At 52.5% G+C, this 278,278-nt stretch overlaps 1 protein-coding gene across 2 annotated transcripts; it reads left to right on the top strand.

Moving 5' to 3' along the window:
- Positions 1–99,296: 99,296 nt before the first annotated feature.
- Positions 99,297–272,459, top strand: SRRM3 (serine/arginine repetitive matrix 3). 2 transcript variants are annotated; one of them, XM_073315243.2, is made up of 16 exons: positions 99,297–99,385; positions 160,064–160,192; positions 182,272–182,525; positions 213,570–213,671; positions 230,697–230,822; positions 232,614–232,694; positions 236,622–236,651; positions 238,908–238,976; positions 241,385–241,420; positions 243,738–243,788; positions 243,896–244,000; positions 245,333–245,510; positions 263,797–264,140; positions 265,730–265,942; positions 267,045–267,182; positions 271,809–272,459. In XM_073315243.2, the coding sequence occupies exons 3-16, from the start codon at positions 182,302–182,304 to the stop codon at positions 272,017–272,019; spliced, it is 1,908 nt and encodes a 635-aa protein (XP_073171344.1). In that variant the 5' UTR covers positions 99,297–99,385; positions 160,064–160,192; positions 182,272–182,301; the 3' UTR covers positions 272,020–272,459. The 2 variants fall into 2 exon arrangements, with proteins under 2 accessions (XP_073171344.1, XP_073171346.1); XM_073315245.2 differs by lacking the exon at positions 160,064–160,192 and having other exon boundaries at positions 99,304–99,385.
- Positions 272,460–278,278: the final 5,819 nt, after the last annotated feature.

Genomic DNA, 278,278 nt, shown 5'->3' with positions numbered 1-278,278 from the left:
ATGGCGCTGTTCTCCCAAGGCTTGCATACTAGTGGTGGTCTGTTCAGTATAGCGTTGCTATATGCCACGCTGGACAGCACGCTCTCGTGAAGACAACAGTTATGTTGGAAGGTTTTATGAAAGGAGGAACTTCTCTGGTCAGGCTGCCAAGTCAATAGCCAGAAACTGACTTCTGCTGCTAGTCATCCTGGGCCTAAACTTATGGAGAGGCAAAGAATACAGCTGAGAGGAAAGACTAGAAGTTAATGCCTGGCATTTCAGCTCTCTTGCAGGAGGATCCAAGTAATTTATCAGCACTACTCTCATTTTACACAGTTTAACTAAACCAAGGTCTTGGCCAAGACTCGGTGGGAAAACTGACTGTGGAATCCTGATTTTTGTCCCCACTCCTGCTGTTACTGACTTGTATTACCATTGTGCCTCTGGCTCAAGTCATAGGCCAGGATTCCATCCTGCTAGCTGCTATACAAACCAGCTATAAATTAGTAAACTGCTGCTGTCTATAACCAAAATTAATAAGGTACTGTCATGGCAGTTGAATCAAATCACATACAGAGGTCTTGTCTACATGGGGCATTGACCAGCATTGCTATGGTTATACTTTGGTGGCAACAAGCTAAGCCATAAAAGGACACTTACTCCAAATAAGTGTACGTGCTGATACATATACTGGTATAGTAATGCCAATAAATCTCTGGATAGGCAAACCCTGAGTCACAGCAAATAACATATGGCACTGGATTGGATGTGCCTTCCCTTCTGTTTGCCTGGTCCTGCATCAGACATTTCTTAGCCCCAGGGTGGGACTTGCTATGGCCCAAGAGGCCTTTGGAATGCCCCTATGGTTATATGGGTATCTTGTTGGAAGGCATACTTAGCCTAAATGGGATAAATAGAAACTGGCTCTATTTAAAGCATGAGGTAAGGATCTCAATTCTTGTTTCCAGGGTTCATGAGCTTTCCTCTATTGCCTGCTTCTTCAGCATTCCTTGGTAAGGTGTAAAGCAAGTGTCACCTTTCCAGATGATTTCATACCCAAGAGAAAATGCTGAAAGACACCTATTTCAGCACAGGTAGAGCGTGCATTTAGCTTTTTGCTATGACTTAGCTCCTAGTTTTGAGTATCTTAGAATCATAGAATATCAGGATTGGAAGGGACCTCAGGAGGTCATCTAGTCCAACCCCCTGCTCAAAGCAGGACCAATCTTCATTGTGTGGGACCTAAGGTCACAATTATCTGATCAGCTCTTTTGATGTTTAGGCTGAGGAGGGGATCATTAGTTAGAGAGCAGCTGAGAGTCCTTAAAAACCAGAACCAAAAAGGAAGTAATTAGTGATTACTACAAATGTGCTGTACGGGATATTATCCTGTACAGACTCCATGGGGCTTGCAGAGATGAACTGTGTTCTATTTTTGCACTGAAAAATTGGTGGTTAAAATACAAAGCAGTGAATTGAAACAGTCTTGAGTTCTGTGACGGAGGGCTTACCAAGCGAACTTTATGCAGAAACCTGTTCAGGACTTCCATAATAGATGTCACATTTAGGTTAATAATACCTAGCTCTCATAAAACGCTTTCTATCAGGTCTCAAAGTGCTTCAGGTTTTTTTTTTTTTTAAATGTGTGTAGGGTCCCATTGTTGCTCTTGTCTTGTTTAGCAGCCCCCAACTGATAGATGAGCTGACTTATCTTTAAATTGCACCCATGACAACCTCTGTTCCTACTTTGTTCTATATTTGGTGATGAGCAAGAAGGGAGAGTGAACTCAACCCTGATAAACCTGCAGCCAACGCACATGGGCAAATAGGGGAACAATGGGCTGTAGATTTCCCCAGAAGGGAGGGAGGCTTCAATCGTCCTGATTCTGTTGTAACTCCAAAAAGTCAGATTAAATCCCCAGGTAGCAGTGACTGTTTGTGATGTGGTAGTACCTAGGAGTTCCAGTCATGGACCAGCACATCGTGCTAGGTGCTGTATAAACACTCAACTAACAGACGGTACCTGCCCCAAAGAAGTCTATATCTAACTACAATTACTTCGTCCAAGGCTCTAGTTTTAAGAATTCCTAACTCTTCAGCCAGAACTGTCTTGCCTGGTTTCTAGAGCTGAGCTCTAGGAGTTCTTAGTTCCATCTTCCTCTGATGTCAGCCAGCCCTATCTCCTTTTCCATGTTTGTTTTGTACATACCTCGTTTCCCCCCGTCATTGTATGTGGCTTGGGCTTTTGTTTTAGTGAATGTCGACTATCTCTTTTTCAGCCTTCTCTGCTCAGCTGGGGGTGCCAGCATTCTGCCACTCATGGGAGAGTGGCAGAGAGAGGGGAGAAAAGTGAATATTTTGCCCTTTTTCTCATTCAGCTCCAGGGGAAGCAGCAGTGCTATTGGATGGACATGATGGGCAGTTGTACGGGGTTATATTTTAGTAATGCTGCCAGGTCTGCTGCCGTGATTCCACGATGGCATCAGCTGGTAACTGTTGCTATATGTGTTCTTGTATCATGCCTATCATTGTGGTATCTGAGCACCTGGCTTCTTGTGAGATCCTGCATCCACAGGAGACCTAGAATGCTAATGATAAGAATGTACAGCTCTCTCTTATAACATCAGAGGCAGGTAAAAGATGAAAACAAGCTCTGCAGTTGGTTTCTCCTCTATATTTCCCTTGGGGCAAGTTTTAATATATCTAGGATATCCTTCAGCGTTAACCCTTTAGTGAATCTTCCCTCTTAGGCTGTGGCAGGCTGGCAGGTGGATTTCTTGACCCTACTACTAGATAAGTACATTGAACGTTAAAAGAGATCCCACTAATCTGAGAAATAGAACAGAGCAAGCTGATCTTTATTATAAAGAAATGTGGAAGCTAGCACATGGGAATTAATAATGGACTCTGCCAATCAAAGAGAGGAGACTTACCAAGGAACCAAATCCCCAGGAGAGATTTATGGGTAGTTGAATAACAAGTGGTGCCTGACCCTGATGCTGTTGCAAAGAGCAACTAGTGCAGCTCTGGGCTATGTTTGCACTGGCCCCTCTGCTAGATGATGTTCCATGAAGGAATATTGAGCGGATCTAGCGTGGCATTTTCCATGTTCCAATCCCTCTGCATTGATAAGGCTGCACCTGGAGTGCAATGCTGGGTTCTCTTTAAAAGGGATACTGAGAGACCAGAGACTAGCAACTGCAGGCCCTGAGAGTCTGACATACCAGGAAAGGATAAATGAATTAAAACATTTCACCTGCAAAAATTCACTATGGGGTGATGCTAATGATTTAGAAGGTAAAAGAAGCAGCCATTGGGCACTATTAATAAAGCACGGGGAAGTGCATTAAAGGTTGAGAGTGATAAATTGAACTTGTATAGTAAGAAAAATGGATTGACAAAAGGACAATTGGAGAGTGGAGTGGTTGGCGGAGTGCAATAATTACAGCTCAGACAAGCTGGTTAGATAATTATATGGAAAGCCTGGCACTGAGTGTGTCTTGCGGAGGCAGGTGGCTGAACTTAACTCAGGAGGTCCCTGCCGTAATAGGTTGTTGTTTGAATAGGGGCTTCGTTTCCACCTGGAGCTGGTGAGCGGTTTGCTGAAAAGGAGGCTGCCTCTCAGACCTGCTCCTGTCTGATCTGATAGCAAGCATGAGGGGGAATGCTGATAGGTGCACCCTTCCCGTGGGCTCCTCTATTCAAGGCTATGTTGCTCCTTGGCTATGTGGTGGCTACTTCTCTTCCTTTTCTTTCCAAGAGCTAAATCTGTTTTCTAGTACTAAGGACAAGTAAATGGGCTGTGGGTTGGGAAGGGATGGAATCTTCCCTCTTCCCACCACACCACAGCTGCTGTGCTTTGCAGTTGAGAGATGAGTTGTCTGGTGGTGGATCCACTCGGGCTTTCTCCTAGCCCTGCAAATCCTCATGCATGCTTGGCCCTAGGGAGCATATTGCTCACCCTGGACTGGCTTTGCGCATCCCACCAACGTGTGCACACGCAGTGGGACTGCACTGGCCCCACTGAATTCTGGAGTCAGACTTTCCTTGGCCAGGGAGCGGTGAGGGGAGGCAGGATTTACCTCTTGGAGCTGTGGTCAGTAAGGGGCAAGCGCAGCAGGAGGAAGCTGCACAAAGGAGAAAACCTAACAGGCATAGAAATTGCCAGACTAGATCAAACCTCAGGTCCATTAGCCCGCTATCCTGTCTCTGACTGGCCAGCACCCAGTGTATCACAGGAAAGTGAAAGAAATCCTGTCTTGTCCAGTTAGATTGTAAAGGTGTCAGGGCAGCGTAGTTGCTATTGTCATATACATAATAAAAAAGACTTCAGCGAACTTCTCTGAGCATAACCACCCTGGAAAAGCCTCCTGCCGTGGAAGAAAGTCAGGGAGAGTTGGGTGCTGAACTCCCGGAAATGATTCAGAAAATCCCTCCCTTCATCTCTTCATAGGAGAACTTCAGTGGTTATTAGCCAGGATGGGCAGGGATGTCATAGAATATCAGGGTTGGAAGGGACCTCAGGAGGTCATCTAGTCCAAGCCCCTGCTCAAAGCAGGACCAATCCCCAATTTTTGCCCCTGATCCCTAAATGGCCCCCTCAAGGATTGAACTCACAACCCTGGGTTTAGCAGGCCAGTGCTCAAACCACTGAGCTATCCCTTCCCCGGATGTGTCCCTAGCCTGTTTGCCAGAAGCTGGGAATGGGCAGCACAGGATGGATCACTTGATGATGACCTGTTCTGTTCATTCCCTCTGGGGCACCTGGCACTGGCCACTGTCGGAAGACAGGACACTGGGCTAGATGGACCTTTGGTCTGATCCAGTGTGGCAGCTCTTACATTCTTACGTTTTTCTCCACTGCAGCAAACCCTTCTTTATTACACCCAAATGGGAGCAAGCACTGGAGTGACCAGGAGATGGCAGCAGTGGCTGGCTTCTTTAATATTGTTCTTCTGCAAACAGCAGGAGCATTTGAGCCCAGGAACAATCAATAGCATTTCAATGATATTTGATGGAAGGATTGGGGGTGGGGAGAACAGGCTGGCATTTGACTGTAGGATGAGCATTGGCAGAGCTGGCTGGACTCCCAGCTCCCAAAGAAGGAATAATACTTCTGGGCCTTTGATGGCAAGAAGGACTTTACAAGGGTTGTAAAATGTCACTGCAGGATGAGTGGATTTGACACCCACCCCCTTCAGACGGCAAAGCTGATGTTCCTGCAATGGTATTTCCACTCAGTCATGTGCCCTTTGGTTTAGTGGGGCTTGCAGGTCAGACTGGGCTTTATTATTGATCATGTTTCAGTGGGTCATGCTTTATTCACCAACTTCAACGGGTTCCTTGTAAGATACTAGAGCCAAATCCATCTCGTAGCTCTTAGATAGCTCTTTTCCTCAGGAGATCTCAAAGTGCTTACAAAGGAGGTCAGTCTTATCACCCCCATTGTACAGATGGGGAAACCGAGGCATGGAACAGTGATGTGACTTGCCCAAGGTCACCCCGCAGGTGTATGGCAGAGTCACTTGACAGCAGATAGGCTGCTGGTGTGCTAAAAGCACAGCCTGTCATGCTGACCAATATTTCTTTGTGCTCCTCAGTCTGGCTGTAGCCCTTGGGTGTTTCTTTTCTTTGATTGTAAGCTCCTTGGGCAGCAGCTTCTGTTTCTGTGTGTGTACAGCATCGTAGAACCTGGTCCATGACTGTAGGTCCTAGATGCTACGATAAAACAAACAAATCATCATAACAACAGAGCCAGGACTAAAACCCAGATCTCCCTGCAGTGCCCTACCCACTAGATTACACTGCCTTCTCAGTCACATCTATCCAAACACATCCATGCCCAGTGTAACCAAGAAGAGAATTTGGCCCATAAGGATCCAGTTCCAATGGGCCGAATTCTACCCACTTATGTGAATTGGGTTGCACAGGGTATAAGTCAAAGAGAGAATTTGTCCTAATATTATTTGTATTACTGTAAGGTCAAGAGGCTACCACTGAGTCAGGGCCCCGTGGTGCTGGATGCTCTACAAACGCACAGCAAGAGACAGTCCCTGCCCTGAACACCTTACAGTGCAAATAGACAAGCCAAAGGTAGGAGAAAGGAAGGATCATTACCCCATGTTACAGGTGGGGAACTGCACCACAGAGAGACGAAGTGACTCGCCCAGGGTCACACAGGGAGCCAGGGGTAGGACCGAGTGTTAAGCCTAGATCTCCTGAGGCCCAGTCCAGGCCTTAACTACGAGACTCTCCTTCCTCTCTGAGACCTAGTTTATCTTAAGGCTTCATGCACGTTGCGGTGTGGAGCAGAGGTAGTGGGATATCGCCACTCCGAGCTGGGTCAGGAACATGTCGGCGGGGGGAGGGTTGACTTGTAATTGCTAATGCAGCAATAATAGCTCTTGTGGCCTATGTAGCTGGTGTCTGTTATGACTCTTCTATGGCCCCTTTATTGGGGGAAAGCCCAGCTTCCAAGCTCCAGACACAGCTGCCATGTTTGTGTTCAGATGCCACCAGCTACAGACGAGTCACATATGCTGTGCTCTCTTCCATGAGGACCTTACTTGTGTTCTTTCTTGGGCTGTTGTTTTCTTAGCTTAAAATAAAGGACAGTGGTGCTGACGGCTCGTGCTTGCTTAGCGTTATATAAGCACCGCACAGACACTGGGCAGTCCGAGGTAGTATGGAACAAAAGGGGCTGGAGTGGCAAATTCATGCTACGAGTGCCGGGTTGCACAGCTGTACCTGTGCTGAACTCTGGCGTGTTAAGTGATTACAAAGGAAGGATTACGTGAGCTCTGAGTGGTACTGAAATCTCCAGGAGCAGGCGAATTCTCATTTCAAGTGGCTGATGTCCTTACTGTCCAGGTCACCTTTCAGGGATGCGGGGGAAAGGAAGATGGTGGAGGAGAGAGGCCGCAATATCAGGGAGAGAGTTTCACGTGTATAGTGGGGAAGAGAAGCCACCTAATCTGCAGTTGCTGTAGTGCAGGGGCATTGTTTGTCAGTTTCTCTTAAGCAGCTCCACCTGGCACTACACAGCTTCCACTCACTACCTTCCATTCACTCTCCATGATTTACTACATCCCCGGGGAGCTCCTGCTTCCCGCCCGGCCTCTTTCAAGGCAGATTTGGAGCGCAGCGATGAGACAGGAGAGTCTGTTTGCATTTCCAGTGAAATCTGCCAATAAAGGACACCCGAGGGACAGCTCTTTACCTGGGTGCTATAACAGATGGCTGCATAATGCCGTGCAATTAATACACAGCCATGCCTGCAGGGGCTGAGATTTCACTGCTTGTTAGGAGAGGTTACTGCAGTTAGCAGGTGACTGTTAGCACAAGCTTCCCTGTGCTTGTTCCTCTCTAGCACCCACCATCCCAGGATCTCGTGGCCCTTGACACGGCCCTAGGAGGCAGGGAAGTATTAGCTGCATCTCCCAGATGAGGCCCTGATTGTTGATCAAAGACACACAAGGAGTTTGGGAGTAGACACAGCGGGGAATGTAGGGAGATACGCTGAGAGGGAGGTGATATCAAAAAAAGGTGAGTTTGCTCAGCGGGAGTCACTGCCTTTCTAGCCAGGTTAGGGAGACTCCCTGCCGTTCTCCCGCACGTTCCAAAAGGGGCAAGTCGGACTGGTCCCGGAGGTGGTGCTCGCAGAGAACCTCCCAGAGCACAGGGACCCTGCCGTTAGCTGGGAGCTGCTGGTGGACATTGTCCAGGCGGAGGGGAATTAAGGCAAGAATTGGGTGCAGTTTTCCAGCTGACTCTGCTCAAGCGTCTCACATTTTAAGTACGTTTTTGGCCGGTATGAATGGGGGCTCGGCTCAGCTGCATGGAGAGACTTTGCAGAGTCCCAACAGTGGAGCTGATCGAGAATTTCCCAGTGCAAAGATGGGTGCATTGAAAAATGCAGATTTGTCAGAACCCCAACATTTTGCAGGAGAGGGCTGGATTTGACAAAACTTTGGTCTGGAAGGTTTCTTGGGGGTGTCTAGAAGAGCGTGCACCAGAAGAGCTACATGGCTAGAGTGCCCATGTGACAGGTGCAAGTCCTTCAGTCTCTTCTGTTGGAGATGTTCCTCTGGGTATAAATAATTGACTCTTCACTGGGCCAGTAAGAGACTCCACAGCCCACTAATTAGGTCACCTCAGACGCAGGAGGCCCAGATTCTGGTGCTTCTTCTGAATCAGGTAAAGCAGGGCCTTGAGCTAACTTGCCCTAACTGCTGGGCTATTAGCGCTTTGCGTATAGGCTGCTCTCTGTTTTTTTTGTGAAAAACTTTGAAAGGTCTCGGTTTCATCTTGATGCAGACTGGGAAAATGTGTGAAATCTCACGGGAAACCCATTCCCCACCCAGCTGACACAACAGGAAAGTAGGAACAGGAACAGAACCCAGGAGTTCTGATTCCCCAGTGGGAACGTGCCCGGGTCACATTTCACTGTTAGACAAAACAATCCCATTTGGGCGGCTAAATCACTGCAGTGCCTGAAACCTCATCTGCAAGTGGGGGAGAGAGGGTGCTGGAACTGATCAGTGATTTCACAGCCTTTGTTAATGAAGCTACTTAATGGTCCACTAACCATCACAGGGGCGCAGTCAATTTTTGTCCCAATAGGTGCTTCTGTGTCTCTTTCTTTCACAGCTCTGAATATATGTTTTCAGGGCCACCCCACTTCCTAATTACTGCTGTCTCACAAGGACCTTTTCAATTAGCCCATTTAGAGATTCCCCCCAAAAAGCCTTTTATCTCTGAATTCTCTGTAAATTATTCACTGTGCTTATTTAGGTTAAACTCTGCTGCCGAGGGGGAGTGGACTGTGCAAAAGTTCCCTGTCTCCTTGCCAAGTAACCCAGGGCATCCCCAGATCTTTCTAAAAACTTTGGCATTATCCCACTTTTCCAGCCCTCCCATGGGTTCAATCCCAGTGCAAACTCCACACCCCCAGACTGACAGGCCCCAGGGAACAGAGCCCTCTTCTCTTCATCCACGGACTAGGCACAGTTAGGCAGCTACAGCACAGGCTTCCCCTTGAAACACATGCCAACTTTGCCCACTCCTTGGGGTTAGAATGAAAAGCAGCCAGGCTGGCTCCTTGGGCCCTTTGCCAAGTTTCCCATCGATGGAGGGGGGTTGAACAGTTATCTATGGGATCAGGTGGGCATACAGCCATCAGGTGAAAGCAACTAAGATGGGTTGGATTTGAACCAGCATCCTCAGTGTAGCTCGGTCAAGCTATGAATTAGAGGCCATTAGTAACTACCTGAGCCAGACAGCCCTCTGGTGGACTTGCTCAAGAACATAAGAATGGCCACAATGGGTCAGACCAACAGTCCATTTAGCCCTGTATCCTGGCTCTGACAGTGGCTGGTGCCAGATCTTCAGGAGGAATGAACAGAACAGCGATCATCGAGTGATCCATCCCGTCACCCAGTCTGGCAGTTGGGGGGGGTTAAAAACACCCAGAGCATATGGTTGCGTCCCTGACCATCTTGGCTAATAGCCATTGATGGACTCATCCTCCATGAACTTGCCTAATTCTCTTTAGTTCCATTTATACTTTTGGACCTCACAACATCTCCCAGCAATGAGTTCCGTGGGTTGACTGTGCGTTGTCTGATGAAGTACTCCCTTGTGTTTGTTTTAAAGCTGCTGCCTGTTAACTTCATTGGGTGACCCTCGGCTGTTGTGTAATGGGAAGAGGTAAATAATACTTCCATATTCACTTTGTCCTCACCATTCCTGATCTTATAGACCTCTCTCATATCCCCCCTTAGTCATCTCTTTTCTAAGCTGAACAGTCCCAGGCTTACGAATCTCTCCTCATGTGGAAGCTGTTCCATCCCCCTAATCATTATGTTGCCCTTAAGCATGTGAGGTCTTGGCGGTTCAAGCCACCTCTTACCTTGCAAGTGCACAAATTCCAGAGCAGCCGCAGCACCAACAGGGAGAATCTTGCATTCACACATGACCTGAGAACAACACAGAGGAACCCAACTCCTACCGCACATTTTGCATGTAGGCGAGTCACCGGAGTGAATTCTCCTGGGCAAATGAAGGGACAGTTGAGCAGCATTGAGGACAAGGGAGCTGTGCTCTCTCCTGAAGCTGACTCTTTGCCATGCTTCCCCTGGGCTCATGCTGTTTGCACATGTATTTACATCCCTGCAGAGATCCTTCCCTACAATAAGTGCTGTTGTCATCCCGATTAGTGGCTGGGAAAGGGCACAGGTGTGTGTACACATTAGCTAGGTTGCTCCTGCTGCTGGCGGAGTCTTGGAGCAGCGTGGAGGAGACAAAACTCTCTCTCCAGAAGGGCTGTAAGCTGAAGGGACCAGACCAAAGCATGCCGAGGAAGCACTGATTTCAGCTGCAGTTGTGCATACCCGGCACTTTCTAAATAAGGCCCCACTGGCCAGCTGTTCCAAAGAGCTCCACACCCACCATTGAGCGATTTCCCCAAGGTCATGCCAGAAATGGGGATTAAACTCAGGCCAGTCCAGTGCCTGAATCACGAACCATCCCTAAGAACTTTGCCCCCGAGATCTAGTTCTATAGGAGCAGAAAGCATTGGTTGGAACAACAAAGGCAATAGCCCGTGACCTGAATGCAGGGCAGCAGGCTTGGCCTGTTTTCCTGTTCACTCGGGCCCACAAATACAGTTCGATTCAAGGTTCTGTCCCATTTCCAGCAGCCTCCCAAAACCTTGTGGTCCTTTCTCCATGCCGCAGGGCCGCTGAAGTGACAGACCAGGGGTAAGTCTGTGTCAAATGGTGAACTCCATTTTATTGGACAGACACTACTGATTGTCACCTTCACTCTGTATTGGAGACTCCATGTTGAAGAAGACGTCTGATGGGTGGGGTTGAGAGCCTGGCTAACCCGGACAAGGCCAGTATATTTTCGACACTGTCCTGCTAGGGATTAGGGAGCCAATTAGCAGTGCGACAGCTCTCAAGGCCCATTGATTCTGGCTGTCTCTCAGCTGCCAGCCCATCCACAAGAAGGAGCCTGGCTCGGGGAAGGAGCTGCAGTTCCCCAGCCGGGGCACGTGGCCAAAGGGGTAGAGACTACATGAAGGGGGAGCGCTCTCTGTGAAGAAGGCTGACCACTGCCACGTGCGAGCAGGCCAAGCCAAGAAGATAAGACGGGTTGCTTGGTCTAAAGACACTGGCCAGGCCTCAGACTGGCAAGAGGGCTGAGATCAGAAAACCTGGATTTGTGCTGGAAATGGCCCACCTGTTGATCACTTTAGATAAGCTATTACCAGCAGGACAGTGGGGTGGGAGGAGGTATTGTTTCATGATTTCTGTGTGTATATAAAGTCTGCTGCAGTTTCCACGGTAAACATCTGATGAAGTGAGCTGTAGCTCACGAAAGCTCATGCTCAAATAAATTGGTTAGTCTCTAAGGTGCCACAAGTCCTCCTTTTCTTTTTGCGAATACAGACTAACACGGCTGTTCCTCTGAAACCTGTCACTAAAGAAGCTGTTTGTTATAGCCCACAGCCTGGGACTCTCTGGGGCTTTCAAGAGTAAAGTGAATGTCGTTCAGAAATCCCTTGGCTAAGCCTGTGTTCCTTGCTTGCCTTCTGCCCCGTCCTTGAAGGGGTGGAGAAGCGCAGAGGGCCCCCAGCAAGGGGGAACACTGGGGGGAGCATGCATAAGCAAGGGGGCAGGGAAGGCACAGGTTCTGGGGGCTGAGGCGGCTGGATTTTGGGGACCCACTGCTCCCCAAGAAGGGTGTCAGACATAGGGGCTGCCCCTGGGAGTGTGCCTGCATGACCCAGAGCTAGGCGCAGTGCTCAGTCACTGCCCAGACCCGGCCAGGGGGGAGGATAGCAGCACATGGGTTCCTGCAATTGGATCCACTCACAGCCTCCTGGTGTCTGTGCAAAGAGGGGGAGCGAGTCAGCTGCCTGCCGGCCCCCGGCTCTTGGCTGGAACACAACGCTTTATCTATCAGATCAATACCTGCCTCTGTAATTACACGGAGCCTTCCGAGGCAGACAGCCAGACCCTTCACTGCCATAGTGCTTTGTAATTAATCCCTTGGGACGCCTCACCTGCACACGAACGGCTGAATGTTACATTATTATTTGTTTGTATTATCAGCCGGCCGAGGAGTCTCAGCCCTGGACCAGGACCACATAGTGCTAGGTGCTGTAGAAACAAAGGACAAAAAGACAGTCCGTGCCCCAAGGAGCATCATCCTTGAGTCTCCTGCCACCCCAGATTCCTCACCCCACCTTACCTTACATAAGTCCCCCAATTCTAGGGGTTATTTATTACAGTAGCACCGAGACACCCCCCAGCTGTACTGGGTGCTGCATAAATACATAGGGAGAGACCTGTCCCATCAAACTTACAGTCTAATTGGACAAGGCAGATGCAGGACGGGAGGTCAAACAGGCCCAGAGAGTCACTTGGCCAAGGTCCCCCCCCGCAGGCCAGTGGGAGCCCAAGTGTCCTTGTTCCTCATCTAGTGCCCCAGCCACCAGGACATGCTGCCAGCCATGGCGCCCCCCTGCCCCCCACACCTGTTCACCTCACTGCTGCTGGGGAGCAAGACAGCCTGGTTCTCCTACTGCTCCCATGGCTGTAAATCAAGAGTAACTCCTCTGCGGGCAACGAAGTTAAACTGCGGTGAGAGGAGAATCAGGCTCAAACCCCACCCCAGCTGGGGGCTGGAGGGGGGTTGGCAGTCAATGGGGTTTGTGTTTCTGAGTTAGCCCTAGCCAGGGATACTCAGGCCTGAATTTTCAGAAGGGCTCAGTTCCCACAGTCGGGGCCGGGCCTTCAACTGCTTAGCATGTTGGATGCTGTAAGAATCTAGCCTCCAGTGTCCCAGTGGGAGTGGCTGGGAGCAGAGCCCACTTGGAAATTCAACCTCTATTTAGGCGCCCCACTGGGAGCTGAGCACTTGGAAATCTGGCTTGAAGGCTCTGACCCAAAGTGCCGGGACGCCAATGGGAGCCTTTACAGCGGCTGCAGTGGGCTTTGAATCAGGCCATGACTAACTTACCTGAGGTTACACACATGGGGTGTAAGGGAGAAATCAAAGCCAGGTGACCAATCTCAGTCCCAGACCGAGTTTGCCAGACCTGCCTTAGTCACAGAGCCACCTCGCTCCTGCTTTGCCTGTCTTCCAAGCACCCGTCAAACTTTCCCACTGGTTCCTTTGTCCCAGAGGGGACATCTACTGCAGCTGGAGGGGTGATTCCCAGCTCATGCAGATGTGCAGGGACTAGCTCTGATCCAGCTAGCGCCAGCATGGGCAGCGGCTCGGGCTAGCTGCCTGAGTGCAGTCCCGCCCGGCCCCCTGGGTATGTGCTTGGATGGCTAATCTGAGTCGCCATCAATGCTGTTATTTTGGGATGCTAGTGTGAGCAGGCCTAGCACATGTAGGTCTACCCAAGCTGGGAATCACATCTCCAAGCTGCTGTGTAGATGTACCCATAGTTATACTCCCCAAGCCTTGGTGCGTGCACCGGGGTGGATCTGCCTGTCTGGCTGCTCCAGTATGGAACATTGCTTGGCTTCTCTTCCGTTTGCGGACATTCCTGCTCTCTCATTACCATATGCTCCTGCTAATACTAGGTCACTGAGCAGCCAGGAAGTCAGGGCTGGGCTTTAATCAACAGGATGACTCCTTTGCCCCTCTAACACTGCACACCTCGAGTTTCAATAGCTACTATTTCAAGCCACCCTTTCTTGTGTCTCCTGAACCTCATGGAGCTTTTGAATCACAGTATGAATCTTCTCAATTAGACCCTATTCTGATGCCTTCCCCACTTGGGTTTCCTTTAATTATTTATTGCATTTTTCTTCCCCTCTGTATCCTCGGTTTCTTTCAAGTGATTATTTTCTTCCGTTTCCCTTCAGCTGCGGCTCTCCCTGCTTCGCTGCAATTAATGTTCTTTCTCCTGAGTTGTTTTTATCTCACTCTGCCTTTTGCTCTCTGCAAGATCTCTCTGTTCATGCAGCTAGCGCAGCTGGACTTTTTGCACAGCTTCTCTGGCCTGCCTCAGTTCTTCCTTGGGATTTTTTCCCCCCACCCCAAACACTTGTTTTTCTTGGTCTCTTAGGGTTTCTTCATGGCTTTTTTCCTCATCTACACTACATTGATGGAACATCTCTTCTCTTCTCTTCTCTTCTCTTCTCTTCTCTTCTCTTCTCTTCTCTTCTCTTCAGGTTCTTATACTTCTTACAGATCAATGTCTGCTCTTCACCTAGCCTTTCTTTTCTGAATTCTTCCACTCCCAGGGAACTAACTTAAAGTCAAGTAGCCTTTCTCCTGTACCTACCTGGGATTGTTAATGTCATTACTCCTGAGGGCACGCTGCGCCAAAAAATTTAAAAATTCTGCGCACAATATTTTAAAATTCTGCAAGTGTTATTTATTTGTTAAATAAATGTGGCATCTCCAGCATGGCATTGGGGAGCACAGGCCACTGGCTGCACAGAGGTGGGAGATCGCTGTGCAGCTCCCCGCGGGTCATGGACTCAGCAGTGAGGCTACACCCAACCCTGACACAGCGCAAGGACTGGGTCTGCCCCAGAAACACCCCAGGGCCCCTGCCCCTCTGTGCCAGGTGCCCCAGCTGTGGGCAGGCAAGCTCAGCAAGGCAGGATTCAAGTGTGGGGGATCCAGGTATGGGTTGAGAGGGTTCTGTGTGGGGCAGTCTGGGTGTGGGTGGCTCAGTGGGGGATCCAGGTGTGGGGGGGATCTGGATGCACAGGGTCTTGTTGGGGGCTTCTGGGTGCAACAGTATTGGGACTCTGCACGAGGGTCCAGGTGAAGTTGGTTGCGGCTCAGTGTGTGTGGGGGGGTCTGGGTGTGGGGGGGATAGAGCTCAGCAGGTGGGCATGGGGGGCTCAGTGGAGGGTCCAGATGCAGCTGGTTGGGGCTTGGTGGGGTGGGTGGCTCATCGGGGTGGTCCAGGTGCAGGGGAATGGGGCTCATTGGGGAGGAGGGTTCTGAGTGTGTGGGGAGGTGAGGCTTGGTGGGAGAGTCTGAATATGAGGGGGTCTGGATGCACAGGGGTTGGGCGGATGGTGGAGCAGCTCCCTGTACAGGGATCCCTCCCCCTGCAGCTGAGGAACGATGGGTGCAGGAAGGGGGGGAGTTTGCAGAGCGTCCTTCAGCCAGGGGAGAAATCTGGGGGTGGGTCTGACCCAGCCCCAGATGCCCTGCAAGGGAAGAGAAAGTCCCGTCCTCCCCAGCCGAGCCGGGAATCTATCGGGAAAAGGCAGAACAAGAACCAATGGCTGGAAGTTGAAGTCGGACAAAGTCCATTTAGAAATTAGAGACAAAAGTGCGGGGGATTAACAATTGGAGCAAACTCCCAAGGGAAGTGGTGGATTCTCCAGCAAATCAAGATTGGAGGCCTGCTGACCGGGCTGCTAGAAGTCCAGTTGGTGACGCAGTGGGGCAGGGCTACGGCAGGCTCCCTGCCTGGCCGGGGTCCGCGCTGCTCCCGGAAGCAGCCGGCTCCGAAGCTCCCATTGGCTGGGAACTGTGGCCAATGGGAGCTGCAGGGCCGGTGCCTGTGGGCACGGGCAGTGTGCAGAGCCCCTGGCCCCCTCCGCCTAGGAGCCGGACATGCTGGCTGCTTCCGGGAGCCACCTGAGGTAAGCGTCGCCTGGCCGGAGCCTGAATCCCGCACCCCCTCCCATACCCCAACCCTCTGCCCCAGACCTGACCCCCCTCCTGCACCCCAGCCCCTTGCCCCAGTGCTGAGCTCCCTCCCACACATTGAACCCCTCAGCTCCAGCCCGGAGCCCCCTCCTACACTCCAAACCCCTCATCCCCAGCCCCACCCCAGAGCCCACACCCCCAGCCAGAGGCCTCATCCCTTCTGCACCCCAACCCTCTGCCTCAACCCGCAGCCCCCTCCCGCACCCTGAACCCCTCATTTCTGGCCCCACCCCAGAGCCTGCACCTGCAGCTGGAGCCCTCACCCTCCCGGCACCCGAACCCTCTGCCCCAGCTGGGTGAAAGTGAGTGAGGGTGGGGGAAAGCGAGTGACGGAGGGAAGGGGGATGGAGTGAGCGGGGAGGGGGGGCCTCGGAGAAGGGTTGTGGCCTCAGGGAAGGGGCGGGGCAAGGGTGTTCGGTTTTTGTGCGATTAGAAAGTTGGCAACCCTAGCGCTAGCCAAACCCAAGTTATTGGGCTCCACACTGGCGACTAGCTGAAATGTAATGCCCTGTGCTATGCAGGAGGTGCAGATGGAATGGTCCCTTCTGGCCATGAAGTCTACAGCTCTATGAAGGTCTGTGTATCATACTGGCAAAGCATTGCTACTGTGCCCACAGCTTTACGGGCAGTACGCACCTTTGCTGGGATAACTTAGTCTGGCATCCTGTCGAGCGAAACAAGCTATACTGGTAAAAACACAATTTTGCCAGTATGGGGCATCTCCACTTTTGTACAGCGCCTAGCACAATGGGGCTCTGGTCCATGACCTAGGCTGTACCACAACACAAACAATAAATGTACTAGGGGCTTTTATCGGCCCAGCTGTGTCAGTCAGGGCTCATGCCTTCTCACACCCCAGCTGACATAGGTATGCCGGCAGAAGTCTGTGGTAAAGATCTGGCCTAAGATACGCCTCATTCTAGATACTTACTATGATCATGGGGGACAGATAGCCGAGTGCCTCACAATCCCTCATGTATGTAGCCTCACAACGCCCCTGGGAGGCAGGGAAGTGCTGTTATCTCTTTTGTGCAGAAGGAGAAACTGAGGCACAGAAGGGGTACATGACTTCCCTACGGCTGCACAATGACCCAAAGTAAATCTGGGCTAGAACCCAGTCTCTCTGAGTCAAGCCTTGTCCACACACCCAGGTGATTCTGCCTTAATTAGGCTGGTATAGTGAACGAGGTACAATCCCCTCGTGTGAATGGTCTCAGATCAGTACAAAGGTGTTTATCCCCATATGAGAGAGACAAGGTGGCGAGGGAATATCTTTTATTGGACCAACATTTGTTGGTGGAAGGGACAAGCTTTCAAGCTTTTTTTTTATTCTAGTATGGCTGTTCACTCATGGGAAGGGGAATGAGCTCTGTGGATTGGTGTAACTACATCCATACTCGCGGTTGTCCTGGTAGATCAGTAAAAAATCACACCCCTAACTGACCTAGTTATGCAGGTACAAAAGCTGTGCACAGCCCAGGCCTTAAACCCTCCACTAACCACTAGGCCATGCTGCCTTCCCTTCCTTTATGTAAACACAATAGATGTCCCCTTGAGTCTAACTGAAGTGCGTGTTTGAGAACACACTGCCCTCCGCGGGCTGGTCCAGCACTGCAGCCCAACAACGCTTTGTGCTGAAGTTGGGTATTTCCCCAGAGATGCTGTGCGGGGAGCTGCCACACTGAAAATGCTGCAAGAAGCCCAGGTGCTGTAATATTCCAGGTGCACCTGGGTGGAAAAGCTGCCGAGCCAGTTCCTCTCTCCTCCTATTTGCCTTGGAAGGGCGCCTGATCAATTATTCAGTGCTGCAGCCCTGCCAGGTGGTTATAAAAAGATCGCTGCCGAGCGCAGGGCGAAGTGCCCACCCCGGGGACGCCGGCTCGCTGTCTCTCTGGGCTCACTTTCACTGTTCTGCTACCGGAATTCACACGGCAAAGGAACAATCCACGAGGCAGGTTCTTCCCACGATAGGGCATCTGCTCTCGCTCAATAGAAGACATAGACGTTAGTGACAACAGCAGGGGGAAAAGAGAGCAGCAGATGTTTGCAGAGAGGCGGGGTACGGCATAAAGGAGAGTGAGAGGCAGCAAAACACAGTCGGGCTCCCCCGGGCCTCTAGTCATCCTTATTTTGCTGAACGAAAGCCAGCAAGGTTGTGTGTTTTCTCCCCCCTCCTCTGTCCCCTGTGACTCCAACAGCAACTCAGAGAAAGTGCTCTTAATGCTTTACCTCCAAACAACGCCACCTCCATCCTGCTGGGCTGATTCCTGGATGCTGCAAATAAAAGAAACAGTCCGCTCCCCTCCCGCCAGATTTCTCTCTCATGGAGACATCTAGTCAGAGGGCAGCTGGTGCTCACTGTGTCTGTGTGTCACAGAGAAGCCTGGCTGGGTTAGACTGGGAATATGAAGGTTGATTTTTGTCCCAGAGGCCATGTCTACACTAGGGGTGCTTCAGTGGTATCATAATACTGGTACACTGTACTAGCAAAGCTCTTCTAGTGTGGACGCAGCTATACCGGCAAAGTATAGGGACTTCTGCACTAGGGATTTCTACCGGCACAGCTGTGTTGGTCAGGGGATCTCACTTCTTCACCCCTGACTGACCCAGCTAGGCCAGCAGAAGTGTGTAGTGTAGATGTGGTCAGAGAATCTCCCCATCCCTCCCCTTCCTGTCCATGGAGAATGCTTTCCTCCAGGTTACAAAGTCGAGACCTGAACCAAACCTGCTGGATCCAAACACTTCACCATTGGGGGACCAAACAGCAAGTGTGAGAAATCGGGATGGGGGGTAGGGGTTAATAGGCCTTCTATAAGACAAAACCCCGAATATCAGGACTATCCCTATAAAATCAGAACATCTGGTCACCCTAGGGGTGTCTGAAATCCTAACCCAGATCCACATTCTAAGCCTGGCCTCCCTTCTGTATGGGGCAAATGCTTCTACAGGCTGGGTTAGAAACTCCAGCACGGCTGCCTCCCATAGCCCGCTGCAACAGCCCACACACGCATGTGCTTAACCTCCCCACCAGTTGCCTTGCTCTCCTCATCGTCCCTGTCCCTGTACTCATGTTGCCAAGTTCTGCCAGACCCTGGGAGATGCTGAGCCCCTACAGTGTCCACTGCTGGGGCAGGCAGCTCTCAGGATCCGGCCCTTAGACTGTCAAATCTTTGGCCCAGGGACTTTGTCTTTTTCTTTGCAAAAGGCCTGGCTCTTTGGCCCTTCCCTCCGTTACTTTCAGACTCACCCCTTCTCTACCTGCCCCCTGCCGCTTTCTTGTGCTGAAAGAGGGAGCGGGTACACGGGAGGGCCTGGGTACTAGATCCCACTCGTTGCGGAGGGCTGCTCCCTGTGCTTACCCATGTGCATCTTCCATTTGCAGGCCATAGCCTTGCAGGATCTATCTGTGCATATTCAGAACAGGCATCTGCTAGAAGCTAAGGGCCAAGATCCTGCCACCTGGGCTCACACTGAGCAACACCCTCACTCCAGGAGTCAGATTGTACTCTGGGCTGGCCAGGGATGTCAGGAACCCTTCACCCCTCAATGGCCCAACACATCCTTTCCAGTCTGTGGGTCTGGGTGTACAGCGGTAAGCAGGTGCTACACAGACAGATGGGCAGGGAGATGGTGAACGGCTGGCCTGGCTGCACCCTCCCGCAATATGCCAGCACGGTGGGAGGAGAGCAGTAACTTGCTACCTGCCTGGGGCCAATCCCAGGCTACTGCCCCCTGGAGCAAGGAGAGGACAGGGCGTGGTCGTGCTCAGCACCAGCGAGGCTGATGGCATGGGGCCCTAAAGGGGGTGAGCCAGCAGGAGCACCCTGGCAAGGACACGGATCTAGTGGCCTGAAGCCAGACAGCTGTCGCCCTGCCTGTCTCTTCACCCTGTCTGGCTGTAAGATACACAGCCTGCGCAAGCTGGATTCTCCCCGGTCCCTAAAAGAGCAATTAGAGAGAAGAAGGGGGAAGGCTGGCTGTGGTGCTGAGGCTAGTGCTTGTTACTGATGCGCAGTTAAGCTCCCGGGGCCAATTTTCTCCTGGGTGTGACCCCACAAAGTCGATGGGGTGAGTTTGGCCCATTGTTTATTTTGTGTGGGTGCTGTGAGGCTGGTGCCTCGCTTCTGCAAATCCCAAGACCTCGGAGCCAGCCTTGTGGGTTCCCCAGGCTTGCTGGCACCCATGGGTGCTTTGTGCACACTTTGCCTGAGGAGGCGGGGAATGAACCCAAGAGTCTAATCATGCTTTCTCCAGGGGGAGGGGGATGCTTTGTGGTGGGGTATGTACCCCCCCACTGGCAGAGAAAGGGTTAATGGGAGCCAGAGAGCAATTAGTGCACTCAGGCGCACCTGCAGGGCAGGCCTGACTCAGCTGAGGAATCCCTGGCTGGCTGAATTGAGGCTGAGATGAGCAGGGGGACTGGGAAAAGGAAGGACTTGAGGACAGTAGAAGAGAGGCAGGGGGAGAGTAGGTATTGGGGCTCTCCCCTGAGAGGGGAGCTCTAGGAGAGATCCCAGGAAAGGACAGGAGTCCAGGCACCATGAAGCTGCTGGGGTTGGGGAACAGAGGGGTACAGCCCCAGAGAGCCTGGGGAGAGGAAGACAAGGAGCCAGCCCTCCAGCAAGAAAGCCAAGTAATGCCTCCCTAGGCACTGGAGCAGGAAAGAAGTCCCCAGAACCTGGGGTGGGGTGAAGAGTCTTGGGGCTCAGCCCAGGCTTCCTGTGGCAGGCAGCTGTGGTATGCTGGCCTCTGGGGATGGTGGGGCGAAAGCCCCCTGATGCAAGGGAGATGGGCTGAGAGCCTGCTGTGAGGTGGTGGTTGTTTTGCAGGACTCTGTTACCCCAGAAGGGGTGGGACTGAAGGTGACATGGGCCAAGTCCTGAGAAGAAACAGCCCAGGCTGGATTGCTGGAGGAGAGCCTGCTACGCCGTGCCGGCCATGAGGGGATACAGCAGCTGGTGAGTCACTCTCCTACACGCTTACTGACCGTGGGCTAGAGCAGTGATTCTCAACCAGGGGGATGCGTACCCCTGGGGGTATGCAGAGGTCTTACTGGGGGTACATCAACTCCTCTTGATCTTTGCCTTGTTTTACAACAGGCTACCTAAAAAGCACTAGTTAGTCGGTACAAACTAAACTTTAAACAATGACTTGTTTATATTGCTCGATGGACTAGATGCTGAAATGTAAAGACAATCTTTATTATTCCAATTGATTTACCTTATAATTATATGGTAAAAAATGAGAGTCAGCAATCTTTCAGTAATAGCCCACTGTGACACTTTTACTTTTATGTCTGATTTTGTAAGCAAGTCGTTTTTAAGGGAGGTGAAACTTGGGGATACACAAGACCAATCAGACTCTTGAAAGGGGTACAATGGTCTGGAAAGGTTGAGAGCTACTGGGCTAGATCCTCCACTGGGGCAAATCAGCTTTGCTCTATTGGTTTCAAAGGGCTGATGGCACCGATGTCAGCATAGCTGGGCTGATTGATGCCAGCTGGGGATCTGGCCCAGTGCATTGTGGTTTATAGTCATTGCTGGGCCAGCTAGCTGGATATATCCTTCATATGTGACAGGCCTGATCCTGAGGGGTGCTGTGCCCTTAACCTCAATAGGAGTTAGAGGTATTCAGCCCTGCTCAGGATCAGGCACTAAGCTGTTTTGGTGAAGGCTGTAGGCTTGACTGTTCATCACTCACATCTGTGTTCACACCAGCGTAACTCCTCTAATCTCCATGGACTCCCTCCTGGCACTCACCGTGGTGAGCATGTGGAAAGGCAGACCCTATTGCTGCAATGTGACTGGGGTGAACTCCCCCAGATCCCATGCCCTATGCTAACTGTGTAGCAAAACCTCGCTGCAGGGAGAGAGCCCAGATAGAGTGGGTGGAGCAGGCAATGGGATTCTCTGGGGATGCTCAGCGCTGTTTAGGAAACCCAGGCCCCAGAGTTGGGGTCACTGACCACTTCGGTCCATGTTTGGCTGGCGCACCGCTCACTTCTGCGGCTCTGAATGCATGATGGATTTCTTGCTTTAGAAACCATGGCGTGAGAAGGAAATGCAAGTGTATTTTTGCTACACAGCTAGGAAAATGCCTGACTAGCATGAATCAGTGGGTATCCCAGTGGGCTAAGGGGTTCTGAAACTGGGGTTCATGACCTCTCAGGAGGTGGTGGGGGTCGTGAGCTGTCAGCCTCCACCCCCAATCATGCTTTCCCCTCGGGGGGAGAGAATGGCTCCCATTAACTTTTTCTCTGCCAGTGGGGGATACACACACCACCACAAAGCAGAAAGCAATTGGTATACATGCAGGGTAGGCCTGACTCAGCTGAGGAATCCCTGGCTGGCTGAACTAACTCTGCTTCACCTCCAGCATTTGTAAGGGGTGTTGCACTCAGAGGTTTGCTGTGTGAAAGGGGTCACCAATACAAAAGTTTGAGAACCACTGGGCTAAAGGAACCTGAGATGGAGCTCTTGAATCCAAGTCGGAAAGGGGTTTACTTACAATGCAGAAAGGGCAGGTATCATCCAAGCACATCTCTGTATGTTAGGCCTGGAAGTGATGATGACCGTAGGCCCGTATAGTGGCTACCATGGCCGTGTTCTATTGACTGTGTGTTTTCAGTGATGTAGGTTCTTGATAAAAATCACTGTATTGAGTGATTCTGCTCCAAGCCTCATGAATACATGCTTAAAAAACTTAAAGGAAGTTCCTAGCCCTCATGACTGGAGAATAGCTTAAGAATAGGAGGCAGGAGGGTCCTGTGGATTGGGTGTGAGCTTGGGACATATATGATCTTCCTGTGTGACCTAAAACAAGTTACTTGGACCCAGATCCGCAAAAGTATTCAGGGCTCCTAACGTCCATCGCCGTCACCTTAGTCTCGCGGTTTCTCAGTGCCGCCTCTGCCCAACGGGGATAATGCACTGCCCCTTCCTTGGGAAGAGAAATGCATTCAAGATTGTGAGGCTCTCAGGTATGATAGTAATGGAGACCCTACAAGTGCTGTGGATAGAACATGGCTTAAAGACACCCTGAAGGCTCAAAAGCCAGATGCCGAAGACAAAACCCTCATTCTGGGGGCCTGAGTCCTATGGTTTGCAATATTGCCAACCCTCAATTGTTCAATAGTGGAGAATCACAATCAGTTAGTGTCTGGTAACTCCAGGGTGTGTGGAGGGGGAGACATGGGCCAGCTCCTGGTCCCTCTCCAAAATGGCTCCATCTAGGAAGTGGGGACAACCCGCATTGGATCCTTCCCATAAAAAGCTCCTTCCCCTGCAACACAAGTGGCTTCAGCTCCCTCTGGAGAAGCTGAGAAGGGGGTGGGGAAACTCACTGAGAACTCTGGTTTGGTGCCAGGCTCTCTGGGTATGTCTGTACTGCAATGTGAGCCTGGGCTCAAGCCTAATCCGCATTTGCATTTACCCTGCATTTGTGCTGTCCCAGGACCCTACAAGGCTGGAGGGTCCAAGCTCGAGTTAAGCCAAGACCCAGGGTCCAAGCCCTATTGCTTTGCAGTGTAGGCGCAGCCCGTCAGCTTGACTTGGGTCCCAGGAGTCAGCCAGAAGTATCCCACAATTCCATGGGATGACTTCCTTAGTCCTCTTTCTCTCCCCCAAAATCTGCAATCCACTCTACTGAAAATGGAAGTCCCCTACCCCCGCTTTTGCGAACAGCAGCAGCAGTAACCCATTCTCTTCTGACCGCTGATCTGTGAGCCTCCTGGGTTTGCAATGGAGAGTGAACCCATCAAGCTTTCTGCGAAACGAGCTGCTTCAGACTTCCTGTAACATGCAGGGCAGGCAGTAAAGTTTTCCCACAGTCCTAGGGCTACAGCAGCCATGTGTTGTGGGGTTGGCGCCAGGGACTCGGGGATACAGTTTCTTTGACGTGGGTCTGTGCACTACAGAGTGGATGCCAGAGCCCTTGGTTCAAGCCCAGGTTGGAAAAGCCTTAATGTAGGGTTAAAATGCAATGTAGACGCTCCAGCCTTAACATGGGTCAGCTGGCTTCAGTCCCGCGAACCATGAGCTTGCGTCGCAGTGTGGACAGACCCACCATTGACTGTTAGGCAATGTCTACACTTAAACCACTACAGCAGCCCAGCTCGGTGCTTCGGTGGAGACGCTGACCGTGATGGGAGAGGTTCTCCCAGTGGCGCAGCTAATCCACTGTCCCCGAGAGGAGGTAGCTAGATCAATGGAAGAACTCTTCCGTCAACCTAGCCCTGTCTAGACCGGGACTTGGGTCAGCTTAACTACATCGTTCAGAGGAGTGAAGTTTTGGAAGGGAAGCAGTGGGGGCAAAAGATCTATCTGGCTTTAAGATTAAACTCAATAAATTTATGGAGGAGATGGTATGATGGGATAACATGATTTTGGTAATTGATCTTTAAATATTCATGGTAAATAGGCCCAATGGCCTGTGATGGGATGTTAGATGGGGTGGGTTCTGAGTTACTACAGAGAATTCTTTCCTGGGTATCTGGTTGGTGAATCTTGCCCGCATGCTCAGGGTTTAGCTGATTGCCATATTTGAGGTCAGGAAGGAATTTTCCTCCAGGGCAGATTGGAAGAGGCCCTGGAGGTTTTTCGCCTTCCACTGTAGCATGGGGTACGGGTCACTTGCTGGAGGATTCTCTGCTCTTTGAAGTCTTTAAACCACAATTTGAGGATTTCAATAGCTCAGACATAGGTGAGAGGTTTTTTGCAGGAGTGGGTGGGTGAGATTCTGTGGCCTGCATTGTGCAGGAGGTCGGACTAGATGATCATAATGGTCCCTTCTGACCTTAATATCTATGAATCTATGTGGATTTTTCACACCTCTGAGTGACCTAGCTGGGTTGATCTAATTTTCTAGTGTAGACCAGCCCTTCGTCTCGATGTCCAGAAGACTCCTTACTGCAGCACTGGGTGCATGGAAGGAGGTATGCCTGGTAGCTAACATCACAATCCTGCCACAGTGCTGGGCTGCTTCCTAATCCTCTTCATCTCTTAGCCCTTCTTGTTTGCTCTAAGCGCTAACTCCTTGATCCTCCCTGCAGCTCGCTCGGAGAGGCAGGGATGTCCCCTCACATCCACCAGGGTCTCGTCTTTGGGGCCTTGGCATGCTGACCGGACACTGTCTTGCCAAGATTCCAGACCATCGAGCAGGAAGTTGCAAAAGGATGTCCCGTAACTAAGCAGCAATCAGTGGCCTCACTCCTCGCTCATCGGGCTGATCAGTGAGCGAACGGAGGCTCCTTTTCCCTGCGCGCCAACACTTCTAAACCAAACCTTAGATACTGTTTCCTTTGGTTATCGCGAGATCTCCTCAAAGCATCCTGATGGGGTAATTGTTCCTTTAGTACAGCGCGAAGGAAGGGATCACAAAAGGATCTGGGTACTGACATCCGCTGGCCAAAAAGCAGACGGTATCTAACGCAATCCCTGCTCACCCCTCTTCTGCCAGAGGTCGCCTTGATGCCGACACAGGCTGAATGGGGATTTAGTGACTAGAGGCCCAAATGCTCACTTCCAGGGGAAAGCTTACAACCACTGAAATCCTTTAAAACATGAAGCCATTTCACATTTGACTCTCCGATGATATCCGCTCCATTCTGACTTCAACCAGCCCCCAGGCTATATTATTTAGGTCTGAATTAAACTGGAGCCAGAATTCCTTGGCAGGGACATCTGATGGTAATTGTGATGTAGCACACGGGTACTATACAGATTACATGCAAAGAGGCAACTGGGGTTAGAACACGTGCATCTTCATCTCTAAAATCCCAGGCTTCCACCATCTGAGCTAAAGGAGAACTCCTTTAACAGGTGCTAGTAGTAGGTCCATTATCCCTTCTGGATGTGGGAGGCAGCATCGGGATCATTTACTTGACCGACAAAGGCAATAGTTTACATGGGTTTGTATGTTTCTATGGCAACATGCATTCCGTCCACACTCGTAAACGGTAATATTGGGAGACTTCTTCATCGGCTGGTTTACAAGGCACCGAGAACCTGAAAGAGACTTGCAGTGAGAGCAAATCCCTTAGTGATAAATGAACCGGACTTCTTTTCTGAGTCTCTCTGTACTCGAGCATTTTCTGGACTCACCAAATAGCTCAGGCATGGATAGTGGGTATAATAGGCCAGGGGAGGCTAAGCCTCCCCTAACCCAAGCCATGGCCCTACCCATGCTCCACCCCGAGGCCCAGTCCTCTCTCCCCTGAAGCCGGAGGGGGCTCAGCTTGGGCTGGTGGTCTGGAGCTGGAATCCGGCTAGCCGGTGGGCCTGGGCTGGCATGCTGCGGGGTGGGATAGCTGCGGCAGGGCTCCTCTGACCACAGTGTATGTGGGGCTTTGGGGCGAGGGTGGTGGTAGGAGTGGGGCCAGGGGGCTAGCCTCCCAAAAGTGTGTGTGGGGGGTCACATGCCACCCATGAGTTCAGGACTCAAACATGAATAAGTTCTCTGCCTCTGACAAATCACTGGGTTTTGGAACCTGCAGAGATGCAGGAGGTGATCAAGAAATGAAGGACACTGAAGGCTACAATGGCTTTGCCTGGGCGTGTGGTAAGACCTTGAGGAAAAAGTTGTCCCCCACTATAACCAGGAAATTCTATCCTGGATTCCCCTCTGGAAAAGCTCACCCTGCTGGGTGGTGAATTTCTCCCTCTAGGAAAGAGGACACTGCTGGACCTTGCTGCCTGACAGTCCCTAAATATGGTCTCCAGTGAAGGAGGACAGTCTTGTAGCTGAAACAGATGCCTGTATATGGCCAGATTCTGCTTTCCTAGATGGCAGTGCAATCCGCTTGAAGTCTAGGGGGTTGTACCAGTATAAGGGGAACCGAATATTTTGGGCAAGGCATTGGGTGGAGGAGCTCTGGGCTTGATCCTTGGCTCTTCTGTGTGGTCCTAAGCAAGTCTCACTCTCTTTGGGCCTCAGGTCCCCATGTGTAAAAGCTTCCCCAGCGAGCTTAGAATCTAAACAGGAAAGACAAAGGGTGGGCAAAAGGAAGAGTTGTCTCACGCTGTGTATTTGCACAGCGCCTGGCACATCAGGGCCCTGATCTCAGTTGGGGCCCCTATGTGATGCTGTAATACTAATATAGACCGGGCGTTCTTTTCCTTTCTCTGCCACTGTCTCTGGTGTGTGACCCTAGGCAAGTCACTTAGACTTTCCTCATGCATTACTTTCCCCGCCTGTAAAACAGAGCTACTGATTACCTGCTTGCTGTGTGTGTGCATGTGAGGGTTAATTCATTAACAGTTGAAATCCTTGCACAGAAGTGCTTATAGTCTCCCGAGGTTTGCAGATGGTGGAAATATCCAAAAATAGCAGGCAGTAGTGTGCACCTAGCAATCACATTCCTTGTTTTCATGTGTTCCCACTGGGTACCTTTTCAGAATTATCTCAGAAAATGAAGGGTATTTAATCTATCCAGTAGCATGGAGCCCAGGAATGGGACTTCAAAGACTCTAGTTCTATTCCCAGCTCTGTGGCTGGCTGACCTTGGACAAGTCATTCCACTTTGTGCCTTGGTTTACCCATCTGTATAATGAGGATACTGGCCTCCTTGGGATCTATTGACAAGAACTAGGGTTTACTAAAACCTTTTGTAGTGATAAACACCCATTTTTTCATGATTTGTGTGTATAAAAACAAACATCTTCTGTATTTTCCACAGTATGCATCCAGTGAAGTGAGCTGTAGCTCGCAAAAGCTTATGCTCAAATAAATTGGTTAGTCTCTAAGGTGCCACAAGTCCTCCCTTTCTTTTTGCAGATACAGACTAACACAAGCTGCTACTCTGAAACCTGTCATTTTGGAATGGGAGGGACCCTTGCTACTTAATGTAGGGGTATATGCCCCACGTATTGGGGGGGGGGTGGCTTGTCTATGGCTAACCCATTTTATTCCATTAGGGCTGAATAAAAATGAAGGAGTTAAAAGCAAAGAATCCCATGGTTTGGGTTTGGTTTTTATTTGTGTATAAATCCAGATGTTTTCTTTCTTGTTTGATTCCCAAGGGCCTTGGCTTAATAATGTGTGATTTCCTGCGTCCCCCCTGTATTCATAACCCCCTGCTTCAGCAGCTATTACAGCTGGACTGCCACAGCTGTGTGGCCAGCCCCAAGTTTTCAAATATCACGTGTCAGCCCCCCCGCCACCCCCCATTCCAAAGATTAGCTTAAAAAAAATCACGAAATCCTTTTAAAAAACTAACAGACTAGTGGTTCTCAAAGCTACGGGGTTCTTTCTTCACTGCTGCCTCTATGCACTGGAGTCAATTACTCTGATCTCTCTCTGCATGTAGCCATGGTGTTATGACCCTCGTGCCCTCCTGTGACCATCAGCCAGCACTGTATCCTGTTAAGCAATGTGATGGGGGGAGTGGGTACTGACATGGCTAGCCTAGTTTTGATCACACACTGCCTTTGAAAGAGCAGACTTCCACATCAATGAAATCAAGTCGATGCCATGTTTAGAACTTGGGTGTGCTGGCCGTTTTTACCCAACATGCAGTTCTGCCACCCCACCTGCCCTGTGTTCTCAATCCATCTCTGCATTTGGGCAAGACAATGGCTGGGGGTGTCTTTGTCTCCGTCTATTGGCCGGACCATGCAAAGGGCTCTGAGCCAGCTACTGCCTGCAAGCTCTGGGAACCTGTCCTAGCTCAGGCAGGGAAGATGCTGCTTTTAGATCCAAAGTTTTCCGGGTACAATCCCCACACATGAGACACCCAGCGGCATCTCTGCAGCTGCAAATGACCAATAACTGCAGCCTGTTCTCCCAATTTTCCATCTGTCCTTCAGCTCCCCTTTCTTAGGGCCTTTGCTGACGCTGTCTGATCAAACACAAAGGGATGGGAGATAGTGGGACAAGGACATGGCCATTCAAACTTCAGTCTGATTGTGAGAGTCTTCAGAGCAGGATGGCTGCCCCAGATGTCCCCTGCTGGGTCTTAAGCACTCCAGAGGCATGAATGCTTGCTCCTCATCAATCCCCTTGCAGGGGGAGAGTGATCCCTTGGTTCTGGATGGAAATCTGTAACCTGTGAAGCTGGCAGGGAACAGTGGGCTCGGGAGAGGGCCGTCTGCTCACTAAAGTCACCTGGGGATGAGCAAGATGAATGTCCAAGTTTAAAAGTCTTTGAATCTATATGGATTCTAGGCAGCCAAGCGATGGCCTTTGGGCTCTGCACACAGACTCCAATCACAGGGTGAATTCTGCCCCATCAATTTGAGAGGATTTCACCCACAGGGTATTTGGGCCCAATAGTATTTCCCACAGTATTCTTGCCAGCAAGTTAAAGAAGTATGGGCTGGATGAATGCACTATAAGGTGGGTAGAAAGCTGGCTAGATTGTCAGGCTCAACGGGTAGTGATCAATGGCTCCATGTCTAGTTGGCAGCAGGTATCAAGTGGAGTACCCCAAGGGTCGGTCCTGTTTTTGTTCAATATCTTCATAAATGATCTGGAGGATGGTGTGGATTGCACTCTCAGCAAGTTTGCAGATGACCCTAAACTGGGAGGAGTGGTAGATACGCTGGAGGATTGGGATAGGATACGAAGGACCTAGACAAATTGGAGGATGGGGCCAAAAGAAATCTGATGAGGTTCAATAAGGATAAGTGCAGGGTCCTGCACTTAGGACGGAAGAACCCAATGCACAGCTACAGACCAGGGACCGAATGGCTAGGCAGCAGTTCTGCAGAAAAGGACCTAGGGGTGACAGTGGACGAGAAGCTGGATATGAGTCAGCAGTGTGCCCTTGTTGCCAAGAAGGCCAATGGCATTTTGGGATGTATAAGTAGGGGCATAGCGAGCAGATCGAGGGACGTGATCGTTCCCCTCTATTCGACATTGGTGAGGCCTCATCTGGAGTACTGTGTCCAGTTTTGGGCCCCACAGTACAAGAAGGATGTGGATAAATTGGAGAGAGTCCAGCGAAGGGCAACAAAAATGATTAGGGGACTGGAACCCATGACTTATGAGGAGAGGCTGAGGGAGCTGGGATTGTTTAGCCTGCAGAAGAGAAGAATGAGGGGGGATTTGATAGCTGCTTTCAACTACCTGAAAGGGGGTTCCAAAGAGGATGGCTCTAGACTGTTCTCAATGGTAGCAGATGACAGAACGAGGAGTAATGGTCTGAAGTTGCAGTGGGGGAGGTTTAGATTGGATATTAGGAAAAACTTTTTCACTAAGAGGGTGGTGAAACACTGGAATGCGTTACCTAGGGAGGTGGTAGAATCTCCTTCCTTAGAGGTTTTTAAGGTCAGGCTTGACAAAGCCCTGGCTGGGATGATTTAACTGGGAATTGGTCCTGCTTCGAGCAGGGGGTTGGACTAGATGACCTTCTGGGGTCCCTTCCAACCCTGATATTCTATGACGGAAGAATCCCATGCACCGCTATAGACTAGGGACAGAGTGGCTAGGCAGCAGTTCTGCAGAAAAGGACCTAGCGGTGACAGTGGACGAGAAGCTGGATATGAGTCAACAGTGTGCCCTTGTTGCCAAGAAGGCTAACGGCATTTTGGGCAGTATAAGTAGGGGCATTGCCAGCAGATGGAGGGACGTGATTGTTCCCCTCTATTCGACATTGGTGAGGCCTCATCTGGAGTATTGTGTCCAGTTTTCGGCCCCACACTACAAGAAGGATGTGGAAAAATTGGAAAGAGTCCAGCAGAGGGCAACCAAAAATGATTAGGGGACTGGAACACATGACTTATGAGGAGAGGCTGAGGGAACTGGGATTCTTTAGTTTGCGGAAGAGAAGAATGAGGGGGGATTTGATAGCTGCTTTCAACTACCTGAAAGGGGCTGCCAAAGAGGATGGATGTAGACTGTTCTCAGTGGTAGCAGATGATAGAACAAGGAGTAATGGTCTCAATTTGCAGTGGGGCAGGTTAAGGTTGGATATTAGGAAAAAAAATTTCACTAGGAGGGTGGTGAAACACTGGAATGCATTAACCTAGGAAGGTGGTGGAGGTCCCTTCCAACCCTGATAGTCTATAAAAGGACCTGCCAATAGGAATAGGGCTGGGAACATGTCATTAGGCATTGGTGGGGTGCAATGACTAAGGAGCACGTGCGTGATCAACACTATGCAGCATTGGGGCATGAGCTTCTCTGCAAGACCTGGGCATAGCTTGGCAAGTCTGCCCACCTAGGCTGCGGCCATGCTTTCTCCTGGCTTTGGGCCAAGGGGACTTGCTCCCTGCAAACTTAGCTGAGCCCATCCGACACCAGCAAATAAGACCCAGGTGAACAGTGTGCTGGTTTTCAGGTGCATCGTTGGCTGTGTCTATAGGACGCAGCTTCCCTCCATGCTCCTTCAGTGCAAGAATGATCCATGCTCCTGCAAGATAACAAGGGCCGCACACATTGCAACATGGGGCTCTTCTCCCTGACTGAGTCCGTGTGGCCTGGAAGGAAGGATATTCTTGGAGCACATAGGAGTGGCCCACAGAGGCTTCTCCTCTCCCTGCCAGCCACCTCTAGTGTGACTGGTGTTTTCCCAGGACCCTTGTCTTTCCCAGCATTGGGCAATGCTAAATCAGAACCATAAAGATCCATCTTAAAGGGACAGCAGTCTGCACACTGATCTTTAGCTTTTAACCAGCTGCAAAAAGTGAGATCATAGCACAGACTGGCAAGCTTTGCTGGAGTGTCAGTTGAAACTACAAACGGATGCAGTCTCCCTTAGTTTATGATGACTTTCCATTACCTAAAGGGGAAATCCTGTCACTTTACTGTGAATCCCTTTAATTTTAGATTAAGGGAGTCAATGAAAGTGTGTGTGTGAGAGAGTATGGGGTGCATGTCTCCTCTCTAACATGCTGCCTTAACCTCACCTCACAAAATGGCAGTTGCCTTCTGCAACTAGCAGGCTTGTAGACATTTAGAGATGTTGTTTAGAGTAAAGCAATTGTTATATACACCATGCAAACATTGCAGAGAAACTATTCCCATAAAAGTAAACTGTTTCCCTTGAAATTAAAAGCCAATTTGGCCAGATCCTCAGACTGTAAATGGCCATTGCTCTGAGTGCAATAGACCCATGTCCATTTCCACCAGCTGGGGATCTGATCCATCGACGTTAGGCTCCACTTTCTGTGGGGCCTGGCCATGCCCCTTAAATCCCTCTCTTGGGCAGAGTTATTGTAGCCCTGTTCCTCTGAGGCCCTTGTGACAACATGAAGCAGAAGAGCAGCGGCTCCTCCGATGTTCCTGATGCTCTGTGGATTTGTTAAGATCCTTCGGGCTGTGCAAATGGATTTCTAAACCATTTTCGCTGGCCAACGTGTTGTCTGCACATCGGGGTCATGTAGGAGTCTAATTAGGTCCTTTGTTGCTAAGCAGGATACTACAGCGATGGGGTGTGCCAGAGATGAGCTACATTGTGAGTAGGCTTCCCCTCATCCATTGTACACCATTGATTTACTAGAAGCTGGAGTAACCCAGAGGGGGAATTAGGCTCTTTGACCCCTCAAGTATTTAGCCCTTTATTCTCCCCTCATAAATCGATGGCTTCCTGGCTACCCTTCCTAGGGCCCCCTTTGCTATGCTCCCCTTCTCAATCCAGTCAAACCCCAGAGCCCTTCGCTTTGGCTTCTGTCTCCCAAGCACCCCTTCCAGTGGGGCTTTGCATTCAATTTTTCAGCATGCTACCACAGAAACATCCCCTGTTGGGCTCATGGGATAGGTGGGTAAGTGGCCTTGTGACAGTGACCCGTATACCTAGCGAACAGACTGCCTGCTCCCTGGGCACATCTAACCTGGCATCGTCTGTCCCCCTTCTGGAGGCAGCAGGGCCCTTTCGATCAGCCTGTGGTGCCCTCACCAGGGCCTTGTGGCTAGGCAGGCCCCTGCCGGGATTGCGGGCTGCTCTGGCTTCTTACATGCAGCAGGTGCAGTTCGGCTATAAGTATCCATTCAGATCATTGTCATTATGGCAGATCTCACAGGGGCGTAGCCTCCTTGAGGGCTGGGCACCACCTGGCTCAGTCTCTAGCATCTGTTCAGAGTGAGCAGGCAATCTGATTAGCCCCCCAGCCTTCTGGTCAGGTAGGGTCGGGTCTCCCCGTTATCTGCCTGTGCTCCCTCAGCGTGGGAGGCTCTGTTATTCCCAGCTGGCATCCACCTGTCTCTAGCACCACGGCAAATCCCACCTTTGTCACGACTGCTAACGGCTGGCTGCCCCGAGTGCCCTGGGCTACCTGTCAGGGGCTCAACTAGGCAGCAACCTCCATGAGCGCTTCAGTTTCTCTTTCTCCCTTGTTCCAGCCCAAAGCCTGCATCCGGCAGGTAGGAGCACGTCCCTCCCCTGGCTCAGCTGGCTTCCATTACCAGGCCTGTTTCCATTAGCACCTAAACCCCTCGCCCACGCACAGGCTCGGCAGACTGGCCCTAGAGTGAGTGCTGGGCACTCCCAGACTAGGTGAGCCAGCGCTTGGAGGTGGTACGGAGAATTCGGTCTGGCTGGTTCTTGCTCACCTGCTCAAGGTCTAACCGATCGCCATGTGTGGGGGCAGGAAGGAATTTCCCCCCCAGAGGACAGTGGAGGTTTCTCACCTTTCTCTGCAGGGTGTGTGTGCGATCACTTGCTGAGATTGTCTGGTTCTCTCTCACTTAATCAATTCCCTGCCTCGGGCACTGGTGAAAGGCGGTCCCTCCTGTCCTCTGCCTGTGGCCCACAGCAGCTCCGGCTCCTGAGGGCTGGAATACGATGGGCTGGATGTGCGGCTGGTGGGTTAGTGGCCTGTGATAGACCGGAGGTCAGTCACGAGCTGATCCGTTGGTCTGGAGGCAGGCTGGGCTGAGAAAGGTCTTTTGCTGTCCCTCAGCTTGCGCCTCTTCCGTACAACACTACCTGACCTCTGCAGTGATTCCCTTTCCACGAGGTCCCCTTCCTGACCTCGCGAGGCCCACTCTTCCAATGTCACGGAGCCCTTTCTGCACTGGACACTGATAAATAAAGACTCCCAGAGTGCGCTGGGCATGGATTATTAATTCCCACCTTGTAGCTTCCTGGCAGGTTTTAGGCCTCTCTCCATTCATCTTGGCTTATCTTTCTCGGGGAGTAACCTTTCCCTCTCAACTCCCGCCGCAGCCCCGAGGACTGATTAGCATAGGCTCATCTTTCAGTTGCACTCATTTTTATGGGCGTTGAGCTCTTTATGTTCATGCTCATGGGTTGAAGAGCCCCCAGCGTGGGGGCAGGGGCAAACAGGAAGTCCAGCTTGATGTCTTCCCACTTGATTTATATGGAAACTGGTCCCCAGCATTTCTCTTGCTGTGCATAAGAGTGGCCATGTGGCCACGGCTGGGACTGACTCCTCCTCTTGCCTCTGTGAATTACTGCTGGGCAAAGGCTGGGGAATGCCAGTCCTGGAGCATGAGGCCTGGCTAGGCACGGAACAAGGGGTACCATCAGGGTGAGCATCCCGTGGATGGACCACCACAAGGGATGAGAGCGTAGCTCTGTCTCTCTGGCCTGTCTGTGGAGAATGGCCCTGATGGGGCTTAAGGAACTGGACATGAAATCTGGGTTCTATTGCCCGCCCTGCTGCTGGCTCAGAAAGCAACTTGCACAAGCTCACACGCTTTCTCCATGCCTCAGTTTCCCCATTTGTAAAATGGAGTGTGTGATACTGGCCTACAGGAGTTTTGGGAAGGTCTAATTCATTAACAGTTGTGAGGTGATGCGGGCCGTAGAAAGGTCTGTAAATAAAAGGTGCGTGTACCGCTCTCATCTGGACTGGGAACTCAAGCTCCTTTCCACAGCCAAACAGCTGGTCGGACTGTAATGACGGTGAGCCCTGAGACACCTCCGTGGAGGGTAATCCTTGGCGTTACAACCATCCGTGACACTACAGGGTAGTTTTGGAGATGCCAGGCCTTCTCCACTAGGAACTGAAGTGCCTGCCCACCTCCCCCTTCTTTGCACAGAAGGACACCCTGAAAGTAGTAACCACTTCTAGTCACAGGCTGTGTTTGAACCCATGACCTAGTGGTGATGACGGGCTGGTACAGGGTGTAATTCCTTTCATGTCACCCATGTCACATTAACAACTGCTCCCTTTTCCCCTCCCGCCTCCTTGTGTCCCCCATGGTGGTGTTGCTCTGACCAACGTGACTCAGAGGCAAGGGAGACACAAGGTAACAAGTGTCACAGGTGTGTGGCTACCATACATCATCACGTACGTGGGACTCCACTGAAGAGAGCCAGGGGGCTGTTGCCATGCTCTGGGTGAGTGGTAAAACCTTCTAGGTCACCCGGGGCCCCCCTCCCCACTATGGTGCATTACAGAAGCTGAATCAGGCTTGGAACAATAAGCAAATATCCCCAAAGCGTGTCCATGAAGGGGGCTGGATGGGGCAGACACTGGGAATAGCCAAGCACCAGAGCCTAAGCCCAGCCCATGTGAGCAGTGACTGCTTGTCTCCATGGAGAGCAGCACCTGTTTAACTGAAGGTGTGACATGAAAGCAGTGCAGAGCCATGTGTGGACACTTTCATTCCAGTTTAAGGGTGGCTTCCCCCTTCTTCCCCCGAATTAAGCTTGAGTGCAATGAGCTGCTCTTAAACTGGACTAAGAGCATCCACCTAGGGATCTGCATCCCTTTAACGAGATCCATTTAGAACTGGAGGGGTGCACTGTCCCCTGTAGATAAGACCTGAGCGTTGTTACTTTTGGCAACATGCATTGGTGGGTCTCAGTCCAGTCATTGGACAGTCTCCCATGGGCTCGAATGGGCTTTACACTGGGCCCAAGTGGACCTAGCCTTGGTAGCACTGTTCCTGGTGATGGGTAGGCTCTGTATCCCTTAGAGAAATACCCAGGTAACCTCTGGAGCTGTCGCCTGGAGTGATCAGGGTGGAAGTCCATCACTGGGGAAGGGTGGGGGGCTGGCTGGCCCTGCTGCTCTCCTGTTCTACAGGCACAGAGATGACGCTAGGGACCAGAGGCATCAATCCATCACCTCTCTCCAGCGTGCCATTCAGTCAAAAAAACAAACACAAAACCCCTCCCAAGTTCCATTTACTGCAGCGAAATGTCTTCAAAAGATCAGACAAAAGTATTACCAGTGCCATGCACAGAATATCAACTACAAACCCATTGGGGAAGGCCCCGAGCAATTCCAAGTGGCTGAAGCCTTAGTGCAGAGGGGCAAGAGCGATGACCGAGAGCTCGGATGAGGTGTCTGGGTTTTATTGCTGGAGCCTACATCTTGCATAAAAGAACCGGTGCTGGGGAGCACCCCGCCAGCCCAGATATGCAGCGGGACTGCATGATATGTGAGAGGGATTCAGTGGGGACCAGGCCATCATCTGTGCTGGCCTGGGGGAGGGGGCTGATCCTGGATGTATTTTTAGTGAAGGGTGAGGGGTGGGAAATCGGGTTCCATTCATCCAGCGGTGTAGCCATTGGGTAGGCTGTGGGAGTGCGGTGCCCCCTTGTGCCTGGCTCAACTTGCTCACAGCCAATGAGGTAGTTCCCGTGGCTCAAGGGGGTTGGTGCTTGTGGGGCTACGGGTCCAGGGTACAATCTCTGGGGGGGGGGGGGTATTGTAGATATGGATGTAAATATAGCATTTAAAGCAGCCAATCCTTCTGCTAGAGAAAACCCATCAGCCATCTTGGAAAGTGTGGGGTGCAGACATTTAGCTCTGGAGCATTTCCCATTCTGTAGGGGGTATCTGAAGCTTATGGGATGGACTTCTAGATAAGGCACCAGACTGGGTCTTGGAAAATCTAGGTTCAGTTCTTGCCTCTCCCACAGACTCCCTGAGGGACCTTGGATGAGTCACTTAATCTCTCTGGGCCTCCATTACCTGTCTATAAAATGGGGATAATACTCCATCCTCTGACTGTTTGGAGTGAGGGGGACTGTCTCTCACTAGCACAATGCGCCGTGCACCCCCCCCCTTCCCCCCCCGTCATCTAGCTGGAGCCTCCAGGAGCTACCTGCCTAATACCAGAAGGGTTTTTTCAGATTCTATAGGCCCCCTTCCATAATGGTGACCTGAATGAGTGGAACAAGAAGGGATCAAACACAATACATATGTGGGAGGTGGCATGAGTCGATTGGATGGGGCACTGGACTGAGCTCTCCCACTGACCCATTAAGTGGCCTTGGGCAAGTCACTTCCCCTCTCTGTGCCTCTGTTTCCCCTCCCAAGGTGGGCTTGTTTTGCCCATTTACATTGCAGGCTCAATCTCTTTCAAGGTGACTATACTTTGTTACGAGTCTCTGGCTGCTACTGTAACACAAATCCTACAATGGCCGAACACTTCTGAACTGTTGTAGTCCAGGTCCAAGAAAGCAGCATCTCCCCTGACCTGGACCAAAGAGGGCCATGTTTCAGGAGGACCTAGTTCGCTGTGTCACCGGAGGCTCAGGGACGCAAGCGGGGGCCAGGCACCTCCCACAAACTCTGCAGCCTCAGCCTGCCCAATAAAGATCTCTCTCCTACAACTCTGCCTGCCACCACCCACACCCATTAGTGTTGCTGAAACAAACCCGAGGGGTCGTCGTTCCCCCTCCTTCAGCCCCTGCTCCAAATGCCGAGTGGAAAACTTGACCCTCAAGTGGAGGGGGTGTCTCGGGCTTGAAGGATCCCTGGTAACCGAGCCATCCTGGCATCATTCTTCCTCTGCGACTCTCATATCGAATTAGCTGCCTTCACAAGCTGTAGTGAGATGTTTTTCTCTGGGCTGAGCGTCTGCAGTGCAGGTTCAAGCCACCGACTGCGGGGGGTGGGAGGAACAATTCCAAGCTGCGCTACTTCAACTCAGCACCACCGCTGCCACCAATAAAGCCGTGGTATCTGAGAGCAGCTGGCAGGTTGGCTGATGTATGAGGCAGAATAAGGACACCTGTGGTGCCGAGGGGAACACAGCCTTGTGTTTTGTTTTGGTCTGGGAACTAAGTAGCTCTGACCGAGGAGATACATGCAGGGAGCTGAAATGTGGCAGCGAGAGGGAGGCCAGGCTCAGAGCCCTGCATCTGAGCCTTGCCACACATCAAAACAAGAGCAGGATCCTTCTGTCTGTTGCTTTCCGTGCCCCTGCAGTGTTTGCAGCTGTTCCACAGACAGAAGCTGTCGCAGATCTAGGAATGCTGTACGTGCAGAGCTGGAATGAATCTCTAATCCGCTCGGCACTGCAGTATCTGCCTCTGCCTAGGCAGGCTGATGTAGTGCATGGGGTTGCTGGGGTGCTGGAGGGGGGGGCGGCAGGGGTTTGAGGCTGGGGCAGAGGTCGGGGGGGGTGGCTAGCCTGGTGCTGGAGCAGATGGCAGCAGCTGTATAGCAAGCCCCAGGCTGGAGCCAATGCCTAAATACCACACCACACAGCTGGATTCCAGAGCGAACGGTTCGCTGCAGAATCCCCATCTGGAGAGCAAGGCTGGGTTGGCTGCAGTATAAAGGTCCAATTTAACACCCATTAAATCCATCCAACCAGCTCTCTGTGGCTTTAAGGGACATTGGCACAGCCTGGATCTGAGAGGGGAATTTATCTCTCTGTATCCCATACAGCAAGACCAGAGTGCCAAGGACCTGGGGTCGGAGCCACGCCCGCTGAAGTGAATAGGAGTTCTCCCTGAGCGAAGGCTGCCGGATTTGCTCCACACAGGGCACATTCTTCTCTTGCATGCAGCCAGAGAAACCGCTCTCCCACTTGATTGCTAAGATAGCACTCGACTCTTTCCAGGTTTCTTCCACCTTCCAACCTTGGCATATCCTGCTGCTAGGTTCAGTTTCCTGGCATCTCCCCACCACGTAACAATTCAGCTCCATTTAGCAATCAGGCTGGATTTTATCAGGAATGATTCCTTTGTTCTGGGGGTGCCGCCTCCCTCCCCCCACTATAATGGGAAGACCAGCCAAGATCAGGACTCGCCAAACTGCAGAGGGAAAGGTCAGAGGCCAAATAACGGTTTAGATTCACAGTTAATAGCTGTATCATCTTCCAGCAAGGCAGCCCATTAAGCCAAGGCTGTGGTGCACGGGATAAATCTCCATAGTTGTCCTTGCAGTTCCAGCATCTGGTGGTGGTATTATGCCCGTTAAGTTTGAGTGCTGTGGCTTTGTTTGGTCCCACACCTCACAAGGATCTCGGAAGAGTTCTGCAAATTCAAATCCATCCTTTAACAGAGCTATTGAGCTTTCGGTCGAGTTCCCCAACTGACCACGGGAGGAGAGGGTAGGAAGCTATTGTGTCTGGGTACAGTGCACGGGGCTTTTGCAAAGGGTTATAAGGAGGTGAACAGGACAGAATTGCCTTCCCGTGGAAGGCTCAGTCCTGCTCCTACTGCACTCGATGGCAAAGCTCCCGTACAATGCAGTGACGTAGGGACTGGTTCTGTGTCTGGTCTCTACATGCACTTGCCTAAGGCAGGAGGTCTCACCATGGGGATTGTGACCTTAAGAAAGGGTCATGCAAGTCACAACTGCTAGGAGGCCACCACTAGATCTTGGCCAAATGGGAGGAGGCCCCAGACAGGAGCAGGTTGAGATGCACTGTGCTAAGCCTTTGTCTGCATTGGAGAAATGGGCCGTTGGACACACCCCGTATACAGCCATAATGCACCTCTTGGCCCTATGCAAGCACTCCCAGCAGGTACCAGACCACGTCTGAGTTAGGCTTGCTTCTGGCTGGGCCATCAGCACCAGTGTGGATGGAGATTGCTGGTCTGACAGTAGCAGGGGTGCGGACAGTTCTCCAGCTACCATCCTAGTCACTGCTGAGGAGGCCTGCCTGGCCAGTGCTCTATACTCCTTTGTCCAGGGGCCGGCTTGCCCATGTACATAGCGCTATACGTGTCCTGCAGCCCAGTTGTTCGCTACTTCTACGGCAAGTGACTTCTGCTGCTGGGTGCTATCAAACAGCCTCAAAGGAGACACTAGGAACAGGCTGCCAGCTGGCCAGAGGCTGACATGTTGGCCAGGAAAACCTGAAATTTCCCTTAGCCTGGAAAACCCTTCTTTCTTTAAAATCCGTTTGGACAGAATTTTCACCTGGCCCTTGCGCTGAGCTCTGGGGAAATTCCACCCCAGTGTCACAATGGGAGCTGTTTAAAATCTGGGCCAGCTGTGGGGGCCATGCCCTTGAAGTTTGGGCCCTGAGAGGTTATCTCCCTCTTGACCTTTCATTACCAGTTCCAGAAAAGTGCATGGCAGCTGGCTTGTGATCACTCGAATCATGGCGCAGCTGTAATTCTGGGATGATCCACCCGAAGGCTTCCATGGGCAGAAGCGTTTTGGAGCAGGAGGGCCTTCCTTTTTCATCTCTGCTGACAAAGAAGTTCCTTAAATAGAAAGAGGAACCCAGGAGTTGGAGAAATGAATGGGTAGAGAGCTAAAGACATACCATTGCCTGGGGAGGCCGTTCAGTCACTGTCAATTTTTCATTGCGCCTAATCTAGGGTCAGGATTTAATTTCACAAGATCTTTAAGACTATTCACTGGATTTGTCCCCAAGATATTTGTAATTTATAAACTGCTAGCCTGCAAAGGAGAGATCTAAAACACTCTGCAGAAAGGAATGTTGGTTCTTAGTGCCAACATATCCCAGTTGTTACAATGGGAGACAGCGTAGTGGAGTGGTTAGGGTCCAGGATTAGCAGTCTGCAGACTTGGATTCTCTTCCCAGCTGTGTGACTTGGGTAAATCACTTCCCTGTCTAGATCAGCTTTGGAAAAGGGCTGCTAAGTAAGGGCCATATTTTCAAGTGTGCCCAGGAGCCAGGCAGAAAGCAGGCACAGCGTATTGGGTGCTGAGCTCTTTTGAAAATCTGACCACACTTGTGGGTGCTGAGGGTTCTGGCCTCTATGCCTCAGTTTCCCTGTTGTAATTGGGGATATCTGATGCTTAGTTGCCCCTGCAAAATGTACAGAAGGCTGCAGATTAGACACTCTGCTATACCTACTGAGATTATTATTTGATATTTTGCATTCTTTAAGTGTTCACAGACTGACAGGCAGGCTGGAGTCTGTGCAAGAAGGAGTGTGTGACCTTAGGCTTTCCCCCTGAAGTCCCAGGGCCAGGAAGAGGTGACAGACTGCAGCCCCAGGAACAATTCTGAGGCCTAGCCTGGGTAGCGTCCGGATCAGTTCCTAGCACAGAGATGCCTGGACTGCTCAGCCCTGGGGGGCTTCAGCAAAGAACCCGCCAAGGAGCCAGCTGGTGCCCTTTGTGAGCGTGGCAATGGGAAATGGGCGGAACCCCACCAGGGTGTTTCTCACTGGCCTGGCAATTCCTGCCTCAAACCCATACCTCGTGGTTGAGCTAGGTCATGTTTTTAGAGAGACCAAGTGCTGGTGACTCCACCCCATCCCTGGGTGATCTGTTCCAACAGTTGATTACCCTGAATGTTACCAATATGCCCCTTATTTCCAGCTGGAAAGTGGCTGATTTCACTGTCTAGCCCTTGGATCTTTGGGCTGGTTATCACACGGTGATAAGTGTTGGCTGGATCTGATTGGAGTATTTGGGTCCCTGGAGGGCTGGGTTGAGGCACAGCTGGCATGGAGACATTCCTGGATACTGGCTCTGATGTCCCTGGCTGGTGGATACAGGAGCAGAGCTGTCAGGCTGGCTTCTTAGCAGCACTTTAAAAAAAAACCCCCAAATTCACGTGTGGCCAGCCGAAGCCCCGTTCTATGGGCGGGAAGGGGCATGAGTGTTCGTTCGCTGTTTGCTGTCACTTGCGCTCTCCTTTTTACTAGGCGCTGGATTCTAGTTTTCTCTGGTTCTTTCCATTCATAGAAGTGACTCATCTGTCTGTCTGTTTGTCCTTGTCAAATTCAGCTCTGCTATATCCAAGCATCAAAGACACACACTGTGATTCATGCTGCTTTTTAGCCCTATGCCAGCTTTTCATTGTTACCCAGGGTTTCTACCCTCCCCCCCCCCCGTTTTTAAATATGAAGTAAAAACAAAAACATCCCAGACCAATCAAAAAACCCTCCCTTTGTTTGGTAGAGATCTAGGAACAGAGCTGCTGATGCTCCGGGGGTCTTGCTCTTGGTAGGATGGCGTATGGCTTACAGCTATTAATATAGACCTAGGAAGGGCTTTGGAGCAGGGAGTGTCTTTTTGTTCTGTTTGTACAGTGTCTAGCACAATAGGGCATTACGGCCATACGGATAAATCATAAGCAGGACGGTACAAGAACCGGAATGGAACAGAATAGAGAGAGAGGTTGATTTTGAAGGGTATTCGATTACAGATTGAATTATAATGTCCCGTCCCCATGCGCACCTCAATGTAGAGACCCTGATGTCCCCACCGGCTCTGGGCACCTGCTCTGCCCAGATGGTGTGCGTTCACTTCAGAGATCACACCCTTCCCCCCACACCTGCATTCTTTTCATGGGAGAGGTCAGCGAACTGGGCCCGAGCATGCTTTGTTTCGGGAGTGACGAAGCATTGTATGACCCAGCTGTGCAGAATTTGCAGGCTCTGTGTGTGTGGATGCATATGTGTAAGAGACCAGCACACTACAGAGAAATACAAACTCATCAAACTCAACTGCCCACTTGAGAGCATTGCTGCAGCCGGCATTTTGAATTAAGTGGCTTTCTCCCGGAAATCTCCTTTGGTTCCCAAGGGGTCCACCCTCTTGTAGCCATTAAAGATCCCGCTGAGCTGTTGGAAAGGGATTGTTAGCCTAGAGTCCTGGCTCTGCTCCTGTTGGTTAATAACATTCTCTTGGCCTAGATTCCACCTGCAGTTTCCACTGGATGTGATCTTGTGCCTCGCTTTGTCCTGCGCACACTGATGCTGTGCAGTGTTAAAGAGCTGACCCGCCTCTCCCCAGAAGTGATTGCACTTCAGTGGCAAGTGATTTGCCTATGGTTGGTAAATCACTTTAGGATCCTTTGGAATGAAAGGCACTATAGAAACTTATTTAGAATTCTAACATGGGGGAAAGGGGGGAAGAGAGCTCTTCTCCAGGGCTCCCTGACTTAATTTTAAAGAGACAGTAACATAAAACTGGCACATTCCCTCATGCCCCCAAGCATGTATGCCCCCACCCATTATACACACAAACACCTCCCTCTCTCCAAAAGCCTTGGCAAAGAAATAGACCGTGTTTCCTGCCCTGAAAATCAAGATATTGTGATATCAGTTGACATCCAGGTGTGATTTCAAACCGATTTTAATTAAGTTGGTGGAAAAGGCAGCGTAGACGCTCTTAGGGGTGTCGACACAGAGGTTTTTGTGGTTATGATTTAACTCCATTAGTATAAGAAACTGACCTAGTTAAATCAGGGAAACCCGCCACTCTGGACACAGCTATCATGATAGACACCTGTACATCAGCGGAGATTGTTCCCATAAAGTTACAGATGCAAACTCAAATTTTTTGATTTCATGTATTCATTTATCTAGATTTAAATAACCATGAAATACGCCCTGATGAAAAGTTGTCCCAGCTAGTTAGACTCCTCCAGCAGCAGAAATTTTAGAGGCAGGCCCAGCACGCAAGCTGGGGCTGGACAGCCTCACCCAGCCGCCCCTTCGGCCGTGAGGCCACCTGAACGCTTTCAATGTGTTGCCTGACCCCTGTTACCCGCTGTCTCCCGCTAGCCACCTGTTGAAGTGCTGACACTCCTAAGTTCTTCACACGGGTCTCTAAGGAAAGAGGGTGGTTTTCAGCGCTGGTTGGAAAGGGTTTTAGGAGGAAAATGCTGTCAGTGGCATTTTGCCACGATGCTCCCAACAGGAGCATTTTAGTAACGGCAAAATGTCCCATTTTGATTTTTTTTTTTCATTTCGACGAGAATTTTTTTTTTTTTTTTTTGCAATGGCCGTCATTGTTTTATGGATTAAAGGTCAAAGTCCGAACATTTCATTGAAATGATTGACCCAAAACAGGCTTTTTTGAAAACCTGAGTTTCATGAAAAATGTTGACTTTTTGTTTTTTAAAACTTTTTTTATTTTTTCCACACACACCTTTCGCATCCCCATGAAACAGGAAATCTGCTTCCTGCCCTGCTTTTGCTACAGCCCCTAGTTTTCAGTGTTCGCTTTGGACCCTTTACAGGCCCTGGATATTCCTTAAAACCAGCTGTTCCAAACCTTTTCCATACCAGGTCATAGAATATCAGGACTGGAAGGGACCTCGGGAGGTCATCTAGTCTAACCCCCTGCTCAAAGCAGGACCAATCCCCAATTTTTACCCCAGATCCCTAAATGGCCCCCTCAGGGATTGAACTCACAACCCTGGGTTTAGCAGGCCAATGCTCAAACCACTGAGCTATCCCTTCCCCCCTCTCTAGTACCGCCTGCTGATCTAGGCAGGATCTGCCCAGCACCCTCCTCCCATTTACTGACATGCATGCCGGCAGGCAGGGTCGTTTCTGGCCCCCAGTTTGCGCATGCTATAGCTGGGAGCGGGTTGCCTGGGAAGGACATGGGGGAGATCTATCTGGAGAGCCCTATTTGCAAATGCAGTATTAATACCCGGGTGGCAATCGACAGCAGACCTGTGTGGGGAGAGCTTTAACAGCGCCTGCCTTGGAGGGGACCAGTTTAATCCCAGACTCTGACCGTGAGGCCAGCAGATAGCTTGGGAGCCCCCAGCCAAGCAGACAGAATGGATTTTTTTTTTTCTATTGGCACCTGAGAGTCGCGGCCTTTCGGAGAACAGCTGGAGCCCCGCGTAACGAGGGCTGCTTGTCCTTTAGCAGCGCTCATGCACCAGAGGGCTTGTCGGGACAGAGGGGATCTGCAATTCAAGAGGGTAAATGTCAAATTCTAGTGCTGAATGGCTTCTGCCTTGGCTGAAAGTGGACCTGTGTCATCCGTGGTTAACCAGTGATGCAATATTGCAGCAAAAGACTTTAGGGAGCCAGTGTGGTCTGCTGGTTAGGGTGCTGCATTGAGACCCAGTAGACCTGGGGTCGAGCCTCAGCTCTGCTGATGACCTTGGGGAAGTCGCTTTGCCTGTCCCTAGTTTGCCAACACTGCTTACGAGCACTCTGGGGCAGGGGCTGCCTCTTGCTAGATGTCTGTACAATGCCTAGCAAAATGTGGGGCTCGGCTCTCTAGACAAGCCCTTGTGTGGGATGGACAGTTAATCTGTGGCAAGCGGGGTGTGTGTGTGTGTGTGTGTGTGTGTGAATCTTCTGTGCGCTAACTGTCCATGTGGCCCCATGCTACAAGTTCCCTAGCATGCTTGGATCTGCTCTGCGTTGAACTGGGCGCAGGTTAATACGCACAAGGACGATTCTAGTGCGCGGTAGCAGGGCCATGTGGACAGTCGGTGCCCGGCAGGCTAGTGTGCTGTAGATTTGCAGCCCAGTTTGCCACACACTAAGTGCCCCCTGTAATGCTCCTACGAAGGAGGAGGAGGGCCTGCAGGGGGAGGAGAGGGATGTGCACAAGGACCATCCCCTTTGGGCTTGTGCATTCGGCCCCTTTGCTCAGGCTAAGTAAAATGTAGGCTCCAAATAGGGAAATCTGCAAGATGCATCAGAAGGCAGCTCTGCCCCTGCAGACGTGGTGCTTGAGAGAGAGGAGCAGGCACGAGTGGGCTGATGTCACCAGCCATTAGCTAACAGGTGAATTCTGAGATGGACGCAAAGTTCAGTCCGTCCCGGGGGTGGGAAGAGAGCGGTCAGCCGTTTGCCTGACCCCAGTGCCTCTCACTGCAGCATCTCTTTCCCCCACTGGTGTACGCGCCTTGCCTCACTTAGAAAAGGTTCTTGCGCTCCCTGAAGACCGCCGGCAGTGCTCTGCTCATCCCCAGGGGGTGGGGTGGGGTGGGCTCATTGCTTATCGGCCAAGTCCATCCTTGCCTAACGTGTGGGCCATTGCCGCTGAAATGCACGTCATGGCTTTAGCTGCGGCCAACGCTCAGTCCCTGTTTTAGGTGTGAAATGGTCAGTCCAGGAGCATGTAATGAGCTTTCAGTTGTCATTGGGGTTTGAACTTAGGACTTTTAGCATCGTCGCCTCGCTCCTCCCACTTGAGCTAAAGGAATAACTTCCTTTACTGCTAGCAGCAGTAGACTGTTATCCCTATGTATGGGAGGGCGGGCCATGGTCACACAGTAGGTCAGTGGTAGAACACAGGTCTCCTGATTCCCAACCTCATGCCCAGTCTGGCAGACGCTGGTCCCTCCCCAGTTAGGGGCTATGGCAGGATGCGTAGAAGATTCTCCTACCCAGCTGTAACTGGAGGGGGGTCCAGAGAAGCAGGATGGAATGGCCCATGCTGACATTTGCAAGGGGCTCTTTAATGGCCAGGAGTGCTCGGGAGTTCAGCTTCCCGTCTCCTCCAGAAGGCAGTTCCAAGAGCTGTAAATCAAAGCGAGACGTTTCTCTGCCTCTGTAACTCTCCTCCCTGGAGCAGGGCTCCGCGGGGTCTCACTAGGCGGTAATTGATCTGACTCCAGTCTCCTGAACTGCCAGGAGGAGACGGCAGCAGATGTTTCAATTGCTCAGCAGAGTGGGGAGCTGGGATGAGCTTTCCAGGCAGCGCCATCACACGGCATTTTAATCTTGGCTGGCTGTACCTGCCTGCCTGCCCACCATCAGCCCTGCCACCCCTGTCTAATCTTGGGTGAGCAGAGAGCACGTGGCGATCACTGGCTGGACCCTGCCTCTGACCCAGTCGGCCTGGCAATCTGAATCCACAGGGAGAGGGCAGCATGTGCCTCCTGGTGCCGGCACAACGTGATGGCAGTGTGATGAGTTGGATCACAGAAACCCCCTGGGGGCTACCAACTGATGTGCCAAGACTACTTCTGCCCCTGCTTTCCTGCCCTGATGGCTTGGGACTTCAGTGCCCTGCCTGGTTTGAGCCAGACCCGCTAGCCTGCTGCAAACCCAGACCCGGGTCTGAACCACGTCCCCCAACAGCTGTAGGCTTAATTGAAAGCAGCTTAAGAAGTGTTCCTGTCTTTAACACTCAGATGCTCAACTCCCAATGAAGTCCGAACCCCAAATAAATCCGTTTTACCCTGTATAAAGCTTATACAGGGTAAACTCATAAATTGTTTGCCCTCTATAACACTGATAGAGAGATATGCACAGCTGTCCCCCCCTTCCCCCCCCCGGTATTAATACATACTCTGGGTTAAATTAACAAATGATTTTATTAAATACAGAAAGTAGGATTTAAGTGGTTCCAAGTAGTAACAGACAGAACAAAGTGAATTACCAAACAAAATAAAACAGACCACACAAGTCTGTCTCATAAAGTAAGGAAACGGAATACAGATAAAACCTCACCCTCAGAGGTGTTCCAGTAAGCTTCCTTTTACAGACTAGTCTCCTTCTAGTCTGGGTCCAGCAATCACTCACACCCCCTGTGGCACAATTGGCAACGGGCTTTGTTGCAAGGATAAGTTCCTGGGTTAGTGGTTCTGTTGTGTGGTATGTGGTTGTTGGTGAGTATTTGCTTCAGGTTGCGGGGCTGTCTGTAGGCAAGCCTACAAATACTCACCAACAACCACATACCACACAACAGAACCACTAACCCAGGAACTTATCCTTGCAACAAAGCCCGTTGCCAATTGTGCCCACATATCTATTCAGGGGACACCATCACAGGGCCTAATAACATCAGCCACACTATCAGAGGCTCGTATACCTGCACATCCACCAATGTGATATATGCCATCATGTGCCAGCAATGCCCCTCTGCCATGTACATTGGTCAAACTGGACAGTCTCTACGTAAAAGAATAAATGGACACAAATCAGATGTCAAGAATTATAACATTCATAAACCAGTCGGAGAACACTTCAATCTCTCTGGTCACGCAATCACAGACATGAAGGTCGCTATCTTAAAACAAAAAAACTTCAAATCCAGACTCCAGTGAGAAACTGCTGAATTGGAATTCATTTGCAAATTGGATACTATTAATTTAGGCTTAAATAGAGACTGGGAGTGGCTAAGTCATTATGCAAGGTAGCCTATTTCCTCTTGTTTTTTCCTACCCCCCCCCCCGATGTTCTGGTTTAACTTGGATTTAAACTTGGAGAGTGGTCAGTTTGGATGAGCTATTACCAGCAGGAGAGTGAGTTTGTGTGTGTATGGGGGTGGGGGGGATGTGAGAGAACCTGGATTTGTGCTGGAAATGGCCCACCTTCATTATGCACATTGTAGGGAGAATGGTCACTTTGGATGAGCTATTACCAGCAGGATAGTGAGTTTTTGTGTGTGTGGTTTTTGGGAGGGGGGTGAGGGGGTGAGAGAACCTGGATTTGTGCAGGAAATGGCCCAACTTTATTATCATGCACATTATGTGAAGAGTTGTCACTTTGGATGGGCTATCACCAGCAGGAGAGTGAATTTGTGTGAGGGGGTGGAGGGTGAGAAAACCTGGATTTGTGCTGGAAATGGCCCACCTGATGATCACTTTAGATAAGCTATTACCAGCAGAACAGTGGGGTGGGAGGAGGTATTTTTTCATATTCTCTGTGTATAAATAAAGTCTGCTGCAGTTTCCACGGCATGCATCCGATGAAGTGAGCTGTAGCTCACGAAAGCTTATGCTCAAATAAATTGGTTAGTCTCTAAGGTGCCACAAGTCCTCCCTTTCTTTTTGCGAATACAGACTAACAGGGCTGTTACTCTGAAACCTGTCATTGTTCATTAAGTGTTTCTTGATTGGGTACTTAACTTGCACATTCCTTTCTAAAGAAACTGACCAAATGCTTTACTAAGGCTACTTAAAAATCAAGCAAGTACACAGCCGATATTCATAACTTCAAACACAGACATGATGCATGCATAGAAATAGGAGGAATCGATTCAGTAGATCACCTTTTACAGAGAGATGTTACATGGCATATGTAGCATAAAACCTATTCCAGTGATGTCATATATACATTCATAAGCATGTTCCCATAAAGCCTTATGGGGGGCACTGTCACAGGCAGGTGCCAAGGCTCGGGGTTTGGCTTGTCTCTGTGCATATACGTGTGTGTTGTGTGCATGCAAGTCTGTGCGTGTAGCTTTCCAGTTACGTGTTGCCTCTGGTGCCCACCCATCAGCCCTTTACATGCTCCCGCTCTTGCAGTCCTCTCCCTGCTTTGCCTATTCCCCATCCCCCGGTGGGGTGCAGCCCACTCCCAGCGCTGTGCGGAGAACCAGTCCCTGGTGGGAGCGCTCAGCTCACCAACAGCCTGGCTGACAGGCACCTTCCTTCCCCCGCTGCTTCTGGCTGGGCCGGCGCCCTGCGAAAGCCCAAAGCCCCACACAACGCTGGCACGGGGAAGCCTCTGGAGTGGTGGTGGGAGGAGGGAAGTGATTTCCAGCTGTTCCTGCCCCGAACCTGCAGGCTTCACGGTAGCCCCCCCAACCCCCCCAGTGGGGGCTTAGCACCCTCCTCACCCCCCAACTCTGCGTCCTGCCCCCAGGGAGCATGGGGCTTCTCCGTCCCCTAGGCACCTTCCCCTGCTGAGCCACCTCTTTGGCCGGGTTCGCTGAAGCCCCTGCAGTCCAGTTCCCTGGCCCCAGTGCACAATTCATCCGTAGGGCTTAACCCCTTCCTGCCCACGCTGTAGCTGAGGCAACTGGGTTATGTCGGTGGGGAGCAGCAGCCTGGAGGTGTTAGCTGCCTCTCCACATGAGGGGGGGAGAGATGAGCTCTGCAAAGATGGGAGCCAGGTCATCACCGTTTTCCGCCCCCCCCCGCCCCCCTCGGTGGCTGGAAGCTGCTCCTGTCCCTTCCCTCCTGCACAGTGCTGAAAGGCTGCTGCTGGCCATATTCTGGTGTGAGCCCTGGCAGAAACCTGGGGGGGAGGATATGTGATCCAGCGTGCTTACTTCCTCCCGTGCTCCCCCTCCCCCCATGTGTTGCCTCGGGAAGATGCAGCGCCAGGTACCAGGAGAGGCAGGTCCAGCCCTGGGGCGAGTCATGGAGGGCAGGGAGAGTGGGGTTGGTTGGTCACACCTTTCTTCTCTTCTCCCCCCCCCCCCCCCATGAGAGAGGTGTAGAGGAGTGTGTGTGTGTGTGTGTGTCACCTCTCCCCGTGTGATCCCTAAAGCCTTAACGATAAGAAGGGGAAATAAAAAGAAACCAATTATGTAATATTTCTTTTGGTTGCTTTTGAACTTGCTTGAATATGAGTAATTTTACCAGGTGTCCCCTACTCAGTATAGGATAGGCCGTCAGCACTAATGTTTGCTAACTATATACCGGGCCTACTGCACACATCCCTTTTGAAGGGATATTACTAGGGCCCTACCACATTCACGATCCATTTTGGTCAGTTTCACAGACCTAGGATTTTTAAAATCCTAAATCTCATGATTTCAGCTTTTTAAATCTGACATTTTCAGGGTGTTTGTAACTGTAGGGGTCCTGACCCATGAAGGGGGTGTGTGTGTGTGTGTGTGTGGGAGGGGGGTCGTAAGGTTATTGTAGGGGGGGTTGCAGTCCTGCTACCCTTATTTCTATGCTGCTGCTGGTGGCACCGTTTCCGAGCTGGGCGGCTGGAGAGCGGCGGCTGCTGGCCCGGAGCCCAGCTCTGAAGGCAGTTCCCCACCAGCAGCAGCGCAGAAGTCAGGGTGACCTGGGATGGTATCGCCACCCTCACTTCTGTGCTGCTCCTGCAGAGCTGGGCCCTCAGTCAGCAGCCGCCGCTCTCCGGCCACCCAGCTCTGCAGGCAGCAGGGCGGACGTAAGGGAGGCCTGGTCTGGCATTGCCACCCTGACGTCTGCCCTGCTGCTGGCGGGGAACTGCCTTCAGAGCTGGGCACCCGGCCAGCAGCCGCCGCTTTCCGGCTCTGAAGGCAGCGCAGAAGTAAGGGTGGCACTAAAATAACCTTGTGGACCCCCTCCCCACAATTCCCTTTTGGGTCAGGACCCCCAATTTGAGACATGCTGGTCTCCCCGTGAACTCTGTACAGGATAGGGTAAATGCATGCCAAAGACCAGATTTCCTGGGGGGGGGGGTCGAGGAATCGGATTTCACGGTCCACGACACATTTTCATGGCTGTGAGTTTGGTAGGGCCCTAGATATTACCCAAGTCCTATGGGCCACAGTGACCTTAAAATGAAACAAGTTCTCAGTGGGGGAACTGACATCAGTACAGTAGCTTGGCCTAATACAGTGAAAGCCAGAGGCTGTGCGGACAGCCTATCCGACATACATGCCGTTAGAGAGGGCGATACAAGACAAACTTCCCAGCAATAGGACTAGAGCCCAGAAAGGATGCCCCAGAAGGACAGTAGTTGATACCATCCAGCTGCACTCTGCTGTGTCAGTCGTATTGTGCCGTTTGCCGCTAACGCTGAATTTCCTGGCCGGCGTGCGGTCTGAACAAAATGTAGCGGGGACCCTAGCAAGTGCTGAGCATTGCAGTTTCGGGGTCTAATTGAGATTAACGCTCCATTATTTTGGCCTGTTACAGTGTCTCGCCGCGCTTTTTATTTATAGTGATGTAAAGTTTAAGGCTTGGGAGGATCGATAAAGGTTTCCAGATGGTGGCTGTTTTTGGTTTTCCCCATTATTAACAATAAGTCATGCAGACAGCTCTCTCTGTTGCGTTTGCTTTGGAGATATGGTTTCTTTCTAGGCAACTGTCAAACTTTTCCCCCACTCTTGCCATTGTTGTTTCTATTGCAGTCAGAGCCAGGCAAATAACCGATATTTGTTTGGGTTCGCTAGCACTCCCGAAAAATTGGGCAAAGCATTCGTTTCAGGGGGATCCGGAAACAATTTTTGGGGGGGTAAATTTTCATCAAATTGAAAACTTGACCAAACGTTGCTTTGGGCCAAATGCCCCATTTTAACGTTGAGCATTTTTAACTTTTTAAAAAGCCATTTTAATGTGAATCCGAAGGGAATTTGGAAATGTGAACGTGGTTTGGTTTGGAACCGAAATCTCTGCCCCACCCCCAATAGGAACAATTTGGTGAAACTGACCCAGGTTTGCGAAATGTCTTGGTACTGCTAGTCCTGGAAACTTTTTGCCTTGCTCTAATTACAGGAGTAGCTAGAGACTGTGAGAAAGATCTGAGCCCTTTGCTCTAAAGGATAGAACATAGGATCATTGTATTAGCTGAGCAACTTCCACTCCTTCCTAAGCAATATGACTCAGGCTTCTAGTCACAACTTGTTGTTATATTTGTATTATCAGAGCGGCTCTTAGCCCCTGTCACGGACCGCATTGTACCAGGCACTGTACAAACACAGAACAAAGACCATCGCTGCCCCAAAGAGTCATAATCTAAGACAGTGAGACTCGGATCTCAGTGGTTCAGGAGCCAAATTAGCCATCAAGATTACCCAAAAGAGCCATAGTCATGTGAATTCATTGCTTCATTGACCTATAAATGTCTATTAATTTCACAGCAAAAGGACTGGCCACGTGTTCTACAATTGGTTAATAAGATAGTAAAAGCATCCTGATTGATTGATTAAATCACATGGTGTGTTAATGTCACATGCTGCACAGAGACGCGTTAAAGAGCCACGCGCAGCTCCAGAGTCTCAGTCTGAGTATCACAGATCTAAGACAAGAGCCAGCAGGTGCAGACAGAGGGGACAGTACAAGGAAACAGTGAGGCAGCAGGATGGGCCGTGAGCCCAACATTGTCAAGTGTGTGTGTGTGTTGGCATTGCAGCAAAGGAGTTTTAAGGAGGGATGTGGAGGGCAGAATTCTCCCCAAGTTCCCTACGTTCCCCACACACAGATGTGGAGCTTCCCCCTTGGATTGCTGGGAAGGATTAACAGCAGAAAGAGCAAATCATGGAGCTGGGCTTCTAGGAAGGGTCGTTTACACGAAATGATGGAGACACACACGCTTTGTTTCCTGGCAAGGATTTTTTTTCTCTCTCTCATTTTGGGTCTTTGGCCCGCATTGTGCCCCACGCCTGGGCTGTAGCAGGTTGAGAGGTACATAAAGGCTGGGCTACATTCTCAACAGGAAAAAATGGGGAGACATTATTTCAGTTTTACAAATGGGGAAACCGAGGCACAGAAAACAAAGGGGCTTGCCCAAGATCCAGGCAGGAGTCTGTAGGAACCCAGGTCTTCTGAGTTTGACTCCTGCTTTAACCACAAGACCTTCCTTTCCCCTGTTATGCACAGATATTGATATACATGGACAGTTCAGGCCATATTGTATCCTATTCCATCCATGTAAAGCTAGGATAACTGACTGGTACAAGTCGACTTATTCCAGATTTCCATGGTGTAGGAGAGAGCAGAATTCACTCTAAAGTGAACACGAGACTGTGGCTTTGGGGTGGCTTCCTGAGATGGAAGGCAGCTGCCTCTGGGTATTCTCCAGACCAGGTTTTTGCTTGGTTAACTTGTAAAAGGAAGGTTTCCCTGCTGTCAGCACGGCGGAGCCGATAGAGCTGTGTGCCACGCTGAGCCGTCCCGACTGCCTCATGCATCATCCCAAAGGTTGCCGGCGGAGTTTGCTGTCAGTGATGTACAAAGTAGGAGAGAGCAGAGAAACTCCCACAGAGGCCGACAGCGAAATCTGATTTGGGCTTCTCAAGCAAGCAAATGTAACCGTGGAAGTTGCTGATGAATAATAAACACATACCACTGGGATGCTGGTTTTACAGAGCCGTCTTTCAAAAACAAACCAACCGGGTATTTGAGGCTCATGAAAAGAGCGGGCTCGACATCCCGGCAGATTGAGATCCTTTATTGAGCTGCAGAATGGCACAGCACAGGCAACAGCAGGGCACGTCTGCCTGCCGCTTCCATGGCATTCAGCCCTGCACCGGCAGGACCTCCTTAAAGGGGTGGGGAACCCAAGTGGGAGGAAGGCTGGCCCAGTGGTTAGGGCACTCGCCTTAGACTCAGGACACCTGGGTTCATGACTCTTCTGCCGCAGACGCCTGGTGTTACACCGGAAAAGTCTGTGTGCCTCAGTTGGCCATGTGTACAATGGGGATAATAGCATTGCCCTACCTCATGGGAGGGGGGTGGCTTTCCATCTTCAAAGGGCTCTACAGCATTAACTCGTTAATGGTGTCAGGACATGAGTCTCCCCTTATCTGTTCAGATCTACAGGTTTCTGGTGGGTTCAGACCCATCTCTACTAATCTAGCCTCTCCACAGCCTTGCGATGTGGGTATTACTGAACTCGTGTTATGGTGGGGAAAGTGAGTCGCAGAGGGGTGAGATGGCTTGCACAATTCCACAGATGGGAGGCAGGGCTGGGAGCGGCACTTGGGAGTTCCTAGCCCCATGCTCAGCACACTAGACCATACAGCCTCTCTCTAGCAGGGCACATTCCTCTCCCCTGGGGCTTGGCTCATCACTTCATCGGACGAACGCACAGCCCCTGGCTCACTGCTGGCTGCAGCACATGGCCCTGCTGGAGCACCCAGCCAGCGTTGCTCTCTTGGCACTCCTCCCAGTGCCAGGGATTCGCTGCCAAAGCAGCACGTGGACCCTAAGATCCTGCCCTTTCTCCGCACTAACATAACTCAAGCTGCCAGCCCATTGCTCATGGGTCGTAGATCTCCTCTCCCCCTCCGCGCCGCCCACTCTGGTTACATCTCCTTATTCCCTGGGCACGCCAATCCTGGGGAATGACTGCGTGCGCTTGCAGGGGGAGCAGATCTCTTCCAGCATTAACGACGTCATTAAATCCCGTCGTAATAATTTAATACCACGGCAAGCACCGAAATGGTAATTGCAGCCATAGCTAAAAGTCCTTCCAATACATGTGTTGCAAAGAACTGACTGGAGGGAAGAGCAAAGGTTGTTCAGAGCCCCTTCCCAGTCCAAGTGCGAGAGCATCCGACTCGCTACAAAGGTAGCGAAAAGCCTCAGGCCGGAGACTCGGCCTGTGTCCCTTGGTGTGGCTGCGTTGGCTTCTGTGGAGTTAGGATACTTTGCAGCAGCTGGGAACCTGCCGCATTGACTTCAGTAACGCTATGGCTGATTTACACCACCTGGGGATCTGGCCCCTCCAAGAGAGATGGCAATGGATGGAGGAGAGTCCCGAAGGAGGAACAAAATGCTAATTCGCAGGCCAGCATCACCTAAGGCAGGGTTCGCAATCTTTTTCTTTCTGAACCCCCCGCCCCGCCCCGACATGCTATTAAAAACTCCATGGCCCCCCTGTGCCACAATTGTTCCTCTGCATGTAAAAGCCAGGGCCAGTGTTAGGGGGTAGCAGGCAGGGCAGTTGCCTGGGGCCCCATGCCACAGGGCCCCACCACCAAGGATACATTGCTCAGGCTTCGGTTTCGGCCGAAGTGGGCAGAGCTCAGGGTCTCAGGCTTCAGCCCCATGCAGTGGGGTTTTGGGTTTCTGCCCTGGGCCCCAGCGAGTCTAATGCTGGCCCTGCTTGGCAGACCCCTGGTTGAGAACCACTGACCTAAGGAACCCTGCAGCTCAGGCTGAACTGTCGGGGTGGGGATTTGTAACCACGTAGCTTGCCCCAGGGGCTGCAGAGACTGGGACTGGATTCTCCTGCGGGCCACCGGGAAAGAGGCCTACTAGCCCAGACACTTTGGACTTTTATCGGGGACAACTGTGATCCTGGAAGGGATGGACTTAAGATGGTAGAGGGCCGAGTCCCTGGAAGAGAAGCCACAGCCGTGCTCGAGGGTTTGTCGGCAGGGAGGCGCCAGAGAAGTAAGGGAACCACGATGGGGAGGCTAGTGGCTACTGATGTAGATGGGTAACAAGGACATGTTCGATAGAGCCTGACCATGGCGAAATAGCCAGCCCTGATTTGGAAAGGGTCAGAGCATAACGTCGCTATCTAGCTCATCCCGTTGTTAGTTGGGTCAGTAACGGGGAAGCTCTGCTGTATGGAAACTCGCTTGCTAAAACCCGGCAGTTATGGAAGCTGAATAAAACCACGAGTATGAAAAATGAGACCCGATCTGAACAACTCCCCATGGGCCCTTAGGAACGGGCTGGGTTGGCGGTGAGTTATAGAGGCTTTCAACGCAGGTCACCGGCTTGAATCTGGGCTGGGCTGGCACCTTGTGCTGCAGAATCCTAAAAACCATTCAGCCTGTAGCCCTCTTGATTGCAAAGATAACCTGCATCATGACGCTCGGGTGCCCCCTTTGGCAAAGGGATGGGGCCAGCGTCTCTCACTTGGGGCCCAGTGCTGGATGGTGGCACACCAGCCATGCTCCAGTGTATCCGATCAAATGGTCTGGGCTGGGCTTGGCTTTGGAGAGAGACTGGCCGGCCCTGTGAGCGAGCAGAAATTCTCCTTTAGCTCAAGCGTTGGAGGCTGGCATTCCAGGGGGATAAGGCTCTCTGCAGCGAAGACAACCATCAGAGGTGTGACCGCAGCAGGTGTAGACAGACCCAAGCTAGCTTGAATAATGATAGCAGTGAAACTGTGGCAGCGTGGGCTAATTGCTCACGTACGTAATGAGGACACCGGCTGGCTTTCAACAGCCCCTGCTGCTGCGGCTTCACTACTAATGTTCTTTGGCGCTAGTCAGATCAAAACTAGCTCTGGTCCCTCTGCGCCTACTGCAGTCACAACTCTCGGATAGCATACCCGCACCCCCTCCCCGTAGCGATGACCACTCCAAAATCGATCCGAGCACAGACACCTCTCGGCAGCCATGGAATTATGTTCTGCAAATTGGGCACAACAGAGGGAGAGACCTGGAAAGTGGGGACAGACGAACCCCTAAAGGTGCAGACGTTTGGCTTGGGTTTGCTTCCCTGAACTTTTTGGCTTGAAAACAGAGGCTGGAGCCCCTCCGGTGAGACCTCCATTTCTGAGTGCAAAGGAGAGGTGCAGGGGCCCTGAGGAAAAGCAGGGCTCCCAAAGGTCTTGCTGGGAGGTTTGGGGCGAAGTCTCATGTTAGTTTGACCTCTCTTGTTGTTTTGACAGTGGAGCCAAGAGGCCCCAATGCGCTGGACATGCAGACAATCCATCCCTCATTTACCTTGCAGCCCAGATGTACTAGACAAACGAAGGGCAGGAGAAAGGAAAGATCAGTATCCCCATGGTACAGACAGGAAACTGAGGCAGAGACCACCAGGCCCGGGTCCTCAGTGGTTCAACAGCTTAAATGCCTGTGAAGATCTGGCCCCAAGTGACTTGCACACGGTCACATGGGAAGTCCGTCAGAACAGGGAACTGAATGCAGGATTCCCTGCATCCCAGTCCAGTCCCTTAACCGTTAGCTGATGCTTTGCATTAGAGAGGAGCAAACAGCATCAGGAACAATTACAAAATGCAGGATTATTTTTTCCCAAATGGCTTAAGTTACTTGTCCTTTCCTGGAGGTCTCTATGACTAGACATGCCAGTTTCTCTCGGAACTGTTTGGTTCAGGTGCGCTGGGAGTGTGTGGTGTGTGGTTTTTTGCCAACAGGAGAAATCAAAGTGGGCCAGCTCTTGGTACTAGAATCCGGTTGCCATCTGAGCATCTGTTCCTCTTTCCTCCTGGAGTGCTTGCTTGTGTCTGGGTTTGGTGATATGAGCATCTCTCGCCCCTCAGTGCCCAGAAGTCACAGGGAGACCTGCTGCTCAAAAATCCCTTCCAGGCTGAAATGCTCAGGCTCCGATGTGGAGAGGAGATTGCTGTGCACTGCACAATAGCAACCCCTCTGGCTGGTTCCAGACGCACCGTGGTGGCCTCTGAAGGGTGCCCCAGCCCAGTCCTCCTGGGCTGGAATAAGGGTCGTGATTTTGATGTGGGGAATAAAGGGATGCTTCTCGGGGCTCTGAGCTGCAGCTTGTGTAATGCTCTGTCGGTGCTAGCTGAGGCGGGCTGGGTTGGGGCTCAGAAGCTCAGGGTTCTAGTCCCACCTCTGCCACTGGCCTGCGGGATGACCGTGGGCAATTTCACTTCCAAGGGCCTTGGTTTCCCCATCTGTAAAATGGGTTTAATGACGCTGTCCTCCTTTGCAAGATGCTGAGAGAGCTACTGAGTGAAAAGAGCTTGTTGGCGCTGTTATAACCACCATGCTTTCGCTGTGGCACTGGACACTGCTATCACGATGACTCATTGTGTGGTTGGCTTTAGTGCCGGGATCAGGGCCCGTGGTGCAAAGAGTTCTACACACAAGGAATTCTGACTGTCCCTGCTGAAAAGATCTTGCAATGTACCGTACGTCAAGAGGTAACCAGTGGCTGAAAGCAACAAACAGAGGGAAGAGAAGGTAAAAGTTGAACCATCCCTCAAAAGTACTCCGAGCCCAGCCACTCCCACAGTGAACAAGTGGTATAAAGGACTCTTCCCCAGATCTACAAAGTTATTGAGTCTCCTAACGCTCATTCAGATTCTTTTCCCTTTCCTCCTCTTCTCTTGTCTCCTTCTCCAAGTGATCCGCCCATGGCTATAGGAGGTGTCAGATCCAATGTGGGATGGAGGAATTCTTGACTCTCCGTCTTTTATGTAGGTCCTAATTTGTGGGTGGGCTCTGAATGACACAATGGGGGCCAGATTTTCAAAGCAGCTCTGAACATTAGATGCTGAGCTTGTTTGTTTGAAAACCTGGTCCTTATTTTGGTGCCTGCCTGGGTGCGGAACCCTTGAATATCTGGCCCTAACTATGGGCGTTGAACACTTGGAAATCTGGCCCATAGTACTGTTCTGGGGAAAGGTGCTAATGGCTACCGGCATGTGAGTCTTTGATTCAAAGACAACCACAGACTAGTTAAAGTCAATGGGTATGGTCAAACACGCTTTCATGTTCCACTGGAGGAGTAATTAAACACCATTATGTAGCAGAGAGAGCTACAAACACTGGAGAGACTGCCCAAGGCACATGGTAGCTTAGAGCTGAGTTGTGTGGAGTGAACTTGAGGACTGCGAACACAGGATATGGGTTCTGCGGCTTGTGCAGGTTAGAGGCAGAAAGCCTGGAGAAGGAGCTGTGGGCGTGACCCTGAAAGGAGGCAGAAAGACATGGCTTCTTGGGCACAGAGCTCTCTGGAGTAGCAGACTTGGGGATTTCTGAGCAAGGAAGTTGCTGCTGCTGGTTGTCTCTCCTGTATTCAAGGAAACAGGATTTTGTGAAAGTCCCTTTGTCTATACCAAGGAAGACCCTGGCTTGTCTCACTGATTTCTCCCAGCAGAAACACTCCTGAAAGGTTCAGAATATTGGCCAACAGCTTGGGCCCAAGGGGCCACAGTATTTATGCCCATGCTTTACATACCAATGCCACACTTACACCGTTGGACCTCACCACTTTCTTTCCCCCTGCCCCCCCCCCAAGGTGTCTCGTCTCTACCTCGGACAAACCTCCACTCGTTTTTCCTTTCTGCTAGCAAACTGCAGAAGTGAGAGGGCGAGCAAGCAAAATTGCCTCCTAATAATTTAAATGGAATTTAAGCAGTTTGCAAAAGGAAACTGGGTCTCTTTGAGCAGCTGCTTTTGAACTCCAGCCCCTTTGATGTGTCGCAGGGATTGGCATGTTGGAGCGAACGGTGCGTGAGCAAATTACCCGGGGGCAAAGCTCCAAAGGGAGGCTGAGATGAAGGGAACTTTGTGAATCGTCTGTCCTGAGGCAGATCAAAGGAGCTGCACAGCAGAAGACCGAGAACGCGCACGAGAGAGAGAGAGACCTGCTCAGTCCCAAACTGGAATTGAGCAACAAGAGCCAGAAGGGCTTAAATTGGGCCACTCAAGGTTGAGGGCAGAAGAGGGGTGAAGTGGGGGATAGATTCAGGGGTCCGTTGCTTATAGCTGCCATCCAAGTAGCAGAGAGATTCGCTACAGTCCCAGAATCTCCATGCTCTTTGCGAAGAGAAGGAATTAAGCCACCCGCCTGGGAGGTGGGCATCATGGCCTCCAGTTTACGGTTGGAGAAACTGAGGCACCAAGAGGGCAAAGGGACTTTCCCAAGGACTTGCCCAGAAAGTTTGGGGCATAACTGGGACTAGATCCCCAGTCCCCAACACCCAGTTCTGTGCATTAGCCCATCAATGTCCTAGCTCTTTCTTGGCTTCAGCCGCATGATCTTGAGATACAGGATCATGTATTCAATTAGCATTTTCAAGGTGAAACAGCTGCTGCCTTTTGCCCCAGAGGTGGATGCCACTTGGTGGTGGGGGAGCAAAGTGATCACTATGGATAATGCAGGACTAACACATGCTTTCAGATCCCTCTGGTTGGAAGGCACAAGACTTTCAGACAAATTCTTGTTGTTTGTTAAATACCAACTCACGAGTCTCACGAGATTTAGTGTCATTTCTTCCTTAAAGCCCCAGCACCTGGAGTCAGGGGATTTCGTGCCAATCTTGGCTTTCGTTTTCAGTAAAAATAAACAAAAAAAAAAGTTCCAGCCTCCCTGGTTGTGGGGGAAAGCTGGAACATGTGACTCCTAAAGGCTGGAGAGCAAGAAGGCAAATAATACAAAAAGATCACTTGTAATGCCTCATGATTCATGAGTTCTGACCACTTGGAACTGATGTGTGCTGAATTTTCCATGCATTTGACACCGCTTCACCCTTTGCCGTGGCAATCAACAGGCAGCCCTCTCTGGCTCAGGGTGTTTTACCGCATAGACTGTCTGGCACACTGGGGTGAGATGGGGTAACCGATCTGCTCCTTAATCTCCCAGCATAAATAACATCAGTGCCACGAGGAGACGATGGCCCCAAATCAAACCATTCGAATGCTCTGGGCTCAGCTCCTCATGTGGCAGGTAACTGATCGAATGCACCCTTTCCGCATGCACAGCGGGCCCGGCACCTTCAATTGCAGCCTGTCTGGTGACTGGGGAATGTTCAAAGCCGGGATAATGATGGGGGCTAATGTTGCTGTTGCCATGGCTTCTGTTTTCCTGCACTCTGATTGGCTCACCTCTCCATGCGAGGTTTTAGGAGCTAGCCAGTCTAGACTCCTAGCACAAGCGTGACCTGCACGAACACCGGTGGCTCTGTGTCTCCCTCTAGGGGCTGGACTCTGCATACAGAGCTTTGCATCTCCAGCTGGTTCTGTAGCTCACCAGTAGAGGTTCGTGCATGCAGGCCTCTGATTCAGTCCCTGCAACAAACCCACCCTGTGGCTTCGTGCAAGGATGAGGCGTATCCTGGTCCAGCTGACCTCTCGGGTTCTCTCCTTGGCCAGACACAGTGATGTGAATGTAAAATGCAACTAGAATGGCTCTGGCTAGAGCTATTCCCAGCGGATGGCTCAGAGCTCTCTGCCCCAACCGTGGCCCCATGCTTCTTCCGAAGGCAGAAAGTTTCCCCCACTGGTCTGATACCAGAGCGAGGGGGGCATTATAAAGACGCATATAAAAAGGCAAAACTGCTATGTGGGAGGTGAAATTCAGGAAAACCAAGTCCTATTTAAGCAGTTTGGCTAAGATGTTTCAAATCAGATGCCTTAATTTTTGCGTACCCAACCTGTGACCCTTTAGCAGGGCCGGATCTCTGGAGGGTGAGTGCTCAGTGCGTGCTGAAAACCAGCCCCCAGAAGGGACATCGGGCCCAAATCCCCAGCCACTTCTGACAATCCGTGCCCTTTGCAACAGTGGCTTGAGATGCCGAGGAGAGCTGCGGGGACTCAGGGCATCTGGGAACCAGGTGCCTTAGTCTCACTCCAGACTAACTTTAAGCGCCCAGAATTGAAAATGTCGACCAGACTTTTACTGATATTGATTATGGTTATGAGAGTGTCCGTGGACCAGGGCATGAGGGGTCAGGCCTAGTGGTCAGAGCAGGGACAGTCATGCCCAGCAGTTGGAGCTGGAGTCCAGAATTAAGAGTCGGAAACTGAGCAGGGCGGGAGCAAGGCAGGCCCAGGAGCTATGCCAGCTTCGGGTGTGAACATTGAACAGCCACTGGCCAAGTGCTGCTGCAGGGCCTTAAGAGCAGTGTGAGCCATGCGGCTTGGGCAATCTGGCCTATTAGGGGCTTCAGCCGTGGTTTGCCAGCTGACCTTAGGCCCAGTTGCAGGTCCTCCTTCTGAACAAAGGGAAGGACAAAATTATGGCACAGGCAAATGAAAGGCAAGGAACTAGGGGAAGGTGAGTTAAAAGGGAACGTTGCTTGGGCTAGCACTACTTATGTAATTAAGGTAATTATACAGCCTGAATTACCATAGCATCTGAGCACCCTCAACATCCTTGTGGGGAAGAGCAAGGCAATACTGCATTATACAGATGGGAAACTGAGGCACAGAGATCAAGTGGCTTATCTGAGTTCATGCTGAGTCTGTGGTGGGGCAGGGAATTGAACCAGCGTCTCTTGAGGCCAGGCTCTTGCCCTAACCACTAGGCCATCCTTCCCCTTAGGGCAGTGAGTTAAGCTTTCCTCTGCTGCACGTTGCTCTCTGGCACATCTCCCAGCTCTCCCCAAAACTCCCATTTAAAACTAACCTAGTTATAACACTATCAGCTCGTCCTTTTCATCTGGAGTGCTCCAAGCTTTATGAAGTTGGGTAGGAATTCTAATCCCCATTTTACAGCTGGTCAAACTGAGGTTCAAGAGGGGTAACCGACTTGCCCCTTCCATCTCAGGCCTACGCTGGTTTGTTGTGGTAGGGTTACGCAGCACCAGTGGACTGTAAACACTGGTTTGTTGTAGGTTTACTGGGCAGCATGTGCTGGTTGGTTTGTTGTTGGGTTACCACGTACACTGACCTACTGGAATATTTTAAAGATGAGCAGCCTCGGAGCACTTGTTCTGCAAACAACACCCATGTAACCAAGTTCCATGCACTTGGCTAACACAGGAAATATAACAAAACACTGTGTATTAAATGTGGGCCCTGTCTCTTACTGAGCTGCTTTGCAATGGTCCTGTCCAGTCTAACCCCCCTAGAATTATCTTGAGGGTCCTGTGTAAACAGAGACACCCGGCGCCTGTCCTCTCCAGGCTGATGGACACCCCTGGATCTGGGAGCAATTTCTACATCCCGTGACAGGCCAAGTGAAGCTGTTGTCAGAGAGAGAAACGAGCGCGTTGCTTGTGAAGGACGAACTCTCGACTGGGTTCAAGAGAGAGGCTGAATTGTGAGTGAGAGACAGAAAGGCAGGGAAATAGGTAGGGAACGGGGCCTGCAGCACAATCAGCCCTCAGCCAAGCTGCCCCGAACCCCACCCATCCAGCGATGGCGTGGCTATGTGCTATAAACACGAGGTGCACTGGCTCCTTAAATGTTTTAGGCTAATTCTAGGGATGGGGTTCCCAGTCCACCCCCACGATGTGCCAATCCTGAGCTGTAGCATACCTGATATCCCAGGCCTGGGCATTGCTGGAGTCCAGGTTGCTAGCCATGCTGTTCTGGGTGTGGGGATGCAGATGAAGTGGTCAGTCGGGACGTCTCTAATATGACCCCTAATTCCTGTTCTCGGCAGTCCTGATGATCAGGATTTGAGCCTGGACTTCGGGAAACGACACCGTTGAGGGAGCTCAACATTCCTCTTGTTCTCATCAGCCAGGCCAATTCGAACCGGAGTCTATTCCAAGCAGCTCCTAGATCCATAGATTCCCAGGCCAGAAGGGGACCACTATGATCACCTAGTCTTACCGCCAGTACAACACAGACCAGACAACTGCCCCAGGATAATTCTTGGAGCACAGCTTGTCGAAAAACAGCCCTGGTGCTGTGACCCACCCCCCATCTTGATTTTTAAAAATTCAGACTGGAGAATCTACCACGACCCTTGGTAAGTTGCTGCTCTAGTTAATTACTCTCACCATTAAAAATGTAACCTTATTTCCACTCTGAATTTGTCTTGCTTTAGCTTCTAGCCACTGGCTTGTGTTCAACCTTTCTCTGCTAGATTGAGGAGCCCATTATTAAATATTTGTTCCCCATGTAGCTACTGTGATCGAATCACCCCTTAAACTTCTCTTTGAACTCCTTGAGTCTAGCTGTTTAGTTTAACAATTATAAGGGAGGCTTTCTAATCTTTTCATCATTCTTGTGTCTCTCCTCTGACCCTCTTGGATATACCAGTGTCCTTTTGGAACGGTGGGTACCAGAACTGGCCACAGTATTCCCAGCAGTGGTCCCAACGGTGCCAGAGGTCACCTAGCTTGTCTACTCCTCCTAGAGAGAGAGAGATCTCATTAGCTCTTTTGGCCACAGCGTCACACTGGGCGCTCCTGTTCAGTGGATGATCCCCCCCCACAGTCCCCAAATCTTTTTCAGTCCTTGCTTCCCAGGATCAATCTCTCCATCCTGTAAGTATGGCTGGTGTTTTTGTTCCAGTTTACATTTAGCAATATTAAAAATACATCTTTGCTTGTGCCCAGCTTACCAAGTGAGCTGGATCACTCTTAATCAGGGACTAGTCCACTTCATTCTTTACCGGTCCCCCAATCTTTGTGTCTGCTGCAAACTTTACCGGGGGTGATTGTGTTTTTCTTCCCGGTCATTGATCAAAACGTTCAATAGCACAGGGCCAAGAACCGACCCCTGCAGGGCCCCACTAGAAACATACCCGTTCGATCAGGAGTCCCTTTTACAAATACATCTGGAGACCTGTCAGTCAGCCAGCTTTTAATCCATTTAGCGTGGGCCCATGTTCATTTTAGATTTGCTCTAGGTCAGCGGTTCTCAAACGATGGGTCAGGACCCCAAAATGGGTCGCGACCCTGTTTTAAGGGGTCAACAGGGCTGGCATTCGACTTGTTGGAGCCCAGGGCCAAAGCCCAAGCTCCACCGTCTGGGGCCAAAGGCTTAGCCCCAGGGGGTGGAGCTCAGGTCTGGGGCTGAAGCCCTTGGGGTTCAGCTTTTGGCCCCCTCCCCCAAGGCATTCGGGCTTGGGCGGGCTCCAGCTTTGGTCAGGTTTGAGGGGGGGGTGCTGGGGGAGGGCTTGGTGGGGGTCTGAAATGGGGCTGGGGGTGGATCAAGGAAGTTGGGGTTAGGAGGGGAGCTAAAAGGACCTGGGGAGTGAGGGCGGGACTGAAGAAGGGTGGAGGAAGAGCTGTGGGGTCTGGATCAGAACTGGAAGGGGAGCCAGGGGGCCTGGATTGGGGCTATGGGGCTGCAGAGGAGCTGGGGGCAGAAATGCTGGATTGAGGCTGAGGGGCAGATTTGGGGTTTAGGAGGAGGTCTCCTAACTTATTCTTTCACCCAGGCCCTCCACTGCCTTTGTACTATAATGGGGTAGATGCAGATCTCAAGGCACTTAGCAAAAGAGGCTTGTATTGTTGTCTCCGTTTTAGAGCAGTGGCAACTGAGGCACGGGGAGGGGAAGTGACCTGCCTGTGGGCAGCCAGCCAGTCAGTGGCGGAGCTGGGACTCAAATCCAGTCTCCGGACTGTCAGTCGAGACTTCTTGCCACCACACCACACTGGCATCTGCGTGAACTATTGTAATTTAACGGATTTCCAAATGACCCCAAACCCTTCATGACTCCAACGGTTCACGAGCTTTTGGCTGGCATCTGGCACGTCTGGATCAGCTCAGCAGGAAGCCAGCTGGATGCTGTACAATATGCAGATTGGTCCCCGAGGCTCATCTCCAGTTCTCACAGGTCCTGAAAAACCTGTCCTCACAAATCTCCTCGCACCCGTCAGAATGAACTAGTCGAAAATCCCAACCACCGTTTCAGCGGGACCAATCTGGAATCCTATCCGACGTTGCGGTTCCCTCGGTCGGTCGAGGGTACTTTTGGTGACCCCTTCTGGACAGCCGCGAGACAACCGGCTATCAGGTCAACCCATTAGTTTGAACCAGCCAGCCAGATGTGATCTTTATTCTAAAGAGTGGTACAGGGGTTTTGGGTATTTTTTGGTCCTTTTTTTTTTTTAAGCCAGCTTTTTATTTATTAAAATGCTCTGGCTCTGGAGGCTCTCTCTCTTTGCTCAATATTTAGTGTCCTTGCACCTGCCTTTAAATTGGAACTGCTGCGAGCACTTTGATGAACGGTTCAAAAGGCTTGTCTGGATTCTTGTCTGCAAGGGCTGGTGTATCCTCTGCTGAGATGCTGCTTCTAACTTCTTGTGGCTGAGCCGGCATCAGACATAACGCTGAACTGTCACTGGGTAACTGCAGGGGTGCTTGGCCCGGACACCAGGGGCAAGCCAGGGCTGTTTTAATTGGTGTATTCCTGGGGCAATGGGAGGGCAGTAGTTTCGGAGTATTACAATGAGTAGCATCCCTGCATAGTTCTGCTAAAACAAGATGCTACAGCCAGATGGCTATGCTCTAAACCGCAAGCATAACCCACTGGGACATGGGCCACAGCTGATCTGAGTCTGTTACAGCCCAAAGTTCGAGAGCTTTTCTTCAAGCAGTAGCTTTGCTTCTAGAGGTCCCCGGTGCATCTCCAAGACCGTGGTTGTCGCACAAGCAAGGGCTATTGAATCACCATGGATATCCCTGCATCTTCTAGATGATGCCATGACAGCAGGGCTGCTGGTCCTCTTCTCCCAGCACTGGAGTGACATCAGTGTCATGAGGCATCAGAGCACCATCCCCATCTTCAGAGACACGAGTGGGACCTGCACAGAGGGCCTGACATTTTCGGAGGCACTGAGCACCTGCGGGTCCCATGAGATCCAATCAAAGTGGTGGCTGTTCCATGGTTCTGAGCAACAGATCCTTGGGGTGGAATTAGGACGTTCTTACTCATTCTTTATTCAGACAGATACCCTGTGGGCCAGATTCTGATCTCAGACTGCTGTAAATCTGGAGTAACTCCACTGGTTGGCAGGAAATCAGCACCCAAGGTGGTGCGCTGCTATTGTTCCAGTACCCACATCAGAGATGCTTAGTGGCTGGTACTTATTAGTCTAATGGGCCAGGTCCTCAGTTGGTTTGAAGTCAGTGGGCCAGATCCTCAGCTGACTGAAACTGGCATAGCTTGGCTGAAGTCAGTGGAGTTATGGCAATTGACACCAACCGAGGATCTGCTCCAATAGGAGCTTGTGGTCTAGGTGCTGAAGCATTAAAGCATGGGCCAAATTCATCCTTGCTTTGAACTCCATTGACATCAAAGGAGTTACACAGGAGAGCAAATGACCCTTCCACATCCATAGGGGTGGTGGACTGGAACCCAAACTCAGGATCTGAACTTGGAAAGTTTCCAAACCCTGGGACTCAGACACAGTAAGGTAGGCAGGGCACTTTCCCATGCATCGAGAACTCAAATGTTCCTTGCCATCCTCAACTTTGTCCACAAACATATTGTGCCAGCATCCATTGTAGACACTCAAGGACCCGACAAACTCCAGTCTTGTGCATGTAGTGAAGATGGCATTGCAGAAGCTGCTCTGTAAGACTCAGACCCAGCCAGGATGTTCGGCTGCGTGTATCTACAGGCAACCACTGGGAGAACTGGTCAGATGATGTGGACTCAAGTGCCAGCTGTAGGCAGATGTCACCCAGCTCTACCTATCCTCCCACACATCTGGCCACACCACGAGCATCAAGATGGCCCTGTGCTTGGAGGAAGAACAGTTGGCTGAACGCATTTTGAGGAATTTGCAGACCTGGTGCAGCCTCCTCTTGTTGGAAATATACCTCCACAATTGGCTAGTTCAGTCCAGAGTCTAAGGTATTCTTGGGTTCCTTGCTGAGGCTGAGCTCACACCACCATGGCTGCATGTGACCCTTTCTACCACCTCCAGCTGGCTAGGAGGCTCCATCCCATCCTGGTGGACAAAGACCTGGCCTCTGTTATTCATGCCTGCATCACCTCTCTGCTGGACTACAGCAATGCAATATATCTTAACCTGCAGCTTTTAGGACCTTCCGATGAGCACAGAACACTGCAGCACGTCTCCACGGTGACACCGGCTACTGTGAGCACATCATGCTTGTCCTTAGTTCAGTGTCTCAGTCCTCTTCCTCAAAGCACTCAACTGGGGCCAGGATACCTCAAAGATCATCAAAAACTCTGGGGTGAAGACCATGGGCAACAGCTTTGCTTTTGTGGCACAATGGAACTCTCAACAATAAGCATGTCCGTACAGGAGACACAACTGTGACATGAACTCTGCCAGGAACTAAGGCTTTCTTCAGACAACTAACAGAAGTTTCCAGATCACAGGCCCCAGTTCTCATGGGGGACTTCAGTCACCCTGACATCTGCTGTATTGCTCTCCCAGCGGTGCACAGACAATCCAGGAAGTTTTTGGAGAGCGTGGGGGGCAACTTCCTGGTGCTAGTGCTGAAGGAACTAACCAAGGGCCGTGCTTCTCTGACCTGCTGCTCACAAACTAGGAAGAATTAGTAGGGGAAGTAGAAGTGGGTGGCAACCTGGGCAGTAGTGACCATGAGATGGTCGAGTTCAGGATCCTGACAAAAGGAAGAAAGGAGAGCTGCAGAATACGGACCCTGGACTTCAGAAAAGCAGACTTTGAGGAACTGATGGGCAGGATCCCCTGAGAGGCTAATATGAAGGGGAAAGGAGTCCAGGAGAGCTGGCTGTATTTTAAAGAAGCCTTATTGAGGGCGCAGGAACAAACCAGCCCAATGTGCAGAAAGAATAGCAAATATGGCAGGCGACCAGCTTGGCTTAACAGAGAAATCTTTGGGGAGCTTAAACACAAAAAGGAAGCTTACAAGAAGTGGAAACTTGGACAGATGACTAGGGAGGAGTATAAAAATATTGCTTGAGTATGCAGGAGTGAAATCAGGAAGGCCAAAGCACAATTGGAGTTGCAGCTAGCAACGGATATGAAGGGTAACAAGAAGGGTTTCTACAGGTATGTTAGGAACAAGGTGGTCAGGGAAAGTGTGGGCCCCTTACTGAATGCGGGAGGCAACCTAGTGACAAATGATGTGGAAAAAGCTGAAGTACTCAATGCTTTTTTGCCTCGGTCTTCACAGACAAGGTCAGCTCCCAGACTGCTGCACAGGGCAGCATAGAGTGGGGAGGAGGTGAGCAGCCCTCTGTGGAGAAAACAGGTTAAGGACTATTTAGAAAAGCTGGACATGCACAAGTTCATGGGGTCAGATCCAATGCATCCGAGGGTGCTGAGGGAGTTGGCTGACGTAATTGCAGACCCATTGGCCATTATCTTTGAAACCTCATGGTGACTGGAAAAAGGCAAATATAGTGCCCATCTTTTAAAAAGGGAAGAAGGAGAATCTGGGGACCTTCAGACCAGTCAACCTCACCTTGGTCCCTGGAAAAATCACAGAGCAAGTCCTCAAGGAATCCATTTTGAAGCACTTGGAGAGGAAGGTGATCAGGAACATTCAACATGGATTCACCAAGGGCAAGTCATGCCTGACCAACCTGATTGCCTTCTATGATGAGACAACTGGCTCTGTGGAGATGGGGAAAGCGGTGGCTGTGCTATATCTTGACTTTAGCAAAGCTTTTGATACAGTCTCCCACAGTATTCATAGAATCATAGAATATCAGGGTTGGAAGGGACCTCAGGAGGTCATCTAGTCCAACCCCCTGCTCGAAGCAGGACCAATTCCCAGTTAAATCATCCCAGCCAGGGCTTTGTCAAGCCTGACCTTAAAAACCTCTAAGGAAGGAGATTCTACCACCTCCCTAGGTAACGCATTCCAGTGTTTCACCACCCTCCTAGTGAAAAAGTTTTTCCTAATATCCAATCTAAACCTCCCCCACTGCAACTTGAGACCATTACTCCTTGTCCTGTCATCTGCTACCATTGGGAACAGTCTAGAGCCATCCTCTTTGGAACCCCCTTTCAGGTAGTTGAAAGCAGCTATCAAATCCCCCCTCATTCTTCTCTTCTGCAGGCTAAACAATCCCAGCTCCCTCAGCCTCTCCTCATAACTCATGTGTTCCAGTCCCCTAATCATTTTTGTTGCCCTTCGCTGGACTCTCTCCAATTTATCCACATCCTTCTTGTAGTGTGGGGCCCAAAACTGGACACAGTACTCCAGATGAGGCCTCACCAATGTCGAATAGAGGGGAACGATCACGTCCCTCGATCTGCTGGCTATGCCCCTACTTATACATCCCAAAGTGCCATTGGCCTTCTTGGCAACAAGGGCACACTGCTGACTCATATCCAGCTTCTCGTCCACTGTCACCCCTAGGTCCTTTTCTGCAGAACTGCGGCCTAGCCATTCGGTCCCTAGTCTGTAGCTGTGCATTGGGTTTTTCCGTCCTAAGTGCAGGACCCTGCACTTATCCTTATTGACCCTCATCAGATTTCTTTGGCCCAATCATCCAATTTGTCTAGGTCCTTCTGTATCCTATCCCTCCCCTCCAGCGTATCTACCACTCCTCCCAGTTTAGTATCATCCGCAAATTTGCTGAGAGTGCAATCCACACCATCCTCCAGATCATTTATGAAGATATTGAACAAAACCGGCCCCAGGACCGACCCTTGGGGTACTCCACTTGATACCGGCTGCCAACTAGACATGGAGCCATTGATCACTACCCGTTGAGCCCGACAATCTAGCCAGCTTTCTACCCACCTTATAGTGCATTCATCCAGCCCATACTTCCTTAACTTGCTGACAAGAATACTGTGGGAGACCGTGTCAAAAGCTTTGCTAAAGTCAAGAAACAATACATCCACTGCTTTCCCTTCATCCACAGAACCAGTAATCTCATCATAGAAGGCGATTAGATTAGTCAGGCATGACCTTCCCTTGGTGAATCCATGCTGGCTGTTCCTGATCACTTTCCTCTCATGCAAGTGCTTCAGGATTGATTCTTTGAGGACCTGCTCCATGATTTTTCCAGGGACTGAGGTGAGGCTGACTGGCCTGTAGTTCCCAGGATCCTCCTTCTTCCCTTTTTTAAAGATTGACACTACATTAGCCTTTTTCCAGTCATCCGGGACTTCCCCGGTTCGCCACGAGTTTTCAAAGATAATGGCCAATGGCTCTGCAATCACAGCCGCCAATTCCTTCAGCACTCTCGGATGCAACTCGTCCGGCCCCATGGACTTGTGCACGTCCAGCTTTTCTAAATAGTCCCTAACCACCTCTATCTCCACAGAGGGCTGGCCATCTCTTCCCCATTTTGTGATGCCCAGCGCAGCAGTCTGGGAGCTGACCTTGTTAGTGAAAACAGAGGCAAAAAAGCATTGAGTACATTAGCTTTTTCCACATCCTCTGTCACTAGGTTGCCTCCCTCATTCAGTAAGGGGCCCACACTTTCCTTGGCTTTCTTCTTGTTGCCAACATACCTGAAGAAACCCTTCTTGTTACTCTTGACATCTCTTGCTAGCTGCAGCTCCAGGTGCGATTTGGCCCTCCTGATATCATTCCTACATGCCCGAGCAATATTTTTATACTCTTCCCTGGTCATATGTCCAACCTTCCACTTCTTGTAAGCTTCTTTTTTATGTTTAAGATCCGCTAGGATTTCACCATTAAGCCAAGCTGGTCGCCTGCCATATTTACTATTCTTTCGACTCATTGGGATGGTTTGTCCCTGTAACCTCAACAGGGATTCCTTGAAATACAGCCAGCTCTCCTGGACTCCTTTCCCCTTCAAGTTAGTCCCCCAGGGGATCCTGGCCATCCGTTCCCTGAGGGAGTCGAAGTCTGCTTTCCTGAAGTCCAGGGTCCGTATCCTGCTGCTTACCTTTCTTCCCTGCGTCAGGATCCTGAACTCAACCAACTCATGGTCACTGCCTCCCAGATTCCCATCCACTTTTGCTTCCCCCACTAATTCTACCCGGTTTGTGAGCAGCAGGTCAAGAAAAGCGCCCCCCCTAGTTGGCTCCTCTAGCACTTGCGCCAGGAAATTGTCCCCTATGCTTTCCAAAAACTTCCTGGATTGTCTATGCACCGCTGTATTGCTCTCCCAGCAGATATCAGGAAAATTAAAGTCACCCATGAGAATCAGGGCATGCGATCTAGTAGCTTCCGTGAGCTGCCCGAAGAAAGCCTCATCTACCTCTTGCCAGCAAATTTAAAATATGGATTGGATGAATGGATTAAAGGTGGATAGAAAGCTGGCTAGATTGTAGGGCTCAACAGGTAGTGATCAACGGCTCGATACCTTGTTGGCAGCCGGTATCAAGTGGAGTGCCCCAGGGGTGGGTCCTGGAGCCGGTTTTGTTCAATATCTTCGTTAATGATCTGGATGATGGGATGGATTGCACCCTCAGCAAGTTCACGGATGACACTAAGCTGGGAGGAGTGGTAGATATGCTGGAGGGTAGGGATAGGGTCCGGAGTGACCTAGACAAATTGGAGGATTGGGCCAAAAGAAATCTGATGAGGTTCAACAAGGACAAGTGCAGAGTCCTGCACTTAGGGTGGAAGAATCCCATGCACCGCTACAGACTAAGGACCGAATGGCTCGGCAGCAGTTCTGCAGAAAAGACCTAGGGGTTACGGTGGATGAGAAGCTGGATATGAGTCAACAGTGTGCCCTTGTTACCAAGAAGGCTAACGGCATTTTGGGCTGTAGAAGTAGGGGCATTGCCAGCAGATTGAGGGACATGATCATTCAGCATTGTTGAAGCTGCATCTGGAGTATTGTGTCCAGTTTTGGTCCCCCCACTACAGAAGGGATGTGGACAAATTGGAGAGAGTCCAGTGGAGGGCAATGAAAATGTTTGAGGGCTGGGGCACATGACTTATGAGAAGAGGCTGAGGGAACTGGGGTTATTTAGTCCGTAGAAGAGAAGAGTGAGGGGGGGATTTGATAGCAGCCTTCAACTACCTGGGGGGGGGGGGGGGCGTTCTAAAGAGGATAGAGCTCAGCTGTTCTCCGTGGTGGCAACTGACAGAACAAAGCGCAATGGCCTCAAGTTGAAGTGGGGGAGGTCTAGGTTGGATATTAGGAACATTGTTTCATTAGGAGGATGGTGAAGCACTGGAATGAGTTACCTAGGGAGGCGGTGGAATCTCCATCCTTAGATTTTTAAGGCCTGGATTGTCAAAGCCCTGGCTGGGATGATTTAGTTGGGATTGGTCCTGCTTTGAGCAGGGGGTTGGGCTAGATGACCTCCTGAGGTCTCTTCCAACCCTAATTTTCTATGATTCTATGGACCATCACAAACCTCAGCAATTTCTGCTCCAAGCACAAGGGGTGTTTCTCTGACCTTGCCTTCTCTAACACAGATACAGAACAGTGCATGTATTTATGTAACAACCCCAAGAAAACCCTAACAAAACAAGTGACTCCACTCTGTGTGCTTCTCCCACTAGGGAGAGGATGAGAGAACAAACATGTCAGATGTATAGACATGTTGCTGAATGCACGACTGGAAGGCGCTCAGATACTAGGGCGAGGAACGCAGCATAAAAACCTACCTAGAACAGAAGGGGCTGTGCGTGTTTTGTGTGAGATCGTTTCAATGGATCTATGAGCAATGGCTCTTTCATCCTCATGGTGACTTCTCTTTCCCCCACCTCCATGCTTTTCGTTTGCATAAGCAGCATCCAATTGTTGGGGGTGGATGTGTGTTGCTATCAGCCTTGCTCTAAAGACCAGTTCCATTTAAATCATTTTATTGTTCGCCTGCGATCGCTGAGATTAAAACGCATCCAAAGGAGGGTGTTCTCAGGCGGCACTGACCTTCTGTTCCCACTCCCGGTTCCTCGAGAGCGGAGTCTGTTAATTGTACAGTGTCTTGGAGATAGATGCTGCCGGAAAAATAGCTGATGATTGAATCTTCTTCCCAGAGATTTAATTTTGTAACTCTACATGGCCGGAATCCCAAAGCCTTTTCTTAGAGACAAAGCTTCAGAGCAGAGTCTGGGCTGCTTGGGATTTTAACCCTCGGAGGCAGTGGCTGTTGTCTGTGGGACGGATTGTGATCAAATTGTGTCTCTGCTCATTCGCAAACCCCTCTGGCCAATGACTGAGGGGCTGCTGATGGGTTCAGAGGAAGGGGACCAGGAGCAGAACCTGCTTAGCTGACGACATGGATGCTGTGGTTCACCACCTCTGTGGTGGGGAATAAACAGTGAGGCAGGGGATGTCTTTGTGTAGGTGGACAGGGTCTAGCATGCTCCCTGATTGGCATCCTTAGAGGTTACCACAGAAGTAAAGTCGTGACATTAATGTGACTGGAAACAAAGGGCATCCTCACGGAGCAGGGCTAGCCTGGACTGTCAGCATGACTGTAGCTCTATAAACACACTTCTTTCTCTTTAACGCTTTGTAGCTATTCAGAGCTGGACACTGGAAGCCATTTCCAGTTCATAAAAGTCAACTTTATTGCACTTTGTGATGGGGTATACGGGCCCGGCACTGGCCAGGGGATGGGGTGGGGTTCATGAGGGCCTGTGGATCCTCTAGGGGCTGGAGCGAGACCACGAATCCTCTCTATGGGCCACTTAACCACCATCAGCTTTGACCATTTGAATGGGACGCTCTCCCACGCTTGGTTTGTCAAGACACTACCCACTTCTCATTCACATCCTTTCTAAAGGCCCTCTTCAAGGGGGGAGTCAACCGCGCAGTCAGCTGTCTCCTTTGTCTGGCTCAGATGGTAAGAGCTTCAGGGCAATGGGTCTCCATCTCCTGGTTTTGTTGGGTGCTCAGCAAATACGGAGATAGCTTGCCTTCGCTACCATCCAGGCTGGGGGCGTGAAAGGCTCTGTGTCCCCTTACCAGACTCCTAAGCCATGTGTAATATCCTACGATGACCCAGACCAGTGGGTCTCAGAAAACAAATCCCGGACCCCATCACCACATCTAGCTACAACGAAAGGGGGGTTGGCCCCCAGCTCCTGTTTGTGGCCCCCTGGCTGAGTGATAACCCAGGCCATGGGACCCTGTATGGGACCCTGTCTCCCTCTAGTGGCTGGTCCCAGTAACTACCCCTCACCGCTTTGCTCGCCGAGTTCTCTTTCGGCTGTAGGGCCAGAGGCCTGCGTGTTTACGGCTGAAGACCGTGGGTTTGATTCCTGCTGACAGACGCTGTGTCTGCGTCGGCCGTTTGTTACACGGGCACAGATCTACACCTCTGCCAAACTGTGCAGTAGAGGTATAGGCCTGGGTGGCTGACCTTTTGGAAAGGTTCGGTGACTGAACAAAGGTGCTAAGCCAGGGGCGGGCAAGCTTTTTGGCCTGAGGACCACATCGGGTTTCCGAAATTTGTATGGAGGGCTGGTTAGGGGAGGCTGTGCCTCCCCCAAACAGCCAGGCATGGCCTGGCCCCATCCACTGCTCCCCGCCCCTCCCCCCATCCAACCCCCCGCTCCTTCCTGACTGCATCGCCCCCTATCCACACATGCCCCTCCACTGGACCCCTGCCCCAGACCCCCCGCCACCCCATCCAACCCCCCTTCTCCTTCCTTCTCCCCGCCCTCTGACTGCCCCGCCCCCTATCCACACCCCTGCCCCCTGACCACCACCCCAAACTCCCCTGCCCTCTGTCTAACCTCCCCTGTTCCCTGCCCCCTTACCGCGCTGCCCGGAGCACCAGGACAGGCCGCCACGCTGCCCGGCTGGAGCCAGCCACACCACCGCGCAGCACGGAGCACCGGGTCAGGCCGCGGCTCTGCAGCTGCGCTGCCCGGCAGGAGATCGCAGCCCCACCGCCCAGAGCATGGCACCGACGGCACAGTGAGCTGAGGCTGCAGGGAAGGGGCTGGGGGCCAGCCTCCCGGGCCGGGAGCTCAGGGGCCGGGCAGGAGGGTCCCGCGGGCCGTAGTTTGCCCACCTCTGCGTTAAGCAAATAGCCGCTGATGGATTAGCACAAGGCAAGGAGGGATGCGTACGATGCTGGGATCTTGGCTCAGGAGGTGTTTTCAGCAGCAGAGCTCCGAGATGGCAAGATGCAATTCAGTTCGAAGACCTGGCGGTGCAGTGGCTGCATGAGATGCCACCTGGCTTCCGCCTTCTCATTGCCGTGACCTGCCATCTCTGGCCCAGAGAGATCACGCCGCCTGGAGGGGTCTCTGCTCAGGCAGTCCCTGGGTGCTGTCCTGCTACTTTTCTCCCAGCTGGCCTTGTTCTCTGCTCACCCCTGGATTTGGAGGTTTGCAGTCACGGTCTGTAGGTTTGGGGGTTTTCTTTTTTCTTTTGACTCAAGACCTTGAATTTTTCTTCCTTGTTCCTCCTCTGTCTCCTAGAATCACCCACGCTGCATAAAGTGACCAAATCCAATCACCAGGCATAAGAGATCAGCCTGAGCATTTGGCTGCTGATGGAGGGATTGCCTCTCCAGAGTGCTGTGTCCCTGCCCCAGACACAGCAGCTGTACAAGCATTGCCCCCTTCCCCACACCAGCGTACCTTTCCTCTGAGCTGCAGACCACCCGGCTTGGATTCCAGTAGCACCTGGAGGGTCCAGCAGAGTTTAGGGCCCTGTTGTGCTGTGCGTAGAGAGACACTGGCCCTGCCTGGAGAGAGCTTGCGCTCTAAACAGGCAAGCTGGATGAAGGAAGTGTTCTCACCCCTGTCTTACAGAGGGGCAGAGAAATTAAGTGACTTGCCAAGGGTCACCCAGGGAATCTGTGGCAGAGCTGGGAACTGAGATCAGATTTCCTGAGCCCTAATTAGATGCTGCTTTACTGCAGCTTGATCCATGCGGTCTCTTCTGAGCTGCTGACAGAGAGGGCAAATTGTGCCAAGGGGACCTATCCACACCACTCTACTCCAGGGGTTCTCAAACTTCATTGCACTGAGACCCCCTTTTGCGCATAAAAATTACTACAAGACTCCAGAAGCAGGGACTGAAGCCTGAGCTCACCCACACCCTGCTGCCCCAGGTGGGGGATCCAAAGCCCAAGGGCTTCAGCCCCAGCCAGGGGGCTGGTAACCTAAGCCCTGCTGCCCAGGCCTGAGGCCCCCAGGCTTCCCTCCTGGGCCCCAGCAAGTCTAAGCCAGCCCTGGGGACCCCATTAAAATGGGGTTCCGACCCACAGTTTGAGAACCACTGCCCTACTCAACCTCGTCCACCTTCCTTCACTCAGATCAATGGCCGCGTAGGAAGGCACTATAGAACTGGATAGAAAGGGAGAGCTTAGGGCTTTTGACCCAGCCCTTGTAGAATTGAACAGAGAATTCTATCTGTGCAACAGGATCCTATAAGAGGGTTCCAAAACCCTGGAGACGTGCTCTCGTTCCTTATTTAGTTCTATAGGCTTTTAAAATCTCTTCTGGAGGTCCCTAGTAAACCTGTATAGAAGCCCATTGATTTCCTCCCTATCCAATTCTATAGGACTTTTTTCCATAGGGGCAAAGAGCTATCAGATGGTAACAGCTTTCACTCCCTGCTGATCTAGGCGGGAGTCAAATCCATGGCCTCAGCGCAAAGGGCCATATCCTATTGCCTGAGCCAGCCAGTCCCCATCTCCTCCTGTTTTTTCCCCATTAACATTTTATTGGCTCTCTGCAGACAGTTACAGATGACTCTGAAGAATCTACAGGCAATTACTACATCCCCAACCAATTCAGCAGACAAAAAAATGCAAACTAGCAGGCGGTAATCAGGAAATAGCTTGGCCTCTTCTTTCTTTTATTCTCTCCCTGCTGAATGAACGGCTACATTTTCAGCACTTAATTATCTTTTATCATCCTCAAATTCTCCTTCATTTAATGGAAATAGCTGAGCAGGTTGGAGAAGCAAAACAACATGATCTATAATATTAAGTCTTATCTGAAGGACATTTAGCATGCTTGGAGAATGTAGATCTTGGTATGAGCTACAGAGCACATCAGATGCTAGATCTGCTGTCCCGCTCCAGTGGCCCAAAAGGGCTGGAAAGCCAGAGTAACTGACCGGCTGGGGACTGCCCCCAGCATGGAGGAATCCCTGAGTTACGCTGTACTGGGGTAGCTGATGGCTATATCAAAGCTACCCTGCTGCTTGCCTCAGGACCGGGGATATGTTGTGGGTGTGATGCCCCCTGGCAATCCTTGGGCTTTCAGCATCATGGTCAGAGGGTGTCATTTAAAGCAGCCTCGAGGCTGCTCCAAATGATTCTGGGAATGGGGGTGCTGTAGAACAAGCACCAGGATCAGCGAACTGCAAATGGCTCCATTGTGGCCCAGCCCTGACTAGCTGCAGTGAGGATAGCGCCTCTTATAGAAACTCGCTGGGGCTAATTCTGCTGTCACACTGGTACCCAGTCAAGGGGCCTGACTCTGATCTCAGGCTGGCTGTTTGCTGCTGTAACTCTTTTGAAGACAAAGTGACTCCCAGGGCTTACTACTGTAAGAGATCAGACTCAGGCTCATTTGAAAACTGGATCAAGCCCTCCCCGCTTCACGGATGGGTGGGCTTTGCCGGTTTAAAGGAGTCAGTTCGGTTCTATAGAATCATAGAATATCGGGGCTGGAAGGGACCTCAGGAGGCAGGTTTAGTCCAACGCCCTGCTCAAAGCAGGACCAATCCCCAACTAAATCATCTCAGCCAGGGCTTTGTCAAACCTGACCTTAAAAATATCTAAGGAAGGAGATTCCACCACCTCCCTAGGTAACGCATTCCAGTGTTTCACCACCCTCCTAGTGAAAAAGTTTTTCCTAATATCCAACCTAAACCTCCCTCACTGCAACTTCAGACCATTACGCCTCATTCTGTCATCAGCTACCACTGAGAACGGTCTAGATCCATCCTCTTTGGAGCCTCCTTTCAGGTAGTTGAAAGCAGCTATCAAATCCCCCCTCACTCTTCTCTTCCGCAGACTAAACAATCCCAGTTCCCTCAGCCTTTTCTCATAAATCATGTGTTCCAGTCCCCTAATAATTTTTACTGCCCTTCGCTGGACTCTTTCCAATTTTTCCACATCCTTCTTGTAGTGTGGGGCCCAAAACTGGACACAGTACTCCAGATGAGGCCTCACCAATGTTGAATAGAGGGGAACATTCACGTCCCTTGATCAGCTGGCAATGCTCCTACTTGTACATCCCAAAATGCCATTGGCCTTCTTGGCAACAAGGGCACACTGTTGACTCCTATCTAGCTTCTCGTCCACTGTCACCCCTAGGTCCTTTTCTGCAGAACTGCTGCTTAGCCACTCGGTCCCTAGTCTGTAGCGGTGCATGGGATTCTTCCACCCTAAGTGCAGGACTCTGCACTTGTCCTTGTTGAACCTCATCAGATTTCTTTTGGCCCAATCCTCTAATTTGTCTAGGGCCCTCTGTATCCTATCCCTACCCTCCAGTGTATCTTCCTCTCCTCCCAGTTTAGTGTCATCTGCAAACTTGCTGAGGGTGCAATCCACGTCATCCTCCAGATCATTAACAACCTCCATATCTGTGGGTCACTGTATAGTCACTGTCTTTTTTGTTTCGTTTCGTGTGTTTAAAAAAAAATAAAATTCTGGCTCAGATTTAGCCCAGATACTATTGTCAGGGATGCTGGTGTAAATCCACTAACCTCAGCCACGCTTACACCAGTTATACCGAGATCAGAATCTGGTCCTTTGGCCAGTAGCTTTCCAGTGAAAATGAGGGCTGGCCAAGTTCTTTTGCTGGCATTTTTTCATAGACTCACTACACTAAATGATGGTCCAGATCCTAAGCTGGTGTAGACGCTGTAGACTCCATTGATGGAGCCCCGCTGACTTATGCCAGCTGCAGATCTGGCCCAATCGGAATAGTTTCCTTTTGGTTACAAGCTGCTGCTGGGTCAGGCCCCAGATTCGTTTCCCTCACTCAGAGGTGACTGTGAAAGCCTTATCGCTGAATAGATGGGTCAGATTTAGGACCGTACAGTGGTGGAAGACCAGGGACTGGGCATCGGGGGGGGGGGGGGGGGATCATGGCTCTGCCATTGACTCGCTGTGTGATTTTCTTTGGTATGTCACTTCCTGTCACCAGGCCGCACTGTCACCAGGCCGCACTTTCCCCAGTCGTGTAATAGGGGCTGGTGATGTTTCCCTAACTTGCAAGCTATTTATAAGCTGTGTGACATAGTTGCTAGAGCACTGGCATGGGGCTGAGGCGATCTGGGTGTGTTCAGGCTTTGCCACGGGCTTCTTGGCCAAGTCACTGCCCCTCTCTGTGCCTCAGTTTCCCCATCTGTACAATGGGGCTAATTCTGACCTCCTTTGCAAAGCACTTCCAGCTCTCTGGATGAAAAGCTCTATACCAGAACTGGATATTATCACTGTTATTTATTTGTGATGTGCTTTGAGATCCTGGGATGGGACATGCTGTAAAAGGGCCAAAGATTGTGACTCGGTGGATTCCTTTGCTCCTGTCTAATATTACTGAACATGGGCCCCAGGAGTCTGAGATAGCCTTATCCCAGTGAAGGCCTGGTGCATGGGGCTGTACATCCGGGCTGAAGTTTTTCAAGGTGCTGAAACTCTGCCTGCCCACATCCTGTTGGAAACTGATGGGAAGTTAGCACCTGAAATCCCAAGGGTGGCTTTTGACAATGTCACCCTAGGAGCTTCCCAAAGCATTCTTCTAGCTGCTCTCCCGTCACTTGGTTTGTGCTCGATATTGATAATGGCGTCTGGTGCCTTTTCCCCCGGGCCTCATCTGCTAGGCTCCCAGGGCTTGTTTCGAGGTCTAGCTGACAGCATTCGGCCAAAGGAGCTGGATAATTCTGCTACGCCTCCTGCCCAATGTTCCCTGCGTCTGCTAATCTCCAGCTGCTGGTGGCTGGGGGCTCCTGGCGCGTGGCAGCCTGGCTGAGAGTGTGGGGGAGGGGACATAGGAAAGAGCAAGCGTGGCCTGTGGGAGAGTAGCGATTAGACCCATTTCTGCACCCCCTCCCTCCCCCCGCACTTCAGACACAGAAGGGGGCAGGGAAAGCTGGGATGCGCTCTGCTGTGAGGGTGCTCTGAGCAGTGACGGCGCTTGTGGGGGCGGGGGGCTGTTCGTATCCGGATTTACAGAGGAGTCTGCTGTATAGGGAGACAGGGTGTGTGGGGAGGAAAGAAAGGACAGAGATGGGATGGAGAGAGGAACAGAGGGCCTGATTCTTCTCTCCCTTACACCAGTGTCCCCAATGGAGTCAGACCCTGCTTCATCCTGGGGTGTGATCAGAATGAGCCCCAGAGTGTGGTGGCTGGAGAAGGGTGCAGGAGACCCCAGGCACGGGGAGGGAGTGGAAGAGGAAGGGGGGAAAGCCCCTCTCTGAGCCCCCCGAACCACTCCGAGGTGGCACCTCTCTCCGCAGAGCTGTGGTGGTGGGTGGGAGGCAGGTGCCGCTGAGCCACGGCTCCTCTCCCCAGCCAGGTGCCCACGGAGCAGCCGCGTCGCTGGGCCGCAGGACGTTGGCGACGGGGAGATGTGTGGTGTTTGGGTGCCAGCACTCTGAGCAGGGAGCCCCGTCACTGCCGGGTCGCGTGTGATTTTTTAAAATGGAGACCTGCGGTTTATTGTGCATGTCCTGTTCTGGGGGCATTGGGTTGTCTTTTGTTTTCCTCTGTGTAACCGAGTGAGGCCTGAAATTCAGAGCTAGGAGCAACCACCCTGCTTCTATCGTGGATTAATACTGAGGCAGGGGGATGCAAGGGCCAGAATATTCCCAATCTCATGGAGACGATGGTCCAAGCCCCGCGCCGTGATCCACGCAGGCAGCTGATGGGGCTCTGCATGGGTATTAATCCCTTCGACTTGACTTGACTTGTTCAAAAACCCACTCCCTAAGGGCATATTATTGAGGAAGTTGGTTGTGTGGCTAAGACCCTGGAGAGCTGGGTTCAGAGCCTGGTTCTGCCACCGACTTCCCTTCTGACCTTCAGCAAGTCACTTAAGCTCTTGGCCTTAGTTCTGTAAAATGGGGAGAATAAACCATCTTTTGTCTGTTTTGACTGCACGCTTGTGGAGGGAGGGGCTGTCCCATGCTGTGTCCGTGCAATATCTGTCACCATGGGCTCTGAGCATCACAACCCCCATGCGTGGGGTAAGTATGCAGTCCAATCCCAAGAGCATGCCCAGCTCCTTGGCGAGGGAACGGCCTTGTGTTCCTCGTTTTGGGGCCATGACTTGCATCAGACCCCACATTTGCCAGCAGACAGGATGATGAGTGCGATTTGGCTGGAGCAAGAACTCCCTCCTGCTGCGGTGGGGAACCTGTTCGCTGCTCCTGCTAGGCCAGTGCCCGTCTCATGTTATCGTCCACCGTCTGCTCACCCCTTGCTAGCAAGGCAGAGTTCGGCTCACGCGTGTGTTGTCAAGGAGCAAGAGGAACAATCTGTGTTCGGCCACTAGTGAGCTTCCTTAAACCAGGGGTAGGGAACCTACAGCCTGCGGGCCGGATCCAGCCCCTTGCTCATTTTTCATCCAGCTCGCATGCCGCACACATTCAACTCTCCCTCTGGGGAGTGCTGGTTTGCCCCGCCGTGGGTGGGAAGCCCCAAGTCTCGCCGCCCCCCTGGGAAGGTGAGTTGACCGTGTGTGGCCTGCCATTGATTTTTTCGGTTGGTCAGTGGTCCAATATAAAAAGGTGCCCCACCCCTCATGTGTCATCCCGACAGAGATCAATGGGAGAGCGGCTCCCATGTGGGTCCCTAGCAAAACCAACCCACCCACCCACACACACACCCCCGCATGGATTTACAGAGAGATGATTCCTGTGGTTAGTGAATTAATTCTGATCCTATTTGTTCTCCCGTAACAAACAGCTCTAGCTGTAATGGGCCAAATCCAGCCATGGTGTAAGTAACTGCAAGGGGATTGTCCCCCTCTGAGGGAACTGACCTGGGCCAGCCTCAGCCGCCCCGTGGGTCTTTTGTTGACGTACCCTTGACATTCCAGGCATTCCTGAGCCAGGCCTTGCCCAGATGTGGAATCATCTGCCTCCCGCATTAGGTTTCACCCTGGTCTCTAATTGCTTTAAGTCCTGAAGCAGGAGGTTTAATAATATCCCTTCCGAAACGCTTCTCGTTAATTATGGTAACTCGGGATATTCTTGTGATCCAGCTACACAGCTAATCCCTCCATTCTGGGCCTCGGTGCCTTCCTGTGGCAGTGAGTTCCGCCACCACATAGTGTGGGGGAAAGCTTTTCCTTTCATCGTTGTTTTGAAATGCCCGTCTTTTGTGTTCATTGGCCATTCCCTTGCTCCTGTGTTATGAGCCAGGGAACTTCTGTTCGCCCTAGCTACCTTCTCTAGCAAGTCATTATTTTATATACATCTGTCTTGTTCCTCCTTATTGTCTTCTCCATCTTTTCAATCTTTCATTTGAGAACTTCCCTTGATCATTTGCCTCCCCCTCCTCTGAATCCCCCTCAAGTTCTGCAATATCTCCTCTGAATCGGGGCAGCCAGTTCTGCACATAGTATTCCAGATGAGCCAGCACCATTGATTTATATAAAGCCAACAGAATATTCTCCACCCCGTTCCTACGCATCCTAACATTGCATTTGACCACAGCCGCGTGTTCAGGAGGTCTTCCCACGTAGCAGCCTCTTCAGCTGTCTTCTCCTCTCCCCACAACTGCTCCCTCTTCCTTCAGCCCCTGCCAGGCGTGGGGGCAGGATCTAGCCCTGCCGCTGCCTGTGTGTCCACATCTTTCAGTGGCATTAGATTCACCCCAGCCATTCAAAGCGGCTCTTCTGTAGAGTCTAAGGCCTCCAGGGACCATTAGACCATTTAGGCTGATCTCCTGTGGGCACATGCTGTTCACTTCCACTCAGTTACCCCTATGTTATGCCCAATAACTGGAGCGTGAGTGAAAGCATTTCAGTCCTAGGAGACTGTTGCTACAGGCAGAGAACAGGAGATGCCGCTGATGGCCAAGGTCCCTGCAATGGGTATGGCTGGGATATGCCCCTTGATTCCACCGGTGAACTGTGCCCTATGCTGCAGGGGAAGATGAAACCCCCTAAAGTCCCTGCTAATCTGAGCTCCGGGAAAATTCTTTCCTGACCCCAAATCTGGTGATTAATTTAACCCTTCAGGTGAGCAAGACCCACTACCTGGGCACCTAGAAAGAGGATTTTCTGCATCACCTCAGAGCACGGGGCCACCCTGTCTGCTGTCGTATTTCCACCTGTGCCCAATGGCTGATGCTCCTGAGGAAGGCATGGCTGGGGGGAAATACATCTAGGAAATTGTGCATCCCTCCTGACCCCTGCAGGCAACTTGATGAAGCCCTGAAGCATGAGATTCTTAATGCAGAGCTGCAAGTGTCCTGAGCCTGCAGTGGGCAATGCAGAGCTTCCTGTTTTCCCCGTGAAGGAAGGGGATGCACAAGGGGTCTCAGATGCACAAATTCCAAGACCAGAAGGGACTACCAGGACCATCCAGCTGACCTCCCCCCGCCGGTCATAGAATTTCTGTTAGAAACTGGATTAAAGCAGATATGTAGACACCCACAGAGTCACCGAGTCTGCCTCTCTGGAATGGCTAGGGAGGGATGTGGGCCAATAGACATTCTGGTGACCCAAGATCTGGGGGGGTAAATAAAGAGAGAGAATGGCATGCTCATCTCTGTCCCAGGGTAGGACAGCCCCTTAAGGGAGGCCCTAACTGTGACTATTTAACTACCTCCTAGGTGATGGGTCTGAAGCCAGGGATTGGTCATGGCCTGCTCGGGGGTGATCAGCCAGAGTCTTGCCTACTAGAGGGGGGGAGGGTTGTTTGTATGTTCTTGGCATTTATCAGCTGTCACTGTTACCACACATGGCCCTGGGGAGCAGAGGCAACCATCTTCAAAGCTTCCATGGAGAGGCAAAGAGCCTTTGTAGTGGAAAAACAAAGCTTAGATAGGCATGATTCGGTGAGTGTTTTCCAGCTCCACAGATTAGGCCTCCTTGTCCTGGCCTCTTGCCTTCTGCAAAGTGGATTTCAAGCATTCCTGTGTCTGGGATGGTAGTGGAGGTGGGAGTAAGGTTCAGGCTAAAGCCCCCTTTATACTACATGATATTGGAGGCCACGTAGGGATCTGCCTGGTGCAGGAGTGAGTTTGAGCAGCCTTGGGGCTGCTCTAACTTACACTCTGCAGCTCATCACTCCCGATAGGCATTGGGAAGTATTACTATTATTCCAGCCACAATCTCCTCCTTACATCTGGCCTCTGTGCCAGGGCTTGAGAGCAAGACTGGCGTAGAGCCCTTCTGCCAATTCTGCCCCGCAGAGCAAAGGGGCCTTGGTGTAACTGAGAAGCAGGCCCGAGCACTTTGAGCCGGTAGCACAGGCGCGGCTGCTGACACAAGGCAGGGCAGAAATTGGTTCAGTGTATCTCAGTCTCCATCCTGTGCCTTGCCCTGCTGTTACCTGCCTACAAGCTGGCAGGGCCAGGGTCTCCGGAGAGGTCTCTGCCTCGGGGGAATCCCTTTGATCTGAACAGTTTTCATCCTGGAGAAAGGGGTAACTTGGCAAAACCCAGTGACGATGCTGCGGGGAACTGGGGCCCAGTAAGGCTTGATGGGGCGGCCGTCTTACAAGCCCACGGCTAGTGCCTCCCCCCCCCCCGCCGTGTCTCCAGGGAAGGTGCTGACGGGAGTAGCCACGAACTCTGGTCCTGCTTTATGGCTCTGCTTGAACAGCTGCTGGCAGGATCAGCACGAAGCACCATTTCCGTGACTCCAGGCCATGGCTTTTGGGCCCCACCGGGTCTGTCTACGCTGCAGTGGGGCCAGAGCCGCCCAGCCCGGCTCGCGCTTGTGGGGCTTGAGCTAGCGTGCTAGGAGCAGCAGCTGGGGGCTCTCGAGCCCCCCCCCCGGGTGTGAGTTCGGGTCGCACCGCCAGAGCTGCCCTATCCGTGCTCCGGCCCTGCTCCCACCAGTCTGCCTCGCAGGGCTGGGAGCCTGGCACCCAGCTGCCATGTCGCCACCCCCCTAGGGCGCTGGAGGGGTAACGGGGGCCGGTCAGAGGCTCCTGTAGTGCAGGGAGCTCTTGCCGACTGCTGGCGGTGGGGGTCAGGCGAGGATAGGCCTACCCCTGCTCCTCAGACACTCTGTGTCGGGGTACAGCTGGGATCAGGAAGGGCTTCCCCCCGCTGCACCCCTGGCTGAAAAGTTCTTGTCCCCCTTTGGGGGAATCAGAGGCTGCAGATTATGAGCCTTGAAGGAGCAACGATTCAACCCTCCTGAGCAGAGCCAGCTCGATCCCTCCAGAGCGGGGAGCGTCCCTCCTGGAAGCAGACAGTTTGTCATTAATTAATCATCCCCATTAACCTCCATCATTTCACGTGGCCGCCTCGGGTTACGCGCTCTGCCCGGAGCCGCGGGCGCTCGGGGCCGGCCGGCATTCCAGGGGCAGCCTGTTAGTAGATGAGAGGATGATGGGCACGGCCGGGCCACCCATGGGAGCAGCAGACCGTGTGCTAGCCCACAGCTGGGAGAACGTCTGTACAGAGGGCTGTAGGGTACTCAGCAGTGTGCTGGGGCTTCTGCTGCCATACCCCCAAGGCTGGCCTTGTGGGGGGCATCCGGGCAGCTGCCCAGGGTGTCATGGTCAGGGGCAGCACAGATGTAGTGTCAGAAATGACTCCTGGCTGGTAAGGGAACACCACGTGGGGGGCACTCGGGGCACTGTTTCCCTGCATACTCTCTGGGGACCCAGCCCTTTCCCAGTTACATGGGTGCAAGTGGAGTCACTCTGGATTGACACAGGAATCAGTGAGCTGAGGTAGGCCCTAGATTTGCCCTGGTGAGGAAGCCGCGCACATCGGCTGGGGGCTACCTCCTGCCGCAGCCCCAGCCTTCGTCACCCAGTACTGTTCTGCTACTGTTATGAGACCCGCTTTCCTTGAGGTGCCCCATCATTCCCTGAGCCTCGAACCCACGATGGCGAGGATCCCACAGGAGGAGTCGTCATTTGATAAGGAAAAGGGCCGAGCCCCGTTAATGCTGGTGCCGTTCCTATCGTATCACAACAGTGGCTGCTAGCCCTGTGTGAGATCAGGACCCCAGTGCACCAGGGGCTGGACGTTCAGACAGTCCCTGCCCCACAGAGGCTGCGTAGACCAGACAGACAAAATGGAAGAGGGGAGGTGACTCGCCCACGGTCCCGCGGCAGTCAGGTTTCTGGATGGCCATGTCCGGACCCATTGCTGCCCTACTTTCCATTTGTAGATTGGGATGCCATGGGTTAAAGACCGAGAACTTGTTGAGCATTAACTAGCTTAGCCTCCCTGTGAGCTGGTTGCTCCCCCATTCCCGGGGGTGGGGGTGGGGGTCAGAGAGCTGCCCAGGGAGTCCCTGGCTGAGCCAAGCCGAGCAGAGAAGTAAGGAGTCCCTAGTGCAGCCTGAAGGCTGGGCCAGGGGATGGGGAAAGGAGGCTGCCATGCTTGTCCTCACATCTCAGACACCCCATAGGGGCTCTTGCCACGAGACACCAGATAAATAAAGACTCGATACTCTTGTGAAGGAAATTAAGGCCTTGAATGTAAACTCTGCTTCTGCCCTGTCCCCAGAGAATGTCAGAACTCTCTTGTCAAGCTAAGATGTGAAATCGACAAACTTTGGTCCCGAAAGGCAGAGTTTGCTTTATGCTGTTTGAAGCAAAACCACTGGGAATCTGGAGAGAGAGTTGGCAAGCTGTTGCCAGATAGACTTAAGCAAAAGGCTAACAGAAATAAGATTGCTGCTCTTCGTGGAAGTATTTATATAATATATAAATTAATCATCTACAATGCAGTCAGCTGTCAATACACAATTTCAGTAGTTTTAGTCAAAGCTATTTTTAGCTAAAGTGGGAATCGGTGAAGATGGCCTAAATAACTCTTTTTGTGATTGTCTCTGAAGGGGCTTATAGATGCCTCTCTAGCAGGGGGGCTGGAACAATTTGTGTGTGGGGGGTGCTGAGAGCTGTTGAATCAAACTGTAAACTCTGTATATAATGGAAACCGCTTCAAGCCAAGGCATGTGACTATAGACTTGAGTCTATGGCTTATTCACCAAAAGACATTTTTTTTAATATACTGGTCCCTGCATAGGCTAATGGTAATGGGCCTCATAAATGCGGACCAATGTTGGAAATGCAATTCCCTTGGTGCTGTGTTGGCTTATATGTTTTGGGAGTGCCCCTCTAGCAGGGATTTCTGGGATGAGGTGGGTCAAAGGACCAGTTTGATATTGGCGGTCACGTCAGGGCCCTCCCCCTTAAACGTGGAGATCACCTGGTAACATCCAGCTTTGATCGCTAAAAAATGAATCCTGCAGAAATGGAAATGTTGATCCCCAGCCGGTATGGCCGACCTTGCTGCTAGTGAACGACTGGCAGTCTGCCTGAAAAGTTCAACCCTATTGGGGCTGACTTCTTAGAGATCTCTGATTAACGTAGGCCCTAGACACATTGCTTCCTCCACCTTCCCTTTAGCGTGGCCCTCTTTACTGGCTTTGCATCGGCCCACGAAGCTGGTCCTTTGGTATTGTTGTTGAATTTTGACAATTCAGTGAAATTATAAATAAGCCTCCAAAACAATTGGTGTGAGGTGAAGGCACTAGTCGATGTTCACCTTGACACAGGGTTTGATTAATGGTTTTCTTGTCACTTCTCTCCTGTTGTCCTGCTCTTATTATGGCCCGCAGTGTCTCCAGATTGTCCCACTAACTGGACAACCTTGTCTCTTCTTCCTCCAGGCAGTCTGAAGGACTGAGGAGGGGTAGGTTTTGCCAGGGCTGGGTGGGCGGATGTTGGCTGCTTTGCTTTCCCACAAGGGTCCTGAAGTTTTTCGCTGACACCCGCTCGTTAAAGAACCCCAGCTCTCTGCTCTTGGAATTGAAGAGGTGGTCTTGGGCCGTCGGCGAGGTTTTACAAGGCTTTGTTCCATAGCTAGTGTAGGTCTGAGCGGAGCCCAATGCGACAGTCTGCACCTCCACTGTGCAATCCCAGATGGAGGGGGATGGCACTCTGCATTCATCATCCCCAGAGCCAGCATGGCTGGTGCCCCAGGGGCCACCCAGAATGTACCAGCGACATGGAGCAGACCAAAGTGAGTGGGTGGAAGGCAGCACATCAGCTCTGAAACGAAGTATCAGCAAAGCAACTGCACCTGCCAGGGGCAGGAGTTGCTACCGGAGGCTCCAAAGGCGTGATGAGGTGCCAACACATCTACTGACCAGCTGGATCAGCCCTGCATACAGGATTGGCTGGGCAAGCGCATCCAAAGGACTGGAGCCCTGCCAAAGGCTGACTTATTCGGTTGAGGGCGCACCAAGCGTTCAGACAGAAGGGCTCCTCTCCCAGATGGCACCAAAGCACCGACACAGCTCCTCCGGCCTGCCCCAGAGAGAGGAAAGCTCCTGGCAGAGCCCAGCTGGCATTCTTTGCGCAGATTATAGACAAATTGAAGAACTTATATCTGTGGAAGGTTGTTGGGTCAAATCCTGTGGCTGGCTTAATCAAAGGCCAATCTCTGAGAGCTGCTGGCCACATGTTTCCATGGGAGTTGCTGGCGCTCAGCATCACTCAGAATTTGACCATGTATATTTTTATTAATGCTAGGACAATTCAGTCTCATGCTTCAGGGTTTAATACTGGTCATTTTCAGGGGTCAGGAAGGAATTTCTCCCTGTGTCTACAGCACATCGGCACTGTGATGACATGGTTTGCTTTCTTCAGAAGCATCTGTCATTAGCCACTGCCAGAGGCAGATACTGGCTGGCGGAAAAGTCCTTCACAATTATCATAACACTGCAAACTGCTGTTGCGTGATGCCTGTTAAACTGCTTCCAGGCCATAGTAGTCAGCAGGTTCAGTGGTGGAATGGGGGTGGTACAAGGGCAGCCGGTGGCTGATGCTACATGGGATACTTGGGCTCCGCATGGACCTCAGACACATCCTCAACACCTGGTCCTGAAGATCAGGCACAGCCATAGATTCTATCCGATTCAAGGTGACGTCTAATGGGACCCTGTACTATGGACACTTCAGGACCTGGGGGGACAGGGAAGCTGCCCATGTGAGCTAATAGATAGAACACGTGGCTGTGGATTGCAAGGTTGTGACTACGAGACCTGTTGTGGCGGAGGTTCTCCAAGCCCTTGGATGTGATGGAGATGGGTGTGGTATATAAACCTAGGGGTGGGGGATGTGCTTTCCTGCTCTTTGAACCTCTGCCCTTGGCTTATTCAACAGCAGCTCTAAAAATGCTCCTCCGAGAGTATGGAGTAAAGTTGCCACAAACAAAGGCCACTGCCATTCGATGCAGAGTTTGTTTCCAGCCTGGGGATTGCAACTCCCTGCCTATTCATGGCCACGTCGGGGGTGTGTGTGTGGGGTCCTGGTATGGAAAGGCTGGTGCCCACTGGAATAGGGAGACTGTTCCTGGCCTATGGACAGACCCCTCATGCTGAGTACAGAGAGGACCTGATCTGGGACAATCTTAAACCCTCTACTGTGGCCCCATTTCCCTGGAGCAGGGTGTCGCTGCCTGGCAAATTGTAGAGTGGTGCACTGGAGCTATAAATGGATCAGCAATTGGGGGGCATAGGCAACGCAGTCAGCTCGTTATAGGCAGTGTAGCCTAGTGGATACAGTCCTGGTGTGAGAATCAGGAGGGCTGGGTTCCATTCCTAGCTTTACTGTATGGTGACCGTGGGCAAATCAGTTAGCTCCCCGTGCCTCGGTTTCCCCACCTGCAAGATGGGAATAATGATACTGACCTCCTTTGTAAAGTACTTTGAGATCTACTGATGACAAGAGCTAGGGATTATTATTATATATGAAGAAGGGAAGAGAGAATTCTACTCATTGATCATTAACTCCTCTACTCCTGGATACCCCATTGATCTCTCTCTCTCTCTCTCTGTCTCAGGTTTTATAATGTAGCCATTGCCCCGCTATCTCATTGCCATCTTAATATGTCAACAAGCACTTGAATCAAGCACCTCTAGCTTACCCCATGTATGTGTGGGTCTATGGTAGCGCTCATTCTGGCTACACCGCCCCCTGCAGTGGATTCAAAACGACACTGGGTAATTTTTGCTGCAGAGCGGGTTCAGATTGGAAGCTTGCACTGTGCATATGAGATCTGGGCTCTTGGCTCAGCCTGCTGGAGCTGCGTTGTTTGGATCTGGTTCTAAACTTCGTCAAAAGCTTAGCATGTGCGGATGAGGAGGGGAAAGGAGGGAGTTTGTTGTCCCAGGGTTCTGCTCCAGCCTGCTAGAACTATGCAGCGTGGGTCTGGTTTTGAACTCCCCCACCAGAGGTCAGTGTGTGGCGATGGAAGGAGGACGTTGGTCCGAAGTTTCTCGTTTGGCCCACTAGAACGGTACAATTTGGGTCTAGGTCTGAACCTGGCTCTGAACACCCACAAAGTCCAGGAGTTTTCAGATACAGAGAGATGTTACAAGCCCATATGTAATGCCCACATGCTGACTGGCTGCAGTAACTTGGCTGCTAGCGCTAAGACCAAGCCTTTGGCTCACCTCCCAGTTCGCACAGTCTGGCTCACCCGGTTAAGCCCTGCTTTCAAGAGATTTGACTTGCAGATTAATCCAATGTGATTTCCTTAACCAACCGCTCTAATGCTGAGGTTCTGTTCCCCCCAACCCCAACAGCAATCCTTTCCTTCCAGATTTATTCAGGTATTTGCAGATTTTATGTTTCGTATTTATTGGTTTATTTAGGAATTTTAATTTCTGTGGCTGTGATTTACCATGCTGCCTGTCAATGCATGCTGGCTTTCCCTGCGTGATTGTAAAGTTTATTAATACACGCCAAGCAATATCCAGGCTTCCAGCACTCCTATTTGATTACACGTATTTCCTTTTTATAGTTGCAAAGCTATATTTGCAGGACAAATCTATTACTTCTGGGGCATAACATCTCTGATAGAAGCCTACAGGTATGATAATACTGAACAAACATCTGACACTAAACATTCCTGAGCTCATTAGAACATTAACCCTTTGCCAGCCACTGGCAGGTATGCCTCAATACATAGAGAGGCTGCTTTTTGGTTAAGATGCTGGGCTGGGGTTGTGAGTTCAGTTCCCTGGTTTGCCGGTTCTTGTGTGACCTCTGCCCCATTTCCCATCTGTAAAAACCGGTAATAATTTCTCTTTCCCACCCTTTATCTTCCTCGTTGAGTTAGATTAAAAATTCTGTGCGGCAAGGACTGTCTCTCACTAGGTGTATGTACAGCGCCAAGCACAATGGGTGTGCAATCTCACTTGGGTTCTACCGTAATGATAATAGGTTGTTCTAAGCAGTTATTTGCTCGGTGGTTCAGGAAGCATCAGTACTCTGGAATTCCTGGTCCTTCTGTCTTTTCATAGATTGTAAGGCCAGAAGGGACCACTGTGATCATCTAGTCTGACCTCCTGCATAACCCAGGCTGGAAGTTCTCACCCAGTGATTTCTGCATCAAGCCCGAAACGTCTGAACATAAGAACCGCCCCACTGGGCCAGACTAAAGGTCCATCTAGCCCAGCATCCTGTCTTCCGACAGTGGCCAATGCTAGGTGCCCCAGAGGGAATGAACAGAACAGGTTGTCATCAAGTGATCCATTCACTGTCGCTCATTCCCGGCTTCTGGCAAACAGAAGCTAGGGACACCATCCCTGCTAATAGCCATTGATGGACCGATCCTCCAGGAACTTATCTAGTTCTTTTTTGAACTTCTTTGAAGTCTGTTTGAGCTATCGCATATTTTTCAAAAAGGCAGCCATTCTTGACTTAAACACGGCAAGCAATGGAGATGTCCCGCAGGAAGCTGTTCCAAGGGTGAATTACCCTCACTGTTAAAAATTTGCACCTTATTTCTAGTCTGAATTTAGCTAGCTTCAGCTTTTGTCATTGGTAGACTAGACTCCCCCATCTCTCTTTGGGAGACGGCAGTATCTAGAGGTTAGCGCATGGGGCTGGCAGGCCAGGGCTTGGGGGTCTTATTCCTGGCCTTGCTGTGTGAACTTGGGGGAGTCACTTCAGCCCTCCTGTGCTTCAGTCTCCCCGCCTGCAAAATGGAGTTAAAATGCCTAACGTAGCTCACAGGGGTGCTTGGGACTTAATGAGTAGAATTCACCCCTGTGCAAAGAGCCAGCACAAGTGTTGTGCACCACTTAAGTCCTAGCTGGACGATTTAAACTGGGCACAAGTCTTGTGCTGGCTGCTTGGCACCCGAGTGTCTGGGAAATGCTTTGAGATCCCCAGCTGGCAGGGACCGTAGAACTGCAAGGTAAGTGTTATTGTAATGAAGCTCCTTTGTGCTGGGCCCTGGAGCCAGGCCGCTTTTGTAGCTGGGCATGTTCTCACTCACCCCGGATCTTGGGTTCCGCACGCCATTGTGAGACTGGGACCCCAGGGCAGCCTCCAGCGCATTATAGAGCACACTCACTCCAACCCGAGGCCCTGATAGCAGGGGGTACGGTCAAGATCAAGCTCTGGCCCGCCATTCTGAGGAGAAGACAAGACAGTCCGTCCCTGGAGCAGGAATCAAAGCGCCCTCTGACCCAGGACCCCACATAGGGGCATCTTGGCCTGTTCGGTTCTGGGCTTTCCAGCCCCCTGGGGCTCCAGCTCCAAGAACCCTGCTTTGAGTGACGAAGCAACCCCCCAGCGTCTCCTCGTTTGGTGAGCTCTATCTTGCTGTGCCAGAGGACATGCAGCGCCCTGCATGGAGGCCCTTCCTATCAGTACAAGTGTGCAAATGGCTGGGTGCAGTGTGCTCACCACAGGGGCCGTACCCAGGCCAGAGCCAATGAGGGGTTAATCTCAGCTGAGCTACCCCCGTGGGTCCTGATCCAAAGCCCAAGGGGGTTAATGGGAATCTTTCCATTGATTTATGGGGCCTGAGCCAAAGCCCATGTAAATCTATCTGCTCCAGACACCTCTGGGCAAGGGGAGCTCCATTGCCAGGGCCTTGGACTCGTGGGCAGCAGGTATTGTAGGCAGGGGGAGGCTGTGGCTCTGCCCCCAGGCCCCTCCTGCCAGTTCCCCTTTCCCTGTGCTGTGGCCCTGGGGCTGGGGGCGCTAGCCAGCAGCCACGGTGGGGGGGCTCTGGTGGGGGGTGGGGGGGCCGAAGGGGTGGGCCCTCGGGCAGAAGAGGCAGGGCTGGGGGCTAGCCTGCCCCAGCCAGCAGTTCACGCACTGCCCATGCTTGGACTGGAGTGAGCTGCAGGGTGGGAAGTCTTCTCCTTACTTTCTGGTTATAAACCAGTGGTTTCCCCCGCCCTTTCCTGGCTGGAGCCCCATTGGGGTGCACTGAGATGGGAAGCTCACCACACACCCTCGCCCCAGACCATGGGCTTTGTTCTGTCGGTTTTCCCTCTCCTCTCTTCTGTGTGGTCCCTCCCCATCCCCCTGCTCCCCGAAGGTGGCTGGGTGCGCAGGTGTCCGGGCTGGACGAGGGCCCCGGAAGCAGAGGCGAGAGGTTCAGGTCGTATGAGCAGCCTCCACCTGCTTCCCCCGGTGCTAAGGGGCAGGTGTGTGTAGAGGGGGCGGATCTGGGGTTCTGCAGCTCTCCCTGCCTGTCCTGATCTGCCCCAATACTCACTGCCTTCCTGAGCTAGTCTCAGCCATTGCCAAGCTCCCGGTAGCCTGACCCAGGCGTGAGAAACAGGAAGGCGACTCAGGCTTGCATCAGCTGCAGCTGTGCACGCTCTTCCATCTCACGTAGCCTCTCTTTGTCCCTCGCCTGCGCGGCCTGCCAGCGTCCTGCGGCCGACCTCTCCCTGCCGTGGCTGGCATTTTGCTAGCAGATCCTGCCGAGGGTCTCGGCACAGACGTACTGGATCAATGCGAAAGATCGGCCAGGCTGCCGATTTTGTTGACGATGGCGCTTGCGGCTGCTGGGAGAGACGGGCACTGCCTGGGAAGAAAGCTGACCCGCCGGTGGGTTAGCTCCGCTTATGTTTGCCCTGGAAGGGGCAGGGGATTGTAGCTTGTCCATTTCTTGCCTGGGCTGGAGGCTTGTATCCCCAGATGCAGGCCCCCGCCGGCTGTGTCTTGCCTCAGCCCATCCTTCCCCTGGGCCTCACTCTAACTGCTATAGCATTTGGACACGTGTGTGTGTGTGTCTTCCCGTCTCCATGTGTATGTCCCAGGGCACTGCATGTGTACAAGAAGAACATCAATAACACTTAGTGCTGATCCAGCCTCGGCTGCATCCCAGAAAGTCATTCCTGTTGCTACAGGCCAAATTGAACCAAATGGCCTGGAGTTTTGATTGGAAAAAGGGGTATGGGGGGAGAGAGAGAGCTTTGCTTGGTGAATACCAACTGGGGAGATGCTTTCCTCTCCAGCCCCCCTCGCCTGGGTTGCTTTGAGTCTAATTAAGCCTGGTGTAACTCTGTGAAATTACAGCAGGGCTGAATTTGGCCCTTTGTCTTTAGAATTGGTTGATTTTTATTGTGTGAAATCTCTATAGTTAATCTAATCTCTTTGGGGAGACTGGGGGGAAAATCTTGCCCAATCCCAGGGCAATATTAAGGCACAAGCACTATAAACTCAGACCCAAAGCTCCAGCTCCTGGAGACACGTGATTAAATCAGACTCTCCGCTCTCTTTTTTTTTTTTTAAATCACTATTTCTAGCCTTCGTGGATGCAAATAAAAGTTTGAAAACAGGACACGTGTAGCAGGTGCCTGCCTGATCTGTAGAGAGCCTGACACAATAGCTCAGAGAGGTGTGAACTTTCCCTTCATCTGAATACTGAGACCTGTTGCAAACATACAATAAAGGATTAGGTCTTTGGGCTGGATCCTGGCATCCAGCTCCAGCCCCTTACACTGACTCAGCAGTGCAAAGATGCCCCATCGTGATGGCTAGGCATTGCTCTGTGGCTGGGAGAATCCCTGGGTTGCATAAAGCTGGGGAAAGAGTGGGAGGGAGATGGCAAGTTGATGAAGCTGACATATACAGAAAATGGGGCTGAGAAGGCCGGGCCTGCAGGGGAGAAAGCTCTTGCACTGACTGTGGTGAAGCAGAGACAGGTACTAAGGGCCAGCTCCGTGGTATTGCCATGACCCCTTTGCAATGCTGTAAAGCTGATGGATCTCACTCGCTGGGGATCCCCTATTGTGAGGAACTCTCCAGCTGGTGCAGGGCCAATGTGTCTAGCTCTCTGCCACTCCCTCATCACCCCTTCCCATGGGGGATGTGTTGGGGGCATGATCAGGAGAAGGGGGTGTAGCCAGAACACCACTTCAACAATCCTTGGCTGGAGAATGGCTCTTTAGAGGCTGGTTTCAGAGTAGCAGCCGTGTTAGTCTGTGTTCGCAAAAAGAAAAGGAGTGCTTGTGGCACCTTAGAGACTAACAAATTTATTTGAGCATAAGCTTTCGTGAGCTACAGCTCACAGGCTGCGGTTTGATGTAATTTAGAGTAAACCTGAGGTTGCTCTAAGTTACATCAGGTGTCAAACCAGCGTGTGGCAGCCCTAGGCATCAGGGGGAGCACAGGATTGAGCCCTAATACTTTGCCCTCCTCTGGCACCATCCGGCTGGGGATCTCAAGGGAAATTATAATGAATTAGGCCTCACTACTGCCCTTTGTTTAGTATCAGTATCTTCATTATACATGTGGGGAAACTGAGGAACAGAAAGGGGTTTCCTGGCATCACAGTAGAGCCAGTGACAGAGCTAGGGTCTCCTGACAGCCAGTCATGCACTTGAACTGCAAGCCTGTGCCTCCCTTAATAGCCAGGACCAGGAAGTAATGTCCGTAATTTCTCGTCCTGAACAGTCGCATTACCTCCCTGGATTAAGTTTTTAAAAACATGATCCATTACTGTCATCCATGCCTTTAAATGGGAATCCCGTGGCACCTGATTAGCCAGCGTAATCAGTTATTTTCACAGCCCTGGCAGGGGCGAGATTCAGGCATAAGCTGGCTCTTAGTGGCGGACAGGCAGGAGGGTATCGGGGCAGCCCCAGCCCCAGTGTCCCTGAGGTTAAAGAAAGAGCTTTGGCCCATCCATTGATCAGCTTCTTGTGGTAGCTTCTTTCAGGCTTGACTTGTTCTAGGACTAAGGGCACCAGGCTTCAGGCCTGTATCGTGAATTTCCATAAAGCATTCTAGGCTGCATGGATGTTTTTAACGCTCCTGTTCCTTTAGTGCCTAGGTGCTAGGTCCCTACTGTGCTAAATGCTGTACAAACACCTAGTAAGTGCCAATCCCTGCTCCAAGTTGGTATCTATTGAAGGTAGTTACGTGGTCCCTGCTACCACAGAATCTGAACACTTCGTAATCTTCAGCGTATTCAGCCCAGCCACACCCGGTCAGATAAGGGAGTGAGGCAATAGCCCAGATCTTCAAAGGTTAAGTTCAACAGGAGTTACGGAACTTTGGAGATCTGAGCCTAAGTGACTTGACCAAGGTCACAGAGGCAGACTGTGGCAGAGCAGGGAAGTGTAACCAGGTCTTCCACATTCCAGGCTAGTCCAGCGTTCCTTTCTGCATTATATAAAGGGGTGTATTTGGTGCTGCTGGAATTGTTTGTGTGGTTTAGTGGTTCAAATCCAAACAAATGGAACAGAAGAATCTCCTGTGCGTATCCGAGTCATTAAATGAATTTTTTCCACCACTGCCACTGACTTCCGGTGTGACTTTTGGCAAGGCCCAAGAGGCCAAAGTTTTCCAAGATGATTAGTGATTTTTGGGTGCTCTGATTTTTGGGGCACCCAACCTGAGAGGCAGTCAAGTGGCCAGACTGCCAGAGGGCAGGTGTTTAGCACTTTCTGAAAGCCAGGCCCCATCAGATGGCTCATGTGGAGCACCCAAAATCACCAGTCACTTTGGAAATTCTTGGCCTGCGTCTCTCTCTGTCTCCGTTCTCTACCTATAAAATGGCTCTTGCCTTGTTAGATTGTAAGCTCTTCAGGGCAGGCGCTGCCTGGTACTGTGTGTATGTTCAGTGTCTAGCACGGTATAGTCCTAAATCTTGGTTGAGCCTCTAGGCACTACCATCAAACCAGACTTTTACTAGTACTCCTAATTCTAGCCAAGGGGCCAGATTGTCAGGAGGTTTAAATTGAAGTCCATGCTTTACACCAGCTGAGGATTGGCCCAGTGAATTTACTGGGAGGGATGTTTTGGAAATAACCAATCTGAAGGGACTAGAGGATGCTTGCGGAAAAGTGAATTATGAGCTTGCAGTTGTGAGCGTTCGCACCAGGGAACTGAAACGTGCCACCAGAACAGCATGTGCCAGCCAAACAGCTGGGAGTTCGCATGCTTGCAGCTCGCTGCTCACAAACAAGCTACCAACTGGGAGTTGTTCACAGGAATGATTGAGCAAATCATTTCAAATAACCAGTGGATGCTGGGAAATGTTGATCAGTTTGTGACCAGAAGGAAGCAAAAAACCCATCCTCATGCCTTGCTCTTCTCTGGATGCCTGGGTTCCACCCCCAGTTCTGCCACTGACTAGCCAAGTGACATTTTTTAAAATTATTATTTCTATTGCGGTAGCACCGTCATAGACCAGAGCCCATTGTACTGGGTGCGATACAGAAACAGGACAAAAAGACGATTTTTTTTTGTCCTGAGCAGCTTATAATCGAAGTCCAAAAAAACCCCCAAAAAAGACCTTGTGATAATCAATGTGCCTCAACTTCCTCCTCTACGAATGAGGGCAACAGAGCTGTCCTTACCACACTGGTGGCTTTATGCGGTGAAGTGCCTTGAGATCCTCAGATCAACAGCGCTATGGCAGGGAAGTGCAAAGTAATATTATATTTATTATTTGTATAACTCGCCCCTGGGGGGGGCCCAGTTACGGCGCAGGACCCCCACTGTGGTAGGTGCTGTACAAACACCGAACAAAGAGATGGTCCCTGCCCCCAGAGTTGTTAACCTCCTAAATACAAGGATCTGCATCTCTTCTGCAACCACTAAATCGGGATTTGAACCTGCAACCACTTGCAGACGAAATACAGCACTGTCTGCTGCTCCCCCCAAGCCCCTGCACCATTGTTACAGCATGTCTTTATCTTGCAAAACATTTAGCACCCTCCCTTTCTCTCTTGGATCTGGTGGGCATTTAGTGGGATCTCTTGATTTTGATTGCCCGCCGGGGGCCGATTTATGGCGCTGTCGCATACAAGCCTCCGCCTCTGGAAACCGCACGCTCTCTCTCTCATTTCTGTTCCTCGGGTCTTCTTTTCCTTCAGTCTCACTTTTCAGCCCGAAAACTCTCCCTGCACTGCAGTCTTCCTCGCAGTCATCCCTGCAACGTCAGGTGCAGCCAGTGACCTGCTTTGTAAAAACTGGTTTCAGAGCAGCAGCCGTGTTAGTCTGTGTTCGCAAAAAGAACAGGAGGACTCGTGGCACCTTAGAGACTAACCAATGCATTGGAGCATAAGCTTTCGTGAGCTACAATGAGGTGTAGCTCACGAAAGCTTATGCTCAAATATATTGGTTAGTGTCTAAGATGCCACAAGTCCTCCTGTTCTTTTTGCAAAAACTGATCTCTCTGTATAAGCTTTTGTGAGCTACAGCTCACTTCATCGGATGCATTCAGTGGAAAATACAGTGGGGAGATTTATATACACAGAGGACATGAAACAATGGGTGTTGCCATACACACTGTAAGGAGAGTGATCACTTAAGATGAGCTAATACCAGCAGGAGAGCGCGATCTCCTTACAGTGTGTATGGTAACACCCATTGTTTCATGTCCTCTGTGTATATAAATCTCCCCACTGTATTTTCCACTGAATGCATCCGATGAAGTGAGCTGTAGCTCACGAAAGCTTATGCTCAAATGCACTGGTTAGTCTCTAAGGTGCCACGAGTCCTCCTTTTTCTTTTTGCACATACAGACTAACAGGGCTGCTGCTCTGAAACCTGATCTCTGTGTGTGTGTGTGGGGGGGGGGAATCCTGTTTTGCTGCATCAGCCCCTCCTGGGCTCCAGGTGGCCCTGTGGCAGAGGATGTGGTGAGCAGGCGACTGTCTTGCGTGAGGACGGGAGGCCTGCTCGGTGGTGCTGAGCTGTCCAGCATTTCAGCATTGCATTGAGCACTGGCTGCAAAAGGGATTCAGGGGCAGGGTGCTGGAAAGAGGAGGGGGGAGGCAGGGGAGAGCCCTGCAGGGGGGTAGGTGGGACGGAGGGAGAGGAGTGCGGAGGGCTCCAGGAGGGAGGCCAGCAGGAGACGAGAGACGGGCACCAGCCCAGCCACGCAGGATTCCCCGGCGAGGTAAGGCAGGCAGGGCCCGCTGGCTGGAGCAGAGGGGCGCGTGGGGATGGATGCTGCAAAAGCCTTGCTTGGAGCAGAGCCACGGCCGTGGTGGTGGCTGGGGGGAGGAGGGGGGATGTATTTTGGCAGCGATCCAATCTGCTGTGTCTTTGTAAGGGCATGTGTTTTTTCTTTCCCCTTTCCGGCGGAGCAGTCGGTGTAGGTGGGGCAGGGGGAGGAGGCCGTTGGTCTGCCTCCGAGGAGTCCAGGGGAAAGGGGGCCAGGCATTCGGATGAACAATATTTCCCCCTGCGCGTGGGTTTGCGGGTCTTCCGTTGCATCAGTGGGCTGGTTTGAGGCTGCCGAGGTTTGCCGGGGGCAGAGATCACCTTCGCTGCTGGATAAAGGCTGAGATGCCAGCCAGGGGAGGCACACGCTCCGGAGAGAGACTCTCCCATTTCTAACTACAGCAGTTTTACAGTTCCCCCTTCGCAGCGTGGCCGGGAGAGAAGGACATCCAGCTCTTCTCCTTGAATGGATAAACCAAAGAAAACAAGGTTGCCCATGGGCAGGGATGGAATGGCTCTAGGGACCAGGGGACCAGGTCATTCCCCTGCCAAGAAAGAGAAGGGTTGCTAAGCCAAGGCTGTACCCCTGGGTTCAGTCCTAATAGTCCCCACTCACCCTAGGTGTTGTTTAAACCCCAGCAGCTTCGGAGGAGCATGTTACCCTCGAATGTGATTCTCTCACCCGGTGAAAGAGTTTAGAGCAATGCCAGTAGCTCTTCTAAAAACCAAGAGGGATGGGCAAGACGTAGTGGTGGGCAGGGAGTTGCAGGTAAGAGGGGCCCACTGTCGTCTTAGTGGTGTCTTGCACTTCTGTCTCCTTGGAGCTAGGGAATTGGACTCTTCTAATTGCCTTTGTGTTCTGCACTCCAATTTAGCTGGTGGGAGGGCTGGAGCAGTGCGGGTGGCTAAGAGGAAGTTTAGCAAATTTCAGGTTGGCGTGTGATCTTTCATTAATTAATTCATCCTGGAGCAGGGAGGGGCCTGAAATTTTCTTAGGAAATTTTGGGTAGCAGTTTGACTTTGTTTTTTGTGTGTTTTTTTTTTAAAATTTGCACAGCGAACGGTTTCTCTTTAAAATAACGTGGTCTGAGTGGTTTGGGTTTACAGAATTGGGCTTTGAGACAGCTACCGCAGAACGGTTTACTTCAGTGAGGAATAGTTAGAGATTATCCTGCAAATATATCGAGACACATAGACCATGGCAACATATAGTCATGCAGTAACGATACAGTAGAAATTCCATACAGATATTTGTATGCCACTGTTTGGGGAATGAGTGTTAGATGATAGAACTGTGTGTGTTCATTCACATTATATACCTATGTGTGTGTACACACACACACGTTCTGAGATCTAGGTTTTTTGCTCCTTGGCAGGTTACCACATCTGACATAGTAAGATCCAGACCTGTCCTGTGCTTGGCCTTTGCACTCACTGCTGAGGCTAGTAACAGCATCCTAGGGCTCTGAACTGCACAGAACACCGTAGCCAGTCACCCTGAAGCCCCACGCTGTGCTCTTTGGTTTATGCGTAACTAGTGACAGTTAGCTGGCCAGAGGGCTCCTCTGCGTGCCATCCAGCCTTCCCTTTATGGATGTGTTGTTCCAACTGAAACTGGGGGCATCTGAAAATGGGTGCATGTCCTCCAGCTCCTTCTGAGCCCTGACTGTTGTGTATGCCAAGGGCCCTAACCCCCTTCGTGACCCCCAAGTATCAGGGATTGTAATCTGCCTGTTTCCCCTTGTTCTGGGCTGCACGTTTCCACCCTTCCTCTTCCTAATCACACGATGTGTCCCATACGTGCAGACAACTTACATATGTGCACACCTTGACATGTACGCACACCCTCACTCTCCCACAATCTCACTGCCAGCACCTGCTTTGAACGACCCTTCTACTCCGCCTTGCAGCTGGGAGCCCAAGGAAGTTCCCCCAGAGTGGCAGGGGAGCTGCTGAGCTAGCTGCGAAGGAGGCAGAGGAAAAATGCAAGATGTTTCTTTCCATAGGCTCAGAGCATCCCCAGCCAGAGCCAGGAGTGTCATGCCCATCATTCTCCAAAGGGAAAATGCTTCTCCTTCCCAGATGAGCCACGGGATCAACTGCCCCCCAGCCGGCTCTTCCATTGAGGAGGGCGCAAATGAGAACTCTATTCTCGAGAAAGCCGGGTGCCCTTGTAAGTCCAGGACTTCCGTGCAGCCTCTCCTATCTCTGGCAGAGAGTGGCTGGGCATGCTCGGAATCTATGGAAAGAAGCAGCGTCTCGCAGATTTCTTCCGTGTCCCTGCACGACTAGCTGGAACGACCTCCGTGGCTTCCGAGAGGGGCTTATTTACGGTGGTTGTGACTCTGAGGGAGAGACTGTGGGGCTTTTTAAACCAAAGTTTACACCAATCTGCCTATCCTTAAAAGGACATTTCCTCTTTGTACGTTTCCTGCTCTGTGCCACGGGAGAAGTGGCGGAGTTCCAGACAGTCTGCTTTTCAGAAAGAGACACCGCACGTTACCAGGCTCAGTGGCTGACAAGCTCTGGCTGGGGCTGCCCGGATGACACTCCATGACCAGAGTAATCCCTTCCGGTGTTAAAATCTATGATCAGTGACCCTCTGAGCTGCCGCTGGACCATAACACACTGTCTAGTTCTATAACATGCCTCCTGCTGCACCAGACCAGACGAATGATCCATCTTGTTTGTTGTCCGGCCTTTTGCCAGCCCATAACCATGTTGATCTAGTCCCATGTCCTGCCTCTTGCCAGACTGGAGCAGGCCCATGACCCCCCTAGTCAGAGCCGTCCTTCTGGCCTGCTTGATGCAGGAGGTGGGATGAGATGATCACAATGGTCCCTTGAACCCTGTGAACTTATTCTGCTTCCTTCCAGGCGGGAAGACAGCAGTGGTCTGTGTAGTCTGCTCCCCTGGCTCATGGAGCATAGCTCAGTCACCTCCTGCGCCCTGCTTCTGAGAGCACCCAGTGCTCTGTTTGCCTCTGCAACACCCTGGGAGTTGCACAGGTTAATCAGAGGGTGAAGGAGCATTTTCCTTCTTACTGCTTTTGAATTTGCTGCCTTTACGTGGAAGGCACTGCTTCCTCTTTCGTGGTTTCTGGGAAGTGGGAGAGTAGCTCCCCTTTTAAGCTGGACAGTAACACGTTTCCCTTGTCCTCCTGTTCCATGGAGCAAATATTGATTCCTGAGCACCACCACCCCTCGGGCATGTGCTTTCAGGGGGGGAATAACAGGCCTGTTTTTGCTATGACATGGGACCTTTCAGGCCCAAACACCCCCTGTATTTGCTCTCATCTGGGAAGTTAGTTTTGATTGTGTGTGCGCTCTGCAGAAGTAGGGACCGTGGTTGATGGTTTGATATTTTGGCAGCAGTGGCTTTTAGGACAAGTTAGCTGGCTGGTCGCGGTCGGTTATTGCTGTTGCTGATTTGTATTTGCAGTAGCATCTAGAACGCCCAACCCAGGGCCCCTTGGTGGTAGGTGCTGTTCAGACAAATGACAGCAGGCAGTCCCATGACCCCAGTTGCTCACACCCTTCGTGTCAGCCAAGGCATGGCAAGTGGACGAAACAGACGAAGGGGCTGTGTGAGATGAGAGACCCATAAATCCAACCGAGCTTAGCAGGATAGCAGAAGTCCCAGCTCACCACTTGTATACCCCGGGCCAAATGGGAGTGAGGCATAGGCACATGGCAGAGGTGGGTTTTAAGGGGCCTTCTGAGTATAGACAAGAGCCTTTGCTATGCATGGGGAGGGTGGCATGGGACAGCATGGAGGGACTTGGAGGAGAAGTGCCTAGGTAGGCAACTGAGGCCACCGGCAGATAGGGGTTGATGGCTTGATAGGTTACTGACATAGGACTTGCCGCATGTCCCACAATGGGTCAGGAATAGAACCCAGCACCTGCTCTAACCAAAAGCCCATACTAACCCCCTCCCCCCAACCCACGAACTCTGCAAGAGGGTGTTGTTACAAGGCACAAGTGTGTCTTGGATTTAAGATGAAAATGAGAATGTATAGCACTTATACATTGATTTATTCTCAGACCTCAACTAGTCCTCTCAGCGAGGTAGGTGTGCAAATGTTACAGGCCAGAGTGTACTGATGGGGAAACTGAGGCAGGGTGGGCATTAATGCAATATTTTCAAAGGTGACCGTAATGGGAGGGAGCCTCCATTTTTGGGCGCCCAACTTGCGACACCGAGAGACTGATTTTTTTCAGAATCTCTGCGTCCGAGCCTTTTAAGTCCTAGCCCTCTGGTCTAACCCTGCCCCAATGCTCACTATTCCAGCGGTATAGAGCTACTGTCCGGGGGGGGGGGGGTCTCTGAAGTTCCTTGCTTGGCCCCCAGTTCAGGGCAGCCCTTAAGCATGTGCCAGGCTGCCCTGATGGGGGATGCTTTCCTGAATTGGTCTATGTGCTGTCCAAACCTCCAAATAAAAACCTGACTCTGAACCATGTGTGTCAAAAGCTGCAGGGTTATAGGAGCTCTCCTATTTAATAGGAAGGATAATCTGTCTAAGGTGTATATCTGGCCTCCATCGCCCCAGCATCTGAGCAGCTCACAGCATTTAATGTATCGATGCTGCCAACACCCTGGGGGTAGGGTAGTGATGTTATCCCTATTTTACAGAGGGTGAACTGAGGTGCCCTAGCCATGAGCCCATCCTTCTTTGGGGCTCAGGTGTTCCTGCGCTTGGCAGAACTGTGCTGGGGTCAGGGCTTGGCAGGGCCATGGAGAGCCTGACAGGACGTCCGATGGTACGAACCAGGGTGCCCCCGCTCACATATCCCATCCCTCCCCTCTCTTGACAGGTGACACACAAAGTTGTAGAATGTCATCAGCCCAGGAATAGCCGCCTCTGTTCTGTAACCCTGATGGATGGGAATCGCCGGCAGAGGGTGGGAGCCACCTGTGGGGTGGGGGGGAGGAGAGCGTTTCGCTGGGGTTGGGGGCGGTTCAGCCCCAAGCCTGTTCTGACGCAGACCCAAGCTGCTCATGGCGAGGAGTTTGTCACTTGTCAGAGGAGAACCAGAAAGTTGAGGGAGGGAGAGCAATCATCAGCCTCGACAGAAATGCTCGGCTTCAAGGGAGCCGGTGAGGTTATTCCGCCTGGGTCCTAGCTCTTTTTGCCAGCAGGTGGAATTTGTTGTAGCAATTTCTCTTCTGCCCCAGCAGTACGGGGGGGTCCCTGTTCCCTGGCAGTGCCTGCTGCCGCTGAGGGGCTGATCCCCAGCTGCCGAGCTTGGAAATCCCCCAGGTGGGAGGGGTTCGGCTCCCTGGGGCAGATCTCTTCCTTTAACACAACATGGGAATGAAGCGTGGCAGAAGGGAGCTCGCTGGCCGGCCCCGGAGACTGCAGACCTCTTGGTGGCCATGGAACAGGCCCAGCATGGGTAGGAATGGCAATGATGCTATGCAGGGGGAGGAAGAAAGGTCCAGTGGTTAAAGGGCTAGCCTGGCCCTCCGGTAGACCTGGGTTTGCTTCCTGCTGTGACCCAAACTCCCTGCCTGATCCTGAGTAAGTCACTGAGTGCCTCAGTTCCCCCATCTGAAATGGGGTTAATAGTCGTGCCTGCAGACATGAGGATAAACATGCAAACGGCTGGATGGTGCTGCGGTGGTGAGGGACGCTCTAAGTAGACAGGCAGCAGTTTCCCCAACCATGCCTCGCGAGAAGGAAGCTTGTTCTTGGGGGTCTAGTCACCCCTTGAAGGGGGACCAATAGCAGAGACGGATTCTGCCACCAGAGACCCCCCCCCCGCCCCGCCTCATTCACAGAGGCTGCTGAATGACTGCCAGCAGCCCATGAGGCCTTGTGGTCATTGATCTGCCCTGGATTTGAGTTATTGACCTAGAGGTGAAAGGGTCTCTGTTCCCTCCCACAACCTCTGCAGCCTTCAGAGCCCTGACACGGCTCCCCTGGGGCCCAGCACCCCGGTTCAGTGGAATTAGCATCCCCAGTAAGCAGCTGCCTTTGCCGGTTGTCAGCATTGCTCTGAAGTGAGGCCCGGGTACAGTGGGTTTCCCCACGTCACACTGTGCTGCCCCTGCAATGTCTGGCCAGCCAGGCGTTTCCCAGGGCTTGTTTGTACTGGGGCCTGAGTGCAAACCATGGAACAAGTCGAGGGCCAGAGGCGCTGCATGCTCCCAGCTGGAGTTGCTGGCCCTCTCTGCCACTGGCCCAATAATATATAGCACTTCGACCCCACAATGCGTCTCCCTGGTGCTTTGCTAATGTTCACACCGCTCTTCTGGGGGAGGCACGAGAGGGACACCTGTGTATGTCACATCCGTACCACAGCCATGTATGTACACCACGTGCATCTATTGGTCCATGTCTGTGCGTACACCGCATGCATGCATGTCCAAGAGTGTGTGTTCATCACATGCATATGTGTGTTCTTGTGTGCATCCAAGAACAGGTGTGAGGCGTTAGTCCAGTACTTGAGGAGCCGATGTATTCGTCAAAGGAATTGCCCCATGGCTATTCTGCAGCGCTCAGGGCTGGTTTCTACTAGGAACTTATTTTGGCATAGCTGTGTCCCTCAGGGGTGTGAAAAATCCACAGTCTGACCGACGTAGCTGTTCTGACCTAACCCCTGCTGTGGACAATGCTAGGTCGACAGAAGAATTCTGCTGCTTTTCGGGGAGGTGGATTTAGTCTGCAGAAGAGAAGCGTGAGGGGGGATTTGATAGCAGCCTTCAACTACCCGAAGGGGGGTTCCAAAGGGGATGGAGCTTGGCTGTTCTCGGTGGTGGCAGATAGCAGAACAAGGAGTAATGGTCTCAAGTTGCAGTGGGGGAGGTCTAGGTTGGATATCAGGAAACACTATTTCACTAGAAAGGTAGTGAAGCACTGGAATGGGTTCCCTAGGGAGGTGGTGGAATCTCCTTCCTTAGAGGTTTTTAAGGCCCGGCTTGACAAGGCCCTGGCTGGGATGATTTAGTCGGGGATTGGTCCTGCTTTGAGCAGTGGATTGGACTAGATGGCCTCTGGAGGTCCCTTCCAACCCTGATATTCTATGATTAAGTACAGCAGCGGGAGAGGCCCTCCCATCGCTGTAGTTGCGGGGTGTCTGCGCTGGGGCGTTTTAAAGGTAGACATTGTCCCTGTGGTTTTATTACCGGGAAGAAGGTTCTTGGTGGATTGGAACCTGAAGCCTGGGTTTAAACTGAGCTGGTGAGAAGGCTCAGCTGGGCCTTTGGGGTGGGAGGCCCCTCTGGCCTGGTGCACATTTGCCCGGTTGGAATAGTGGTGCGCTCCCATGGCTGATGGTATGTGGGTGGGTACACAGGGCTGGTTTCAAATGCTCACTATGGGAGGGGTAGAAGAAGCCGTTCGTACTGACAGCTCTGAATGCAAGGGCCAGTCATTTTGCCATGGACAGTAACAACCGGCGTGCTTAGAGTCTTTGACGTCCCAGGTTCTCTGGAGAGAGTTGTCACCTCGGGACATGAGGGTGGGCCGGGAGACCATGGAAAGATCCTGCAGTAAGGACAGTGCCCACTTGTGGTGTTTAGCACTCAGGAGAGATCTGACCAATGCACACGCTCGCTGTGAAGTCCTTGATTCCAGTGCTGGGGAGATTGCCGGCGCCGGCTGCGTCTGGCAGGCAGGAAGCCTGCCTCTCAGTTAGGGACCACGTTAGGAGAGCAAGGATGAGCTCCTCAGCTGGTGTAAATCTGCATGTGCCCCTCAAGGCAAAGGAGCTTTGCGGAATCTGTCCCTGGGGCTACAACAGCCACCTCCCATTTTTCTTGCCTGGAGGAACTGAAACTTCCCAGGAAGGGGCTAAGGGGGTTTTGTTTGCACAGGATCATTTACCATTTCCTGTCCCTTCTTTGGCACTTGGTGTATCCTCCAGCTGGCTGGGAGAGAGGCAAATCACAGTGGGAGAGGAGGGGACTCGATGCACACATGGCCCATGGCCCCAGGCGGGCAGCAAAAGGAGAGAGAGAGAGGGGTGGGCGAATGAATCTGGGGGAAACATTCTGTGTTATGCCAGGCCCCTCCATCCCAGCTGTGTCGACACAGTTCATACCTGGCCCCTTGCACTGCCCCATTCTCCCCAGCTCTGCCATAATGCCCCTGTTCGGACTGTCAGCACCCCCTGCTGTTGCAGTCCTGCCCCTCCCCCCAAACACAGCTATGCACATGCCTGTCTATCCTATAGCCCCCCTGTGATTCCATAGCATTTAAAGCCAAAAGGGATCACTGGATCATCCAGGTCATCTGCCGTACACCACCCAGCACCCGCCCACTAAACCCAACAAAATCCATCCCTGGCCTTTCCCTAGCTCTGCCTGTGCCCCTCTATCCTGTCCCTCCCCCCATTCCTGGCGTCTGTGGAGTAGAGATTCCTAGTTACGCTGAGCCAGGCTTTGAAGCACAGTGATTTGGCAAGATGCATAAACAGGGATTGGATTGAGAGCCGCCAGCCTGCGATCCCCATGTAGCTGCTGGAACCCAGGTCTCTGCGGGTGAATGGCTAGTGCAAGGACTGGGCAGTACTCTGGCAAAAGGCACCTTGTTGCACTGTGGGAGGGAGCTGGGACATGCGCCCCGGCATGATTCAAAGACTGGAACTTAGAAGAAGGTTTCTAACCACCAGAGGGGCGAGGTTCTGGAAGAGCTGCTCTGTAGGCGTTGTGGGGGAGATAACTGGATTTGTTTTAAGAGCGAGCTGGGCAGGTTTATGAGTGTGATTGTGTAACGGGTTTGCCTGTGAAGGTAGGAGGCAGCAGCTCTGGGGCTCGCTTCCTGTTTATCTTATGTTCCTAAACTTCATGCTTTGTGGTTTCAACCAGCTCCTGGCAGGGATCCCCCTGCCCCAGTGTATTCTGGTTTTGGGGTTTTTTAAACTTTCTCTGAAGCATCAGGGCTGGCCGTGGCTGGAGAGGGGGCATTGGGTGGGAGGGCTGGGCTGGCTGGTTCTTGCTCACATGCTCAGGGTCTAACTGGTCGTCATGTGGGTTCCCCAAGTCAGATTGGTAGTGGAGTGGGGGGGATGTTCGCCTTCCTCTGTAGCAGGGCTGGGGGGGGATTGCTGGGATTATCTGGTTCTGTCTCACTTAATTCCCTGCCATTGCGGGAGCCGCAGGCACTGCTGCCCTCGGCCTGTCCTGTTCTCTGCCTGGGGCTCGTAATAGTCTAGTCTCCTGGGGGCTGCGATATGTGGTCTCCCTTTGGCTGTTGGGGCTCATGTGGGGGTGCTGGTGCAGTGGACTGTGCTGTACAGGGGGGGTCAAACCAGCTCTGGCCTTAAACTCTGTGCCCCTCTGACTCTCGCACCTGAAGTGAAGCCGGGCAGGCCTGGCGTGAGGGGGCGAGGAGCAGCTCATGCTGCCATGCATGCTGGTGTGATGCCAAAGGGAGAGGGCAGGAGGGCAGGGACCACCTGCTCCCCGCACTCCTGTCATCTACCGACGTCGCATCCTTTGTGCGCGCTCAGAGCCCCCCGGGCCGTCTGGACGAGCTCCCGCCGAGGCTCGTAATGTTGGCGATTCAGCGTATCGGAGGATAGGTTTGCGACGGGCCTCGCTCCCCTCCCGGACTGGCATGGACAGGTGCGAGGGCCGTCGGCTTGCTGGTGGTGCAGGCACTGCGCTGCTGGGCCTCGCCGGGGGCACCTGGGCCCGTGGGAGCCGTGTGTGCCGGGGCTGGAGCGAGCCTGGGGAACAGCTCGGGGCTGAGAGGAGGCCCTGTTACCATGGCACCAGCAGCCTGTTCCCCGGGGCTTTCGTGCGCGGCACACGTGTGATTGCTCGCGGCCCTCGGAAAGGGGAGAGGGACAAGGGTGGGAGGGAAGCTCACCTAGCTGCAGACCTGGTCCCTCGTCCCGAGGGAGCCCCCTCCCCACCCAACCCCGTTAGCCCTGTCCCATGGGAGCCCTCCACTACCCACATCCTGGGGGAGCCCCCCATCTGACCCCATTAGCCCTGTCCCGTGGGAGGCCCCCACTACCCACATCCTGGGGGAGCCCCCCACCTGATGCCGTTAGCCATGTTCTGAGGGAGCCCCCCATTACCCGTATCCTGGGGGAGCCCCCCACCTGACCCCGTTAGCCATGCTCTGAGGGAGCCCCCCATTACCCAATCCTGCAGGAGCGCCCCACCTGACCCGTTAGCCCTGTCCCATGGGAGGCCCCCCACTACCCACATCCTGGGGGAGCCCCCCACCTGACCAGTTAGTTCTGTCCTGAGGGGTCCCCCCCATTACCCCTATCCTGAAGGGTCACGTTAGCCCTGTCTGAAGGGAACCTCTCCCCCTCTGCCCTAGTTTAGGCTTCACGAGTGAACACTTGTGCCGTGTCGCCCGTCGTTCTCTGTCCTCTGAGCAGGCTCCGAGTCACCCTCCTGTGAGACGATGGGCCAGAGGGTTCCCAGTTAGGTCGGAGCTCCCTTCTGCCCCGGAGGAAGCTCTAGAGAGACCTCCGGCCCCCTTCACCCACGCCTCCCCTATCGAGCGTTACCCTTCCTCTTCCAGTCCCACCTCGAGGGCCTGGCCGAGACTGGGGCCCCGTTGTAAGTGGGCAGCGGGGAGTCTGGCGCCCCAGGTACAAAAGGCTCACGCCCCAGGTGCTCAGAAGCACAGAGGCATCCCTGATTGCCAGCCAAACAATGGCTTAGCGGGGGGGGCGGGGGGGCTTTTGGTATTATTGCAGTAGCCCCTACCAGGCTCCATTGTGCTAGGCGCTGCATGTACACCGAGCGAGGGACCCCATTCCACAGAGCTCGCCGTTTACACAGACAAAGGTTGGCGCATCATCCCCACTTCACAGATGGGGTGGGGAGCGGAGTCCAGAGCGAGTGACATGCCCAGGGTCGCACAGGGAATCTGGGGCAGGGCCAGGAGTTGACCCCAGCTCTTCCTAGTGACAAGGCTGCACAGGGAGGCTCCCCCTGGGTGTGCACGCTGTCCATCGCACTGCGGAGGGCTGTGCTCATGGCATCCCATCGAAACCCACCGAAGAACAGGTCCCGCGGTTCCCACTGACGATGGGGCCAGGAGTTGGTATTTGGGGCGGCAGATGTCGCCTGGGGGCTGGCGCGCTGCCCCCTGTGGGAGCTGAAGTTCTTGTGGGCAGCGCTGGTGTTTTGGGGCCTGTCGTCCATCCGTCAGCCTGGAGAGCTGCCCCTGCCAGGGGACGTGTCCGCTGAGGGGGTAGGACTGGCATGCCAGCTGCTGTGTAGAAGGAAACCCAAGAGCCCGTTAATTACAATACCTCAGTGCACCTGCTGGGCTGGGAAGAGGCTACACAAACAATGCCTACAAAGCTGATCCGTTTCCCTGCAGCTGGGACAAACAGAGACGCAGCAAAATGAAGTGACTTGCTTCAGGTTACATGGGGTCAGCGACAGAGCTGGGTGTAGACGCCTAGATCCCCAGTCCTGCGCCTGTAACCACTAAGCCACACGCCCTCACCAGGTCCCCTGCAAGGGCTTCTCATTGTGTTTTGCAGTGGCTCTGGGGCTCCCTAGCCCTGCCTGGATAATTGGGCTGCCCAGTCGTCCTCCCCAGCTCTTCCCTGGCTTCATGGCGAGTGCTGCTCTGTCTGCACGTCTGCCCAGCACTCTAGCCCCGGCTGAGGCCCCAGGGGGGAGCTGCCCAGATTTTCCCAGCGTACCCTGGCGAGACAGCACCGTGGGTGCGAAGGCAGAAGCACGGTTGTCAAGTGGATGTGTTTCGGGGGTGGGGGAGAAATGCCAGGTGGACACGGCTTGCCCATGTGTGCTGTAACCGGGGTCAGACGCAAGCCTCGCTGTCGTTTGGAACATCATTTACAATGTCACAGCAGGGAGGGAGGCTCGGGGTGCTAACTGGGGACTGGAGGACGGGGCTGTGCACTGTTGGGGAATTTAATGGGGGAAGGGGAGCTTTCTGCCAAAAGTGGGGGCTGTGCCCTAGCGATTCCTGTCGTAGGCTGGCCTGTTGCACGGCTATTTCATTGCTTTCTCTGCTGGTGGGGAGAGGGTGACCTGTCTCCTCAACCCCCTTCTTCGTCCAATTGCAGGAGCACGTGGGCTAACTTGATGGCTAGCCCAGAGCACGGGCCGGGGACCACTGAAGAGCAAGCTGCATGGCCGGTTTGGGAGCTAAGGGGCTCGCCTTCCCTGCAGGACTGGGGCAGTGTCCCCCAAGACTTAGCCAGAGCTGGGGCTGGTCAGAGCAGCGTTACCACCAGACTAGCTGGGAGAGACAGGAAAGTGAGCCCCCACATTAATGCTACCGACTCCGTTAACCCCTCGCTAACCATGCAGCATGCTCAGTAGCTCAACAAGATGGACCTGCTAAGCAGTGACTGATGGAAAGACAATAGGTCCCTACGAGAGCGCCCTGCCATCTTAGTGCTTGAGGGAGGACACTGCCTAGTGCTGCATGGCTGTGCAATGGGACGGGAGGTGCAAGTGACCTTGGTCTGCTCTGCAGAGGGCACGCTCCTGGTGCGCAAAGACCAGGGGAACCCCAGCGCTGGCCTAGAGCCCTGTGTGTCTAAACAGCCGTTTCCAAGCTCTCTTTGTGACATTCCACCCTGACCCCTGTGACTTGGAGAGTCAGGCCATTCATCACTGATGTCGTTAGATCAATGACATCAAGGACCCAAATGGGAGCACTGGGGAGGAGGGGCAGGCAGCTCGGCTTAGCCCGCAGAAAGCACGCCCACGCTGGGGAGAAGATGGGGCACAGCTGTAACATCTGGCTTCTCGGCAGAGCTTTGGGGCCAAGGGGCAGCCCAGGCCACAGCCCTGTGCACTGGCTGGTCTGAGCTGCTTTTTCCACCTGCATGCACGGGGCCCGATCCTGAGCATTGGCAGGTCCCATAGGAACCAATAGGCGTAGCAGCTGCTCAGCCCCTCCGTTCAGGATCAGGCCCAGTTTGCAGCCTGCGTGCCCCAAGCTTTAGCCCTCTTACGTAATCCCCCTATAACTGCTTATATTTCTGGCATAAATCCCCCCCTATGCTATTTCCAGCCCTGTAATACATCCCTTCTTAGCATTTCTGCTGCTGACATAAGCCCCCCTCTTTATCCTGTCTCAGTTATAAAACCCCTCCCTAACGTCCGGCCCGCAATGTGCTGACCCCTCTCCCATTGCCCCAGTGGGCTTTCTATACCCTAGCTAAGACACTGGCCTTAAACCCCCCAGAATAGCGGACTTTGCATTGCTCAAATGGCCAGCAGCAAGCACTTTGTGCCTGCAGTCGCCTTCGCTGAAGCCCTCAATAGCACTTATCATCTGAGGATCTCAAAGCACAACATTTACAGATGGGGAAATTGAGGCACGGAGTTACTGTGACCCCACTGAGATTTTGCTGTCAGTAGCAGAGCAGGGACTAGAATCCTGCTGTGACTCCAATGCCCCGCTCTCACCCTGGTTGCTATAATTATTAATAATAATGATATTGGGCTGTAAACGAACGTAGCGCTGCATGACTCAGAGCCGGCCATCCCACGCTGCTGCGGAAGTCAGCTCAGCGGAAGTGTTGAGAAGCGGGGCTCTGATAGTAGACTAGAGTGTGGGGCTGCTAATTGGGATTATATAGCTATATATGGATATGCCGGAGAGCATTCCCCCACCAAAAGCGTGGGAGCCCCATCGTGGGCCTGTGTGTTTGCTGCCACATGCTGTCTGCGTGGATGGCAGATGCTTGCACAAAGCCTGCTGCTGGATTGAAAGCAGCATGATCCCTGGGAAGTAGCAGGCTGCTCTGTCCGTATCTGAGCCTGTGTGCTGTGTGTGGAGGAAGGCTAAGGGCATTCAGGTATCTGATTCCACCAGCTGGTTGTGTGATTAAGCAACACAACATCCCTGATTTGACAAACCCAGAATTTACCACACTCCTTTTAAACTGCAGTGCCTGTAATCCCGAGAGTGGGATTTTGTCCATCCCCCTTGATTTTATGAAAGTTTCCAGTGTCTGGAATGGTTTGAAAAAGGACCATGCGTGTATATGGAAATGAGAGCATCGACAATTACATTAGACAAAGAGGAAATGAGATTTAGAAGAGAGAGATTTTTTTATTTGGGCTGCACGTGGAAGGTGCTCAGATACTATGGTGATGGGTGGCAGTATTAATCCCAAAGATAAACCCTCATGCTTCAGGGCATAAACCAGCCACTAACTGACAGTGGTCAGGAAGAAATGCTTCCAGTGGGCAGGTTATTCTGTAGCTGTGGGATTTCTTGTCCCTTCCTCTCTAGCATCTGCTGCTGGCCACTGTTGGAGACAGGATACTGGACTAGGTGGACCTGGGATCTGATCAATGACTGGCAATTCCTATGGTGCTAGGGCATCCTCAAACCAGAATTCTAGCCAGCTTCTTTGCGTAACTGGTGATAATTGCCCCTCTCTCTCCTGCTGTTTCACTGCCTGGTCCATGGGCAATGGGTGGTCTGCCTGGTCCATGGGCAATGGGTGGTCTCATTGCATAAAGCTATCCAGTCCTTTTGTTTTGTGTATGGGTTAGAACATGGAGGTGTGGACTTCTGGGTTTTATTTCTGGCTCTTCCAGTGACTTTACAGTGTGACCTTGGACAAGTCACTTTAATAATTCTGTGTCTCAGTTTCTCTGTCTCAGAAATGGGAACAATACTGAGATATCAGGGTTGATCTCGTTCTCACACATGTTTATTTCTCTATTTAATAATAATAATGTCATAAAATATCACATTTCTAACTCTGTGCACTGCCATGGTACCTTTCATCTCAGGCTCTCCAAGCTCTTGAGAAAGGTTCCCTAAGAACCATCCCCATTTTACAGATGGGGAAAGTGAAGCACAGAAAGATGTCGCTTGCCCAAGTCCCACAGAGGGTCAGGAATAGAACCCAATCCCTCTCTAAAGGTCTAACCACTAGACCCCGGTTCTCAACCTTTCCCATACCATGCCTCTATGTTATGATGGGAAAAAAGTTTCAGGACCCCTCTGCTCCCATCTAGCCCTAAAGAAAGGGAGGGTGGGTTTGCCTCGTCTGGACCCGTGTCTGACCCCCAGAACCCATGCACTAGGCCATACTGTGTTTGTTTGTACACACGCCTGGGAGAGCGATAGCTATGTAGAGTGGCTTCTCATTGCTATACTTCCGGGCCAAACCATCTGCTGGTGTGCATACTTCACCGCCTCCAGTTGAGCTACCCCAGCAGGGAATTTGGCCCTTCTGGGGCTGCCTGTGTAATCCCAGTGAGATGCACAGGATTCGGCTCTTTAGCCCCGGGTCGGCAGGGTGGGTGGGCGAGGAACACATTGTAGCAAGCAGCCCTGCAGGCAGCCGTCCGCAATAGCCTGTCAGCTGAGCTGAGCCTGTTCCCTGAGGGGAAGCTGGAAGTGGCTGGCCATTCCCTGGGGTCCCCACATCAACTCGGAGAGCTGCCTCCCCATTAAGCTAGGAACAGTTTCCCACTCCGCTTAGAAATGTGACTGTTGCATAAGGAATCCAGCGGCCGGGCTTGAAAGGTACAGGATTTTCCCCTCCCTGCAGGCCGGCTGTCCTGTAGGGTGAGCTTGGAGCTGGAGATGTGTCCATTTCCATATCACTTCCTCCTCACATTACATCGCAGCTCACCCCCCAAACCCCGATCTCCTGGTTCCCGCATAAAGGCCTCGCTCATTCATTGCAGCTGGAATTTCCAAAGGACTCTAACCCCCTTAGGCTCCAGGTTAAATGACCCTCCCCCAGCCATCACGTGTCTTTCACACTGATTTGTGTGAGCACCATCCATGCACGAGAGACTAGCGGGCTTTAGGGGTGGCTTTGGAATAGCTTCTTGCCCTACCTGTGTTTTAAGGAGATCTGCTCCCTGAACTCTATCAGGTGACTGGCCTATACGCTCTGCGTGTCACGGCCCCGAGGGAGGTGGTAGGGGGTCTGGGTTTTCAGCCCCCTTGGGAGTGATGTCACATTGAAGCCCGAAACCTGGTAACCGTGATCTCACCCACGCAGGTGTTATTAGTGCCTCTTTCTCTCTTATTGTGTCTAGAGCAGCGTTTGAAGAACACGCTATGCAATTGCTTTACCCTGACGTACCTCGCCTGGGCCGTGCCTGGCTGCGCCGAAGAGGGTTGCCAGTTTGAATGTGCGTGTGTCTTCAGTCTGCCCTGCCATCTCTGGGAGCAGATGCGTTAGCCGGGGGGCTAGCCAGATGGATCATCTGTTAGGTTAGCCAGGAGAGTTGTCTCAAAGTGGCTGTGTATGGTCAGGGTTTTGCTGCCCGTTCTGGATCTGAAAAGCATAGCTGTGCTCCAGGGCATAACTGTCTCACCTGTGGGGGTTAGCAGGGGCTTTATTCCCACCTTGCAATTTGTCACTTTCATTCTGTTCTCTTTTGCCTTCTTCTCAAGCATGAGGCATAGGGCGGGCCAATAATGTGTTATTCAGGAGGTCAGGGCAGATGATCAGAATGGTCCTGGCTGGCCTTAAAATCTAGGGCTGAAATCCTGGCCCTGTTGAGTTTTGCCGTGATTTGCAATGGGGTCAGGATTTCACTTTACGATGAGGTGTGCCAACCCCGCCAGGAGGGGGTTACTGAGGGCCTGTGGGCCCAATCAACCCTGTCCCTCTACACCTACAGGAGGTGTGGCAGGGGGCTCTGGCCAGTTGGGGCCTGCTCAGGAAGGAGAGGGCGAGGGCAGCCTGGCTACAGCTGGGTGCTCGGAGTCAGCCTACTAGGGCGGATTCCCCGGGGACAGGGAGACTGACAGGTTATTTGAAGACAGGCAGAGACTGGCAGGATGTCCCCCTCTTGAGTTCCCTGTCTCACTGGAAGGGCTGCAACAGGACAGTGTCTTAGTCAGAGGGCAACAACTCCATCACCCCAGATGCCATGAGAAGTGATGCCACCAAGCTGAGACCCTGCAGCAGGGTGAGTAAGGCTGTGCTAGGCCATGGGGAGTGCACCCTGCCACAGACTGGTAGACAAATCCTGTGCTCCTAAATATACGTTTATCCACGTGGCTAACTACTAATTATCCCCATGCACCGATTAAACGCCACCATGAAATCCACAGCCCATGGACGCTGTGGATCTTGTCAGACCACAAATGATTTAGCTACCACATTAATGAAGGGTGCTACATACTGTCTAGACACCTCCCTTACACTCCCGACATTCCCTGACGTGCTGTGCCTCAGTTTCACCATCTGTGAATTCGGGATCGTGATCCTTGGGTCGCACTTCACGTTAAGGTTCCATTTATAAATGCCTTTGCAAAGGTCAAATATTAACAGGTGCTTTAACATCTGTTAAGAGTGATTGTCATGGAGCCCCATGGGCTGGACTTTCTAGTAATGGGCTTATAACCATCCATTACATTCACAGACGCCAAGGCTAGAAGGGACCACGTGGATCATCTAGCCTCACCTGGTGTAGAGTGCAGGCCAGAGAACTACCCCACAATAATTCCAGAGCAGATCTTACATGCTGCTCACATCTGTCACACACTTATGGCACCTGTTAATCATTGATTAACCCGTTGTAAACAAACCCTTACTGTTCTTCCTTTCTCTCACTGTGCGTGTGTCTTGTCTATTTAAACTGGAAACTCATTAGGGCAAGGATTGTCTGTCTATGTACAACGCCTAGCACTGTGGTGCCTTGGTTTTGGAGGGGGAAATTTAGGGACTCCTGTAATAGACGCTGTTCCGGATCTAGGTATGAAGTGCAGGTTTATGGCTAGCAATGGAGCTGCATTATGAGTCAGCAGTGTGCCCTCGTTGCCAAGAAGGCTAACGGCATATTGGGCTGTATTAGTAGGAGCATTGCCAGCAGATCGAGGGAAGTGATTATTCCCCTCTATTCGGCACTGGTGAGGCCACACCTAGAGTATTGCGTCCAGTTTTGGGCCCCCCAGTACAGAAGCGATGTGGACAAATTGGAGAGAATCCAGCGGAGGGCAACGAAAACGATTAGGGGACTGGGGCACATGACTTACGAGGAGAGGCTGAGGGAACTGGGGTTATTTAGTCTGCAGAAGAGAAGAGTGACGGGGGATTTGATAGCAGCCTTCAACTACCTGGGGGACGGGGGCGGGGGGGGGGGGGCGGTTCCAAAGAGGATGGAGCTCAGCTGTTCTCTGTGGTGGCAGATGACAGGACAAGGAGTAATGGTCTCAAGTTGCAGTGGGGGAGGTCTAGGTTGGATATTAGGAAACACTATTTCACTAGGAGGGTGGTGAAGCACTGGAATGGGTTCCCTAGGGAGGTGGTGGAATCTCCATCCTTAGAGGTTTTTAAGGCCCGTCTTGACAAGGCCCTGGCTGGGATGATTTAGTTGGTGTTGGTCCTGCTTTGAGCAGGGGGTTGGACTAGATGACCTTCTAGGTCTCTTCCAACCCTGATATTCTATGATTAGGGACCACACAAGCTGAATCCATGTGCTGTGTGGACTACGTCTTCCATCTTATTGTATCCATCTGCAGACATGCTGGCTCCTCCTGCCTGAGCTTGAAAAGAGTCGGTCCAAAACCCAAGATCCAGCCACCTGCAAACTTTGAGGGGTTGGGGGTCAGCCCTAGCAACCAAGGACTCATCTCTCTTTTAAAAGACCCATCTCCTTTTGGCCTGGGTGGTGGTAGCACCCACTTTCCTCTTGCCTTCAGCCGTAGATGTAGAACAGTTCGTTCTTCTCCCGTCTGATTCATCTGGAGGTGGCCGCACGGGGTGATGGGCGGGAGTGAGACATTCCCTGCTGACCTGGATCTGAGCCCCATGTGAGCAACACTCAGAGTTGCAGAGCGAGGCTAAATATTGATTCGTTTTTGAAAAGCCAGATTAACCCTTTCTCCAAAGTTTTCTCCCTTCTGAGCTGGATTGTTCCCCCAGCTATTTGCAATCCACGAAGTCAGGAGCCCTGTTGCTTGGCAACCCTCTAGCTTCTGTACCAGATGACTGATCTATTTTAAAAATGTGTAAATATATTCTTCCTCCCTGCCCCGCTGGTGCCTAAGCCCTAGGGGCAAGTGCTGGCCAAACGAGCTGAGTCTCTTAGCAATTCGGGATAGATGCCAATCAGTGGCTACAATTCCCTCTGTACCCCTCCTCCCACCGACCGTAAACAAAATCCGTTAGCCAAAGCTTTTAAAAAATATGTAGCTCAAGGGTCTGATCCTCCTTGTTACTTACACCAGTGTAAATCTGGAGCGATTTCTTTAAAGTTAGTAGAGTAACTGGTGTAAAGGAGATCAGAATCAGGCCCCCTTGTCTCCTGGCTCTCAACCACCCTGACTGGTGCTTTGTGGCTCCCCACGGCAGCACATGGCAGGCACAGAGGGAAGCGCAGACGAGAGGCTATTGGGTGGGAGAATTTTCTGCAACGAAATTATCATAGGAAACTAGCTGGCCAGCAGCATGGAGCCTTTCTCCTATGGCCCAAGGTTCAACTGGACATCTCATCTCTGCTAATTTCACACGCTGCCTGAAGCAGCTGAGGGCTTTGTTCGGGGGCGGGGTGTGTGTGTCTGATGCAGCAAAGTGTCCCCAACGCAAACAGTTCGAAAGCTCCTTGCATGATAAAACCAGGATCCATCACATGGCTCTGCTCGTATAGCTCCCTCCTCCCCTGCAGCCCCCTCTGGTGTCTCAGTCGAGAGGACCCAATGCACCTTACTGCACGCCTACACCCCTCTTCGGCCGGTTCTGAACCCCCCAGCAGCCCCATCCGTGCGCAGCACTCCTGATCCCATTTGGTTCCACCCCTTGACGCACAGTGTCCCTCAATCCCCATCCTATATCAACCCCTGATAGTCCAGTCCAGGACCAAAAGGTACTGTACCTGCCTCTCAATTTGCATCCTCAGCATCTCCTGCTGGGTTAGTGCTGAGTTCTGTGGGGGGGGGGGCACCCCACTCCTCCTCCTAGGTGAGTGGACCCCAGGCTGCTGTAAGAGATAGGTTAAGGCCCTGTTGTGCTGTGCCCGTGAGCTCTCTCCGCGGCTGGCAGGAGAGATCCGTCACCTCAACCAGCTTGTGAAAACTGATCCAGGCAAACAATCGATGCTACAACCCCCGGGGCGGTGGAGGAAGCAATGGTGGCCTAGAGTAAATGGCCACGTTCCTGTGGATTGCCCCTTGTGTCCTCCCCCTGCCAAAGCTGGCAGAAGCATCTAACAGGGCTCTGATCTCTGCACTCCACTGGGAACACGTGGGCCAGCAATCAGGCTCTCTTTCTCTGTCTCCTCCCATTGCACTGGCCACACAGCAATGTTCCCTGATGGACCAGGCTGGGAGGGGCAGGGAGAGAGGATGATTTAGTTGGGGTTGGTCCTGCTTTGAGCAGGGGGTGGGACCAGGTGACCTCCTGAGGTCCCTTCCAACCCCGATATTGTATGACTGTAAATACATATGGGGTGGTGCCTGATTTGTACAGGTGCTGAGCTCCCATTGGCTTTAATTGGAGTTGTAGGTCCTCACCACCTTCGCACATCAGGCTCCTACTGTATATAAAGGCATGTAGGTGCAATGAATTGGCTGGTGTGTGTGTGTGTGTGTTTTGTACTGGTTGGACGCTGCCCAATGTGCTGCTGGTTATGATATCGCTTGGTAGTTGGAGGCCCCACTTAGAGGATAAAAGCCCTAGTACTGGTGCCACCTGATGGAGAATCTCCATTTGCTCCAGTGGCAGAGGCCTGTGTTTTGGAGAGGAAGGTCCTGAATTCTCTCTCCTCTCCTGCATATGGCCGTGGGACCCGCAGTGCAGGTCTGTGGCCAGCCCTTCCCTATTGGAGGAACAGTGGGACTGGAGCAGGGGAGAAGATGAGAGCTAACTCAGGTACTTGTGCAGTGAATCATGGCCACGCACGTACCATGCTTCACGAGCGGGGTCCGAGCTGGGGCTGTAAATACCACAGCACGAGGCCCTCCCCGCTGCACTACGGGTCCGGCTGGTAGCTGCAAGCGGCAACGTGTTATGTAGCTATGGCTGGCCAATAGAGTGCCCCATGACCATGGCTGTAGGCTTGGACTAAAGGTATAGCTTGGCTCAGCTGATTGCGGCCTCTGGGCACAGTGGTGGATCCATCTTGTATTAGCCTATAGCAGCCCCTGTATCTCCATGAGGCGCTATCCCTCCCCGAGCTCCTGGCACCAACTGTCCCACTGTTTGGTGGGAGGGTGGCGTGCGTGCCCCTCTGCAGCTGGCTCCATTGGTTGATTTGAGGAGGGCCAGCGTGGCCAGCCCTCTTCCCTGCCCCGCTGACTTGCACTAAGGTGACAGCAGGGATGCAAGGTGACTTTCTTCCCCGCCCCCCTGACTTGCACTCAGGAAGCTCAGGAATGCAAGGTGGGGTTGGAGGAGACTCTGACTCGTACAAGGGGGCAGCAGTGCACCCCCTTTGGCTCAGGGCACCCCCTTTTTGTGCCCATTGGGAGGCTGCAGAGTGGCATGGATATTGCTCCTAGCTTGAGAGGCCCATGTCCTGCAGGGCCTGTTTCTGCAGCAGCCGCCGACTCCCTGCCGAATGCAATATGGCTCTTGTCAGAGGGCTGAAGGCCTGGGGAATGTGTAAAGGTTACAGCACTGCCAGGGGAAGCCAGTCAGCCCAGAGAGAAAAAGCTCAGGACCGGAGTCTCGGTGACACCAAGGTCTCTTTGTGCTGCTCTGGCAGGGTAAAGGGGTGGAAACAGCCTCCTGAGAATACTCCCTGTCTACGGGGCCTCCCCATCATGGGTAGAGCTGGTGGGTGGCCTCTGTTCCTAGCACCGGCTGTGCTGGGGGCATGGCTGGAGGGCGTTTCCCAGAGCCCATGGGGAGCTGAGTGTAAGATAGAGCAGCCCCAAGGCTGCTCTAATTTAAACCAGGGGCTGGGCGAGCCGTGCAATACAGCCCCTGCTCCAAGCACAGGAACGGAGAGACTGAGAATACCCGCCTGAGTGTAGTAGTGAGAGGGCAGTTACTGTAAAGCGCCCCCTGCAGCCAAGCTATGGATGAGATGAAGAGATGCCGTCAGCTAAGGCACCGCAGCTCCTCTCCCACGAGTGGAGCTTTCTCCAGGTTGTCCCCTTCCCTGCTGCCCATTGTGCCATGTTCCTTCCAGACCCCTGGGCCTGGTAAATTGGGAGTGGGGTGGGTGCATTCAAGAGAGCCCTGAATTATGGGGAACTGACAAAGTGTTGCGCAAAGCCCAGGTGGAGAGAGCTGAGTTAGTTCAAACAGAACGATCTTGGTGGCTTCCTTTTCTGCTGCGACTACCGAGCCTCTCCAATAATCCCCTGGGAGGAGCCGGACCCTTGTTCTTTGCATTCGCGCTAAGGAAAGCCCTGAGCTGAACGAGTCTGCTGCTCCCCTTTGCAGAGCATTTGGGTCCCGGGTCCCTGCTGGCCTGCTCTTTGTGCAGCCATTGACACCCCTGGAACAGCCGCCATGCTGATTAGGGAGCACTTCACCCCCGTGGTGTAAAGGATGACACATAAGGCGGGTGCCGGGCCACGGGATCCTGCATCTTTAACTTGGGTTGTTGGGAGAGCTTTGGGCATCTGGTCGGAGGAGCAGTGGAAGAGCCGATCTCAGCCTGCTGGTGTCTTGCTCGTGACACGACGACACCATTGGATTGCAAATAACCGCGTTCATTAACCGTGTACAAATATGCAAGGCCTTGACACTTCTGTGCACTGCTGCCCTGGCAGGATTTTGATGGCTTTTGCAATAGCAGATAAGGGGGCCAACTAGAAGGCTCCCATGCTGTACAAAGGGCCCAGTCCGATACACCACACCTCCCGGCCCATTTCCCTGCAAAGTCCCAAATCAGTTTATCCAGGAGGGGACTTCTCGATCGGTTCTCTGGCAACTGACGGCTCTCCAGCCCCATGCAGGCATGTGCTGGACACACTGGGCTCACCCTCCAGCCTAGACAATTGGTGCTGGGGTTCAACAGGCATCGAAAGGGGGGATTATTCCAGAGCGCTCTGCCTGGGCCGACTACTGCTGCCAGTGGGTTCAAGGGGAGTCGGACAAAAAACCAGGGAAGACCAGATTTACATACCTGATGTTTTAAGGCAATCCTTTGCAGGTCACCTTCAAAATAAAAGAACTGGCCAATCTTGGTCCAGAAGTTAGAGTCGGGATCTCTGAATTGGGAGACCCTCACCCAGGTACCATTTTCAACCCTGCCATTGGCTGTATAGTCCCGTGATTCCTGTTTGCCTCGGTTTCCCCATATGTGGAATGTGTATATTTAAAAAAAAATTACCTCCCCGAGGCGCATGGTTGGGATAATGTGACAGGTAGAAAGGGCTTTGAATGCTTCAGATCGGAGGCACAAGGAAGGGGGTAAGAACCTGCATGTGACGGCATGATACTGTTGGAGTGAATAATGAAACACTGGAATGCATTGCCCAGGGAGGTGGTGGAATCTCCTTCCTTAGAAGTTTTTAAGGTCAGGCTTGACAAAGCCCTGGCTGGGATGATTTAATTGGGGATCGGTCCTGCTTTTGAGCAGGGGGTTGGACTAGATGACCTTCTGGGGTCCCTTCCAACCCTGATATTCTATGAATGCACTGCAAGAGGCAAATTCCTGCAAAAGTAAGGGAAGCTTCCAAATCCCCTGCAAGCGAGTGTGTCACCATGCGAGGGGATCCAAAGGCATTTTCCAGATTTAGACGTGCTTAGGTCAATGCGTAATCTGAAGTGAAATAAAGGAAGCAGAAAGACCTTTAAAATCCAAGCGGAAAGGTCAGCATGCCAGCTCTGCATGGCAGGGATCTGCCCTTGGGGCTGACACATCAGCCCTGCAGTCCCCAACTGCAAGCCCTTCAGACGAGCAGAGGTGCCTGGAATCTGGCGCAGGACAGGTGACACGTAGCAACTGCTCCTGTGTCAAGCAATGCCCAATGCACCGTGGCTTTGCCATGTGTGAGCACGCAGGGCAGTGAGGGCTGGGCGCTGTTCTGGTATAGGCACGCCCTATCACTCCAGTTAGCATTTTCTCTGTGTCCCTCTGCGACTCCCTCGAGGGTGTGTCTACACTTCACGCTAAGCCCGGGTTCTGAATCAGGTTTGGGCCCAAGCCCCGCTTCCATCCACGCTCAAATCAGTCTGGCTCCGATCAGCAAGTGCTCGGGACCCAGGTCCTAGGACCCTGCTGTGGGAGTGGCTCAGAGCCTGAGTCCTGCTGTGACTCGGGTCCAAGCCCGGTCACTTTGCAATGCGGAAACAGCTCAAGCTGCAGACCCAAGTCAGAAGGTCAGCACGGTGCACTATGGACACATTAGCACGGCTGGGAGAGCTGGGTCCAGCTAACGTAAACCCAGGTTTACAACACCGTGTGGATGCTCAAGTTTGGGCTTGGAAACACCAAGTCCACAAACCCAGCTCCCACAGGCCCAGGCATCCTGTGCAGTCTGGACGTACCCTTAAAGGGCAGCAAAAGGCCCCCCTCAACCTCCTTAGAAGTTGCTGCTGGTTTAAACCAAGCCCCTTGGTGGGATGTCAGCATGGTCCACCACAACCTAGGAGACCTGGTTTCTAGTTCTAGCTCATTCCCTTCAGGGAGCGGGTTTAAGCTTTGCTGGCAAAACACTCAGCTACAGTAATCAGGGTCCAATAACCTTAGATAGGGACTGGGGGCTCAGGCCTAGCCACTAGGCCACACTGCTCCTCCAACAACAAGGAGGCAACGTTCCAGGAAGTAAGATGCTAAGTGGCTCGTGCCTGGCTTACAACAGGGCTGGTTCAGGCCGCATAGCACATAGGAAATGCACAATCCGGGGAGTGACAGGCAGGGCGGAGTCACTCGTATCCGTTTAGCACAGGGAAGAAAGGCCAGACTGTATTAATCCAGGGCTGCTGTGACTGAGAGATGCTCCCTGATGGGGAATGAGCTGACGGAGTGTCCTAGGACGGCTATAGCCTATTATTCACGCTGAACACAGGTGTGAGCAGGAATCCAGGGCAGAGCCTGCTTCTCCTCCAGCCCTGGCTCACGTGACTAGACTACTGACGGGCCAGATCCTCAGCTGGTGTGAACTCTCATAGCGCCGTTGACAGCAATGCTGATTTACACCAGCTGAGGATCAGGCTGTCTGACTTAGCGGGGTTCAAGCTTGTCTTTCCAGTAGCTGCATTGCAAGCACCTTGCATGCACAAAGGGTCATACAGCTCTGAGTCGCTGCCATGCCAAGCAGAGCGAAATGCATCAGGTACCACAGACTGGGGACTCTGCTTCTCTACAGGGAGCAGGAAGAGTCATCTCAAGGTCACGTCCAGGACCTTCTCCAGTGGGGACAGGCTTTTGGCTTGGAAACATCACAGGTCCGGAGGCGTCCCTTGGTGAAACCTGCTCCCCTAAGCAGAGCAAAGACTTCCTTGGTCTCCTTGTCTACTTGGAGGAAGGGTAGGGGAGAACCTGAGATGGATTTCTGTGGCTATCTGGACTGGATTCCAGATATAGCTGCTGGGGGTGGGTGGAAAATGCTGCAGGAGGGGTGGGGGAAAGAGGTGGACTGCATCTATGGGCCACATGGCCTTTGGGAGTAAATTGTAGAATCACAGAATGATAGAAATGCAGGGCTGGAAGGGACCTGGAGAGTCAAGTCCAGCCCCTGCACTGAGGCAGGACCAAGTAAACCAAACCATCCTTAACCTGTTCTTAGAATCCTCCAGCAATGGGGATTCCACAACTCCCATTGGGGGAGGGATAGCTCAGTGGTTTGAGCATTGGCCTGCTAAATCCAGGGTTGTGAGTTCAATCCTTGAGGGGGCCATTTAGGGATCTGGGGCAAAAATAGGGGATTGGTCCTGCTTTGAGCAGGGGGTTGGACTAGATGACCTACTGAGGTCCCTTCCAACCCTGATATTCTTTGATTCTATGATACCCTTATAGTTAGAAGGTTTTTCCTAATATCTAACCTCAGTCTCCCTTGTGCCATAGATTTCTTTTTGGTAATTGGAGAACCCATGTTGAGCCTGAAAAACAGGGGTTCTAGCTTATGAACGGGACTTGTCCTTTCAGAGGTTGTGCTTCCCTTTGACTCTTGCAGACCTCAGGGTGTAGGCGGCTTCATGCTGACTTGCTCCCTGGATCAGGCAGGGAACTGGGCAAGAATCCCTTTAAAGGAGGCACATTTTCCTGTTTGCCTAGCACAGGCTGCCAGCTAGAGACTTGTTTTTGTTTTCTCTTAATCACATTTCCCCTGATTACACAAGTGTTTCAAATTAAAGGGGAAAAGCTCCCAACTCTGAAAATCTTCCTTTGAATGTCAAAAACAGAGTTCTAGGGGTCCCCTCCATCTGCTGCGTGGGCTGCAAGTCACTTGCTAGGATCAGCCCGGTACCACTCACCAAATCTGTGTCTTGCCATTGCAGGAGCCTTGGGCACTGGTCGCCCCGCCCTCTGCCTGGGGCACCCAGTGGTTTAGTCTCCAGAGGGCTCTAACACTTTTTGGCCTAATTCTGGCTGTTGGGCTTGGTATTCAGGTGGTGGTACTGGGGGCAGGGGAGCGAAGGGGAGGCTGTGGCCTGTGATTTGCAGGAGCTCAGACTACAGATGATCTGTTACTCGGTTTGGCATAAATTCTCCACTGGGCCCAGCTGTCCCGAGACTGAAATCCCAGCCCTATTGAAGTCAATAGCAAATCTCCCCCTGACTTCAATAGGGAAGTCCAGCACTTCACCCCTGGTCTCTGTTACTGAGTGGAATGCTGCAGATTTTGTTCAGACAAGTGCCAGAAAGATCAGAGGTAAAAGAGCCCTATTGATTTTTCGATCAGGGCTGCCTTTCATGTTGCAAAGACCTTGGAAGTCTCCTGGGAACAGGTTTGCTCATGTTACTAATGTTATAATGGGAGCAGGTAAAAACTTTCACTGGTTTGAAAAATGCAGCTCTTCTCAAACCAGGAACAGCGTTCCCATGATAACTCTTGCACCTTTCGGACCTGGCACGCATGGTATGGCGCCCCTTTTAGCTGCAGATCTCAAAGGGCAGCCTCAGTAAGAAGTGTCACTCCTGTTCCAGAGCTGGGGAAACCGAGGCACAGAAGGGCCCAAGACAAAATCCATTAAGTCTTTGGCTCCAACCCAGCGAGGGGGAAATGCACTGCCCGAGTTGCACGCACACAGGAGCAAAGACAAGGTTGGAAACAGAACCCCGGGGTTCTGGTTCGTGGTCGGCTGCTCCACCAACTAGACCATGTTGTGACACCTGTTGGTCCCAGCCTAGTGCACCCCAGAGTCCTCAGGTGGTCTGTGGAAGGGACCCAATGAACAGGCCAGAGCTCTTCTGACCCTCCTCTTCCACCCACGTTCTGCAGGAAGGATTTGGGCTGCCACTGCAGTTTGCTGCTGTGCCCACCTCAGCGAGTCTGTCCCAGGTGTCTGCACGGGCCCATTCAGGTCAGCGGAAAGGCAGCCATGAGCAGGTGGCAGAGGGGACCTGTCTGAAATGGATGACGCTCTTGGCTACACCGTTCTTCCAGTCACGGGGCTGTCAGCGCTGCAGAAAGTGCGAGGAAGGATGGGCTAGTGGTCCGGTGCTAAGCTGGGCCTCGGAAGACCTGTGTTCAGTTCCCTGCATTGCCACAGATTTCCTGCATGATCCGAGGCAAGTCACTTAGTCTCTGCGCCGCGGGTGGTGGGGGAGGTGAGGATAAATAAACGGATGGGTGTGAGATACTACAATACTATGGGCCACTGCAGTACCTTAGTTAGATGCAGATTGAGCTTTGTGTGGCAGGCTGCCCTCCCTCTGCCGGCTCCAGCAAGCTGCCGCCGGCTGCATGGTGGCAGCCTGCCCGGTGTGCCTCCCACGCTTGCCGCCGACGTGACCTCTTTCCAGGCATTTGGAGCCGGACATTTTTGTGTCTGGTGCATCTGGATGTGGGGAGAATTAATTAAAGGGCTCTGCTGAGCGCCACGTGGGACCAGCTTTAATCAGCAGCAGGCGGGCAGCTGAGGATACCTGGGCTCGTTGCTGTTTGGTGGCATTCACCGTATATTTCCCTGCAGACCTGGCATAAGACCCACCCCCTGAGTCTCCCCAACCTGATATATGCTATGATGGAGCAGGGACAGGTGCCCCTTAGGGAGAGATTTATGACAGGCTGCCCTGCTTTGCCATTGAGCCGTCCTTCCAGCCAACGGGGCCTAGATGCTGCTGCTTGATTGGCCGGGGAGGATTACTTGAAAGCGCATCTGCCTCCCCCACTTTGCCCCGAGTCCCAGACACCAGGGTGATGGGCTTGTGCTAAGAACATGGATAGAACAGCCAGAGCCCTAAGGAGTAAAGCCGGGGATGATAGCCTGGATTCCCTGCCTGCCAAGCTGTGTAGCGACCACTACAGTCGCATACCTTGAAGGCTGTCGGTGTTCATAGGGGAACATAGAAATGTAGGGCTGGAAGGGACTTCAAGAGTCCAGCCCCTGCCCCTTTGCTGAGGCAGGACCAAGTCAACCCAGACCTACCCTAAAGACCTCCGATGATGGAGATTCCACAGCCTCCCTTGGAACCTGTTCTAGAGTTTCTCCTGCTATAGAACCTGTCCCTTAGGCCACATGCTCTGGTAGATCCAGGGCACCGGCCTGGAATCTGTTTCTAGCTCTGCCACTGACTTGCTGGGTGACCTTGGGCAAGTCACTTCCCTTCTCTGGGCCTCAGTTTCCCCTCCTACCCTCTCTTGTCTGTTTAGACTGTAAGCTCTTTGGGGCAGGGATTATCTCTTGCCCTGCACAGCACCTAGCGGATGGGGCTCTGATCTTGGCTGCAGCCCTAAGTACTGCCACGAATAGTCTAAGTTGGGGTTCTCAAACCGTGGGTTTGAGAACCGTAAAATTTGGGTTGTGACCCCATTTTAATGGGGTCACTAGGGCTGGCGTTAGATTTGCTGGGGCCCGGAGTCAAAGCTGAAGCCCGAGTCCCACCTCCCGGGGCCAAAGCCTGAGGGCTTCAGCCCTGGGTGGCGGAGCTCAGATTACAGGCCCTCCACTTGGGGCTGAAGCCCTTGAGCTTTGGCTTTGGCCCCCGCTCCCGAGGCATCCGGGCTTGGGCGGGCTCAGGCTTCGGTCCCCCCACCTGGGGTCGTGTAATAATTTTGTTGTCAGAAGCGGGTCGGGGGAGGGGGGGCAAGGAAGTTTGAGAGCCGCTGGTCTAAGGATCTCCAAGCCCTTAACAAAGGCTAATTATAATTGACTCCCATCCGCCCTATTGTGGAGGCAGTATAAGGGCTATGTCTCCAAAGCGCTGAGTCCTCGTCCCTTACATTTGCACGTACAGTCAGATAATAAAGGGGGCAAGGACCTGGGTTTTCATCCTCCATTCAGTTGTGCAGAGCCTCAGTGAGAGCCCCGGAGCCCAACCTCGTGCCAGCTCTGGGCACCTGAGTACACAGGAAAGTGAATCTGCCATGGGTGAGACCGCGTCTGCGGGTGGATAGCTCCCTGACACCACCGGCTTTTCAGCCACTCATGGACTTTCCACTGGGCTAGCTTCACCTTCCAGGTGCATTCCAGTCCCTTTGACTCAATCCCCTGCGATATCCAGCCCCTGACACTGGCGACTCCTAGAAATTCCAGGCCCTTTGCCCCCCAAAGGAGCTGTGGACCCCAGTTTCACCTTAAGCCACCACTCCTGGGTGCCACACAACACTTGTGAGTGCACACAAGACAAAATAAGTCTTATTTAAGGAAGGACAAAGATTTAACTGGAAGTGAAAGAAATTAGTCAACCTGTGGAACTTGTTGCCAGGGCATGCTGAGAAGACCAACAGTATAGCTGGGATCAAAAAAGAATTAGATAATTCATGGAGGATAGGTCCATCAGAGTCTATTAGCCAAGATGGTCAGGGATGCCACCCCATGCTCTGGGTGTCCCTAAATCTCTGACTGCCAGAGGCTGGGACTGGGTGACAGATCATTCAAAATTTTCCTGTTTTGTTCATTCCCTCTGAAGCATCTGGCACTGGCCACTGTTGGAAGACAGGAAACAGGGCTAGATGGACCATTGGTCTGAGCCAATGTGGCTGTTCTTACTTGCTTAAAGTGATAGAAACAACACACAACAAAATCATTAACGGGGGTCTACCCTTATCAACAGTTACCTTCCCTTCCTACAAAAGTAGGCTTCTCTCCTCCCTCCCCCCATCCCGCATTTAGTCTGTTGCAAAGCTGGCTGGTTTTACAAGAACCAGGGATCAAACTTCCATGAAAGCCACCCTGCTCCATGAGGGGTTTCCTCAGTGAATGGATACAGAGTGCTTCTCCCTCCTTTGTGTTATACCCCGAACAGCTTTTTGTTTCTGTTCACAGACAGGGTGAACCACGATCTTGTTGCCAAGTTTCTTTTTTACCTTTAAATGGTTTTGATTGTTTGTTGAAAGTTGTAGTATTGTGCAAGGTGAAACAACTCAGCCTGGCGTTGCATCACCAGCCAAACAAAGCGGGATGAGAAATCTCCCTGGCCTGAGTGGGCCATCAGAGAGACACGTTATCTCCTGGTTACTAATTTCTACTCCAAGTCCATAAAGCAAATTTTGAATATAAAGACATTATTCTGTCAATATTACCTGTATATACCTCTTGCAAGGATTATGAACCACAACAAGTTTTGAGCTTTCTGTGCCTGTTTACTCTTTATGGATAAATCTCCTGTGAGACGGGTTTGGATGCAGTGAGTTTGTCAGGTCTGAGGTGAGAGTTGTTTGGAAAGAACAGGAGACCTTTTGTTGAGGGGACTCGGTGTCACACATCCCCCTTTGACAGCTGGGGAAACTGAGGCATGGGGCAGCGAAGTGTGACTAACCCTAGGCACAGAACCCAGCCATCCTGATTCCCAGCACGCTGGACTGGACTGCGTGGCCACATATAGGTAGCATTTCTTTTAGGACTCCACGGAAGCAGAAGGCTTCGGCAGAGTGACCTCCACTCTTGCCCATATTAATCAAGAGTCCCCTGCCCTGATGGGCTATAGCTGCTCCGCGGGCCTAATGATGTCCTGCAGGGATGCTTATCAATGGCAGCATCAGTATGCTGCTGCTTCCCTTGAGACGGGAGGCAGAACGTCTGAACGCCATAAAAATGACGAGCTCGAGCTGAGCACTTCTTAAATGGCTGCTTGTTAATTTAGGGGAGGAGGCGGGATGTTGACTGGTGTCAGGCAGGGACTTCCTGTCTGGAGCCCAGCAACCCAAAGTGTCTGACGGCTGCCGCGGGCCAATGGTTGGAACCAGAGGAGGTGTTGGAAGCAGGGGGCGTTTTCACATGAGCTGGGATTTTTCAAAGGGAGTTGGGCCCATTGAATTTCATTCAGGTGCCTAACTCCCTTAGTTTGTTTGAAAATCCCAGTGGGGGGGGGGTGGCGGTGGGCCCGATTCTGCAGTCTCTGGGGGCATTGAGTTCCCTCTGTAGTCCTCAGAAATAGTTAGGCTCTGAACTCCCACTGATTTCAGGGGAAGTTAGGAATCTCGATCCCTTTTAAGGATCAGGGCCTGAGCTGGGGTTTGCAGGACTGGACCCTAGAAAATACAAACTGCGGGTATTTTTCAGGGCCTGATCCTGCAAGCCCTCCCTCAGGCCTGTCATAGCACTTTCCATCTTCTCAAAGGCATTTGGTGGCATTGTCCCCGTTCTACAGATGGGTGAACTGAGTCAGAGAGAGGAGCGGAGACTTGCCCAAGGTCACTCAGCAGGCTAATGCAGAGCCAGGATTAGAACCCAGGTCTCCTCAGGCCAAGTCCACGAGGCCACATTGCCTCCTGGGTGTGTAAGTGCGCTTGATAAAGTGATGGGTGGGGGAACTAAGTGCCCTCTGTCTATGGGGGTGGGGGCAGGAGAGGTTCTGGTGCCACACCAGATTCTGGTCTCTGCCGAGGACCTGCCGCAGGGCTCGGTTACCTTTCAGATTTCTTTGCTTGCCCCCAGCTGTGCTTCCTGTCTGCAAAGCAACCCTCGGGATCCCGAACCAGCTCTTTATTTGCTGTGCCCCTGCCCCTTTTCTATATTTCTCTCCTTCTCCAGCCCCAGTGACGTGCTTTCCTGGTGTGGTTCTCACCAGATTTTCAGACCCGACCTCGGTTCTGGACACAAACAATTGTGGCTGCAAGTAGCTGGACCTGCAAAAATGGAGGCTAAAATGAAGCTGGGCTGAAGTTTTGTGTTTATTGGCCTGGGGTTCTGGATTGGGCCCATCTCTGGCCAAAGTACCAGCTTGGGATCCAGTAGGGCGGAGGTCCCTGTAGGAAATAACATTTAAGGCCATGGGCAGCCACGGGCAGCTCCACACGATTCAGGGAACATGCCACGCCCCCCGCTCCGGAGCCCAGGGCGTAGGAGCTTGGGTGTGGAATGATATTGCTCACACCCATCTCTTTCTCCCCCCATTAAAGGCCTGGACTCCTGGAGGCGTGCCCTGGTTTGCATAACAGCTGCTGAGAAGCTGTCATCTGCTTCAGTGAGGCTGACGTATTGATGGGGCACCCCCATCCCCCTGGGAGTTAGCACGATTGATGTCCCGAGCAACGGGTAGGATCTGTGTGCCCTTGACTGGATTAGCTGCATTAATTGGGACCCGTGGTGTCCGACCATGGATTGCCGGTCATTTTAGGAGGTTGCCGTCGAATTGGGTGGCATCTTAAACCTGCCCCGGGTCGGTATTGTGTTCAGAAGATACTCAGCATCCGTGCTGCATGAACTAGCAGAGCAAGACTCTTCTGCAGCCTGCTCAGTAGCGCATCAGCACTGGCCTGCCTCTGGCTGCCCGACAGGTCGGATTCAAAGTCCTGATGTTAACTGTTGAAGCCCTCAGGTCCTTCCACTCTTCACCCCCTGAGGCACCAGGGGTACTGAAGCTGTAGGGGCCTGGGGCAAAACATGGGGGAGCTGGTAGCAGAATACTGTGGCCTGGAGACTGAAAGAGGCTGGACCTAGCCCCAGCTGCTCTGACTTTAGTAGCGTTCAGAGCTCACTGCAGAGCCCCACCTGTCTGCAGCAGCATCTCCCAACAAAGCAAGTGAACTGGGACAAAATACCCTACGTAGTCGGAGCAGCTGAACTTAGGAGCCACAAAGGGCAGAGTCCCCTCTCGACTGGCACACCGCAATGCAAGTCTCAGACTCGACACCGAGCGAGCCTGCTTGTTGCGAGATCTCCGGCCCGGTGGCTTGCAGCTGAGGGGTTCAGATACTCCGGGTTCGAATCCGTTGGAGCTTGGAGCCAGGCCTGGGGGCTCTCTCTTGCCGGGACTCTCTGCTGTCACCGCTCGGCGGGTGATACCGAGCCATCTGGTCTGCCGGCGGCCGCTTCGCGCTCACTCTGCTCAAGCGCTGCAGTGACTTTGAAGTCAGCCTCTTACTCCAGCTCCGCACAGGAAAATCATTCTGTTGGGAGCGACCTGCCTCTGCTGGAGCTGGAGCTGCCTTCGCGCTCCCTGCCAGTTAACGGGAGCTGGGGAGGAAGTCGCCAGGCAGGGGCCTTCACTGAACGCCTTTCAAGGAAGGCAGCCTGCTCCGTTCGGGTCTCTCTTGTCTTCCCTGGCTTGCCAGGTGGGCTCCCTGCCTCCAGCTCCGTCCAGCCCGCGTTGGCACAAAGGCCCAGTTGTTGGTGTGCCCCGTCAGCAGAAATACAGCAAGCGCCGCACGGAGCGACCGGATTAGCGGCATGGGGCAGCTGCGTTCCCCACTCCATCTCTAGCGCAAGCGCTCACGCTTCCACCCGCCCTCACTGGCCCGGCTGGCGGGAGTTGAAAGTACCACCTGCCGTAACTCAAAGCAGAGATTTGTGGGTGGGCCGGGGTTGGATGCAGGGAAACCCTGGAGTTATACCTCAGGCTAACCCAGCAGTGACGCCAAGCCGGGCAGCCGTCGTTATGTGATGGCCGCCATCTTGGCTGATACCTCGGGGATTGATCCGGAGACGTCCCAAGCCAGAAGCACGAGCAGTGTGAGCTAAAGGGCCAGCGGTCACCAGCTGCAGCTGTAACAAGCTCCAGTCATAGAGTCGCAGGACTGGATGGGACCTTGATGGGTCACCTCGTCCAGTCCCCTGCAGTGAGGCCGGACTAAGACCATCCCTGACAGGTGTTCGTCTAACCTGCTCTTAACAATCTCCAGTGGTGGAGATTCCACAGCCTCCCTAGGCAAGTTATTCCAGGGCTTCCCCACCCTGACAGTTTGGAAGTTTTTCCTAATGTCCAACCTAAACCTCCCTAGCTGCAATGTAAGCCCATCTGTGATTAAGGAGAACAATTTTTCTCCCTCCTCCTTGTAATAACCTTTTACGTACTTGAAGACTGTTATCATGTCCCCTCAGTCTTCTCTTGTCCAGACTTCTCTTCTCCAACAAACCCGTTTTCCCCCAATCTTTCCCCACAGGTCATGTTTTCTATCGTTTTTGTTGCTCTCCACTGGACTTTCTCCAGTTTGTCCACATCTATCCCGAAGTGTGGTGCCAAGAACTGGACACAACACTCCAGCTGAGGACTTATCAGGGCTGAGTAGAGCAGAAGAATTACTTCTCGTGTCTTGCTTACAACACTTCTGCTAATATATCCCAGAAGGATGTTCACTTTTTTTTTCTTTTTGCAAAAGTGTTACACTGACTCATACTTAGTTTGTGATCTGCTATAATCCCCAGATCCTTTTCTGCAGTACTCCTTCCTACGCAGTCATTTTGCATTTGTGCAGCTGATTGTTCCTTCCAGAGTGGAGTACTTTGCATGGGTCCCTACTGAATTTCATCCTGTTTATTTCAGACCATTTTTCCAGTTTGTCAACATTATTTTTATTTCTAATCCTGTCCTCCACGACGCTTGCAGCCCCTCCCAGCTGTGAATTAGGCACAGACAGAGATTTGTAACATACCACCAGTGGGTTTCAATCGCTTGCACTAGGTCAGCAGGAGAGCAGCTCAAACTGTTTTGTACGGAAATTTTTGAAATCAGAAATGGCCATTTTAAAAAAAACAAATTTTTGTCAAAATTTTGACATTTTTGACATTTCCCATTTTATGCAAAGTGTTCCCAGAATGTTTATCCATATTGTTTTATAGAAGAATCATAGAAGATTAGGGTTGGAAGAGACCTCAAAGCAGGACCAACACCAAATAAATGGACCCTCGGATGCATTAGATCTGGACCCATGGACTTGTGCATGTCCAGCTTTTCTAAATAGTCCTTAACTGGCTCTTTCACCACTGAGAGCTGCTCACCTCCTCCCCATGCTGTGTGCCCCAGTGCAGCAGTCTGGGAGCTGACCTTATCTGTGAAGACCGAGACAAAAAAAGCATCGAGTACTTCAGCTTTTTCCACATCATCTGTCACAAGGTTGCCTCCCCCATTCATTAAGGGTCCCACACTTTCCCTGACCTTTTTCTTGTTGCAAACATACCTGTAGAAACCCTTCTTGTTACCCTTCACATCCCTTGCTAGCTGCAATCCCTTGGGTCCATATTTCTTCCTTATCCACAACTTGCATATGCAATTAGCTCTGGTTTCCCAACAGCCCATGTGTTGAGCCCGCCATGCTGCGTTTGGAATTTAGACTCCTCTCTTGATGCACGCAGCAGAATAGAATCCGCCTCAGGATCCACAGCTGCATCGGGCCGGGAAGGGCTAATAGGAGCCCATCTCTCTCAGTCACTCTGAGTCTGCAGCTGGAGCAGCCTGGTTGGCTCTGCTAGGGTAAGGAGGAGCCAGTTTGGCGTGGTGTTCTGAGCACAGTTGTGCCCTGCTGGGATAAATTTTCAATGTGGCTCACACATGCTGCGTGTATGTGGCACTTGCTAAGATCCCCGCCCCTCTGCCTCGGCCAGCACCGTCTACTTGGTAACAAATCCGGGTCCTCGGCCTTATGGCACTGTGGGTCATTGTAGCAAGAGCAGGATGCTTGGGAAGGAGTGTCACGCACCCACAGCTCTGCCTAAATGCCGGGAGCCAGTGCTGGACTGTGCATCTGGGCTGCTGAGGTCTCCAGCTTCGCAGCAAGGGGCCCGAGGAGCAGCCCATGCGTCTGCTGTGCCGACGTGCCAAGCCTCAGGAGCACGCCACACGAATGAGCTCTGCGGTGCTGATGGGGTCAGTGCCAAGGCTGGGCCACGGGGAATGTATTCACAGGAAGGGGAGATCCCCTCAGGCTGTGGGTACGTGCGGGGGAGTTGGACAGGGCAGGTGGTTCCTACAGGTGGGGAAAGCACTCCCACACGCATGCCCATTCCCCCATGGGCACGCTTGGACGTACCTGCACCCTGACATGCACACCCACAGATACTGTCCCCTGGACACAGCTCCCCCAGCAAGTCCCCCTAGCACAGCCATGCCTCTACAAACCCTGCTATGCCTCCCAGTGGCTATGTGCCCCCTCCCCACCTGCAATAACCCCTGTCGCTGGCTGCCCCTTGCCCACGGGCTGGCTGAGCGGGTGACAGCAGCCCCTCTCCCCTGGGAGTGCTGCGGAAGGGATTACCTGCCTTGATGAAAATGAATAATTTAGCTAGATGCTTTTACTGCTGCCTCCCCTTTGTTAACTGGCGGCAGCTATTCCCAGGGGAGCTCCCTCCCCCCCCCCACAACCAGGGAGGGGAAGTCAGGTCACCATCTGCTGAATGAGGTCAGCCTTAACCCCCGCCGTGCTGGGATCGCCTCTCTGCGTGGACCGGCAAGGCTACAGGGCTCCGTGGCCCGTTCCGGCGGAGTGGGAGCCCTACATGAGCAAGACACAACAGCTGCCAAATTATCAGGGCCGTTGCTGCCTCTCTGTGCTTTGTGTGAACGCCTCGGCCCCCGTGGGATCTGCTCGGTGGTCGGAAGGGATCGTTTCCATAGCATCAAAGGATCTCCAGGCCCCATAGAGGCGATTGGGGGCCAGTTCTGCTCCTGCTGAAGTCAGCATTTGCCTGCTGGCTTCAACGCCGACATGGCTGAGCTGTGATTGCCGAGCCGACAATAGGGGCGAGCACACGGGACCGCCGCGGCGTCCCCTGGAGCAGATGCCGCCATTGTTGCTGTGGCTGTTAAAACGGGGTGCAAGAGTTTAGGACAGGAAGTGAAGGAGAATCCCGGGTCCTGTTGAACCTGAGGTGGGGATTCAGGAGACAGAGTACAAGCCACCGAAGGAACTTAAAGGATTTTTCTTCCCAGACAACAATTTCAGTGAAAACAAAGAGTTTTCATCGTGGTTGAAATAATTGTCTTTGTTTTCAGCCACCAGAACCAGCCCTTTTTTGGGGAGTTTAAAATCAGTTGCTGAAAAACTGACTTTCTTCTTCTTCTTCTTCTTCTTCGGTTTTTTGGACCGAGCCCCAGCCAAAAAACAAAAAATCCATTGAGTCAAAAGCCACTTCCTGTCGGGAAACCGCCCCAGAGGAAACTTTTCAGCCAGCTCTAGCTAGTGCTTCTGTCCTTGCCCCAGTGATGTTAAGCGTTCAGAGCCTTGGTTTTCCGTCTCGTCCAAAAGACGGCACCTCTCCTACGCATTGATCCCGTGTGGACTCGGAGGAGAGATCACCCGGGCTGAGTTGTGCATCCTGCCTCCACAGATCATTGCTTCCTAGCACTGTGTACTTGACACCAGCTCAGAAGGAAGAGCTGGCCCCACCCCGCGTGGCCCGTGCCGCTCCCTGCAACACTTGTCTCTTTCTTCAGTGATTCCCATCCAACTGTTGGCTGTCCTCAGCTTGCAAGACTCTCAAGAGCAAAGGCAGAGGCAGGGGACCCAGGAGTGAGGGGGAGAACTGAGTGAGGGTGGTTTTCTGTTCATGTGCGGCTCTTAATATGGATCCATGCAAAAACCTAGCAGCAGGGGCTTCTGGCACAGCCCGGAGCATCTGGGAGTGGTGAAGGGTTTCCCATGCTTCCCTGGAGTACCATGATTAGATTCACCCGTGGGAGGTCAGAGTTGATCTTTGCTTCCTGGTGGGACTGGCATTCAGTGGCCTCACCCCGCCCCGCAGGAAAATCAGCTGGAGCAAAATGTGCCTGTAACTTCCAACGGCTCCTTGGTGACCTGCCCCAAGGCTGCGGCTGGGAGTGGTTTCTCCGTTGTGGGAGTCCTAGGTGCTGTACAAACACAGGTGATGTTTGCTGAAGATTGCTGGCCTTTGACCTTTATAAAGGCCCGATCTGGGTCTGAAGGTGTTCGGGAAATGGCTGGCTGGAAGGGAAAGCAGCTACGCCAGCTGAACTGCCCTGCATCAATCGGGTCTTTGTCAGTTCAGCGTGAACTAGGGTGAGGTCCAAAACCCACTGCAGTGACAGGGCTTTGGATCAGACCCAAACTGGTGGAGCCAGGATCCAAATCTCAGATGCGTCTTGATGCAGGGAAAATGTCCTTGCAAGATTCTCTGTTGGAAGCCTGGCTCCTCCTGGGAGATTGGGCCTGGATCAGGTTGCTGCTGTGTGCTCGTCCCTTTGCAAGCGAGGACGGTACAGTGGGCAGGTGAATCCCTGACTCGAAAGGGCACTACCAGGGGCACAGCAGGAGGAGATGACCCTTTGAGGCTGACACTGAGATTGAAGCTCGTCCAGATTTTCTTTCTCCGCCTCCCCCCCACTGGAAATGCTGAATGGCAATGAGACTTTTGTTTGTGTTGAAATTTGCGACCCAGGTTTGAGTTTTCAGACAAAATTAGTTTTATCGGAAAAACACAAAATTTTCCACACGCACCTGGCGCTGTGCAAAATAACTGGTCCCGGGGTTTCTCCCCCCCAAAACCAGTCTTTTGACAAAGTTTGTGACCAACTGCTGTTGAGATAAAAGCCTGATTTCTGGAGATTTCTTTGGATTTCAGGTCCCATTCCCAGAATCCTGCCCTACGATAGCCCAAACCTTGAAGGGGAAATTCACACCAGGGCAGTAGCTCCAGCCCCTCCATGCTAGTGAAGCACTTGTTAAGGCAGTACAGGGTGTGTGAGGGGAGGGGGAGTGCTCTACAGTAGGTTTAATCATCAGAGGGGAGAGGTCCTGGATCAGCCTCCCAATAGATGTGGGGGCAAACAACTTAATTAGCGTAAGAAGAGAGCTGGGCGTATTTATGAGTGCAATTTTATAACATTGCTGCTTGTGATGATAGGGGGCAGGGCTCAGCAGCCCTGGGGCTCCCTTCCGGTTTGTCATCTTTTCCTAAGTCTCATGCTTCATGGTTTCACCTGGCAGGGGTCAGGAAGGGATTTTTTCGTACCCTGCCCCCAATATATTCTGGAAGGTTTTGGGGGTTTTTTTTTATCTCCTTCCTCTGAAGCATCAGGGATGGCCAGGGCTGGAGATGGGCCACTGGGCAGGGTGGGCCAGGGCTCTGAGGTGGCATCAAGCGTTCTCTCTCTTGCTCCGGTGCTGGGGTGGCTGGTCCTTGCTCACATGGCTAACTGATCACCATATACGGGGTTGGGAAGGAATGTCCACCAGGTCAGATTGGCAGTGACCTGGGGAGGTTACCACTGTCCTCTGCAGTGCATGGGTGAGGGTCACTTGCCAGGATAATCTGGGTGTATCTCATGTAATCATCTCCCGGCTGCTGGGTTTCGTGTGCGGGTGTTGGTGGGTGGGGCTATACGGGAGGTCAGACTAGATACTCTGCTGGCCCCCTTCTGGCCTTAAACTCTGTGCCCCTCTGACTGTACCTCCTGTGTGGTTAGTGCTGGCCCAGAAGAGGCTGACGCGGAGAGGCTGCTAGATGCGCAGCAACACAAATTCAGTGGCCGCTCCTTGGGAAGGTTTGTGGATGTAGAATAGCAAGCGTGAAGGGGCTGTGCAACAGGCCAGTGGCCGGCCCCCTGGTTGGGGCGGGATGTGCTTACCTTCCCCAGACTCAGCCCCATGCAGGACAGCCGCCGGCAGTCATGCCGTTTAAATCATTGGGCATCCCTTGGATTTCCACTGGTGTCAGAATCTGGGCCTTCGTGCCACGGACTCTGCCCCATGGACTGTCGGACACAAGTAGGAGATCTCCAGCTAGCGGGAGAGGGACATTTAAGCTTTACGCGGGTGTGTGTGTGAGTCATTTGGCAAGGCAAAGTTAATGAAGCATGTTCCAGAGGAGATGCACACACCATGCTCTCTCCTGGAAACTTGACTTGTTCCTCTTTGGTGTATTTTTCCCCCTTAATGTCAGCAGTGAGACCTTCGGGCTAGAAGCGTAGCTTTGCTTTTTGTGTGCGAGGGGAGGAAATATACCTTCCCATCTGCTCCCTTTCTCTCTCCTCACTGTAAACCTGGTGAGTTGCACAAGGCAATTTGGACGTTTTGCTGCTGGTGGTAGATGATTTGTGTGTAATTACCGCATGCAATGAAATATTTAGCCACTCTGTTTACTCGGATCTGTAACGCTGATCTAGGGAGAAAGCTGCTGGTATGGTAACTTCCTCCTCCAACTCATGGAGGGCTGTCTCGGGGGTGTTTTTCAGAATAATGATGGTTCCAGCTCCATGATGCCATCACAGCTCTGCTGCCGTGTTTGCAACTTCACACTGCCGGGCTATAAAGATAGAAAATGTGCCACCCCACCACACCAGTGTGAGGGGGAGAGGTCACAGCGGAAAGTCCCTTCTCCCCCAGGGTGTGCTGGCTCTGCAGGGCCATTTTATCAGGTTGCCAGGACTCAGCCCGTGGGGGCTTTACAGTGTATTTGTCACGCAGCCTGAAGGTGTGCTTGGAGAGGTGGGGAAGAGTGGTTAGGGCGGAGGATGGGGGGCCGGGTTCTAGACCCATCTTTTCTTCTCTCATTCATTGCCTTGTGTTCCAGTAGGGCCCTGCTCAGGGTCCCTCTGCGCTAGGTGCTGCACGGGCAGACACAATACAAGCCAGTCCTGGCCCTGAAAAGCTTACAGTCCAAATGGACAGTGGTGGGAAGGGGAAGAGGCTCATCGACTTCCCTGAATTTGCACAGCAGGTTCGCAGCAGAGCTAGGATTACACTTTGCCTGACTCCCAGCCCCCTGCACCATCCATGGGACCCCGCTGTATCCGGCTGCTTCTCTGGCATAAATACAGAGTCCGGCTGCTTAAATCATTGGGCTCCCCTTGGATTTTTGCTGGTGTCCCTGAGATCAGAATCTGGGCCTTCAAGCCACAGCCTCTCCCTGTGCCCCATAGACTGTTGGACACAAAAGCAGGCGTCTCCGGCTAGCGGGAGGGGGAGATTTAAGGGGTGGGGGATGGGTTACTATAACCCTTTGCAGTGTTAAAAGAAAGCAGTGCAATTAACAGGCGTGAGGCTGGCAGTAATTTGCCTGTGTGGATACAGGGCCAGACCCTCACCTGGTGTAAAACATCATCACTGAACTGATTCCAATGGCGCTACGCTGCTTTACCCCAGCTGCGGGTCTGGCCCTCGGTCTCCTGCGCTGGCGTCTGCAGCAGAGCCAAAGGGAGGCGAGCAAGCGCAGGTGGGATCGCGTCCCCTTGGCCGTGCCTGCAGCCGGGACAGTCCATCGGACCGGCTGATCCACGCGCTCTGCTCGTCGGAAGGCATTTGTCCCCGCGTGGTTTTACCTGAGGGATCGTGGCATAATGACAATCCGAAATAGGACGCGATTCCACTCTCCTGTCTCTGTCTCTTTCATCACTGAGGACCGTGTTGCTGGAGTAGCTGCCGGGAGGACACCGAGGTGCTCGGGCAGATGGCTAGCTAACTCCGGTGCCAGAGGAGTCCCGGCCATCCCTGCCTGCTAGCTGTCGGGCCAGGCTGTGTCCGTGTGAGCAGCGGAGTGCTGTCTGACTGGCCAGCCGGGGCAGATGATGCAGTGGAGTGGAGGGTGGCATTGTCTAAGGCAGATGGAGACAGGGTGCTGAGCTGCCCCATGGTGGAACGGAGTGGACTGGATCAAGGCGAGCGGCTGGACGGAAAACCCTTTGACTAGCCCTCCAGCTTGCCCGGCTGGCTGGCTGGACCCTAGCTCAAAGAGAAGTTATGGGCTTGAGGCAGAAATGACGGGGGAGGCTCTTTGGTCTGTGTTTTGCAGGAGATCTTCTGGCTCCAGCATCTCCAACTCTCGGAGCTCCAGGGGCCAGTGTGGACAGGGAAATGCCTGGAGCGGTTTGGGGGCGTGATTCCCAAATGCAGACACTCAGGAAAAAGAAGAGGGGCTTGATTCTGATCTCCGCTACCAAAGTTTGCCATTGGCTTGACTCCAGTGGAGCTGTGCTGTCTTACACCGGCTGGGGGAACTGTCCCGTTGACGCCCACAGATCCATGGTGATTTTGGCAGCGGACGATCTGGTCTGGAGTGTTGACACTGACCTCAGCTCTCCAGCCACTGAGCGTGCTTTGGGCTGGCTGCAGGATCACAGCCAAGCGAAGCCATGGCTACAAAGCCAGTAGGAATGGGCCGAGCTGCTTCTGTAAGTCAAAGCTGAAGGCGGATGGTGGCTCTTTCTGGGATCTGCCACAGCCTTGTAGGAAAGGTCCCAGACCCAGGGCGAATCAATGTGGGCTGTGACCTTGGAAAGCTGTGGGAACTGCAGCCCAATCCTATCGGCACCAATCCACGTGCAGCTCCGCAACGCAATCAGCAAATCGGATTAACTCAGCTCTCCGGACACAGTCCCTCGCCCCACTGAGCCTGTTGGCTGGATGCTGACCCCGATGGGGAGGGGAAAGTTTTGATGGAATTTGATTTCTCCAGCAGCTCGATTTCAGCTCACTGGGTGTGTCGCTGGTTTGCATGCGCCCGTCTCGTTCCGTCTCCAGGAGTGGCCATCCCCAGATGCCTCGAAAGAACTCCTTCAAGTTTCTGGTTCATCTGAACCCACTAGCGCAAAGGTCAAACTCAAAGGGAAGCCAGCAAGGGTCTGGCATGCTGGGGTTTGTCCAGCATCCCCAAAGGCCATGAGGGCTCAGCTTCCCAGGACGACCCGCCCTGGCCCACTGCATTTAATGCATCCTGAGACTCAGCATTTAGCAATTCTAGCTCATCCACTCGCCTCTCTGGCCGGCTCGCCAGCACCACTGGGCCTTCTCACCTCCCCTGGCCAAGAGCAAGCACCTGACTCTGGTCGGTGACAGCAAGTTTCCAGCTCTCCTCCTCCAGCCTCATTCCTTGGGAATTCTGCTGCCAACATCATGCTGGGAGCTGAAATCCCATGGTTGGGATGGGTGGGAGTTTACTCTTAGCTCAGGTTGGTGTCCTCCTACCCAGGTGGGAAGGGACCATTCATCCTCATAACACCAGCCATGGTCATTGGTACTGCGTAGGCCAGTAAATTCCTCTCCCGGAATTTAGGCCGCAGATTCTTCATGCCCCTGAGTCCTCAGAGGCCCCACGCCGTGCCCTATAAAGGGAGTGGCGTCGGACTTCTCCAGTGGAAGCCGTGATCCCGGGGGAGTGCTTGCTGTCCAGGATCCCTCTGGAGCCAGTGATGCTGAGGGCAGCCACACCTTTAGTCTGTAAAAGAAAGGGAGATCTTAGGGGGAATTTCTATCCAGAAGCTTGAAGTCTTCTTGGGGAGTCCCTACAAGCAGCGCTCAGAGCCGTGAGATGCTATGTGTCTCTGAGCTGTGTGTGTATATGGCCCCAATCGCTGTACTCTCTGCGCCCTGCATTCTGGTTTATTTGTGTCGCCCCCCTGGGGCAATGGGGCACCTCTGAACCCCACTTCTTTTATTCTGTTCATATCCTGGCCAACAAATGTCTCCCTTCTGGAGGGGATTTATTTCTCCTCTCAAGGCTTCCAGGGATCCTTTGTTGATTTGTACTAGGGATGGGTGCTGGGGCCTAGCCACACTCCCTGCTGTTTCAATTGGATATTTTTTCCTCCTTTCTGTCTCAAGCTGTTTGCCTAGCATTGCTGTGTGCCCTTGGTGAGGTGTCATGCTCCACCCCAGAGTTGGTTGCGGGCGTTCCTCTATGGATATAGTTCATAAATAGTATTTATTGTCCTGTCTCCCCCACCCCAGCCTCGCCTGCTTGTTGTGGTCTCTGCCACTGGTTCTGTCTTATCTTCTAACCAATACGCCCCTGGGGCAAGAGAGGGTCATTTATTATATATTTGTACAGTGCCCGGCACAATGGGGCCCAAACTGGTTGCCACCTTTATACAGTACTACAATATCGTTGTGTATTAATAACTGTGGATAAATAAAGCGCTTTGGGGTCCTTTTTGCTGCGCATAAACTATTAAATGGAGCCCAGCAATGCTACACAGTCCCATGGGCATAGCATAAAGGTGATTTACGAACCATAGGCACAGAGGGAGCCCTGCATCTACCCCTGGGGTGGAGCATGGCAGGTGATTAATAGTGCACCGCAATGCTACACAATCAGCTGCCATGCTCCGCCCCAGAGGTAGCTGCAGAGATCCCTTGGAGTATAGTTTGTGAAGGGTCCTTTGTGCTATGTGCATGTAAGGTACGGCTGAGCAAGGCTGTGGAGTCACTTCCTGGCCATGGGAGTGTGAACGGAACTCAGCAGAATAATTGGGGGCCCTTGTCGGCTGTCTGCTGCCTCGGTGTAGAGTAGGCCTCGAGAGCTAATCACCTACTTCCCGGCAGCATGAGTGGGCTGGCTCTAATTCTCTTGATTGTATAAAAGGGGGCTGTTAAGGTTCAAGTGGGAATGAAAGAATTAGAGGATAAGCAGGAGGCCAGCGCTCCCGCTGCGAGGTAATGGGATTTGCTTGGCCTGCCCCTTCCAGCCTGGCCTGTTGTCGCCTGTTCCAGCTGGGCTCGGGAACGGGAGGGAGCTTGAAGATCGGGCCGTGCTGAGGTTAATTACACACGCGCGGCGCAGGGGGATAGGTCAGGGCCGCCTGCCGCAGTGGAAAAGGGAGTCCCCAGGCTCAAATGGTGCAGTTAAGAGAAGCCAAAGAGCAGCTGGGCATCTCGGTTGGACACCAAGGTTCCAGCCGGGGCACGATCACCTAATGGCTTGAGGTGGCCAGAGAAGAGCCCAGTGTGAGATGAGTTGGCTGCAGATGGCATGTGCCCGACTCCTCGTCATGTAACAGTGCAAGGGGCTAGGAGCCATTCTGCTCAGCTATACCTGCTTGCGCAGGAGGAAAACCCGCCTGATTATGCATTCGCCCAAGCCACGACTCTTCTGGTCTCTTGGGCAGACGCACGTCCTTCCAAATGTCAGCGCTCAGCTGATCACCTTGGGGAGTTTCAAGTGGGGCTTTCATAGCTGAGTGGCGCTGGGAAGAGAGCACATTTCACTACCGATCTGTGTCCCTTTTGCTGCAGTCAGGGCCCCTCCTCCACAAGCCGGGGAGAAGGCGGAGTCCCCCTGCGCTTAACCATAATGACAGTGATTAGTGATGGCAGGCCACAGCCCTGCTGTAAGCCAGTGCAGCTCCTTCGATGTCGGCGAAGTGGGGCCTGCTCACACCGGGCCTGGATTTGGCCCTGGGACTTCCCTGCAAGCAGCAGATTATGCATGAATTGGGGGTGCAGCCTAGGGGGTGGGGCGCTGGTCTGGGGGCTGGAAGACCCGTGTTGTAATCGCGGCTCTGGCACTGACCTTGGGCAGGTCGCCTCACCTCACCTCTGACCCCTGATCCACTGCGGATGTCAGTCTGTTACAGCTCCAGGCTGTAACCTCAGGCTGCGAGCTCTGGAGCCTGTTGGGGCTCTAATCTCAGCTGTTTTAATAACTGAGGAGGATCCCCTCCTTTTAAGCACCAGGCTCTCTGGTGACCAGCAGCCCCGGCAAGGGAAAGTATGAAGTACAAGGGAAGAGGGTTTGCAGTGAGACTTCATCAAGCGCCAGCTGCTTTCATGCCAGGATCTCAAAGGGCTTTAAAACAGCTCATGAGTTTAGCCTCCCAACCGCCCCAGCTGGGAAGCAGCCTGGTGAATCTCTGTGCTTCGCAGTGGAGACAGTACATGGCACACGCCTGCAGAGACAGTCCTGGCCCCATGTGCCTTTCCCTCTAAAGTGCAGGCCTCTGCCACTTGAGCCCAAAGACAACACCCCTAGTCGCTCTCTGACCCGCTCAGTGAGTCTGCCACTAAGGAGCAGCAACATACAGAGCCACGGCATTAGCATCAGCAAGTATTAAAGAGGAGAACCTGAGGCACACGTCTGCAAAACTGGGAACTGATCCCAAATCTCCCAACCCCCATTCCTGTGCCTTAATCACAGAGCGCTCTGCCTAGTTCCCCACTCTGCAAGTGCATCAGAAAGGCCTATTGTGGCACAGGTGAAGTGGTCCCACCCTTACCTCTTCACTCCACCACTCGGGCTTGATCAGCACACGAACACTGACTGTGTCCAGGAGAGCCGATTCGACGCACAAAGCAGGGAGAATGATGAACGGCGGTTGCCTCTGTCACTTACTTAGAAGTGGGTTGGAATTGAAATCTCTTGATAAGACCTGTGAGTAATCCAGCAGCGCAGATATAATGGAAATATAGACCCCATCGGCCGGGGGAGTTAAACCGGTGAAAGCAGCAAGCAATCCCTGGAATTCTGTCACATCCAGCCTGGCTGCAGAGAAGGATGGAGGCAGGTTGTTACTTTGCCTTGTCGCGTCCATTGGAATTCTCTTCCTTATCAGTGGCAAAAAATTGTTTTACTAGAGAGATTTTAACCGTGCCAAGGGAATTGGGGTGCTCGGCTCCCACTCATTTTAAAGGAGAATTAGGGCCCAAATCCCTTGAAAATCTCAGTCTAAAGGTCTAATCTGCTATGTTAAGGGGAAAAAGTGCATCCATTCGCTCTACAGCTTTGCAACCACGTGTGTTAGTGGCAAAGGAGGATGCCTGTGGCAGGAGGGGAGTATAGTCTAGTGGTTAGAGACTGGGTCTAGCCATCAGGATTCCCACACTCTATTCCTAGCTCTGCCACACACTTGGTGTGTGCCCGAGGGCTAACCATGTCCCTGCTCTGTGCCTCAGTTTCCTCTCTCTGTAAAATGGGGATGGTCGTACTTGGGGTGCGGTGGAACTTGCTCAGCGAATGCCCTTTAAAGAGGTTTGAACTTGTGAGATGAAAGACCAACAGAAGTGCAAAATGTTAGCATGATTATCAGCCAGCACCTGTCAGAGCATGGGATCAAAGCCACTAAACTTCAGCAAAGCGAGCCCCAGCAGGCAGAGGAGGGGCCATGGGAGAGCAGTGGTGTGGTTTTTCCCAGCAGCCTTTCATTGCTGGGCATCTTCTGAGTGCGGGAGAAAGAGTCCAACAGACTCTGGATCACAGGAGACAGAGATGCGGCGTCCCATTAGATAACCCAGTCCGTCTGCCTGCCGGCAAAGGGTTAACCCTGCATCTCTGCTTGTCCTGCCCAGCAGAAGGGATATTTCCCACCCTTATAAGTGCTCAAGAAACTACACTGGGCCAGGCCCTCAGCTGGTGTGAATTAACTCCGTGTAGACAGAGCAACTGCACTGATTCGCACCTGCTCCGGCCAAGGCCCTATTGATGTGAAGGGTCCCGGAGCAGGCACCAGGCGCACCGATGGTCTGTAGGACCGTAGATGTCTGACGGCGCAAGTGGGCTGTCCATGTCTGAACCCCGGTTTGGTTGGGAATGTGGCCGCATGGCCATAGACCCGCCATGATCTAGGCCCACCGGGATTCCCTGATGCATTTGTGTTTAACAGCTTTGTCCAGCTTTGTCCTGTCCAGGCTGTAAAAAAACACCCTGCTGGAACACGGATGCCCCTCACTGTCCCAGGCCTCCATGGGTTAGTGTAGTCAGTCCCTAAATGTGGTCATGTTGTTAGGGCTCAATCTGGAGCCCACTGAAATCAAGAGGCACTTGCATTGACTCCCATGGGCTGAGCCTGTGAAGACAATTTCAGTGAGAGCTGAGGGCGCAGGGTCGGGCCCTTCAAGAGCTTTGGGACTAGAGAGAATAAGCCACGGCCAACTGACATGTGGCGTGATGCAAAGCAGCCTGCTAGCCACCCCCTGCCTCGCGGGCACCCACCAGCCGTGCATGCCTGTGGCATTTGAGAGGGGCTGTTGAAGCGCTACCGTGGTCAGTGACTGCTCGAGTGCCCTGCGGCCAGTCCAGGGAACTCACCGGCCAGGTTTCCATCTCGGAGACAGGGAAGACCAGCAAGGCAAGGAGGCTTGATACTGGTGGGGAGAGGGCTGGATGGGAAGGATTTGTTGCCAATCTGCTTGAGGCAGCCTTTCACCTTGACCTTTTGAAAGGGGGAATTAACACAGCTCCGGGGAATTTCGTCTGCCACCGGCATGAATTGAAACAGGCCAGTGAAGGGATTAAGTAGAGGACGATCATCACCCAAACTGCTACATTTGAGATGTTCTTCCCTTCCCAACCAAGACAAATCCAGGAGGATGTATCCATTTATAAGCAAAGTACAAGCCTGGTGTTCTCAGCACTGCACAGACTGGAAGGCGCCCCATTGTAACAAGGACCTTGGGCCAGAGGCAGCTTGCAGCGGGGTGGCAGGCGTTTTTGATCAGGTCCCCCTGTCGGTAGCATGCCCTTATTTGGGCACTGGGATGCTATCCAATCCATGGCAGTGAAGGAGAAGCTTGCTGCTTACCAGAGAAGATCTTATCTGGACAGCAGAGGAGCTGATGGGCTCGATTAAAGGACACACTTGCCTTTCCTTCGGAATCCTGCACATTATGAGATGATCGTGCAACGTAACCAGGGACTGGATAGCAATCCTAGAATCATAGAACTGGAAGGGACCTCAAGAGGTCATCTAGTCCAGTCCCCTGCACTCAAGGCAGGACTAAGTATTCTGACAATATTCTGACAGCTTCATAAAACACAACACTGTGTATATTAATGTGGCATCCTTCATACTGAGTGTCCCCAGATGCTTCCGAGAGAATTTGTCCTACGGTCATCCGAGGAGAGGGAGGACAGGAAAGTGTCTAGGGTGATATTTAAAAGGGCAAGTGATTTTAACTATAGACACACTGGGTCTATAGATGAAGACCTTAAACAAGTACATTAATTAATTAACAGATGAGCCCGCACACCCCAAGGCTGATTGGCCAAGATTTTTGGGCCCGGATGCTCAGAGATATTTAGGCACCTAACACTCATGGGACTCAGTGACTAGTGATTTCAAAGCCTTGATTTCAGGATGCTCCATCTGGGATGTCCTAAAGGGGCCTGAGTTTCAGAGTATGAATGCTCAGCGCCTTCTGAAATTAAGACCCTTTTAAAGCATCTCAAGTTGGGTGCCCAAAATCGCTAGTCGTTTTTGGAAACCTTGGCCAGCGGGGTGGAGAGTCATAGAATCATAGAATATCAGGGTTGGAAGGGACCCCAGAAGGTCATCTAGTCCAACCCCCTGCTCGAAGCAGGACCAATTCCCAGTTAAATCATCCCAGCCAGGGCTTTGTCAAGCCTGACCTTAAAAACCTCTAAGGAAGGAGATTCTACCACCTCCCTAGGTAACGCATTCCAGTGTTTCACCACCCTCTTAGTGAAAAAGTTTTTCCTAATATCCAATCTAAACCTCCCTCACTGCAACTTGAGACCATTACTCCTCGTTCTGTCATCTGCTACCATTGAGAACAGTCTAGAGCCATCCTCTTTGGAACCCCCTTTCAGGTAGTTGAAAGCAGCTATCAAATCCCCCCTCATTCTTCTCTTCTGCAGGCTAAACAATCCCAGCTCCCTCAGCCTCTCCTCATAACTCATGTGTTCTAGACCCCTAATCATTTTTGTTGCCCTTCGCTGGACTCTCTCCAATTTATCCACATCCTTCTTGAAGTGTGGGGCCCAAAACTGGACACAGTACTCCAGATGAGGCCTCACCAATGTCGAATAGAGGGGAACGATCACGTCCCTCGATCTACTCGCTATGCCCCTACTTATACTTACACTTAGTCGATGTAGCTGGGAACCACAGAATGTGTGAGCAGGCAGGGAAAAAGTGGGTGTGGTGTCTGCAGGGCTGGATGGAGCTACACCATGGAGATATGTGAACACCATTTATAACCGGCTTCAGAGAAACAGAGGAAACCAGGAAATCCGATAGCAGATGGAGATAGATTTGTCCTACTCCTTTGGAGCTACAATGTGGAGTTCTCTGGCTGCAGGATACTGGCTCCTCTGGGGGAGGGGACTTGGGAAACATCAGAGAAGATCCAGTTGCAGGAGATGAATTGAGCCCGAAAAAGGGATTTCAGCAGAGGCAGCGTCTAAGGAAGGGTGGATGCTGGCACTGCTGGGCTGCAGCAGGATCTGAGGAGAATGAAGGTGACAGGGATGCTGTTCCTTTGTCTGATCACCAAACAAAATGCATCACGTTCCTCTTGGTGATCCATGGATGGGGAGGGGAGAGGGTGAGTCTGGAACCCCCACTGCCAAGCATGTGTATCCCCTGTGGTAATTCGCAGGGAAACGGGCTGGTCCTTGTGGAGGAAAGGTCCAATAGATGGAGGAAGCCCAGCCCACCAAGTGAGAGACCTCCAATGCATGTAGTCCACCTGCGATCTGCATAACAGGGTGAATGGACAGAAAGTGCAAGATCTGAGCATATCCTGTTGGCCCAGTGCTGGGGAAGGGACGGAACTGAGGGTACCCACAGATAGGCCAGCTCGTGATGAGATGATAGGCAGCCCCTCCCTCTGTGTGCCTGCACTGTACAGAATCGCTCTTCTCCCTCTCTGTACTAGATAACCTGTCTAGACTATAGCGAGGCTGTAGCCGCTCTATGCAGCTGAGTGTTTGCCTCAAATCTATCCAATCGATTGAGGTGTTTATACCATGCTCCTCCTGTATCTTAGTGCCCCTATCGATAAACAGTCCTGGAGAGAGAATGATAATTAGTAATTATTTATTCCTTTGTATTGCAGTAGCACCTAGCAGCCCCAGGTGCAAACCAGGGCCCCATTGCACTAGGCACTGTCCAGACCCATCGTAAAAGACAGTCCCTGCCCCCAAAGAGCTTAGCAGCCACGGCCCTGATTCAGTAAATTATTTAAACACCTCCTTTACTGAACTGGGGCCGAAACATACAAAAGAGACAAGGTGGGAGAAAGGCAGTATTTTCCCTATAGTACAGATGGGGAAACTGAGGCATAGAGCAATTAAGTGATTTGGCCAAGGTCACACAAGGAGTCTGTGGCAGAGCCTGGCATCTAGCTTGCAAGGGATTTCCATTGCATAACATTAAGCTCCTGTTTCTTAAAGAGAAGGGCACTTCCTCCTCGTAGGACAGGTGGGGTAGAAAGCCTCCGGGAGCGTACAAAGTGTTTCCCAAGAGCGGAGTGATAGTCTGTTATACACTCTATGCTGCATTAAACTAAAATGACTCTGCAAAATGTCAATCCATTAAATGTGGAATTCACTGGGTATTTAAGCCTAATGGACTAGACAGGATGTGTGTCGGTGGAGACGTGGCAGTATTACCTTGCGGCATTCGTTTCCTTTATACCCGCTTCTGGATCTGGGCCCCTCCCGCACGCGGCTCTCTAATGATCACTCTCTCCCGGTGCTGCCCGTGGCTGCACAGAGCATTTGCACGTCTGAAGTTTCAGCTCCGTAACAATTCCCTTGTAGTGGGGGCAGGTCCAATGTATGGCTGCTCTTCCTGGAGGCTAAGCTGGCCGACATCTCGGGGCCTGGAAAACATCCTTCTGCCAACCCAGCTAGTGCTGATGCCCGAGGTTGGGGCTCGATGCACTCAAAGCATCTGGTCATTTTATTGTGTTCCAGTGATGAGTAATAACTGCTGAAGGCCTTGATCATGTTGCAGGCTCCGTAATGGGGCAAGGGCATCTTTGCAATAAATGGTACCGTGTCGTGCTGTGATGGTCTTCCTAGCCAGCTCTTCTGATTTATTTTCCACTAGCAGTTGTATTAGGTGCTGTACATGCATGTCATAAGAGACATCATCTAAACACACAGGACAGACAAGGGAAGGTTTATTACCTCCATTTAACAGCGGGGGACCTACAGCCTGGAGAGAGTGAGGGGTTTGCTCACGGTCATTAAAATGGCCCACTGCAGAGCTGTGAAGGATGGTGTGGTGGTCAAGGTACTCTTTGGAGAGCTGCATTCCAATTCTTGCCTCTGCCACAGACTGCCCTGGAAAGACTTGCCTTGGGGAAGTCACTTAGCTGCTGCCTGCCTTGGTTTCCTCCATCTGTACAATGGAGATGACAGCCCTGCTCTGCCTCCCAGCAGGCTGTGAAGATAAATACATTAAAGATTATGAGGGGTTCAGATCCTCTGATGTCTTAGATCTCCTGAGCCCTGGCCATGTGCTTTCTCCACAAGACCCTGGTTCTAAGAGCTGGCATTGCTTGCATGACTGAAGGGGTGGGGATCAGCTGAGTAATACTTCTCTGCTCTCCTCTGGGATGGAAAAAGCCTGAATGATCCTGAAGAGACAATACCCAGGCCCAAGGTGGGAGAGGTATCCCCCAGCTCTCTAGGAAACAAGAATAGTGCTTTGTGGAAAATGGGGCGGTTTTGGCATTTGGTTTTGTTCCACATCAGAGCAAAAACCAAGACCCTGCAATATTTTTCGCCAAAAAACCAACAGAGAGAGAGAGAGTGTGTGTGTGCCCAGAACTCCCCTGGCAGGCCTGATTCAGAGCTGGTTCTCCAATGTCCCTGGTGAGTGCCCCAACTACCAGGCTACAGAGCCAGGCTCTTGCTATGGCTCAGTTAATATTTAATTATTGATACCAGGTGGAACAGCTCCAGCAGGAGGCAGTCCAACCCAGCAGTCTCCAATTGCTGCTTGGTTGGGGCTCTCCCACAGGGGGCTCGCCCTCTGGTTTTGATCATAAATTCCTGGTCCTGACAGACCCTCCTGGCAACAGTTGTCCTAGATTAGTAGATTGCAAGGCCAAAAGGGGCCATTGTGATCATCTGGTTTGACCCCCTATATAGCACAGGCCACAGAACTGCCCCCAAAATAATTCCTAGAGCAAATTGATACATGGCTGTGCAAAGCTTCAGTTCTGATGAACTGAATAAAAAATGTTTGATCCAAAAATTCCCCCTTCCCCAGCCTTAGAGACCAGCCATAGCCCTGTATTTTGGGGGAGCTGAACCCATGGCCAAATGTATTGCGTGTTGCCTGGTGGTTCAATGCCCGCTCTGTAAGTCATTCCCTTAGGGATAGGGGGCTCATTCTGGGCCAGCGCCTTTTATGGCTGCATTCTGCTGTGATTGTCGCTGGGGGTATTGCGACCATTCAGTTTTCTGTGTAGCTGCTCCCTGGCTATTTATAGCAACATTGCATTCACGGTGGTTTTATGTTCCATTGTTTTCATGCCTGGACCTATACCTTCAGTGCAATGGTTGCTGTTGTTACCTGTTGTTATTATTATTACTCATGTCTGGGTTTGTTTCCCCCCTATTGTCCTAAACTGCCTATAAAAATCCAACAGAGCCTTTCAAACAAGAGAAGAAAGAAACACAGAAATACCGGCACAGAATGAGCGTCGGTGACGCTGCCCCTCCTACAGCCCTAATGCAGGGCTCTGGCGGCAGAAGAAACCATTGGTAAATGATATGGCAGTAGTGCATAGAAGACCCAAGTGAAATTAGAGCCCCCATCGTGTGAGGAGCTGTAGAAACAGACAGTAAGAGACCGCCCCTGTCCCGAAGAGCATACAGTCTATGCAAACGAACGGTGGGAGAGAAAACCGAGTGGCAGTGACTAGAAATGGTAGAAACTGGAATTTCTGTCCCACGGGAAATGGTGAGATTTCAACATTTGTTGTCACCCTGAATTGGGAAGAAAAGTCAAAATCTTGGAATATTTTGTGGAATGAAACAGTCCACAAATATTTTCTTATGATTTTATCATTTCCACTTTTGTCATCAAGTCAACCCACAACATTTAGATAATTTCCCACAAAAATGTTGACAACATTGCTAGGTTCCCATGAAATATTTCAGGGTAATCATACTGGCATGCCCTGACACAAAGCTGCTTCACTGGAAAATTTTCAGGCAGCTCTAGACGTGACTCACCTCAAGCTGTCTACGCTGATACTTGACATCAAGAGGCAAGTCCATCCCTGAGGTGATCCCTGGATGTCACCAGAGTTACACTGGGGGGATTTGGCCACCACCCACAAGCATGGTTATTGGATGGCCTGGGGGGGCGGAGATGAGCTGGTTATTTCAGTCCTGTTTCCGCTGGGCAGTTTGTAGATTGATAGATATGAAGGCCAGGAGGGACCATTATGATTACTTAGGCTGTCTTCTTGCATAACACAGGTTATGGACCTCTGCCCAGCGACCCCTGCAGTGGGAGGGGAGCGGGTGAGGTGGCTGCACATCAGGGCTGAGATGCAGTGGCCTGGTTTGCTGCTGGGGGAGAAACATGAGCTGTGTCTGCCCAGGTCCAACCAGTATAATACACCCAGTTTCATTGCCGGTAGGGAAAACCTCCCATAGGTTAAGAATACCCGCTCTCCTGCCCGTCACCTCTAGGGCCTGGACAGCAAGGGAGAGGACAAAGGGCCAGAGCCTCAGACGCTGTGAATCAACAAAGCTCCATTGAAATAAACATCTCCATTGAAGTCACAGGAGCTATGCGGACTTACACCACTGAGGATCTGGCCTGTCTGAGGGTTATAGCCCTTAGGATATGTCCACACTGCGGTGTAAGCCCAGGGTTTGAACTCAGGCTCAAGCCAAACCTTCCTTACATCTACACACACATTGCACTAACTGAGGACTCAGACCCAGGGTCCCAGGACCCCACGGGGGGTGGAGGGTCTGAGCCTGAGTCAAGCTGGGACCCAGGGTTCAAGCTCTATTACTCTGCAGTGTAGACATAGCTGCACTGGACTCGGGCTGTTGGAGTCCTCCAAAAGTATCCCACAGGCCGACTTTCTTTGTCCTCTGGACAGTCAAGTTTGGTGGACAGTCAAGTTTTCCCAAACTGCTCCATGAACAAAGGGTTAGAGCAGCCACCTTTTGGGAGAGCACAAAGAAGTCTGGGAGATGGGTGGCGGGACTCGGGCCCACATAATGCAATGTAGATGCTGGAGCCCCAGGCTGGGACCCAGGGTTCAACAATTCCTAACTGAGTGTAGACGCTCAAGCCTTATGTTAACAAACCCAGGGTCTGCTAACTTGCCTTCTACCAACCCTGGGCTTACACTGCAGTTACACCTGAGGCTGGCCCAGGTCAGCTGACTCAGGCTATGGGGCTGTTTAATTGCAGTGTAGACATTCAGGGTCAGGCTGGAGTCCGGGCTCTGGCACCTCCCATGGGATCCCAGAGCTCAGGCTCCAACCTGAGCCCGAATGTCTACACAGCAATATTAGAGACCCAAGTCAGCTGATATGGGCCAACCGCGGGTGTTTGATTGCAGTTTAGACGTTCCCTCAGCGACCTAGGCAAACCCTGGCAAGCATCAAATCAAACCCTGTATAAAAGCCGACTCAGGTGTAAGAGTGTGTGTGTCTCTGTGTGTAATACCCCTGCTTCCGGGTTGTTCAGACTCCTGGCAATGTAACGTCATCTCCCAAACTCTCCCTTGCCTTCCAGCCGAGTGACAGTTGCATTCTGCAAGCGCCGTGCAATCCAGATGTTGATGAACATCTGAACTGGCCTTAGGACTGGCTGCCCTAAATGTTAATCAGCGTGATTTGGTTCACTTGGCTGCTCTCCTAAGCTGTGGCGGGCTTTCTGTTGAAAGGAGGGTGGGTCTGTGTTTGGAATTAGCTGCCGCACTTATTTGCTAACGGGATCCGGGCGTGTGACTTCCTGGCACTGGTTTTCCATGCTCCCTCTGTCGTGGGTTTTTAAGGAGACTGGGTAATGAGGTGAGATTTCCCAGTGATTTAGTGCATGACTGGCCTCTTACGTACAGAGACGTGGTGTCCTTATTTGAAAAACTGGGCAGTTTTAGGAAGGATCTGGGGGTTAAAACTATATATGCTAATGAGACAGAGGAGGTAATAAATTAGTGCAGGCTAGAAATTGGTACACTGCAGTGTCCGCTCATCAACCCGTTCCTGACCGCCGGCTCCCCCACCCCCTGCTCCTCCAGTCTTGGGCTCTGCCATGACACGTCAGTCCCAACCCAACCCACAGCCGCTGCTAGCCCATTCCTGGCCTCTGCACATACACACAGTTCTGCCAACGCCCCTCGACCCTCCACTGCATCCCCCCACTACCGCAGCTCCACTCGAGCAGAGGCTGCCAGCTCTCAGCTGTGCACAAAGAGGGAACGAAGCACAAGCCACCAATCTCCTGTCCCCTCCGGCGATCTAGGGCAGCATTTGGATCCCGGCCTGCCCAACTAAAAGCCCGGTGTCTTGGCCCACGGAGCCATCCAAACACATTGATCAGAGAAAGCGAGGCCCTGATTTAAAAGCCCATTCAATTGCAGGAATGACCCACCAGCGCAGCCCTGAGCGATCTCCATTCTCCCTGCTATGAGGCAGGGATCCACTAGCCCCCCCGGCTCGTGCTGCAGTGTGGAAGGTGGCGCCTGTCAAGGAGAGCCTGCCCCGGCCCCATCCATCTCTTCTCCTGTCAGGTTTCCAAGGCGTTTCGACCATCTCTCTTGCTTACACCTGCCAGTTGCTCCAACTGCAGCCGCTGTATCTGGATGTCTGGTGTTGCTGGAAGGTTGAAAGCCATCCTGGTCCCAGAGAAGAGTACAGCATGGGCAAGTCGCCCTGTCACTGCATAACATAATCTGACTGGCGCTAAACCAGCCCCGGCTGCATTGCTGAGCTGGAAGATCTGCTCCTTCCAAGCAAGGAGCACAGTCGTTTGGCTCCGCTTTCCCCTTGGGCTAGATTAGCCAAGATGGACAAAATTAGAAACACTGTCCACAGCACAAGCAAATGCCCCAGATAGTCCCTAGGCCAGGTCTGCAGTCTGCGTCTGTGCAGCTTTGCTGGCTCTGTTGCCCTTGGACTTTCTGTGCAAGGACTTGCAAAGGGGGTGGAGAGAGAGGGATGCTTGCAGAGCTCCTCGGGAGATGGGCCAGTGGTTAGGAGACTAGCTGTGGGCTTGGGAAACCCGCGCTTGATTCCTTGCTCTGCCACAGATTTCCTGTCTGTCCTTAGTGTCTCTGGGCCTCAGTTTGCCATCTGTGAGATGGGGATAACTATTCTTCTTTACTTCACTGGTCTGCTGGGGGACGAAGGGGGCCACGTGAGTGCCATAGGTAGGTGGAAAGGGGATGTATGTTTCTGCCTCCTTTACTGGGTTTGGAGTTGTCCCTCCAAAACTGATAGCTCCTTGTGGATCTCACATGATGGGGAATTTTGCACTTGGGTCCCAACCTTTATGAAGTGGGAAAGTGCCTGTAGGGGACCGATAACATTCAGATTGGGTCAGAAGTGCTAAACCCGGCAGCTGCATGTCAGTGGCATGGGAGTGGCTTTCTGTATCTAGCTGTGTATACTGTGCCCATCACCCTGGTGTCCAAGAGATACGGCACACAGGTTAGCTGCCTTGGGCGCCCCTGATCGGTGGGGACAATCAGGCACCCGGACCTCTGGATGAACTAAAGCGTGTCTACAAGTACCGCTGATGCAGGACTGTGTCTGCAGCTATTTCTGCCCGCTGCCTGCGAGCACAGACACAGAGCCCCCCCCCCCGAAAATCTGGCCCCAGCAGAGTGTACTGGGGCCTTTTGCGGCAGAAGATGTAAACACACAACACTGCTCTATCCAGTGGTCGCACACGAGGAAATGGAGCCCTGTCTTCATCAGCAGCCATGGGATGGCGTTTGATGGGCAGTGGGGTCCTGGGGCATGCAGGAGAACGAAGACCCCTTTGAATGGCCCTGTCCTTTCGGATCCACAGACAAGCTCTCCGGTGAAAAAGAAGGGGTCCTCAATCGAGAAGACAGAGAGACAATATAACCTGGAAATCCTGGTGTTCAAAGCTCCCCCTTTTCTGCAGTGACTCAGCACTGATACCTTCTTGCGGATCGCATGGTTGTACACTCCATCTGCACGTGTAGCTGTTCCTTGCCACACACGGTAGGCAGAGGCAGGGGAGCATGGGCTGCAGCAGGAACAGTCTATAAATGGGTTTGCACCCTGCTCTAGCCTACAGAGCAGAGCAGAGCAAGTCAGGGTTCCTAGGGCCAGTGTCTCCATGGCCCTGTGCCTGGCGCGGTTGCAACCCACAGGCTTTATCCTGCAGCATTTGATCCTTTTTTGATCCGACGGGGGGAGAGGAGCAGCAGGGAGCAGACGTGGATTTTGATTGAATCCTCTGTGACTGCATGCGTGCAGAAGGCGAAGCAGGACGATCCAGCTCGAAGGTCCCAGGAACTGCCCCAGGGAAGTGTGGCAGCTCACGGACATGCTCGGTAGCCGGTTCTGAAGCTTTCATTTAGAGGCAGCTGCCCGAGAGCTGAGCCAGTTGGAGCTCAGGAGTGAGGGGACAGGGTATAAATGCAGGAATTAAAGACAACTCTGCGGACCCATTGGCTGATCCACGTGGGACTGAGAAACTATCTGCTCTGAGGGCGGGGTCCCAATACCTGAACCCCTTTGGACACAGGCTACTGATTCAGCTTATCAGCTGCCGAGCAGACCAGTCAGCTGTTAACCCAAAGGTGGGAATGCTGCTGTGAAGGATTCCAGACTCCCGTTTGCTGCCAAGGCACTGGAGGGTTTGGAAAAGACCGGGGATGCTGCCATTCTTTCCAGGCTCGGAAGTATCCCGGTGGCACCCGCTACATATTGTAACTACAGTACAGGGACTGAGAAATCGTCGCTGAGAGAAGATCAGAGGGCAGTGCGTGTGTGCCAAAGGAGGGAAGTTGTGTTGAAATGCTGCGTTTAAATATACCCAACAGCCACAAAGTGGGGATGTGTGTGTAGCAAACACCAGTAGACAGCTACCTAATAGCTTTTGGTTAAGAAGTTATTCATCAGTATCTCTTGGAAGCTGGCTGGGAACTATTAACCGCTCCATTCAGGGCTTTACGTACAGTACCCTTTAAACTATAACTCTGTGCAATGTTGTTTTTTTTTTTGCAAAGTCTGGATAAGACAGAGCTCTGGCCTCTTCAGCAAGCAGTTCAGTGGAGGTGCAGGAAAAGGGGCGTGTAGAAGAGTTAGATGTAATATGACCTCAGCACTCCATATCCCATTACACCCTCATTCACAATCATGCAAAGTGGGGGCAAATGCTACCATTCTGATCTGGCACAGTTTTACATCCATGTTGTTCTCACATGGCACTGATGTCAACGACCACCTGAAATGGAGAGTCCTGGCTTTGTCCCTGATCCACAGGGTGACCTTGGATATGTAGCTAAACCTGCCTGCGCCTCAGTTTCCTCCTCTGTAAAATGGGGATAACGTGTCCTGGCCTGATGCACAGGGGTTAGTGGGCAGTTTGGTGGCCTGCAAAGTGCATAGAGATCTTGCTATGGAAGGTGCTAGTAAGCCCTGCTAGTGTAGGCATAAGGGAAGGTACCTGCTTCTTTTCATAGTGACATTTCCATCAGAGAAAAGCCAGTAATAAAAACCCAGTCTGCTGGGGAGCTGCTCAGGGGTTAGCTGGTGAATCCATTACTCCCACTGGTATGCAGGGTTTTTATCAAGATTTTTATTGAGAGACTTGCAATATTGGTGGCTTTTCTTAAAGCCCCAGCCCCTGGAGTCAGGGGATCACATGAGAATCTCAGGTGTCAGTAAAAAATGGTTTTTTATCCTTCATGGTTGAAGGAAAAATCTTGAAACCATGGCCACTTTCAAGTCATGGTTTTTATGTGTCTAAAGAAACATAAAAAGAAACCCATTATTTGTCAGTTTCTTACAATCTCATGATTTTTAAGTCAATTTCATGATTGGGGGGGGGGCGGGGCTTGACTCATGTTTTTTGGATACTTGGGGTTGGCAGTGTGGGCTGACATGGCAATCCCATTGTTTCCAGTGGGACTGCTTACATGAGTCGTGGCTCAGCAACGTGATCGAATGGTTCCCAAGCTAGCCCAAAATAAACAGACCAGAGGTGCAAACGGGGCCTGTGGCTTAATGGCTGCCCGTGGGCTATGATAAACAGACCAGCCCATTGGACTCTGAGGCTTGTTCGGACTTCTAAATGGATCCATTTCCCGTGACACATTCACACCCCTGCATGTGGTAGAACTTAGGCCTCCCCACACTAAAGATTAATCTGTGCGATTTTCATATGATAAATTTTTAAGAAGTTTGTGGCTTTGGAGAAAAACAGCTGATCTTGGCTCAGGAAGGCCTCGTTTGCAACACAGACACCTGGCAGGAAGACAAGGCTGGGCTAATGAACAAGTCATCCGATGTAGTTACAGCTGGGGTGGAAATCACCTGCTATGGTTGATGTTGCTGCTTGGGATTCAAAACACGTTTAACCCGCTGAGAAACTGACAACTAAGAAAGTTCTCCTCCGCTGGGGCTGGGTGGAAGGGGAGGGTCTGACTCCTAATTTAGAAGACGAGGATTACCTGTAACTGGGCAGAAGTGGGATGACACGCTATATTGCTATCTCATCGCCTTTCCTTCCAGAAGCTGCAATGGCTTCTAGGGTGTGCTATACGGGACTGGGCCTTTAAGGGATGAGCTTCCCAGCCAGAGAGGCTGGACGAGATGCCTTGAGGCTCTGGTTGTTAGGCACAGCTGGTTGTAAATGGACACAGAATAAAGCAGATCTCCGGCAAGTGCCATCAGCATGGTGTGATCCCTGAGCATCACACGGGCCTTGCTTCTACCTTCTAATCATCGGCAGGAGGCTGCGCTGGGGAAAGGGCCGGCTGCTGACTTGTAGAACGGGCAATGGGAGGGCGATGGGTGAGACTTCCAGCCGCCTTGGGATTAACAGGGTTCTCCTCCCTGCCTTTCTCCCAGGCGTTGAAGCCAGCAGTGCTGGAGCAGTCGGGCTTCCATAGGAGAAGTTTTCTGCAGGCAAGAAGGCCCCGAACTGAGCTGGCTAGGACTGGAGCTGTGTAGCGGCCGATGGACCGTGCCCTCTGAGAGGTGAGCCTGGGCTGGGGCGACCGGAGGGCGGGTGTGTTGTTGCTTACCAGGGTGGTTCTTCGGGGTGTGCTCAGAGTTGGGGACACAGGGAAGAGCTGCTCACCATGAGAACAGCTGATTGGGCTCTTCGTGGCCATGAGCATGTCTACCTGCACGGTCTCCTCTCTGCCCCCATGTGTCCCCTCCTCCTGCTGTCAGGTGGCCTCCGCTCCCACCAGCCATCACTGACAGCTGATTCATTGCAGCAGCCGCACAAGTAGCAAAATCCTGGCTGCACTGAAGTCAAGTGAAGTTTAGTCCCTGACACCAATGGGGCCCAGATTTCACCCCAGGTTTCTGGAGAGGTCTGTCTCCCCTGTCCCTTGTAAAACACTGATCAGAACCCAGCCAGTAGCAGGAATGGAGAAGGGAGGGCTTGTGGTCGAAGTGCGAGGGTCGCTCTGGCATGCACTCCTTGTGTGACCTCAGGCATGTTGCTTAGTCTCGCCGTTCCTGTCTGTAAAAGGGGGTAATAATCCTCCCTGTGTTAATTGAGAGTGTAAATTCTTTGGGGCAGGGAGTGTTTCAATGCATACGTACAGCACCTAGCGCTGCAGGGAGCTGCGCTTGCTTAGGGGTATCGAGTTGGTACGATAAGGTGAGGAATGATGGTAACCTGTCAACGCTTCATTCCTCACCGGGTCCCCCGCAACGTCTCATGACCCTGTGCTACACTGTGCCATGGAGCTGCGCTGTTCTGTACATCTCACTTAACACTGTTTTGCCCCCGTCACGGTCTTGCTGAATCTCAAATCCAGGCAGTGCCTGGCTCAGCAGTAAATATCCCCTTTGAGCAGATTTACTCTCCTATCGATCCGTTTTTTTCATTCTGTAGATTATCTGGAGTTGTGAATAAGGAATGGCTCTGCTGTCCTCTCCCAAGGCTGGAGAGAAATATGGCTTCAGACGAGGGCATTCCTGACTGCCGCTTTCCAGGGCTGCAGCTGGGGGTCTCAGTGACACTGGATTTGAGTTCTGGTGGAATGAATTGAATCGGAAATGCCCCTGGGAGTCAGAAAAGGTGCAGTGTCTAGGGGGAAGGGAATGGGGCCGGTGGGCCAAGGTATGACTGGACAGGGCTAGGAGCAATGGAGGGACAGAGCTGGCTGGGGAAATGGTTGTTCCATCCCATGTGAGTTTTTGAGATTTTGAAATATTTCCCCATTCTGAATCATGATGAAACATCAAAATCTCAGCATTTTCAGGCACTGGTACTCTGAAATAAACTGCATCGGGTCAGTCAGATCATTTGGTCTTGATAAAGTCGAACTGTTTTGTTCTGATTTCGACCTTCAAAATGTTTTTTAAACTTTTAAAAAAGTATTAATTCCCTAACATTTCCAACCAAAAGTGAAACGTTTTGCTTTAAAAAAGGTCAAAATGTTTCAAGCGTTTCAGAATGTTTCCTTTTTTAAAAAAACATTTTTGAATTGATAAGTTTATGGAGGGCACGATATAAGACTGCCTATGTTGGGATGTAGCCGATCTGTGACTGCAAGCGGCAAATATCTCCAATGGCTGGAGATGAGACACTGGGTGGGGAGGGCTCTGAGTTACTACAGAGGATTCTTTCCCAGGTGTCTGGCTGGTGGGCCTCGCCCACATGTCAGGATCTCACCGATCACCGTATTTGGGGTCGGGAAGGAATTTTTCCCCCAGGTCAGATTGGCAGAGACTCTGATGGTTTTTTGCCTTCCTCTGCAGCAAGGGGGTTGGGTCACTTGCTGATTTAAACTAGTGTAAATGGTGAGTTCTCTGGAACTTGACATCTTTAAACCATGATTTGAGGATTCAGGAACTCAGCCAGAGGCTGGGGGTCCATCACTGGAGCGGGTGGGTGAGGTTCTGTGGCCTGCGATGTGCGGGAGATCAGACGAGGTGATCGTGATGGTCCCGTCTGACCTCAAAGTCTAGAAGTCTATTTGTCAAAGCCGATCCTTTCCCATGAACAGTTTCAACCCCTTGGCATCCCCCAACGAAAAGCTGTATAGTCTGAAAATTCCTGACCCGCTCTAGGAGAAATTCTCCCCTCCACTGCTAAAGCCCCGGGCAGAATTCCCCCAGGTGACGGCACTGCATATGCCACCCAGAAGCAGCCCTACGTTGCCAGCTCCCATTGTAAGCCTTGGCACACGGGGCAAGCCAGCGTGGGAGGGGTATCTCCAGAGTCCCATAGGCAGCTCTTGGGGGACGACTGCAACTTAGAGCAACCCCTGGCTATTCTAATTGATGCCGCCCCCGGAGAAACCCAGACGGGGGAGGAGGGGAGCGGCACAATGGTGCTTTGAAGCACTCTCTGCCCCTTTTTGTGCTGTACCTCTGGGAGTCTCAGCTCAAGTATCTCATCAAATGCTGCAGGATTCCCCTCTGCTGCCTGGAGCCAGAGATTTTAAGGCCGGAAGGGACCGTTCTGATCAGCTGTTCTGACCGGCTGCAGAACAGCAGCTGGAGAGTTTCAGGCAGCAGTGACAGTGGTTACACCGGTGATCCCCAGTCAAGGATGCGGCCCCGCTGTGCTAAGAGCTGCGCAGACAGATAGCACAGAAGACAGTCCTTGCCCAGGAGAGCTTGCTGGCCAGGGGTCCAGAAAGGTTGAGCTGGAAGGGACCTCAAGAGATCATCTAATTGCTCCCCCCGCACGCAGGATGAAGTATATGATCAGACAGATGGGGAAGGGGTGAATGGGAAGAAGTGGTAACAAAGTGAACCGAGTTCAGCAGAAAAACAGACGTCTCCTTGATACTTTATATATAAACCTAAACCAGCCCAGCACAACCTCAATTATCTGAGCCTAATTCCCTCTTATCTGACACAGGGTCATGCCTGCCCACGTCTGTGAATTGCATTGAATGTTCCCTCAATTGTCCAACACCTCCGTTATCCAGAGCTGTCCATCGGGGCATCTGAGCAATCTAAGCTGCATTCATGTACAGTTGAGCCCCTGCACAGAGCTACCCTGCCAGCATGAAAACAAACAACTGCGCAGATTTGCCAACGAATGGTTATCACAGTGATCCTGCAGGAAGGGTCTTCCTAGATGTCTCTGGCTGGCCGCTGCTTGGATGAATGCTGCCCCGTAACCAGATAGACGCATAATCTATTCTGATACCGCTAGTCCAGTGCTTGAGTATGTATGCTCTTGCAACTGACAGTCCTGTCCCCATAAATGCTCTGTGACAACCTGTTTGGCAGAACTTCTCCTAAATCACAAACACCAACTTCTGGATGAAATACACCTAAATGCTCCATCAGATCTTGTGCACCCACAATGTCCTTTGGCCAGAACCTTGCAGTTTTCTCCTACATTTCCTCAAACCCTCTCTGAAAAATCCCCAACCTGTCTACCCCCTCCCCCAAGCCACATTAGAAATTCCTTCAGACCTTGTTGGAGTGTTACTCATTCCGCCTACCAAAGTACTCCACGAAAGCTCTTTCAGTTCACATCTCCCCCAAACTGCCTTCTAATAATGCAGCTTCCATACTCAGCCATTATTGGAAGTGAAGGCATAGGGTATTTTTATAATGTTCAGATTACAACCCCTTTACTCATATTGGGGAGCACTTACTAAAGTGATTTGCATCTATCTATCTATCTATCTATCTGTCTATCTGTCTGTCTGTCTGTCTGTCTGTCTGTCTGTCTGTCTGTCTATCCCCATGTGTCCCTAGCTAGCAAGATCGCCCTATATTTCCCCCTCCATCTATCTATCTGGTTATCCCCGAATGTCCCCATCTAGCTAGCTAGTATGAAAAATATTATGGAAATATAATATGAATTATTTTACTGCTCTAAATCTCCGTGTCTTGTTCTCTCACTGTTTGTGGTAAATAATAACATAATATTCTGGATTTCTTTGGGCAGGGGTGGTAATATGGAGTAGCATCAATATTTCATCATCAGATTTCAAAGCACGTTACCAAGTGGGTACGTAGCCTTATGCTTGACATTAGGATTAATTCAGGGAAGTCCGAAGGCCTGTGTTTTGCAGGAGGCCAGACTAGATGATCTGGCTTCAGAATCTGAGTTATTCCCATTTTACTGATGAGATAACTGAGGCTGAGAGAGGGGAAGTGACCAGGCCAAGGTGCCACAGTGAGTCAGGGCATGGCCAGGACTGCATTCCACGTCTATTGAATCCTAGTCCCTTCCTCATTTTTTCTTGTATTCCAGCAGTAAGCAGAGGCTTCAGCTGAGACTGGGGCCCCCCGGCGGTACGTGAGAAACAATCTCTGCCCTGCGGAGCTTGCTGTCTAAAAAGACCAGGCGGGTGCAGGGTGGGAGAAAGGAAGTGCTACTAACCCCATGTTACCAATGGAAATGTCAGTAATAACATTTTCAAAAGCCTTGAAATGACCGAGGCGCCTAGGTGCCATTTTCAAAAATGAGCTGAAGTCACATTGAAAGTCAATGGGACTTAGCCTCCTGGGGGCCGGATTTTTAAAAGTACTTAGGTGCCTAAAGATGCAGATAATCTCTTAGTGGCGTATTCAACCCCCCCCACCCCCTGAAGCACCTAACTCCCCTTGAAATCTTTTGCAAATGGGACTTAGGCTCCTAAGTCACTTGGGGTCAAATTTTCAAGAGCACCCAAGTGATTTGCCCAGGGTCCCAGAGGAATCTTTGGCCAAGTCCCAGACAGAATCCATATCTCCTGAATCCCCGTCCAGTGCACAGAACGCACGAATACCCTGCCCCCTTCCTGGTCAGAAACTTTGCCACAGGAAGTACCGATTTGACAAGTTCATGAGTGCACATCAAGCTCAAATTTCACAGGAACCTGTTGAAGCATTTTGAACAATAAGGTGAGGAATATGGATTCAGTTGAGGGCTTGGCCAGAGATTCCTTTACGCAAGTCACTTAGGAGTTTTTGACAATCTTACCCTAAGCAATTTAAGAGCCTACACCCTATTTTCAAAAGGTTTTAATGGGAGTTAGGTGCCACGGGGCTTTTGAAACCCCACTGGGCATCTGTCTGGCTCTTCGCAATATACTTAAAAGTCAAATCACCCCCCTATTCTCTGCCTGTGGCACACAACTTTTAGTCTCTGGAGGGCCACTGTGGGGAGACTTGACATAATTTGATTTTTATTTACCTTTTGATGTAGACGGATAATATCAATGTTTCTTTTAAGCACTTTTCTTTATTTTTATCACTTTACATTTTCCCAGTTGCAGGAACTTATGGGGGATCAGACATTGGGGGCGGAGAGACATGTTAATGGCAGTAGATGTTAAGATTCCGAAAGCTGACGCTTTATGACCATTAAAATGTAAATTGTGAACAAAGTAAATATCCTTAAATCAAAGCGGGATCCATTCTCAAGCCACATTTTTCTTTACTTTGTAAATTGCAATGATTATCGCTGGAAATATTTTGTCCTGGGTTTGTGTGTGTAGGTGAAATTGACATTTACTGATAACCATCTAATCCTTCCAAGCCTAAATATAGACTATTGGGTTGAAATGCAGGCCTAACTGGGCTGGGCTTAGTGGCCTGTGATATACAGGTCAGACCAGATGATCTGATGGATCCTTCTGGCCTTCTCCCACATGGAAATTCTGAATTTTGGCTGGCGCTGCTGCCTAGATCTGTCCTTCCCTTTCTGCACCCAGTGTAAAGAAACCCAGCAAATGCCGCGGGGCGGTGTGTGTGTGTGGGGGGGAACAGGGGGGAATGCAGCGTGTGTAGTGAAGGAGGAGAATTAGGCTGTGTGTGAGTGCATGAAATCCTGTGGGCAGGCTTGTTGTGTAACAGATCTTCAGGGCATTTCTCATTTCATTTTGAGAGCGTGCTCAGATAATGGACAGGCAATAAATACAGCTGCCTGCCCTTCCGAGGCTGCCTGCTGATAGCAGTGCAATAAAAACAAAGCCTTGTAATTAAGTAATCAGAGGAGGCTGGGAAGGCAGAGTTATCAGGGGACAAGTGACTGTGGGGGGCAGCCTATTGCAGAGGGAAATCCGGGGATATTCCACAGGCTCTGAGGGTCTCTTATCACGATGGGGCCTCTCCCGATGTCTCTGTGCCAGGGCCTTGCTGGGCTGCGGTGCAGGAGGCAGGCTCTTTAGTGGGGTTGGCCGGCTGCTCCAGAGCAAAGCTTCTCTCCGCTCGCTCGCGCCTGTGAATGAAGAGCGCTATCGGGGGATTGGGCTTGTTGGAAGGTTGCAGCTATTGCACCGAATGGCGGATGAAGGGCCCCATTGTGTCTGTGCAGCACTGGCCTGCGCTGGGAACGGTGCAGGGCTGTGCCACCCCAGGGAGAGCTCTGGGAGGCGTTGTGCCTGTAGGCTGCCCGATGGGCCATGCAATCACCCTCCCTCCTCCCTGCCCCCTTTGGGGTAGCTGGCACCGCTAGCTGGCAGGCCCCATGCTCAGGAGAGCAGAGGAATTGTGATTACCCGTTTACCCTTCCTCTGATTTACCCCTGCCTCTGAACTACCCCTAACTAACTGCCCCGCCGCCCATTTCAAGCCAGATCCTGCTCCCACTGATTCAATGGGGGCTCCTGGAGGGGAGTTTAAAGTTCAAGCCTTCGGTTACTTTGAATCCCAAGCAGCCCCCTTTTCCCAGCATTGTTTACAGGCTGGTTACTGAGCTGGGCAAAGCTAGAAACTGGGTTCTTTTGGGATCCAGGTGATGTTTTCTTTCAGTTCCAGGTCCGGTGGATTCCCTCCTTGCTGAGCTTCTCTCCGTTCCATGCACTGAACAGACCCAAAAACATGGGGGCAAAAATTGGTGTGTGTGTGTGTGAGAGAGAGAGAGAATTCACCAGAATTGTGTGGCGGGGTGAAACAGCCATTTGTGCCTGCATCATAAATGTGAGGCAAGGACAAATCAGTCTCTCTCGCCAGTTTCACTAGCCGTGTAAATTTTGGGGTACTCTCGTAACAGGTTTGTCTTTCCCCACCCTTGCAAAAGAAAAGTCCTGGATGATGCCTAAGAGTGTGGTTCTCAAGGGCTCCTTTCGCTCGCTGGACCTGGTCGGGGGGATCTCTAGACCAGTCACAGTTTGGGGGTGTCACTCACTCATGATGCTCTAAGCATAATGGGCCAAATTCTGAGCATCCACATCCCCCCCCGCCTCCGGATGCTAAGGGGAGCTGTGGGTGCTCAGCACTCTTTAGGATTTGACCTGGCATTTTCTGTCAGGGCCTGTCTGTCTTGGAGGTATTTGAACTGATGAATGGGGCAAATTACCACATTTCACCCCGGTACAGGGCTTCTACCCACAGGGTTTGCACTGCTGCAAATATGCCCACATTACACAGGGCCTAACACTCTTCCCTGGGTTACGCCCTTCTGTCCTTCAGCACAAGGATGCTTCTGCCTCAGGAAGCAAATTATCCTTCCTTTCAGTAGAACCTGGAGGCCTCGGCTGAGATCAGGGCCCTCTTGTGTTGGGTGCTGGACGGACATGTAGTGAGAGACAGTCTCCACCCTGAAGAGCTTATGCTCTAAACTGAAGAGACAGACAAAGTGGAAACTGAGGCCCAGAGAGGGAGGTGACAGAACCAAGGACACCCAGCAGGCCAGTGACCGAGCTGGGAATAGAACCAACATCTCCCAACTCTGTCCCATCCCCTGTAGCCCCCTGAGCAGCGGAACTCCCTTTTGTCAGCGCAGCTCTGACATCTGACGTCCCGGGGGTCTACACTGCCACCTTCTGCTCACGCACCAGCCTCTCTCTCCAGGCGCCCTTTCAAACTCCCCCGGGGTTCGAATTGCTTATTTGACACACACAGGCCGTGTGGAGCCGGGCTGCATCCGAGGGGGTGTTTTACAAGTGCTCGGAGCTGAAGGCGACAGAGATGACGAGCTGGAGTTGGCCGGAGAGTTTCGCTGCATTATGAAAGCCCATTGAGTCTCAGAACTGAAACAGGTGGGAATCAATGAGGTTACAGAGGGATTTCTGTAGAAATGGCAGCTCCTGGCTATTGAGGGGCTCATGTATTTATAGACGGATGCTGTCTGTTGGAGTCCATCCATATGTTCACCAGTCCCGGTGCTGATATCCCAGTGCTAAAGGGAGTGAGGGGAGACAGAGCAAATGTATTGGTCATGAGCCTGATCTCCATAGATAGGGAGACCCTGCTAAACAGCCCTGTGTCCCCCGTGCTGGTGGAATAATTGCCGACTGCACCTGGTTTCCACTGTGGGAAGCAATGGGGGAAGCGTTTGTTGCAGAAAAATAGCAAGCATCTCTGAGCAGTGGAGAGAAACGATGGCGGAAAAACAAAGGGATCTGGGCTCGATGCGGGCAGCAGTATTGTTAGGCCCAATGCAGAGACAGGTGAGATGCACCCAGTCACCAGTCCTCTCCCCAACTGAGCTAGCCCTGATTTCAGCCTCATGCCCTGTTCCAGAAGTGAACTGGTCCAGCTCTGAGCCACCCGGGGCCCCAGTGGGGTATGAAAATCACAGTAGGGAGAACTGGTCCAATCCCTGATCTGAACCTGAGCCCTGCCCCTGAACAGCAGTGAGCCAGACGGAGCCCCAGTCACATCTATGCAGATTCTGGGCTCCATACGGGCCTAGCTGGCTGGCGTTCTGTGGCCTGTGGCATGCAGGAGGTCAGACTGGGTGAGCTAATGATCCCTTCTGGCCTTACAACCCCTGTGTTCTCCAGTTGGTTTATCAGTCCTGGAAGGTAACACCAAGGGCTGGTTTTGTACAAGCTGTAAACCCTGCCCGATGGCCTAGCTGGCTTGGGCCTCAGGCCCCAGGTGCAAAGCAGCCACCACTTCCCTTGTTTCAAGGGGGAGCACTAAACCAGGGCAGCCCAAAAAGGAATAGGCCCTGCTTGCTCAGGGCCCAGCCAGAGCGCTTGTCCCAGACACTGGTTTAACACCTCCTCTCCCTGTGAAAGGGGGGAAATGTGAGCTGAGGTGGTGATAGAAACATCTCCTGCTCTTTCTGCAGGACCTCAGGGATCCAAGGAGTCAGGATCTACACCAGTGGGCACGAAGCTTTAGGAATCTCATCCCTATTCAGCAAAACACTTAAGCACATGCTTCGCTGAATCAGGGCCTTAGTGGATCTGACTCCAGGAGTCTCATCAGGATTCAAGTCAAAGCTTGCCCACCTTTTCCTGTTTGAGGATAGATTACCTGGGCAAGCCGCATACCCAGGGAGCACGATTTCATCCGTCTGTGAAATGATTCGGTGATACTTGCACAAATAACATTGCACAGGCTTTCAGGAGGGCTGACTGTACCAATGGCCGCTGGGTAAAACATGACAAAATACAGATGGGAAATGTATTCCCATGTCACCTTGACAGATTAAAATGTATGGGGACAGGTAGGACATCTGGTGGTTGGGATCCAAGCGATGTTTCCGCAATTAGAGGGATTTGGGCAGGTTGGTAAGTTTCAGAGTCGCTGGGAGGTAAATCTGAGCCAGTGGAGACTCTTCCCGTGTTCCATACAACTGCAGGGAAAGCAGGTGGGCTTCAGGGAATTAGCAACACACGCAGCAGGACCTGGCTGCAAGTGGCTGATTTGTATTCACTTGGCGATAGGGCGTCCCTCTTGTCTCTGAATCTGAGTGCATCGAAATATTGCCTCGGAAAGTGGACTCTGTTGAGGCATGTATGTTTGGAGTGGGGGTGGGTTCTTTGTCTCTTGGTCACTCTTTCTTTCACCTTCACATTTCTATTGTCTCTCATTCATGCCTCTTTTTCCCTCTTTCATTTTCTCTTTTTTCTTTTCTCACTTTCTCTCTTTCTGTCTCTATTAATGCTCCTCCTCTCTTTCCCGAATCCTGTTCTCCCTCACAACCACACCGGTTCCCTCTCGCTCCCCAGCGGCTCGCCCCAGAAACACCCCTGCATCAGCACTTCCCCCCCATTCCGCTATGCACGCCCCCAGGCTTGACTGTCCCCTTGAATTCAAGGGAGCAAACGGGACAAGATGGTCCCACTAACATACAAAAGGGCCAGGTGCTGATCTCGCTGACTGTGGTTTTACACCACCAGTGTAACTGCATTGGCTTCAGTGAGTTTACTTCTGATTTACACAAGTACCAATGAGATCGGAACGAGGCTCCCAGAGAGGCATCTGAATGGGAGGTGGGGGTGGGGAACCCACCTAGAGAAACGCCAGAAGCATCTGGCGTCTCTACAAAGCTTTGCATCATCAGTGACAAGACCCATTGACTTCAATCAGACGGTGGACATCTATCTATCTATCTATCTATCTATCTATCTATCTATCTATCTATCTATCTATCCTGTGTTCATCTCTGGGGTTCAGTGTGCTGCTGGTCAGGCTGCTTGCCTAGCAATGCACTGTAAGAAGAATTTCGCTATCACAAAGTTCTATGGAGGCAAAATTTCATGGATTTTTGTCAAGTATCGGGGTAGCCGTGTTAGTCTGTATCCACAGAAACAACAAGGAGTCCGGTGGCACCTTAAAGACTAACAGATTTATTTAGGCATAAGCTTTCACAGGTACAAAATCCACTTCTTCAGATGCATGGAGTGAAAATTACAGATGCAGGCATACAGATACTGGTACATGAAGAGAACTTGCTTCTCTGCATGCGTCAGTATATTTATCTAATCCTGACGGTGGCCTCTGAGTCCTATTGTAATAATAATAACGGTTCATGGATCAGCCTCTATGGGGGGATAATGATCCTGACTGTCTTTGCGAGCTACTGATGAAATGGTGATGAGCTGGTCATGGGGAGCCGACATAGAACAGAAAGAGCTGGCTATTCTGCTGATGGTTATTTCCTATTTGGAGATAATCATATCCTGGAATCAGAGGTCAAATCTGATTACTGCCCATCTAGGGGAAATTACCTTGCCACTAGCCCATGCTCTGACTGCCAGCCCCTAATTTTCAAGGAGGAGCTCATATCCAACTGCACCTACTTTCAGCATATCCAAATCATAGCCTGGATGCTTGAAGTGTAGATGGATTGAGGGGACTTTTCCCAGGGACTGCACTGGGAAGCAGAGCTGAGGAACTCTCGTTAGGGAATGAATTATTTTTTCAAGTACCCTCTTTTTCCTCTAGCCCTTTAAATATATATAAATATATATATATAGAGAGAGAGAGAGAGAGTGCTTGACTGGCACTAGAATGATTGCGTACACCGGTGCATAAGCAATAGAGTTAAGACGACTGTTTAGGTTCACCATGATGGAATCATGAAATAAATACGACTGTCGTATTCGACGCAGGCTTTAGAATACATTTTGACCCCAGAGTTTAGTATTGTGTAATTGGCCAGCTGTATTATCATATTTTCACTTGTCTTCCTTGAAGCATGTCTTTATTATTTATTTCTGTATTGCAGAGCAGGGATCAGGGCCCCATTGTGCTGGATGCTATTAAAAAAACCCTATAATGAAAAGATGGTCTCTCCACTGAAGAGTTTCATCTCCCATGATGTACCACGCAGCTCAGTCAGAGGGAAGACCTCATTGCTTCATGGGAGAGGTAGTCCAGCCAGGCAGCCTGTTCCGCAGTGGAGAAGGGGGCTTCAGGGTACCTGACCCACAATTCCCATGAGGCAATGCAGCACCATAGGGAAATACAGTTTCATGTTGAATGGACTCAAAACGATCAGTTCAACAAACTGAAAGGGCTCCGTATTATCCCCCCTGTTTTACAGGCGGAGAAACTGTCACACAAAGAGGCCCTAGGCATGTGCTTAACTTTTCTCATGTGAGTAAGTCCCACTGATTTCAATGGCAGTGCTCAGGTGAGTAAATGGAACATTTGCTTACGTGCTGGCAGAATCAGGGGCTAAGTGGCTTGCTCTAAGTCACACAATGGGCCTGTAGCGGAGGCGGGCCCTACAGAGGAAGAATGGGTCTAGTGGTTAGGGCATCGGCCTAAGACTTGGGTTCACTTCCTTAGTCACTGCGTGGCCTTGGGTAAGTCACTTAGTCTCTGTGCCTTGGTGTCTATCTGTCCAGTGGGGATAACAGCCCTGCCCTGCCTCCCAGGGGTGTTGTGAGGATAGATACATCACAGATTGTGAGGTGCTCATATTCCATGGCAAAGGGGGCCCTGTAAGTACAGGAGATAGAACCCAGGAGTCCAGAGCAGAGCTGTGTGAACCCTTCCAAGTGCCATGCAGAGCCAGCTTACGAATGGTTTTTGTCAGAACAGCTTTGTGTGGGTTCCCAGGCTCTGAAGTGTAACAACATAAAAAGGTTGGGGTTTGATCTTCCCAGCTGGATCTCGCTGTGCCCCACAAGCCAGCTCTGGGGTGGTGACATCAGGAGTGGGAGTACTGGCCATGCTGGACTGAGCCCTGCGATGCGTCCCGTGGGACCACGGTTGGTACTCAAAGGACCTCGGTGATGGGAAGACTCAGCAAGATCTCAGCTACCCAGAGAGAGACCCCAAAATCCCTATCCAGCTTCCCTGAACATTATGGGCACAGACCCTGAGTGGCCTATCAATGGCTTGCAAACAGATCAGACTCCAGCCAGAGCAGATTTCAAGTGTATCTGAGCTTCAACACAGGTGCTGTTTGCATCACTCATCCCAACGCCCGATCCTCTCTCTAACCACTGTGCAAGGCTGCTTGGCACTTGCTTTAGCATGTGTCCCAGAACCATTCGAGCTGCAGTGACTTTCAGTCCCAGGAGAACTCATAAGTAATTCCCAGGAAGGAAGGCAGCAGGAGGCTGTGGCCTTACACAGCCGGTTTGGGGAGCCTGTCTCCTCCGTGAAAGTAGCTATCCCAAGGTCTCTCATGACCAGGTACATCTAATAACATCTGGCTTTAAAACGCAGGTACCTCCATTCAGTTCTCCTCCGATGCTTTCAGCACTGCAACCCTGTGGACAGCTCCCACTACACAGATATAGGGCCAGCTCTGCCCTTCCCAGCCCAGCTGCGAGGGCAGAAAAGTCCTAGCATGTGGCATTTCAGGTGATGATGTCAAGACTCAAGCTGACAATGAAGTGACTTTTGCACTTGTGGAAAGATGCCAATGTCTGGTGTTCTCATTTAAAATTCCCCAGAACTTTATAGCATCGTGTCTCTAGACCCGACAGTGATGGGGTGGCATGAGAAGTTAGATCAGTGGTTCTCAACTGTTCTAGACCACTGTACCCCTTTCAGGAGTCTGATTTGTCTTTCATGCCCCCCAATTTCCAGCTCACTTAAAAATGACTTGCTTACAAAATCAGACGTAAACATGTGCACTATTCATGACAAATTGCTGACTCGCTCATTTTTACTATGTAATTATGAAATAAATCGATTGTAATATAAATATCATACTTACATTTCAGTGTAGAGTATATCGAGCAGTATAAACAAGTCATTGTCTGCATGACATTTTAGTGTGTATTGATTTCACGAATGCTTTTTATGTAGCTTGTTGTAAAACTAGGCAAATATCTGGACGAGTTGATGTACCCCCCGGAAGACCTCTGCATAGCCCCGGGGGTACACGTACCCCTTTTTGAGAACCACTGGGTTAGGTAGATTAGATGATATAGGGATGGATAGATGTGGGGAGACAGAGAGAGAGGTGCCTATGCTAAATGGTTATAAGGGGACATCCCTGGGAATGTCTACACTGCAGCTAGGAGTACCCTGGGTAGACAGGCATGAGCTAGCAGGGCTCAAGCTAGTGCATTCGTAGCATGGACATTGCTGCAAGGCCAGAGGCTCAGACTAGCCACCTGAGCTCAGACCCGTGTAGACACCCAGTGAGGGAGCTGGGCCTGCTCTAAGGATTGCACGGCTGACCCCTGGGGATTGTCCAAACGGGGCTTGCGTCCGTCCCAAGGAATCACAAAGGGTTTCAGCCGAGATTTGTAAAAGAGGCGAGGTGCCTCCATTTTTCACTGCGTGATTTGTGATGCCTTAAAGGGGCCTTGATTAGCAGAGAGTGCGGAGCACCTGACCTCTGAGAATCACATTGATTATTTGCTATGTCAGACCTCTCCATTTCTGGAGACTTCTTTGGCAACAGAAAGAATCACTGAACGTCAAAGGCAAAGCAAAGACTCCCCGTTTGCAGATTTCATTTGATTATTAAGGAGAACAATATATCCTGTGAGCATGAAGCACTCAGATAGGGCTTTTCAGCCAAGAATCCCAAAGCATTTTACAAAAAGTGGCTAAGTATTATTATCCCCATTGTATAGATGGGGAAACTGAGGCACAGAGCAAGGCACTGACTTGTTCAAGATCACTCCTGGCAGAGCCAGGACTAGAACTCAGGGCTGGGATCTGGAAAACTAGATGCCCAAAGTTTACAGCCCTAAATCTCAATTTAGGCACCTAAATAAGCACCCACCAGTAGGAGATGCTGGGCTTGCTGCTCTTTTGAAAATCAGGCCACAGAACTCCTGGATCTAATCACTGGAGAGCGCTGCCTAGATCCGCATGTACAGGCTGACTCCCCGTTGTCCAGACAAGGCAAGGCCCTTCGGCTCTGCTTCCTGGGTCCTGCTGGAGTTGTGGGTAGGAAAGACAAGTGTGATATTGCTCCCCAGAAGACAAGAGCTTGACTTTCAAACCAGGAAAAGTCCGATCTGAGCTTAACGCAGTGGTGGATGCAGAATGTCACAACCTGCATAGATGCCCAGGCTGAGCCTCTCATTGGCCTGATTGAATCAGGGCATCCTGGATCCAAAGGTATTTATGTCTCTCCTCCTCGGCCTGCGAGAATGTTAGCCAAGACCCAGGTTTCTCATTCCGGCTGAGGGCACTGCTGGTTATTTTTGGAGGGGGAAAAAAAACGACTGGAATTTGATGGTGGAGGAAGGAGACAGGGACACGTGAAGGTGAAAGAGCAGGAGAGAAAAGAGGGGAGGAGCGAGAGAGTGATAAACCAGAAGTGGTGTTCTTCTCTCACGGGCTTTTGCTCTCCCATGGAAACCAGATGCCGGGGAGGAGGGTGGGGCTGCAGGGAGACCCTGGGCACCCGCTTTGGCCTGGGAACCATTGCCCTGTGGGTTAGGAGTGCTGAGCAGCGATCGGCAATTCCAAGCCTGTTCATAGCCGGCTGTGTGGCCCGCGTAGAATCGCTTACACATACACGTGTGCCTTTTTCACCTCTGCCCCAGCGTCGGCTATTCAAAGGCTCTTCCAGCCGTTAACAGTCCATACTGGGCTCGGTGAATAATGGCTCTTGCTTGAATAGCGCCTCGCCTCTCTAAGTGCTTCCCAAACTAGGAGGGGGACTGAGCCGGCTGTTGTGCAGTGGGGAAGGCAGTGGGCTGGGATTCAGGAGCGCTGGTGTCCTGCCCCTGTTGTGTGACATGGGCAAGTCACTGACCCCTGACCCCAGCTGAGGCTGCTAGGTGCTGCTGCAATACATACAACAGCAGCAGCCGAGCTGTAGCCACTTCTGGGGTGGGGCCTGGCCACTGCTGAACAGCGCACGACGACCCCAGCTGACAGTGTAGGACAGGGAAGGAAGGGCAGCGTATCTCATGGAAACCACAGGGCGAATGTGGACAGGTGGAAAGAAACCACCAGGGCTGGGATTTGACCGAGCCGCTGGCTGGGGGGCACAGAAACGTGCAATAGGGGTCCTGGGGCTGATGGGACCGAAAGGAGTGGGGGAGAAGGGGTTCCACTCCCGTCCATCCCATCCTGAGCAGCGCTCCACTAGATGCAGGAGGGTAGACTCAGAGGATTCATGGGGGAAAGGAGGAATATCCGGGATGGGGGCCTTGCTTGGGGCACCTAAAGCCGACCCCACTGGGCCTTTAGCAACCCCCCCCACACACACACACACTGGCAGAAGACTTGCCATGGGAACTTCAGTGACCTCACGCTCCCCAAAGAGACAGCCCCTCCCTCGGCACAGATCCCTGGTGCCCTGCCGAGGCACCGAGTGAGCGCTGGACCCGAGGGAGGGACGCCCCCGTCTGAGTCTTCAGCTCCACCTGGGGGAGGGTCTGAATCAAAGTAGCGGCAGGTGTGGCCCCATGGGACCCGTGCACTAAAAAGTGGAGCCATGGCGCGTCCATGGCTGATGCAGTCACGTCAGAGCCTACAAGGAAGGGGGGGGGTGTCTCTGTGGGTTTACAATCAGCTGACAGAGAAGGGATGGGCTGTGAGGCACTTGGCATTGCAGCCCGAGGGGCAAATGGTCCTCCGTGCGATTCCCAGAGGGTCTGGAGGATCAGATGCAGCAAGATCTCTTGGCCCTTTAATCCCTTTGCCCTGGGGATCAAACCAGGCAGCTCCTGGAGTTGTCACTCAATAGCATGCATCTATAGACTCCAGTGGACCTGCTCATATGTATTTCGCCCATTCACTGTAGCAGCGTGGAGTTTAGGGGTGCCCTGCAGAACTCCTGGCTTTGCTTGGGCTCAATACTGTCTCAGAAATGTCTTGTAAATGTCTTGTACCAGGGGGTTGCCTGGTAAGTGAACTCCAAACAGGTGCTGTTAGAGATCAAAGGTTTCAGGGAGCATATCTAGTGGTTAGAGTTAAGCCTCCTTCAGTCTAGTGGCTCTTGGCCACTGCCTCGCTCTGTGACCTTGGTTGAGTCACTTAACCTTTCTGTGCCTCAGTTTCCCCATCTGTAAAATGTTTGTTTGAGGGCATTTATCCAGCAGACCACACCAGTACGCTTTTCCACTTGGACAGCAAATGACTGGGGACCATCCGATTGCACCTGAGCCCCTGAGATTTAGGGGTGGGGGCAGGGGATGCTTCCCCTCTCTCGATCGTAGCCCTGGAACTGCAGTGAATTGCTCTGAGAAGATGGCTGGCTCCAAGCCCCAGTGAGAGGCTGCCATCACCCAGATAAGCTTCCTCTAGGTCTTCCTGAAGCTGACATGGTTGGATGTACTGCTCCCCCATGAGTGATTAGCTCATTAGCGTAGCTGCTTTCCCCAGCAGTAGGCGAAATTTTGGAAGCAGGTTGGGTGCCGCGTTACAGCTGGGCCATTTCACCGGCAATTAATCTTCATCAGAGCAGCCTGGCCCGGACTTCCACTGCCTCCCCAGACATGAGCGCCTCTTGCCCATCTTCCCAGCCCGGCCAAGGGGAGACAGCTTCAGGACGGGGGCTGGAAGGGAGCAGAAGTGCCGCGGCTGTGTGCGAGAGGCGGATGTGAACTGGGGCCTGGGGTTCACCAGTCATTTTCAGCAGTCCTGGAATCAAAGCGTGAGGCGTGAGTTAATGCACAGGCCACCGGCTGTTTCGGAGGCGCCTGTGTCCTCCATCCAACAGCTGTTGTCTCCTGTGAATGTGGGTCTTTGGAGGGTGCTACTGTGTGTGAGGAGAGAAGGAGGGGATGAGCTAGACCCTGGTGTTTGGAGCTGAATGCATGGCTGGTTCGCAGGAGGCTTGTGGCTTGTAGAACCATAGGGCTGGAAGGGACCTCAAGAGGGCATCTAATCCATCCTGCAGCTGTGGACTCAGTTCCCATCTCTGCTGTCGACTCAACTGGCCGATCACGTAGGGCCAGATTTTTTCAGAGCCACGCAGCCAGCGTGCTGAGCTGCTGAAAAAGTCAAGCCATTAATTCTCACCTCATGTTGCATGAGAACCTCTGAATTTTCAGCTACCTGCTGTGGCTTCCCCTCTCCAGCTGCACTTTCCAGGCTCTAGGAGCATCCCAGGCATGAGTTAATATCTGATGATCAAATAAACTAGATAAAAGCTTTTCTTGAGACGAGAATCACTCACGAGAGATACAGGAGCAGGAAACTTTTCATTCTGGCTAGTCGAGTTAGAACAAGCTAGGCTGGATTCCGTCTGCCTCCATCCGCCCAACAAAGCAGTTACGGGCCAAGGTAAGATTTTCTTGGCTCCAAGCACAAGAGGAAGGGTGGCCTTCCGTATGACCCCAGTGCTAAGCGGTGTGGTTAAGCTGATTTACACCAGCTGTGGATCTGGCCCACTCCAGTTCATGCCCCCACATGTAGGGATCCAACCATGGTACGGGGCACCTCCGCAGAGCTGTGATCAGAGGCGCTTTGCCCACCGGGGCGTGGGGGCAGTGGTCCCCATGCATGCTGGGAGCCATTAAGGAAATTCCCCCAAAAGGTGGTATGCACCCCAGTGATTCCCCTTAGGAGGCGGAGCTCCAGGCTTCTTCAGGGCCCCTGGGCAACAAGGCAGCACGTGCAGCAGGGGCTAGTGGGTAGGGCACAGGGCTGGCAGCTAGGAGAGCTGTGCTCTAGTCCGGAGTCTCTGCCTTGTGTTGCATGACCTTGGTCAAGCACTTTTCCATTCTGTGCCTCTACTTCTCTTCCGGACCTTTGTCTGTTTAGATTGTGGTGGTGTCCAGCTTGGCTTCATGCTGCGCTTTCCCATAGCCCTGTGCTGTCCATAGGCAATAAGAGCCTGTGGAGGCGGGCCCCCCCACACCTTGCCCTCCCCGCCTACCCCTGGTAGAGTGCCCGTGGCAGCCAGCATCTCTGGGCACAAGGCCCTGGAGCTCCCCCCACCCCTTCGAATGGGCAGGGGCGGCTGAGGGGAGGCAGTGGGCATTGGGGACGGCTTTTTCTGCACAGGGTCGGAGCCGTGTTTCTCAACCCCCCCCCCCAAGCCTCCCCACACTTCCACATCCAGCGAGGTCCTTAAAAGCTTCCGCACAGGCCGCAACAGACGGCTACGTTGCCTGGCAACGGGCAGTACATTAGATCGAGTGAATTAAAATAGCTCTGGATGTTGACCCTTCGCAAACAAAACTTGGAGCAGTTAACGAGCCCCGTAGCTGCCACTTGTCCCTGTGCCCCGTGCATGGTCTGGAGCCACGCTGCCAGGGAGCAGCATGCCAGGGCCTGCAGGCCAAACCCAGTGGTCCTGACCCAGAACCCACTCCTGGGGTGAATTACACCCCCAGTCTCCATTCTGCCAGGCGCTTTACAACCCCTGGGCAGGGCACAAGGGCCTTGAAAGGAGGGAACCAACCCCAGGGGATACCTCCCCCCACCTTGAAACACACCAGCCCCCTATACCAGTCCTGCGCCCAGGCGTGGACCCCCACTGGTACAAAGGGGGAAACTGAGGCACAGAGCAGGGCAGTGACTTGCCCAGGGTCACAAATGGCTTCTGTGGCATTGCTGGGAATAGTGCCCAGTTCTCTGGCATCCCAGACCGGTGCTTTAACTACTCCGGAAAGACAAGTGGCTCAGTTTGTTACCCATATGTAAAGAGATGACTGTACAAGTTCAGAGCTCTGTGGGGGAACAGACAGAAAGAGGGAGCAGATCCCATTAGCGTAATCTGTTCTTAACTGGCACATGTATGGGGCTAAATTGTGCCCACGAGTATGATTTCCGTGCCAAGGAGAAAAGGCCACGCAGAGTGCCCTTTGGGTGGGGAAGGGAGCTGGAAACGGGGTTAGCACTGGCATCTCCTGCACCTAGAGAAGGGGCACTGGGCTAGTCGGGGAGTTGGGCCTGGCCTGCCCAGCTGTGCCATCTCTGAGATGCAGAGCCCTACTGACCTCTCTAGGCAGGCCCCCAGTGCGCTCAGGGCATGGTATCTGAATGGTTTTGGCCATTTCCTGCCTGGATCTGTTGATCATTGATCACCCTCTCGCAGCGGGGCAGTCCCAGTGTGCCCCAGGGCACCCGAACCAGGACTCCCATTCGTTCCCAAGTAGCCTGCCAGGGTGGGCGCCCGGATGCAGGTTCCCTTAGGAAGCAGGGGATACAGCGGCTGGCCAAGGCAGCCTGGAGAAGTTGCTCCCTCCAGGCTCCAGGGGGTGGTTTCCCCTCTTGTGCCGGTGGGTGGAAGGAAATGACTGGAGTGTGGGCTCCTGGCCAGAGCCGTGGGCTCCTAAGGTCTAGCCGAGGTCAGGCTCTGAAGGAGAAGAACCATTCGCCGTGGGGGGAGAGAACTCCACGGCCATTGAAGTCAGTGGGGGTTTAACCGCCCCCTCAGTAGTGGGCGTCTCTCTGCTCATTGGCAAAGTGGGCCACAAGTTGGGGCTTGTGCTGGGCTCCTCTCTGCTCCCGGGTGCTCAGGGCGCAGCAGCAAGAGCCACTGATGCATCTGCCTGAGTGGGCCAGATGCTCAGCTCGGTGACACTGAGGTGTTCCGGGCCAGCGCCCTCAATTTCCCCACAATGCATTGCTGCAAAGCGGTGGACGCGCAAACCAGACTGACGCATTCTAGGGCCGGAGGGGAGCCTCTTTGTCCCAGCTCTGGAACTCATGCATTGAGACTGCTCAGCAGGTTTCCTTGTCTCTGTCCTCCTAACTATGGGGAGCCTGCAGGGGGTTATGGGGTACTCGCTCCCTGTACTGAGGAGATGTTCCTTCCTTTTTTCTAAGCCATGCAAACTGCACCCCCAAGGCTTTTTGCAATGGGAACCTGATACGAATAATTAAGTTTTGTACTTAATTTCATAACCTACTTCCCAAGAGACATGCAGTAGCCAGATTTCATCGACAGGCTCTAGGGATATTGGAGGCTGCACAGGTGCCTGGTAATTCACTATCGGTACCTAATCGTTGTCTCAGCTTGCAGGTAGCTGTGGCTTTCCTCCCAGCACACCCAGCTCTCGCAAACCTTTTCATTAGCTGAGGAGCGCGGCTGGGGTTTTCCTGCAGTGAGGATGCAAAGTGGCCATCATAGAACCACCTAGACTTGTGCAAAATGCACCCTTTGAGCTTGTGTTTAATGAAATAATCCCGTTCAACAAGATGACCCAAGGACTGATGGTGCTTTGCTACCGCCAGGGAATCAAAAGAATGGCTTGGTTCAGCAGTGCAGAGAGACCTCTTCTCAAGCTGCATGTCTTGGGCGAGGGTGGGGAGGAGGGTAGAATTGTATCAGAGCTCTCGGAGACGGCTGAATCTGGCTTCCCTTGAAGCCAGTGACCAAACTCCTTTTACCAAAGGAAGGATCAAATTAAGATGCGGGGAAGCAGTTCTGAAGCAGGTTGAATGCCACCACTACCCGAGGGGATGACTGACTGGTGTGTAACCACCCCCCTGCTCTGGCTGTCTGTTAGCGCTGAACCCGGGACTTCTGGCTCGAAAAGCGAGAGCCGCTGCTATGTGATCTTAACAACCAGCTCTGTAGCTCTTAGGCAATAGTGCACGGTCCAGCCTCCACAGGGAGACAGAAGAGCCACATTATAAATCTGGCTACAGTGATAAGCACGTGGGTTGCCTTACTGTGAATACAGATTTGAATCCCAGCTGGGTCAGCTCTTCTTAGATTTTCCAGGGGTAGGTGACCATGGTCTTGTGGTGCTATTTGAAATGCAGCTCTCCTCTAACGAGGGGCTATATTAAGTGACACCTCCTCGTTCCAGAGACCTGCTTCCTTGTGTGCATCAGTCGGATCTGCTGGCTTGAGGAACCAAAATGGGTTGTGGCTACATTTCATTCCTGTTGGCCCTCCTGAGGCATCAGCAGCAGAATTGTTGGCAAAGTTCCAACCAGTTAAACCCTACATGGAATCCTGGTTTAGATATGGGGGTGGCGGCTGCAGAGTTGTGATCCAGGGCAAATAGGAAGATAGTGGGGTTGCATAGATGTCACCGACGGCATGGTTTGGCCAGCAGAACCTTGATTACTGGTGATGATGTGCAAGAAAGAAAAGAACCCAGCTTGACTCTCAGATCCCAGGCATTTGCTAGTAAACGGATCAGGTTTGAGCTGGAAATCCTGTTGACACGATGAACCCAGATGCCATTTCTGCAGTCTCTTTGCTGAGTAGGGCCTCACTTTCTAAAGCCGTCCAAGTTGGACCTCACTGCAGTTGGTCCAGGGATGGGATCCCCTGTTGAAGGAGGGTCTTTCACGTGATGCTTTTATTGCTGGATGACATGGGATCTGTGCCCACTGCGCAGTGTCCTTTCATTTGCATCCCCATGGCTCCAGGACCCCTCCTGGATTAGAATCTCCTTCTCTCTCTGCCTTAACGGCAGCTGCCCTGCCTGGCTGCCGGCGTCCGTCCCCAAAGTGCTGAGAAGCAGATTAGAACAGCTCGTCCCCCATTAAGCTGTCAGTATTAATTAGGCAGAGTGGCTTAGTGCTCAGCTGTATATTTTTTCCTTCCTCCTGGTTGGGGAGAGGGAAGCTGGAAATGACTTACCATGAATTTGTTTCTCTCCCTCGCAGGGGCTGCGGAGTTGGTGGGCGCACGCTGGGATGGCCCTCTATAACAACGGGGCCAAGATGCCTTCCCCCCAGGAGGCGGCCAATGGCTTTCCCCAACCCGGCGCCTCCGGCACCTGGCACAAGCCAGAGGAGGAGTCACGGCTGGTGGAGCCCAGCCTGGTGAAGAAGGCTCACCGGGAGATCCTGGATCATGAGCGGAAGCGGCGGGTGGAGCTGAAGTGCATGGAGCTGCAGGAGATGATGGAGGAGCAAGGGTGAGTGATGTCCTTCTGGAGGAGGCTGCTTTCCTGAGTGTGGTGGGGGGGACCGTTTCTCCCCTAGCAAAGCCCACACCATACACTCCAGTCTAGGCACACTGCTCTCCAGCATTGCATGGTCCTAAGAGGCCACCGGAGCTAGGCCAACTGCAACCCAGTACATCGCACCCCGGAGCAGGTCATTAGCCATCCTCACCCACAGCAGGGCAGTGCCTGGGAATCCCCAGTCCCCAGCCCCATATTCAATCCACTAGACCATGCTGGATTTCTCCACCACTCGCCACGCTGCATTCTAGGCCAGGGCTGCTCACGTTACGGCCTGAGAGCAGGTAATAAAGACGTAGCCTCTGTCTAGTGCTTTATACATCCCCAGTGCTCGACAGACACTGGCCTGAAGGATCAAAAATAGGGGCTTCAAGTAAGGCCCCTGTGGCTGAATGTAGGTGGGTTTTACAAAAGTGCCCAGGTGAGTTAGGAGCAAAGGTCCTATTGACTTGAGTGGGATTTGTGTGCCTACATCCCAGAGGCATTTCTGAAATCTGTAGCTAAATATGGATTTTGGAGACTAAGCTGTGGCTCCTCCGGTTGGAAACATTGGCCATTGCCTCATTCCAGCTCTGTGTTATCTGACAAGGCAAAGGCTCAGCTCCTCGAGGTGCTTAGGTACCTAATGCCTGTTGATTTCAATGGAAGTTAGGAGCCCCAAGACCTTTGAGGATCTGGGCCAAAGTGTCTGAGCCCAAGAGCACAGAGCGGTCGGTGTCAGAGCCAGGATTCGCACTCAGGATCTCCCAGCCCTGTGCCTGTTCGTGCAGACTGGTGGTCAGTCAGAGGAAGCAAAGGAGAGGCTGGAATGGCAGAGTGCAGGGTGGTTCATGCGGTGGGTTCTCTCCCTTGTGTGGGGGTGTGGGGCCAAATCTTACTTAGCCCAGGCCTGGGAGAGCACTGCAGAGTATGATCAGAGAAGGCAGATAAACGGAGGGACAGTGAGATGCATCGTTAGCCCAAAACGTAATGTGTCCATGTTTTTCTGTCCTGTTCAGAAGCTACAAGATGCCCAAGTGGCTGCCTCCTGGTTCTGAATACCCTCTCGCTGTCTGATCACAGGGTAACCCATGACCCTTCCACACACGATCCTTCTTTTCCATATCTGTCATTGTCTCCCAGCCTTTCCTGACAGTCTTCCCACCATAGGCATTTCTCCAGCTGGGTGGGCAGGCAAGAGGCCATCTGCACTGACAACACCCAGAGCTGTCTGGAGCTGCCAGACTGGGGCATTCACACATGGAGAGAGGCTGTCTTAGAATCATAGAATATCAGGGTTGGAAGGGACCTCAGGAGGTCATCTGGTCCAACCCCCTGCTCAAAGCAGGACCAATCCCCAATTTTTGCCCCAGATCCCTAAATGGCCCCCTCAAGGATTGAACTCACAACCCTGGGTTTAGCAGGCCAATGCTCAAACCACTGAGCTATCCCTCCCCTCCATCTTTCTATCTCCAAAGGCTGGTCCAGAGAGCTTTGCAGCAAGCCCGGCCCCATGCCAGGTGCACGGGCTGGCAGCATGATGGCCCAGGTGTATCTTTCATCAGGGCGTAGATGGGACGGGAGAACCCAGGCAAAGATCAGCCACCGGAATGAATCCAGAGGAAACGCCCAGCTGACCGAGTTAGGACAGCATCCCAACCAAAGCAGGGCTCATGTGGGCGTATCTAATCATTCGAGCTCTGGGCAAGCTAGAGGGTGTGGTTTGCATTGGGAAAAGAGTTTGGTGATCATATGTCAATTAGGGACATAGGAAACTCCAGACTGGATCACACCCATGATCCATCTTGTCCAGGATCTTGTCTCAGACAGTGCCCAGCACCAGATGCCACAGAGGAAGGTGCAGGAAACCCCACCATAGCAGATTTCTGCCCCCCCCCCACCATGAAGGTCTCATCATAATTAGAGATTGGTTTAAGGCCTGATGCAGGAAGTTTAATATCCCTTCCAAAAATATATTAACATTAACCGTTATAACTTGGGATATTCTGGTTATCCATATCCATATCCCATCCCTCTTTGATTTTTCCTAAGTTTTTGGCCTTAGCCGCATCCAGTAACAATGAGTTCCACTGTCTAGTTATGCAAATTTCAGCCCCAGTTGTTCCCTGTCTGGGTTAAATTCTCCATATGGGTGGGAGTCCTTAGTCTCCATGCAAAGGCTCGCTGGAATGCCTGAAGGTATTTTTGAGAGACGGGGTTGTAGAAATGCATGTTTTCTCTGTTTGCTAAAATTTTCTTCTCCCTTTTCTTGGGTGGAGAGGAGGGGGTGCCTTTCTCAGAAAGTCTTACTGAGAACAAAGGCCAAACACCTCATGCACGTAGGGTCCAGATTTTCAAGAGAAGGTGCACGTGGGAGCCAGTGGGCATGAATATCTGGCCCTAATCTCTTCTGAAAACTGGGCTTTGATCCTTGTTGACACCCAGTGCTCACAGTGCCTTTGGCAAGACTCAGGTTAGAAATTCAGTGCTGCAGGAGTAACATGGGTTTGAAGTGAAGAAGGATTGCGGGTTACCTGTACTGTGAGTGAGTCATTGACTAGAACATAAGAACGGCCACACTGGGTCAGACCAAAGGTCCATCTAGCCCAGTATCCTGTCCTCTGACAGTGGCCAATGCCAGGTGCCCCAGAGGGAATGAACAGAACAGGTCATCATCAAGTGATCCATCCCCTGTCACCCATTCCCAACTTCTGGCAAACAGAGGCTAGGGACACCATCCCTGCCCATCCCAGCTAATAGCCATTGAGGGGCCTATGCTCCATGAGTGGAAGGATAGCTCAGTGGTTTGCTTGATTGCTTGCAAGAAGCTAGACCTGAGTGCAATTCTCTTCTCAGACACAGACTGGGTAAGTCATGGCATCTCTCTGTGCCTCAGTTTCCCTGTCTGTACCATAGGGGTAATAGCCTAGCCTTGCTTCTCCTGGGTGCTGTGAGGCTAAATGCAGCAAAGATTGTGGCATGCGGCTATTAAGGGACTTGCACATCGGTACCAGAGTTGGGTACACAATGGGGTGGTGCGTTGCATGGGTTTATGTTGCAAAGTTTATCTCTGCCAAGAGAAGTCCTCGAGCCTTCAGCGGGGGCGGGGGCAATGTTCTGCTCTCAGATCACCGCAGCAGGGATTCTGATCTCCTGGCTAAACTCGTTTCTAGCTTGGTTTCACCACCTAAGTGGGGATTTGCACTAGAAGCCCTGTTTGAAACAAAAGAAAAGGAGTACTTGTGGCACCGTAGAGATTAACAGATTTATTGGAGCATAAGCTTTCGTGAGCTACAGCTCACTTCATCGGATGCATTCAGTGGAAAATACAGTGGGGAGATTTATATACATAGAGAACATGAAACAATGGGTGTTACCATACACACTGTAACGAGAGTGAGCACTTAAGGTGAGCTATTACCAGCAGGAGAGCGGAGGTGGGGGGGACCTTTTGTAGTGATAATCAAGGTGGGCCATTTCCAGCAGTTGACATCTGAGGAACAGTGGGGGGTGGGGTGGGGGGGATAAACATGGATAAACAGCTTATGCTCAAATAAATTTGTTAGTCTCTAAGGTGCCACAAGTCCTCCTTTTCTTTTTACGGGGAAATAGTTTTCCTTTGTGTAATGACCCATCCACTCCCAGTCTCTATTCAAGCCTAAGTTAATTGTATCCAGTTTGCAAATTAATTCTAATTCAGCAGTCTCTCGTTGGAGTCTGTTTTTGAAGTTTTTCTGTTGAAGAATTGCCACTTTTAGGTCTGTAATCGAGTGACCAGAGAGATTGAAGTGTTCTCCGACTGGTTTTTGAATGTTATAATTCTTGACGTCTGATTTGTGTCCATTTATTGTTTTACGTAGAGACTGCCCAGTTTGGCCGATGTACATGGCAGAGGGGCATTGCTGGCACATGATGGCATAGATCACATTGGTAGATGTACAGGTGAAATCTGTTTGAAACCTGATCTGGCCACATCCTGGGTTAGACCCTGCAACTGTGTTTAAAGCAAGATCTCCAACTCAGTGCAATGGCCGGCGTAGAAGGGAGCTAAGCATAGATTCAAATCCAAGTGATCTATCTGTGTCCAACTCCCCAACCCCTGAATCTCTCCATGAGGACGTCCTCCGGAGCCCGTGTCGGCTCTGCTCCTGCTCGGTGCATCACCCCAATGGCTGATGCCGGGCCAGGCCTGACATGTGCCCAGCCTTCCATAGATAACCAGGTCCCTGCACTGCTCCACAGCCAAACCCTGAGCCAAACTCCTGGAGTTCACAGGGCTTGGGAAAGAGGCTGTGGAGAAAACAGAGCAGCTGGCAGGCAGCTGAATGCTCCATGGCTTGGTTTACAGTGGAGGTGGGAGAGGGTGTTTCATTGCTTGCTTTGTTTACTACTGCTCTTGGTGAAAGTAGCTGATAAATTATTGAGTTTTCCAATTATTCCCTGGCCTCCAAGGGGGCGGAGGTGGCAGGCACTTGACATGCTCTGGGCACTGGGTGAGATTGGCTTTCACGCTCAGCAGCCAAGGCAAACGCTGGCTGTGATTCACCCCCGCTGGGCTCTCCTGCGCATCTCACCCCCAGCCCGAGCCTGGCTTGTGTTGTCTTCCCTCTGCATTGTTCGGGCTGGAACAAGAAATAGCAGCAGAGATGAGAGGGAAACCCTATGGGTGGCAGGTCTGTGTTGGCACCCAGGGCAGCTGGCTTTGATAGCCCTTCCGTGGAAAGAATTTTCTGTAGTATCTGGCTGATGAATCTTGCCCATATGCTCAGGGTTTAGCTGATCGCCATATTTGGGGTCGGGAAGGAATTTTCCTCCAGGGCAGATTGGAAGGCCCTGGAGGTTTTTCGCCTTCCTCTGTAGCATGGGGCACGGGTCACTTGCTGGAGGATTCTCTGCTCCTTGAGGTCTTCAAACTACAATTTGAGGACTTCAATAGCACAGATATAGGTGTGAGGTCTTTTTTAGGAGTGGTGGGTGAAATTCTGTGGCCTGCATTGTGCAGGAGGTCGGACTAGATGATCATAATGGTCCCTTCTGACCTAAATATCTATCTATGAATCTATGAATCTATGAATGGCTGGGGGACCACATGGGGAGAATGTAACGACCGGTCTAGTCTGTTCTATGTAGATGCTTCTACCATGCTCGTCATCTGAGCACCTTCCTGTCATGCATCAAGCCATGTGTTTATTCATCATCGAAATCCCTTGAGTCCAGTCTGGTTCGAGGGTTGGGGAGAATCCAAAAGCCTTTTGGGCCTTGGAATTGATTCCGTTTAGGTTAACAAAAGGAATCTGAATTTGCGTAACCAGCACAGGGTGGGGCTTTGTTGCGCTCTAGTGGCTGGTCAGCAATAAGAATACAAGAGCCTACTACTGCTACAAGCTCATGGAGCTTTAGCTCAAGAGGTAGAGACTCTGGCTTGTTTTAGCATGGCAGGCGCGTGGTTCGAATGCTGCTGCTACCTTGTGTTAAAAGGTGTTTTTTCCCTCGGAAATTTAACTTCCTGGATTGTTAGTTTTTCCGTGATTCAGTTAAAAACGTATCTCTCTGGCTAAAGGACCACGTCCGGTCCTTGTGCCAGATACAGCTGCTTGGCTGGAAGTAGGGGGTACATACATCACGGCTATTGTAGCGATGGGGCCAAAAAGGAACCTCAAACCAACTCTCCCCACTCCCCTGAGTCCTGGAGAATAGGGCAAGGTTGGTGTCTGGGATCCGGGTTCCCACACTTGTGGGTCTGGGTCAGATTTGAAGGAGGGGCCCATCTGCAGCGGGAGATGGCAAACATCTTGCCAGGTCAGTAGATCATGTGAAATTTCTGCCCTTGCTGCGGTCACGTCGGAACCCAAGCTCCGTCTCAGACCCGAATCCACATCCAAACATCCTTCCTGCTCTTTTCCCCCTAGATGTTCTGTTCCCTTCAACTCTTCGCTCCTTTCTTGCATGGAGCGATGCGAGCTGCTGTGTAATCAGCAGCCCCAGGGCATGGTGTCACTAGGCAGCGTTGGCTGTGGCCAGCCAAGCCAGAGAGAACTGCAGGGTCTGTCTGCGTCCAGCTGCCCGACAGAAACTTCCCTGGATGTTCATTCCAGCCAGGTCCCCTCTCTTCTCTGCTATGGCAGCTTCTGTATGGACCTAGTGATCCAGTCAGACCTTCCACCCACCATGGTCAGAATTGCATCCCTGCTTATCTCGCGAAAGAGATTCTCGCTACTCGCCTGCCCCCGTGGCTTCGGAGCCTGGCCCAGCAGATCCAGTGCACTTCCTCTGTGGCATGTGCTGGGGGCTTTGAGCAGGGGGTTGGACTAGGTGACCTCCTGAGGTCCCTTCCAACCCTGATGTGCTATGATTCTGTGACAGAACGCCTGGACCTAGCCTGGCATGCGTATCCCGGTCCCTGGGCTGGCGGGGGTTAGGGCTGGGCCAGCAGAGAAGTGGCCATGGGAATGGTGGGTTTGCCACGATGTCAATGCACTGACCTAGGGCTGGGATGGGCAGTGCCACGGGGTTTACTCACAGCCACTCTGCGCCTGTGGAGGAAAATTCCCTAGCCCGGGTCCGCTGAGTGGGCATGCGGACCTCACGGCAAATATATTTGTTTTCATTTTAAGTTGGTTCATCTTGATGATCTTTCAAGTAGCCTTTCTCTGTCAAGATGTAGATTTTGGAAGATAAGCTGTCGGACTTGTAGTCCGAGTCCAGCATAGAAAGGTCACTGTAGTTGCCTTGCTTCCAGAAAGCCTAAGAACATATGTCTCTGGTTCGATTAGCGGAGAAGAAAGTGGAAATGGTCACGCTGCTGGTATACGTTTGATTCTATTTTCATGTTGCTGATCAGTGAGCATTTAATCAGCTGGCTTTGTTGCAGGAGGGGGTGTGGCTTGCCATTCAGAAGAACTGGTTTCTATTTCTGGCTCTGCCACTAGCCTGTTGGGTGACCTTCGGCAAGTCATGTCACTGCTCTGTGCCTCAGTTTCCCCACCTGTAAAACAGGGATAATGACACCAATCTCCTTTGTAAAGCGCTTTGAAATCTACTGATGGAAAGTGGCCTATGATTAACAAGGTGTGCTGGGGGTTTTCTCATTCCTTATTTTTAGGGGAATTATATTTGGAGGTTGATATTGAGCTTTGGGATCTAGAACTGAATGGAGAGCTGCCTCCTTAGAATTTATTTTAGGATTGATTATTTTTAGTACTAATTGGATGAGTCAGCTCCAGTCCAATACTGGGACTAATTTGTTTGATTTTGCTTTGATCGTTTGAATGTAGCAGTGTTAATAAAAGTTCAGCTCTGGAGAGATGTTTTCTCAATATTTTTAGGTTTAAGAGTTTTTAACAACTGTTTATAAGAAACAAAACTATTCCTGGATCACTTTTCCCCCACTAAATAACATGGGTTCAAAACCTTTGAAGGCCTGGGGGTGGATACCAGGCGGTCAACCTAAAACCCCGACCAGCTACCCCTAAATAAGTCTGGGAGTTTGTCGACAGTGCAGTCAGAGGTGGGAAAGGAGCATGTGTAGACAAACCCAAACTAGTTTTGGTCTAGCTAGCACCAGTTACAATAGCAATGAAGTCACAGTGGGACTCATGCCACAGCTTCACCGCTGCTGTTCTTGGAGCTAGCCAGATCAAAGCTAGGTTGGGTTTGTCTACACACACTCCAGTCAACCTCGGATTGCACTGTAGATGTACCCTGTGGCTCTCCAGTAATTGGCACCCACAACAGGGACCCTGTTAGATCTTGAATGAAAAGTTTATCCTTATTGGAACACTGGCACCCAGATGGCATGAGGATGAACGGCAATCTAAAGCCCTGCGATAGAACGGTCATGTATCCTGGGGCCTGTTCTTTGAATCAACAGACTGTCACAGCACCAGGCGAGCCATACTGCAAAAACCAGAACCAGCCCTCGCTTCCAGCGAGCACCCTTTAGTGGTTTTGCGAGTGACAGAGACCGGCTGAGAAACGGCTTTGGAGTTTTTCTGAATTGCTTTATTGATTATCTGAATTTTAGCTTTGAATGACAAAGGGAGGGCAAGCTCTCCAGTGTGACTGGCAAAGGGACTGGGATCTAAACGCTCGCTGATTGCCATTTCTCTTTGGGCAAGGGGCTTCCTGAATCGAAACTGACAAGCGTGTTCTGACTTTTAAAGGTGTTTCACGCTCTGTATCTCTGCCTTTGCCAGCAAGTGCATTTTGAGAAGCTTCAGGTTACAGTGGGAGTTACAGCTAGGAAGTCTTTGGTTCTCCTGCTTTTGTGCCTCTTCTTGCCCAAATCGCTTAACAGGGCCCATGCAAATAGGCTATTAGGCTCCCAATTCGCTGTCCGGGATTTGCGAGGTTGCCCATTTGTGCGTTATTTGGCAGGTCCTATTTAGCTGACAGTGTTGCTGTTCAGTGCATGTAGCTACAACTGGGAGAAACCGGTCAGAAGATTTGAAGAGGTCACCTTTAAAGAAGGGAGGAGGGAAGTGGAGATAGAGACGAGATTATCTTCACTGACCACTGGGTGCTGCTCTTGGACCACAGCGTTACAGCTGCCGGCACAGGTCTCTGGCGGTCACCTTGGGGTCCTGAGAGGTGGGCTGAAGACATTCCATCCTGGACTCCAGACTTTGGGGGCCACAAACAAGCTGGGGATTGTCTCTTCTGAGGAGTCTTCTCAGATCTAACAAGGTGTGTCCTACTGGCATACAGCATAGCATCACAGACCTTAGAGATGGGACGGGTTCAGTCAGTCCATCTCCCTGCCAGTGCAAGACGCCCCTAGAGAGATGCCTGGCTATATTCATTTTCTTGTTTAGATCTGTGCCCAATCAGTGGTGTTTTCAGGGCTTTTGGATTTTGTCAGGGCACACACTTAACCAAGCTGTGCCTTGGTTTCCCCAGCTGCAAAATGAGGATAATGAGGCTCTCTTTGTTCTGTTCACTGCTTTGAAATCCATGGATGGAGCTTTCTCTGCGAGAGTGAAGGATATTTTATGAAGCGGATTCAGCACTGCAAAAGATCTCCAAGGCAGAGAGTGTATTTTTTTTTTTTTTGCTGTGTGTTCTTTGTGTGTTCTCAGTGTATTCTTTACTGTGCAGCACCTAGTGGGAACCTGATCCTTGTGTCGGGTTCCTAGGGGCAGTGTGGTCTAGTGGGATAGAGCCCTGGCGTGGGACTCAGGCAACCTGGATTCTAGTCTCAGCTCTGCTGGGTGACCTTAGACAAGTCACTTCTGACCCCTCGTGCCTCAGTTTCCCCAGTAGTTTGAGAGCTACTGGTGAAAACTGCTATGTCAGAGCTAGGCATTGTTGTTATTGGGCTCTATAATGAATCAACATAAAACGTTAGCATGCACACACAAAAAAAAGGAATACAAAACATAACCTCTCTCTGCCTCTCTCTGGTGTTTCACTGGTACCCATCAGTGCAGGACTAGATGTACATATCTCAGCACCCACCCGGCCAGATTTGTAGCAGAGTTCAACTCCCATTTTGGCACCAAAATAAGGGCCTGATTTTAAACAATGCTCAGCACCCCAGAAGTCCCTGTGGGACACATAAGGCCAGATTTTCCAAAGGGCTCAGCACCCAGCCTCCACCCAAGGCCTAGAGGCCCAGAACCCTGAAATCAGTGGAAATTAGGTGCCTAAATACCTTTAATGTGGGCCAGAGTCCTTTGGAAAATCTGGCTTATAGTATCAAAGTGTGTGTAAACACTGCACATTCCCCTCTGTATCTCTTTTCTGCCTTTCCTGGCTTTGTTTTTAACCCTGCTGCCTTCCCGTCGGGTAGATGTTTCGCATTTAACACTCTTAATACTTTTGGAAGGGAAACAAGAAACTTTCAGCCCCAATGGAAAGGATCTGCTTGAGAGATGCACAAAATACCCAATGAAAAGCTCAGTCACTGTCCATTAAATAGTCAAGAAGCCAGACGGTAAGTATTAGAAGAGTGGCGCCCAGAGATGGAACTAGCAGGAGGTACAGACCGCATTCAAGGGGCAATTGAGTGTCTGAGTCCCTGCTCCGCCTTTTATGTTACCAAGCAATTTAGTCACAGAAGATCTGTCACCAAGCAGGTGCAATTTGCTCTTAGAAGCCGGCATCCTTAGCTGTGTAGGATGCAGTTGTGACCTGTTCACTCCAGACCTAGCCACAGATTGCGGTAATATCATTCATTATTTGTCCTGCGTGAGGACCCTAGACGCCCCAGACTTGGAGCGTGGCCCCATTTTGCTAGCTGCCGTATAGAGTGAGAGACAGGCCCTGACCCACAGGGCTTAGATTTGAAATACACAAGAAGGTGGGGAAGAAAGACGGATCATTACCTCCGCTTTCCAGGTGGGCAATTGAGGCAAAGAACAAGCAAGGAGCCCGAGAGAGAACAAGGCCCTGAACCTGGTTCTGCTGAGTCCCAGGGCCCTGCCTTCTCCATAAGGCTCCCTCGAAAGGGCTGTAGACCCAGCTCCTACAATTCCACTCTTCAGCATCCCTGAAATAAAAGGCAAAGCCTGGAAGACCTGAGTTAACTGTGTCCCTGGGGATAGCCCGCACCCAGCATGGTGTTTGTTCCCACTTCTCCATCACCTGCTTCAAAACCCCGAGCAACTCGGGAGCTGCCATGTTTGCTCCCTTTGTCGGCTGCCTCCGTATTATTGCTGACACCAGCCAGCAAACAGCCATGCACTGAACAGGGGTCTATCTCGGTACTTACACGGCCCCGGTACACCAATATCTGAGTGCCTCATAGTCTGTAAAATCCCTATCCTTATAATACCCCGGAGAGGCAGAGCAGGGCTTTATCCCCACTTTAGAGATGGGGAACCGAGGCTAAGTGATTTGGCCAAGGTCACACAGGGAGTCTGCAGGGACTTGAACCCAGGTCTGTGACCTAACCACCGAGTCATCCTTCCTCCTCGTTGTGCTATGGCCTTTCCACACACAACCTACAGAGATGACTCCAGACTATATCCACAAAAGGCCAGCAACCCTGTCCCACCCTTGAGCTAGCATGAGCCAGAGTTTCCCTGGGCTAATCATTGACCTCAGTGGGGGTTAGACCCGGGACGGAGTTCGCCCCACTTGCATTGGGGAAGGTATTAGGGTGTGATGGCAGGGATGGGGTTTGCACGCCGGATCAGCTTCTCAGTCTAGCTGATTTGGAATCCAGGCCCTGCTTGTGCCTGATGCGACAGGGGAACACGAAGACGCTGCCAATGCCCTACTCGGTTGGTCAGGGTTGTGCACGTTGGAGGGAGAGGGGAATATTTGCGATCATTGCCTGGCCGACAATCGCCCTTCTCCTCGCTTGCCTAGCCCCAAATGTTATCAGTAGCCGTTGGATTAGCTGGCCCTTTTGAACACACTTCTCACAAAGCAAGCTGCCCCTTTAAGAAGGCTTCAAGAGCCAGCCCCTGTTCCTGGGAGCGGCCCAGGAAGGAGGCACGCTGGGGCCTTCTCAGAGGGACCCCAGGAATTGTAGGCAACATAAGTGTTGGAGCTGAAGCCCCACGGCCTCTCAAAGGGACCGGCCTGCCCTGTGCCACTCTGGTAACCCTGGCCTTGGCCCGGCTGGCACTTGGCAGCCACTAGCTGGCAGGTTAATGCATGGGGAAGTATTGCCTCTTACTGGCTCTAGATTCATTGCCCTGCTGCCTCCCTAAGTATCTTCTCATTCCTGTATTCCAGAGCGATGCAAAGGGGAGGGACTGATCAGCTTGCATGAGACCCTCAATCATTTTCCCTGCCTGGGTCAAGACCTTTCTAGCTCTTCTCCTTGACGAGCCAAATCCCTCTAGTCCTAGCCAGGGTTGCCAACTTTCTAATCACACAAAACCGAACACCCTTGCCCTGCCCCCTTCCCCGCCTCTTCTCTGAGGCCCTGCCCCATGCCCCACCCCTTCTCCAAGGCCCCGCCCACTCCATCCCCCCCTCCCTCTGTGACTCGCTGTCCCCCCCCTTCACTCATTCACTCATTTTCACCAGGTTGGGGCAGGGGGTTGGGGTGCGAGAGGGGGTGAGGGCTCCGGCTGGGGGTGCAGGTTCTGGGGTGGGGCCAGGGATGAGGGTTTTGGGCTGCAGGAGGGTGCTCCAGGCTGGGGGGTGGAGCCGAGGTGTTCAGAGTGGGGCCAGAAATTAAAGGTTCAGGGTGAGCGAGGGGGCTCTGGGCTGGGGCAGGGGGTTGGGGCGTGGGAGGGGGTGCAGGCTCCAGGAGGGAGTTTGGGTGCGGAAGGGTGCTCAGGGCTGGGGGTTGGGGTACGAGGTGCAGGAGGGGGCTAAGGGCTGGGGTAAGGAGTTGGGGTATAGGAGAGGGTGCGGGGAGCGGGGCAGCGTTTACCTGGGGGGGCTCACCACAAGCAGCGACATGTTCCTTGGCTCCTAGGCGGAGGTACGGCCAGGTGGCTCTGCATGGTATACGCTGCCACCACCCACAGGCCTGCAGTTCCCATTGGCTGTGGTTCCTGGCCAATGGGAGCTGTGGAGCAGATGCTCGGGGCGGGGGCAGTGCATGGAGCCCACCTGGCCGCACCTCCGCCTAGGAGCCCAAGGGACATGTCGCTGCTTCCGGGGAGCCAGATAGGGAGCCTGCCTGCCCTGCCAACCGGACTTTTTATGGCCTGGTCAGTGGTGCTGACTGGAGCCACCAGGGTCTCTTTTTGCCCAGGCGTTCTGGTCGAAAACTGGACACCTGGCAACCCTCGTCCTGGCAATTTCTCATCATGCCCAGGCCTCTCTGAGCCTCTCTTCCACTGAATCTCCCTGGGGGCTGGATAAGTGCACTGCAGCTTTCCTGGCCTGTAGCCTCGGGCTGCTGGCCTGCCACCCAGCAGTGCATAGAGGGGAGTAGCGAGCCGGGAGGGGACGTTACCTCTGCATGCAGCACGGGCGAGATGTGGCAACTGATCTAGCCCTGGTGGGTGCCACATTTTTCAAAGGATGTTGAAAACCTGGGGAGGGTGCAGAGGAGAGCCCCACAAATAACTCGGGGGCGGTGGAGGGGGTGGGGGCTGGACAAAAGGCCTCACAGCGAGTGATTTGAAGTGCTCGATCGGTTTGGTCTGTGCAAAGGGAGCTCCGGAGGTCACTTGACCTTCGTGGGGAGAAAATGCTGGCTACACAATGGCTCTTAAATCTAGGGGTAAAAGGCAGAAGCAGCATGAGACGCTTGGCCTAATGAAGCCACCAGACAACAGCTGAATCTTCGTGTGGCCTCCTGGGGGGCCGGGGGCCGGTTTTTATGTGAAGAATCCTCTTATGTGGAACCTTTGAGCGGAGGCTGCTGGGTGTGCGGGGGCTGGAGGGGGGGGGGGGGAGACGTGCTGGGACCATTGGACTCTAGAGCCCTGTTTGCTTTGCTCCGGCTCTGAATCAAGCCCCCTCCCCCCTTTGCTTTCTCCATGGGTCTCACCCGCGCAGGTGGCCCGAGGCTGCAGCTGGGAGTGACCCCAGGCTGGTTCTCAGAGGTGCTGAGCACCCACAGTTCCCCCGACGCCTGCTGGCCTCATGTGGCGCTCAGCACCCCTGCACATCAGGCCCTGCAAACAGGAACTGGTTCTCCAGGAGGCGTAATTTGCTTTGGGCTGTCAGAGTTGGCGGCAGGGGAGCATTAGCTGGGGGTCATGGGGAGCTCAGGCAGTGCAAACCTTTGGGTCACTTTCTGCTTGTGGCCTCTGAGTCTTCCCTGGATGGCTGGGGTTGGACACAGTAACCCCAAGCAAAAGGCATCAGAAATCGCCCAGCTTGGGGTCAGAACTAGGCTGAACCACTGATGTTCATGGGGTGTCTATCAGTAACCTTAAATCACGGGTCCAGATGCCATGGTGATGGAAAGCAAGATAGAGGGTGTGTATTGGGATGGATGGATGGATGGATAGATAGATAATGGGTGTGTATGGGGATGGATGGATGGATGGATGCAGGGTATGCATGGGGATGGATGGATGGAAGGATAGATGGATGGATGCTGGGTGTGTATGGGGATGGATAGATAGATGGGGGGGGGGAAGGGATAGCTCAGTGGTTTGAGCTTTGGCCTGCTAAACCCAGGGTTGTGAGTTCAATCCTTGAGGGGGCCATTTAGGGATATGGGGCAAAAATTGGGGATTGGTCCTGCTTCGAGCAGGGGCTTGGACTAGATGACCTCCTGAGATCCCTTCCAACCCTGATATTCTATGATTCTATGATTCTATGGTGGGTATGTATGGGGAGGGATGGATGGATGGATGAAAGGATAGAAGGATGGATTCTGGGTGTGTATGGGGATGGATAGATAGATGGTGGGTATGTATGGGGATGGATGGATGGAAGGATAGATGGATGGATGCGCATGGGGATGGATAGATAGATGGGTGTGTATGGGGATGGATGGATGCTGGGTGTGTATGGGGAAGAATGGATGGATGGAAGGATAGATGGATGAATGCTGGGTGTGTATGGGGATAGATAGATGGTGGGTGTGTAGAGGGATGGAAGGATAGACTGATGGATGCTGGACGTGTACGGGGATGAGAGAGAGATCTAGATAGCGCATTAAATGGGCAGACTGGTTGGACAATAGACTGGTCCAGGGATGCAGCTTCCTGACAAGCCCTTTGGGGATACTGCTCTCTGACCTCCCTCCCTCCCTATCCTGGCAAATGCCCACACCCGCCCCAGCCCACTGGACAGCCCCCCTTTGTGCCAGGCTGGCACGTGCTCACACTTTACCTGCTCTGCTCCCTGCCCTCAGTAGTGGCAAACCCACGAACTACCCCCAGCTTCCGGCATCGAAATCCCCGCACTTCATGACAGCGCGCTGCCTGCTAGTGGGGTTCGGACATCTGCCAGGGGTCCGGGGGACTTTGTACATACCTCGGCAAAACCTAGAGCTGTTGTTAAGACTTGTCCACTGCAGGGCTGGGGTTCTCCCCAGCAGACATGGGGGGTGCTGTCTTTAGGACCGGGGATGGAGGCTCCACACGATGAGTCAGCTTTCAGGAACTTTCACCAGCTTGCGGGCTAATGAGGCCATTTTGGTGTGAATGAACTCATTCATATTCATTCCTTCCACACCCCTCCCTTCTTTCCTGAGGAGCCCTGTGAATTTCACACTTTCAAAGAGAGTTTCAGGAGATTAAATATCCATATAAAATCTGGGAAGGGGAAGGGTTGCAAACGGTTCTGCCAGGACCCAACCCACAGCACCACAGCTTGCACGGGCTGAGGCCTGGCACACGGGTCGGGCGAGAACCTGCCCCCACTGCTACCTGACACAGTGCGGAGTTCCCCTAGATTTGGAAGAGCAAACAGCTGTGCTTGGAAAAGGCTGACCTTGGGATGGTGACAAGGCTGTATCCCCAGCACCCACAAGCTCCTACCACTCCACCCTACGCACAAACACGATATCCCACTCACAGGCTCCCCATCACCCCACAACCCAGCACACCCGCCCGTACACCTCTCTGGTCCCCCTGAAGCCGGGCACACGCAGCCCCCCGATCACCCGGGAAATGTTTGTCGAACAGCATGCTTGCAGTCTGTGTTATCCTTGCCGTCTCTCCAATTTCAGCACGCGCCTTCATTTTGTGCAGTTTGCTTTCCTGCCTCATCCCCCCTCCTCCTCTTCCCGGCTCCGGGTCCCCCTTGGGCACGGGCACCCGGGGGTGATAGCGGCCGGCCGGGATGGTTCCCTTTCAAGTCAGACGGTGGGTTCTGAGATGCAGGACGGCAGGCGTGGCGCAGTGGTGTTCACGGCATGTGCAGTCGGCTGATGGAGAACATTTGTGCAGGCTCTGGGAATAGGGAAGGGGCAGCTTCCGGAGCCCATGACGGCTCAGAGCAGAGAGATACAGTGCAATCAATGGAAGGACAGCAGGTGGAAACAGCAGGTGGGATCCATGCCAGCCCGACGCTCCCTGGGCCGGTGATAAGGGGTAGGGATTCAGATAGGTGGCCAGCTGCAGCCCAGCCCCGATGCGCTGGCAACTGGAGGGGGGCGTGTGGCCTGATGCTCAGCCCAGGGAGCCGGGCGTGGCTAAAGACTCAGGGGAGAGCTGATACTTCCACCTGGTCTAACGGCGGGGGGAAGGGAATTTTGCACTGCATCATACCCTTGTGCACATGACACCTGGCCCCCTTTTGCCCCAGTTACACCACTGAGCAGCTTGCACTCCTGGTTACACCCCCGTGTGGCTCACACCCTTGGTTCCCACCCCCCTTCACTTCACCCCTGGCTGACGTACACCCAGATCGTATTGCTGAGCAGCTGACACTCCCGATTCATCAACAGCCAGGTGTAAATCACCCCTTATCGATTTCCACCGCTCTGTACCCAGCTCACTTGCGCTTGGGCAGTCAGCTGGTGGAGAATGGCTGTGCAGGCTCTGGGATCAGGAAGAGAGGCAGCTTCCGGAGCCCTGTGGGGTTTCAGGGCAGAGAGATACAGTGCAATCAATGGCTGGACAGGGAGTAGAAGTGGCTTGTACCAGTCACACCCGATCACACACCGCACCCTCGTCGAGTCACTGCCTTGATAACTGGTACACCGTCCAATCGCAGCCCTGGCTGACCTACCCTTGGCTCCCCTGGTTGGCTTATGCCCATGAGCCACCCCCTTTAGTCACACCTCTGTGCAGCCCTTTGCTGAGCCACTGATTAACAACCACTGACCAACTCCCCCGGCTGTTGCTCTTCATCGGTCACACCACCGATTTACACCCACCCGCGGTCCCACTGATTCCTGCTCCTGTGGGAATCCCTGCATTGATTTACTCCTTGGCATGCTCCTGTTGTTTGGTGAGGGATTTAACGTCGAGGCAAACCCTGGCCTTGGCTGTTGGGCCTCTAAGTCCCTACTGCCTCTACGCGGGAAGTCCTAGCTACGGTTCCATTCTAACCCTTCTTTCTAAGGTTTATAAGGCCCTGTCTGCTGTGATCACCAGCTTCAGCCCTGCTTTGCCAGTGCCGCACCTTGAGATTAGGGAGAAATTCCTTTGTGCTGATGAGGCCTGTCTGTTGCGATTTCCCATGGGCTGCTCTCGTGTGCAGCTCGGCTATGCGGGTGAGGCTGGTGGAAACTGGGGCAGCTCCACGGAAGCAAGCGCAGTCAATGGGGCTATGCCAGTGGTGTATCCGAGCCACTGTATGTACACGTCCAACTCAGACCTGCCAGGGACACGTGCATTGTGATGCCTTGTCACTGTAGCCTCCTCACTCCTCCATAGACCATCTGCTGCCACAGGACCTTTCGCTCCCATCTCCACCAGCTTCGGCCAGCTGGGAGCCTGCTTCCCCGCTGTCTTATCATTCACACCTGTGCCAACTCGGTGCAAAATGCTACCCTGGGGGTGAGTGAATGGAGATGCCTGATTGGTAGCACAGTGCACCCACCCTGCCCTGATGGAGATGACTTCCTAAGGGAAAGGAGAGTAGAGAATCAGATCCTGGGATGAATGGAGTCCCTGCCCAGGGTGTGGTTGGGGCACTGAGCTGGCTTTGCGACGCTCCACGTTCTGGAGACATTCAAGGAACAGACGTTGTATGAATGGCAGCAAAAAGATGAGACAGAAGGGGGAGGAGGAATTGCACAGCGAGCCGCTGAGAGGCCCACCATCCCAGGGGATGCTTGTAGCCTCCATGCCCAGCTACAGCTGGCTCTCCTTGCGGTGACTGTTCTCTGCCTCGCGTCGAGGAGTCCCACAGTGTAGGGCTAACTATACATGTGACTAAAGCAGTTAGGAGTTAGTATGTTCCAGAGGCTGATGCCCTGGACTCAGGTATAGGAGACATGGGTTCTGTTCTGAACTCTGCTGCTGGGTGACCTGGGACAAGGTGCTTCACCTTCATGTGCCTCAGTTTCTCCATCTGTAAAATGGGGATAATGAGCATGATCTCCTTTGTAAAGCGCTTTGAGATCTACTGATATCAGGAGCTGGGAAATGGTATTGTTAAGGGCAAGGATATAGTTAGTGCTGGGGACTGGAAGTCCCGACTCCTGGGTTCAGTTCCTAGCTTAGCCACTTGGATAAGTCCCTTTCCTTCTCTGGCCCTCAGTTTTCCCCGTCCGTCCGTTGGAGCTAATTATACCTGCCTCGCAAAGCAGTTGGTTTGTTAGTGTCTCTGAAGCGTTTGGAGTCCCTCAGCTGGGAAGGGCCGAGCCCTGTTATTGGTGTTTCCTGTCGGCAGGGCAGCGAAAGGGGGCAGCTCGAGCCAGGCAGTCTCTGGCGAGATCAGGCCCTGTGGAGTGCTATTCACTGAGCCGAGCAGGGCTCCCAGAGCATCTGGAAGGGCCTGGGTCTGATGCAGCAGGAGAACCAATCTGCTCCTTCTGAGATCCTTGCAGGCTTTTCTTTCTCTCAGTGATGGATCCTCCGTTAATCCAGCTGCAGACCCCAGGAATGGGAGAGAAGGGCTTAGCAGAGGGGAAATGGTTCCTGCAGAGTCGCAAGCTTCCCTGATGGATTATTATTTGTTTGACAGTAGCTCCCAGCCACAATCAGGGCCCCACTGTGCCAGGTGCTGTATGTACACATGGGGAGAGAGACTACGTGTGCCAGTGAGTTTACAATCTAAACACTTACGGCAGAGTAAGGGTAGGAGGGGAAACTGGGGCACGGAGGGGGAAAGTAACGTGTTGAAGGTCACAGAGCACAGTTTCAGTTCTGGGAGCAGCACCCTGGTCTCCTATCTCATCCTATACACGAGACAAAGCGTCACCTAGACACAGAGCCCATGTGGGGCAGATCTCTTTGCAAACAAGCTCTGCCCAGAGACTGTTGCTGGCCGTTTCCCTGCACTGCAGAGAGACATTTCAGGGTATTTCCTGCTTTTCATCCTTTTCTGACACAGACCGACTTTCTGGGGTCAGCAGAGGGAGAGCGGGTTGGCTCGTGGAGTCTGAGCGCATCCGAGGCCAGTGTGAATCAAAGCGTGGAACCTCTGAGTGACGGCCTCAAAGCTTTCCCCTCCTTGACCATGGCGTTCTGCTTTCTCTGCCCCTCTTCTTATTCCTGCTGAGTAACTTGGGGGTCGGACCCTCCGCTGGCCCAAATTGGCATCACTGCACTGGAGTCGATGGGGCTGTATCCTCCACTGATGTAAACGGGTGTAGCTCCCTTGGAACGAATGGGCCAGAGCCACAGTTCGTGTACATGGATGCAGTTTCATTCACTTCAGATTGAAGTGGGAGGTTAGGTGGCAGGGGGTGCTGGCCGCGCTTGATTGCCACGCTGGGCGTGAGAGTGGTGAACTCCATGGTCCGCAGGGGAAATTCTCCACCATAAAGAAGGCTAGCACAAGGCATGAGCATGACTCTAGTCCAGGGGTCGGCAACCTTTCAGAAGCGAGGTGCCAAGTCTTCATTTATTCACTCTAATTTAAGGTTTTGCGTGCCGGTAATGCATTTTAACGTTTTTAGAAGGTCTCTTTCTATAAGTCTTTAATATATAACTAAACTATTGTTGTATGTAAAGTAAATAAGGTTTTTAAAATGTTTAAGAAGCTTCATTTAAAATTAAATTAAAATGCAGAGCCCCCCGGCCCGGTGGCCAGGACCCAGGAAGCATGAGTGCCCCTGAAAATCAGCACCCGTGCCTCAGGTTGCCTACCCCTGCTCTAGTCCCACCAGATAAATACACAGAGGGAGCGGGTCTCCTTCGACATGTCAGGATCGCTCTGCTGCAGCGGACACGGGGCTAGCTCCGGGGCGGGGGGACCTGAGCTGAGCCAAGCTCTAAAAGATTTTTCAAATTTTCGGCTTGCAAAAAATGTTCTGGTTTTCGACTTTTCTTCCCAGGATTCGGGACGGGAAAATGTTCTAAATCTCAAAACATTTTCCAGGACAAGAAATCCATTTCCCACCCAGCTCCAGCCATGAATTCAACTGGCGAGTGGGGCCTAAAGGGTTTACGGAAAAGAAATGGTTTGGAAGGAATGAAGCCATTGAAAGTCAGGGCAGCACCAGTGTCCGCGAACCCTTCTATTTTCAGGGTGGATCCCAGCTTGGCGCTCGCCTTCTGACAGCCGTTTGCTTTGCAGCCAGCTTCTCTCTTCCTGCTGGGCATTTTGATGTATATTTTAAAGGGCGACCCGTGAGTCTGTTACATTCCTCTGCCTTTTTCCTCTCCTGCTCCCCTCCTTCCCGGCCTCGCGAGCTCCCCGTTGTCTGACAGCCGGCCCGAAAAGTCGCCGAGCCAAAGAATGTTTCCATGGGGCTCGGGTCTTTCCAGACGCAGAGCTTCAGAGAGTGAGCGAGGCAGCAGGGTGATTGGAGCGCAACGCCTTATTTATTCAAGTCTGGTCCGTGACTAAGTAACTCCCCCACCCCTCCTTCCTGTCATATCGATTACACCAACTGTTACTGAGCCCCAGCCTGCAGAAGCCAATTGCAGCCGCACGGAGGGGGCCGGTCAGCCTCTTCCACACATGACATTAAAAATATGCCAGACTTTCAGACCAGGAGCGGCTCCTGGCAAATGGTGGAGCAGGTTACCAAGCAGAGAGCACAGAGTGCCCCTTGGGGGCCGCAGGGCCCAATAGATGGGGAATTCGGGGACGGGCTGGCTTTTGAAGTGTGATCAGTTCAGCCAGACAAGGGCATCAGCTCAGGCCTCTCCTGAGCCGCTCACATCTGGTAGCACCAGCTGCCACCCAAGACAGGATCACTGGGAGGGAGAATGTGAACTGCTTTCTCCTCATCTCCTTTGCATTTGAACGGGCATGGGATACATCTGGGGAAAGACGGGCCTGGGCCGATCCAAAGACCTTTGAACTTAAGGAAGGTTCAGAGTTTGAACTGAATTTTTCAGCTGGTTTCTGGGCTAGATTCTCAGCAGTGATGCTGTGCTGATGTCTCCCATCTCTCTAGTGTACTGAACCAAAACACCGGGTCCAAATACCCCCAGATTTGGGCAGCCCAGACCTAGCCCTGAGGCCACGCCTGGCTGTGTTTGCACACACTCTGGTGTGAGCCAGAGAGCTCTGATTGTCAGCAATATGTTGGACGGGCGGATCCTCTGGGAGAAGGAAGGAAGTCGGGTTTATTGATCTGAATGAAAGCGAGGAAAGCAGAGAGGTGCAGAGATGGGGTGCAGGTTTCACGGAGCAGAGAGACTCCAGAGAAGAGAGCTCTGCCCACCCCATCCAGGGGGAGGGATCCTGGGCCAAGCAATGAGTCAGTGTTGTCTCTGTTACCACCTCTTGTCCTACAGTCCTTCTGGGCACCAAGCCACACCAAGTGCTGGCTGGGTAGAGATGTTGCTCTGAAACAGCTACTGTGGAGATGGCCCAGGCATGGGGGTGGCCCCTCCGTGTAGCAAAGAGGAGCTGGCGGGCCAGTCTGGGCTTGCCAAGGCAAGGTCCCCCCTGCAGGCTCTGTATCTCATCCCCATCCTTCTGCCTGGTTAGACTCTTAGTCGAAAAGAGAGGCCTAAGCTACTGATCAGAGCACAAGGCCAGGAGCCTCAGTTTCCCCATCTGTCCGGCCGGGGGTTGGGAGGATTAATTAGTGACAATGATGCACAGTGCTATACAAATCCCCAGGGTCGTTATTAGCTCAGTGGCCTGCATTCCTGCTGCTCTGGATCCACGAGCCAGCCCAGAAATCTCACCTCACCGCATCAGAGCCTTAGTTAACTTAATCCTGGGTCCTGGCAATGGCTTCTCCTGGGAGCTTCATCGTGGGAATCTCTACTGGGAAGGGATCAGCCCTTCGGAGCCCAGGGGACCTATGGGAAGGATCATTTGCGACAGGGCTGAGGTTGAAAGGCAGAGCCTTGACAGGCATGGAGACTCAGGCCCTGTCTTTTGCCACGTACCAGGCACAGTCCGGGAGAGTCCCCGCTTCGAACCTGTGACCCCCGCGCCGCACACTGCAGACTGCTCTTCCTTCAATTTAACGGTGGCTTACTGCATTTTACCTTAAAGCTGTTCCCAATCGATGCAAGCAAAACGGAAAAGAGCCCTCTGAAATTGAAATCCGATTCGCCGCAGAGAGGTCTGAACCAGTTTAACTACATCAGTTTAAATTCACACCTTGGGTGCAACTTTCTCATGGGGACAAGGCCTAACTGATTTAAACTAAACGTGATTAAGGCTGGTTTAAGCCAAAATAAGTCAGCCTACGTGGCCTTTTGTGCCGATTTAACAAAGCCAGTTTAAAAGTCACCCCTCTATAAACTAGCACAACTCTGCATGTAGGCAGAGCCAGAGTTTGGGCAAGTCACTGATCCGCTCTGCCTCCATTCTGTGATCTGCAACTCAGAGATACAAATACTCATCCCAGGGCTTGTCTGCCCAGGGAACCTGACCACAATTAAATTCACCCCCTCTTCTATTCTGGAATAATTTCCCTATACAGACAAGCCCTACTTCACAAGACCATGGAGAGGATCAGTGAATGTTTGAAAGGTGCTTTGAAGACGAAATATACAAGTGCGAAAGACTACCACGTCCCAGCTAATCTCTATTTCTCTGTAATCAAGCTTTCAGGTAACAGCAGCAGACCTGTTCAGCCATGAGTTCTTTGCTGGAAAAATCTCACCTCCTTTTCTGCTTGCAAAGAGCCCACAAACAGAGTGGGGAATTCCCCCCGCACCTTGACTTTGATTTGATATTGGTAATAATTTGCTGAATCATTTCCAGGAATAACGCTCAGCCTGCACCTCAATTGGGAGAACTCTACTCAAAACGTAAGCTATTTTGATTGGACATTGTGATGAAGTGGGAATCTTCTGTAATGTTTCTGTGAGGCCTGTGTGTGCCTCAGTTTCCCCTATGTGCGGCAGGGTTACCTACTAGGGAGAAAGGGTTGTTTGCTCTCTGCTGAGGCTATGACACAGGTGTGAATGGTACTTAGCTGTCTGGGGCTTGGGCCAGCTTTTGAGAAAACCATGGCAAACCCAATCACTGGGACTTGATACCTAACCATCAACTACCACGGATGGCCCACCTTTCTGCAGGAAGGCAAGCGGCATTTGCCCAGCAGGAGAACCGAGGGCTGGGGAGGTGCTGGAGGATGGTTAAGGGTTGGCTGCTGAGAGCTTCCAGGGGGCTGTTCACCCAGGGACTCTGACAAAGAGAGGCCAGAGAGACAGAGCTGGGCCCCAGGGGTTCACCAGTGGTTCTCAAACTTACTTGATCACCCCCCTCTTCTTAGAGTCTGTAGTAGTTCATGTCTTCCCCGCCCCGCCCGCCACACAAGCCTAATTAAAAAACCCCACAACATAAATCTCTCACTAACTATTAAAACCAGTCAGGCACGGATTCAAGCAAAGCCAACCATCCACTGTAATAAGAACAAAAGCAGAACTGGGATTGTGGTCGACGCTTACAGTTTAATATGCGCACCACGCCGTAGCCCACGGATTCACGTACCGAAGGCGGCGACTTTGGCTACCTCTTTGCGAGCGGAACAGAAATCCATCCACAGGCCCAGCGCCCCCGGAGGACCTGATCGGTCAGGAGCAATCAGCTTTTCTAGTTAGTCATTGCTGGGGGTAAAATGTGAGCAGGACCAGAGCTCCTCATGCCCCCCCCATACATTTCACACACCCACCCCCCCAGTTTGAGAACCTCTGCTCTAGGGTAACGGGACTTCAACTTTCATTTCTCTGTGCTCACCTAAGGACTTGCTGCGCCGGATAAACCCGGCGGTGGCTGAGCGGCCCGCAGAATCTAGCGGGGGTGCATCGCTCCCTGAGAGCGTCCCACTCTCTTTCAGGCGTCCATCTCAGTTGGACGCACTGAGCAGAGCTCACGGTGTGAAACAGGAGCGCGGACAGCCCAGAGATCCTGTCTAAGGAGGCGGTGAGGCCATGTGGCTTACCCTGCTGGAGGAGTGAGACCCCTAGGAGGTCTGGCACGCTGAAAGGGTTACTGACAGAGACAGCTGTAAAGCTAGACCCATAGCACCGATCCTGTGGTTCTATGACTGGCACTGAGCAGGACACCACCACCCTGGCAAGGGCTGGTGGTGCAGGCCAGCTGCCTCAGTTTCCCCAGTCAGTACTTCCCCACCTTCTCTGGTGGTTTATATGGCTCAGCCTTCCAGCCAAGTCACTACATAGGTCAATTCCTTCCAAGCTAGCGGAGTCCAAAGTCACCATCCAAACAACCACAGAATAATCAAATCTATGTTACAGCCGGGTGTGCTCTCGGTCCTTTCAGGGTTATCCAGCTCTCACCCACCCCTCTGCCAAGGCCTGGCCTAAAAACCACCAGCAGGTCTAAACAGGTCCCGGGTCAGGGCCTACCTGCCCTCCGGGGCAGCTCAATCAGGCATGAAACCTATCCCGGCTCCAGTCTGGCTTCTTTCCCCACGCCAGGGCCGTTGGTCTTTTCTCCACCTTGCTGGGGCAGGCTCTCCCCTTTTAGCCCTTCTCTTCTGGCCTGACACCTGCTACAGGTGCGGCAGGAGGGGCTGATTGGGCTCACAGCAGCACGTTAACCCTTCTAGCTCTGTGTGGGCTTGGCGACCCCCCTCCCAGACACACAGGGTGGGTGTGGAGCTGCTAGGAGGCACTGCAGTAAGAATAATCCGGGTCACAGCTCTCAGCCACGGGAAGTGGAAAGCCCACCTCAGTGGGGGATGGGCAAAAGACAGTTCCTGCCCTGGTCTAAGTGGTGCAAGAACCTTCTCCTCTGCATCTCCTGCCAGCTGAAACAGCCTCCTTGTATCAGGATCTCATCAGCTTTCCATCTCAGTTCATATCTCATCGGAAAACATCTCTCCCTGATCTCTGCCTCTTCATTTCCTTCTCCCCTGGCTGCCCTGTACCTATGTTGTCTGTTGTTATGGGGTGACCATGATCGAAGGCCCTGCTTAGAGTGAGAATTAGTGCTCTGGCTGCTGCAGGCAGCTTTGCTTTGCACTAGGTGAGACCCCATCTCTCTTAAACAGAGGCAGCAGGACCGCACAGGCCCCCTCAGCCGCACCTTAGACAGGCATTCAGACCCTGATGAATCTTTCCTGGGATCAGGACCTGCTGCTGTCCAGTAAGGGAGCAGCTTGCCAAATGGTAGCAAAGCTCACACCAGCCAGGTCTCTCTCAGACACCCCATCCCAGTGAGGGGATCAGTGACTTGCCCAAACTCTGGCTCTGCCTACATGCAGAGTTGTGCTAGTTTATAGAGGGGTGACTTTTAAACTGGCTTTGTTAAATCGACACAAAAGGCCATGTAGGCTGACTTATTTTGGCTTAAACCAGCCTTAATCACGTTTAGTTTAAAGCAGTTAGGCCTTGTCCCCATGAGAAAGTTGCACCCAAGGTGTGAATTTAAACTGATGTAGTTAACCTGGCACAGACCGCTCTGTGGCGAATCAGATTTCAATTTCAGAGGGGCTTTTTTCCATTTTGCTTGCATCGATTGGGAACAGCTTTAAGGTAAAATGCAGTAAGCCACCGTTAAATTGAAGGAAGAGCAGCCACACAACTAACCCCATGTAAACACAGTCCAAGAGGCATTATCAGGGTTGGGACTAGAACCCCAGGCATCCAATTTCCCAGTCCCGATCTTAGACCACTAGGCCTCAAATGATCCATTGGATCCAGCTGGATTCAGAAATGGCCACTCATCTGCTCTGTGCTAAGACTTTCCTGGCTCTCTTCCCTATAGCAGGCATGTCTTCCGTGTCTCTGAACCTCCACTCTCCTCTTCAAAGCCCGGCTGACTGACATCCAGGTTCAGCGCTCTGGCTTTTCACATCCATGCTGCTTTTGAAGTTAGATGAATCGGAATAATTCATTTCCTAATTCCCATTTAGGGCCGAATCCTGGGAGGGGCGCTGAGCTGCCAGCACTCATGGCAAGCGTTCTGCAGTGCTTGGGATCTGACCCTGAGAAAACAGTCCCAGAAAATGAGGAATGCATGGGTGAAATAGAATGATACTGCGGACAGCCCGACAGGGCAAAACGAACCTTGTTTACAAAACTCAGTAGCTGAATGAGCCAACAGGGGATTTCCTCTCCCGGCTTATTCCAGACACGTGGGCCACCGCCTAATCTCGCTCCCGACCCTGCTTGCTTTGGGCAATAGCTTCCTCAGACACCCCTACTTAAGAGCTCCAGATTCCTTGCTTCATGGCTGTGCTCAGGCCCAGTTCAGGCATGCTCATTCAGCCGAGGTCAGCCAAGTTCATATGCAATGGCTGAAATCCACCCCCATGCAGAGGAGTGAATTAAGCCCCTTAAACCGTTTAACCCCCACTTAACAGCCACGTCCATGAAACCACCCCCACGTCTGCCACTGATTTGATCCCTCATTGGCATCCTTAGAAAGGCCAAGGAAACCGATGTCCCTTAATCAGTCACTTTTGTTCAGGCATATGGCGCATTGGCAGGGGTATGGGGAAGACTTTCACTGCTGCTGGCCTTGTTCCCTGAGTAGCAAAATCTCCAGCTTCTAGAGCTGTTGGTTCGGTGCCTTTCAGTCCCTCTGGCAGAGAAAGTTCTGTAAAAGGGGGTAGAAGGTGCCGTCCCTGCTCCAGAACGCAGCGCGTGACCTGTGGCTTGTGCCGGCTGGTGGCCCACAAACAACTCAGGTGTTGATACAGTCTCCGCCTCTTCGAATGCCACCCGTCCGGCAGGAGAGTCGTGTGGCCCCAATGTCAGTCAGCGGCGTTTCCCCGTGGGGGACTGGGGCGCTCACACAGACCACGTGGAACGTTAAGTACAGCGGGGAGGAAATTACCTGATGGCAAACTGCCTCGTTGGAAAATGTCGGTTTGTCAAAAGTGAACTGTTTCTCCGAAATTTGTTATTTCAATGAAACGCTGGTTCTGGCGGGTGGAGGAGGAAATACGGGGGGTGGAGGAGTTTTCAATAAGGTTGCAACATTGTGTTGACATTTTTGGACCCGCATGTTTTGGTTTTTTTCTTTGTTTTGTGTTTTCGAAACAACTTGGTTTTCAAATGTCTCTAATCTCGTGTTCGTTTGCTTTTGTGAAGTCAAAACCAGTGCAAAATGTTTCCGTTTGATCAAAATGAAACCATTCAACTGAAAAATTTGTTCACAATTCTGTTTCATGGGGAAATTTTGGAGGCCGGGGGGAGAATCGTGTTCGTTCCATTTTGGACCAGAAGCATTTTTCACATCACGGAATTTCCTGCAAGACAGTAAATCTGGTCCCTGCCCAGCTCTCCGGCCCCGGTGCTGTGGCTTTTCTACCTGAGATGCGGCCCGATGGTGCCGGCTCCAGGACACATTGGTTGAATCACAGACTTTCATTAAGCTCATCCTGCGGAGAGCTGGAGTCCCTGGCTGGGAGGGAGAAATTGCATTTCCATTTGTCACTTGCGCTGAGAATAAATGAGGAGATGGATGTAAAATAAAGAAACTGGGCAACGTGTCTGGGATGGCTTCACAGTGACCCGTGTGCTGCACAGAGGCTTAGAGACATGAGGGGAGGAGATGATGAGCCATGGGATGGCGGAGGCTTTGCAGAAGGGCTTGCCTGCCTCCCGCTCAATCATAAACCATCCTCGGGATGGGATTTGTCACTGAGGACCTCTCAGCCCGTCTTGGGCGGCTCTCCTGGCAAGAGGTCCCCTGGCACTTTCTGGAAGCAGTGGGATTGCCTCACAGAGCAAACCAGGAAGAACCTCCTTGCCCAGGGCTCTGCTCCAGGGTGAATCCATCCATAGGCCAGCCTTGGAGCTTGTGGGCTCCAGTCTCAGCTGGGCCAGCCACCTTGGCCAAGTAACACAATTTCCCCTTGCCTCAGCCCCCCCATCTGTACTATGGGGATAATAAACACCACTGTCCTTGGCTACTCCGCTCCTGATGCAAAGCTCTTTGGTGCAGGGACCATGTCTGTACAGCACCCAGTACAACAGGGCCCTATTAATACAGACGATTAATAATAGTAATGCTCCCCCTCCTGGTGAAGTTACTGGAAAGCCCCCCCTCCTCCCCTGTTGTTTTCCTGGCTCCTCCTGCTGGCCTGGCTGGCTGGGAAAGCTGGAGGCTGGGAGCTTCGTGTCTCCGACTGGGATCTGGATCATCTCCACTGAAGCGTTGTGAGTGCCCGGATGCCATGGTGATGGGTGCCCAATCGAGGCTGGTCACTGTGAATAATAACCCAAAGCCTAGTCTGTTTTGGACAGTAAAGCAGACTGGCAGGAGGGAGGGTGAAGCTGGGAGATGGACGGAACCGAGCCAGCTTCCCAGGAGGTCAGTGGCAGATGGCCCAGACACGCATTTGCTCTCTGCACCGTTGGCTTTAGGCCAGACATCGCGAGCTCTGTTTGTGCTCCCCCCCCCGCCCCAGTCTGGTAGCGAGTCGGGCCTCGGCGAAAAAAGGACATCGCCTCCAAGAGGCACTTGGCTGTCTGCATCCCTAGCCATTCTCATCAAGCTAGGGGCTGTCACAGCCTGCCCCTGCCCCGTGTGGGGTGTCCAGCAGTCGCCCACAGCAAGGGACTGGTGCGTGCTCAGCAAGGGGGCCTGGAGAGTTCGGTGGCCAGCCCGGCGGGATGAGCTGTCTGTAACCTTGGCTCCTAGGTGCCCTCTGTGTTCTGTCACACACAAGAATAATTTGAACACGCATTTACAGTGGTGTTTTTCACCACCCCCCACGCCCAGCGCCGACAGCTGAGATCCGACACGTACGTTACCAGGCCTAACGCTAACAAGCCTGAGGTTCCTGCAGTTCAAAGCCCCGTTGTCCTCCAGGAACGATGAGCATTGCTCTCGGCAGCCACATGCCCCTCGCAGAGACTAGCTCCGTACCCAGATATTTCTGGGATAGGCCCCACCCCCATGTGGGTTGCAAACTGAGGGCCTGGGACCCTTCTATCCCTGGTGCTCATGTGGTCCCCTCACCCTGGTGTCTGAGCACCCCAGGCGCTAACATATTTATCTTCATAACACCCCCACCCCCAGGGGCAGGGCAGTGCTGTAGTACAGAGGGGAAACTGAGGCACAGCGAGACTAAGTGACTTACCCAAGGTCACACAGGTAGTCTGTGGCAGAGACAGGACTTGAGCCCTGGTCTCGCAAGTCCCAGGCAAACACCGTAACTATTGGGCCGAGCTTCCTTTCCTAGGGCCTGGGGTCTCCTTGTGCCGCCACAATGTGTTGCTCTGGAGGCAGAAGTGGGCATGCCTCCTGCCTCCAAGGGCTGAGGCAAAAGCTGCCCGGGGCCGCCAGCGGCACTCTGAGGCCCGGCAGGAGCAGGGCAAGGTGCCAGCACTGGCATTGGCGTGCCTGCACTGGCATTGGCATGCCAGGGCCTCTCCGAGAAGCTATGGGCCTCGGGGGTTACCAGGGACGAATGGATGAGGGCGATGGGAGTGAAAACTCCCCAGGGATAGGGCCCGTTTATCCCTGTCACTTGGCCTGGGCGATTAAACCCTGGCCTTGTTTTCCTTTGCTACGGATGGCAAGGCTGCCCCGGGCTGCCGGCTCCGGCATTTAGGGGGTGATTCTCCCTCGTCTTCTAGCTTGCACGAGTTGTTGATCCTGAGTTATGGCCATTTCTCCAGCCGCTGCTCATTGGCTGTGGTCTCCGGCAGGGTCCCTGCTGCCTTTGGCAGCTGGTCGATATCTCTTGGCTTGCCGTGTGCGTGCACGGGAGAGGGAGGAGATGGATCTGTTATTCTCTGCTCACTTGCTTTGCTTCTCTCCGAGCAGGCAGAGCCCACGGGGAGGAAGCTGTCCATCCCCTCCTCCTTTGTTCTGACAGCTCCCGTCGGCTTTGTGCCATGGAGCAGGTTACTGCCCGGCCCGGTGTCACGTCCCCGGGGAGGGCGTGCTGGGGGAGCGGGACAGTCCAGCGGACAGGGCACTGCGCTGGGTGTCTAGAGATGAGTGTTCATCTTCTCTGTGTGACAATACTGCAAACAGGCTGCGGCTGAGATCAGGGCCGCAGCATGCTAGGCGCTGTATACAGACGGGGCTTGAGACAGTTCCTACCCCACAGAGCTCAGGCTAGCTAGACAGATGGATAAAGGGTGGGAGGGGAAAGAGGGGCCCAGAGAGGTGATTTGCTCACGGTTACACACGCAGCAGGCTAATGGGATTAAAACCCAGGTCTCTGTCCCTGGCTCTGCCACCGATGCCTTGTGCAGCCTAGGGCAAGTCACTTCTCTCCGTGCCTCAGTTTCCCAGCTATGAAATAGGGATAGCGATGCTGCCCCTGCAGTGTGACGTGTGTTGAGTTGACACCTTTCTTGGGAGCGTGTCTGCCCTCCGGGAGGGGAACACACGACCAGGGAGTTCTCACCGCCTGCATAGCACAGCCCACCATGTACAATCACTAGGCGGGGGTGGGCGGTGACTTTCCCCAGCGGCTGTGGTCCCCTAGGAAGTGTCCCCCTGTAGTCCTGGGTCCCCAGAGCAAGCCTGCCCTCGCTGTGCCCCGTCACACTCTCTGCCCACCCTGGAACCCCTCCCCCCGAGTGGGGAGTCTGTGCTCAGGGTCTGGCCCCTTTACCTTAACACGGGCCCAACCCCGGAAGTCCTTCTTTAGGCCACACACCTTCCGTGAAGTCACTGGGAGTGGGAGACAGCAGAGGGAGGGTGCGTCCTGCCTGGTCCTTATCGGGAGCCTGCAGTGTGTGTGTGGGGAGGGGTGTGGAGCTGGTCCCCTAGCCCAGTCTGGGTGGGTGGAAGCCGGGCACTGCCCTTCCCCCACCCAGGAGAGCCAGTCCCTGCCTCCAAGGGGTAGAAGAGCTGGCAGAGCTAATATCCAACGGTGGCTCTGTCCTGGCCCATGCTGGCCAGCGGAGATGTGCTGCCCTACTGGAACTGTAACAATGTGGGTGCTCTCCTCGCCCTGTTGGCGTGACGCCCCCTTAACCTCTGGGGATAGGGAGGCCCCCATGGGCCGATCCGTCTTTGGCTGCTAGGCTGAGCCTGCCAGCCAGGGGGGCTGGACGATACCCCGGCACAGGGAGGCGCTCCAGACACAGGGAGCGGTGAGCTGAAGGCCAGGAGAGGGGAGTGAGAGAGAGGAGGGAAGGAAGCGCGGAGTGGGGCATTGTCAGTGGAGCGTGACCTCAGGCCGATGGCATCCCTGACTCTCCAGCTCTCTCTCTGCCCCAGGTATTCAGAAGAGGAGATCCGGCAGAAAGTGGGGACCTTCCGGCAAATGCTGATGGAGAAGGAGGGAGTGCTCACCAGGGAGGACCAGCACGGGCGCCAGATGTGAGTATGGAAGGGTCACTCAGCTGGGCAGGGGTGTGGGATGCACGGGGAAGGGTTGAATTCTCACCTCACCTGTCCTGGGCTTCGTAGTCTCTTGTCACGCCAATTTACCCCCCTCTTGGGAGCAGATCAGGATCCACTGACCCAGGGCAGTTCTCCTTCCCTTCTCTCCCCGCACAGTAAATACGATGGGGAGCTGCGTTCGTGCCCCCATCACGTTGCATAGGCTGACGGTGGAGGAAATGAATGGGTCTGAGATTGTTACCTGGTGTTTTCAGAACCCCCAGCAGGGACACGTTAACGATTTCGCTCCGGTTGATGTCAATGGGAACACAGCAATTCCATCTGATAAGATTCATGTAAGTCAGCGTGCTCTTGTCCAGCGCAGCAGTTTGTGAGATTTAAGCACACACAGATCTGAGCAATAGGTTTAGAACATCCCAGATATTTACCCAACATCTGGAACGGTACTGAGGAATTCACAGCAGGTTCACAGTGGCCAGCTGCTCACTCACCAGGGAGAAAGGGTGTCAGGGAAAATGCCGCTCAAGATGGCTTCAGAGGACTGCTCCAAAGTACGCTCTGTTCGCTAATTTTTTATAACTAACTTTTACAAAGCACATAGGTCATAATGACCCCTCCTGGATCATCACTTTTCCTAACTTTTAATAAACTTTTTACTATTAGCGGCGTCTAGATTCAAGGTTTTCCAACCACCAAGGTTTTCAGTCTCAGCTGTTTACTTGTCTGTCCCCCTCCTCCTATTCTAATGAGCAGAAACTGCCAGCTAGGTATGACCTTGCTTCTGAAAGCCTGTCTCCAAATTAACCCTTAACTATGTGGTCTATTTCATTAATTGATGGTGGCTAAAAGCACATAATATGGGTGCAATTAGCTTGATCACATTCTGGGGTATACACACCCCTCAAATCCAGGGCAACAAGATCCCAGAGGCTGGCTTCCAGACTGCACGGAGCCTGGCTTTCTAAACTTGGCTTAGATTCTGTGGTCTGGCCAAGCAACCCCCAAAGAGTTCCCAACTCTCCTGGGAAATCTCACTGCATGCAATACCTCTGCGGGTTACTCAGATAAATAATGGTGCACGGGGAGGATGAGCAGTGATCTCCCTTCACCACAGCAGAGGTAAAAAATATATAAAGCGGGGCCTTTTGTGCCCTTATGCCCATGGAGAACGCCTAGTTTTATACCGCACTGTTCATCAACAAATCTCAAACCAAGGCAGTCGGTGTCATTTTGCACTCTCAGCAAATTTGCGGATGATACTAAACTGGGAGGAGTGGTAGATACGCTGGAGGGGAGGGATAGGATACAGAAGGACCTAGACAAATTGGAGGATTGGGCCAAAAGAAATCTGATGAGGTTCAATAAGGATAAGTGCAGGGTCCTGCACTTAAGATGGAAGAATCCAATGCACCGCTACAGACTAGGGACCGAATGGCTAGGCAGCAGTTCTGCGGAAAAGGACCTAGGGGTGACAGTGGACGAGAAGCTGGATATGAGTCAGCAGTGTGCCCTTGTTGCCAAGAAGGCCAATGGCATTTTGGGATGTATAAGTAGGGGCATAGCGAGCAGATCGAGGGACGTGATCGTTCCCCTCTATTCGACATTGGTGAGGCCTCATCTGGAGTACTGTGTCCAGTTTTGGGCCCCACACTACGAGAAGGATGTGGATAAATTGGAGAGAGTCCAGCGAAGGGCAACAAAAATGATTAGGGGTCTAGAACACATGACTTATGAGGAGAGGCTGAGGGAGCTGGGATTGTTTAGCCTGCAGAAGAGAAGAATGAGGGGGGATTTGATAGCTGCTTTCAACTACCTGAAAGGGGGTTCCAAAGAGGATGGCTCTAGACTGTTCTCAATGGTAGCAGATGACAGAACGAGGAGTAATGGTCTCAAGTTGCAGTGGGGGAGGTTTAGATTGGATATTAGGAAAAACTTTTTCACTAAGAGGGTGGTGAAACACTGGAATGCGTTACCTAGGGAGGTGGTAGAATCTCCTTCCTTAGAGGTTTTTAAGGTCAGGCTTGACAAAGCCCTGGCTGGGATGATTTAACTGGGAATTGGTCCTGCTTCGAGCAGGGGGTTGGACTAGATGACCTTCTGGGGTCCCTTCCAACCCTGATATTCTATGATTCTATGATTACCCCCATTTTACAGATGGGGAAACTGAGGCACAGGGAGGGCCGTGACTTACCCCAGGTCAGCCCGTGGCACAGCCAGGAAGAGAACCCAAGTCCCTTGAGTCTCAGCCCTGTGAAGAGGCCAGGGGTTTCCCAGCTCAGGCAGTTCCAAGCTTCTGGCCACTTCCTGCCATTCCAGAAAATCTCTCCTCTGCTCCTCTCCTGTCAGTCACTGTCTTTTCTGCTTCGGTTAGGCCATGGACCGGTGGGGTGCAGTTGTCTGTCAGCACTACTGCCACCCTAGGGGTCCAGTTCTGTGCTGCGTGTCACTGTCCTGAAGTTGCACCCATGTAAACGGAGAGCAAAACTGTGCCCCAGGTCTATGCTAGGAGAGAAAGTCACAGCAGCTTGGGGTCTCACTCACCTCTCCCACATGCCCATCCTCTGCCAGTTTGGGGCAATGCTTCTCTTCTACATGGCACTCCCAGTGCCATTTGTGCCCTGGCCCTTGAAATTAATTGCCAGTGTAGTGGGTCAAATACGGGTAAATCTGGAGTAACTCCATTGATTTCCACGGAGCCCGACATCAGTTACTGTTGTGTAATCAATTACACTACCTGCCTTGGCCCCATTTTGCTAGGCACTGCACGGAATTTGGTGTAACCAGGGGTAGGTCAGTATCAATCCAGAGTTGCCCCACGCATTTTTCACTTCGCATCTTGTGTAAATCCAAAGTAACTCTACTGGCTGCACTGAGGCATGCGAACACACTGACTTCAGTTACACTGCTCCACATCGGGAGTGACTCCTCTGAGTCAGAATCTGGCCTACGATAACTCCCATCCTGTGATGTGTGTGTCTCTCTGGAATGGGATGAAGGGGTTTTCCACTCTCAAATCATTCAGGTGACAGCTTGTGCTACAAACACCCCGATTCCTAGGTTCTGATTTCATTCCCCCTCTCCTCTCCCTCCTCCCCTGGTGCAGCTCCAGGAATATCCCTGTCACCGCTTGGTTCTGCCCCAGCTTGATCGTGATTTATCTGTGAAATGTTTAATGGCACAGCGAGCACAGTTGGCAAGCCACACATCATCTATCAGCCTGGAAAGCAGGTCACTCTGGGACAGGAATAGATCCTGTAGGTTCACTGAATATTAATGCTTCATTAGGCTCAGGAAATCAGGGCAGTGAGAAAGAACTGCAGCACTGGGGGATGGGATGGGGAGGGGCAGAAACTTCTGCAACCACACCCCAGCTGAAAAGCACAGCTGGGTACAGCTCAAAGGGTACCTGGGTTTCAGTGTGGGAGAGCATCGCAAAGCCTTGCTGAGATCTGCTCCCTTGCTTGATCGCTCACTCTAGGGGCTGGTGGAAGGACTCATCAGGCAAATCCAGCTGCAGTCAGCAAGATCTCTTCCCCAAGGGAGGGCTTTCTGAATAAGGAAGCAAAATAAGACCCCAGGAGTGGAAAGTGAATAGAAAAACACTTCCCAGTTTGTAGATCATCCCAGCCCTCTGGTCCCTGGGCCTCCATCTCCACCCTCTAAGCATCTCTGCGGTGTGCATACGCAGTGGGGTGACCAGTTGAACTATTTGCAGACTTTGCAGTGTCACAGGGAGTACCAAGGGGAGAGAAGGGCTGCGAGACGTTTGAAGCACATTGGAGAGGAAATGGAGCGGTCTGGCACCTGGTCGGCATTCTGTAAATTCTGCCAGTTATGGCACTGTTTTCTCTGAGCTCACCCGCACAGACATGGATCTTAATTTGAGGCCAGTTTGCTTGGGGAGTGCCATAAAGCAGGAGCGGGGGGTAAGTGCAGGCTAGCATCTAAGTAATAAAAAAGCAATCTTGTGTGTCACACTCCAGCTGCGGTGAAGGTAGCAAGAGTCTGGAAGCTTAGTGCAGGATTAGAGAATGGGTTTGGGAGGGAATTCAAGTGTAGATGTCGCTCTCAGGTTATGCTGGGCAGAGGGGGTGGCAGACTCACAAAGAAGAAACCCCAGCTGGTAAATGTAGTAGCACTGAAGAGTCCCACTCATGGCCCAGGACCCCATCGTGCTAGGTGCTGTACAATCACAGAACAGAGATGGTCCCAGGTGTAAGTGAGGTGGATATTATTAATATTCTTATCGATTTGTACATCAGCAGTGCCTGGGGCCCTGGTCCTAGACCCCATTTGTGCTTGGTGTGGTACAGACACATCAGAAAAGGACAGTCTCTGCTCCAAGATGCTTACAAGCTAAGAATAAGAACAAAAGAACGGCCATATTGGGTCAGACCAAAGGTCCATCTAGCCCAGTGTCCTGTCTTCTGACAGTGGCCAGTGCCAGGTGCATCAGTGGGAAAGAACAGAACAGGTCATCCATCTCCTGTGGTCCATTCCCAGCTTCTGGCAAACAGAGGCTAGGGACACCATCCCTGCCCACCCTGGCTAATAGCCATTGATGGACCTATTCTCCATGAACTTATCTAGCTCTTTTTTTGAACTCTGTTATGGTCTTGGCCTTCACAACATCCTCTGGCAAAGAGTTCCACAGGTTGACTGTGCGTTGTGTGAAGAAACACTTCCTTTTGTTTGTTTTAAACCTGCTGCCTGTTAATTTCATTTTATGACCCCTAGTTCTTGTGCTATGAGAAGGAGTAAATAATACTTCCTTATTTACTTTCTCCTCACCAGTCATGATTTTATAGACCTCAATCATATCCCCCCTTAGTCACCTCTTTTCCAAGCTGAAAAGTCCCAGTCTTATTAATCTCTCCTCATACAGAAGCCGTTCTATACCCCTCATCATTTTTGTTGCCCTTTTTTCAATTCCAATATATATTTTTTTGATATGGAGCAACTAGATCTGCACACAGTATTCAAGATGTGGGCGTACCATGGATTTATATAGAGGCAATATGATATATTCTGTCTTATTATCTATCCCTTAATGATTCCCAACATTCTGTTGGCTTTTTTGACTGCCGCTGCACATTGAGTGGATGTTTTCCGAGAACTATCCACAATGGCTCCAAAATCTCTTTCTTGAGTGGTAACAGCTAATTTAGACCCTATCATTTTATATGTGTAGCTGGGATTATGTTTTCCAATGTGCATTACTTTGCATTTATCAACATTGAATTTCATCTGCCATTTTGTGAGATCCCTTTGTAACTTTTCACAGTCTGCTTTGGATTTAGCTATCTTGAGTACTTTTGTATCATCTGCAAATTTTGCCACCTCACCGTTTACCCCTGGTTTCAGCTCATTTATGAATTTGTTGAATAGGACTAGTCCCAGTACAGACCCTTGGGGGACATCACTATTTACCTCTCTCCATTCTGAAAACTTAAAAATTTATTCCTACCCTTTGTTTCCCATCTTTTAACCAGTTACTGATTCATGAGATGACCTTCCGTTTTATCCCATGACAGCTTACTTTGCTTATGAACTTTGGTAAGGCACCTTGTCAAAGGCTTTCTGAAAATCTAAGTACACTATATTCACTGGATTCCCCCTTGTCTACATGCTTGTTGACCCCCTCAAAGAATTCTAGTAGATTGGTGAGGCATGATTTCCCTTTACAAACACCATGTTGACTCTTCCCCAATAAATCATGTTCATCTAGTAGCAGTAGTTCAATATAGTAGTTTTACCCTGCAGAGGTGTCCACGTGCTGATGAATTTTCATGCATTACCCCTGGGGATAGAGGGGAATTGCTGAGCTGGGATGAGGGTTCTTCTACACTGCCTTGCTAACAATCCCTAGTACTTCAGGGGCACATTCCCTCTCCAAAACACTTGACAAGCATTGAGCCCAATCTTGGTTCAGCCATTTCCGAGGACAAGGTTAGGGAAACATACATTGTTTTGCTGGTGGTAAAAAAGCCTCGTGACCTTTGTTAGAAGCTCTAGCGCCCACCAGGTTTTGGAGCAAGGACTTTAAATTTGGCAGGGATCAGCCTTTGTCCTGGGGCTCTGCCTTTTGTTGTCCCTGTGAAAATCTCCCCAAATTAGGCCAAGCTATAAGCCTCTGAAAAATTACAACTTGCGCATAGTCAGAAGACCCTTGCTCGAGCCCAGGCTAATTCTCAAACCTTCTATCCACACTGAGCATGGTCCCAGCCCAGAGCTGCAGTGACCGGAGCAGGTCCTTCCCTGTATAATGCTATGTGCTCCGAAGAATCAGCTCCTAGCTGTCTCAAAGTGGGCACCTAAAATGAATGGATACTTTGGATCTGAAACTCTGTGTGCCTCAGTTTCCCAGGTGTGAAATGGAAATCATACCATCCCCTCATCCCGCAGAGGTGTAGTGAGGATATATTAATGGCTGTGAAGCACTCGGACACCATAGAAATCCCATGAAGAAAACAATATTGTCTTCAGAAGAGGGTTGGAATAGTGGGCAGCAGCTAAGGCCCGGGGTCACACAAGGAGCAATGAGAAGAAGACAAACTATTGAATGGCCACAGTTCAGCCCATTCACTGAATGAGTCTGGGGTCCTGTGCCAAAAATAACATGGGGGCATGTAATTAAAGACTGGCTCGTGCTGTGTATGCACAAGGGGGTTAGATTCAGGTTGCCCAGACAACTTTAATGCTGGCATTTCCTAATTTCTGAGTGCTTGGCTTTGCAACCTTCATGTTCTTTTAATGCCGTTTTGGTGTATGTGCTATATACCAACAGCACGGAGCTCTTTGCAGCCATTGAGCACCAAGAACCATAGAGAGCATCTCAGCGTCAGTAGCGTTCTCTCCATTTTACAGATGGAGAAACCGAGGCACACAGAGATTAAAGTGGCTTATCCAAAGTCACTCAGCAGGCCAGTGCAGAGCCAGGAATGGAACCCAGGACTTCTGATCACTGTTCCTACTGCCTCTGAGTTCCTACTCCAGCACTGTTTTCTGACCCACCTCTAAGCCACCCAAACAGCTCCCCTCCCCTCCTGTTAATCTAAGAGGCCCCCTGCTGTTACTGAAAAAAATCTTACCCAGGTTTCAGGAGGAGAAGACAAAAAAAAATCACCCAGGCAGCAAAAGCTGGTCCCGAATGGTTAAGTAAAGCTAAGGGGAGAAAATCTTCAGATGGGATGATTTTAGTAAGGGACTCCAGCCTGGACAGCCTAGCATGGGAGCTGTTCATGGTACTGATTGTTATCACCTGGCCAAGTCGTCAAAATCCAGCAAGAATTATATTTATTTACTCTGAAGGCATTGCCTGGCCTGCATGCACATCCAGACAAAAGTCTTCTTGAAATGTCACACCACTCAATCACTGAGAAACACGCCACTGGGAAAATGAAGGCAGCTAACCTGAGAAAAGCCTTTCTAATACCAGCCACCGTCCCTGTCTCTCTGGCGGGCAACTGGACAGCCTCCTGGGAGGATGGATAACTTGCAGTAGAAAGGAAGAGAGCTGGCTTGTACGTTGAGTCCACAACACCCTGGTTTTCAATCCCTTAAAACAGGCCATGGTTCACTCGGCTCTTACTTGGGTGAAACTCCCCGAGTGGCCGAGGTCCGTGTGCGTGGGGAGAGGCTGCCGCTTGTCATCCCCTGCTCAATGGCTGCGGAGGGGAAGGAGGCGCAAAGTGAGGCTGGTTTAGAAGAGCGTTTATCAGCCTTAATGTAAATCACATCATACAAATCCATTGCTGTCGGAGTCCCAGGGGAAGCCTGAGCTGGGTCCTGCCAGCTCTGTTAAATGCAGTTTCCAGCTGGCAGGAATGTGACACTAGTTATCATGTGATGCTTAATGAGCGGCCGAGGAGCCATCTTCCAAGCACTGGATTAGTGTCAAGGCTTCAGGCCTGGTCTGTCCCTCGATGCTGGTCAGGAGTCAGTGAAATTGCCCTAGGGTGCAACTAGTGAAGGGAGGGGAGGATCTGCATGCGGTGCGTGCCCTGCAAATCCCGCCTCAGCACCGGGCGCCAGCTCCGAGCAGAGCTGCCTGCCCCTGCCTGCTGTATTATTGAACATGATTTACCAGCTGATTCAGCGCGGGAAGGCCTGGGTCAGCTTGGCGGTCATGGGGATGGATGCTCTGTCTGTCTGTAGAATGGGTACAGCCCAGGCAGCTTCCCCGTGCTGCCCTGCCAGCCCGATGACCCGGAGAGGCCAACCTTAGGGCCTAGATGGAGAATTCTGTCTCTGAGGCCCATTCAGCCCTAGGCCTCTTGGCTGAGGCTACCAGCGCAAGGGACAAATGGGACAGATGCTCGGCCACTAGGAACAGACCTGCCCAGCGTTTTCCCTGTAGGCCCCCAACGAGCCATCCGAGGGGAACAATGTGGAGTCACTGCCCACCTGCTCCAGTTTCAAACTCGCCAGCTAGAGGGTCTCACCCTAACCCATCTCATCTCCACTTTCATTTCGCTAAGAGCTGGTTCAGGCCAGTCCTTGTTTGCCGCCCACTTCCAGGGGGAATATGGGATCTTGAAATGCTGGAGAACTGGAGGGTTTAGATCCAGGGCCTGACTTTTAGCCCAGCCTTAACTGCACCTTTGTTTCTGAGCTCACCGTTTTTAGGCCAGCGTGATTTGCAGACGCTTTGGGCCCCGATCCTGCAGTCTGACCTAGCCAGGCAGAGCCCCAGGGCAGGCAGGGGAGATGGGCCCTGCCCTGGAGAGCGACAGTCTAAACACACAAGACAGACCCATGGTGGGGGAAAAGCAGTGCTATTAACCCCATTGTACAGATGCGGCACTGAGGGCCAGATTTTCAAAAGCACTCTGCACCTCCCATTGTTCTCAATGGCAGCCGGCCATTTTTGAAAAACCAGTAAAAAGTAAAAAGTTGTGTCAATCCGAGATGCTGAGGGCTGAATTCTTTCGAAGAGCTGGGGCCAGGGAGTCAGTAGGATCAGACTCCAAGCTCCTCTATGCTAGGCTAGTGCCTTAGCCATCCCCCTCCACATCCTCCCTCCCTAGGGGCTAGCTTGCGACACCCTTTCTCCCAGTGAGTACTACCCTGCTCCTGGAGTAGCCCCATTGAAATTGGGGCATTTGCCGAAGGGGTGAGTTTGAGCAAGAGTATCCAAATCTGATTCAGATGGCACCCGGTTTGCTGGTGCTGTGGGGCCCTTAGGGATCAAATTCACTGTGGGTGGTGGGAGCAGAAGCCAGTGCCTGGAACCTTTCCCAGCGATCCTCCAGGCAGGGAGCATCCGAGCCCAAGTCCAACGAGCCTAAAGAAGGTGCTGCGTTTAAAACAAGTCACAGAGCTGCCCGTTCCCGCCCTCTGACGCTCTGCGTCTTCCTCTCTCGTGGCTCTGGCTTGCTGCGCAGCTGGAAAACATTTTGTTTGTACTCTTTGATGATTCGCTGGTACGGCTGGTGCCTCAGCAGGACACAGCCGAGCCTTTGTGCCCTCGCACCTACCTGTTCAAACCTCCCCCCGAGCCGGACAAAAGCGAAAGGGCACTGCTGTTACTGTTTGCATGCGGAGGCAGAGGAAGGCTTGGGTCAAGTTTTCACACTGCTCTGGGGATTGAGAGAGGATTGGAGAACAGAGAGATGGGGGAGACTCTGCTTTTGTTATTGGAACTAGCTAGATCAAAGCTAGCTCGGGTATGTCTGCACGTGCTCAGATTGCAGTGCAGACAGGGCGAAGGCTCTCCTGACTCCAGAGAGAGCATGCACTTTCCAGCCGACAGGCCTCTGCTGGGAGCCGGGCAGCCTGCTCAGGGCTCATGGGGTCAGCACGGATTTCTCATGTGCTTGCTGCAGCCAGAGTGCTTTGGAAAACCCTCCCACAGTGCCCCTTCTCTGCTGGGGGTGCCCCGCACACCAAGCTCCTGGTGCAGGGATTGCAGGGACCTGTCTGCTGAGTGCAGGGCTCTCGCTGAGTCCCACTCCCCTGTGCGGCACTAGTCTCTTACCATCCTGCAGGGAAGGGTCTGCCTGGCAGCATGGGGAATTGCACTGAATCTCCTCCAGGATATGTGGGATTTTGAGGCTCCAAGTCAGTGTGCCCATTCCCACAGTGCATTTCACCAGCCGTCTTGCCCAGACTCCTTGATGGCCGAAGCAGGGAGATCAAGTGGGTTGTCTGTAACCTGAACTCTTTAAACTATGATTTGAGGATTCAGGAATTCAGCCAGAGGTTCAGGGTCTATCACGGGAGTGGGTGGGTGAGGTTCTGTGGCCTGCGGTGTGCAGGAGGTCAGACTAGATGATCATGATGGTCCCTTCTGACCTTACAGTCTATGAGTAACAGATTTTTTAGACAAAGGAAACGCAGTGGATCTAATTTACCTAGATTTCAGTAAGGCGTTTGATACCGTGCCACTTGAGGAATTATTAGTTAAATTGGAAAAGATGGGATCAGTATGAAAATTGAAAGGTGGATAAGGAATTGGTTAAAAGGGAGACTACAGCGAGTCATACTGAAAGGTGAACTGTCAGGCTGGAGGGAGGTTACCAGTGGAGTTCCTCAGGGATCAGTTTTGGGACCAATCTTATTTAATCTTTTTATTACTGACCTTGGTACAAAAAGTGGGAGTGTGCTAATAAAGTTTGCGGGTGATACAAAGCTGGGAGGTATTGCCAATTTAGAGAAGGACCGGGATATCCTACAGGAGGATCTGGATAACCTTGTAAACTGGAGTAATAGTAATAGGATGAAATTTAATAGTGAGAAGTGTAAGGTGAGGCATTTAGGGATTAATAACAAGAATATTAGTTATAAACTGAGGATGCATCAATTAGAAGTAATGGAGGAGGAGAAGGACCTTGGAGTATTGGTGGACCACAGGATCACTATGAGCCGCCAATGTGATATGGCCGTGAAAAAAGGTAATGCGGTCTTGGGATGCATCAGGCGAGGTATTTCCAGTAGAGATAAGGAGGTCTTAGTACCGTTATACAAGGCACTGGTGAGACCTCACCTGGAATACTGTGTGCAGGTCTGGTCTCCCATGTTTAAGAAGGATGAATTCAAACTGGATCAGGTACAGAGAAGGGCTACTAGGATGATCCGAGGAATGGAAAACCTGTCTTATGAAAGGAGATTCAAGGAGCTTGCCTTGTTTAGCCTAACCAAAAGAAGGTTGAGGGGCGATATGATTGCTCTCTATAAATATATCAGAGGGATAATTACTGGAGAGGGAGAGGAATTATTTAAGCTCAGTACCAATGTGGACACAAGAAGAAATGGATATAAACTGGCCATCGGGAAGTTTAGTCTTGAAATTAGACGAAGGTTTGTAACCATCAGAGGAGTGAAGTTTTGGAATAGCCTTCCAAGGGAAGCAGTGGGGGCAAAAGACCTATCTGGCTTCAAGATTAAACTCAATAAGTGTATGGAGGAGATGGTATGATGAGATAACATGATTTTGGCAATTAATTGATCTTTAACTATTCATGGTAAATAGGCCCAATGGCCTGTGATGGGATGTTACATGGGATGGGATCTGAGTTACTACAGAAAATTCTTTCCTGGGTATCTGGCTGGTGAATCTTGCCCATATGCTCAGGGTTTAGCTGATCACCATATTTGGGACCAGGAAGGAATTTTCCTCCAGGACAGATTGGAAGAGGCCCTGGGGTTTTTTTGCCTTCCTCTGTAGCATGGGGCACGGGTCACTTGTTGGAGGATTCTCTGCACCTTGCAGTCTTTAAACCATGATTTGAGGACTTCAATAGCTCAGACATAGGTGAGAGGTTTTTTGCAGGAGTGGGTGGGTGAGATGTTGTGGCCTGCGTTGTGCAGGAGGTCAGACTAGATGATCATAATGGTCCCTTCTGACCTTAATATCTTTGAGTCTATGCAAGAGTAGTGGCTAGTGCAGAGGATGGGGGCCAGGACTTCTGGGTCCTAACCCTGATTCTCCACCTCAATTACTGTGTGATCAGTAGCCAAGTGTTCAGACCAAAGTGTTCAGATTCTGGGGTTAGGCCCCTGAAGCAATATTTAGGCATGTAAAGAAACGGCCCGTGTTCAGAGCAACCACAGTGCCCCTGGGAGAACCAGGCCCAATATCCAGCTGGCTCACTGCCGTCGGGCTCCCGAGGTTGAACGTGGAGCTGTATTGTCCCTCTGCACCCATGTCTCCTGGTCAGTGGGACAGTGATACTGCCCAGCCCTCCACGGGTGCTGCACGCCTCTTCATGGGTGTCTGTAAAGAGCTTTGAGATCCTTAAATGAAAGGTTGCTGCCGACATACAAGTCACCAGGCCCCATCCTGTTGCCCTTCATTGTAGCCCATGGCAAATCCCCTTGTTTTCCATGGGAACATGATTGCACCCATTGGCATTAAGCAGATAAACCCCTTGGTGGGAGGAAAAACACCAAGGATTTCCCTCATGCCGTTCCTCTCATTAACTGTCTTCTCCCAGCTTCTCTGCAACAGGCAAGCCAGACCCTGCCCCATCTCGACTGGCCTCAGCCAGCAGCTTGCCTGGGTATCCCACACGGACTAGCTTCAGTTGACACTGAAGCCATCCCACCTTCAGGTGGCCATATGTGACCTTCAGAAAACTTTGTCCTACCACTCCAGGCGACCCTAACTGTTCCCAGGTAACCTACATGGCCGCTGTGCACGCTCTCACTCGCCAGCGGTGAGATCTGTTACCCTGGCAATTAACTTCCACATGGCCTCCAACCCCAGACGGACTGAAGGTGACCGTCAGTAGCTCCAAATGTCCCTCTGGTGGCTCAGGTGAGCAGCTCAAAATCCTAGGTCATCTTGGGCCGCTCCTGCCAATGACCAGATAATCCTGCTGAGTCCCCAGATTGCTGTTCAGCCTTCTTTCTCCTCAGATAATCCATCCCGGTTTTCAACAGAACACCGGCTAAGCCCCTTCAGTGATAACCTGGCATAACTCTCTCCCTGTGATCTTCATTGACTTCCTCACCCCCTGCTAATCCCGGATAATCCTTCTGTGATCTGTGGAGGGACCGCACATGCCCCAGGGAACTGCGAAAAGCCAGGCTAACATCTCCAGCAACTCAAGATATCTACTGGGCCCCGCATACCCGCAGCTCAATCCCATTGACCCCAGCCAATGGGGTCTGACCCCACTGAACCTTTATATTGACTTTATTTTGCAACCACTGTAGTGATCTCAGACAGAGCCCTCAACATCCTCAGGCTGTCTTTATGTGTTCTAACTGATGGTTGGGGTAGCAGTCCTGACCATCTTGGCTAATAGCCATTGATGGATTTACCCTCTAGGAACTGATCTAATTCTTCTTTGAACCCAGTTATACTTTTGGCCTTCACAACCTCCCCTGGCAGTGAGTTCCACATGTTGACTGTGCGGTGTGTGAAGAGGTACTTCCTGATGTTTGTTTAAAACCTGCTGCCTATTCATTTCATCACATGACCCCTAGTTCTTGTGTGATGTGAAGGGGTAAACAACACTTCCCTATTCACTTTCTCCACACCAGTCATGATTTTATAGACCTCTGTCATCTCCTCCCTTCATCGTCTCTTTTCTGAACTAAACAGTCCCAGTGGTTTTAATCTCTCCTCGTATGGAAGCTGTTACATGCTCTTAATCCTTTTTGTTGCCCTTCTCTGTACTTTTTCCAATTCTTTTTTTTTTTTTTTTGAGATGGGGCAACCAGAACTACACACAGTATACAAGGTGCAGGTGTACCATGGATTTACATAGTGGCATTATATTTTCTGTCATATTATCTATCCCTTTCCCAATGGTTTCTAACATTCTGTTGCTTTTTTGCCTGCTGCTGCACATTGAGTGGATGTTTTCAGAGAACTATCCACAGTGACTCCAAGATCTCTTTCCTGAGTGGTTACAATTTATTTAGACCCCATCATTTTGTATGTGCAGTTGGGATTATGTTTTCCAATGTGCATTACTTTGCATTTATCAACACTGAATTTCATCTGCCACTTTGCTGCCCAGTCACCCAGCTTTGTGAGATCCTTTTGTACCTCTTCACGGTCAGCTTTGGCTTTAAATATCATGAGTAATTTTGTGTCTGTTGCAAACTTTGCCACTTCACTGTCTACCTCTTTTTCCAGATCATTTACTAATATGTTGAATAGGACTGGTCCCAGTACAGACCCCTGGGGGACCCCGCTATTTACGTATCTCCATTGTGAAAACTCACCATTTATTCCTACCCTTTGACTCCTATCTTGCGAGGACCTTCCCTCTTATCGCCTGACTGTTATTTACTTGGAAGCCCCGAGATCAAAGCCTTATTGTGCAAGGTGCTGTGCACACATACAGTGAAAGATTACCATCTACATAGACCAGACAGAATTATTATTCCCGTTTTACAGATGGGAAACTGAGGCACAGAGAGATTAAGTGACTTGCCCAAGGTCATAGAGGGAATCTGTGGTAGAGCCAAGTGTTGATCTCCCAATCTCCTCCGTCACATGGCTTTTCCGCTTCCCGGCTCCGAACAGCTCTGCGCCATGCCCCCTGGCAGCTTCGGCCATGGCGGAAGATCAGTCTGTGCTCTGCACCTTCTCTGCGGGCACCGGAGCCAATGGCAAGAGTGCCTGTTCCTATGTCGCCAGCCAAGCCAAGCAACTTCTGCAGTGCCCACCCTTGCCGTTGGCACGGACATCGCCTTGACATGGGCGATGCGGGCAGCGGTACGCTTCATGCTGTACAGCCAAACTCCCAAGACACTAGCGGGATGCAGGCGCAGCTAGAAAAGCCACTGAAGCCAGGAGTGTAAATGAGTGCGGGTCATTGGCATGGAGGGGACAGGGCAGAGACAGGAGGCTGGCTGGGCCAGGTCGCCTCTCCCGAGCTAGCCGTTCCTTCTGACTACAGCTGCCGAGCCTCAGCCGCCGTGGCCTGAAATCCCCAGCCCAGCTGGGCAGCTCCAGCTCTTCGCAGGGCAAAGACAGGAGGCCCATTTCCGCTGCCGCACCTAGTACACATACGCCTGCCCCAGAGACTGCCATGCGTCTCAGAAGCGTGACTTGCCCCCAGGGCTTGCCCAGAGCCTCTCTCACTTGCCTGGGGCACCCCCTTCGCTTTTCTCAGCCGCTCACTAAGCTGCAAAGTCATTCCCTCCCCTGGAAATTGACAGGCCCCCTCATTGGCCCACATGCCTCCCCCACTGGGGGACCCAGCTAACAAACGGGGAAACAGCGAATACCGCGATGCCCGGGGAGGGGGAAGAGCCGAGATCAGAGGGAAGAAGAAGCCTTTGAACCCCCGGCGAGGCTCTCCCTGCCAGTGTGTCCGTGGGTACAGCTCCTCAGGCCTGCTGAGGTTGGGACACTGGCAGCAGCCCCCGATGGTGGTGTGGGGGGTGTTCTGTAGCACTTTGTTAGAGGGACTTTTGCCCCCCTCGCACTGCCCGCTGCTGCTTCTCGCTGGGAGTAGAGATGTCCCACACTGACACGAGCCCCATCAGAGTGTGGGGCTCCAACCAAGCAGGGCTGAGGGAAGGAGGAGCCCCAGTGCGTGAGGGTAGGGCAGCCAGGAAGGCGTCTGGTGGAGATGCTGCCTGATCTCAGCAGGCAAAGCCAGGGGCACTGCGGGGTGGGGGGGCGAGAGTTCTTCATCCTGGTGCCTTCTGTGCCCACCCCTGTGAGCCTCCCACCCTCTGGGCAGAGCATGCTCCAGAGTCCAGCCCCTTGAATCGGTTCCATGCTGCTGAGTGTGGTCCAGTGGCTAAAGCAGGGGCAGGGCATCAGCACTCCTGGGTTCTGTTCCCCTCTCTGCCACTGCCTCTCTGTGTGACTCCCTTCAGCTCCCCGTGCCTCAGTTTCCTCATGACGGGTGGAATCCCGGCACTACCAGATGCCCATGGACGGAAGGAGCCAGAGGCAGAATTCTGATTCTTTAGAGATTGGAGTGGGGTTCTCCATGGGAGAACATCCGGGTGGGAAAGTCACATGGGTCCCGTAGCAAATCACCCAGAAAATCAGACACAGAGGCCAGACCTCCAGCTGAGTCCTCTTGGGCCTTGGGGCTGACGTAGGGCTCAGTGGTCCCTTGGCGTCGTGCTGGATCCAGTTCACCCTCTGTGATTTACATCCACAACAGTCCTTCCATTGTAACAAAGGCCACAAGGGCCAGATTGTGAAGCTCATCCAGGTGAGGCTGGCTGGTCTACGGCCTTTTGGGGCATCATATTGTTAGTTATATGTGTTGTGGGAGTGCCTAGGAGCCCCCATCACAGACCAGGACCCCATTGTGCTGGGTGCTGCATGTTATTCATTAGGTGTATTATGGTAGCACCTAGGAGCCCCCGTCATGGACCATGGTCCCATTGTGCTGGGTGCTGTATTTATTTATTAGGTGTATTACGGTAGCACCTAGGAGCCCCCGTCACAGACCAGGAGCCCCTTGCGCTGGGTGTTGTGTTGCCTCTGATCAGACCGAGCGGAAGCCCCTGCAGTAGAAAGGGATGTATCTGCTCTCCCTTGGGACAGGTCGGGCTCAGATCCCGTCTCAGGCTGGAACGAGCAGTGGTCGGAGGAATTGCTTCCAGTCATTGCTTTCCAAAAAGGGGCCCGGCCCTCCGGTAGGACGGGTCTCCCAACCTGCGTGGCATGGGGCTGCTGTCCCGGCAGCTCTCTCTCCCGAAGGACTATCAGTCCCTGTCGTTCTCTATCGCTCACATGAAACCCTGCCGTCCTTGGGGCTTGGTTTGCTGCTGCTGCCGCCAGAGGAACGTATGGGCCACTGAACAATCCCAGCAGTCGCGTCTTAATGAAACAGAGCCTGCACCTGGGCTCAAGGAAAGTCACCCACGAGCACTTGTATTGCCGATGACAGATGGCCCAGTGGTTAGGGCACTAGTATGGCTGGAGGGGAAGGCATCTCGACCCAGGCCTTTGGAGAGGTGCCCCGCAAGGAGAGGCTAGGCACAGGCCTGGGGCGACGGTGGCGTCGGCACGGCCTGGTCTATAGTCAGTGACAAGCCTGATCAGACTGCGTCTTCTCCCTTGGGCAGTGTGATCGAAAACCACCACCTGGAGGAGTACACCATGGAGTACCCAGAGTACGGAGAGGGTTGCCTGCTGCCCTGTGACTGCCCAGCCGACTGCTACCGAGACCACTGCAGCCACAGAGAGCACAGGTAAGTGGCTGGGGGGGCTGGCAGGGGGCATGCCCGGATCCATGCCCGGATCCCCTGGAGAACGTGCTTATAGCCCACAGAAATCACTGGGGACGCTGCCAGGGCTCTTAGGAGAACAGGCTCACATTCCAGCACACGCAGCCTTGAAGTGTTTGCAGGTGGCCAAGGGTACACCTGAGAACCAAGCGCTCCTCTCAGTCCCACCTGAACTGGGATTCGGGCTCAGTGAGCTGCTCTCCGCCGTGGATTCGCCAGATGTTCAACATGGGAAAGACACAGGAGGCCCGGTTTGGAAAAGTCAAACTGGGACTGTGGGCCACACGTGCAGGCAGACGGGGGCCTACTATGTGTGCCCAGTTGCAACAATGGCCCAGGCCCAGCGGGCGGCTGAGTGAGCCCAGAAGAGTGCCCAGCCTGTGTCACGCAGCACGGGAATTGTGCGTGCCCATCAGGTGGGCACTCATTTGCACGTACATTTTGTGTCCTGAGCAGATTTCTCTCCTGCCCAGCTGTTTCCAGCCGTCACACGTTTGCTGACAGGAGTGTGCCCGCTTAATCCAGCCATGCAGCTTTAGCGCTTTTAATCTTCTCTGGGCCGTCAGTCCTTCAGCCCTTTGAATGTGTCCGTTGTTGCTGCTCTCCATGGTCTCCCTCCTTCTGGTGGTTAGGTGCGAGGGAGGGGGAAAGCCTGAGCTTTGAGATGAACAAGAAATGATCATTTCAGTGCTGCCTGCCCAGTGCCAAAGCAGGACCTCTCGCTTCCTACAGAATCTCTCTGCCAAGGAAGGTGCCGCCATGCCGATGCACACGTCCGCCACAAGGGGTCGCCGCACTGCCCCCTTGTAAGGACACATGCAGACAGATGGCAGCGTTGTCAATGGGCATAGAAACCTGGGTCCAAAGGAACAAGCTGCCAGCCCCCAAGGAACCCAGTTAGCCCCCGTCTGCAGCAAAAACACAAGCCCTGAGCTAAAGGAGTAAGCGGCAGGCTGGGAGAGCCACTAGAGAAGGACCTGGTCCGAGCACTCCGGCCCTGATCCAAAGCCCATGATGGTGCAGGAGAGTCTTCCCATCGGTTCAAAGAGCTTTGGATCAGACCCTGCGCAAGTGCACGGACAAGCTACTCCATCAATCAGTGGGAGCAGGACGAGCCCGGGTGCTCCTAGGCAGCACGGCTGGGTCATGGCGGCAGATAGCTTCAGAAACCAAGCCTGGTGTCTCTCCTTCTGCGGCCATGTCCGCTAACGTGAGCATCCAACACCTGCTGGGGGGGGAGGGGAGCACGGTGTGGTGTATTGTACGCACGCCAGTTACTCATCTCCGAAGCAATGATCACCTTGAGGCTCGCTGCTGAGATTCCATAATTACTTCCCCCTGCCACATCGGCTCCAGCCTGGGACCTTCACCATCACAGCGCTAACCTCTGGTGCTTGAGCTACAACCACAGCTCTGCAAGCGGGTAGCAGCAGTAGGTTGTTATCCTAGTGGGGAGCAGCCAGTAGTTTTAACAGGTGTTAGCTGCTTACGATAAATTCTAGGCTCCCCCGTAGGGCTGACATCCTCCCACACATACATGCTGAGAGACAAACTGCTGCGTCTACACGAGGGTGTTAACATGTGTTAGTTACTATGCCACCTAAAGCAGGTTTGAAAACACCTTTATCCCCAAGAAAGCCATGGCCACGCGCACACACTGGGGGTAAGGCACCCCCGCCGCTCTGCGCAGGGGCTGGGTTGTGGGGGGGCTCACGGTGACCGCTCCCCGCCCTGAGCCTCTCCGCTCCGCCGCAGGCTGAAGAGGAGGATGAGCAGCTCCACCTCGCCGCCGCCCAAGAAGAAAAAGAAAAAGAAATCGGGTCATCGCCGGAGCCGGTGAGTCACCTGCCTGCCCCTTCCCGCTCCTCTGGCCCAGTCCATGAGCCCCTGCCACTGGGAGGGGCATACCTGCCTGACCCCAAGCCAAGCAGGACCCTCAACCCCTTGCCAGCCGGCTCCCTGGGGACCCCTCACTCCCTTCCCTTCCCCAGCCACCTTCTCTCTCTGCCCGTCCCGCTCCCTCTCCCTCCCCTCCCCTTCCCCTGAATAGGGTGGGGCAGCCAGCACTGTGGGGCTGGGCCAAGGGGGCCTACCACAATGTTCCCCACCACCCCGGCCTGAGGTGCCCTTCTTTGATCTTCCCTCATGCCCTGGGCTGGCTCTTGGAGTCGCGGGGACTCCCAGGGGCCCCGGGCAGAGGCAGGGCCGACTGGGGGTCCTGGCATTCTCCCTGAAGTGTGACCTTGGCTTGCTGCCTGTGACCCGATATTCCTGAGCACCTGCCAGAACACCTTCTCTTCCCCATCTCGTGCCCAAGCAGCAGGCTCAGGCCCGTCCCACCATGGACCCAGGGGAGGAGAGCCTGGGAGAGAGACACCCCCTTGTGCTGGCGTTTAATGGGCTCCCTTATCCCTGCTTTACAGATGGGGAAACTGAGGCACAAAGCAGGGGGAAAATGCCTTGTCTAAGGTCACTGAGGGTCCGTCTACGCTGCAGTGGGAGGTGCCTGCCGCACCGGGTGATCTACCCAAGCTCGCATTGATCCAGCCAGCTCCAGTAACAATATCAGTGAAGCCACGGCGGCATGGGCCAGCCACGCGAACAAGTACCCAGGGTTACTGCCCTGGCTTCACTGTAGCCCTCGCTAGAACAGGGAACCCTCCATGGGCAGCACTTCCCAGTGCAGCGTAGCCCTACCCACAGTGAGTCAGTGTGTAAAAACCCAGGAGCCCAGAGTCCCCACCCGGCGCTTCAGCCACATGGCCTCCCCTGGAAATGACAAATGGCCAGGGCTGGTTCCATGGACTGTGGGTGGTCTGATGGCTCCATTGCAAGTTTCTTTGGAGTGTTTTCCACCCAGACAGGAAGCTGTTGGTGCAAAATGCTCGCTCGCTTGCTGTGTGTCCCAGCCTGGTGTGCTGACCCCAAGCCCCATATGAATTGGCGGTGACAGTGCTGTCTGGCAGGCTCCCAGCTCCTTACAGAAATCCCAGCATTCCCAGGGCAGATGGCGGCAATATTGTCTGCCCTGCTAGAGTCTCTGGGATGGATTCCCCCCTACCCTCGATCCTAGGGCCAAATTGACTCCTCACATAAAGTAGAGGGACCACCGGGCTGCTCTAGCTTATGCTTGCTGAATCGGTCTGCTAGGGCCCTGCCCCCCTCTGGCCACCATGCCGCACCTCTGAGCTGCCCAGGTCTGGAGAGCCGAGGTGCAGGGGGAACATAAAGCTAGCTGGGGGTCCCCTTTTGCACAGCTATAGCCAAGGATCTGGCCCCCAATGGGTGAGCGTATTAGAGAGAAGGGGGAGTGTGGCAGAGGGGGTGTCTCCCATGAAGCGCGATCCGAACTCTAGCCACACTGGGTGCCATCCCTTCTCGTTTTGCCCCATGCAGCTGGCCGGGCGGCTTAGGCAGGTGTTAGAATGGGGCTCAGACCCCTGCATGGGGGATCTGCTGGCCGAGCCCACCCAGCGCATGGCTACGGCCCTGCATGGGGCAGCCAGGGGGAGAAAGCATCTGCCCCCACAGCTTGTGCAAACAAGTGCCGCAGTCCATTCCATGGGCACCCCCGCCCCCAGCTGGTGTGTGCCGACCGGTCCCACTCAGCCCCAGCCCCCTGCTTGTGTCTAGAAAGTCCTGATCAGGCCATGCCACGTCCATCGCCCCATTACCGGGGGCACCCCGGGGGGCTCTGAGCTGGGGACTGTCCAGCCTTGGCACTGCTAATGACTCTGTCTGCCGAGCTGGAGCCAGCAGGTTTAATGAGCCCGGCCTGGCTGGCGATTAATCAAGGACTGACTGCCTTCCTGGCAGGCTGGGAAGAGCCGCACTTAACGAGGAAGAGGAGTCGGACACAGGGCTGCTTGCTCCTTCCTGGCTCCCTCCCCCGCAGGAGTGTGTACCCCAGCCTGCCCCCACCCAGTGGGGCCCACTCCCCTCCTGGGCCCCAGCCCGGCATTCCCCTGCCAACCCCAACACTTGCCTTATCCTCGTTCCTCTCCATCCACCCTCTCCCTCTGTTTGTTTGGCTGTCCCCTCCCCATTCCCCAGGACTCCTTTTGCCCCGACGCCACCCCCTGGGTCTCGCCTCCCGCTCCAGCAACAGTTCGATTCGGAGGGAATGTGACACGTTCATTTTCACCACTTGGCAAGCTTTAACTTGAGAGGGAAGGCCCCCAGAAATGGATATGGCGTCACCACTTTAAGAGGCAAGATGACTCCCTGAATACGCAGAGTCAGGATAATCCGAGCCTGTCCGAAGCCAGCTCCGAGCTTTAGGATCAATGGGAACTAGTCACCGAGCTCCCAGGCATGTTAGCAGGAACCCCACAGCTACCTACATTGCCTTTGAGTCTTAAATTCCGCCCATCCCACCCGGAGTCAGCACGTGACCCTGTTAGATGTGAGAGTGGTTCAACTCAGGGGTGTGCCAGGGGTCCCAGCTGCCATGGGGCAGCAGAGTGTTTCCCAGCTGCCCTGTTCGGCCAGGCTTGGCCAAGTGCCCAGCTGGATTGCTGGGGTCAGACAGGGTGAGGGGAGGCTGCCCGTAATCCTAGCTGGGAACAAGCTGCCGTGGATCCAGAGACACTCACCGAGGCGGAGAGAGACGCAGGATTGCGGATAGGGAGATGCTGTGACAGAGACCTGCCCACACACACAGAGACACAAAACACTCCCAGAGACACAGGCTCAAATTAGGGTGATCATACGTCCCGTTTTGCCCGGGACAGTCCCCTTTTTAAGCCCTGTCCCAGACATCCTGGCTTTTTTTTGGCAACCCTGGGCATTTGTCCCATTTGCTCTTGACAATTGCAAGTTGCTCTGATCAGTTGGCAAGTGGGCCAGCTGATGGGGTGCGGAGGAACGTTTGGGGAGACCAGTGGCAAGACGAGGCGCTGGGTGGTGGGGCTCAGGTAGTCAGTCCAGGGTGACGCGGGTCTTGGGGAGTCAGGGAGTCGCGAGGCTCAGGTGGACAGACCCAGTCCCGGGCAGCGTGGTACTCGGTCAGTGCGGGGCACGGGTGGTCAGCCCCAGTTCTGGGCGAGCAGCAATGCCAGGCGGCTTGGGGCAGCCCCATGAGAGAGGGGGTTGTGTGTGTCCTCAGGCAAGTGGTGATGTCAGAAAGGCAGCTTAGGCCAGCCCCGTGCGGGGTCCCGATTTTACTTTGGTAAATATGGCCACCCTCGCTCAAACGCAAACTGAGAACAGAAGATAACAGCGGAGGGGTAATTCTCTTCGCCCCCAATTGCCAAGCGCAATCAAGCACGTTCAAGGACCCTTTGCCGCCGTGGCCACTTCCATCCCATCCTTGTCTGGGGCTGCCCGGCTCTCTCTGCTGCCGGGAGCTCTGGCTCCTCTGACGGGAGTTTGTGTGTGTGTAAATGTCTTTTTGTCCTGGAATGCAACCAGCACCATAATGTTTCCCCTCTCTGCCATGCCACGTCCTAACGAGGCAATTACTGTGCGTGCATGAGATAATCATTGCATGTAATTATGTCATTAGGAGATGTACCATCACCCAGCCGAACAAACTTCAGGGCACATGCTGGGAGCAGGACCGCCCCAGTGGGGGGGGAGATGGATGCTCAGCATCAGCATGGTGGGAACTGAGCAGGATTCGGGCCCCGAGCCCTACAGAAGGGCTAAGTGGTCCCCATCAGGGACCCAGCTCCTGAATGGGTCCTGGGCTCTGGCCCTCTGCCCACAGGAAAGACATTGCTGCCAGTAACGTGGTTTATCTGGTTCCTCCCCCAATGCCAGCAAAAAGAGGAAACCCGGATCAGAGCGCAGGTGAGTGACGCGGGAGCCTGCTTGTCCTCCTTGTGGGCCCCCGTGAAATGTAAGGGATGGGATGGGACAGGAGGAGGCAGCAGGCTGGCCATTCTTTCCAGCCCAGCGCGCTCCCCCCTCTCTAGGTAAGTCCACAGTCCCAGAGCTGCAAGCACTGAGCCAAGCCCTCGGCTCCCTCCCCAGCGTCTGCCCGGGCCGTGTCCGTGTCAAAGCCCCGCTGAAGTCAAGCTGTGGCCCAGCTGGCTCGGGAACAGGCGATACGCCGTGCCAAGCCAATGCCCGGCACGTCAGCCGGCTGCCAAGCACTGCTGCCTCTCTGAACCAGGGGGGTGGGAGTCTCCGGGCGTGACTGCAGCCCATGGAGACAGGCCGGGGTAGCTTGGCTCTAGCTGCCTGAGGAACAATAGCAGGGAATCCGCAGCTAGCCCTGCCCGCCCAGGACCCCCGCTGTACAGCGGAGTGGCCACTAGACCAAAGCCAGCTAGGGAGCGTCGAGATGTGCGGCCAGTGCAGCGACACCCTGAGGGGCCGGTGAAATGCTTTCCTTTAGCAATCATGTCAACAACATGGTGGCTTCAGGGTCACATCCTGAGCCCCTAAACCAGGGGTGGGCAAACTTTTTGGCCCGAGGGCCACATCGGGGTTGCAAAGGGAGGGCCGGGTAGGGAAGGCTGTGCCTCCCCAAACAGCCTGGCCCCCGCCCCCTATCTGCCCCCTCCCACTTCCCGCCCCCTGACTGCCCCCCTCAGAACCCCCGCCCATGCAACCCCCCCTGCTCCTTGTCCCCTGACTGCCCCCTCCCAGGAACCCCTGCCCCTAACCGCCCCTGCCAGGACGCCATCCCCTATCCAACCCCCCCGCCCCCTATCTGCCCCCTCCCACTTCCTGCCCCCTGACTGCCCCCCTCAGAACTCCCGATCCATCCAACCCCCCTGCTCCTTTCCCCTGACTGCCCCCTCCCGGGACCCCGCCCCTAACTGGCCCCGCCGGGAAGCCACCCCCTATCCAACCCCCCCGCCCCCTATCTGCCCCCTCCCACTTCCCACCCCCTGACTGCCCCCCTCAGAACTCCCGACCCATCCAACCCCCCTGCTCCTTGTCCCCTGACTGCCCCCTCCCAGGACCCTGCCCCTAACTGGCCCCGAGGACCTCACCCCTGATCCAAACCCCGTCCCCTGACCGCCCCACCCTCTATCCACCCCCCCCGCCCAGCCCCCTAACAGGCCCCCCCGGACTCCCACACCTATCCAACACCCCCTGTTCCCTGACCACCCCCCTCAGAACCTCCGCCCCATCCAACCGCCCCCTGCTCCCTGTCCTCTGACTGCCCCCCGGGACCCCCTGCCCCTTATCCAACCCCCCGGCCCCCTTACCATGCCGCTCAGAGCAGCTCGTCTGGCAGCTGGCAGGGAGGACAGCAGGGGAGGGGCCGGGGTTCGCCGCCCCTGCCAGGAGCTCAGGGGCCGGGCAGGACGGGCCGGCGGGCCGGATGTGGCCCGCGGGCCGTAGTTTGCCAGGCGTTGCAGAAGGGTGATTTCCCGGGGACTTCCGGGGAAGCGCCAGCATTAAAGGCTTTGGTGCATCTGACTCCAGCTGGGCGTATTAAGGTTCCGCAGACTGGAAGCTCTTCGGGGCCGGGGCTCCCAGTTCAGTCTGTGTTTGGACAGCGCCAACGCTTAGCATAAATCATAATACTCGTTAGGAATCTTTGGCCCATGGGCTTTGTGGCCCGTTTCCTGTTAGATCCTGCCGGGACCACAAGGTGGCACTGAGATGCAGCAGAAGTGTTTTTAGAGCTGGCCAAAACGTTTCAAAAAACAACAGTTCAATCACATTTTTAAACAAAATTTCAACCAAAAGACCGCCCAGGAAAATCCGTTTCCCCATTTTTCAGATCCTCTCTAATGCTCTTGACTCTGTTTTTGCTGGCTGAGACTTTCCGAGCCACCCAGTGGATTTGAACATCCGGTTATAATTCAGTGTCCAAATCCCTTTGGCTGCTTGGAGGGATCTCAGCCTTTCTCTCTGAAACCTCCCTGCGTCGGGCTGGGTGTGCGCTGGCTCATGGGGACACGGCACCGGCTGTTCGGGAGGGTTCGGCACATGCCGGGTATCTGGCTCAGAGGCGTGGGCAGGAGGGGGCCGTGTTCGCAGACACTGGTCCCAGCAAACTCTCCAGCCCTCTGGAGGCCCCGTCCCGGGGCAGGAAGGTCCCATCCCACCCGCCACTCAAAGGCTCCCGTGTTTGCTTTCCAGCTGCGACAGCTCCTCGCCGCTCCGGAAGGAGAAGAAAAAGAAGAACGGGAAGAAACACAGACGAGACAGGTACTGGGACAGGGGAGTCGTGCCCCATCTCTCTGTGTCACCCTTCCCCTCGCTGCTCCATCCTTCTCCACCCTCATTCCCCAGCTCGCTCCCTCCTGGGCTGGGCTGGGCCACGCAGCGGAAAGGGTTAATCCATCCGTGGCTGGGGGGGGGGGGGGAGGGCCAAAGCTCACCTTGGTGTAATTCGATTGACTCAAAACCGGCTCTGGCCCCACAGCTTCCGGCAGCTGCCGGTGTTGCACTGTGGGTCTCCAGGGCCGTGAATAATGCAGGGCAAGCAGCCGATCCGGCTTACAAAGCAGCTGCCTGGGCTAAGGCCCTTAAACCTGAACTCAGTGCTCCCACCGCCCCCGATACTGAAGTCATCCCCCTCAGGACAGGAGGGCAGCGGGATGTTATAAATGACCAGTGCAGAAGCAATTAGGACATCGCTGGGGAATATGATGCAGCGGGCAGAGGCTCCAGGCAGCACCCGCTGGGGGTGGGGGGAGTGTGGAAGGGCTCGGGGCCGCCCAGGTGCAAATGGCCTCTTGGCAGGAGGCGTGCGGCGTCCGGCCCCCTGAAGGAGAGGTAGGACTGGGCTGTAACCAGTACAGTGGGGCTGCTCAGCTGAGGCTGCAGCCCCCCAGCGGGTCATCGGCAGTGGGGATCCACCCTGGGGCCTCTGGATCCTGAAGCAGGAGCCTCTCCTGCCTGAGCGAAAGGAGCCCCCTCTGTCAGCCGAGGCCGTAGCGGGCCCGTCAACCTCTCTCCATGGCAGAGCACCACACAGAGTCAGGCTGGATACTGTCCGCTTGCACTGCCTGGCGTCTCCCCGCGGGGGCTAAGGCCCAGACTCCGCCGTGGCTACGCAGCCAGGGACCGGTGACACCGAGTCCCTCCTATTCTGCCAGTGAAATCCCAACCTTGCTGACCCCATGTCTCCCCTTCAACCTGGGCTTCAGCCGGGACCTCGTTGCACCGTGGGGTGGCGCTCCCTGGTGGACAGAGAGCACCGGGTGCTAATCCCAAGGGCCAACCAAGGAGTGGCATCGGTAGGGTCCAGGTGGAGAACCCCCTGCCCTCCTTAGATCAATCACGTAGGGTCACCCCCACCCCAGGGACCACACCGGGCAGGGTCGCTTTCCTTCAGATTATACCCCCACCCTTCTGGCTCCTGTGTCCCCCTGCGACTAGCATCCCAAGAGGTAAAGCACCACCTGGGTGACCTCAGAGGTGGCTCAGCCAATCCTTCTCCGGCCTGCCGGGCAGCTGACTGGTTCCTTTGCACACTGCCATCTTATTGGGTTCAAGGATTCCAAAGTTTGAATAAATGATCATTGATAAATCTTTGATCCCCCACCCCCCCTCTTTTGGGGGCGGTAACACGCCCCAGGGAGGTGTGATCCCGACAGCACCTCGCTCGTCCCAGCTGGACCGGAACCAGAGAAGGTGATGGCCAGACACGGTTAGAGGAGCTGGTTTAGGCCTTCCAGCGTGCCCCTGTCACTGTAATATGCAGCCGTCCTTGGGTATTACTTCAGTACTCCAGTACAGCTCCAGTACGCAGCTATTCTTGAGTGTTCAGCCATGGTGTTACTGCGGGACGTTACACTCGTGTGTTACAGTAGCAAGTAGACGGACTTGAGCATTACTGCTATACGGAGCCTTGATCTGCGAGCCCATCAGCTCTCATAAAGTAACCAGGGCAGGGCTGGCTCAGCCCTGGAATATAACCCCCCAAGAAAGTCACAGCTGGTGTTCGTGGCGCAATACCTCTGAATCAGCACGCGGAGCCGACGGCCCGGCATGGTGCCGGGGGGCGCTGCGCTGGTGAAGGTGGCTTCTTTGGGCCCAGATGTAAAATCAAGGGCCTGGCCAGTTGTGGTTAGTGGAGATCCCATGTTTTGTATAAGTCGGGGTGTTCGCCCCGGGGCCCTGCCTCAGTCCCGGGGCAGGTCGGTCTATTTTGAACTAAATCCCACCCCCCCGCTGGACCCATTTCAAATGGACACAGGATTCTTCTGCCTCCCCTGTTCCAAGCTGCTATGCCATGGGCTGTTTAAACCACTGCCGCCTCCCACCCAGATTCAGCTGCAGGTGGTTTGCGGGTGAAATGATTTCACTGGAGGGCTGGCTGTGAAACATGGAAATATAATTGTCTGCGGTAGATAAATAGGTGGGCATATCTGGGGCTGGAGGGCTGGATAGGCAGGTATGTATGGGGACGGGTGGACAGAGGGTTTGTAGGGGGGTATGTAGATGCACCACTGAAATATAAGGGCATTGTCCCTCCCCCTGGAGCTCCCTGGCTACCAGTTTCCCTTCCCTCGGGGCGTCACAGTTGCAGGGCTGACCCCCTCAGAGCGTATCTCAACCCACCTGCTTTGTTTCTGTCTCTTGTTTCTCTTGTCCCTGTCGTCCCTTAGGTCTGAGTCTGGATCCCGGAAGAAGAGAAGACACAGGTGAGAGTGATCGATGCAAGAGCCTCACTCCCTAGCTTGGCCCACCCTGCCTGCTGGTGCCCCCACGGCACCCTCTCCTCCCTTCAGGCCTGTGCCGTCCCCTGCCCCGAGGGAAATTCGCTCCCTGCCAATGACCGTTCAGGGGTGGCCTCACCGAGGAGGGGAAGCAGGCAGGGTCGTGTGCCCCTGAGCTGTTTGACTGTGTCAACACCAAGTGGGTGCGGGAGCAGAGCCAGGCTCATTTGCACACCAGAGGCACGTCCCACGGGAAGCCAGAAGCAAAGGGGGCTCGGGGTGGAGTTGCTAGACAGTGACAACCCATCTTCACTTCACCGCCAGCACCGATCTCCTTCCCTGCTCCAGCAGAGGCCACCAGTAAGACGCTCGCAAAGAGTCACTTCCAGGTCGGTACCGTGCGTACCGGCTCGGCCCCAGGGAGGCTGCTCCCAACAGATCCCAGCCTCCTGTGCACTCGGCAAGGCCGGGCCGCTGCGAAAGGGCTACGTTTGCTCCTCGGCATGCAGACATAACAGACTCTCTCCACTGGAACAGGCCCTGGGAGCCACCAGGCCGCTTGTCAAGCCAGCCCGGTGCCCTGCAGATTGCAGGCTCCATGCTTCAGAGGAAGGCAAAGAAAGCCACTGTCATGTGTCTGATGTGCCTCCCTGACCTCTACACTAATTAGAGAGACAACCTGGGGGAGGGGGTATCTTTGATTGGCCCAGCTTCTGTTTGGGAGGGAGACAAGCTTTCCAGCTTACACAGCCGGGGGGGATCCAGATTCAGGATTCCTCCCCCTGCAAGTCCCCTGATCCAGGATCCCTCCCCCGGCCCCCCCAGCAGCACCGCCAGATCCAGGATCCCTCCCCCTGCCCCACCCAGCAGCACCGCCAGATCCAGGATCCCTCCCCCTGTCCCCCCAGCAGCATGAGGATCCGTGCCTTAGTTCAGGTTGCCGGTGTAACTCCAAGCACATCGCTCCGCTCCGGCAAGGCTTTGCCCTCTGCCTTGTGTTTTGAAACAAGGCTCAAGAGGGGATGGAAAAGCCAGGCCCTTTATCAGCCATTCCACTGGGATTCAATGGGTCCAGGTCTGGGGCACGACGAGGCTGGAGCCGGAGGTGTGATTTCCAGGCGCTGCCCCCGGAGCACGATCCGGTCCGAGAGGCTCCAGCTCCAATGGAGACGTCCCCTGGCGCAAGGGGAGACGGGCCCGGTCCTCAACCCTGGCTCCCCGCTCAACCTTGCCCACGTTTGTTCCGGGACGCAGGGCTCCTGACAAGCCCCTCTCCCATTCCTGCAGGGGGCGAGGGGGGTTAGGCACCTTGCCTTGCCAAACCCGTGGCCTGGCTTTGTGTCGGTACGCTGCTGCCCTCTGGTGGTGGAGATACACACGTGGGCGAAAAAAGGGCACAGGAAAACTGGAGCGGGGGATACAGTGGGTGGGGGTAGAACAGTGAGATCCTGTCCTGTGACCCGAGCCCATGAGATAGGCCTCCGGCTTTGGGGTATCTGGCCGACTTAGAGTCATAGATACGAAGGCCAGCTGGGATCCTGGCGATCTGATCTCCTGCATTGCACAGCCCGGGGGAACCCTGCAGTGATTCTGCATCCAGCCCAATGCCTTCTGGTCGAGCAGGAGCATCTCTTTGGGAAAGACATCCCGTCGCGATTTAAAGACCGCGGGTGATGGAGAATCCCCGTGAAACGGAGCCACGGTTCACTGGCTCGTGGGGCCCGGTGTTCGGCCAACCTGGGCTACTCACTGGTTTAGCATCGAAACCGGTGCCAGACTCCCCCTGCGTTGAAGGAGGTTTGCTTTGAATTTGGAGCGAGGGTGGGGGGAGGGTGTTTGAACTCAAATTCAAAGCGGGGGCAGGGGGGAGGATTGGAAACCAATGCAAATCACCCAGGGCTGGAAATCACCAGGGCTGGGCCAAGCTAAACATGCACCCAACAGTTCAGTGGGGTCTCAGCACACCGAGTGAGTGAGTCTGGCCGGGATCATTGTAGTAGTGATGGGACCGATTCCCTGCAAAACGCCATTGACGCCAGCAGAGAATTTGCCCCAGCATGGGGCGTGCAGCCTTGTCGGTCTCAGCCCACGTGCTAAGATGGGGATGGGCGTGGCAGGGGTCCTGAGAGCCCCTCTTCAGTTCTGTTGCTCCCTCTCCCGGTGCCAGCCCCCGTGTGCACCCATGCTGAGCGCCGCGCTCGGGGCTGGCCGGTTGGATGACAGCTTGGAAGACAACCCCTCCCCATCCACACGCTGGGTCACGCGCTGCCGTCTGTGTTTTCAGTTCTCTTCTGTTCCGTAGGTCCCGGAGCCCCAAGAACAAAAGGAAAGAGAAAAACAAAGAGCGAAAGAGGTGAGGTTTCAGATGCAAGCCCAGGTGAGGTTTCAGGTGGGAGCAGGGCCTTGGTTTCTGGCCAGGTCCTTCACCCTCCTGCTCTCCCTCTTTCCTCCCCCTTGCAGATCCCCCAGCATCTCCCCAGCCCGCAGATGCCATGGGCACAGCAGCTGCAGCTCTCAAAGCACTTCACTCTCGTCAGATTACAGCCACTCCAAATCGCCCGGCAGGTAAGCTTGGTCCCCCAAGGAACCTTGGCCCGTCCTGGAGATGGGAGGTGGGGGAAAACTCCACCTGTTGGGGGAGGACTTAAGGCAGCTCTGGGGTGGCGAGCTGGGAAGGGATGGGTGAGCAGAGTGTAGGTGAGGCTGTCAGAGGTGCGTGTGAGCCTCAATGTATCTGCAGCCTCCCCCATTTTGACCTGGCTCTTACCGCCCCTTGTATTATGGGACGAGAAGATGGGGCCTGGTTCTGATCTCCCAGCAGCACGCTGCACCACCAGCCTGGCACTCCGGGGGGTTCTTTCTGAAAGCCCCAGCTCCTGGAATCAGGGGGCATTTCCAGCCTGGGCGGATCAGGAGAAAAGCTTGGAAATGTGACTCCTGAAGGCTCCAAAACCAGACAGTAAATAAAGAGCCCCAAACGGTTGGGGTTTTTTTAAAAAAAATCTGATTTTTACGCCAATCTCGCGATTTTGGGAGGCCTGACTCATGCTTTTGGAGCAGTCGGGGCTGAAGGAGTGACTTCAGTGGAGTCCCAGTGATGTAAAATACCACAAGTGAGGTCAGAATCAGGCCCGCCGTGTGTGTACGTGGGTATGTGTGCGGACACATCTGTGTAGAGGTATCTGCGTGTGCGTAACAGGATGGCCTGTTCCTTTAAGGGCCAGCCAGCTTTGGACCAGCCAGCCCTGTTCAATCAGCCCTGCCAGGGCCATAATTAGCTGCCTCTCAGCTGGAGGGGGCGGGACTAATGGGGTCATGTGACAGCCTGGTAAACACCTGGGCTTTAAAAGGGCAGAGGGCTCAGTTTGGGAAGGAATGACAGGGAGCATGTGGGCTGCTGTGGCAGGTCCTGAAGCAGGGTCTGGAAGGGCTCCAGAGAAGCAGCCGGGAGTCAGGGATCTGTCCTGGAGCAGAGGGACGGGAAGGGAGCCCAGAGGGCTGGGGGTGAGCCCGCAGGTTGGGCTGAAGAGGGGCCCAGCAGGTGGAAGAACCTTTTGTTTGTTTGGCCTTTTCTTACCCTGGAAGGTTTTAAGGTTTAGTGAGTGACTTAGCCAGGGGGCTCAGCAAGGGCACCACCTCCAGCCTGTGTGGGAAGGCAGCGGGGGTGGGGATCTATGTTGGAGGGGGAAACTGAGGCAGGGAATGCCTGCAGCACCATGCACGGCCAGCAGAGGGCGCCGTGGGGGCAGCCCTGCCGTTATCTGTGTGTATGTGTATAATGCCGGTCAGCGAGATGCTCGCTTTCAGAAAGTCCTGGAGCTATGCCAGCCTGCCGCTGCCCCCTCGCCTCTCCGAGGAGCCAATCCATGGACATCTGCCCTCCTCTTTCTCCCGCAGACTAACCCCCAAGCACAGAGAGGACGGCCACAAGCCCAGCAGCCTCCGCTCCAGCCGCAGCCCGTCCTCCTCTCGCACCTGGCACAGCCGCTCGGCCACGCCACACCAGAACGGGCACAAGGGCAGCGCCCAGAATGGCCGGCACACCCACGGCCCCTCGGGTGAAAAACAGCAGGATGTATGTATGCTTTTCTGTTACCACGGTTCGCCCCCACCCTGCCCTGCCTTCCTCCTCCCCAGCTCCCCCACCCCGCCAACCTCCCCCCGCATCATCTATCCTCCCCCTCTAGTCACTTCGCTCAGGGCTTGCAAAGCCGGGGCTGGCAAACCCAGCCATGCCAGCTCAGCCATCCCGCGGGAGCAGCCCAGCTCTCGGCGTGGGGCAGGGCCAGAGGCCTGGCCTGTGTCTGCCGGACAGGCCGTGCCATGCACAGACCGAACCCCCCCCCACCCCCATCACCATTGACACGGGCCCGGGCAGCCCGATGCACTGCTGGAGGACTGGACAGGTGTGGCCGGAGGGGCATGTGGTGTGGGTGGGAGCAGGAAGCACTTTTCCAAGGTTTATTTCCCGGTTTGCATCAAGATTTCCCAATAAACACCCCTGAGGGGAGCAAATAGCGGGGCTTTTTTCCAGCTGCCCCTTCCCCGCTCCTCACTGACTCCTACCAAGGGCACCGAGGAGGGGCGGGCAGCGTTCAGTGCCATCTTCCGCCCTGCGTGGCGCTTCCCGGTGGGCCCGACTAAATAACCAAGGGGTAGCAGCATCTCTGATACAGGCGGTGAAAGTTGGTCACCACCCTCCCCACGATGCATCTGGGCGGCTGGCGTAGCTGGAATGGCAGAAGCCCTCTTAGTCAGGGAGCTCGCTGTGGCAGGAGCCCTCCTCTCACATCTGCTGGGATCCTCCCCCACCGCCTTCCCCTCTAACTCTACTCTCCGATCCTTCCCCATGGCCACACCCTGCCACCCTTACTCCATGAAAGTCAATGGAGCGAGCAAGGCCTGTGGCCTGTAGGTCTGGCTAGCTACCCTCAGTCCTTCTGCATGAGCAGGGGCTGCAGAGATGTTGGCTATTCCCCTTGTGTCTGGGGGCTTTGTGCCCACTTTGGCTACAGCCTCCCTTCCTTGTACAAAGCTTCGGGCCTTTCCTAAGAGCCATGGGGCCCTAGTGCTTGGTAGGAAGCCTTGGTTTCTCTCTATAGAACTCAACCCCTGGGAGCCTGAAAAAGTCAAGGGGGGAAAAAACCTGGTAGAATCTGCAGAGCTTCTCCTAGTATCATGCTAAGACCATGCAAGATGGTGAGTCCCCCAGGAGCCTAAGCCAGGCCCTGCTCGCTCAGAACTGGACCTGGCTTCAGGCAGAGAACCTTGGCTGGGGCTCAGGGCTGTCCCCAAACCGGGCGAGTTTCATGTGGTTTGGGGGTTCTGTGCAGGGTGGAGCCCTAAACTACGATTAATGTTAAGTATAGACAATAATAAAATTAATATAATCTACAAGTCAAGACAAAACAAAATGAGAAAGTCAAAATGAAACATTTTGTACCTTCTCAAAAGGAAATGAAACAGTCCAAACTATTTGTTTAGACATTTTAATGATGTTTTTGACAGAAATCCAGATGTTCCTGCAAAACACTTTGATTTCAGCGATACTACAGATTCTGACAGACCTGTTCTGTTGAAAATTTCCAACCAGCTCTGGTGTTTGCCCTCTGTGAGGCTGGGATAAATGGTGCCAGTTATGATAAAGCATTTCCGTGATCCTCATTTCACAGATGGGGAACTGAGACTAAGTGACTTGACCAAGGTCACAGAGACAACCTGTGGCAGTGCAGGGAATTGAACCTAGCTACTGCCCTAACCATTACACCATCCTTACTTTGCCACCCTCCAATGCATGTGTTCCCCAGCTGAAATCTGGACCAGTCCACCACCATGGTGTTAGATCCCAGGGTCAGGCTCAACAGAGTCCCTCTGGCATTTTGGCAGTGACCGGCTTGCTGTACACTGCAGCTGGACTTGACTGAGGCAAACATATCAGTGCCAGAGCCAGGGACAGGGTGGAATCCTTGACGGAGACTCCCACGCTTGCTGGACAGAAGGGTAAATGGTGGGGTTTTAAAATCTCCCAGGGGGACTTTAGAAAGTGGGCTCAGTGAAGTGACGACACCTGGATTCTGACCTGTCTCTGCTCCTGATTTGCTGAGTGGCTTTGGGCAAGGCGCTTAATCTTTCTGTGCCTCAGTTTCCCCATCTGTAAAATGGGGGTGATGACCGACACTTGCCTGGAGGCTCTGTTATCTAGGGCCAGCTTCAGATTTCACCCCCCCCATACCCCGCTTTAAAGCCCGAGGAAGTCCCCTGACGTTACTGGAGTCGCTCTAGATTTCCATCAGTCTCTCTGAGGTCAGAATCCAGCCCTTCGTGTTTCCAAAGTGCTTTGAGATCTTGTGATGAAAAGCTGTGTAGGAGTTGAGGATAGTCATAACTGATCCTTCTTCGTTATCCGCATCTTCTCTGGGGTTCAGTCCTTGGGGGCCCTTTATGCTGCCCTGTGTCAGGAGCCACAGAGGCCAGTTCACACTGAAACGAGTCCTCTTGACTCAGTCAGGCCAACACAGAACTTAGCCTATGAAGCAGGAACACCCTTAGCACAGCCTGGCCCGTGTGTGGCTTGCACCGCACCGGGCATCCAGCAGTGTGTCCCTAGCACACACGCACAGCCTGAACAATGCTGCTGGAGGCGCTGGGTCTGCCAAAGGCTGCTGGGCTACATCCCCCACCCCCAGGCATGGTCACTGAGCCCAGGCAGCTCCCTCCTGTGTCCTGGGGGCACTGGCCATCAAAGCGTGTGGCTCCCCTGGGCTGGGCACTAGGTGGGGAAAGGTCTCCGGGTGCCCAGAACCCAGCTCAGAGCTCGGGATACCTCTCGGCAGCAGACAGATGAGAAAACCAACAGAGGGATTTTCCTGGGGGGGCAATCTCCTTTCCACAAACCCAGACTCTTCATGCGGGGAACTCCCCAGCCAGCCCTTCGCGTCAACCTTCGCCAGGACACCATCTGGGCGTGAGGAGGCTCCTTGCGCGGCAGGGCTGTATTTTCACGGCTGAGCCGTTGGGCGCTTGTGGGGCACCTGGGATCATTGGGCACCTGCTGGGAAGGGCTGTTCCGTGCTTCGGGATCTTACCGCCCCGGGGCTGAACTTTAAAACGGGCTGTTGCGGGTTTTTGGTTTTTTTTTCTCAGCTAATCCTGGAATCCAAATTGTTTCAGCCCATTAAACCCTGGCCAGGGTTGTGTGAAACAAACCCCCAGGTGCTTCCGAGACAGAACCCCAGCTGCTAAGGGCTCGTCTGCCCACATCACCCAGGACCCCATCCAGTCAGCTCGCCGGGCACAGGGCTCCTGTTGAAGTTGAGGGGCGGGAGTCTGCTCCATCCTCAGGCTGGAGTGACCAGCCATGGCTGCTGACAGGCACGCATGGGGCCCCAGCACCTCACTTGGATTTATCTCAGACAGGCATGAAGGGGGTTAAAACTAACAAAAAATCCAGCCCTTTCCTGTTAGAGCCAAGCATGGACTGTCAAAGGCCGCTGGGTTAGCGAGATGGGCCTGAGTTTGGAGCCAGATCTGGGGATCTGTTTGGGCCCAGTATAAAGTTTGGAACTAGACGCCCACTTTGGGTGAGGGTCAGAGAACCACGGTTTGGACGCAGGCCCAGTGTTAAACAGCTGTCTGTCTGTATGGCCCCCAGCCTCAGCTGTCCGAGGGCTGAACGAATCCTTCGGGATGCTGGCGGTCTCTGAGGAGCTGATGTTCTCTGTGGATCTCCTCTCACAGCCATGTTACGCTACTGCCTTCAAAGCTTACCCCGGCTTGACCGAAGACTCGGCACCAGTGTAATTCATACACAGCAGGGGCCATGAGCCTGTTTGCGACAACTGGATGTATTCTGGGTATTTGAGGTTTGGGTAATCGGAACCGAGCTGATTTCTGTGGCATTGGCGTGAAGCCCTAGTCACTCCCTTGAAGTCAGTGGCGCTATGTGAGTGTGAAGCCAGTGTAAGCAAGACCAGAATCAGGTCTCCAACAACTGGGCCAGGATCGCATTTGAGACCGTATTTTTCTGCACTGTGAGATGAGCTGCCTCTGGTGAAGGAGCGAGTTGTGTGAAGACTGTTTGCTGGACAGGGACCTCCAGACTAATCAGCCGCTCAAGGCAGCAAAAGTCAAATAACTGAGAGACGAACGCATTGAGCTAACCAGCAGATTACTGTGAGGCCAGGCACAAGGGAATGCTGCTGCTGAAACAAATCAGCATGTGTAGGCCTGCAAACTGCCTCTCCCTCGTCCTCAGCATCTACATGCCCAAGAACGAGCAAGCTATGGGGCTGGGTGTTCTTCCCACTTCAGAAGGATCTCATTCTCTGTAATGCAGACGATCAGAGCAGTAGGCCAAGTTCCCTTTGCAGGCACATGGCGAGCTATTTACACCAGGGACTCGGTCGCAGTGCGCATGCTATTGGTTTGGTCCATACCTTGCACTAGTGCACAGATCTGTGCTAGCAACATTGTGGCTCGCTGCCGTGGATTCAGAACAGATACCGGGCCTCATCCTGGTTTAGACCCAGCTCTCACAAGCTTCCTTCTGGGCTTTGGGGCCTGCACTGTGCCAGAGAAACACAGCTGTCGCCGGGGATCGCAGATCAGAATTTGGTCTGTGCTGTAGCTGGGGCTTGATCTGTTCGTTGCTTTGAAAATTAGGATCAAGGCCTGACGCTGGCATCAGAAGCTGAGTAGGACTGGAAGGCCATCCTGTGCTGGAGCCTCGGGGACCCCACAGGGATGGATCCAGACTTTCCCAGCAATTGCTACACCTGGCCAGCAGGGACTGCTGTGGCATCAACGGTGTTTCATCTGTGCCCACCCCCCCACCCCCCATAGCACCCAGCCTGCATAGAGAAGGGGGAAGCAATTTGACCTGAATACAGAGGGGTGGAGAGCAGGGGGTGGGCAGAGGGGCAGAAGAGGGACATAGGGAACAGGGTGGGGGGTAGGAGTAGAAGGGCTCAGGCTAAGATAATGGGGTGGAGGGTAAGAAGCTGGGACAGAATGGGGACTGCTCCAGCCCTGCCCCTACAGCCCCCCAATACTCCTGTCTCTCGCCACCCCCAACATGCTCTCCTGCCTCTCTGCTTCCCAAAGAAGTATCCCTCCCCCATAATCACCCCCACCTCCTTCCAACCCCCCTGCTCACTATTGGCTTCTGACCAGGGCTGTGCCCATCCACGCTGCAGCTGTGGGATGCAGGGCCGGGCTGCTGCCTCCCCCCACCTGTCCCACTATTGGGGTGTCCCAAGAGGGAAATCGGGCACTGTGTCGTGTCACAGAGGAGGCCGTACAAAGCCTGGCAGCTCTGCAAAGGGAGAGGCGAGAGCAAGACCTTGCGCCATTTGGGCAGCAGGAATTTGTGCACACTGATCCCTTTGCAAGCCTGGGCCCCTACCCCCTTTGGTGGTCAGCGAATGTCTCACGCTGCCTGATTTCTATCCAGTGCTTCGTTCGTTAGCACTTGGCAAATAGGCTGTCTGGACAGCGTCCATCGCGCACGTCATTCACCAGCCAGCTGCCTCAAGCACATGCTCCTCTTTAGCCTCCTTGTCCACCTGAGTCGGGGCGGGGTTTGATTCCTGACTTTAAATAGGAAACCGACCAACAGCCGGGAATAACTAGTGAGCAAAGCACTTCTTGCTGCAAAGGGTTAGACAAATGGCTGTTTGTGAGGATTCTGGGGCTCCCACAGCAGCCCTCTGAATACTCAAGAGCAATGAATGAGCTGACGTAAATCCCAGCAAACGGAATCCAGGACTTCTAGATGCAAAAATATTTGCCCATGAAGGGGGATTTTGCGCTTCTACCAGCTCTGCCCTCCATGTGCCTGTCCTGAATTGCCAGCTCTGATCATTTTATTGCAGGTCTCGTGCTATTTGGAGTTTTTCTTAAAATTCCACCTCCTGGAGTCATGTGATTATGAGAGAATCATTATCTTTGGTTTTTTTCTTAATAAGTTTCTAGCCCTCCTGGTTGTGGAAAAATGCTTGAAAATGTGAAACCTAAAGGCTCAGAGAAGAGACAAATAAAAATAATAAAAAATCCCTAGCTCTTGTACAGCACTTTTCATCTTTAGATCTCTAAGCACTTCACAAGGGTGGTCAGGGTCATTATCCCCGTTTTACAGATGGAGAAACTGAGGCACAGTGAAGGGAAGTGACTTGGCCATGGTCACTGAGCGTCAGCATCAGGAGTTGAACTGGACCACCAGTCCCATGCCCTATCCACTAGGCAACACTGCCTTCCCTCAGAAAGAGCACAACATTTATTTATTAAAAAAAAATCTCATGGCTTTTTACGCCAATCTCATGATTTCAGATGGATCTGACTCTTGGGTTTTGAGTATTTTAGTTGGCAGTATTGCCTATCATTGAGGAACACCCCTCACCCTTACACAAAGATGCCCCTCCACCCCCAGCAGAAGGCTTTAATGGAGGGAGCTGATCGGAAATTTTCCATTTAAACGATTTTTGACGGAAAATGTAGTTTGTGCAAAATCAAAATTTTCTGGAAGAAAATTTCCATTTTTCCGTCAGGAAAATGGAACCAAAATATTTCATTTGGGGTTAGTTCGCCCAAAGGTTTTGGTTTGTTGAACAGATCCAAAATGTTTCATTTTGAGTCAGCTCAGCGTTAAATGACAGCATTGCCTCATGGGACTTGTAGTTCAGGATATCTGAAGAGCCTGTTCTCTCCTGTGGGTCAGGCACCCTGCGTCTTCCATGATGTAACATAGTTTCTCCTCTTATTGAATGGTGTGGTGCATCATGGGAAATGTAGTCTGGCCATAGAATCCAGCCCATAGAGGAGAATGGGCATGTCCCATCCAAACTCCAGCTCCCATGAAGCAATGCGGCACACTAGGGAAATGCCGGTTAATGTTGAACTGACTCACAACGAAACAGTCTGGGTCATTTCAACCAACTGCAAGGAAACGTCTCAATTTGGGAACATTGGAATGTTTCGTTTCCATCAAAACCGCTGAAACAGAAGCATTCGCCATTTCCAAATTGGCATTTTTCAGAACATTTCAGTCCAAGAAAAATTTCAATATTTTTCAGCGTTGTGTCCCAATTTGGGACAAAAACAAATGCTGAAGTGTCGGCATTCCCCACAGGACAGAAATCCCCCTTTCCACTCCGCTCTAGTAACAGAAAACTTTGCTTTAGGACAGGTTTCCCAAGAGCCACGGAGAAGTGTTCTGCCTTTGAACTCTGAACTGTGCTTTCAAGCTTTGCACCAGAGATCTCCTGTTTTGCCTCCTGTATCAGGATGCTGCCTGATCAAAAGTCTGTCCAAGTCAGCGGGTGTCTCTGCATTGACTTGGTTGGGCTTTGGGACAGAGTGGAAAGAGCTGGGGTGGATTTCCTGCTCATTCTGTAACAATCAGGATGTGGTGAGATGGGCTTTGGAGATCTTATTGCACGGGGGCAGGGAGGAATGGTGTATAGTAGCCTGAAGCAAATGCAATCCTACGGCTCTAGTATATTTCAGCAATCAAATTTTACATTTTCATATTTCCCTTCCTTTCTTTCCCTCCCCCCAGTCCCCACTGCCTTCGAGGCTAATTCCCACTAACAATCATGTTGCCCAACCCAGAGATTTCAGTCCAATCCCTGTAGCGGCTCTTTGATTTCCTCTATATTGTGGGTTTTTTTTTTTAATATGGTTTATTTTTATTATGATTCTGCTTCCCATCCCACAAGCACCCCTCCCCCTAAGTCACAAACCCATGGTGATTTATCGATTGTCCTTAGTCTTTGTGAACCCTTCCCTGAAATCCCAACCCCCCAACCCCCGCCCCCCTCCGGATCAAAGGCCCCGTGTGGATTTAGCAAGCCGCTGACCATGTCGTTTGGATAACGATGCAGAGGTTACCAAAAAGAGCCCCCCATCTCCGTGTCCCTTCATTGCTGCCCCATCATATCAGAGTCACGGCTGAATAAATACGAGTTCCATTTGTTAACAAGCGCTGGCGGTGCCTTTCTCCGACAACTCTCTCTCTCTCTCGCTCTCTCTCTCTCTTTTTGGTTTGTTTTCTTTTTAATCCCATCTGTGTTTTTCTTTAGCCTCCTGTTTGAAAACGGTAATATACAATTCCATTTCTTGCTCAGCAGAAGCAGGGCTGAGGGGGAGGGCAGGGACTGAACGTGCTTTTCCCTTGTTTAGTTTCCTTTTTTAAAAATCATTGATTTATTGTCCCTTCGTGACGTACAGAAATGCAAACTCTATGTTTCTCTATTTCTTTCCCTGTCGTCGCTGTGTCGTCCTCGAATCTCTGTGCTTTGCCGTGTGTTAATGTGGAGAAGGAAAAAAAAACAAACAGCTGTTATCTTAATAGTCAAACCGTTGAACATTGTATTTCCATCTCCATCTTTTGACCAGAGAATTTAAAAGGGAAGATAACTGTGCAGATAAGAAAAGTCGCTGGACTTATTTCCAAATTCAAAATCTAGTCCCCTCCCCCCCCAAATACGTAGGTCCTTTTCTTTCTGCTCTCAAGGCACAAAAGTAAGTAACGAGATCTAATGATTAGTCTTGTTATGTATTTATTTATTTGTATCATGGTAGCACCTTGGAACCCCAGTCATGGACCAGAGCCCGCCTGTGCTCAGCACTGTACAAACTCAGAACAAAAAGACAGTCCCTGCCCTGGTGCTGGAACAATTTGTAGAGGAGGGGTGCTGAGAGCCATTGAACCAAACTGTAAACCCTGTGTAGGATGGAAATGAATTCAAGTCAGTTTCAAGCTTTGCCCCACAGTCACAGGGACTAGAACCTGACAGCTGAGTTTCTCATGGATTCGCAACTCCGGGACCGGAAGCTTTAACCCAAGAGCATAAGCCTTGGGGTAACATCATAAGAGTTGCAAAAAGAAAAGGAGGACTTGTGGCACCTTAGAGACTAACCAATTTATTTGAGCATAAGCTTTCGTGAGCTACAGCTCACTTCATCGGATGCATACTGTGGAAAATACAGAAGATGTTTTTATACACACAGACCATGAAAAAATGGGTATTTACCACTACAAAAGGTTTTCTCTCCCCCCACCCCACTCTCCTGCTGGTAATAGCTTATCTAAAGTGATCACTCTCCTTACAATGTGTATGATAATCAAGGTGGGCCATTTCCAGCACAAATCCAGGGTTTAACAAGAATGTCTGAGGAACAGTGGGGGGGGGGGGATAGGTTACTTTTTATAATGACTCAACCATTCCCAGTCTCTATTCAAGCCTAAGTTAATTGTATCCAATTTGCAAATTAATTCCAATTCAGCAGTCTCTCGTTGGAGTCTGTTTTCGAAGTTTTTTTTTTGAAGGATAGTCACTTTGAGATCAGAAATCGAGTGACCAGAGAGATTGAAGTGTTCTCCGACTGGTTGATGAATGTTATAATTCTTGACATCTGATTTGTATCCATTTCTTCTTTTACGTAGAGACTGTCCAGTTTGACCAATGTACATGGCAGGGGGGCATTGCTGGCACATGATGGCATATATCACATTGGTAGATGTGCAGGTGAACAAGCCTCTGATAGTGTGGCTGATGTTATTAGGCCCTATGATGGTGTCCCCTGAATAGATATGTGGACGCAGTTGGCAATGGGCTTTGTTGCAAGATAGGTTCCTGGGTTAGTGGTTCTGTTGTGTGGTATGTGGTTGCTGGTGAGCATTTGCTTCAGGTTGGGGGGCTGTCTGTAGGCAAGGACTGGCCTGTCTCCCAAGATTTGTGAGAGTGTTGGGTCATCCTTCAGGATAGGTTGTAGATCCTTAATAATGCGTTGGAGGGTTTTAGTTGGGGGCTGAAGGTGATGGCTAGTGGCGTTCTGTTATTTTCTTTGTTGGGCCTGTCCTGTAGTAGTGACTTTTCATGCTTTGTGTGTATAAGAACATCTTCTTTCTTTTCCACGGCATGCATCCGATGAAGTGAGCTGTAGCTCACGAAAGCTTATGCTCAAATAAATTGGTTAGTCTCTAAGGTGCCACAAGTCCTCCTGTTCTTTTTGCAGATACAGACCAACGCGGCTGTTACTCTGAAACCTATCGTAAGAGTTGGCCCCACTGCGCGCTTTGGTGGAGCGGGGCTTGACACCTCTACTACTTCATCGTCCAGCAGGCAGCATTGCTCACCCCTCAACCCCCGGAGAGCAGTCAGGGAGCTTGGAAATAGGGAGGCTGTATTGACTGGGTGTGTTCCTTGAACTGTGTATTCACCAAACCCCACCCCTAAAATTAGCCTCGGGGGAGTATTGGCCTGTTGGGGGCAAACAAACAATATTGTCAGTGTTCAGGTGGAGTTGGCTTCCCTTTTAAATGGACCATTCAGATTTTCATCCCATCCTTTCACTCTGGTTGGCTTCCCTTCCCTTCCCTTCCCGTCTCTCTCTTTTCCTCTCTCCCGTACTCTCTCTCTCTCTCTCTCTCTCTCTTTTTTTTTTTTCTGTGGGCCACTCTTAGCCTACCCCAGTGCCCAAATAACCCAGTAAACCTTGACATGTTCTGCCTTCATCCGTTGCTTTACTTGCATGCTCTTTGGGACTTTGTGATGGTACGTAGAGACTTTAAAACAGAACAGAAGCGCTGCTATTTAGAGGCCTGGTTGAACCACCAAACGAACCCCCAATACGGCTGCCTCCTTCACCCGCTCAACAAGATCAGTGAAAACCAGACCAATGCCAACAAGCCAAACCAGTTCAGAACAACGCAAACTTGATTACAAAGGGGTCTAAATCACATTACTAAAGAGTCATTGTCTTTTTCCCATTCTGCACTCCAAATGTGGAGTTTATTGTTTTCTTTTTTATTATTGCATTCCTGTCACTGACAAAGCAGAAGGTAGGTATTTTGTCCGCCTCTGCACGTTCACTTCTGCAGATCAGCCTGTTGAAAAGCACCGTAGCTTGATTTAATGTTATTCTCTCTCTCTCTCTCTCTTTTTCTCTTTCATTTTGTCTTTTTGGTGGCTCTGTATAATTTTTTAACTTGTATTATTTTTCCCAGTTAGCTACAAAGCCATGCTCTTCTTTCACTTTTTTTTTCTGTCCATGTAATTTTTTTTCTTTCTTTCTTTCCTTTCCTCCTGCCCCGTTTCTTGTTCCGTTGTTAGAATGCATTTCTGTGTGTTTTAGCCCTCCAACTTTGTGTTTGTTTCCATAAATGGTATAATTCTGTCTAGTCAATTTGATTTCCTCTGTGATTTTTTAGGGGCTGGGTAACAAGACAAACAAACTTAATGACAAATAGAGACAAGACCAAATGAAAAAGGACCAGCGATTCCAATGATTGTTCCAGCCTGTTTATTTCTTGGGTTATTGAAAGTTGAGGAAGTTTAGGTCATTAAGGGGGACGGGAGAGAAAATATAGAGATGTTCTCCTTTTTGTCGTCTTTTAATCAGCCTCTTGTTCCATTTGTGATGTCTGGCTCAGCCTAAGAAGCAAAGCAAGAAGCAATTTTGGTTGGACTTGGTCTTGATTCAGCAAATCATACCTATAAGGAAAAACACTTAAATACATACTTAACTTTAAGGACCTGCTTATGTCCCATTGACTTTAATACATGTGCATAGGTGCTTTGCTGAATTGATGCCAGAAAGCATGTTGTAAATGATGGGCCTGATCATGCAAATGCAGGGGTGCAGAGGAGGCCTTTCAAAGACACACACCTAGGTTCCCAAACTGGTACTACGGCACCTGGCTGACTGCCAGAAGTGACCAGCCTCCCAGAACTCCCCTTCACTGCTATGGGAATGAGCCAGGGACCTACGTATGGCTTCATGAGCCCTGCGTTAGGGGCTCGGTTTTGAAAAGCTTGGCCGTGCTAACTTAGCACAAGGGTGAAATTCACGGGACCAACGCAAGGCCTTACAATTAGCGCTTACGGGGACGTAATGCATGCACAGGCCTTGTGCTGCGTCGATGCACAAGGGTGAATTTCACCCACCGTGCTTACCACTGTTAGTAGCCCACCGCCTGCTAGGAACCACGCGTCTGCAGGGACTGGGTTCTAAGCTTGGGGAGAGGTATTCCAACCCCTCCCAGCCCCCTAAGGCATTGTCAACTTAATAAGCATCCTCACAAATGGAGCCTGCTCACTGTTGACCTTGAGCTTCTCTGGTTAAATGTTATAATGTTGGTCAATTTTGCTTTTATTCCTGACAATGCATTTTAGGATGATTCTCTCCACCACTCCCGGTGCTAGCAGAGATAACAAAGAAACCGAGACAGACGGAGAGAGGGAGGGAGGTCTGGAGGGTAGCTATAGCTCAACAAGCAGACCTGCAGTTTCTCTCGCTCCCTGTCTTGGTAAAGGGTCAAAAGAACGGAAATGAGGGCATGGTCATTTTCACTGTTACAAGAGTGTAACCGGCCAGAGCCTAAGCAAGCCGCTCAGTGTCTCCTCTGCAGAATCATGGGAGAGCATGCTAGGAAGGGAAATGAAGTGGGCTGTGTCTTCCCACCCAAGTACGCAGTTACTGGGCACTGGATGTAATTGCAGTGTATGCACTCTGTAGCCTGAATCCATGGATACTGTCCGCCCAACCTGGGGGAGTTAGTCCCCATGGCAGCTTATTAAAGGAGCCCTGCCACATCCAGGTACATTTTAAAGGTGGGGTGACTTTCAGTCCCAACCCGGGTGTCTTCCCCAGAGCCTCGCTAACACTCATGAGCTTTCCCCAGATTCCGCTTCCCAGCCCCGCTAATTACCAGTTTGCTTGCAAGGAAATTTAAGCGCGTCCCTTTTACAATGCAACCTTTTCCTCCTGCCTGGGTCACTGCTCTCATCCCAAGCGCTGAGGACGCCAGCCTACTCACGGCATTGAGCCGTGATGCCCCGGACAAAATTCAGCTGGAAACCTTGAGCAATGCTGCTGCTGTATGTTATAGCAATTTCCCCCTGCTGCTGCCTATGGCGCATCTAAACCTTACCCGTGTGAGTCCCTGAAAGGCAGGCCGCACATGCAGAAATTGCCCTGATTCCAACCCACCGAGGCAGAGTCCTGTTATTGTACACGGGCATCTTCATCAAGTCACCCAGCTGTGCAGTTGGAGTCTGTGCCAAAGCTCAACAGGAGCTTTATCATTGACTTGAATGGGGAGAGGATGGAGCCTTCAGGTCCTCAGATCAGAACTAAATCTGATGCACATAGCTATGGCCCAGATCCTCAAAGGCTCCAGCTTTTGACAGGCGTTTACGGGGTGTGCCGCTCAGCAGTGCGACTCCTAACTGACTTAGGAGTCTAAGTTTCATTGTCGAAAGTGATGTGGGTGCCTAAGACTCATTTCAGTGGGAATTAGGCACCCAAATTCCTTAGAAATGGGCCTGGGGCTCCCAAATCACTTAGGCATAGCAGAGCCACTCCTAAACACCTTTTGAAGTCCGGGCCTACGTGCCGATTTGGTTGCCCAGATGTGGAAGCAGGTGACCTAACTCAGGGGCCTAACGGTAAAAACTGGTCACCTGGTCTGAACTCGGTAACTAGAGCCGAGATCTCCACTTCGAATGCGCTATGTTCACCTGTAGCTAAGCACCTCTCCCGTCAGGGAGGAGTTGGTTGTTGGTGTGATGGGGGTGTAGATTCATAGCTGCTAAGGCCAGAAGGGACCATTGTGATCACCTGGCCTGCCCCTCCTGCACAGCACAGGCCGGAGACCTGCCCCAAAATAATTCCTAGAGCAGAGCTGTTAGAAAACTATCCCATCCGGATTTAAAAATTGTCCGTGATGGAGAATCCACCAGGGCCCTTGGAGAATTGTTCCCTCAGTTAATTACCATCAGTGTCAAAAATGTCGGCCTTAAGTGTCTGAATAAGTGTGAAGTGGGGCTCAGTCCTGTAAGAACGGCATACGTTTTCCATCTCTGCGTGACAGGTTCGCTCAAACGGCTGAGCAATGATCATGGATGTGTGCTTCCCAAGTGCAGCCGAGAGGATTGCTACAGGTCTCAATGCTAGCCACTTGTGTGCCATTGTGAGTTGCTTAGTTCAGGACTGTTGCTTGCAGCTTTGATTCGCTATGACTGTTGTTACTGTTCGTTTTGTCTGAAGGTGCTGAGATGCCAGGGAAACTCCTCGGCCAGGGACACCCCCAGGACGTGAGATAAGGTCAGGGACCCTGCAATGTGGGGCACAGGGGGAATCCTCAGATGTAGACACAAGGTGGAAATGCAGGAACAAGCATCCCTGGGCTGTGACACTGAGGAGCTGGGGGCGAGGAAGGATAAATCGTGGGGGTGGGGATGTTACAAAGCCCCTGGGCAGGAGAATCTGAGCTGGGAGGGGAGTGGGTGTCCTTGAGTCAGGAGATGAGAGTGGAAATGCTCATGCAGCGAGTCAAGGGCATGTCGCTGGGTGATTATACCTCCCTGTGCCTGGTTTACAGTTGTTCTGGGTTTGAAACATCTGACTGCATGGTGTTTCTTCCCCTGGAGTGTTTAGTGTGTTGCTACCAATCAGTCATCCAGGGAAAGCCATCCAAGCTGATGTAACCCATCCTACCCCTAGTGTCAGCTGAGATGGGCCAGGAGGCAGCAAAGGACACTGAGAGAAAAGGCCCTGGGGCCCTGTCTGGACCCAGAACTCAAAGCTCGGGTCTTTGCCCCTGATACTGCAAGAGAGACCAGGAGAGGGAAGGTTCGGAGGCAAAGTTGAGTTCATCTTTACAAGCCACTGCACTCTGTTCACACTAAGACCTCGTCATCACGTATGGGACCAGTCCTGTACCCGCTGAATGCACTGGCCGCTGCTCAGTAGTCTTCAAAATCAGGCCACTTAAGTGCCTAAATATGAATGTAGGAGCCAAACCTTAAGCACCCAGGCTGGGTCTTTCAGAGGAGCCCCAGGGAGTTAGGAGGTTGCCCAAATCTCTTTGGAATCCAGTAGGAGTTGGGCACCAAACCCCTTGGTATATCATAGGAACCATTTCCTGAATCTGGGCAGCCAGAGGAAAGTGGGACTGGGAGCAGCTCTGAATAGGAGGCCACTTGGATTTAGGAGCCTAAAGTTATATTGAGGGGCCCAGGTTTCCACCTGGCAGCCAGCCTTTCCCCGTTGTGAATTCCAGTGGTCTCGGGTCAGTGCCACGTGCACTGGACTCCATGTCAGTAAACTCCCCTCACTACGCCCCCTGTGCTGGCCGGCCCAGCACAGAAGAGCTCCGGGAGACAGACCCTCGCCCGTAGGACACAATGTCTCCCTAGCAGTGCGGAGACACCGGGGCGGGGTGGGAGAAACTCGTGCAGCCGAGTCCCTTGCTTTGTCTGATCTGTGGGTAAAGAGCGGACGTCAGTCTCCAGAGCTGCCTACCAGGTACCGCTCAGGCCAAGCCAATTCCCCTTTGAAGAGGCTGCAAAGTGCCTTCAGCATTGGTTAGGGGGATGCTGCAGCCTTCCCCATGGGACAGCTAGGGTTGGGTCCTGCCCCACCTGGCAATCAACTTTTCACTCTCGGGCTAATCTCTAGCCAGCAACTGCCCCAAATCTGTTTGTCGCAGCTGGGACTGTCTGCTTAGCCCAGGCCTAGGATTGTCATAATGCACGGTATTATGGCCCTTGTGAAGTCCCAGGGCTGGAATAGCAGGGGTCTACCCAGGTCCGATGTGAGGTGCCTGTACAGAGCTGTGTGGGGTCCCAGCCCCAGAACTGCAGGCGGGGCTCCAGATCAGAATTACGCTGCACAGGCGGCTTGGGTAAGTGCAGGTCTGAATCCAGCCGGGGGCATGGATCCGTTATGCTTGTCGGCCCTCTACCCCCCACCAGCGAAGCTAAGGATAAACAGCAGCATGAACTGTAAGGACGTGTGGCAAGCGACACTGGTGAGAATGAAAGTAAGACGTGACTAAAACAATTGTGTTATCAGGTGTGACTTGGTAGAGAGCACTATTGCAACAGGGAGGTGAAAATCCAGTAAAGGTGAAAAGCACGTGAGAATGGGGCAGAGTTAAGGGTAGACTTAGGACCCCTTTTTGTTCCCCAGCTTATTAGCTCAACCTCTTTTCAATGGCATCTGGCTGCTCGAAGGAACCAGGCTATAACTGCTTGCAGGAATTCTGGAGATACTCAGCCTCATACAGCCTGATCCGAAGCCCACTGAAGTCAGTGGGAGCCTTTCCATTGGCTTTAATGGCCCATGGTTTGCTCTTTTTCCCCTTGAAGCAGTATCAGCCCTAATTTCTATAACCTATAATTGGAGTGGAGTTAAGATACATACTACTGAAACATACAAACATTTGTGTGACTTAAAATAGTCTATATCGGTGTGATTCCTGGGGCAGTTTGCACTGACAGTAATTAGAAGGAACCATTGCTAGGTTCTATTGTCAGCATATCACACGCTTCCATTGGTTTTACAAATGGGCAGAGGGTAAAATAGAAGCCCAAGAGCCAGCCACTCAAGTCGTGTGGTCTAGGGGAGTGAGCATAACTGCTCTGTGCCTCAGTTTCCCTATCTGTGGAATAATGCTGAGCTCCTCAAAGGGGTCTGACTTGGCTAATCTTATACAGTGTCACTAGAGCCCTATAGGCAAGTGAACCCAATGGGCAGGGATGCCATGAACAGCATGGCAGCAGTTTGTTGATTCACTTTATTTAGCGGGATGCACTATGCTGATCCCACTGTCTTTTGTAGTCGTAGGCTAGCTGAGCTGTCAGCAGTGCAGCTCAGTCGCCAGGGGGTGTCTTCACCCAGTTGGAAGGAAATGAAAAGACGGCTCCGCCTGCGGTTCCAGACAGCGTCAGCGGCGTTTTCTCTCGCTTACATTGATTTCAAACCAGGGGAGAAAGTGCCCCGTTTCCCCCATTTGCTTTGCTGCGGTACCGCGAGGGCCCAGAAGCTAGCTCTTCGTGTGCAAATCCGTGTGTATATTTCATATCGAGCCACAGTGATTCCATGCAAGGTGGGATTCTAGCCGACATGCCGGCTCACACCAGATCATGGCTACGAGTCAATGTGAAATTGTACTGCTTTCTCACAGGCCTCTCTTGTGCCACTTGGGCCATTGGCTAGATTCTGGAATATTACCACTGGGGGAAAAACTTGCTGGTACCACTTCCCTACTGCCCCGCTCCCATCCACACCATGGGATTTCATTGCCAAGACTGTCCTGGAGAATTCCTTATAGGCCTTTGCTGGATCTGGCAGGCCGATATTATGCTATTGAATGCCTAAGTAGCAGGGCACTGGGTGAAATATGCAGGGTCTAAAGGCTTTGAACTCAATGTTTTTAAGTAAAAGCCGTCCAACCAACCAAAAAACGGTGCTCCTACGCTGAACTTGCTTACCAAACAAAGCAGAGCTGATGCAAATGCAAATCCAGCTAGAGTTTGTTTCTCACATGGTTGATGTTTCCGAGGCCTAGGAGAAGTGAGTTGTTTTGTTTTATTTCTCTTCTTTCTCTCTCTCTCTCTCTCTCTCTCTCTCTCTCGTTCTCTCTTGCATTTTTGTGAATCTAATGATGCACTTATATTGCCCCGCTTTTCCCTTCTCTTCATACCTTACCTACTAAAGGAGGAAATGCCACTTTTTTGGTAAGTGGATGTTAACCAAGAGGGACTTAAAAAAAAAATCAGAATTTAACAAAAAGGAAAAAAAAATGGAAGCAGAAAGCAGGAGTCCATGTAGAGCGCTGGTGAAAACTCAGCAGGGCTCTGCACTCACAGATAAAAACAGTTTCCCAGGAAGAGTTCAGAACCATTTGTTTATTTCAGTAATGACGACATTTGTGGAGTTTTCTTTTCTTTTCTTTTTTTCTTTAATGTTTCTCTTCCTTTTTGTTTTTTATACTTTTTTCCCCCCTGCCCCCCTCCATGCCCATTACCTCCCGGCCCCACCCCTCGCCATCTTTCTGTGCTGTCTTCCTCACACCTTGGTTTGTTTCAACCCAAACACTATGTATAAGACCCACCACTCCATTCCTTCCCCTCAGGCCCGTTCCCTTCAATATCCCGGTTTGGTTTGGTTTGGTTTTTCCTCATTAAGTCCAATTTATTTTCCCCCTCCAACCTCTCTCTTATTTTTTATATTTTTTAGTTTGTTTGGTGTTTACACACAGTTTATTTTGGGTTTTTTTTAAACTCCATTTCAGATGGTTTTTCATTTGAAGTCTCCCTCCCTTCTTCCAGTTTTTGATTTATGGATTTCTTTTGTGTTTTGCATGCGGAGATTTGCATGAGCTGCATTGTTGAGGTCGAAAGGCTGAGCAGGAGGGCAGATTCAGAGTAGAGTTCTGTGTAGCCTGCCTTATGCAATGTGCGTTGACGTTGTGAATTGCACTTCTGGCTTGGGGTTCCCCTTTAAAGACCTCTCTCCCCTTCTTTCTTCTCTTCTTTCCTCCCCACCCCTGTTTTCTTTCTTCCCGTCAGAGGCTGGACTCCACGTCCCCTTCTCCCAGGGGGCATGTCAAGACCGAGCCGCCGTCCCCCCGCTCCAAGGGCGGCAGACGCGGCCCCAGAAGCCCCCGGTCGGTGTCGCCGGAGAAAGGAGGCCGATGCTCCGGAGGGGACAAGTACCTCCACCGACGCCGTTCCCGGTCCGCGTCGCTGCACAAACACAAGGGGAGGAGCAAGGCCAAGGCCTCGGCCCAGAAGGAGTCCCCCCACTCGCTCAGCCACACCGACTACAGCAGCGATTCGGAGGGGTCGGCCTGCTCGCACCCCTACCCAGCGGCGCGGGGGGCGGAGAAGAACCATGGGGCGCATTTGAAAAAGTAAGAGTCGGGGCCATGAAGGGAGGGGCCCCGGAGAGCTCAGAGCCCGGTCGCTGCCTGCAGGGCGTGATCCTCCACCCATGAGGTCAACTGGTGTTTCACCCTGGATAGCTGGGTTCAATTCTCTGCCCTGCCATAAACTCCCTGCACTCCCTTGGGTGTCTCGTTGCCTTTCCGGGCCACAGTTCTCTGCCTGTCCAATGCGGCTCACAGCAGGAGCCGGGTAAAGACATTAAAGCGTGCGAGAGGCGGAGATGCCATGGGGAGGGGGGCTGTGATAGAGCGAGAGACCCATTAAGCAGAGGCCTTGGAGCTAACAGGGCCCCTTCTGATGGCGATGATGCGATCGCCCCAGCACCCGGTGTTCACTGTGGGGCAAAGTTTGACTGGCAGGCTGGGAGCAGCGCAGAGAAGAGTGGTGGAAATGATCCTGGCGCTGGAGGACTGGCTTGCGGGGTTCCACTGCTTGGCAGAGGAGCTCCTAAAGGGGAGATGTGAGCGCAGGCTACATGGCTCCAAAGGGCATTAACACCACGGATTGCTCCGGCTGGGTAGGAGCATGAAGGAAGGGGAAATGTAGGCTGGATAGAGGGCTTTCGTTGCACAGGACTCACTGGCCCAGTGAGCGGGACCCCCACCTGCCCTCCCTGATCTGCCCTGTCTATAGATTGGAAATGGTATCGGAGCAGTGCCAGACCTAGAGATGTGTGCACGTTCCAGGTTTGCAGGGAAACGCGCCCAAAGGAGAAAAGCTACTTCCAGTTTATTCTCTTCTGATCTTCTTGTGGAGCGCATGGCAATCCCCTGAGAATCAGGATCAGACACTGTACACTGCAACCCAAAACCACTGTAGCCTCTGTTTCCCAATACGTGGAAGACAGGTATCACCAGGTTGTATCAGACCATTGGTCCATACAGTCCAAGTCCTCACAGTGGCTGGTGCCAGATGCTTCAGAAGAAGGTGCTAGAAACCCTTTAGTGAACAATTGTGGAATAATCTGCTCCTTGGGGAAGTTTCTTCCTGACCCCTGAAAGTGAGTGGTTGGCTTATGCCCTGAAGCATGCGGATTTGTATCCCTTTCACAAATATTTGTCCCGTCTAATGGAACTGTTGAGGTTCCTATTAGTCATATGACTGTCTCAGACTTTTTGGCATCCTGCTAAACTTGGCCTAAGTATTATCTTGTGGCAGTGAGTTCCATAGGTTAATTATATACGGTATAGGGAGTGCCTTGGCAGCAGAAATAGCCATTCTACTAAAGAATAAAATTAGCCCTATATTAGTCATTGATGGGTACCCTAATTGACACAGTCATGTGGGGTCACTGAATGTTCATGGCCTGATTTTCAGAACACCCAAGGGTCCCGTTGACGTCATTTGGCATTATGGGTGCCCAGCACTTCTGAAAATCAGGCCCTAACTGTTGTTAGGGCCTGTTGTTGCTCCTGGATGCCCACGCCGCATTGTTCTCAAGGGATTCAACTGGAAGTGGGGTGTTCCTGTCTCCTTGGAAACCTGGTGGAGGCCAGCGGGTGACAGGGAGTGGGGCTGAGATAGTGACTGGCTGTCTGATCCAATGGACTTGCAGGGTGAAGGACAGACACCACCGGGGCAGGCCAAACAGCAGCTCCCAGTCCCCTGTCAAGCACTCCAGGCACAACTCCGAGAGAAGGAAGAGCCTGTCCCGTAGCAGCTCCTGGAGCTCCAGCGGCTCCCCATCCAAATCCCGGTCGCGATCCCGGGAGAAAAGACCAGCACGGAGCCGGAGCCAGTCTCCATCGCAGAAAAAAAACTCAAGCAGGTGAGGCCCCAGCAGCACACGTCCCCCCAGACAGGATCACGGGGTGGGGTGGTACATGGGCACAGAGACACACTGGCAAAGGCATAGGTCAGGATGCCAGCAGACACTTGGGCACAGATAGGCACCCAGCCAGTGTTCGCACAAGGACACCAGCACACACATGGGGTCAAATGTACCCATGGAGACATGTGCCTTGCACACCTACCCATCCAATCAGGAGAGGCTTGAGCAGATAAATGTGCTTGGTAACATGACCAGAAGGGCAACAATCTCTGTCAGACCAAGGTGAAGGAAACCACTTCCTTCACTGGGAACGTCTTTTCTCTTCTCTGTACATGGTCATCAAGGGGTACTCGGCTCCAGCCTTCCTGGCTGAGCTCAGTGGCTGGGGTAAGGAGGGCAGGGAGAGAGACACCAGCATCTCTAAGAGGCTCGGCACCCAAACCACAGAGAGCTTAATGGATCAGGCAGGGGGGTGGCGAATTGCACCCGGAGATCTGAGGGCAACCGGGGCAGCCTGGGGCACACAAGGGTGACCACCTCCCTGGAGATGCTGCCACATTCTGCACTAGCTGAGGCTTCTGCATGGTCCCCAGGGCTAGCCCCATTGCAGCCAGCCTGCCCACCTGTCTGGGTGTAGACGCACACAGGTGGACAAGCGACGGAAGCCCCATCTGGTGGGACAGTCAAAGCAAAGCGGTCAGAGTCCTGCACTGAGGTGGACTAGATGGGACCGAATAGACCTTTTCCAGTGCCAACTTTTATGTGACCACGGAAGCCATGTGTGGTCACAGCTGTAACCTGAGCTAACCTGGTGTGGCTCTTTGTCTTGCCCTAGTGGCTAGACAAGGCAAGGGGTTTATGATCTGCTACTGGCTCCAAACTACCTTTAGCTCAGCCAGTAGAGGCTTGTGTTTTTAACTCCACAGGTCCTGGGTTCCATTCCCACACATGACCCACCTATGGGGTCAGCATGTATACACAAGTAAATGTGGACTCACGCCGACACAGATCACACAGGGCCTACGTATAGGCCTGTAGCAGACATGCGCGCGCATCACGATGCATGCCGACCCTGCTAACATGTGTGGTTTGGATCCAGAGAGAAAGACAACGAGCCCCGAACACGGCACAGTGACACGGATCCTGCCCGGGCCAGGCGCCGCTCCAGAAGCTATTCCCCTATCAGGAAGAGGAGGCGTGACTCTCCCAGCTTCATGGAGCCCAGAAGAATTACAAGGTAGCTCCATGGTGCAGGGGCTCAGCTCCGGCTCAGCTCAGGGGTTTTACTCATTCACTGATAGCCTCAAACCCCCAGTGTCCGCCCCCAAAACGCCCTTTGCTCCTCTGCAAAGACAGAGCCCAGGTTGCTGCAGCTGGTCAGCAAAGAGAGAGTTAATTCAATCAATTTCCCAGGTGTTAAAGGTACACTGCCTTGTCTACACTAGGCTGTTCACCTATGTTAGCTAGCACTGTCCAAATCCTAGTCTAGACAAGGCCCCTGTGGTGAACCTTGGGCCCCATAGTAGATAGATAGATAGATGAGTGTGTATGGGGATCGATAGATAGATACCAACATTACAAGCTTCTAAGATCCTTCAAAATAAGTAAATACATGTTTTCTTTTATTAACATTTTATTTATATTGTAAAACAAAAGATCCTGCCCCAGATCTATTTCTCTCGTGCGCTGTAAATGCAGAATCTCCCTCTCTTTGAAATTAAACAAAGATCTCAGTCCTAAATTCCAACCTGGGCAATAGTTAATCTGAGACCAGACCCAGTTTGAAAGACTAGAACCTTGTTCAGAGCTAGAAACTTAAACCTCAAACTGAGATTTGCCTTTTCTAACCTGTTTCTTTCTAGCTACTGTCAATTGTGACATTAATATTTGGACAGCTGGATTTATGGAAAACCAGCCTTAGGTCACAGTGGTGAGAATTGTAGCACTAACTTGCCCCTGACAATTAGACTCAAGACTTAAGAGGCAGAGAGGACAGGAAAATTAGTACCAATGCAATGAGCTAAAGTGTTCTGTGGATTTCTCCGATAGCTTTTCTGTATATGAAGCCAATGGAATACATGATGGTGTAAAATGCTGGTGTCATTGACCCCTGTAACTCACTGTGGCTTTGCGACGTTAGAGTAATGCAGTCCTGCCTTACTATGGGCCAGATTCCCTGCTGATTTAAATGGGCAAAACACCACTGAAGTCAAAGGAGCTTTCACCCATTTGCACCAGCAGGAAGCTTGGACCCATATCTTTAGAGCATCACAGGCCCCAGATGTTCTGGGGCTGCTTGACATTACACAGGTGTGGGTTTGCAGGGCCAGGGTGATGACGCAAGTAAAACAGTTACTGCAAAAGAGAAGCCGTGTTGCAAGGTGACATCACTGGAAATGGAGGTAACGGAGCAGGAACTTGCTTTCCCCCGCCTGTGATGCGTGTGTGTACAATCTGTGTTACTGCCATGCAATCAATGCCACGGCTTATTGATACAGTGCTGTACAGCACTCACCTTGGTTCCCAGCCCACCCTCCCCCAGCAGGTGTAATTAAGCCATGGTCTTGAAGTTGCCTTTCAGATCTAATGGTTTTTTTCCTCCATGAAGGGGCGATACTGGAAGGGTGCTAGATGGGTTGATTTCTCAGTCTGTGAAACCTGCAGGGCCTGGCTATGAGACGCTACAGACAAGAACAGATGTAGCACCCCATACAAAAGTGCTGTATTTTCAGACCCCTGGGATTTTGGGATGCTCCAGCGTCCTGTGATCTGGGCTGTAATGGCATCAGCCACTGGAGGGTGTATGGGTGGGGTGATGCCACTGGCATTGTCCCTTTCTGTGAATGCTAGAGCAATGACATCTGCTCCAGAGGGCAAGGCGGGGACCCAGCCATCTGGCTCCTTCTCTCGGCTGAAGTGACGCCCATTGGATGGGATGGGCAGAGAGTCCCCGATGTAAGAGGCCAGTTTCAAACCTCTGTAGCTCAGCTTCTGGCCTCGCCAGGAGCTGCATTTCCAGAGTCAGAGGGAGGCCTTCGGGGGGTCTTCTTGCAACGTGCAGCCGTTCCACCCCTGCACCCAACGAGTCACCTAGAAGTGAGTCCAGGGTCTATCGTAACAAGGCAAGCTTGCTGCTGGCTTGCACTTCCTGGGAAGCCATGGGCGTTGTCACAGGACAATGCAGAATTGGGCCCACAGTCCTATTTTGGCGCTCAGTCCTACTCCGCCAAATCACCCCAGACACATGCACACACACATGTGCTCCTTCCCTGTCTCCCACATGGCAAGCCATAGGGGCTGGATAGGATCATCACAGAAGGGACTTGGGTGGGGGCCCCACGGTGTTAGTGGATTCTAGCCCTGCTGCAGCCTTGCCCAGCTGCGTGATTTTATTACCAGTCTCACAGTGCTTGGTGTTTCTCTTAAAGCCCCAGCTGCTGGAGTCCTGTGATTACAGAGAATCTCAGCTTTCATTTTTTTAAGAAAAGGGAACTCCTAGCCCTTCCGCTGGTGGGGAAAAAGCCTGAAGCCATGACCCCCCCTGAAGGCATAAAACCCAGACAGCAACTAAACAGCCCCTGACATTTACTGTAGTCACAATTATGTGAATTTTTTTTTAAAGCCAATATCATGATTTGGGGGGGGCTGAGTCCTGATTGTTTGGGGTTGGCTAGGCTGGGAGGTGGATCGAGGCAGAAATGGAGCAGTGGGCCCAAATAAGTGGCGGAAGGGTGGTACAAGGGTTAGCACATGAGCCTAGGATTTGGGATCCCTGTGCTCAGTTCCCTGCTCTCCCCAGGTTTGCTGTGGGACCTGGGGCAAGTCACATAGCTGCTCTGTGCCACAGTTTCCCTTCTGTAACAATGGGGAATAACAGCCTGACCCTGCCTCCCAGCAGTGCTGCAAAGCTGGCGATGTGCCCAGAAACTGCAGGAATGTGGGCGTGGAGGGCCACGTTCGTCCCTAAGATAGAAACGAGGGATGATGCCTCGGGGCCTCTTGCTTGCAAAGGAGCACCAAGCCCCCGCCCAGCCTATGGGAAGACTCAGCAGGCGTCTGGAGTGTCCTTGTTTGCATCTGAGCCCCGGGTGTTTGTCTGACCTGTTCCTCCCCGCCTCCCTTATTGATGCCAACCTCTCCTTTTCCAGCCCGTCTCAAGGTTCCTCTCGGAGAGCGTCGCCGTGGGCCTGGTGACCATGGTGCCCAGGACCCCGCTCCCCGCGTCTCCCTGAATTCACCGTGTGAGGCCTTCAGCGCTAAGCTGTGTCTGTGCCGTCTGGCTCGCTCTGTTGCTCCCACTAACACCACTCACTGGGGCGGGCAGTGTTTGGGGGGTGGGGGGTGTATCCGGTGGCTGGGGGCTGCCAGGGGTGGTTTGGTAACGTTCACTCCTTCCTCACCGGTTCGCTGCCTGCTGGGAGCCCCAGCCCCACTGGCCTGAGCCTGCGAGTGCCAGGGTCAGGGGCGATGGAGTCTGTCTGAGTGGGCTTCTGGGGCCAGCATCCTGGCTCCCTGCCATTGCCTGCTGCAGAAAGCCTTGCAGCTGAGGGGCTAACCCCCTAAGCCTCTCCCGCCGGAGCTGCCCACTGAGTCTAGGGTGGGGCGAGGCGTTTGGGAATGGGGCTGAGCCAAGGAAGAGGGGCTACGCGTGAGGTGGGCTTACTGGGGACTGTGCTGGGGGGAGGCCAGCTGCAGAAGGGCGTAAGGCTCAGGGGGCAAGGTGATGAGGAAGTGGGATGGGGTGAAGGGCCAGTAGGGCAGGTTTGGGGGACCCCCAGAGAAAGGCCCCTGGAGGCCCCCAGGGAAGGATAGGGAAGTCCACAAAAGAGCATCCTCGCAGGGTCTGGTGGTCAAGAGGCCCAGGGGGAGGGTTTGGAGGCCACAGGGGGGGAAGAGTTGGGGGTCTTAGGATGCATGGGGGAGGACTTGGGAGGGGGCCACAAAAGGTACCAGGGAGCTGTGGGGGGTCAAGAGATCCAATCCTACAGGAAACCTGCTCTGGCCTCACTTCTCCTTTCTCCCAGTTCTTAGCTTCCCCTTCGTTTCTTCCCCTCTGACATCTGGTTCCCTTGCACGGTGCCTCCCGGGCACTGGCCCTGTCCCCGTCCCCGTCCCCCAGGCACCTGGCATATTGAATGGGGGCAAGGAGAGCGGGACCCTCCCCTTTGGGCTGGGGGAGAACCCAAGGGCAGGTTTGTTCTCTCCCCGCCACCCCACGGGAATTAGCAGCAGCTCAGCCCTCCAACCCTGGCCTGGCCTAGACCCCCCCACTAATCCCTAACTTCTGTTTTTCAGCAGCTTTAACTCTTTGGTGTCGGGGGAAAAAAACCACACGCTACAATTAACCTTTTTCCTGCTCTGTCGTAGCCTCCTAATCCAGGACTAACACCCAGGGGCCACGGCTTGGGCACTGTGGGGGCAGCCAGGGGGGCTGGCAGTGGGGTTTGGCGAGAAGATTAATGCAGCTCATGCCTCCTCAAGGCACAGGTGTCAACCATGTTCCCTAGCAGCATCACCTTGTAAAGGAGCAGCACGCACCCCCTTTCCCCCTCCCGCCCACCCACCCCAGTCCTGCCGCTCTGAAGCCAGGCCATGAGATTCTGCTGTTTTGGGCAGAGTTCTGGCCCAGAGCTGGCCTTGGGTCCGGCCCATTGAGCCAGGACATTTGGATCCAGATCTGAATCTAAACTTACCCATTGTTTGTAGTGGGGGGAAGGGGGTAAATGTGGGGCTCAGCTGGCACTAAACTAAAGCCCCCGCTCCTCTCAGCTTCCCCCTCTGTGCTCAAGCCAAAGCCCAGAACCAAATCCAACCCCCTGTCTTGCCGAGCCTGGCCCTGACTCAGTTTCCCTTTCATTTGCAGTGCCCGCAAGCGCCCGATCCCCTACTACAGACCCAGCCCTTCCTCTTCCAGCTCCCTGAGCAGCTACTCGTACAGCCGGAGCCACAGCCGGAGCCACGACAGCTACAGTACCAGCCGGAGCCGGACTCGCAGCCCCCAGAGCCGCTCTCGCAGCCCCAGCCCCAGCCCCAGCTACAACAGCCACAGCAGCTCGGAGAGCGCCGGGTTCTGAGCCAGCAGCAGGCATGCCCCTCTCGCTCCCCTTTCCACCCTGCCCCCGTTGGCTCTAGGGTGCCCAGGCCCCACCCGTCACCGGGCTCCGTGCCCACCCCTCTCACACAAGCTGGCCTGGTCCTTCCAGCACATCCTCGCCTTCTCCTTGAAGAGGGAGATGGAGCCGCCAGGTGAGACCCTCCAGCCCAGGAGCTGAGACAGCTGATCGGGGTGGGGAGGGGAGGTTTGAGGGGCAACCGTGGCAGCTGCTAACAGCTGGAGCTCGAGGCTGACGAGTGGGATGCAGGCAGCGCCCAGCCCCCCTGTTTGCCCTGGCTGAAGGGGCATGCAGGGCAGCGGAGGAGGCGGCCAGGCTGATGTTAGTCCCAGCAGGCTGCAGTGACCGGGCAAATACAACCCTGCTGTCGCCCATCACGAGGGGCAAGGCGGACTCCAAAACGTCATGGGTTGCTTTTGGGGCGGGGGGGGGGTGGTTTTCATGTCTACAAACAAATGCTGGGGTGGGGGATCGGGGGGCATGGAGCAAGGGAACAAAATGCTTAACAGAGACCTTGGACTGGACCCTCCTACGGGGGGCGGGGGGCCTTTCATGAACAAAAAGCTCATGGACCCAAGGAAGGTTTGGGATGGGTTGTTTCTATTTATGTTGCTCAGGCCCGTCAAAAGGTCCTTGTGCTTTATTTCATTTAATTTATTTTTTGAGCACAACTGTATAAATTTGCAGGGGGGGGGGGCGCTAAAGGAGGCAGGATGAGGTGGGGTAGGGGGAGAAGAGGGGGTGTTGGGAGACGCTAGATCTGTGATTGATGCAATCCAGAGAAGCGTACCAGATCTTTCTGGACTTTGGCATGGAGGAGGATTCGCTGCTTCCGTGGAGAATCCCTAGCTGAGCTGGGCCATCTCCAGTTGCTTGGGACTGGATCAGCCCATGGGAGGCGTCAGGGGGCATCCCCCACCTCCCGGAGCTACCCAACGTCCTCAGAGCCTCCACTGAACAAAGTTCTCCACCGCTGTTTGCTGGCGAAGCAGCCAGCTGGGGGCAAATCTCCGGGAATGCAGCTGACAGGAGCGCACCCGGCTGCAAGGCAGGCCCCGCCGAAAAGTTATGGATGGCGCATCGGTTTTCGGGTGCAGTTCGAAGCTCCCTTCACACCCCAGCTGTGCAGGTAACTGCTGCTGTCTTGGAGGCCCAGGGCCTGATCCAGCCGCTCCCACACAGCCGGCGCGGGTGCTTTACAGAACCCATTCATTCTGACCTGCTCCCAGCGGGACGAGCCGATCCCAGCGACACCTGGGCGTGGCGGCTCCGTGGCAAGTTGCCCCCAGCAGAATAGCAGCACTCTCGTGCATGGCAGAGGAGTCTCTGCATGTCCTAACTCCAGGCTCGGGCCAGCGGGACTCACAGTTACGTGACCTCAAAGTCACGCTACTGGCGGATGGTGAGGAGATGCGACCACTGAACCAGGACCTGGGCCCCAGCCTCGCAGGCTGAGCCAGGGCCCTCGTCTTCCATGACTGGTGGTGCCTTTTCCATGGAATTTCATTTCATTCTCCACCTTGGGGGGCTGTGTGCACCACAAAGAACACAACTGCTGCTCCAGCACCTGGCTCCCTTCCTCCTGCCCTGGTGAGTAGCCCTTCCTTACCCAACGCAAGAGGTTGCAGAGAGTCGAGCCATGGACTGGTCGCAGGCCTCTTCTCAGGCCCAGGCTGTGAACCCTACCCTGGCCCTGGGGAGCACTTATTCACCCGCCTAGTCCTATTGACTTCAGTGGGTGACTGCCCGCGCCCCAGTGTAAGGTGAAGCATTCACCCCGAGTGCCATAGTGAGGGATTGGGGAACCATTTCAGAACCCCTTCGGGGGGGGGGGGGTGAGGTAGGGGAGAAGCGACCCGTCCAGAACAGAATTGTTTCAGGACATTGAGCCTATAGCCCTGGCCGTGCAAGGGTTAGTTACAGCCTGGTGCCATCCATTATATCGACCAGATCACAGACTGCTGGATATTAGCAAGGAACCTGACCCATTTTGGACCAAGGGAGACAGCAGGGTTTAGCACAGCAAGAACCGAACAAGGTGTTAGGAGATGCAAGTTCTGTTCCTGACACTACCACGACCCTGCTGCGTCGCCTTGGAGTAGTCACGTCCACTTGCTCTGTACCTCAGTTTCTCCCTTTGAGAGTCTTGCTTATTTAGACCGTAAACTCCTGCGGGCAGGGAATGCCATTCAGGGTGTGAGTGTTCAGGGCCTCTAGCTCCTACCAAAATGTATACACACCCTCAGAGTTAGGGGGAGGGAGGTTGAAATCTCAATGGCATGGCCTTTCTTAGAGATTCCCTTTCATGTTTCCACCCCAGGCCCCCAGCAGGGGGGCCACGGGAGCTAGTTGGGGAATTTTTTGCCAAAAAAATGCCAATTTGTTAAAACTGAAACCGTTCATAGAACAGGATTAGTTTAAAAAAATCTCCCACTGCAAAAAATTTTTGCAAAAAAATTCTGACTTTTTTGAACAGGAAAGTTTCAGCATTTTGAGGCAAAATGATTTTTGGTTTCAAAAACATTAGCAACTGCAGACTAAGGAAAGGTGAGACGGAAAGAAAAGCAGGTTGAAAATCCAAAGGAAACATTTCCATTGTCCCAAATGGGAAAAATGTTTGGTTTGCTGATATGTGAAAATTGTCAAGATTTTGACTTTTCATCCTACTCCAGGACAGGAACATTTTTCAAAATCGCAGAATTCTTGTGCAATGGGAAAATTATTGCCCAGTTAGTCCTACATGCTGCCAACTCCGTTACCTTTACCTTGCCCATTCCTCCCCAGCTAGCATCCCTCCAGGGTCTCTTCTTCCAAACTTCCTTTGAGAAATAAGTTCAAATGCTTTGGCCATGCCATGGCCCCTGATCACTTCTAAGCGCTTGACTTCTAGATCTTTGCTTTCCTGATGTGTCTCAGTGGAACCCTGCAGGGCGAACACTCCCTTCACACTGGGTGAAATTCACTAAGGCCTGGTGCAGGACCTTCAGCTGTAGAGGTGAATTTCCCCCGCTGTGCATACACGGCCGTTCTACTTTTCTTATCCTTCTTGCATTTGTGCTCAGATAAATCCGACAGGTCCCTGGAGTGACCTGCTGCTGCTGTGTTAGCATTTATTCCTTTAAGTTCTAGTTCCTGATTTCCCCCCCTTTTCTTTGAGAGTCTTTGGTCACTTCTTCCCACATCCCTTATTGGTCCTTCTTCTTGCTCTCCAGAGCTTTCCATGGCTCTTTACACCTCACTTATGAGCCGTTTCTTCTCGATTTGGCACAGGGAATTAATCAGCTGGGTGGTGTCATCTGAGCAGTGCCCGGCCTCGTATGCGCTAAGGGAGCACGGGCCGTTGTCCTGCTCCAGTCCCCGCAGGAGGACAAGTGAAGCCTGTAGTACAGCTGCTTCCTGGAGGAGTGCTTTAAAGCCCTGGAAGTCCTGAGTTCCTACTCCGATGAGGGCCCCTGCTGACTGTAAAATCGGTGCACCAGTGTCTTCGTCTGCCTTCAGGTCCACATAAGCAGATAACAGTCCTCTACGGGTTCCAGCAGATGGACTCATTCCTTTTTCTCGTTCTGAACAGGCCCAAGCTTTTAGTAGTGGAGGTCCCAGGTTCAAACCCCATCGATAGCCCAGGTGGGGTTAGAGTCGCATACTCCTTCCCCCGCCCCTTCCCCACTGCCCTGCCAGATGCCACCATTCAGGAAACATCAGGGTCAGACCCTCAGCTGCTGTAAAGTGACTGGCCTCCAGTGGTATCAGCAGCACCATGAGACTTTCCCCCAGCCCAGGCTCTGCCACCTGCTTTAGGCCTCTAGACTCTGAACAGAGTCCAGGAACTGCCCCGCACTTGGCGTTTCGAGGCACAGCTCCTCGGTCTAGCAATCCCTCCTGGGAGCCGAGACCTCTGTGGTTCAGTGGCCCAGCCTGAGGGCCGGAGCTGGCCTCCCCAGTAGCTTATGCACACCCTTCCCAGAGCTCTAGCCATGGTGGTGCTCTGGGTTCACAGGTTAACTCTTCAGGGGCATGTGGTAGGTGTAGCACGGAGCATACGCATACACAGACTTTGCACAGGATCCTAAAGCCCCTTGCACTGCACTTAACAGCATGCTAGATACACAAGACTAGGCAGCATAATAAACACACCTCTCTGGAGTGACTCACGGCCATAGTGCCAACCTCAGGGCAGAATGTCAAAAAGCAGTGCAGACCCCCTACTGGTGGTATGTTCTTGGATTAGATTTCACCAACCCAGTAATAAATGTGAACTCCCAAAGTACTACAAAAGTCTTATAATGGAGTCGCAGACAGTCCCTTTAGAGACTCCAGGCTAGCATGCCACCCAGGCAAGCTGGACTATCTGATAAATGGTCATTTCCACCAAAAAAAAAAAAAAAAATCAAATCACAAAAACCACTAGGTTCCCAGTCCCACTCACCAGGTTGATTTGCATCCCAGGTCTCACACCACTGACAACGCTGGTAACCAGTTTTAAAGGTTTATTAGCTAAGAAAAGGAAGTAAGAGTTATTGAGAGGTTAAAGCAGGTAAAATATATCTACAGGTGAGTCATGGTCTATAATTCCAAATGGTAGCAGAAGTGTAGTAATCTGCCAGTTTCCCCAAAAGTCTCTCAGGGCTACCCAGTGGAGCTATGAGGATCTCAGTCTTCTCACTCAGTTACTCTGCCCTGTTAGAATCCAAAAACAGTCCAGAGATGAAGAATTTTCTCTTGTGTCCCTACTTATAGCTTCTTCCCACAGAAATCAAGCTGACAGGGTCACTACACACATGGGGTCTTTCTTTGAGGGCAGAGAGAGAGGTATGCATGTAGAGTCGTCGATGTTCTCTGATCATCTCACACAATGACTACTTGCCTTCAAATGCACAAGAATTAGCACTGCCCCCTTAAAGTTCTTCATTGGCATTACACAAGGCTTCTTCCTTGTTTGATGGCTCATTTAGTTACAGGGGTGTTACAATATCAATGTTTGCCATTACATTCTAACAGGATACAGATAAGTGAAAACAATGCATGCAACATCCCATTAGTTTTCATGAAGTTTAAAATCCCAAATACATTCTTATCTATTTAACAATCCCTTTGCTCTATACTAGTACACAAGTGAATTGGCCTGGCTTCCAGCTGTGAGTTTGTCAATTCTCAGCTGACATCTAGGCCTAGGCTTATCACAACAGCTAAATGAAGTTCCCCTGCCTCACTGTCCTCACCATGCTGGAGAATTCTGGGTAAGGAGTATTATGGGATGGAGCCATGTCCCACCCCTCCCTTCAGTGGTATTTTCCTCTACACTTTCTTAGGATGCAGTTAATCAAAGCAGCAAGTTCCTACCCTGTAGTCTCATAAATTGACTTATTCTGGTCACACAACATGTGGTTCTGGTTCCAGGTTGGATCTGAACGGGGAAGGCACCTGCTTTGGCTAGGACTGAAAACCCTGTGGGATCAACTGACCTTTTGAAATTTCCACCACTTGGGGCCGAAATTTCAGAGCCAAATTCCAATCCTTCCCCTCCAACACCCAATCCAGATCTGAACTTTGGCCCAACCATTTACCCCCTCATGACCTCTTTACCTTTGCACACCAATGACAGAGGTCTCCTGTCGGTAAGGAGGCTGCTGCTCCTGAATGTAATTGCAACAGTTCAGACCAGGGAAGGACAGAGTAGCAGCAGGACACTGCACAGCCTGGATGATGACTTGAATTTTAAGAGGGCCAGGGTGCCCTGTGGAGGGCGCTCCATGAGCTGTCGATGGTATTTTGTTGAGTGGAAATGGGGCTGGGATTGGGACAGCCTGTGGACACATTTATGCAAAGCTTTATCTCCATCATCTTTAATAATCATTCAGCAGGCGGCAGGCAGGGGCATGGAGGCGGCTTCCAAAATCTCCTCTTTCCGCCGGCACGACAATGCTCTGTTGTTGTTTTCACTTAATCTCTGTGAGCCACATGCTTTCTGCCTGGCTGGAGGGATGATGCATCGGAGCCTCCCCTGGCAGAGGGAGCAGCTGCTACAGATTAGTCCATAGCTGGGCTTTATTGTTCTTTTCCAGCCTTTGTTTGCACGAGGGTCCAGTGGCTCAGGGGGTTGGGAGGAGCCAGACGCCTCTTTGAATCCTGCTCTGGTTAACAGTTCAGAGGTCTCCAGAGTTCAATGCTTGCTGGGTGATGAGTTGGAGGTCTCGGCCCCCATCCATGGTGCATTTTGGAG

The sequence above is a fragment of the Lepidochelys kempii genome, chromosome 17 (assembly GCF_965140285.1).
Source record: "Lepidochelys kempii isolate rLepKem1 chromosome 17, rLepKem1.hap1, whole genome shotgun sequence".
Classification (NCBI taxonomy): Eukaryota; Metazoa; Chordata; order Testudines; family Cheloniidae; genus Lepidochelys; species Lepidochelys kempii.
Note: the sequence above shows the minus strand (reverse complement) of the source record. Positions and strands in the feature narration are given on the sequence as shown.

Coding starts and splice junctions, on each gene's coding strand:
- SRRM3 (XM_073315243.2), top strand. CDS start 182,302: ATGGCCCTCTATAACAACGGGGCCAAGATGCCTTCCCCCCAGGAGGCG. Junction 238,977..241,384: donor AAGAAACACAGACGAGACAG/GTACTGGGACAG, acceptor GTCGTCCCTTAG/GTCTGAGTCTGGATCCCGGA. Junction 267,183..271,808: donor GAGCCCAGAAGAATTACAAG/GTAGCTCCATGG, acceptor TTTCATTTGCAG/TGCCCGCAAGCGCCCGATCC.